This window comes from Anomalospiza imberbis, chromosome 4 (genome assembly GCF_031753505.1).
Source record: "Anomalospiza imberbis isolate Cuckoo-Finch-1a 21T00152 chromosome 4, ASM3175350v1, whole genome shotgun sequence".
Classification (NCBI taxonomy): domain Eukaryota; kingdom Metazoa; phylum Chordata; class Aves; order Passeriformes; family Viduidae; genus Anomalospiza; species Anomalospiza imberbis.
Genome location: NC_089684.1, coordinates 49,277,649 through 49,522,295, shown reverse-complemented (window position 1 = coordinate 49,522,295; position 244,647 = coordinate 49,277,649). Strand labels below are relative to the sequence as shown.

The 244,647-nt window shown below is 39.5% G+C and overlaps 1 protein-coding gene and 2 long non-coding RNA genes across 13 annotated transcripts; 2 read left to right on the top strand and 1 right to left on the bottom strand.

Moving 5' to 3' along the window:
* Positions 1-52,431: 52,431 nt before the first annotated feature.
* CTBP1 (C-terminal binding protein 1) lies at positions 52,432-233,889 on the top strand. 10 transcript variants are annotated; one of them, XM_068188449.1, is made up of 10 exons: positions 52,453-52,579; positions 193,487-193,703; positions 197,056-197,210; positions 206,927-207,071; positions 210,950-211,156; positions 216,949-217,163; positions 220,995-221,125; positions 223,244-223,371; positions 226,629-226,746; positions 232,422-233,889. In XM_068188449.1, exons 2-10 carry the CDS (start codon positions 193,697-193,699, stop codon positions 232,606-232,608), a joined length of 1,293 nt encoding a protein of 430 aa, XP_068044550.1. In that variant the 5' UTR covers positions 52,453-52,579; positions 193,487-193,696; the 3' UTR covers positions 232,609-233,889. The 10 variants fall into 10 exon arrangements, with proteins under 10 accessions (XP_068044547.1, XP_068044550.1, XP_068044552.1 ...); XM_068188450.1 differs by lacking the exon at positions 52,453-52,579 and adding an exon at positions 84,054-84,132; XM_068188448.1 differs by lacking the exon at positions 52,453-52,579 and adding an exon at positions 168,541-168,686.
* LOC137472915 (uncharacterized) lies at positions 97,699-100,535 on the top strand. Its single transcript, XR_010998482.1, has 2 exons — positions 97,699-98,411; positions 98,808-100,535. It is a non-coding gene; the product is annotated as an uncharacterized lncRNA (long non-coding RNA).
* On the bottom strand, positions 134,737-139,328 carry LOC137472912 (uncharacterized). 2 transcript variants are annotated; one of them, XR_010998481.1, is made up of 3 exons: positions 139,186-139,328; positions 137,680-137,875; positions 134,737-137,058 (listed from the first exon to the last, which is right to left on the bottom strand). It is a non-coding gene; the product is annotated as an uncharacterized lncRNA (long non-coding RNA). The 2 variants fall into 2 exon arrangements; XR_010998480.1 differs by lacking the exon at positions 139,186-139,328 and having other exon boundaries at positions 137,680-139,043.
* Positions 233,890-244,647: the final 10,758 nt, after the last annotated feature.

Genomic DNA, 244,647 nt, shown 5'->3' with positions numbered 1-244,647 from the left:
TTTCTACTTGTGTGTGCGAGGAATAAAGCCGCTCTTGGAGCGTCAGTCCTAATGTAAAAGCTGCTTTCTGGGTCATGCGTAGTGTCTCGGTGTTCGGCTCCTCGCTGTGACCTGGGCACCTCAGTGCGTGACACAGGGCGCTGGGACAGCCCTTCATCGCAGCGGGTGTGCAGCAGAAGGGAAGTGTGCCCACAGGACCTGTACGTGCACTAAATACAGACTTCGTTCTGCTGCTGTCGATGTCAAAGTTAAGTTTCTTGATGCACTGGCAGCAAATGTGCTCCAAGCAGTGTGCTGCTTGAAGCTTTAAAGAGACCCCAAAATCTGTCTGCCGATAACCACGATGATTTTTTTGCTCTCTAAACATTGCGGTTATGTTTTTACTGGTCTGCAGAAGACTGGGGGAAAATAAACACCAGTACTTCCAGGAGGAGCGAACACATTTAACTTTCATCGTTTGAAAGAGCAAGTATGTTTCTGAGAATATTTGGTGGCATTATTTGGTGGTCTATGATGTGCATAGACCTCGTGCTGAAAATATCTGTCCACCACAAAGGGATGGGGGTAAATAAAAGGGAATGTGGGAAGTCATGTAGTTGAGTGTTAGGTTCTCTTTGGCTCTCAATTCTTAACTTTTTACTGATATTTACTCTGCCTTTGCATTTATGCTGACCATAACCAGCAAATATATGCCTAAACATAATTTACCAAGCCCATACCAGGTGCAAAGCCTTTGTCTGAGAAGTGTCTTAGTAAAACTTTTGTGTTAGTTGCACCTGGGATTATCATTCATGTCTAGACACGATCTTGGGACCAGATCCTACAAGAGGACTTTTATAAGGGGGATTTTGACTCCATTAAGGCTCTGTGCAGGGAATGGTTCACCCTGAGCTGCTTGGGTGGAGGATTGGAAACTTTGCTCAATTGTTGCTCTATTTACAAACATAATTATGTGGCATTGTAAAATATTCCTGTTCTTCCTGTCTGTCTTAAATATTCCTCTAAGCTAATATTTAGAAGGAAATTTGCTCTTGAGTATTCCTTGTGATTAATGGTACTGAGCAGCTTGAACCTGGCATACCTTAACTCTGTGATGCTTATAGGGATTGAAGAAGTGTGACTTGCCGCGTAGTTGATCAAGTCATGTATGTATTTGTCCAAGACACTTATTTGCAACAGGTTTTGTTTGTATGTAATCTCTTAATAGTCCTTTCTGATAATACAGTAGCTAGTTTAACGTAGCACAGGTACTCTGTGGGTACAGGTTATGTGCTCAGACTGTCTTTAAACTGGAGGGTTATTGATGAGGCTTTGTCAGATGTTAGTAGCCAGAGCTAAAGGGGTTGCTTGATGGAACAGATGGCCAAGCAACCATCATGTCAGAGAAAACAGCATGTATTCGTGTATTCTTAGTTTAACACAAGAGGGAGCATGTCTAATCTTTAACCTTTAAATATTGCAACTTCAGGGAGAAAGCTTGAAGTGTTGAGTGTCAACTAATTTACGTTCAAGGCTCCATGTGCAAATATTGATACAACCTATGCGTATTTCTGGCTTGTTTTCAGCTTTAGTCTGCAGCTGTTGATTTATACTGTAAATGTTGGCATGATAAATGTGGGGATGAGAACTAAGCTAATGATCTTTTGAAGTTGTTAAAATCTGTAGTTTCCTGCTAAATTAAACAAAATATTTATGGCTATTGTTATTCTTGGATATGGTCATTAATGTACTAAGGTTGTGCTTTTTTCTTAAATATTAGGTTAATATATGTTTTCTGCTTAACTTACCATACAAACTTATAAAGCCAAGACTTAATTTAATTAAATTTAGTTTAATTGCCTATATACCTTTGCTTTTAGAGTTCTTATAAATCCTACCATTTTATTCTTCAATAGGAAGTATGAAGATGTATCTACTAAGAAGTTTTGTACTGTATTGACTTTATTTTTTTCCTTGTCCCCTGGTGTCATAAAAGGAAGATGAAAAATCAGCTTCCATTTTGTATTTCTTGGTATTGTTCATTGAATCATAATGTGTTAATGTTGTCCTCATTCAGTGTCTTGTTAATGTCAATTAGCAATTAGTTTAACTTAAGCAGTGTGCAGAGGATACTCCAAACCTTTAGGAGAACTTCACTCGTTTGTTTCCAGTAGCCTTCCACTTTGCTCCAGATTAATGATCAGAGAAAAACATCTGCCTACCATTAAACGCTGCATGCAAATGATGTCTCTTTCAGGAACATAAACACTCTGTGTGTTGTTTGGTGGAGCAGAGCAGAAACTTCAGTGCTCTGCTTTCATACGCTGAAGAAAACTGCTGTGGACTGAGATTTTACCACACCTGCTTCTCTTTCCTCTCCGTGGCCATTATAACCCAGTGCCAGGTGGCAGAAGTGGGTGTGTGTCACCATCATTTCTTGTACTTGCAGTCCAGACTGGCCTAAGGCACGGATGTGAAGGCCTGTACTGGTTCAGGTGGGAAGGAGCACAGGTTGTCCCGCTGTTCAGTAGAGTTCTCTTCCTCCGAGCAGGTGGGTGTGGTGGTATTGTCCATGATAATGGATTCTCCATGTTTCTTGGCTATTCCCTATCAGTCAAGACTTATGCTTTGGTTTTCTTGCCCAGCAGGCTTAGGCTGCTGCACAGACTTTACAATAAAGGTGTATTTTTACTTTAAAAGAAAGTAGTAATGTGACTGTATAGTTCATGGTTTGGAGGTTTTTGGGTTTTTTTTCTTCATTTTGTTATTGTAACTTTATACATAACTGAAAAGTGTCTTGGTTTATCTGGCTTGTGTAAAAAGGCTGGTGAAGTTTTATTTCTGTATCTGAGAGGAAATTGCCAAGAGTAAAAACCCAACAAACAAACAAACAAAAGAACAAGCCCCCACCACCAAAACCCTGCGATTAACAACAGCAGCAGCGATTGCCCCGATGTGCCACAGTTTAGAGTGTAGTTGTAAAGTAGTAAATACAGATCAAACGCTTTGTTTCCTTATTTTAACATGATTATAAGGACCCTTTCCTTATCCAGGGAAAATGCAGATGCCCTCAGCAGTTTGGGTTACCAAGTTACCATAATGAATTGGGGTTGAGACCTCAGTAGAGGCTGTGCTGGATCATCTGTGGGAGCATTTTCATATCTCTGGTACCAATCTGGCACCTTTCAGGCAATGCGTGTGTAGAACTTACTTAGAAATTATCCCATATTTATGCAAACCGGGTTTCGATGTTAAGGTATGTTTTATATTGCTTTTATTAAAAAAAAAAAAAGGAGGGGGCATTCACAATATAGGTCAAATTCTTGTGAAACCTCTTTAAAAAAAGAGACTTGCATTTGCATAAAAAAAGGCATGTGGGACTGCCTGAGAAGTGCACAGACTCCTGTAACTTTCTGAATTGTCTAAATGGGGATTTAAAATGCAAAGGGAAGGGGGTTTACCTGCAATATTTTTGGCCATAAGCATTTTTCTTTTTCTTTTTTTTCCTTTCTGAATTACAGCCCCCTGAAAATGGGGGGGTTTAGAAAGAAAGTGCTGACACAGCCTTGACTACAGAGCAGTGCCCTGCTTGCTGCTGCAATAATTGTCCAGGCAGTGTTTTCTGCTTCCCTGCCATTTTGCTTTACATTCCTTCAATCCATTCCATTTTTAACTTTCCGAAAGTTTGGTATTATTGCGAGCCCCCGGCGTGTGTGCAGCCGCCGGAGGAGCGAGGCTGGCAGAGTAGCATGGACTTGTTAATCTCAGCCTGATCTTGTCAGCAACAGCAGAGCAGAGGGAGAGGGAGAGAACTCCGGCTGGGGCAGCGCTCCAAAGGTTCGTCTCGTATTTTTTTTTCTCCCTAAATTGCGTCTCCGCGGCCAAGCGCTGGGTGCGCGGGGCGCGGGGGCTCCGCGGCGCGGCCGTGTGCGCGTTCGGCCGCGGTGTTTGTGTGCCGGGGGGAGGCTTCGCCGCGGAGACGGCCACGGTGTGTGCGTGGTACGGCCGCGGAGACGCCGAAGGAGAAGAAACCCTGTTGGTTCTCCATGCAAATGACCGCTTTGGTTGTAACAAAAGCCTTGATGTTGGGCTTGGAAAAATGATCTGACAGTGTAACAACCCCAGGCCACTTTCGCCATGTTTTTGTTTATTCATGTTTCATTCCGTTTTCCGTAGCTATCTCGCAGATGTTTCTAATTTCACTGTTTGCTGTTGGTTTGGTTTTTTTTTCCCCTCTCTCTTTCTTTTTACACCGTCGAGCCTTTTTGGAGTTAGCAAGAAAACGTGTGAAAGAATGTTAACAAAACAGAGAGGTGTTGCAGATGTTTACACTTTAGTTCTTGCGTTGCGCCTGGCGATTCTGGCAGAGGGATTCGGTGCATATGAAGGAACGTAAGAAGCATCTGTTTTACCTGCCGAGCTTGTGGTTTCGAAATGTGCCCATTGTAACTTGAATATTTACATAAACAGATGAAGTGAGCACGTTCCCGGTGCAGTGTGGCAGGTCGAGATTCCCATTTGTTTGCTACTGTTTTTGAAGGGGGGAGGAAGGGGGGGGGAATCCAAAAGAGCAAGGAAAGGAATAGCTGTGACACAACATGTATGCTCCTAGATAAACTCCTGCCATCTCGGAGTGCCTTTAAATATTTGAACAGCTTCCGTTAAGTCAAATAAAATTGGTTACCATGAGAAACAAAAAAGTCTAATAGAATAGTTGGGCACACTAATGAAAATCTGAATGTAATGTTGTTTCAGAATCATTCAAGGAACTGGATTAGACAGAAAACCTTGTCGATAACGGTCGTAGTGACACATTTAAACATTTTTTCCTTCTGAGATCCTGGAAAACAGCAGTGCACACAGCACAGAAATAGCAGAGGTGGAGGGTATGTTATCTTACAGTCGCATAAATTGAAATGGAATTGTCTACTAATGATAATAAAATCAGTCTGGTTGTAGGATTTTATGCTTGATGAATGTATCGAGGCATACACAAATAAAATCTGAAATCTTAAAGGACAATGATTCAATGTCCAAAGCCAGTGGTTAAATCAGATGTGGTAACTATGGTGAGAGGTAAAGTTACTTAGCTTCCCACAGACCATGCATATGTGGGTTTCTTTTCGTATAATGGAGATTAAGGAGAAAAGGATTAGAAAATCTAAAGAGAAATTTTGAGCAGGAGACCTGTAGCCTTGCTCTGGGAATTAATATTGTGGAGGCTTTTAAAAGAGAGGCAGGGTGGAAGTAAACACTCTCTTGTAATATATATTGATGATAATTCTAGAAAGGAGTCTTTCTGGTTGGGAATATCAACAGCGGCTCATGCATACAGGAACAAAATCAATCCTCTCCATATTAAAATAATCCTCCTACTCCAACAAAACAAAAGCAGAACCCAGATTCTCACATTACCAAGTGACAGCACAAAATCAGGTAAAGTCTGCTATTCTGAATGAATGAATTTTAGGTTTTTGCAGAATGAAGCAATATTAATTTATTTGGATTGCTTCGCATTCCTATTTTTAAACATGTGTATGATATATGTTTAGGATTTTTTTAAACTTCAAAAATGATGGTCATAGGAAGTAGGAAATAAAATCAGAGCTTAGTGTTCTAGCTGGTAAATATTGGGGGAGTTTGGACTGCATCCAGAGAGACTTGGGCCATGTTTCTGATTTTCCTTGAGTTGAGAGGCTTCAGTGTTATCTTGAGCTTCTCAGGGAAGAATTTGAGATTATGCTGATCAGCTCCAAGGGGCATGGGAAGGATTGTCATGCTTGCACATAAAACTCTGGTGTTCTGAGAGAGCCACCAGAGATGCTAATTAGTGATTAGTGAGTTGAAAGCTTAGGAAACAGAAAGGGGAGAGGTCAGGTTCAATTTCCAGCATAGAGGGACCAGTTCCCTGCAATAGTGAAAAGTACATTTGCTATGAAGGTGCAGAGACATCTGGGGGCCATGAGGTGTGTTCAGCTTTCTGGTAATAGGTGCTAAAGTGTATTGGGCTTTTGGCAATGCGTTAGACACATCTTTAATAAAATACTGTAAAGTTTTGGGTTTCCCCTCCTCCCTGCCCCCACTGAGGTTGTAAAACACGTGTTTTATGAGGAGTTGGCAGGGGAACTGCTAGTTGAGCATAGCCTAGAAGCACGGTGTTATGAGTTTTAAGGTGTTTGTGGATTTGCTAGGAAACGCTTTGAGCTTTTTGTGGGTCATAAGCCCAGTTTCCCTTATCAGCTGCTCTAAGAGGGTGTTATCAGGTACCTGTTCAGGAGACTGGGTTCACTATCACTGTGAAACGCTGCTTGTTAAACCCAGAAATGGAATATATGCAGGCCAAATCATAAAAAATAGACCCACCAGCAGTGAAATTCACATTTGTTACAAATTGTTTTCACAATAGGTCAACACATTTTATTGATTTTTCTGTTTAAATTGTCATTTCTTCAACGGTATTAAAAGTTCACTAATTGTGTTCTCTGCTAATGAGGAGGAAGAGGAAGAAAAAGTATTGAATTGTTGCTATCAGTGGACAATATTTTGCTTTTTTCTTCAAGTTGGAGTTGACATTTATGGAATGGTACATTGTTATTGCATTAATAATGGATTATTATTTCACAGGAAAAAAATTATTTATATAGAGATTGCTATTTTAGATTGAAGCAGAAAGCTTCCATATCTACAGCAAAACTCCGATATCGCTATTGATGTGTAACAATTAATTTCCTTTTCAGTGTGTTTTGAAATTGTTTTATCATCCTCCTTTATTAAGATGTATTATATTTAAGAACAACCAACCTGGTATTTCAGGCACAGGATGCTGTATAACCCAATGGATAGGAGTAGTGGAATTGGAAGGAATAGTGTTTTTTGTTCTTTGCTATTGGATTAGGGCAGATCAATTCACCGTTCTGTTTCTGTTTTCCATCTACAAAACAGGTGCAATGGAAATTCCTTCAATATCTACTGATGAAATTTTGAGATAAGCAATATTTTGTCTTACAGCAGCACACATGGTGGGTAGTGACAAATTTACCTCAAAAGTCCTAAAACTAGAATTAAAATACTAGTGTTCTGATAATAAATTGTTTCCAGAAAAAAAATCTGAGTTAGTGCTAATGAGGCTTTTTCAGACATTTGTGACTAATGTGGGGTTTTGTAGGGTAGCTGAATATCAGCTGGCTGGTTAGTACCTTGAGAGTGAGAATTGACAGATTATACATATCTGGTTTAAATCTTGAACAAAGGCAGCAACTGACAGAACCAGAGGACACAGTCTCAAGCTGCATCAAGGGAAATATAGGTTGGATATTAGGAAGAAGTTATTTACAGAAAGGGTGATAAAGTTCTGGAATAGTCTGCCCAGGGAGGTGGTGGAGTTGCCATCCCTGGATGTGTTTAAAAAAAGTCTGGATGTGGCACTGAGTACCAGGGTTTAGTTGAGGTTTTAGGGCATGGATTGGACTCAGTGATCTTCAAGATCTCTTCCAACCTGGTCATTCTGTGGATTCTGTGAAAAGATGGGCTGTTATTTGTCTAATCTGATCCGTTTGATCAATTGACAGAGAAGTGCATTTACATATAAAACTTGATGACAAAATTTAGGAAATCGTAGTTTGAAGTACAAATTGCACCTTAAGTTTCCAGAGTTTCCTTCATGTGTGACCCTGCTTCAGTTATCTACTCGTATCTTTATCTTTGTAGACAGCAGAGTCAGTATTTTGTTACTGAAAATGATCACTTTTTGTGGTTTAGTGTATTTTTTTTTTAATTTAATTGAAATAGTCCCCAACACTTTTAAAAATATAATTTTATTTTTCTATTTAAAGGAAAGGATTTTATTCTAAAAAGAACTCTAATATTAAAAAACAATTTTTCCAACAGTATTTCCTTTGAAAGAATATTTTTCTTCATGTGCAGATCAAGGCAATATGGCTTAGTTTGTAAAATTTGTTTATACAATGGTATTTTCTGAGTACACAGTGCCTGGAATATGTCTTAGCACATAAAAAATAGAATAAATAAAAGCTTTTGTATCCAAACAGCTTCTGTTTATATTTCTCAGTAAGAGGTGTGTGTGGAGAAGGATTCTTGTAGCTTTGAAAAACAGAGTGTATGCTTTGTCTTGTAAATTATGTCATTAGTTATCTTGGTAAATCTTAGAAAAACAACTACGAGACAGTTTCCCTTTAGAACAGTAAAGATCAGGTGGTGTTTCTGTGGAAATCATTCTAACTTATGCTGTGATCTTGAGGTATTTCTCTACCTTTCTCAGGTATCAGTGCTTGGGTTTTGTAGAAGAAAGTTAATCAGGGATAATGTTGTGATCTGGTAATGCCTGTGCAAACTGGAATATATTCCCAGTGTTTTGCAAGGAGATAATGATGGTTTGAAAGCTTTTGTATGCCTTTTTTTTTTTTTTTTGGTAGATCTTTCATAAATTCCCTGCTTTGCTTACTGATATGCCTCCAGAACGAGTATGGCGTGACATTTCCTCATATCTTCTTTTAAAATGTTAAATGTATGTGTATCTTTTCTGGCGCTTTGTTTATGCTGTGCTGTGACAGACAAGTAGAGATTAAAAAATGCTATACTTTAGAATGCTTAGAATAATATAGTCTTTAAATAAAAACTTCTAAGGTCCTCTCTTCTTTCATCCTTCATCTCTGCAGTGAGGGAGTGGTATCAGGGAGAGATAGTAATTCTGACTTTTTCATATAAGTGATGTGAATTTGATCTATTGCAGTTACTAAATCATTCCTCAGGCCTTCCAGTACAAATAGATACAAAAAACATCCATGACACCATTCAGCGTGAGTTGAGAGGTGACCAGTGGAGCTCAGACTGTGAGAAGCAGGCAAAGAGATGTGTTACATTAAAGTTCTTGTGCACAGGTTGGTGTGTTTCCTCAAGTGTTGGCACAGAAATGAAAGAAAAGGTCCTGTTTGCTTTTAAGGTCAAAGTGTCTGGGAAGGACTCACTTGAGAAACAATTGCCATTTCTCATTTTACTCTATGACTGTGGGACAGGAAATGGATTTTGCAGATTTTCACCTCCTGGGAAGTCAGCTTGAAGAAAGTAAAGATTGTAGTAGAGTCATGGGACCATAAAAGTTAAGCAGATAAAATCATTTAATCTGTTTAGGACAGAGTGTATGACTTTCAGCCCTATGTTATTAGACTGCTGAAGATGTCAAAAACAGGGTGTGTTCACCCTGTTGGAGCAATGTTAAAAATGTAACTTTTCTGATCCTTATAGGACTATATCAAAATCCACACACTTGCATCCTGGCTGTGTGTGAAGGTTTCTGCACCTTATTGATACTTAACTTGAATAAGACTAAATTAAATCTGTGTCACGTTGCTTTTAATTTGAGCATCTCTGCCCACCTAATTAAGGGAGAGCTTAACCTGTGGAAATGCTAAAAGCTTGCATAGAAAGGAATGTCTGATGCTGCTTGACTGGGGGCAGCAGTATAAACCTAGAGAGGACAAGCAGTTAGCAGTAGAGTGCACAAGTTGAAGGAATTGATAGTTTCAGGTTTCTAATTAGCATTGCACACCAAAGTTAGTAGATAAGTATGGCAGATACTTCCAGCAGTGTTTAATGCCATCCTAAGTTTTGTATATTTGCACTTGATTTTGTTCTGTGTTTGACTACAACTTTACCTCTGTTCTGCATTGTTTGTTTCAGTATTGGTAGTTGATTGATAGAGTTTTGTCTTGCAGTAATGTGTCCGAAATGCATATACATAATTTTCTTTTTCTAATTTAGAGCCCATTGGCAGTTTCTCTGCCCTGTGCTAGTCACAGATTTCTCAGAAATGCCAGTAAGATTTTATGTTCCTTTAGATGTGTTTCTAGATGGAGCAATGACAGAACTGGGTAAGGAAAGGCACAGCAGTCTGGTCTTGAGTTGATTTGTAGATTGTGGTTGTTCAGATCCCTCTTGGGAGAGAGGGACAGTCTATTAGCAAGCCTGAAGATGTAAGTGGGTGTTTTCTGTAGAGGTCTACAGGATAAAATGCTAAACTGACCCTTCTCCTAACATATGGGCAACATGTTCTAATGAGAATTATAAGTACAGTCTGGGAAGTTCCTCAGTGTGTTTATGATTGCTTCTGCCTCAATAAACATCTCCTTGCCAGCTCTTTTCTATCCCAGTGCTTTGATTTTGTGGGCAATTTCTGTCTGCATAATATCGATGAGTCAGAGTATTGTCAGCTGGAGTACCTCAAATTATATGAAAGGACATAGAGTACAAAATATTTTCTAGTGTTTTGAGAAGAGATGATGACATTCTGACAATTGAAAGGTAAGGCTGAAATGTGCAGGGCACCATGCTGTGCATTTCTGATGCATGTTTTGGGAGCAATATCCTCAGCTGGACTGGAGTAATTTTTGGGAAGCCACTTCTCTGGTTGACAGCCATTTCCACAATGCTATTTACAGGCAATTCTGACAATGCCATAATTGGAAATTAATGGCTGATAAGAAGTGATCTGCATCTGGAACAGTAACTTTTTAAATACCTGGTGTCAATTTTCCAATGCTTCCTTAAAGTTAGATTACTTGAAGCAAGTAATCTCTCCTCTCCTTTGTGATATTTTTAATAGCTTTGTGTTATAAAAAGAGAGGTTTTTTGTGTAGAGTTTCAACTGTTACTTTCAGATTTGAGATGACTTTGTATCCTGAAAGGTGTTGTCTTAATGTCATCATTTGGCTTTAAATTGAAATTCCTAAAACACATTACCATTTACCATCCTGTATTGCACTTTGATGATCTTTGTGGGTCTCTTCCAGCTCAGGATATTGAATAATTCTGTGATCTTTCTAATAACAAAGGTTCACAATGGGCTTTTTTTAGGGGTGCAGGCAGTAATTTCTAAGAGTGTGATCACTGTAGTTTCAGTCTTCTTTCCTAAATTTGTCATTGGTATAAAATTGGTCATAGTTTGCAGTGACCAAGTTTGTATAGCTCTGAAAGAAATTTATGTGTGTTGCAGTCCAGGAAACCAGTGTGTACCTGAAGCTGCTCTGAGGGCTTTTTATGTGTCCATGGTTATTTATTGTAAGTATAGAAAGTCTTTTATGTTAGTAGGCTGTTACCTAATACTAATTAAAAATGACAGTCACTATTGTTGCAAACAGTAACCATGCAGTAAAAACATCTGAAGAAGCCTATTAACTGAAAAATGGCTAAAAATATGCAGTGTAGATATGAATTTGCCCCATCATCCTGAGAAGTTTGCCTACAGTAAGGAACCTATCCAGTGTTTTTCTCTGAAACTAGCTTTTTTGTTATTATCAGTCTTTGCACGTGTTTTAGACCTTTAAAATGAAAGGTGTGATGTAAACACTAGGTATTAAAAGGATCAGATAATTTTAATGTGATTTTTAAGAGGTATTTGTAGAGTTCTAGCTTTGGCTCGCTGCACTTTGATAGCAAATATGTTACATATTTCATCAGCTTGAGACTGCAGTAAAATTTTAATTTAGAAATAGTGTTATGCCCAGCTACTTGTTAAAATAATCCTGTGTATTGGTTTCAGTGCCATGAAAGTTTTACACAGTTTGCAGTGTGGTTCAGTATTTTTTCAGATTGGTGTTCGCATTGATGTCAAGACTGACAGTAAAAATGGGTCTCATAAAAAGTAGAATAAGGCAGCAGATTGTAATTCAGCATTATATTTTCTTCAGTTGTTCAGCAGTCATACATACCTCTGGATAGGACAGTTAACTCAAGATTAAATTAAAACTAAATTCAGTTCAAATTTTAAATGAAATAAAATACTGGCACATTAGCTACCACTATGCAGTGAGAAAGAAATTGTCTTTTATTATGTGTGTGCTGATTCTCTAAGGAAGAATATTGTTCTTTCATAAAACCATTATGAGTAATGGAACTGATGTCTATACAAAATGAGTCTATATGGGGTTTTAACAAAACAGTGATGTATCAAAGAAGGTGGTTCCCAGCAGTATTTTCTTGTCAAATGCAGTGCATCTCTTAAGCTTTATGGGTCCAGCTTGTCAGCAGAATAAACACACATCCTGTTGCTGTTTAGTTATGCTACCAAAATAAATAATATGACATTCAACCAAAAGTATTTTGCAATGTCCAAGACAAACATCCATGGCAGCTGGCAGTCTCATGTCCCACATCACACTATGTGAAGGAGGTTTCCCTCTTCAGCCCCGACTCTTAAGTAATTGGGAAGGTTATGCTAAACAAACATCAGGGGGAATTGCTGCTGCAGTTCTTTTGTGGGAAAGGAATTTGTTTTGTTGCCAGTTGCAAAACCCAGATCCAACAAGAATCTGAAATTTGAATTGACAAGCCAAAAGCTTCTTCCATTGTTTGAATTTTCAGAGATCCTGGTACAATCCAAAAAAAAGGTCTTGAAAGTTTTCTGTTTTCAGAAATGTGTGGTAGAATTCTGTGGGAGATTACTCAGCCTGGTTATAGTGCCTTATTAAACCAAATTTTAGACCAGCTTTCTATTGGACACTGTGTCAGTACTGGGGGAAAAAAAGCATATCCTGAGGAGTCTGTCAGAGCATGAAATAGGAAACACAAGATGGATTCACACCAGCAGTAGTTAAAGAACTGTGGGAGTGAACAGAAAGTTCTCTGCAAGCCTAACCTGTGAAGCTGATGGATGCTGGTGACGCTTGAACAAACAGTAAAATTGCAATGATGTGCTGAGCTGGTTGTAGTGAAAGGCTTGGTGTGCTCTGAGGGACTAAGAGGTTGCAGGTAAGGTGGTAATACACAGTGGTCTCAAAAATATCTACCATTCTTTTTGTCATACTGATGAGAAAGAAGGCTCAGATTCATCAATGTCTCTGTATCCTGCTCAAAGTGGAAACTGCAATGGATTTTTCTTCTCCTTCAGAGCAAAAAGTGTCCTACCGCAAGTTCTGTAGTCATCTGATGATCTATATATGAGATTTCCTCTTTTCTAGAGAAAATATCTGGGATCTTTTCACCAACTGCACATAGTGCTTAAACCATAAAATTTACAGTCTTCATCTTCTCCTTTCCGTGTGGTGTGGGGATGGGTTATTTGCCAAGACCTAATACCTATTCAAGCAGAGCAGAAAATTCACTGAACCTGGAAATAAAGTCATGCATTCAAATGGGAGGAGTTGATAGAACCCGCATCCTCTACAGTGAGAAGCCTTCTTTGTATTGCTTTTCCCTTATTAGTGATGGTTCTTTCATACCTTGTAAATCCCTTACCTGGGGAGGATATGATAGTGTCACTGAGATTACAGTGCAAGAGGGAGAGTGAAATTGCCACCTTATTTTTGTGGCTGCTGTTTGTCAAAGCAGGCATGATTCCATTTTACTGTTCTTTTTGACTGAGGATTTGCTACTGCAAGATCTGAAATAAACTACTAATCATTTGTATTTGCTTATTTTTGCTTTCCAAATTCAAGGTATTGTATGTCACAGGCTACTGTTTTTCTAAACACAGAAATACTTCCTGATGTAGGCTCTTTGGAGATGCAAGATCAATAATGCCATAAAGCACTTTGAACACATTTAGGTTGTGTAATGAGAAATATTACAACAGGTGTCTCACAATTAGGTGTTTAAAAAGACAGGTGTTGACCCAAACTTTTTTTAATATATTCTTCATTTGGGATGTGTGGGGTGCCACAATAGAAAGAAGACTGTGAACGTAAGTATCCCTGCTACTTCATATGTGAAAGCACAAAAAGCAAAAAGACGGGTGCTGTCAGTTTTCAGTTCTCTGTGTTTCAAAGTGTGGCACCTTCATTGTGGGCTTGTGCATCCTTGAGAGTCAGGTTAAGAATTATGCTGTGATATTCAAATTATCGAGCAACTTTCTGCTTCAAGTGTTTTATGAGCTCAGGAGAAAGAATTTATTCCCTCTTCTACCTGGTTTTGGAGGATGAGGCTCACATGTGATTTTATAACATTTAGTTCTAATTCCAGATAATTTTTAGGAAGATGGTTGGTTGTGGGCATGCACTTTAGGTAGAGGTACACTTCTGTAGGGGAGGTATGCTTTTTTGATAAGGAATTGATGCTGGAAATGCTTAGATTCTTCTTTGGTCATTGGAAAAAAAACATACCAGATGAACCCTTGGGTGTTCCAGAAATTTGTGTTGAAACGAGACTCCGATGTCTCAGGGCTTGTGTCTCCTGGGTGAAATGGTTGCTGCTTTTATGAGATATAGATCTCCATACTTCAAGACAGCAGAAAGAAAATGTGTGATTTAAAGATGACATAGGAACTTTTATTGCTCTGGATTCAATTTGTCGTATAAAACTATTGTTGTAGCTGATGCTGATCAAGTCATAGGTTAAGGTGATGGTCACATTTATCCAGTGTTTGTAGCTTTCTGATAGTTTGATGTGGCTTTAATGGATTTGGATTATGGTCGATAAGCTACAAAGATGACGTAGGCCTGAAAGGTAAGGCAGTAACCACCGCCTCTGTCTTGTGTCTTAGTCAGGTTTACAGCACAGCAAAACCCTGCCAAGCAATATAAAACCTTGTTAACATCTGTTGGGTATTAAAACAAATCACTGGTACCGTAATGCCTTGTTCCTCTTAAAGCTGAACATTGTTTCCTCCTCCCACCTCTGTTGGAATCACCAGGGGATAATCTTGGTCATACAGAAATGTGCTGTAAGTCATGGTATGGCCAAGCAATTACCAGGGCAAAATTAAGATAATGCCTTTAGGATTCCTTTGTATTCCTTTTTGGTTTGTGTACTAGATTTTGTGTTCGTTACTTCTTGTTCTTTGTACATGCTGCATTCTGAAATTGTCAGTGTCGGAAAATATAAGGCTGAATATTGGTGAGAAATCAACAAATAATAAAAGTCTGATATAAAGTCCTTTTCTGAGCTTGAACAGGCAATAATGTTATTTAGAGACTGGATTTTCAGTGTTGAAGACCTAAAGTTTGGAATAATCTAAAAAAAATTCACTTTTTCTCTAAAGAAGCTTTGTGACTTTTTCTATTTCTCTGTGATGGATTGCTGGAAGAATTATCTTGGAAAAACAACAGCTGCTTTCAGCTTTTATTTGGGTCAGATGTTTTTGTAATATAGCATGTTTAACATTGGGACAGAAATGAATCTGTAATTATAGAAATGCCTTTCTGTGAAGTGACATAACTGATGCAGCCAGTGAGAGCAATGTGTGAGCTGCACATCAGCCTTGTATTGCAGTCCTGGAGCAGTAGAGGTTCCTGGGTATTTGTTTTCCATCAGCATGAGAACTGTAGGAAAAGGGAAGGCAGACAATCCAATAAGAAGGTATGTGCCAGTGTGATACTTATATGAGGAAAAGCATCTGGTTTGTCAGTTTGCTCATGATTTTATCTGTGAAAGTTACTGATAGAATTGAGATGTGTTACTTCACCTGTAGTGATACTGAGGTTGGCTACAATATTGAGACCAAAGAAACCCTTTAATTTCTCACATTCAGCTTTTTAAAATGTTTGTTTGATGTGAGGCTGTTCTAGGATTCTTTCAAGATTTTTTTGTTTGTTTCACAGTACTTCATTTTATGCTGGATTTCACTGCAAGGTATGAAATTCTACTAAATTATACTAATATTTAAATTGTACTAAATTGTCATGTAAACTTAAGTCTTGGAAAACCCGACTTGGAATGAAGAATAAAAGAACTAATTAAAGTTTAAGCTGAAGAGAAGGTTGCTAAAGGTCAGTGTAACAGCTTTTAGGTGTGTGAGAAGTATTTGGTGGGAGAGTACAAGAAATACAGACCTTGGATCAAAGCAAGAGAGTCAGGCAGGTTGAACTTTATTATCATCCAACCAGAAGATATTTCTCTTTTTTAAGCATAATGGTACAGAAACTCTGGGGTCCTCTGCCTGGAAATCCTACACAGTTTCTGTGACCTGAGACCTTCATCTCCTGTTTAGACAACTCTGTGGGGATTGAGGGAAGATGAGCTGGGCTAGGGAAAGGAGCAGCCCAGGTGACCTCTTGAGCTCTCCCTTCCAGTTACTTTTTCTATGAACCTAAGAATAGAATAGCACAACTATGAGAAGTTTCAGTCCCTCTCACTTTTTTTTTATTGTGCTTTTTAATGAAGGGCTATAAATCTGTGTGCATGTTTTATTTGTTTTTTGGCATGTGGGTTCTGGGGCAGTCAACTGTTGGCAATGACTACCATATTTAACCAATTTCCAGTGTGAAGCTATGAGTGCTATGAACTATCAGTTAAAGATTCAGTCTTTAAGTCCATTTAATTAAAGTGTTCTTCAACACTTCCTAGTGTGTGCAAGGACACGGGTAGGCAGTAGTTTGGGAGTACCAGTCAATGATTTCATGCAATCTGTGTTTTGGTTTTCATCCCTTTTCATATAATCTCTCTTCAGAGTGTGCTAGCTTTCCCTACATTACAGTTTGACTTTAAAGATATGAGATGCAGGTCTGGAACATTTTCGTCCTGGTTTTATTTATTTATTTATTTATTTTAATCTGGTGTGGCCTGCTATTTTATGAACTCTGAGTGTGTTTGTGTAAATGCTTATTCAGCCCTCATTGGTTTATTCATGATTGTATTGCTGAGGCATTTGGGAGTTCATTATGGTCCATAGTTCCACATGAATTAAGTTGTTTTCTCAGAAAGTGGAGTTTTTAAAGAATTTTCTTCTTGATTTCCAGAGCTGTTTGGCTCTGACTGTTGTATTATTGTGCAATTGCTGCTTGGGCAGTGAAAGCTCAGCATTTGCAGACCTTCTCCTTCTGCCCAGGCCCTGATCCAGACGCTGAATTTCCAGCCCAGGTGGGGCTGCATGGGTCAGGCTCCACTCTCATTGTCTGCACCTTTTCATGGAGTCCACTTCTGGAGAACCTCCTTCTCTTCCCATCTTCCAAAGATGAGAGATTTAATGAGAAAACCTTAATGTCCTCCCAGCACAGGCTTAGTCACATCAATTGAGTGAACCTGCTGAGCCTCTTGAGGAGAATGGTGTATTTACTGTTCCACCTGAAACCCGTGCCCAGAAATGTGATGATTAGATTTATGTGTTTGTCCTTAAGGGCAATTCTGTCTACAATTTTAGGCCTGATGGAATTTGTTTTGCTATCTCATATGTCTGGCCAGACAATTCAAAACAGTAACTCTTCTTTTATGCTCATGGCTGAAGTGTTTAGTGAGCTTTAATTCATCTGAATCTTGAGAGTTCCACCTGGAGAAATAGTGGGATTAAATTGGTCAAATGAATTTTTAATTAGAGCACATACCCACTAATGACTGTATTTTTTAATTTAAGGTTTTATCTACTGCAAATTTGTACTCAGAGGACCTTAATTTTTTTTCTTTTACAGCTGATTTGTTTTAGTAATGTCTGCATGGAACTGCATTCCCTTGCTATTTTAAAGGAAAAAAAAAATCAAACTTCTGATGTGGAGATACTTAAATGTTGTTAGACTGTGCAATTTGAACTGTTCATTAATACAAAGGTTTAAGAAGGCTGTTTCCCAGACTGTTTACAATGGCTGATTGACAGATAAATTCTTGAGCTTTACCATAGGACAGAATTTTTTTTTTAATACTTTTGAACCTGGTTCTTTTTGTCTGCCTCTTTCTCAGCGTCAAGTTCTTGAAACTTCCTTTTGGATGATTGAAGAACTGTCTGCTTTGTTCTGCTGAACCAGCCCATGGAAACATGGCAGTGCTTCATGTGGTTCTGAAATCAAGAGCAAGGCTGTTGGAATGGGCCATGTTGTTCTGGCAAGGACAGAGATTTGTTTGGTTGTTCCTAAATTAAACCTGATTTATGCCCATAGAGACTACCAAAGCTTCTCTCTTTTACCCCCTTCTCACTTCCAAATGTCTGTAAAAGGAAGTATGCTTCTGGATATTGAAACAGGTGGAACCATTTAGCCAAGGGACTATAAAAATAAATTAGTAGAATATCTGGTATCTTCCCCTAGAATCATGTGGGTTTTACTTGCTGGAAAAGGCTGGTCAAGTTCAGAAGTGAATCTGGGCTTTTAATCTTGTGTTCTGTTGAGGGTGAATGTGTCCTATTGTTCTCCAGATTGCCTTGAGTGGTGCTGTTGCTTGAAAATGGACTTCTCATTGAGCCCCCTATACTAAGTTTTCCTTTTCTTTTGGGCCTGTTCCAGAAAATGGCTCTGTGCAGTAGTAGTAAATTTGTGATATTTATTGAAATAATTAGAAAATAAAACATGTAAATAACACTATATCTATCTATCTGTGCAGAAATTCTCATGCTACTTCTGAAGTAGTTTGACTCACAAAAAGAGTCATGTTTGGCTATCAGAAGGATTTCTGAAAATATCCCCCGTGGAAAGAATTGATATTAACTTTAACCACCATAGGTAGGTGGTATTGCACTGCTGTTCACTTTGCTTTTTCTGTTACTTTTTTTGCTGTAGCTGAACCTCTCTAGTATGCTAAAAATTAACAAAGAATATCTATGTAGTACCTAAATCTTAAATTATAGCTTATATGGTTTTACTTTTATTCTAGAGAAGTTGGAAAGGAATTTTCAGACTGTCTTGTAAATGTGCTTGGATATTGTAATGTAAAATAATGAGTATCACATTGTGTTACTAATATTACTCAAATTTACATTCCTTGTTTTTCATTCTCAATGGGTACATTGATACAGGAAAATTGCAGGGCCAAGTATGCTGATTCTCAGAAAACTTTATTAAGTTTTCCTTTCTACAATTAAAAATTGTCTAATTCCCAAGTGCTTTAAATTCAAGTTTGAAAATACATTTTAGTAAAGAAATTTTCATGGGATTTTTGAGTAAATTAGGAGTATTTTAAAGAGTATATTAGAACTTTTTTGTAGTTTTAAGTATTTGTAGTGTGCAAATATTTGACATTAGGAACCCTAAGAGTTAGTTCTTTTTAAAAATGAGGGGAAAGCAGGAAGTTAACAAAATGCTTAAATTTGTCTTGAACTTTTCTCTCCCTTCGAAATATTTAGAATGGCATCACTTCTATATGAGAATTACACATTTTTTGCTAAAAAGGAATTAAGAAAATAAACTTCAGGTATTTGAAAGTGAGAAATAGAATTGCAGAATCTCTGATCTTTTGATTTTTCTCTGGGAACTTATGGGAGAGCTGGTTAGAGTCAGCTCAGCACAACCAGGATGGAGAAGTTAAATAAACCAGCTTGTCAAACTTTCTGGAAATACCTACAATATATGAAAAGCACTCGGATGTTTAGTTCTGTAAAAGCTGGCTAACAAGTTGTGTGTTTTACAATTTATTTTATTTGCAACACTTAAGTTACTGTTTGATTGCTTGTTATTTTAATTACAGCCAGCAAAGCAACAACAAACTGCCAAAAATTATACAGACTTGAATACTGTTTATTGATTGCCAGGCATGAGCATAGGAGCTGATCTGATTTGCAATACTAAAGGTGGAACAAAGAGATGGAAACAGCAGAATAGAATTCTTTCCAGTATTTCAAACAAACATCTTTTGTTTGTAATATAGCTCAGTCAGGGATTTAGCTATTTAAAAAAGTAAATGAAAAAGGCTCAATTTGATTTAAAAAGAAGCTTTGCCATTTTCTCATTAATGTCATTTTAAAATTGTTGGAACATGCAGTTTGTGACCAATAAATCCATCAAATGTATTAGCCAAGTGTTAATTTTATACTAGTGTGGGATGTTGCAAATAGAAAAATAAAGGAAAGATGGAAAATAAAAGGCAACTTAAAAATTGGCATTAAAATGAAATTGCATGTAGCATTAAAAATCTCTACAATATTTTCAAGAATTCCATAGAGAAGGTTTTTCTCCATGTCAGAAAAGGTAAGAAGAATTAAGTGTATCCCCAGCTGAGGAACATTTGAAAAAGGAGGTCAGTTATTCATGCTTCTTGGAAATTTGGGAAGATCACACTTGGAATTTTCTCTGGTTATTAGTTTATTGGAATTTTCCCCAAGTGTTTTCATCAAAACCTGAAAATAATCTCTGGATTCAAGTAGAAAACTCAAAAAGTCAGTTAAAGAGGTCTGGCTATGAACCTGAGGTCCATTAAAATGACATTGCTGTCAAAATAAGAACAGAGGGGTTGAAATGAAAATAATTGGACTATTGAATTATTCAGTTCTTTAACCCTTCCCATTCCGAATGAGAAGATCACATGCTGAATTGAGACCAGGGGAAATGAAACGCATGGTGGCAGGACAAATGAAACTCTGTTCTGATGTGTCATATGTGAAAATACAGGCTGATGTTCCCTCCTCCCTTATCCTCTATTGAAGTCTAATTCCTTTTGGCTCTATAAACTTTACTAATGACGTAAATTGTGCTTAAAAGGTGCTTGGGATTTTTGTGGTCTTTTGTTTGACTGTTTGTTTTCTCTTTGACCAAAAAAATGCCAACATTTCAGCATTGTGTTGCACTGTGCATTCCTGTGAACAGTTGCATCAGCATAGCTGGGAGTATTTCTGGAGTGAAGCCCTAAGGCCTGGTCTTGTTGCCCAGAGACAATTTATATCTGTTTGTTTTGTAGTCTCTGTCCATCACTGTCACTGCCCATGTGGCAGAGCTACTGTGGCAAATGTGAAAATTTTCACTATCAGTAATGTTCCATGTGACAGAATTTTTATTCCTTCCATTTAAAAAAAGGGTGCTGGAGGGCTCAGTGAATGCATAGTGCATACTAAAATAAGTTACGAGGTTTCCAGAGTAAAGCCCTCAGAATGTGGTAAATGGATATGCTGTTCACTATGATGACATCTTTTATTATTTATCTATATATTCTGTTGTCAGCAGGGCTTCTGCTTGATTCAGTGTGCTGGAGGTGTCATTTCTTGTTTGTGTCAAGTTCTGTCAGCCTGTTTGTGGCAGCCCAGCACTCTGGTGTGTGGACAGGTCAGTGCAAGACTGTCATTGCTTACGAGCTCTTTTACCTTGTATTGCAAAACCAGGAATGTGTATGGTTTTCGGGAATTGGGTACTTGTCCTGGATAGATCTGTTCCTTAGGATGCAGCAATGGTGGGTATCAGTTAAAATCAGAAAAGCCATTTTCCGGGAAAACGAGACAGATGTTTCTTCTGTTCTTGCACTGCTAGGAAGGTTTGTGATGGCTGGATTTTTTTTTTTTCTGGGGTAGTTGCCAGCTTTGGCAATCTTTTCTTGAGCCAGTCATTCAGCTGGGCACGACGATCCAACAAACAATTGCCTCCAAGAGGGGAAATCCCACTCCCCCTCCTGGAACCGTCACTTTTCTTCCTTTACATCAAATCTTCCACTTGCCAAACTAGTTTAGCTCACTAAGTCAGCAGAAGTCAGTAATTTTGTGGTTACCTTAGTATTATTTTTGTTCTTTGGGATATATTGACTTGCTGGATAATCAAATACCAGGCTGTACAAGTGAAGAATGAAATCTCTTGTCTGGGAGAATTGAAGGGAGACACTTGAAGATTTCCTTCCTTTAGCAGCTGTGACTGACCAAACCTTTGGGATGGTGTGATGTACTTTAAGACAGGGCTTGCATATTTGGCTGTATGAATCATGCCCTTTGACAAGTCAGGTCTAACAATCCTATGCTGGCTATTTAAGTCATTTAATAGCTCTGAACTTAACTCTCTTGTGCCTTAGTTTCGCTATTTTGCAGATTGCAAAAGATGCTTTCTTCACAACACATATTCTATGAAAATAAAGGAATGTATGAGTATTCAGGTATTACAGTTGAAAGTGTCACAGAAAAGCACATTAGGATTTTCTTTTTTGGGAATGGTGTGCAATAAATTCTTGAGGAATAAGGTGGGAGTTCTCTCATAAGGTTTCTTCCTATTTAGAAAAATGCAGAGCATGTTACTTTCTAATTTTAGTGTTTCCTAACTTTGACATGCCTGATTTTGCACCCTTAATCATGTTAATTTAATCTGATTTAATTGTGTCTCAATTAAATTTTCTGTGCACTAAAATGTAACTGATAAGGCACTAAGAACAAGCCTTAGAAAGAGAATTTGGGATGCATGTACTAACCATGTTTTTTCAGTAGTCAGTAAGTTTAGCATTGATTTTAATATAAGTTACAGAAGATACTGCAGGTTCTTTGGTTGAATATTAAGTCTTTATTGAGTCTTTAAGCACCTTTTTCTCCTAATATATAGCTGCTAAATATGACAGTTTTCAAAAAACTAACCAATATAAAAATAGAATTAATATAACTAAATATTTTTGCTATAGCCAGTGGTAAAGTAATTTTAACTAGAAGTTGCATTATCAGGGAGCTCTCTATTGGTTGCTTACCAAAAATCAGTTTAAGAAGTTTTTTACAGGATTTTGTAGTTGATGACAAAACTGTGACACTAAGTAGGAGAGAGAGTAAAACCACAATCGAATTTTGTGCTCACTCTTGTTCTTTTAGTCCCCCTTTCCTGTTCCCTCACTGCAATTTTGATTCTTGTGCTCTTAAACCTGGCACTTCTGCCTCTTTTCTGTTTGGGGTGAGCAAAGCTCAAGGCTGTAACAACAGCCTGGGATGTTCATCCCCTGACCTGGCTGATGTGCAAGTGTCAGGCCTTGTATTTCCAGTAATCTGAAAGTCAGAGATAATCAGAGCTATTGCTGCTAACCAGATGTTTGCCAGACTCTCAATGTTCTCTGGACAAGAAGTTGTCAGGAACCAATCCAGCTGCTGCTGTGAAAAGTGACCCTAAATCACTTTTTCTGGGGGCTGAACTGCCTAGAATATTTTTGAGCAACTTCAAGTCTATCAATAAAAATTGTAACTTGCTACTTAGAAATGACTAAAGACTAAATTCATTGTTTCCTGTTGCAAACAATAAATTTCAAGAAAAATTAATTTCAGCTCTTGACTTTCTATGGTGTGTAACTGGAGACTACCAAGGGACATTGTAATAAAGAGAGGATTACAGCCAGGGAAAGCAAATGCTCCATCTCAATGCTGTTTTTTCTAGAGTGTTCTGAAGACAAATCTGTGTTTTCAGAGCCAGCATATCTGGACAGTGGGAGGATGTTTGATCATGCCGAGTTGAAATTTCATTTTTACTTTATTCTCTGGAGAAATTGTAATTCATGTTTGAGACTTGACAAAGTAAGAAATTTATATTGCTGGAAAGCATAACAGATAGACTGATACAGCAATTCAGACATAACAGATGGCTGAGTTTCAGGAATGAAATGAAAGTTAAAGTGAGATTGTAAGCTAGGTACAAGGTACATCCAAAGACCTGATGCAGGAGAAAATACTAAGAACTGCTTCAAGGATCACTTTTGGGCACATTTAAGAGTTTGTTTTTTAAGCTCTTTATAGTCATGTGATGATTATTCTGTAATTGTATTCTGTGAGTTTAAACTGTATTGCTTTGTGCTGTGATCCTGGCTGGGATAAAACAGATAACTTGTGAAAGGCTGGAGCACTGGTGGGCTCCCCTGCAAAGAGAAAAAAGATTTTCTGCCTTCAACTCTAATAACATCAATGAGTTACAATATCATACAGTAAATAGAAATACAATAATGAATTGTAGAGTAGGACAACAAAAAACATGTTTACATGGGGAATACTTTGAAATAGAAGTCCTTGACTAGCAATCCCAATTATTTGTTGCACAGCTGCTCACATTCCAGCAAACGAATGTCTTGTTTTGAATTAGCTTCATGTAGTCCAACAGGGAGTCTTATTTATAGATCAAAAGTATTCACGTGGATCTAATCAGGAATGATATAAATTAATGTCTCATCATAAACGAGTGCAGAGACTTGTAAAGTTTCCCTAATATTCTCTTTGCCAAGTTACACAAGTAGTTTACAGATTCTACACGTGGCACAAGCAGATTTGCACTGCTCTGCACAGTGTGCTGGGTACAGTTGTCTCCCGTTTCTAGCAGGTGGCAGCATGTATTTGTTTACTGGCTTAGTGGGATACTTTTATGAGAAATATTTCTGTAGCCTGAGAATAAGGCAGTAGGAATGCTGGCTTTAGAGTAATTAATTGTTTGTGTGCCATGAAGCTGGGAGATGAACACTGCCTCCTTACTTTTCGCAGTGTAATCATCTTGAATAACCTGCTTTGGAAGCTGAGCTGACAAATTTGCTTTTTTTTAATATCTTGGGTGCTTTCTACTAAATGCTGAAACTAATTTCAAAAGCAGGTAACCAGACCTGAGGTCTGTGCCTCAGCTGGGTGTCCTTTTTTCTTACAGAATAGTCTCTTGTACTTTCTGTCCCACGCTTTTCAGCTTTGAATTCTCCCCTGTGCTGTGCCTCAGATGTAACCAGATGGGTAGAAGACAGCCTGTTCTAGACTAGGTTTGCCCTAAACACTTTAGGTAGGTGAGAGGTGTGGGTTTTAATCCTTCAGATAAAGTAAAGCATTTTGGGATGCTGTATAAAAAATGTGGATGGTGCTAAATCTTTCTCTACCTTTTTCCTTGTGGAGTATCTGCTTTTATAGTTGATCTCGGAGGGTGCCTACCTGGGCATTTGAGGTGCTCTAGAGTTTGTTTGAATTGGTACAAAGTTATGAACCACTGTAGCTGAATAAATTTGATGATGTTTGTATGGGAACTTGTCTCAGGTGTAGGGGAGACATCTCAGAGCAGAAGACTCAGGGGTGCTTGCTTGAAAATGCCACAGGTATTTTGATAGAGTCTGGCTTCATAGGTTTGGGAAAACATAAGTTAATTCCCTTAGGCTGAGTGAGAGGCAGTAGTTGTCATTGGGAAGTTTTACAGAAGTCTTCGGAGTGCAGACTAGTAATTTGTGTGCAGTGTAGTGGAGAAGTGGGGGCAAAAAGGGGTGAAATATTCAAAAGCTAAGCCAGCTTTATGGTAGCATGGTGGAGGCTATAAGAAGGGAATGTATTTTCAGGTCAGAAAAACCCACACAATGAAATAATGGAAGTGTCTGTTCTAGCTGGGACTAGATTTTTAGTTACATAGAATTATAAACCTTGGAATCAGCATTGTTTAGATCTTGCTTGAATGTGAGCACCTGAAGAAGCCTGAGCCTAAAATTGGCTCCAGTGTCACAAATGTGATGCTGATGGTGTCTATTGTGACCAAGACTTAATTTTGTCTTTCATACCAGACAGATACATACTAATGTTCAGCTAAAAAAAAAACAAAAACCAATCCTGCAGCCAAGGTTTGTCCTCAGGAGACTGAGATATTTTGCTGTGCCACTAGCCAATAAATCAATTAGTCTAAGGTCAGCCTTTCAGTTAATGCTGAACATTTCTCACAGACAGAAGCTTTAAGGGAGGATAAGGAAAATTTGCAGCTCCTCTTATTTTTCTTGGGCACAGCAACTATCACAGACATTTCTTCCACCCAACAGCAATATTGGTTTGGATTAGTTAGACCAAATTACTTAACAGCTGAAACCTAGAGGCATTTTTCTCAATAACAGTACTTGAAATAGTTAACAAGTTTAGTTTTAGCAGAGGTTCATTGTACTTGCATGAGAAAATCTCTTACTCTAGATAGATGGGAAAATAGACTTCCCTTGGCTAATACAGAGAACCTTGCTGAGGGAAAATGCCTTAAGTTATGGAAGAATTTTTGTGAAGGGTTCTTGTGGATTAGAATCACAAACCTGTGGGGTTTCAGGGATTTCTGCAGGACATCTTGTCCAGCTTCTCCATCAGAGCATCTCGTTCTCTTAACAACACGAGGTTGTGCCAGCTCTGGCTTTGTCTGCCTCATTTTGGAGATCTCCAGGGTACAGCTTCTATCATCTCTTTGGACAAGTCATTCCACTGCTGCCCTGCCTGTGCCCTGAGGAAAAAGTCTGAGACCAGTGTGAACCTTGCAAGCTGCAACTTTGCTTTTGAGCTCTGTTGTTCTCTCTGGTGCTGAGATATATTTGGTTCTGTGATAGTTTTTTTCCCCAAGCTGACTCTTTCAGGATCTTTCCAGCAGGGCTGCAGTCTGTTCCCAGTCTGTACTGAGGTGTGGGGTCTCTCTGGTCCAGGTGTGCAGTTTTCCACTTCTAACTGGTACCCTTCTGCTGGCCCAGCCCCCTGGTTTATCAAGGTTCCTTTGAGCTGAATCTCTGTATTATATCAATCCTCCCCTTTGCAAGCTTGATACTGTACTGGATTTGCTGTATATGTATTCTGTTTCTTCCTCTGGTTTGCTGAGAAGGATTTCAAACATTAATAACTGCTTGGCTTATTATATGCCACCAGCCAAGGCACTGATTTAATCTCTTTGGGCTGAGTGGTGCAGCCAGTTTACAGCTCCTGCTCCCTCACCTCCCAGCTGAGATTGCTACAAGATGTGGGGCTTTTGCATTTGGGCTGGTCAAGCATGATGTGTCTGTGGTCAGTCCATGTTCATGGTGCATAAATAGCTTCTCCTTCATCTGTTTTTGAGCTTCTGTGTGAGATGATTTCAGATCACAGAATCACTAAGGTGGAAGAGACCTTTAAGATCATGGAGTCCAACCCGTGCCCTCACACCTCAACTAAACCATGGCACAGAGTGCCACATCAAATCTTGGGAAATGCTGAAATAATCAGTGTGTGTACGTGTGTAAGATCTCTGCCATATTCAATTCCTTCTTGAACCAGTTCCCCTTCAGTATAAGCTTGATTTTCTCGGGGAATTTAGAAAAATAACTAGAACTTTTCTTCTTTGTTTTGATAACAAAATATTTGTATGAGCTAAACTGTAACTGAAGCAGAATTCATACAGCAATTCAAAATTCTCATGCCGAAAACTGCATGTTAGTATTGAGTAGCTTCAGTACACGAGTGGTGCAGTTTGTGATGGTTTGTAAAAGCTTTCCCTGAAAAAAAAAAACAAAAACACAACAAACCCAAGAATTGATTCAAACTTTGCATTCTCATGAGCTGGAAGATTTGTGTGTATAAAATATGTATTACTGTGTGGGGGAACATTTTGGTAAAACTTAAACTACAGTGCTATCTGGCCTGGCTGCTTATTGTTTTATTCCCACTAAAGCAACCTTGAAAATTAGAGGAAGGCAGGAATTACATGAAAAGAGAAAGAACAGAGTTTGCCTCTAGCAAAACATGTTTACAGTAACAGCTGCTCTCAGAGGAACTGCAGAATGTTCACAAAATAGTTTATTTTTGTATTTATCTATATTGCTGGTAAAGAATCAAATCAATTGATTTAGATATATAGGAATGTAGTATTAATGTTCTGAAAAACAGCTACATTTTCCCACATGAGGTTTTTTGAATAGTTTATGAATTCTTTTGAAGCAGAAAATGTAGCAGTAGGTAACAGAATTCATCAGGATGGTATTTTCCACATAGTTACAGGGAAGATGATTTATTTTGATGCATCATAGGCAGGCACTTACTTTTGGAGGCATTTGCATGATCTATCTTATTTTGGTGACCTTTATTCTGTCTTACAGGACAAAAGGTGAGGTGTCAGTGGTTCAAAGTCTTGAAAGTTTACTGATTTTGATTTTTTTTTAAAGCCTCTGCTTTTTTTTTTTGCTGCACAACTTGTCTGTTGTACCTGTCCTGTATAAATGCCATCAGCAAAAAGCTTAATCACAGACAAAGACCTAAAGCTTTTATAAGTAATGGATCTAGAAATGGTTAGTGTTATGCTTCAGAATGAGCAGAGAAAAATAATATAAACAGAATTGAGTAAGTCGAGTTCTTGGAACTATACTAAATGTTACAGTTCAGTTAAAAGCATATATAGTATAAAAAAACCCCAAATCAGACAAAAAGTGTTCATGTGAAAACCTCCTGGATGCAGCAGGTGATGCATGGGCATCCTTGTGGTTGTGTTTGTCTCTTGAATTTCCAGTTCCAGCCCTTACATTGCTGCTAAGTTCATAAAGGCTGCTGTGTTACATCAATCTTTGCTACTTTACACTCAATAAAGCTGCACCACTTGGTCATGACACAATCTGATGTCTCTGAGAAGTTAAAAAAAGCTCCCAAAGATACAACAGTCCGGTGGCAGCTTGAGTTGTTGTTTTTCCTTTTTTTCCTAGTTTGTAGGATCTGATTTTGCTCGGTTTTGTTCTGTTTCTTTGTTAGAGGCTGAATTTGTGAATCCCGAGCCTTTTGTCAGCTATTGAATACGGGAAAAGTCAGTGTTTGAATATACATTAAGTTCTTGTTCATGTTACTCGTTTACTTTTTTTTACTTCATTTACTTTCAAGAGGTTTCAGACTACCAGGTATTTGGAGGATGTGCACTTTCACTTGGTAGCCTTTCATACTGTGTTTCCAGAGCTGCATTTAAGGCTTCTTTTGTCCATCATTATGTGAGAGTGCCTTTAGTGGACAGAGTTTATCTCCATTTAGAAGTTTGAGGTGCATTCTTCACAAGGATGTATTACTGAGCTTGTTTTTTGACAGAATTTTTCTAATTCCTGTGAGGTTTATTTGGGCAAAGTCCCATTCACTCTGTCAGCACTGAACAACTAATTTGGCATTAATATTTTTTTTTTAGTCTTCTGCCACGGACGGAATGTTCCAGGGGTGTGTTTATCCTATCAACTTACAAAAAAGAAACATTTCTCAACATCAGTCTTTGCTCTTCATACTGAACACTGAATCTTGTGCTTTCTACAAATGTTATTACACTTTGCTATAATATGTTCCAATGATAGGTACTGGCTGCTGTCTTAAAGTCTTTATATTTTTAGGTATGTATGCAGAAAAACAACTTAGATGTTCTAAGTACTGTACTTCTTGAATGTGATGTAAAAGCATATAATGGGTTTAGGACCAGGTTAACAGTTACTTAAGAACTATTTAAATTAAGTTGTGACAAACTGCATATGAAATATAAATAAGAACATTCTGAGGAGGAGAATTAAGATGGAGCTCTCATGTATCACCTGCAGAGCCCCATGCTGGGTGTAAAATAGCTTAATGTACTGTGGCTTAAAATATTCTTAAAATATATAATAAAAGTAAGGTATAGAGGTATTTATTGTGTTTTGTGCTGTATTTAATGGTATATTAGGTTTTGGTGCTGCAATGCTTTCAATTTTGTCTAATAAATCCAGAATGTACATTCAGTGCTACATTGCATATTTGTTGCTTTTGCTTATGACCCTTTTACTATCAGAGTCAATGAAATGTATCACTTGCAGAAGACACCCCAGGGACAAGTTCTCTATTAAGATGACTTAACAGGTCTTTCATGTCTCCGGGTGGTACAATAAGAACAAATCTAAAGTCATCTTGGCTGGAATTTCTGGATGCAAAGGGTGTCTGAATACAGTTTTGGTTTTTTTTTTTTTTTTTTTCTTTTGAATGTAATGATTTAGTGTGTTCTAACTATGAGAGAGAAAAAGACTTGGAATGATTCTAATAAACACTTAAGGAATTGATGCCTAGAACAGAAATATGTGATTACATTTCCTTTTACTTCAGATTGGTAGTAGCTTATTAGGTGCATAAACACAACCACATGTCTCCAGAACTGAATTTTTTTTTTTTGCTCATCCATCGAAAATTGTGTTTCTATGAAATAGTTGCTATTAATCCATTAATGTTTTTATCAATGATGTACAGCTATAATCAGTTTTTACTAACTGCACTATTCTATAAATTTTCTAAATACAGGAATATGTCGCTTTCCCTGAAAAGTGTAATGACTTAATATGTGTAGCATTCCCTCCTGGGAGTAATCCATTCTTACCAAGTGATTTAATTGGAGATGATTGAACAAGTCACAGAAGTTAAACATTGCTTTTAAAGGCTTTTGCTACTTGAGAATAGCCCTGCAATGTCTTAATGTTTTGCAGTACACACCAAATATAAATTATAGGTGGAAAAGGAGGACACAATAAATGTTCTAGAAATGCTTTAATCAATAACTGTTATAGCTGGGGTTTTGTTTTGTTTGTTTGTTTTTTTTTTTTAATTAAGAAAAACATCTGTTAATGTAGAGGTGCAGTTTCCTTTGTCAAAAAGGAAGTACTACAGGCATTTTTGGAGTGCAGTGCAGTTGTGAGCAATATTCAGTGTACTTTATAATGGGAAGTAATGAAGAAAATCTCATTTTAGTGTTTCACAGTTACAAATGATGCTTTCATTTGTTTGTAGCTGAGAAAGGGACCGAGGGGAAGGAAGCTATAACAAAAGGTAAAAATGAAATATGGATAATTATTTTTCAAGAAAGGGTGGGAAAAAAATCACTGAAAATATTACAAATACACTTCTGAGGTCTTTTCTGGGTGGAAAAAACCCTGTTCTAGCAGGCACAAGTCTGACATGTTTTTCAATAAAGACAGCTGAGTTAGTGTGGCTGTCACTAGAAGAGAAGACAGTCTCTATTTTGTCTTCAAGAAGAAACACCGTCCTTTGGAACAGCTCAGAGAGAATCAATATCAAGCTGTAAGGGCCTTTTTTTTACTGCTTTACTCACTTTTTTTTTTTTTTTTTTTTTTTTTTTTTTTTTTTTTTTTTTGTACACTGAGACAATTTATGGTGTGGGGAAGCGAAGTTCTAATCATTGCAGAATAATCATTGAACTGGTGACCTCCAAAGTTTTTCATGCCTTGCAGATTCAGTTTCCCTTGTTGACAGTATGAGTATTATCACACTGATATTTGAACATAAATGCTTCTTTAAGGGTTTTTAATGCATCTTATATAGGTGTCTGAAGCTCAGAGTTTCACCATCTTAAAAAAATAACTTAAACTCTCTCTCCAGGGATAACTATATAAATAAAATGTCTTTGCTTTTATGTAGAAGCATTTAAAGCAAAGAAATAAAAACTTAAATATTTGGCTTTGCCCAATTCAAATAAACTTAAATCAATGCTAGTAGATACTGATACAGTGGGGTTTTTTATTATATATTTGAGGTCTTAGGCCTTTACAAAGGGACTGATTTTATTTTCATTTATATTAGTCTACTGAAGGACTTTAGTGTCAGACTCATGGACTGGGAAAAAGGTATCATCTTCATCTTGTTACTTGAAACTGAAGTAAGTGCTTTGGGAGGAGACATCAAGGGATCACAGATCAGAGGACTGGCTGTCATATTCTTCAGAGCTCTTTCTGCTGGATGATGTGAAACCAGGGAGTCCTGTGGTGCCTGTACTCATGTCTTTTTTGAGTCCTTTTTCCCCTCTGATTTCTTCTTCAGACAAAAATCTTTAAAACAGTTGGAAAGTAAATTGACTGTAAATTATTCTGAATCAGCAGCATACAGGCAGAATCACTTGAATCTCATTTTGTTAGGTATGGTGCTCTGCTTTAAGCTTGTGTAATAAATGTGAGATCACCTGAAAATCCACTCTACTGAACATTTCTAGAGTGCAATTCTGCCTCATTGCTGGTAGGAAAAAAGAGAGGAGCTCGTCTGAGCCGTGAATTTTAATAAACGAGTAAAGCTATTTTTCCTCTGAGATTTTATGAGGTTTTATGTAGATTTTAGTCCTGAAAACTAGATGTAGTACTGCAAGTAAGTTGAGCTGCATGGTGTTTAGGGTGGAGTTTTTTGGTTGGTTTTTTGGTTTGTTTTTTTGTCCCAAAGGTGGGAATACCTGATCTCTTGAATTAGAATTTTGACCTCTGGGAAAAGAAGTCTTTGTGGTGTTTCTGGAAGACTTTGCAGTTTGCCCAGTGATGTCTCCGTGTTTGCACCTTCATTTGGAGGATTAGCTGCATTAAATTTCTGGCAGCAGGTTGTCAGAAGACATTGCACAATTTTCCAAGTGATCACACTACTGGAGTCTTGTTGTTAAAGCTGCTGTTTGCTATAAACATAGGACCAGGACTTATAGGTCTGTGCTGGGGGTCTGCAAACTGCAGATCTTACCTTCTTCTTAACCTCTTGCCAGGAATGAGATGCAGGCACACAGGCTCGTGCATTGAGATGGCAGATGCTAAGAGGAAATGGCCTGAAGTTGAGTCAGGAAAGGTTTAGGGTTGGATATTAGAAAGGTTCTTCACCCACAAGGTGGTGAGGCACAGCTTGTCCAGAGAAGCTGGGGCTGCTCCATCCCTGGAAGTGTCCAAGGCCAGTTGGATGATAGAGCTTTGAACAAGCTGGTGTAGTGGAAGGTGTCCCTGCCCACAGCAGGAGGGTTGGAACGAGATGATTTTCAAATCCAAATCATCTGTGATTCTGTGACAGCGGACTTCTGAATTTCATTGGCACATTCCCAGAGGAGTAGCCTAAAGAGCTTCAGTTAGATTCTATTTGGAGCTGTACAAATGTACTTGAGATTTGAAGATCAAATAAATGTCAAAAATGAAGAGTTCCTGAAGTGTTCCATGCCTCTTGGGAAGACAGATTGGGCCTGAAGTAATAGTTCACTTTGGGTATACACAACTCCACAGGTTATTTTATGACATAAAAGCAAATTGCTTGGATGGCTTTCCTGAGTTTTCCCTGCAGCTGCCAGAATGTTGAGGGTGTAGTTCTAGTCATTGCCTAAGCCAGCTGTGGTTGTGTAACATTATGTTACTCTGGGCTGTGCACTGGAGTCCTGCAGCCTCTGGTTGGCCAGCAGACCTTCTGGCCTACCTGTAGCAATAGATGGGCAGTGGTTTAATAGCTAAAAACTTGCTCCTCTTTCTTGGGAATGATAGCAGTGTGTCACAGAGCAAGGTTTTGAGCCATTTTGCCTTATTTATCTGCTTCTTCATTCTTACATTTCCTCCCAGGTTATCTCAGGTGCAACCTCAGGGCAATAAAGCCGCTCTGCTTCTGATTCTGTTTGTTGTAATTTTTACTGTAAGGACTGCAATAAGATTGCTCCAGATAGAAATTGATTCCCAAGCTAATTTTAGGTCTTAAAACCATAAGAGATGCTCTCTTGTACATTTGTCATTACATATTGGAGAATTAAAACATAAAATGTGTGGAGGAGGGTGGTTGCTAGTTTGTAGCTATAGAAATTCCTTTCTAATTTCTGATACATGTGCTTATTTAGAATCTATACAGTGTATCTTTTTATTTCTGTTTTTCGGACATAGACATTGGTATAGCTTTGTTCTACTGCTTCACTGAAAGGATTGGAACAGATGAATTAAATGAATGCCAACATTTTCTTACTGTAATTTTATAGCTGGTTATTCCAAGTTATTTTAGAATTGTGAATGCTTCATTCTAATTTAACTTTCAGAGTAAGCAGCAGGTATGATAAATTCTAATCCAGTATACAGATCCTTCTTTTTATGTTCAGAGGAGAAAAGCCTTCTGTGCCTTATATTTCAATATTCACTAATACCTGCTGCATAATCTTTAAATCATTTTTCCATATTTCATAGTTTCTTCCTGAAGTTTTCTTAAGCTAGTTATGTTTATCCTGATTATTTGTTCTTGCTATTTTCATCTTCAGAATGTTGAAAGTTTACTTTAGTTATAAGCTTTTTTTGGTAAATATCAGTTTTGCTTAGTCTATTCAGATATGTTCCATTTTAAAGGTTTTGAGCAGTGATTTCCAAAACCAGTAATAAGAACAGCTGTGGTCTTTAAAGCTTTAAACAAAAACGATGTTTATAAGGGTCAGAGTTTGATGAAAAGCCAGGAATAATGCATAAAGTAATACTTGATGTAATACAGATGGTCTAAATTTCTTATCCTTGTCGGGCTTAGATTTCTTGTCTTTGTAGTTAATCTTTAGTGTCCACTTTCAGCTGTAAAAACTTTTGAGAAATTAATCTTCTTTATTTCATGATCCCATTTTTTAACCTCAGTAATCATAAAGTGGCATTAGAGTGAGAACTGTCTAGCTGAGTTATGGTACAATTCTTTTGATAACATGGGATTTTTACAGTTATATTTTATATGGAGGCTTTATTCTTTTGTCTGTTAAAAAAACTTGAAAGCAATTAGTGATCTTGCTGTAGGAAGGTCTTTTTCCAAAAATCATTATAAGTTTGCCTTTGGTTTAAATTTCAATTTTGCAATGGAACTGGAGAACTTTCCCATTAATTCTGTATTTATTATTTGCCTTTCTATTAAGGGATATGCTACCTTAAATGCTAATTTATTTCCATAATGATTGTCCAGTGTATTTTCAGGTCAATGTCTAGTTTATAACTACACTTTCCAGTACTAAAGAGATTAATAGCTGTTCCTCAAATAATTCCTGGAAGCTATATTTATTTTCCTGAAAACAAACTTGGTTAAAAAATCGAGCTTTTAAGGGAATTGCTCACTGAAGGAGAACAATAGTGTAAGTGGTACAAATTGAATATGGATTTGAAAAGCAGATATTTGTTGTTTGCTTTTGTTTTTAGATTTTTTTTTCTGTTCTGTCTCTTGTGAGTAGCAGGTGTAACTGTAGAGACAGGAATATGTTTGAATGAATGTATGAGTTAGCTGGTTTTACATCAAAATTAGAATGACTCTGGATCTAAATAGCCAGTAAGTTTTTTTTAAAGTGCCTATTGCATTAGCACAGTGGGAAGTTTTTTATGAAGATATTTTAAAATTTAGATGCAGATATATGAAATAAATATGAAACCAGATTATTTTTGACTAACACAATAACAGCCTGCTTTCAGACCATGACAAACAAAAGGGAAGTCAAGTTAGTAAAGAATCTTAGTTCCATTAGTTCTTGTTTTTTAATTGAGTATTCCATCAGTCAGGTCCTATTTTGTCAGTTTAACTGCCTTTTTGTGTGATGTTTGATTGATATGTGACAATTATCCTTGTTGATGCCTGGTATCATTCACAAGCAGAATTTGTGCACAAGCAAGATGTGCAAAATTGGAATACAAATGTTTTATTGTGAGTAGGATTTATAGAGGATATATAGATTTTATATGTATCAAAAATATTGCCTCTAAAAATCATAGAATCATTAAGGTTGTAAAAACCTCTAAGAGCATTGAGTCCAACCACTAACCCAGCACAGCCATTAATGTCCCCAGGTGCCACAGCCACATGACTTTTGAATACTTCCAGGGATGGTGATTCCATCTCTTCCCTGGGCAGCCTGTTCCAGCACTTGACCACCCTCTAAGTGAAGACAATTTTCCTTTGTTTCATGATGGTAGAGACTCAATATACACCTCTTAGTTTAAAAAGGTTCACTTCATCACAAACCCCTTTATTATGTGTGGGGTACTTGTTGCATTTGATGAAAGTCAAGTTTGAAAGGGATTGCATTTTTAAAACATACTTTTAATAATTTAAAATCTGAAGTTCACAATTTTTTTTTTTTTTTTTAGTTTTCCTGTGCAGTGATAAATCAGTCTTGCTATTGATGTTCATTGGTCAGTAACTGCAAGGATAGAACAAGGAGTAATGGGCTCAAACTGAAAGCAGGGAAATTTAGGTTAGATACTAGGAAGAAATCCTATACTGTGATGGTGGTGAGGCACTAGCACAGGTTGTCCAGAGAAGCTGTGGATGCCCCATCCCTGGAAATGTCCAAGGCCAGGTTGGACAGGGCTTGGAGCAACCTGGTGTGGTGGAACCTCTCCTTGCCCATGGCAGAGAGTTGGCATGAGATGATCTTTAAGGTCCTTTTCAACCCCATTCCATGATTCACTTAGAAATTTTGACAATATGTTGTATTTAGAAATATATATTGGTGCAAAATGCTTTGATTTTTTTATAATCCAGGAAGTTGAGTACTGATGATTTACAGTTTTTGTTTTTAATAAAATGTTTAAATATCAATAGCTCCTATTGCTCTTGAGATGTCAGAAAGATGCATAGAGTTCCATATTATGTATGTAATTTTGATGGCATGACAATCGAGAAGGAAATTTCTTTGTAATTGAGAGTACCAACAATAGTTCTTATAATTGGTTTTAGGCATGGCTTTTAGTGTATAATAGGGGTCAGATATTGATCTCAGTAAAATAAAACTTTCTATGGGGATCATTAAATCATTTATTCTGTGCTGGCATTGGCCTAAGTTACTACTTAACTTGTCATTGTTATAGCCAAAATTTCCTTTGAAATCATTTACTGCTCAATGGGATTTTTAGCTGTGCTAATTAATATGATTATTGGTTACTTCCTAGTAATTAAATATCCAGGATGGCTTTTGGGATCTCGTGCCTTTGTCCATTAATCTGTCATTTACTGTAATAATATCCAAGATGTCAGTATCAATTCAACCTTTATAGACTCACTATTATTAATTTATGGCATTGTTCTTTCAGTCCTTGGGATCTGCAGTAAAAAGTATCCCACCCCCATCATCAAAATTTGCTTACTTGATCCGTAGGCAGCCATTTATTCTCAGGATTATAGGATGTTTTAATGATTCTTAATTTTTTGTTAGTTTTTTTTTTCTTTCAGTGTTGTCAAATGTGCTACTTTTAATGAGCAATAGAGAATTAAGAATTAGAATGGGTCAAGTGATTCACTTTGGGAGCAGTGGCAGATGCTTTGCTGCTTTCTGAGCCTGTTGTGTTTGTGCTGTGCACTTCTCCAGCTGTGCCCTCTGGGGCAAGCAGAGCCAGTTAGAAATGGCCATCTAACATGAAACAAAAAGAAAAAAAAACCCAGTTTTATCCACTGCCAAGTCTGACCAGTGTAACTTCCAGAACTGCATCCGTAGCTTATGTTAAACATTAGATAACTGCTTCTACATGGATGAAACCAAAATGAAATGTGGCAAGAAGGATTTCTTTCAAAAGGTTGCATTCTTTAAAGGTGATTGTTGTACTTACTGGCCATTTAAATAAAGCACTTTTGTAAATGTAACTTATAAATGAAGTGAAATGCCTGTCAAGGCTTAGTTTAAAAGGTCTGAAGTTGCTATGTTTGCCTTATACAGAAGGCAAAGATATTGCTACTATTTAAAAGCAAATCAATGTTCCATGGTATTTCAGAGCAGTGTTTGGGTAGTTGTAAAGTAAAGAAATTATAAAAGTTAGATTTCTAAGCTTAATATTTCCATTTCCTTCAAATACATCTTCTGGCTGTTAAATCTGTCATTCCATAGAAATACTTGAAAATTGCATACTAATGCAAAATGTCATTTCTTTCTGTTTAAAAAAAGTAATTTTATCTTACATTTAAATATGTATTGTCAAGGCTGATTACTGCCTAATTGTATTTTTTTTTCAGGGAATGTGCATCTAATGGAAAGGGAAGGTTTATTTAGTGGTGTATCATTTTTGCTTTCTAACATATGGTAATATTCTCAGAGTTTATAAATACCCAACTGTGTAATTACCAACCCTTATGTGCTCTTGCATATAGATTCCAAAGCACAAGATAACAAACCGATGCTTCAGGAGGGAAAACTTTAGTTTCAAGTTCTTTGGGGTTTCAAGTTCTCCTGGTGGTAACTGCTGGCAAGGGTCTCATCACCAATGTGAATGTAACTGGCTTAGAGGAAGTGATTTGGGGAAATGGATTTCCACACAGAGGACATGCCAGTGGCAAGAAAATACCAAGGAGAGAGGTTCTCATTGTTGTTGTGTGGTTGTTACTTGCTATTTGGTTTTCCTCAGTTAGAGGATAACTTTGATATAATTTAGCATGATCTTGAACTTAATGAGCACTATTGAATTTTATCTCTTTCAGGCATTTCACTTTTCTGCAGTTGATTCCAGTGCAAGAATCTGTTTGTGTGTAGCCCATTTAAGAAGTGGCATGGCACTCCTTCACCCCCTTGCTGGGACCGTTCCCAAGGCAGGATGTGGGCGAGCGTGGCAGGGACATTTCTCTGGGTGCTGAAGCTGCCCTGAGCATCCTGGGGCAATTTGTGGTGGACTAGAAACTTAGACATGATAAATGTTCTGTTTTCAGCTGCAATGGGGAAGAGGAGATAGAGAGACTCAGCAGTGACACACAGGCAGAGGCAGGTCCTGTGTGAGGGACAAGAACAAACTCAGCTTTGTGATAGACATGATGAGTGAACTCCTGGCAAGCTCCAGTTCGTGTAGGAGGAGGAGGAGGATTGACTCTGGATATTCATTTACAGAGCAAAAGTAACAGCCTCCTGTCACCCCTCCTGTGGCTTGCTTTCCAAAGCCAGACTGTGGAAAGAAGAGGCTGAACATTTGCTATCTGAGCATCCCAAACTATAAAATATATCCTCTCGTGAGGTGAAAGGGATAGGGTTGAGCATTTCTGCACCTGCATACTGCCAGTATTTACTAAAAGCAAGATCTGGGTCTTATTTAAACAACTGGGAGAGGAGGTGTTTTCCCAGCCTGGAATTTTATTAGTCAGCCAGAGTGGAAATTCTTGCACAAACAGAGAGTGAGCTTTCTATAACCTTTAGCCATGCATTTTGTAATTTTTTTTCCCAATGGGCATTTATAGCAAAATAATAGTTCAAAATTCAGGTCCTTAATTAACAAGTAAAGAACTGACCCAATGCCAGCAACAACTGAATCACTAGTATTTAAGGCCATCTGTTCAGGAATTGTCAGATATTCAGAATTTGACATTTTACTCCCTTTATGCAGATAATTTTCATCTGATCTTGACACAGAGAAGCTAACAATTTCAGATATGCAACACTCAGATAAAACAAAGGCACATGTTGTACTTTGGTCTATTTTAAGACTTGATTTTTCAGGGAACAATTTTTTATTTGCTTTTGATATAATTGCAAATATACTCATCTTGGAGTCTTGAACTTCTGATGTTATTTATTCAAGCAAAATACTTTTATGTTTTCAAATTTAATTATGTGTAGGGAGAGCTGTTATTCAAACATTCAAGAAAAGATTGCAGGGTCTTTATATTCTGGAGGCAGCCTTTGAACTACTTCTGAAGAAATAATATCAGCAACCAAAGCAAGAGAAGTATTATTTAGGCCCTGGTTCTCATGGTTTTTTTCCCCATATGCATATTCCATAATTATTATATTTTACCTTGATTAAAATTCATTTATGTACAGTAAATTGAAACATAAAAATTATGGTGTTTATAATGAGACCTCTTAACTTGTAGTTTGCATTCTTGGTTCTCTTCATGTGAAAATACTATGGTTATTTTGTAGACCACTGTTCGCTTTTTCTTTAAGTCTGCTTGTTTTAAGAATTTTTTTGAAAACAAAGACTTTTTTTGTTGCCTACTTGCTTATTACTTTTAGAGTCAGAGCATCTCTAACAGGATTTTTTCGTCATTGCTGCAGTTCTAACCATACTCCAGATATGGTTTAATAAAGTTGCTGCAACCTCTCTTCAGCTCGTGGTGGAAACCATTTTGTTTCTTAGTAAAACAAGTTTCTTCTAGTATTTGTTTTATAAAGAACACCAAGACTGTCTCTTCTGAAGTTTGTTTTGAATTTGCTGGTTAAAAACGTGGATTTTTTTGGTTTTGTCTCCTTTGTTTTCTGAAGACAGGACAATATCAGCTGGCTATTCAGGGTCTAATACTAAGCTGTGAAACAGTTGCAAGTATTTTGGTGGAGGTGCTAATGCTATGGAAGGCAAGGATAAGAGGCAAGTGGTCCCGAGTCTCTTTCATGCAGGCTCCCATATTCAAAAGGAGAGCCCAAGTTTCTCTCAGTTCTTATGTAACTGAGGGGATAATCCACGCAGTCTGCTGGGTTTAGGAGCTTTCCTGTCCTCACAGTGTAGCTAGCGCCTATGAAGGATCAAGGAGGAATAAGCAATACCATGCAGAGTTCAGGAGTCACCTTGAGGAGGAGATCAGGAAGCTTTAGTGCAAAGAAGGCAGGACAGCAGGCATTGTGATGCTCCAAAAGTAGGGAAAACATTAAATACTAAGGTGTCCCAGCTATGAAACAAATTCCAAGAGCAGCAGTTTTATACAGTGATTCCTGCAGATCTTCTGATGAGCACCCTTTGAGTGGTACCTTTGAAGTCGTTGGCCAGTGGAGGAGTTATGAACAACTTGGACTACAGATAATTAAAAGTAGCATAGTGGGGTTTGCTTGGAAGACTTCTGTTTTTCCTCTTTGGTGCAAGACAGCAAAACTCTGTTTTTCTCCAGGTTCTCTGATTCTAGCCAAATATAATTCATTTGACATTACTGGAAGAGCTCATAATGTACCAGAAATCAATGGGAAGTTGATCTACTTTATGTAAATGTGTATCCAGACCTTTTTAAAAGTCAACACTGTAGCAGTGTGCCTTGGAGAGCAGCACAGGCCACTGCTGAGGGCCTCACTGATGGGTGGTGAGTGGATGTCTCTTCTCCTTCTTGGTGACAGTGTGACATTCTCATAGGCAAGAAATGCCATTCTTTTCTCTGACAGGAGATCAATACAGTCAAATGGTTCAAGGGTTTCTTAAAGAAGTATATTCCGTGAATACTGACACAGTCTGGCACCACCACATCTCCTCTAGGAAGGAATAATTCCTCATTTATAGTCGTCTACCTGATAAGGGGTTAAGAGGTTTGAGGATGTGAAGTGGTGGCTTGGGTGCTGCACATAATGTGCAAAGCTACTTCTCTTGTCTCACACCTCCAGCTTTCTTCCAAAATTAAGGAACACAATTCTTGAGGCATGCAAACTACTTTGTCCATGTCTAACTTCCAGTCTTTTTACAATTTTTTTGAAGTTTCGAGTAAGATCTTGAAAGAATATTATATTCACAGATTTGGCCTTATTTTCAAGATGTTATGAACTTAAAACAGTTTAAAACTTCTTGATGAAAACCGTGCTCTTCAGTAACAGTAGCACTCTAGATAATCAAGAACTAACCTCAAGTTAATATGGATTGGAAATTTTACTTCCTAGTGTAGCATAGGACTGAAATGAATTTCTATTAAAGACTATTATGGTCTTATCACTTTCCAGACCAGCTGCCAAGTGCATTTGCTTGATCTTTCTTCTGTAACAGATACAAACCCAGCATATATGTTCAAATAAGGAAACTAAAAATAATCAAGCTGCACACAGAGTTCTCTTCCCAGACATCAGAGAGAGTATAAACTGTGGTAATTTATAGTTACATCAGTTACATCTCAGAAAGATATTGAGATGCTGTGATGAATGTAGTTGCACTAAAACCCTTCTGAAATAAAACAAAAGTTTCATGCATTTGAACTGACTTACACTGCCAGGTTATTGATGTATGTCATGTAGGGATCTTGCATTCTGACATGAGCATGGAGAAGCTTCCCAAGATTTCTCACACCTGCCTAATAATTTCAGTGCCTGTTTGTCCCACTCTGCAAACTTCAGAGTTGCTTCACCAAGTAGTTTTGCATTGAAGTGGGTCTCAAAAACTGAGCAAGCTGCTTACTCTGCAATGTTTGAGAGCTCTTAAAGGTAACTTTTGAATGCAGAGATGAAGGATACAGGTCCCAGGTTTTTAAGGTCCTTTCTCTAGAGAGCGACATCTTGGCACTATGTGAACAGAAGAGAGGAAAATCTGGTTCAAAAACTGTGCTTTCAGATAGAAAGCAAATTTTGTAGACCTTCAGCTAAGCAGCACGCAGGGACTTTAATTCTCTCCTCTGCCGTCTTATTGAATAAAAGAATGAGTGGATGAGCTTAAATGATGAGTATAGACAAAACAAAATCAGTTTGGAAAATGAGTAGTGTGGGTTACAATATATTATATCAGACCAAACAGTTGTCAGCCAGTTTCAGCTGCATGAGACTGTCTAATTGTACTTTTAATTCTTTGTTTCCCCACATTCAACTGTGTTAAAGGATTCAATATCCTGGCCACTAACATTAATCTTCTACATAAGCAATGCCTGTAATTGCAACGAAGATTGTGTATAGAATTTAGCAAGGTGTGAAAGTGCACTGTATTACTGTGACTGAGATGGGAGTGTAGTTGGCTGGAAATTTCTTAATGAAATGTCACGTCAGGAGATGGAGATTGACACCAAAGTGTCGGGGAAAGAATTGTTAATTAAACAATTTCTCTAGTGGAGTATGGAAGTTGATTGTGGAAAGATGGTCAGTGATGCCTTCGAGGCTGGATAGCTGTTTCCAGGAGTCCAAGGGTGAGGGAACCACAGTGGGAAATAAGCTGGTAATTTAACTGGTAGGTATCTTTGTAGAATTCAGTAGTATTTTCTGTTTTGACAAACAGATATTCTAATAGTTGGGGTTTTTACAGCAACAATTTATAGCACTTGCGGACTGTTTTGGATCTGTAAGATGCAACATCTTGATGTGGTTGTGCATCCAGGGATGCTCCATCATTGGAAGTGTTGGATGAGGCTTTGAGTGACCCCATGTTAGTCCAATGTGTCCCTGACCATCATGGAGGGGCAGGGGGTTGGACTAAATGGTCTTTAAAAGTCCCTTCCAGAGCAAACTATTCTGTGGCTGATGGGACTGTGGGTAAAGGTGCAAAGCTTGACAAAGATGGCTTAAATTAAACCGTAAAGGCTGTAAATGGAACTTGTCACTTGTTTGGTCTCTTGTCTTCTATTGTCTTTTTTTTTCTTAGCAAGGAGGGAAGACATTTTTTCAATATCTAGTGGTACACTGGAAAAATACTTTTTTAATGTAATTATACCTGCTCATAAAGAAACTTAGGTCTTTTGACTCCACAAACTTCCAGAGGATTTATGTACTGGATATCAGTAGAATTACATTTCAGAAATATCAGAGAAATGTAGAAATGCTATTGCTAAATGTTATCAATGATCATGTATAAATTGCATAATTTATAATGTTTTAAATATTGATTTATGGAAAATGCAAAGTAAATTCACTTCATCTTTACCATTTTGGTATGTTTACGTAATAGAAATTGTGTTTTCATTAAAGTGAGAGAAAGAAATGGTCCAGCATTTATAACGTCTTAAAAAAAAAAAAAAAAACCAAAAACAAAAAAATAAAGCAAATCATATGTAATTTATATATGGCAATATACAATTTAAAAAAAATACATTTTTAATTCAGGTACTACTAAAAAATTTCGTTTTACCCAGACACCTGAGCAAGCAATAGATAAATACCCAGACCAAGTATCTTTTATTGTGACTGGAATGAATTGCTATAGTCTGAAGAACAGGAGCTGTAGTAGCAAAGCTTTATCCTTGGTATTTTCTTTTTTTCAACCAGAACATAACTGGAAACAGTCTTTGGAAGTCTAATCATGCAAAATGATCAGTTTTTTCCTTCTTGCTTTTTTCTTTCTCCTTCTAGTAACTGAGCAAAACTTAGATATGTATTAGTTAATGGGTGAACAGTTAAACTTCCTTTCTTAAAATCTTTAATGAGTATTCTAATTAACACAAAATAGTACAAAATTAATTTATACCAACTTAAGGCTTAGAGATTCCTTAAGTGGATGATGTCAGGTGTATCCAATCTAGTGCTGCAGCACTGTACATCTTGACATCTTGAAAAGATGTGATGTTAGCTTTCTATGGGAAAAAAATTATATTCTAAGGTTTGTGGTGTTGTGATAATGATCCTGCTGCTGTGGTGCTATGTTGCTGCCACAGTGCAGTAATATGGGCAAACAAAAAATGTGACCAACAATTGTATTTGCCTTATCTGTAGAAAGTTATTTCACTGAAATATTTTCTAGGAATAAAAGTAATATTGAAGAAATAATGCACAATCATAACATTTAAATATTTCTCAGTTTACTTTTTGAGCGGAAAGTAAAGTATTCAATCTCAAAAATGTTTTCCCAGTACTTGATGTTCTTTCTTACAGCAGTAAGGATGCACATATCCATAGAATCATCAAATGCTTTGGGTTGGGATGGAGCTTAAAGATCACCCAGTCCCAGCCCTGGCCATGGGCAGGGACACCTCCTGCTACCCCAGGTTGCTCCAAGCCCCATCCATCCTGGCCTTGGACACTTCCATGGATGGGACATCCACAGCTTCTCTGAGCAACTTATTCCAATGTCTCACAGTAAAGAATTTCTTCCCTATATCCAATCTAACCCTGCCCTCTGTTAGTTTGAAGCCATCCCCCCTTGTCCTGTCACTCCATGGCCTTGTCAAAAGTCCCTCTCCAGCTCTCTTGTAGCCCCTTTAGGTACTGAATGGTGCTCCAAGGTCTCCCTGGAGCCTTCTCTTCTGCAGGAGACCCCCTGAGCCTGTCCCCACAGCAGAGGGGCTTCAAGCCTCCCAACAGCTTAGAGGCTCCCTTTGGACTCGTGTATCCAACATGAGGCTTTTGGTGTGGAGAAAAACCCACCAGGCCCACAGTTCTTTGTTCAGACTTAATTAGCCATAACTAAACTTCTAGCCTAAATGTCTTTAGATGTGGTTTCTTATTTACTTTCAGAATAGAGCTTTGTTTTTTCCCCACTCTTTCTTTTCCAATGCACAAGCATATATTTTTTTAAACAGGAGTTTTAAGCTGTAAAGCACAGGTTTCTGAACATCCGTGGGCTACTTTGAATAGTAGATCTGTGACAGATGAACCAGTTTCACATGTGGACTAGGCACTCAGTCCATGTGCCTGGCATTTTGATATGGGTTTGTGTCTTTCTTGGAGACAAAAAAAAAAAGGGTCAATAAATCAATAAAAAGTTAAAAGTAATCTTTTCCCCTTGCTGGTTCGAATCCTTTCTAGCATAGAGATTCATGAAGTTCACCAGTAATTGTTTTCTTTCTTAGAGAATTCATTAACCAAGGCTTTAGCCTTTTTGTTGCCATGAACACTGACTAATACTTTGCATCCTGCTGTGCTTTCTTAGGTGCATTAAAATATAAAATACATATTATTCATTTGAGTTTCTGATTCTAATACTGATAATCTTCTGTTTTGAATTAGAGGCAGTTCAGTTTCACTGCTGTTGTCTCTCAAAGTCCCTGAGATTGTGTTTCATTCATTTACACAGTTGCTGTCTCTTCTATGCAAATCTCCAAAAAGGAGGAAGGCTTCCAGCTCTTCTACCTGTTCAAAAAAAGAAATCTGAATGGAGATTGATCTTCTTTCAGTGTAATTTTCTTTCTTTTCAGACTTTGAAAAATGCAGAAGTGATTTATACTGGTCTAACAACTGACTTGTTTGACATTTCTGGGTGGTTTTTATTTGGAAGTTCCAAAGTACTTTGTAAAGCAGTAGTTGTGACAAGGCACTGGGCTGTGGACCTGTGTTGCTTTACAAACCAAAGCAGCTTTGGCTGAAGTGAAGGATGCACCCATCAGGTTCAATTCCTCAGATCAGGAGAGTAAGAGGCAAAGCCAGGAATTCAACATGTGTTAGACCACATCCGTTTCTTTATTTTCCTTCCTTTAAATCTGTTTATGACTAAGACTGAAGATTGTTACAATGCTGGTCTTCCTGGAGAAGCTTGTTTTGAATACCTGAAATGGAAGTTTTTAGAGATATTTTTTGATGAGAATCATAGCTGCAATATTGCTCAATGATTGTTTTCTGTCACTAAAGAAATCAGTTCAATGTTACTTAGAAATGTACATATCTGAGGTCGCTAGCCTTTAATACTTTTCTAATAGCTTGAGTTCTTCAAGCTATTAGAAGTTTTATTCATGACCTAGAAATCTGAGGTAGCAGAGATGCTTCCCATCTGTCTGTAGTCATACACATCTGCAGTAACTCATTTTCAGCAGTGATTAATTTCTGGCTTGCGGACAGATGTATAATTGAGAGAGAATGCGGCTAAGGGGGGGAACAAAAAGCTCTGGGAAAAATCCCTTATGGTGAAGACAAATACTTCATACAAAACTTGTAATGACAGAATTACTACTGCAGCCTCTTCTACTGTTTTCACCATATTTCCTGTCAAAAAGGTCATTTTACAGTCCCGTGCCATAAAAATAAGGTGCCATCAAATTATTACACTAAATTTTGGAAGGCATTTTATTTGGTGCTAAAGTAATTAAAAAGAAATAATAGTCCAAAAGAGAATTCACAGTATTAAAAAATAGTGGACAATATGTCAAAAGCCTATAAACCTGTGTTTTAGTTGTGTGTTGACAAAGAGACTTCTTGGCCTTATTTTTAATATTTTTATCAACAGGAAAAACACCTTCATTCATAAATAGAGAGAAAAATGCTGATGATACTGAAGTTGTCTTCCAACCTGGATGATTCTGTGAAATTGTATTCAAATTTTCAGCCATAAATACAGAAGGGGAGACTGCTGGCAGTATTCCTGGGGCAGAGAACCCCATCCTAAAAAGAACTGGCTTTGCACTGGTGATGGAAAAAACTGCTGGAGTGAGGGCCAAGTCTTTTTTTAATCTCAGATGTGGTCCTTGAATGTATTCAAGGACTGTGTAAGAGAGTGGTAAAAATTCTTCTGCTTTGGATATTGATGTAAGTGCTCCTGCAGTTACACAAGGCTTTGTCTTCTAGCACTCACTAACCAGTATTTTAGTGACTTGCTCTTGAATTTAAGGATGCACAGGTTTGACACAACTTAGGATCAGAAATATGACTTCCTAGGAGAGTATCAAGGAGCTTGGTCTCTTCTGCAAGAAGACCAAGGGATGGCTTGGTGATACCTAAGAGGTGCCTTTGCAAAGAACATGAGGGAGTTCTTCCATCTGCCAGGCAAAGCTGCAAGGAAGATCTAATCACTGGAAGTTTAAGCCAAACTGACAAGCAAAACTAGCCAGTAATAAAGGACACCTACTGCTGGAAGAGCTTTCCATGTGCTAGGGTGGAATCTATGCCACTGGCAGTTTTTAAATTATGATGGTTTTCAGATCTCTTAGGCTTTATATTGGAGAGATGATCAGTTTGATGATTCCAGCAGTACCTTTTGAGTCTGTGTTAGTACTGACTTATTAGTAGTACTAATAAGTAATAACTTACTTCAGTTTTATTTTGCACTTAGGATGTTTTTTGTGCATCCCTGTGAGCCTCACTCTTCTGCATTTTGTAGTTTATCTCAGCATTTCCTAAGAATGTAAGGGGTGCCCATTTATCAGAAGGGGCTGCAGCCCCATCTCTCCATGTTCTGGCTCCAGAAGTGGCCACTGGTTTGTGCTTGAAGGAAAGATGCTATTTGTTCTGCTCTTGCTCTTTTAATGCAGCACCTCATTGCTTGGCAAATGCTGGATGCTGAACTAAACAGACATTTGGTCAGTGGAACACAGTGCAGTCATTGCTGACTGTGAGAACAAAGCATGTGCTGACATTTTCCCTGCCTTTGGCATTTACCAGCTTATGGATTTCTGACCTGGGTTGGTGTTGTGGCTGTTATTATCAGTGGCCACTGATGTGTTTTCCATAAACTTGTCTTATCCCTTTTAATAACCACTTAAGGTTTTGGTATCCACAATACCTGTGACACCAGATGTTACAATTTAATTACACACTCCACGACAAAGCTTCCTGTTGTTTTTAATATTCTGGCTTGCTCTTTCACTGTGTGCTCCCCAGACACTGAGTTGAGACATGGAGTGTGTTTTATATGCCTTTGTTGTATTTTACTCAGTCATACTGTCTTCAGGCTGGGGGAGTTTTTCAGTGAGCTATTTCATGCTAGGGACCATGCTTACTGCCTGTTCAGGCACTCTTTCTAGTCCTCCATCTTCTTGAGACAGTCACCTTAGACTTAGGCAGTGTCATTAGAATGTTTGGGGTTTTAGTCCTTTTCTGAGTAGCTAATATGTATTTTGGTGTCTAATTCGGTAATGGCTTCATTTTTGTGATTAATTTATTGATCTTGAAGCTCCCTGTACAGTTTCTCTTAGACTGTACTGACATCTAATGGTAAGGCAAAGTGGCTTAGCCATACTTAATGGCAAGATGAATTGTCTGACAGGCAAATATAATTATATATTTCCTTCCTAATTCAGTATTAGGTTTCATAAGACAAGATGAAATAACTTCAATTTTTGCACAAAAAGGCTGACATATACTTTTTCTTCTGGCAATTAATCTCTTTCTGTTCTGCTCAATATGCCAAACTTATTTTTAAGTGTAACTTAAATCTTAGCAGGAATATTTTTGAGCACAGTGATAGTAATGTGATGGTTTCATTCTGCAGAAGTTTTCAGTGTAAGTCACAGGATCTTCAGGAAAGGATGAAAGAACAAAAGTTGTCCTGTAAAACTTCCAAAGAGGATGTTCCAGTGTTGTTGTAGCAGTCCCTGCTGCATTTTGAAGAAATACTCAAACAAAAGTCTTTGTCCTTTTTTACTCATCTTCCAATCTGAGGTTCCTCCATATCTTTAATTGGAAAGTTTTCAAACACCAATGGATAATGTACTGTTCAATAATACTTTTATAATTGGAATATAGGAGAAGAAAAATTTCAGCTATTTCTCTTTGTTACAGTCTATGTTTAGGTGTAGTACACTAGCTTTCATTATGAAACACCAGTCCTCTGGTGCAAAATTTATGTTCTATGCAGAACTGATACTGCTGCTACTGACATCAGAAGGGTTCAGCTACAAATTGTAGAGCTTTTTAAATTAGAGGGTTTCTTTCTTACATCATAAACTTTATTTTTCCTTTTCACAGAATTAGAGCCCTTTTCTTGCCATAGCCTCAGAAAGTTGACTGCTTTACTGAACAAATACATCTTTAAGTTAATGTTCAAATAAAAGAAAATTCTTTTAGCATTTTGATGTCATTTTACTTGTCTCTTGATCAACACAATTAGATCCTCTTTTTTTTTTTTTTTTTTTTTTTTTTTTTTTTTTTTTTGCCAAACATAAAATACTTTGTTTTGTACTACAGAAATATTTTGAAATTCAGATACATTTCCATTTCTTAGTAATAATGTTGAGGTATGGTTGACTTGAATATAAAGATATTTTTATAGTGAGGGTGAAGAGACACTGGAACAATTGCTAAAGAAGTGTGGAGACTTCCTTATTGGAAGTGTTCAAGGCTGTGTTGGATGGGGTTTGAGCAACCTGGTCTGGTGGAAGTTGTCTCTGCCCATGGCAGGAGGGTTGGACTAAATGATCTGTTTACTAATTGAAACAAGCAGTTACTGCAAACCAAAATGTATAATTATTTAGGAAAATTAAAGTATTTCTAACATAAGGAAAACCACTTTGATTATATTTACTTATTGCTTCCAGGGCTGTGCAGAATGGCCACCTCAAGGCTTGTGAGGTGTGATGGAAAGTAGAGATGTTGTCAGTTTGGGTGGGAAGGAAGGAGAAGTAAAGCGTTGGTCTGGCTTACCTTGGAAATTTATCTAATTTTTGATCATCAAAACTGATAGCACTGAAATTTGGAAAGTAAACTTACAGTGTTTCTTTTGATAGCCTCACTTTATACTTTTTGATAGTTGTTAGTAGAAAGAAAAAAAAGTTTGAATAATTCACTATGGTTTCAAACAAAGGAGTGTAAGCTAGAATGGCTGAGTTAAGTGAAGGTTGAGATTCCCAAGGATAACACAGATCTTCATGGCCTTATCCTCTAATGACCTGTCACTCTGTTCTGTGAATTTAAATTCTGTTTTGGATTTCTTATGCTTCGTTTTGTGATTTGGGGTGGCCTACAAATCTGTGCCTGCAACTGACCGTGGGGCAAAGGTGGAAATGAGCAGTTTGTATCCTGTGGGTGAAACTCTGTGCTCGGGAGAGTTCAGAGGGAGGTAACTCACCTGTTTTTCTGTTCAGATCAAGTTGAAACTGGCCCCTGCCAACCTCCCCCCTTAGACTGATGCAAAGGAAATGGTCCAGCGCTGCAGGCTGCAACGTTTTGGGTTTGAGGGAGTTCTTCCCTCATCTTGTGGAATTTGTCACAACCCACACATACACAGGGTGTGTATAATAAGCCTGCTGTTTTGCTTTCTTAAAAAAATAATTTATTAGTTTGTTTCCTTTTTATCCTTTTTCTCTGGAGAAATCATGGTTTTTGAATGGGCCTTCAGTCCAATCTTTTCACTCACAGCTGATGTTTATCCCTCATTCATTACCAGTATTATCTGTTTTGAAAACTGAATTCCACCTTGAGTTGTTTATCATTTCTGTTTTAGCCTGTAGGATTTGCCCTCTTTGCTGGAAATATGTTGGAGAATCACTTTTCCTTTTATCTTGAAGTCTCAGAGTAAAGCTCTCCCTTTCTTAAGAAAGAGCTGAATGCTCCAGCAATACCCCAAGACATATTCTCTTTAAAAATATACTGGAATCATCTGCTTAACTGAAGGAAAAACTCTAATATTGTTTGCAACAGTGTATATTTTGATCTAAAATGTGTCCTGCTCAAAAGGGTTCTGTTGTAGATACTACTTGACATGTATGATAAGCACTATATGTTCTTAAATCACTTGGATTCTCTCTTAATCTTAAAATATTGAACTACAAAAGTCTGGTCTTAAATGCTATTTGGTATTTGGTGTTCAGGTTTTTAGATCATCAGGCACTGTGTGTGTATTTTTTGTGAATTTCTCAAATACAGTTATTCATGTTGTGGTTTAGCAATTGCAGTAACTAACACTTCCACAATTACAAGGCTTTTGTTTTGCTGGGAAGCTCTTCTCATATCATCATCTGCTCTTTCTCTTGGAACATGATGTGTAATAAAACTGTATGAGGGTTCAACTTAGAATGGTGTTAACATGTTAATTTATTTTTTGCTCAATTTTTTTAAAACTTATGACAACTTGCTATCAATGAAATAATGTTAAAACAATGCTTGAAAGCAAAAAAAAATTACTTGATTTATGTGGCACATTTTGAAGCTACTGTAGACAGAAAACATCTGGTGACACTTTCAGTGGTAGGTCAGTAGTTACAGATGGTCTGTTCTTCACAGCTGTCATCCAGCTTTGTATGCAGAGTGACTACAGTGGAAAAATCTTTTGCTGAATGAATAAACAACACAGCACAAGGAGGCCAGCAGGCATGTATGTTTCCACAAGATGGGAAATTAAATAAGCTATACAAATTTAAACTAAGATTAGTGTTTAAAATGTTCATTATATTCTGGTTTGGTTTTTATGCTTTAGACCTTTCTATGTGATAATTGAAGGAAATAGATTATAAAACAGAAATTATAAGCAAATAAATTAAGGCTGATCCTGTGCACAGGTTTGGGGTGTTGGCTTAAGCCAAGGCTGGTAGTTATTTAGTTCTATACTTACATAGTTGGCTTATAAGATTATAAAACCCATGTTAAATTTGATGTAATGCTTGTGCAGTCTTATAACAGAACCACATTCAGTATTGAAGAACATTGTATTTTGAAAGAATACCAATGTTGAGAAATGTAAAAGTGAATTTCTAAAATGGTAACAGTCTTTGTTTCTTAAAAAGTAGAAAAAATGGGACTCTGAATTCCTCATCATTCTTTTCCCTTTCATGATGGGATGTTATATTCAACTGGAATCTATGCAAAGCAGTAGAAGAATCTTGAACTTGAGGATAAAGAGATGTGGAGGGGAAATGAAGAGGACAGTGAGGCAAATCAAGAGTTAAAAGCATGATGAATGTTGCACATTAACTCCATTTTAAATTAAAAAAAAACAAAACACACACAAAGAAGGAACTTTATTAAAAGTCCAAATGCACCGAGCAGGGCAGTACTAGTAAGGATACTTAGTTTAAATGCAAATGTGCAGTTCTTGATACTCAAAATATTTTCTTTATAATTTCACTCACAGTTCATGAATCTTGATGATATGTTAATGAAGTGTGCCTATGTTTGGTTTTAGTGCAGTTCAGCCTTCAGAAAGAAACAAGCAGATTTCTAGGTTCAGTCACTTGTAAGGCCATTTAATCCTATCCACTGATGTTGAAAGCTGCTGGGCAGGAATAAAAAGAAACAGGGAGGTGGAGTATTTGGCTCATTTTAGTGTGCACAGAGCTTGTACTACAGTGTTTGTTTCTCAAAGTCTGCTCAGATACTGAAAGGTGAATAAAAGTGATGCTCTGATTATGCTTTCTAGAGCATCTGTATCCATAGTTTTACCACATCCACTTGCTTACGTGCATTTTATATTCTACTGCTATGATTAGGTTCTCATTGAGGGATTTTTGCCTCCTCTCTCCCCATCCCCCCTTCCCACTTCTCAGTGGTTTGGCTTGAAATGCAGCCTGCTTCTTGCAATGCCCTTATGCTGCCTTGTCCAGCTCCACAGAATCTGAAAAGTGCCTGCCTGTATCTGCTGCCAAAGAGCTTTGCCTAGTCATGCATAAACCTGCTCCAAATGCCATTTGGTTGATAGAGATGTTGGCATTCTCTGTTGTCACCAGAATGTGTTTCCCTGTGTCTCTGCCCCTTTTGACTTGGTTTCCTTCAACTTCCAAGCTGAAACTCTGGATTACATTATCATCAAGAGCCTGAAAGTTAAGAGTGAAAGAAGTGTTTTCTCTCACTGTGAGCTTTGTGATGCAAAGTTGTGGCTTTCCAGTTTCATCTCAGGTGAACATGTTTCTGTCAATTTGCAGGATTATGGACCTGTGCCTGCCCAAGGTGCCTGCATTAGGTTGTGGTTTGTTCAGTGGAAGGGCAGAAAGGTATTTGAAGTGAAAAGGCAGAGAACGGCAGCTGTCTTGGAACATTTCCATACTGGTTGGTCTGAATTGTGCCCTGTGCTGTGTATCCCTGTGCTTAGAAGACAGTTTGCTGTGAAATAAATACAGTTTACCTAATATGATTTAAGAACTTCATGGTGTTTTTTAAATTCTTTCGATTACATTCAGATAATCTGGACAAAGGTGCCAAAAATGATGTATTTTAAAGTTTATCTTTCTGTTCACAGCTTATAGAAGACTGAGCATTTCTGCCCGGTGGCTGGTGTGAGAAGAGCATCACCAAGCTGTGTGGGGACGTTCTTTGAGCTTCCACTTTTCTGTCTCTAATGGACAAACACAAAGTGAAGCGGCAACGTCTGGATCGCATATTTGAAGGTTGGACATTTCAATTTCTCATGTTAACTGTGTTAGTTTTGTAGAATACTGATATTTCCTCTTGGTCATTCCGTGTATTTTTAATTGAGTTGTAGTTACTGTTGAGATAATATTGAATGTGCACAAATGCTGGTTTTTGGGTGGAAATGGATCTAGAAAAATAAAAGAAACTAGTCTATGACCTATTCTACAGTTGAGTTGGCTTTTATCTTAGCATTTTACAACATTCTACCCAAACACCATAAAAGATTGTAGGTTTATATACAACAACATTTGCAAAAGGGCAAAATGACCACATAGTGCTCTCAGGAGTCTTTCTCTACAGGCTTGCTTCATGTAGATTGATTTAACAGCTTGTGTCTGATCCTTGAAAGGAAGTAAAAGGTAAGATGAAAACAAAACAGAAATTGCAGGAGAGCCCCAAATGTTAAATGAGTATTAATAGAAATAGTGTGAATTTTAGTGAAAGGAGTTGTAATCATTTGGGTCGGTCATTTTACCTCAGGTCACAAATGGCAAATTGCATATTCCTGCTGTTCTCTCCAAAAGGACTTTTAGAGCTGGTATGAAAGCAGGTCAAGGGATAAATTGTACTGTTTTTAAGAATGGTCTGGACTAAATGAATTTTTATATTAAAATGTTAGTTTCTCACTAAAAGGCAAGGGAGTAGTTAATTTCTTTTTGACACAGTGGGAGACAGTGTACAGACTGGTGGGCACATGGTCTCTGCATCATGTCTAACGATGTGAACTGGGGATGAAACCTTTGCCTCCTCCACATGTTGGTCTTGAGACCCTTTCCCGGCAGTTTTGTTGTGTGAGGAGTCCCTGGCAGTGGATTTTTACCCCTTTCTTTGTGCCAATGTGAATGTGACTCTACCATGAGCTGCACTGAGAAGTTGACTCGTAGTAAAACCTTTTGTTGTCATATTTTCCATTTCGGAAAATTCCTCACTCCAGGTCACTGTTCAGCTGACAGAGCAGATGCATGGAAGGGGAAGTTGGAAAAGCTCAGTGGGGTTACTGGGACTGTTTAGCCTAACATAGCCAGATAAAGGAACATTTCATCCAAATATCAAAGGGTGCAGCTCCACATTTGGTTTGGGTGATTAATCTCCTTGTCAGTCTTCTATAACTGGCCAAGCCCACCCATGGTTGCCAGGTCCAGATTGTTACTGTGTCCCACCTAGACTGCTTGGCCAAGTGGCCAGTTGAACCTGCTCACTGGACACCCATCCCTGCTCAGAGAAATGGGGAACTGACTGCAGAGGATGATGAAACTAGGAAGGCTGCCCCACTTTCTGTGCATCTCTGCAGTTGGATCAGCTAGAACTGACCTAGGAGTGTGCATGCTCCTCTTCTCTGCTCCCAGTCTCAGTTCCCCATCCTGAAGTTTCTGTATCCAACTCTTCAATAAAAAATGGAGAATATTAGCTTTTTTTGGGTTTTTTTTTGGCCTGTGTTAGTCAGCTGAATCAGCAAGGTGTGAAGAAGAATGGCAAACCTGTCCCTTTTGATGGCGGGCAGCTCAGCCCACTCAGTGCAATCTCAGCCTCCTTATGGGCTTATTATACTGAGCAACAGAACAACCTAAGAGGCAAGAAATCTGTGATGATGTGGGAAGGAACATTGCCAGGGACAGAGGTGACAGACCAGCAGCCACTGGGACTGAAATAGCAGTGGCTTCCCCCAGGCTTCATGCTCTCATCCAGTGATGCTCTTTTGTCTGGCTTGTTTTTCCCTGCCCTGCACAATTCACTGCATCCATCCTGGTAAAATCTGCTTGGCCATGCAGCAGAGGGAACTGATCCACTTGAAAAGTGATGTAGGAAAAAAAGGGGTTTTTTTGGCCACCTCTCTGCTTCCTTAATCCCATTTACCAAATAGCCAGGTTGGGTAAATAGAGTGGGAAGGCCAGGCAGAAAATGATCAGGAGAGCGGGTAAAACAACAAGTATAGAAACATGCTTGACATTTTATAGCTGTGGGAACCCAGTTTGGCTCCCAAGTGTTAGAAATGTGTTCTCCTCTTGTGTGTCTGTATGTTCAAATGTTCTTTGATGCTTGTAAACTCATTTGCCTGTCTGATGATTCCAGAGAGTGTAAAAAAGGATAAAATCTAGGGGTGGTGCTTTGTTTTATAATGGCTCTTTTTCTACATATGGTCCTGTTCAGGTTTAAAAATTAATTATGCAGAATTGTTCTCTGATATATGTGTCTTTCATACACAACCTAAATGTTTTATATTTTAGAAATACGTGTGATGTTTTACAAAGCTCAGGGAATGTAATGAGCTGTAGAGCTATTAAAGGTGGTTTATTTTCTTGGTCAGCTTTTCTGTTCATCAGTTTGTGCATTGCTTTCTTCTCTGGAACTTTCCCTTAGAAGAGAATATTTTAAAGATGCACTTTATTTCTATTGCAAGTTCACTTAAAATAGGCTGCAATAACTTGCTAACTACTACTAACTACGTATTTTTTCAAGAATTCTTGAAAACAACATAGCTTAATGTAGCTGAGTAAGTGATTTTGTCTCTGAGGTACCTATGATTCCCTTGGATGACTTCTTAAATATGAATATTTGCTTTTAATCCCAAAGCTGTTTGCAATCATATTTTTTTTTGTGCACATTTCAATGTTCTGCCATTGAAGGCTGTCCCTTAGAAAAGCCAGGTACTAAATTCTGGTTTCTAACTTCCACCAGTAACTGTGAATTATGCTTTGGCATAAGGACATGATTCGAGGCACCCTGAGATGCTAATATTAAACTCACTTCACGATTTGTAAAATGACATTTAGGATTCTTCCCTTGGAGATAAATGGTACCACGACATGTGAAAGATTAATTAGTTACTGATTATATTGTTCTTTGTCCCCCTCTCCGGTGATGCTGGTGATTGCAAAGCATAATTATAGTAGTATACATTTGGCAGAACAGTTGGAAGTGTCACAGTGCAAAAATAAAATGTGTTCATTTTGTGGGTAATTTGAAAAATTCAAAATGTTTTTGGCATTTTGAAAAGTTGTTATCTCTAATTAAGTTATTATTGTGCCTTATATTGTAACAAACTGTAAACAATGCTGTTTATTTGCTTATATTCTAGAAATCTTTAATTAAATGCATGTATGTTTTACTGACCATTGCTTGGCAGTTACCTTGGGATGTCTGACCCCTCTTGCATTTGCTGGGTGCTAATAGATGAAGCAGGAAGGAACAGAAGGTGGCTGCATGCAGGGGGAATGTCTGAATTGTCTGTGAAGGGGCTTGGTGAACACTGTGAATTATTTTTAAGTACATTATTTTGGCTGCCTGAGTGCTATATATTTATTATACACTGCTTTTGGTGGGTTTCCAAGCTTTAGGGAACACTTGTGGAGGAGGAAAGGGGCTTCTCTCATTTCTTCTTGCTTGTTTGCACAGGTATTAGGGATTAAAGTACAGCACAATGCTGGAAATGTAACTGGAAAATGGAGAGGACTTTGCTAATTGGGTTATTGCTTGAAACCAGGAATTTCTTCCCAGAGCACCTCATGTGATATTTATACAGCAAAGACAGCAACATGTGCCAAGTATGAGTCTGTGAAGACCCTGTCTGTCCCCAGACAGGTGTTTGTATTTTGATGGGTTTTTTTTTGGGGTGTGGTGAGGGGGGTTTGTGGTTTTTTGTTTTTTTTTTCCTTTTTCTTCTGGTTTTGATGAAGCAAAAAGCATCTTAGCATTCAGAATGCTCACACAATCATTTCCTAATTTTTTTTCCTTTTTGTGCAGCTCTAGTGTTAATGTTATTCTTTATATGCTGTTGCTTCATCTTTTTTAAAAAGTGCCCAGAAGAAAAGTTGGAATGTATTTTAGCTATTTTAACAGTGATGCTTTATTACCCAAGAAATGAAGAGTTGGCCGGGATCATAAATTGGAAAAGAAAGTGCATATTAATGGGATGAGTTTCTAAAATTTCAGATAAAATCTCTCATCTTTGCTTTTATGAAGGGCAGCCTTTCTTTGGGAAGGTTTGATTACTGGCAAATACCCAAGTGTGATGCACTTTGAAGGACAGTAAAAGTGCATGATAAATGAATAGTTTCTTTTCAAGGATATGGCCTGGGCTTGCTTTCTTTATAAGGAAACATCTGCATTTTTAGAGCTTCTTTTTTCTGCTTGAGATTTAATAAGATGAATCTTCAGTTTGTAGTTGATGTGGAATATGTTGGCAGTTCCAGGAGGAATACAGAGGGAGAAAAATCAGATATGAATTGAATTTGGTTGTCTTCCCAAATTGATAGAGAAATCTTGTAATAAAGAGTGACTTAGTTAAAAGAAAAATGCATTCACTTTCCTGATTTTTCTGGTGTGTGTAATAGCTTAGCTTCCCAGTTTGACAAATACCAAGTGTTTTTTCACGACCAGTGATGGATCCTATCTCGTTTGTGTGAACTGGGATTTGACCCCTTGCAGGGGCACTTGAGTTTTCTGCATATTAATAAGAAGATAGCCTACTTTGGCAAAGTCTGGGCTTTCCCTGAATTTCAAAAAGGATTTTTTACTCAAGTTGGTCTGTACCATGTAAGTTGATCTGTAAATAAGAGGAAGGAGGAGTAAATGTTTGCAGGCAGTGAGTGCCCATAGCTCTTTCTTATGTAAGTGGGAATTGCAGATGTCAAGTTCTTTGGAGAACAAGAGCTACAGTTTTCTTAACATCCAAATTTGAACACGTTCTTCATTGTCTCACCTGCTACAGATTCTGGAGAAAGAAAGGAAGTAATAAAATGCACAGGCAATGGTAAATCGAACAGTACTTTATAGAGTTTCCTTCCTGTGTACTGATCTTAGTATTGGTCATACTAAATATGCCAATTATTTCTTAGAAAAGAGATTAATGGGCTGCCTCGTTTCTTGGTGGCTTGGACAGACCTCAGAAGGTGGCTTAGTGAAGGATTAGAGCAGCAGAGGGAGCTAAAAGATTCCTAATATTTTATCATTTGTTTCCTAAGTCAAAGTAGCTCCTTTATAAAGTACCAATTAATCTTTGCAAAAATGTGATTTTCTAACCTTAAGTGCCTTCGGGAAATACATAAGGATTTGAACTGGAGTAAATTCCTTTTCTCTGTAGCAATCCAGCATAAATTAAATTAGTAATTAGACAGTAAAAGCTACCAAAATCTTTCTGCAAGAACAGCCATCAAACCTTTCAAGTGTAGCAAATGAAAGTGTTTAAGCAAGCAGAGTTTTCTATGGATAAGCTATAGAAGAATATTCTATAAGTAAACCAATTTACATTCAGCTACAAGTGTTTTAACATAAAAATGTACACTTTGGTGCATTGCATACAAGCATGTTTTAACAATTCAACAGTGTTTTTCTGCATTTTGCTTGTAAAAACTTTGAAAGAATTTTTGAACATGTGGTAATAAAGAGAATTAGCTAAAAGTTGCTTTCAAAGATCAGGGAGCATATTCTAAGGACTAAGATAAGTTGACTTTAAAATAATAAAATAACAAATGGTGCTACCAGGAATCTCAACATAACAAGATTTTTTTGCCTCTTTCCAAAGGAAAGTGATCTGTATATTTGGGTTGTGTTTACCCTACTGCAAAAGCATCCTTTATCACATTAGAATTATAGTTGAAATGCTTATGCACAGGCTTGTGTTTGCTTTTTGGCTTTGTCCTTAATATCAGTATTTGCAGCGCAAAGTGGTTTTTAGCTTTCTTTTGGCTTCCTGCAGTAACCTGCATCTCAGTCTTTACCTTGACAGGCTTTGGGTTTGCATCCACTTAAGCACTGCAATGTTGCAGAGGTATTACAGTAACAATGCAAGTTGTGTGAAAAGAGAATTGGCTTCGAAGCCCCTTTTGCTCTAAGTGACACTAAATAGCAGCTGCTAATGAAAAGCATTGCTTCAGTAAGAAAATATAAGGTGAAAAGAATCTGAGTTTTTTAAGTTTTGCTGAAATGCTCATGTCACTGATTTAAGTTATGAATGTTATAAAGAAAAACTGCAATTTTGTGGTGTCCAACATTCTGCATTTTATCTGTGTTGTCACATTTTGATTGGTATATTGAAATAAAATACACTGCTTGGTTACAACAGCAGCTGTGTTCAGCTGTGATCTATCCAGAAAGTTGCATCTTGACACTGTAGTAAAATCAAGATAGTTTCCCTTAATATTAGTGTCAAAGACAGTGTTAAATACAGAAAATAATATAGCATGAGACTGGTTTTATGGGATTGTATTACTTGTATTTGTAGTATCAGATATTTGAATCAGAATCCAGTACATAACCACACCTCATCCTCTAATTCCTGAATAATCTCCAGAGAATTTATTCCTCCTATTCTTCTATTAATAAAAATATTTTCAGGCTAGATATTTAGCTTTTATACAGTGCAGATGCATGCCTGGTAAAAATTTTAAACGCTTTAGGAGTCTTAAGTACTTGATGGTAATATGTACTTATTTCTGCCTGGGGTCAGGGAAGCTGCTCTGATGTTGCTTTACACTGTGCTCTGGAAAACTGAACTGTACAAAGATTAAGTGTCTAGGTAAACATACTGAAAAATTTACGTAGTCATCTCATTAAAGCAGTCATGTTCAGCTTCCACAGAGGCATTCCCATCCTCGGGGAAGTGCAGTCTGAGATGCAAAAAAGGATTTTATTTTGTTTCCTCCCTTAGTGCAGCCAGGATGGGAGTGTGATTATGCAAGTGGAAACAAGAAAATAAAAGTGGAGACAGTCTTTTAGTGCTGGAGGCTTCTGCTGCTCCATCCTTGTGTCCTTGTTCTGGGAGGTCAATACTGAATTGAAGGGTGCCTCTGCTTGAACAGGAGGAGCTACATGGAGGCTTTGCCAGGGAGGGAGGATGTAGCAGAGATGTCCCTCCTCTTTAGAGAAGTCACTGTGGTCTGATGGACAGTTCATTTGGAGTTAAGAAACCTGTGTTTTATCTGGTTGCTCTTCTGAAGTCAGGTAGCAGGTTAGAAAAACAAAAGCTGCCTCTGCCTCTTCTTTTTCTGTGACAGAAAACAGTCAGAGATGTCCTGGGATACAAATAGCAGCAGGCTGTTGTAATACTCTTGGAATCCCTTTAAAACATGAGGCTTTGCTAATTGTGGAAATACCTGGCACTTGCTGCAGGTGAAAACACACCCTTTGGTACCACTGGAGATCCAGAATTCTGCACTGGCTTGTGGCCCTGCTCAGATACCTAAATAAAAAGGTTCCTTCTTCTGCCCTTTCCTATGAGAACTAAATTTAAATTGCTTGTGACTTTGAGCAGATGCAGTTGGGACTTTTTTAAAGCCAGAAATTAGCTGTTAAAAATTATTCATGTTTCTCTTTCCCCTGATGCTTATTTTTCAAAGTATCCTCCCATGCATTGAATTTTCAAACCTTTCATTCTGCCAATTAACTGGAGACACAGCAAAAAAACACAACAAAAATTACAGGCAATGGCAGTAGGAGAGCAAAAGATGAAGAGTAAAGACTCCTTATTCTTTTGATCCTACCTGTGTTTTTCAGAAAGTTTCCTTGTGTGCTAGATAATGACACTCAAATACAATTAGACTATGACTCCTGCTAATAGGTAATCAAGAATAATTATAAGTTTTAATTAAATACACGATAAATGCCTCTTTTTGTCAAGGAGTGCACATTTGAAGAAATAGTTTTATTAAGTGCTAAGAAAACTTTTTCCCAGGCAATTTTGTCACTATTTCTTGTTCCCTGCTGTTCCTTTCTGTCTTGAAGATTGCATGAGTCACAGGCATGTGGCTTTTTCCTGGGTATCAAATACCACTAAGGCAGGTGTTACTTAATTTCCACAACATCTGCCAGTCATTTTTGGTTGTTGTTGTTAGTTTTAGCTAACCTGCAGATGGTCATGTTTGCCTGTTTGTGCAGTGCTCCACAGACTCCCATGCTTGTTCCCTGAGTGCTGTCCTGCACTTCCATGCAGGCATCATCAATTTATCAAACTCAAATAATTCAGTAACAGTTACTTCTTCTTGCAATAAACAAAAGCAGCTGCACTCTGGCTATCCTTATCTGCATGAATGCATAGATTGTAAAGGGCTTTTCTGACAAACAAGACAGAAGTTTAGAATTTCAAACTGGAATTTAGGGCATGTAAGTCAGAATGAGTCGACGCTGATGTTTAGGAACAATATAAAAATGCAGAGGATGAATTAGTTACCATAGTAACTGCTTTGTTTTAATAATTTGGTGGGGCAATGAATAGAAGGAGCTCAGAAAGAAGTAGTATCACTCTTAATTACATGTGCAACGAGAGAGGCTTTGTTCATTAATAGTGGAAATTAATTTGATTTTATAACAGATTGAAGAATGAATGTATAAGTTTTACTTTGGAAAGGCAATAAAAATGATTTACAGGTTTTTTTATTCTTATTTTTTCTACCCCCTGGGAAAAACATAATCACATTTTACATTTTATTATGGCAATGCAGATTATTGATTTCTTAACAATAAAACATGCTCAATATATTGCATTGTAAGCATGGCTTCAATCTGTGTGCTGTGATTTGTTGCCTGGCAGTTGTTGGCAGCCTAGCAACATGCTTCAGTCCAGATCTGCAAAAGGATGTAGACACCCAAAGTTAGGAGTTACAGGAAAGGCAGGTTTCTCAGTACTTCAAAACCCATCTAAAATCATCAGCACTTTAAAATCCCTTTGTGCTTCATGGATGAAATTCAAGTAAACTCCACACTTTCAAGATCACAGAATCACAGAATGCCTTGGAAGGGACCTTAATGATCATCTCATTCTAACCCCTCTGCCATGGGCAAGGACATCTTCCACTAGACTTCGAGGCTGCTCGAAGTCCTGACCTGAATTTTCTTTCCTCTTGCAGATTTGAGCAGTTTCGTGTGCATTTTGTGACAAATGCAGGATCCTCAAACAAAGACAAGGCAGGATCCCCAGGCTGAGCGAGCTCCTTTGGAGGCAGATGCGGAGCGAGCAGGAGCCTCCTGTGCTCGCAGGCGGCACGAGTCAGCTGGAGCCTGTTCTGCAGAGAGAGGGAGGCACAGAGGTGCTTTAGTGCAGAAATTCCTGTGCAGAGCGTGTCCCAGCACCTCTCACAGATGCCTGGGTGCTGACGAGGCCGTGTCTGGAGACTGGCAGGTGTCATGGAAGAAGGGATTACTGCTGATGTCCTACTGGAGCCTTTCACAGGGCACAGCCTCTAATTTGTGTCTGCCTTCTCATCTGGTGCCCTTTTTTTTTTAATTCTCCGTGAGACTACTGGCAGCTTTTGGCTGAAATTTGCTGGTGAGGTAAAGATTTAATTATGGAGGGCCCAGCGGGTAGATGGACAGACACAATTAGGTGAGCCTGGCTTCCTTTGAAAATCTGTCTGAAAGATGCTTAGATATTGCAGACAGAAATAAGAAATGCCACCTCATTACTCCTTGGCCAAGGAAGTGATGCCCATCACCAGACCCAAGTTGTGTTCCTTCCCTAGACCAGGGAGCCTTAAAGTTGATTCTCAAAGCATGGCACGTAACAGTTGGTTCCTCAATAGGTAAAGGGAAACTTTCTGTTCCAGGTTATCATCAATCCAAAGCTGATTAGTGTTCTGAAGGGAGGTTTGTTGCCCTTTGTTGCCCTTTCTGTGTTGTTTGCTAATGTCTATGTGCCAGGTAATGCAAGCTTAACTCATTGTGTCGGGGAAGAAAAGGGATAACTAAGCTCAGTAATGACTCAAAAAGGGAAATTCAAGCTTCTCTGTTTCTAGTGCTTCTGTGCATGTGAGTTTTGGAAGGAGATTTAAAACTGTGGGCTGTTTCTTCTCTTTGAGGTGAGTGCCCCCATCACTGGGCTATTCATGTCCTTGACACCTCTTCTCTGGTCTCATAAGAAACTTGCCCTAAAATAAATATTTCTAAAAGCAGTGTATCATACCTCCAGACCATGTTTTCTTCCTTCTTCCCTTATCTCTTAGCTGTATCTAAATAAAATTAAATTGTGATGTTTTTGAAAGGGAGGCTGACTTGGTTTGAACATTCCTTGGTACCTAATCCTTCACTAGAATTCTGAAATGTTTGTTAATATAATCTTAAAGTTTACAAAATCCTTTCCTGTTTAATTTTTGTGTGTCACTCTTTGAAACTTCTCAAAATGTCAGATGATTAGCTGAGTTTTGCCCCCTATCCAAGATGTTGATGGAGGGAAGTTCATTCCAGAGCTGCAAACATCCAGTGAAGAATTTTGTAGTTCTTTAGTTTTTTAGTGCTTCCTTTTATCTGTGTTAACCATAAATCAGTGGTTATTTTATAGGTTCCTTGTGATTACAGTAATCAACAACATGAGTGTATCCTGAAATAGCTGGTGAAAGAAACTTCACAGCAGCTCCTGGAAGGCACTGGTGTACCAAGGTGATGGCACTGGTGCATCTGATGTGTGTGGTCTTGCAGTCAAATGTGGTCTTTAGCTGCCTTTTCCCCTGCAATTCTGAGGCTCATTTTCTTTGATTTCCTGCTTCTCTTTACTAATGAAGAAACAAAATAATTTTTGTTCCATTCCTGGTTTTCTGATGTTTCTTAAATTATTCTTTGTGTTATGTTTTATTTTCCTTGGTGATACACAAGTGGATTTCCACTGAAATTCATTAGCATTAAATGTTAATTTTTAAATTTAATGTTCAACTCTGTTCCATCCACTCTGATTTTATCTGCATTAGTCTTTTACGAATGGAAGCACCTGCAAATATTTTCCTAAAAATCATAGTTTTCCAAATAGTTTAAAATTTTTTAACAGTTTACTAAGGGATCACTCATGGAAAACACTCCTGCCCTGCCTTAAAGTTGTGGATTCCTCCTTTTTAAAAGAAATACCAATGGGGTTTTCATGTCAGCTCCTCTGGTGGTGCCAAAGGCTTGTTGGGTACAAGCTGTGGTCTTTCCTGAGCCATGAAGTGCTCCAGAGGGATGATTGACTTGTGCCTCCTGGAAATTTCCATCTAATTGGAAAACATACTTGCTGAATAAAGTTTGTTGTTTTGTTCTAGATAAAAACCTTGCATTTTATGCAGTTTTAAAAGCTCCCTTTTAAAATTATTTACAAGGTAGACTTGTAACTTAGTCTAAACTTGCTTTAGCTTACAGGCAGGATTATCCTTTTGCTTTAATAAAATTTGATAGATTTCTCTGATAGGAAGATGGAGTTCAAAGTTAAAGAAGGTAGCTTAGCCTCATTCTATACAAGTAAATTGTGAATGCTCAATTTAACAGGAAAGATTTGTACTAATAATTGTGCTAACTGAGCCCAGTTGGCACATACAAGAGAACACTATTACATTTTGGAGTACTTATTTTTAATAACTTCATGCATCTCTTGAAACTCCTTTTGAGTATGAGTGCATATAGAAAATACAGATTACTTGAAAATGTGATATTGTATATATCACATTGTATATCACTTGAAAATGTGTATATGTGATATAAATGAGATATTTAAATTAAAAAGCATGTTTAAACAGGTACTTGGGGTATTCCTGCCTCTGACTCCTCAGTCTTGGAGTAGCTGTGACCTCTAATTTGCCTCATGTTTGTGTCCATTCTGTCTTTTGTGTCCCTTGTGCAGTTTTTGCTCTGGATGCAGTTTGTACCTGTTCTCCTTTTTTTTTTCTCTTGATGCCTGAGTGGGGCAGAGCTTGTTGTGTTATCAAAGCTGGACTCTGCTTCCTGGAATTCTTTGCCTGTTTGCAACAATTCCGTAGGCCAGAACTGCCACGAGGTACAGAAATTAAAGGTTTATCAGCACTTCTCCACAGGAGCATAGAGGTGTATTTTCTGTTGAAAATCTTTCTTTAATTTGGTGTTATAACTGAACTACATTACATCCAGCATAAAAGGTGGTTGATTTATTATTTGCAGTTAATTTTAAAGGCTGCTGAATACTCCACCCTTCCTCCTGCAGTATAAGTGGCTTTTGTTATTTTTTGTAAGTTTTCAAATGTAGCTGAAGCATGGGACAGACCCTGACTTAGGCTGCCAGGTTTACAGATGCCGGTGTTTTTATAAACCTTAAATTGTCTTTTAAATAAAGACTTCATAAAATAGTAGAAGCAGAGTTTTCATGCTTTGTAGAAAGTCCATAAATTTATACTTAAAGCAGCTGGGCTACTTTGCTATTGATGTAAAGGGGTTTACAAATTTGAATTGATGTAAAGGAGTTTACAAATTGATACAAATGAGGGGTTTTTTTTGCAAAACTACTAGAACCTCACATTTTAAGTAAATGTACTGAAAACTGTAAAGTTCTAGAGAAGTTATTCTATGCAGCATTCCTTGGCTGTGAAGGACAGAGCAGGGGGAGGGAGGGAAAGCTAAAATTATATGTAGAAGCACATTCAAGATATCATCATATCCTTGACATTAGGAGTATAATCTGTCTTGTAGATTGGCAGTTATGCCTAATGATTTTGCATCCAAAACCAGATGACCTTGTTCTCCCCATTGATAAATGCATAATGCTTTTTTGTAGTTTCTATTAATGGTGTATTTCCTTTTTAATCAATTACACTTTGATTACATTATGTCCTTTCAGTGGCATGAAAGGATTATGGGTTGAGAAAACAAAAACTAATTTGGTAAGAAAGTGTAAGCTGGAAAAAAAGAGTTGATTTCAAAAAAAAACCCCACTCCAATATTCATCTACTGATGACCATTCGAGAAACAAGAGATGCTGACACTGTTGCCAATATTTTGTCTTCTATGACACCTAAAATACCAGGCCCTTGAATCAGTTACCTGCAAGCATTAGTTGAGTGTTCAGCTGCACCTGCTCTGTTGTCTGTTGTGACCTGTGGTCCTAATTTTATTGTAAAAGATGTCCACAACAACAGTCAAGTTACTAGTCAAGTACAAGGAAATTTATTTTAATATTTAGCTCAACTGAGCAACACTGATTTGTTTCTGTTTTACCTGCTGAAGGGTTTTTTGTGTGGCCTCTATAGAAGGTAAGGGTAAGCTAAAGCTTTTTCTTTCTTGGTTTATTTAAGAATAATATTGGTCATATGATGTAATCAGCAAGAAGAGAATCAGCATAGCTGCTACTAAGACAAAAATGTATCTAGACTTGAGGTTTCAGCAGTTGGTGAGGTTATTTTAAGATGCACTCACCATTTGAAGATATTCCATTAATGCTTGAGATTAGCATATTTTTTAAATGGCAGGAAATTTGATAGAAACATTTAGAGTATGCTGGATGGGATGTTTTCAGAACTCAGTTTCTGTGAAGCTTGGCTATAATCCTCCCCAGTTTCATGTTTTTCAAATATGACAGTGTCTTCTCTAAACACATTTGCCTGGTTGAAAATAAAGTGGGAGAAAAGATTGCGTGGTAAACCAGAGTGTCATTCACTGAATTTGGTGTTAGTCAATTCAGAAGTGATGTGGAAAAAATGCATTTACAGAAGTTTTATTATGCTGGATGATAAACTGCAAAATACCATAAAAGCTATGTGTAGCAACTGAGCATAAGCATGGTGAGCTGTCAGCTGAATCAAATCATTAGGAAACTCCTCAGCTCTCCTTTTCTCTGGCCACTTTATTTTCTTCTAGTTCTAATTTTACTAATTTTTACTGTATTTCATAATAAGGGGAAAACCATTCTAACCTCATATTTCAGGGACACAGCGATCTCCATGATATCTTAATTAAATCATCAATTACTGTCAGCAGATTGATTATTGGTGCTGTAGCTGCAGCCTGCACTGACACTGCTGGGCTGTCTGTCGTGGCCTCCACCAGTCAAATGAGGGAAACAAGAATTCAGACAGCTGGTGTGGTGTAAAGGTGAGAACTCTTAGCAGAAGTAAGCTGTGCACTCAGGATTTTTTAGGTTTTCTGATGTGATTTGAAGGGTTCCTCAGGTACCCAAGCTATGAGTGGCATCCTGTAAAGACCTGGGAGGTCGGCGAGGGCTGCTGGAGTGGAAAGCAGGTGCCTTTAGGAAGCAGTTCAGGACTTGCCTGAAGTTTGTGATCTTCTCCGTGGCTGTATGTGGATCCAGCTGGCAAGCAGGAGTGGGGAGCACTAACATTTCTCCTTGCAAAAGTCGTGATGAGCTGTGCTTGAAGAGTACCTGACTCAGAACTGCACTCTATGCTATTGATAGCAGAACATCAAGTCCCTTTCTGGGAATAAGGAAGAAGATTTTGACCTACTTTAATGGAAGTGTAGCACTTAAAATATTCTCTTCAGCCCTAGGATTGGAAACAGTGTCCTGCTTCTCACACAGGAGTCCAAAACCTCTCTCCTGTTATCTTTGCAAACCTGTTTCCATTCTCAAAGCCATAGCCAGCAGGCACCAAGTGAAACTGCTGCATGTAGGTGTAGGAAGCATTTCTTCATACATCAGGTGAGTTATGAAGCTCTACTGCAGGATATTTTAGGTTACTGGAGTTTCACAAAGGTTGAAAGAGTGAATAGGTTCGTGGAAGAAAAATCCACTAGGTTTGCTGAAACAATTCTGATTGATAGAGCTCTTGAATGGCAAATTGCTGGTGGCAGGGAGAGTTTCTGAAATACAAGTCTTGCCCTTTTTTCTTCTTCTTTTTCTCACTGTTCTTTTCCTGAATCTTAGCAGCAGGGGAAAAAAAACCCAAACCAAGCACTATTTAGCAAGAGAAATCTTTGGTCTGAACCCATAACAAGCTCTTCTTGCACTCTCGATTGTGGAAGGCTTCTATCTTCCTTGCCCAAATTTAGTAGAACTTTGGAGGGTCCTTCAGTTCTTTGAGGCTTCCAGCCTCATGATTAGCGTCAGAAATGAGAGCTGTACTGCCTGCCTGTAGTGCACAGTCCATAACCCAGCACTTCAGTGTCTACAGCCTCAGGTACCTGCTGCTGTCCATTTCTCAGACTTCCCCATTAGCCCTGGCAGCACAAGAAATAATCACAAATGCAAATGTCCATTCTATAGGTGTTGTAAAAAAAATTAATTTTAGAGATCACTGTTCAGGGTTTTTTTTGGTCTAGCTCAGAATGACTGAAGTATTCAAAGAAAGAGAAGCAGGATATAAAAAAATGAAAAGTAGCTCCCTGTACTTGCAGTAATGCACATCATGTAACACATCTGTGACCAGATCCCTACAAGTGGTGTGGTGTGTGATGAAAGGCACAGGACATCAGAACAAGGAGTAGCCAGCTGTGCTCAGAGTCCTTGTGGCAGCAATTTCTCCCTGTAGTTGTTCCCTTATGTGTGAAAGGATGATAACACTCATCTGTCTGAGGCTTAACTCATTGCTGGTTTTATAGCAAGGTGAAAAGTCTATATATGGTTTAATAAAACCCCCAACAAGATATTATAGAACAGTGTTACTTAGTGTTTAATAATTTGCCTATTCAAGCAACTGCCTGTATTAAGGAATAATTGAAACGTATTTACAGAGCAAATTTGAAAGAAAAAGAATAGCATTATCAAGCTAAAAAGTTACAGCACATAATTATTATACATTTCATGATTCAGCAGCTGAGCTGTTTTTGTGCATGTAAATGATTTTTACCTAATGGATTATTGCAGCAGTGGTGAGTGAGCAGCACAGGACTCTCCGAAGGGCGTACCTTGAGGACACTGCAGCAGCAATATTTTGCTGTGTCACAAGATTTTATCATGCATAAAGGACAGATTCCTTCATCCTCTGGAGTTTCCAGATGGAAACCACAGATATATTCCTGCTGCCAGTGTACAGGAATGCAAAACGTTCTTGAAAACAAACTGGTTCTGTTAGTACAGGGCTTTTTTTTAAATATATATTTAAATATTACTTCATGAAGTGTCTAACTTGCAGTTATATAAACTATATCTATAAAATGAAGAAACTTATGTCTAATTGCAAGAATTTTATGAGTGGTATCTTTTTTTTCTTATTTTTGAAGCAGGAGCAATAAAAATATAAGTGGATTTCAGTTTGCCGTTACAGTGCTCTATATTTGTCAAGTCCTGTTACTAAACAAATAGTAAAAATACTGTGTTGATTTTATTGCTTTAGTAACACAGTTACCAGAACCACTTTACTACACTTCTCCAAGACTTCCAACATGTTTGAGAGTGAGTACCTAGAAGTAATTTCTCAGGTTTGGACTGCATCCAGTACATTATGGAAGTGATCTTTCTATACAGCCCGAGATTTGGGTACTGGATAAGGCAGGTATAGCTTCACTAGGATGAGATTTATCACCAGAAAAAAAAAAAAGAAAAAAAAAAAAAAAAAAGAAAATGTAATTACCAGTAAATTGCACTGAACTGGGGATCTGCCCTAAAATAAGGGCAGTGATGCAAACATTAACTAGCAGATATTAACTAAAAGGCGTCTACAAATAAAAGGGGGTGATGTGTCTTTTCTAGAACAGTTTATTAGTCCTGGGGATGGTCTCAATTACAACTCTGTGTCTGTGCCAAGCATTCTTTATACCCCTAAATGTGTAAATTCTACATGATGTGTCTGTAGGCTGTGCTAATACAGTATTGTGTTGACTTGTGGTTTTTTTTTGAAGAACAACATCTTTCTACTGCACTGATAAAGTTAAGGGAAGAATGGGGAAATGTCTGGCAAACTTTGGCATTTCTGATGGAGCCTTTAATGTCACTCCAAGAAGTAATAGAGCTACAGAGAGATGTGAAGGCGCATAGAATGAAGTTGTTAAAACTGTTTGCTTTGGCCTTCCCTCAAACATCTATGTGATAACAGGAAACTTTTTGTTGAACTTGAGAGTCAAATAAATTAAACCAAATATTCTTACTTAAAGGAACCTCCTCCCCAGCCAGTCAGTAACTTTCTGGCTTATTGAAATGTAATCTCTCAGTTTGTTGAAATATTGCACTACTACAAAATTTTGGGGCTTGCCAAGATGCTGTTTGATGCCTGTATTACCACAACCACGTTACTGTTTGCACTGCCCTTGGCAGTGGCTGTTTCAGTGAGGAGGCACTAGCTGAGCACCCTTGGGCACAGGACCTTTAACTCCCATTCACAGAAGGAGGGTTAACAAATTCTGTGGAGATTTGCTGTATAAACTTTTTATTTCTGGCCTGAATTCAGAGTTCTGTCCCTGAGTTTTGCAGCAATGTGATGAGCCACAGTTAAGCCGGCGAGATCATGAGTGGAAGAAGAAAGGTCATCTATTAATTGTCTAAATTTTAACTTGAGATGACACAATCTGGAAGTTTCTATCATTTCTAGTCAAATGTAAAGGAACTTGTACTTTGGATAACACAGCTCCTTTATGTTCTTCAGGTGGTAGGAAGGATCTGAGCCTGAAAAGGGCTCAGATCAACTTCCTTGGATCTGAGGTTTAGATGGGAGAGCAGTTATTCTTGAAAGCTACCCTGTTGGCTATGTTTCTGTATCTTTACAATAAAAGTCACTCATTGCTGATTAGAGAGCATTTAGAAGCTGAAATAGATCTTAGGCTGTCCACTGTGCAATATTTTTAATATTAAGGACATTAGTTTCTGGAGCTCTGAACGCAATACTCCTTAAAAGCTCTGTGTGTGTTTACTTTTCAGAGGAGGGCAGAGAAAAATATGTTGTGTTTTTATGCCTATATAGTGAAGCTGTACAGTCCTGTTGATCTCTGTGTCCACACTGCAAACAACTTTTCAAAATTTGGTATTGAAGCTGAATTGCTTATATTTTAATTTATATCCTTGTATGTTACACATTCATTTTCTCTTGGAGCTGTCTTGTCTGGGGGATACAATTGCATGTTTCAGTAATGGTTTATATGCCCATAAGTTCCTAAATACTAGAATGTCTACAATTCTGAAATACTTGCCCTGTGTAGTCAACATAAAGCCATTCTTGTGTGTCTGCCTACCCCTGTTCCCTTTAAGGTAAGCTGTGTATCAGATATTTTTGTTCCCATTTATGTCTGATATTTTGGTGCCCTTTCTTCCTCTGTGTATCAGAATCCACTTGCATCATCTCAGCTGATTTTACCAACATCCTCATTACTTATGCTCCTTCACACACTAAATTAGCATTGAATTATGTGTTGCATGAATTTACTTGACAGATAAAAGGAAGAACATTTCTTGTGTCTTGAATGAGGAAATGAGTACAGTTAAAACATTGTGAAGGCTGGCCATCTGCAAAGAGGGACAGTGTCTGTTTTCTGTGAGAAAGTGAGAAACAATGCAGTGTGCATTGCCCTATCAGAGCACTTGCATCCTTTATTCAAGGCACAAAAGAAGGGCTCCCAAGTATTCCTCAGTTTTTCTGACAGAGACTTCATTTATTAAACCGGCACAAATGAAAAAAACAGTGGTACAAATACATGGCATGTTTGAAGGTACATGTGAGCAAAGGTACAGAAACAATTCTCTGATGATTCAGCTTCTGCTTTGGTCCTTATCTCAGACCCCAGAGCTGCGTTCCCCTGGTCATTATTTCTTCAAGAATGTCATATTTTATATACATTTTCATCTGTGTGCATCAATGAGGCAGAAGGCCTGCTCTGAGTAAGCACTTTGGATTCCATCTCCAAACTCTGCTTCCATCAATATTGTTTGCAGTGACAGAGTGCTGTGTGGAGTCTCCTTTTCCTGTCTAACCTCAGACGGGAAATACAACAGATGGGTTTCACCGCGCGTTTTTGGCAAGGAATAGCATCAAAATAGAAATAAACCTTATTACATATGTGCTTCTCAGCACGATGCTTGTAATCTGCAATAAATATCACTAAAAAACTGCAAACTTATTGCCAGTTAACCATTAATCAGGGAAAAAGTTTAATAGAATGAGCTTGAGAGCAAATGTATCTTAACCTTTACATTAAAAACTGGTGGTAGGATGTTTTTTCTTGTGGTCTCAGATGAGATGACAGTATAACTCAGTGTGCTGTCATGAGGTGAAAGATGCAGTTACATGTTTTTTCCAGAAACACCAAATCTATTGTTGTATGAGCAATATAAAAAATATGTAAAATATAATAGACTAAAGAAAGGAATATAATTAAAAGACAAAACTGCATATCTTTAATTTTGTTTTCAATGGTACATATTTCCACAAATTACCAATTAACATTTTAAGTCACCTGAATTCTAACATTATGTGTAAATCGCCTAGGTTTGGTAGATACTGAGTGTTTTCAAGAAAACGGTAGCATGTTTTCTGAGTTCTAGATGATTCAGCTGTTATCAAGACATTTGAGAGTATAAAGTGGTTAAATCTGTAAGATACTTGGAGCTGGAATGCAGATGACAGAGGTTGTCTGTGATTGCTGTTGTGGGCTAAGAGTCTTGGGTACCTTGGTGTCTGAGCTGTGCATCCTCTCCCAGTTCCAGTGATGCAGCTGCCCTGGAGGCTTTTTGGAGGTCATGGATGAGAGTGTGTGTTTACCCAGGACTATCAGCAAGATTTAGTTTTAATAATGATTCATCCAGCCTCTTGTGCAGCTCAGCTCTTAGGCTAGTTTCTGTGTGTTAGTATGCTAAGTTATTTATTTATTTTTTTTTTTAATCCTATCAACTCGGATAAATAAAAGCTTAAAAATGTTTTTGAATTTAGAGATTAGTGGTTGCTTGACTTCTTTGGATAAGTCTAGATCTCTGGACTCTCTGTGAGATGCCCTCTGGTTCTTTCTACTGAGGACTGGACAGTATTTTCCTAACAGTGATTTCTTCTTCATGTTCTTCTTCAAATCTCTCCTTCAAGCAGATGTTAATCCCAGGGCCACCTAGAGGATGTCATGAAATTCTAAACCTTTTGGGTTTTTCCATTATATGTAGTAATTATATCAATTTTTGGTGATGATCCTGGTCATTCTGTATTCCTCAATGGCCAATGCAACCTTCTCTGACCCACCACAGACTCATCAGCCATGTCAACTGTTCCCTGACAAAACAAAATATTCTCTTTAAATGGAGACTCTGAAGGAAAAATGGATGTCACCTCTTCATCCTTCCCATTCAATGTTTCTGTTGTTTCACTGATGCCAGTTCTGTGCTTCTACTAAAAACAGAGAAGAAACAGACAAGATTCATCTGCAGCAATTCATGTAAGCCCAGAGCAAATGAACCTTTTGCTTCTTTCTGTCAGTCTGCTCAATTGTGGATTCTTTACACATATACAACACCTTCAATTACATATTTTGATACTGGTTGGTTGAGTAATAGCAAAAGAAATGTATCTGTTCAAACCCACAGTAAATCAATAAAAGTGCAGCAGTGCAAGAAAATAGAATGAAATAAAAATGTTTTCTGCCCATGTGGGACTTCACAGCCCGCAGTCACTCAGGCTTCTGGGTTTCCTGAGTGTCAGAAACCTCAAAGCATTTGAGACTGAGTTGGATTCCAGAGGACAGCTTTCATTTGCACTCCCTCCCTCATCTACCATCGTGCCTGAGGTGTGAGGTTCCTTACAGACACACCTTGCTGCTCTTGTACAGGCTTCCATGGCCAGGACACAGGGGAACTTAAAAAGCACTCGTCAATTTAATGCAATCTCTGTTTGCTTTGGCTTTTCCAATTCAGCAGTAGTGTTTTTTGGAAGTAATAGGTAATGTGAGGCCATTTCTAATCTTCAGCTGTAGTAAAACCAGAAATTTTTTTGTAAATGAGTATTTTCTTTTTTTTTTTAATCAATAAGTTTCTTCACTTTACTCTGTCAACAGACAATATTTTGGCATGGCTAGATGACAATGAGCCCATAGCAAGTTGGTATACATATTTTATTGAGACCACAGATGTTCTCTTAAGCACAGGCTCTGAATTTTTATTCTCCTTCTCTGACATAAAATTCACTGACCCCTCTTTCTTCTTAAGAGCTTCAACTGCACTAAACAAATTTTTAAGCAGATATTTCCATTGTAGCAATATCTAGCTAATGAATAAAAAATTGCAAATCAGCATATTAAACTTCAGATATTTTCATGTAACATTCCTATTGCCTCATTCTATAATTATCTGTTCGTGTTCCCCCATCCCTTTTGGCTGACTCTTCAAATATGGAAAATCTACTCCTCTGTATCCTTGTAAAATCCCATTTCTCTGCAGTGTTACATGCTCTAGTGAGCAATTTCATGTAGACCTCAGTTGTTTTTGTTTACTGATGCTGTAAATTTTAGGTATTTCACTCTTCCTCACCCCAAAAGCCCAGTGGACCAAAAGGACAGTTTGATCTTTTCAGATACAGTCACTTCTAGAGAATGAATTTACCCTTTCGGGGATGGGAATTCCTCTTTTGGGGTTGGGGAAATGTCAGATTCAAAATATACTGCACTCAGCACAGGGAGTAACTGAACAATTTCAAACTGAGAACTTGACTAAAAGTAGTTTGAGGAAAATGAGGGGGATAGCTTAACTTCTGACATGTTTAGTATCTCTTGATTTATCTTTTGCTGTATAAGCAAATGACAGGTCTTAAATATTGGGATATAGAATTTTTTTCTTTTCTCATTGCACCCATTTAGTCTTTTTAAAAAAGAAAGACTTTTTTGTCTTTTTTAAAAGAAAGACTTAAGTCCAGGCTTTCTAGACACAATTATATAGACACAACACTCTTAATATTTCATAATGGAAATCCCTTTTTTTGTGTATTAATGCTGTCATTGATAGCAACACATTGTTGTTTAGGGATATTTGAAGTATTTATAGTAGGAAGGATGTTAGTGTTGGATTTAAGAGAATAGATGAGGTACTTAGCAAGGCACTGTGAATGTCAGTTTGGGAAGATTTTGGTACTGTATGGTGTTCTGCAAATATTTTTCCCAAAAATTGTTTTCTTTCCAGTGACTAGTTTTTATTCTTACATCATCATCCCTGTCATTAATCAATTCTTTACATTTTTAATTTTGTGCATGTCTTAGTGTTAAATCTGATTTTTTTATGACTCCTGCTTTCTTTTTATGACATATCCAACACTTCATATCATTAAATGTCTGTTTAAATGGTTGTGTAGGGCAAGTAGTTCTGTATACTTGGTGAAGTTTGTATGTTTGGAGACAAGTTATGTGGACCTTCTCATGGGTCTAAAATTTTCTTTCTAGATTCTTCAGTGGTGCAAAATAGGAAATAATACTTCCTAGTGCTACCCAGAAAATTCTGGGTGCCCCAGACATGACAATGCTACAAAATGAAGAAATATTGTTGAAAATCTTTGTTTGCTTTGTTACTTTGGCTTCAAGTGTTTGGGTTATTAAAGGGATGAGGATGTTTGCTTAGTTGGTGTAGGGAATTTCTACTTCAAACAAAATGAAACTAGTTTCTCCTTGAATGGCTGTAGCTTTTCACCCATTTTTAAGTGCTGTCCATGCCAAGGACTGCTGCAGGGAACTTTGCTACCTTCCTAAATTACTCCCAGTTTTTCCTTTTCTAAACTGTATTGAGGTTTTTCCTTCTGTGACTAAGTAGAGAGTAATTTTGTTCAAATAATCTAAGCGTTGTAAGGGACACAAAAGTGTTACAAGTATGCAATGGAAGCTGTTCTTCCTCATCTGTCACTTGTATGTTCATTGGGGTGGTGGAGGAGAGATGTGTGTCTGGAGCAGGGATTTACAGCCCAGATTAAGTTACAACACTTGTATTTTTCCATTATGTATTATTCAATGCATTTTAGCAAAGAACTGAAATAGGATGTGTCAGGGTATTGCAGAGTTCAGCCCTCACTACAGGATCAGTTGCTGCTTTTTTGGAGAATTACAGAGCTTTTGTCTTCACAGAAAGGAGCCTCAAGGACAGGCAAATACTCTGGTTTGAAGCCTTAGTATATCTAGTACTTCTAAAAATGCTTAAGTCTTTTTTTGTTTGTTTTTGGCAGAACCATTTCTTGAGCTTCTAAAGGGTATTAAACTGTTTAAAAAAAGGCATATAGGAACATTCAAATATAAAAATAAACGTTAAGCTGTTGTTTCTTATTTAATCCTCAAAACTGCTCTATTCTTACTCCTGTTGCAAGAGGGGCTGTGAGAAGAAGTCTCACTCTAGCAAGAATGTGGGCACAAAATGCAGTGGATGATGTTAGTGTGTATTTTACCTAGTTTTATACCTTCAGTTAGTGGGTTGGTGTCTTTATTTCAGACAGCTTTGAAAACAAACACATTCCTTTCAGAGAAAAATAGGTTTGTATCATCCAGATTGAACAGTATTTTCATGCCAGGTAGGCTAAATAGGTTCTGTTATCTGTGATCCAAAGAGTTTATGAAGGGATAGAGAAGTAGGAAAAAAGTCCATCTTCTATTCTTAAAGAAGAGGTAATTAATAAATACATGTAAAACCTCCAAAAACCTTCCTCATGCATGCTGAGCTGCAATGAGAAGGTGGGCAAGGGAACTGAGGTGTGTTGGCCTCCTTGTGAACAGGTGGGGAAGCTCAGGAGCATTTGCAGTTAAGGTGTTCATGCTTAAGATAATTTAGGTTTTTAATCAACTGGTAGTTTCTTTTCGAGCCAAAACAAAAGCTGAAACCTAAGCAATGTCAGCTCTGTAGTCAGTTTATTATGGGATTAAATAGATGTAAACTGTTATCTTAAGACTATTATTAACTGTTGATTGGCAATTAATTCCAGTTAGTTTTCATATAAAGACTTTTCTGTTAGGAGTTTGTTTTGCAGGACAAAGGGAAAAGCGTATTTGTGTGCACACACAGAGAGAGGCAGGTTCAGTGATGTCTGATCTAATACAGCATCAAGGGGAAACAGCTGTGATTTAATGAGCACGAAGCTGAATGAAGTTCATAACTGGGACTGCTTCATTGATGTTCTTGGAAGGGTTTGAGAAAACTTCTCTTCCTGCACGTGGCTTCAGAGTTTAACCACGGAGGGAGGTGGTGCCAGGAGCAGGGTTTGTGTCTTTGTGTCTGCAAAACTCCAGAGCTGGGTGCTCAGTTTTGTGTAATTGCATAATTAAAATGCAGCGTTTCATGGAACACACCTCAGTCAGCAGAGAGGGAGAGAGAGGTCCTGCAGCTCCTCGGCACCTCTGCAGAAATCCCACCCTTCTGGCCAGAGGTCTGTATCCCTGCTGGCCTGCTCAATCCAAGGAAGATCCCTTGGGAAGAGGCATTTGGGTTCTGTGCCTCCAGGGCAGTCCTGGACTGCTCTAAGATACTGAGGGATTTAACAATACTGTTTGATTGTTCTGGTGTTCTGGGGAAAGGGAGACAGGTACAGGCAAAGACTCTGGTTTGATGCCTTGGTATTGGCAGTGCTTCTAAAAATGGTTAAACCTGCTTAAGCAGCAGCAGTTTTTGGCTGGACCATTTATTTATTTCTTTCAGAGGCTCTGAAGACTCTGGTGTGCCAAAGGCAGCCATGTGGTGTGCAGGGCAACTTCTTTCACCTCTCTGGAGGAGTCTTCACCCTTCATTTCTAAACCACCAGAGTGCTTTGAAATAGAGACATTATCTCTTGTTCAAAAAAAAAAAAAAAAAAAAAAAAAGCTTCAGCACAGCCCTCAGCACTTGTGTGTTTTAGGGAATACTGTGGAGCTTACTGTGAATTAATTCAAGACTCATAAAAATTAGTATTTACTGCCACTAAGAATTACAGGCTTGTACCTTATGAGCTACCAGGAGTGAAGAAACAAGCTGAGGTTTGGGTTTTGGCGGCCTCTTGAAGGTCAGTGAGACCTTGGTTGTTGGAATAAAGCATCCACCAAGCCCGAGCGTGACTCCGAGCGCTGAGGCCGATCCCTCGGAACGTGCCCAGCGTTGTCCAAGGTCTGGAGCCAGGTCCTCACCCAGGACCATCTGCTGAGTAAGGATGTGGCAGAGTCCAGCCACAGCCCTTTGTAAGCAACTGGAGGCACAGCTTCCTTCTGGGTGTCTTAACTCTCAGCATAGCCATGGATGGAATCAGAGTGGAGTGGTTGCTGCTGGAAAACTGGGCTGAAGAACCATTTCTTCCTGCAGAAATTCATCACCAGGTGTTATTCAAAAAGAGGATTTTTCTCTAAAGGGTGTGGTGTTGCAGGAGAGGTTACCAGTGGAGTGTTGAGCTTGGCTTGCCTCACATGGATGGCCTGGCATGAGTGGAGGGGCTGTGCTAATGGCTAAACTGAAAGGCATCCTAAATAGAACAAGGAATCAGGATAGATGTCACCGTAGACATTATTAAGTTTTAACACAAGCTCACCAAATTAGTATGAGTGCTATGAAAACAGAGATATTCTACTATACAACAAGGGGCTAGAGAGCCTTCCTTACAGTGTGTAGAAAAAATAGCTACTAAGCCCATCCACAGATATTATATAGAAATAACTGAGATTATGCTGGACACTGGGCTAATAGAAGTACAATCAAATTCAAAACATATAATCAAAGGTCATATCTTCTAAGTGAGTAATAGCAGAGTTTTGTAAAATAGAAACTTGCAATAAGATTCTCATTATAGATAAATAGTGCTTGGATGATCATGGGATGTGCTTTAGCAGCCCCTGTGATATGCATAAAAACAAGTGAACAGAATATTCTGCTCTATCAGTTTGAGTTCATCATTTCTGAGCAGTTTAATGAGTAAGGTGAAGAGGCTGTCAGCTCAGAGGGAGACATGAGGAATATATTCATCTTTAGGTACTGTGTGGAGCAACAGGAAAAGAACTGAAAGCCGATGGCTGCAGAAGAACAAAATGGTACAAACAACTGCTGAATGAATTGAAGTTGAATTTTGGAAGAGGATTCCTGATGGGCAGAGGCCCCAGAGTCCACCACAGCTTTCCAAGGAGAGTGGTGGCAACAAAACAAAACAGGGGTTTTCTTAATAAGGAAATTTGATTCATGAAATCAGTTATTTTACGTCTGTCCTATAACATCCCAAGGGAAATCTTCTCTGACCTGTGCTTCTAAGGAATGTGTTATGCCACTAGTCCTCATAATGCTTTGTTCAAAGTATTTTATTTATCTGGGCAAAGTGTGGATGTTATCAACTATATTTGAGACAACCTGCTCTGGAAGTAAAACCCTGTTGGGATAAATGTTGTGATACAATTACCTTGATATGTAGGCTAAATGTGTAATAGTAAGAGAAGAACATATTTAAGTAATGCATAAAACATGCCACCACTAAAGAATGTAGAAATACCCTTCAAAAGGAGCTCAAAAGTTCCAAAACAACACTCCAGGGAAGAAGATCTAGGAGAAAGTAGATTAGCTACAGATACTAATTTCTGGATGTTTTTCTTAATAGTTGCTGATATGAGAAAGCTGATGGATTCTTAAGAGCCAATTTTAGATTTTAATGCAGTATCAACTGTTTTCTTAAATTCCTTATGGTCTCAAAATTGCACCCATGAAACATCAGCTATGTTTACCAAAATATTTTCAAATTTAGATGAGGGTTGCAACACAGGGAGATAGTTCAAAGAAAGAAGTGTGTATCTAGTGTTGACAGTTTTGCAAAATGACGTGAATATGCATTCAGAATTTTCACTGTTACTGAAAAAAATAGATTTTTACTCTTCCAAAAAAAAAAAACCTTTAAAAAATCAACCCAACCCAAACCCAACCCTATCATTATAACACATTTTGACCTTAAAAATAGCATTTGTTCTTGTGCTTTAAAACAGAAAGTATCAAGGTTTTTTAGTGGAGCAATTTATTCTATCACCATTGAAAACAAATGTGGAGAGAGAAAACTCTATTGGGTTCCTGTCTTTTTGTTAGGTTTCTCTGCAAAAAATAGATTCTATGAATCTGTGACTTTTAATGCCATACAAGAGTGCAAAGAATAACAAGAAAAGCTTAACCAAAAAAAAAAAATAACCTGACTTCATTGTTGTATCATGGTAACTGCATAATAAATGCTGTAGATGTGACAATTTAATAGGTGAGTAAAAGAAATGCTGAGATCACTGAGAGCACAGAGATTGCCTGGCCCCCAGCCCAGACCTGCCCGTGGTGGTGCCTCCTGTGTCAACTCCCTGTGTCACCTCCCTGCCCTCACCCACCAGGGGCTGCTTGGGGAACAGCTGAAGGTGAAGGCTCGAGACCCCACCTGGAGTTACTGAGTCCAGCCCTGGGGCCTCAGAATTAGAAATGTGTGGATCTGTTGGAACAAATCCAGAGGAGGCCAGGAAGATGCTCAGAGGGCTGGAGCACCCCTGTTTGGAGACAGCTGAGAGGGCACCTTCCAGAACCTAAGGGAGTGACATGAGAGCTGCAGAGGGCTTCTGACAAGGGCATGGAGAGACAGGACAAGCGGCAAGGGTTTCAAACTGGCAGAGGGCTGGGTTAGATCAGATATAAGGAAGAAATTCTTCCCTGTGCGGGTGGTGAGGCTCTGGCACAGGTCGTCCAGGATGGCTGCCCCATCCCTGGAAGTGTCCAAGGCCAGGTTGGATGGGGCTTGGAGCAGCCTGGGATGGTGGAAGGTGTCCCTGGCCATGGCAGAGGGTTGGAGCTGGATGATCTTTAAGATCCCTCCCAACCCAAACCACTCAGTGATTCTGTGATAACTGGAGGTACAGACAGGATAAATGCAGCTGTCTGAGAGGCAGCACTTCACAGCCTGACAGAGATTTAGCAGAAATGTTGGTACTTTTGGAGACACAGTGGTCTATCAAGACCTCTGACAACGTGGGAGGTGCTTGCTTTGAGTCAGACTAGTAGTGCAGAAGTAGACAAATTTTAATTTGCTTTTGAGTAACTTAAGACATTCCGTCATTCCAGTTTCCAAGAAAAGAATGATGCAATTAGTCTTGAAGTACTTAATGAAATTATTACTGAGCTGGGTCAGGCCATGAAGTACCCTCTAGCCCAAGGTCCTGTATGAAACAGAAAGCAAAACCAGGCCAACTGTGTACGGTATTTCTAATATTTCCAGCCTTTAGATATTTCCAGAGTATGGACCTCTGACCTGACACAGCTTCTGTGTTGCCCTCAGTGATATATAGATAGATACACATAGATATATTTATTTTTTGCCCCCCTGGAAGCTGGTGGTCCCCTTGACTCCTGTGGACTTAGGTCCCTGCACTCATCTGGGAAGGAGGAAGGTGTGGTAGAAGAAAATGTACCAGGACTGAGGGACTGGTACCAGATAAAAAAGTAATAATGGGCATTGCTGGCCACTGGAATGGCTCACAGATGTTTAGCATAGAGATGTCATTTGGGTGATGAGATAAAGATGCCCTGGTGTATGTGATTATTATACTTAACATTACACATTTTAGAGCAGATTAGGTACACATAACTGCATGTATGCACTCTTAATATCAGGGATACATTTGTGTAATTATAGCTCATAATTTGTCTCGTTGCAGCTATTTTTGAAAGTTAAATAATTGCTGATAGAAGGGAGTGGTAATTTATGGCAAGAGAAAATGCTCTCGCCTCATCTTATGTGGAGGGTGGTGGGTGTAATTCTGAAGCTGGTCCTGTTTGCTGCTTCTCTAAAATATGCACTGCTGCTATCTGTAGGCACGTTTTGGGGACTGAAAAGATTGGCAGCAATGTGGGTATTTTCTGAGTAAATGAAATGATCACCATACAGAACGCTTGTAAAATATTTAGATAAATGGTTGTCTGTAAGTGGGGATATGTAGGTATGTTTTCTAAATAAAGATACTTAATTTTGAAAGAAAATAACATAATAAATTTCTGGTTGCTTATAATATGCCAGAGAATAGATTTTATTTTAACTGATCTAGGTTGCCACAGCTAGGGAAGGCGGCAGCTTATTTAAGAAGTAAGCTGTTTTTAAGGAACCATGTCTGTTTATTAACTTAACAGTGTTCAACAAATGATTAGCCTGAAATGTGGATATTGCCTTTGAGAAGATGAATGTCATGAGAAGGAGCTGATGGGATTATAACTTCAAATATGTTCCTGTTTATGTGTTTAATGTATTATTAAATGTCATTTGTTTAAGAAAGAATTAAGTTAATAATGGATCTAGTGTAAACAAATATTGTTTTTGTATCACTTAGGCTCTATTTGAGCATTATTTCACGACAGCAGTTCAGAATTAAGATTCCATTATTTATTAGCTGGAAAGAAGGATGGGCAACAGTACATCTCGTGTTTAGCTAGGGAATCCAGGGAAATTGAGGAAATGGCTGAACATTATGGATGTAAAATACTCAAAAGTATAGAAGTCCCTGTCCAACAAATGCTGGATATTTTGCTATAGAAGAAATATTTGGAACATCTGACAAGACATCAGTGATGTGAAGACACCCTGAAAGCACCATGTTACCTGGCATCGTAGAGGATTAAAACTAATTTAGGACAGCCTTCTAATGCAGCTGGTATGGCATAGTTAGCCTGGAGAGACCCAAGTGCCAAGGAGTTTCAGGAACTAATAATTGTAAACTTAATGAACATGATCTTAGTATTTGAAATTCTTCATTTAGGGCATGGCTCAGAGCTGTGTAGGAGTAACCCAACACAGACAGTGGACATTGTGTGGACAGATGTGCCTAAGTATGTTCTTCCCACTAGTGGAGCCTTTGCCATAAGAGATGCTCCATCTTCCTCCCTGAGAAAGGAAGAACTTCTCCAACAGCTTGACAGAAGGCTGGGAAACCTCTTCTGCATTCCTCAGTAGGGGAAAATACTGTATCATGTGTAAAGCGTAGAACCTTCAAACTCAGCGGGGTTCATTGTGTTCCTACATTCAAGCAAGTTCTTTAGACTTAGAGCTATTGAGCAGGCACAAAACTATGACCAGCAAAGTCAGTCTATCAGGTAAGACACATGTGTCGTTTATTTAAGTACATTTGCTGTCATCCTAAATGTGCTAAAAATCTTTGTGTACTCCAGTAATGACTGCTGAAGTCTGACTAGTCAAGGAATTAATTTGGTGTAAATATTCCCCTATGTAGGTAATCTGTTTTTGTTACTTTTAACACCAAAATCAGCATTGTATTTGAAGGAATAAATTACAAAACAAGGAGAAGTCTAGAAAGTAATTACTTTGAATATGGTAGTGAATTCTTGAGCTGCCACTTCACTATGGGTTTTGGTTGGTTTTGTTTTGGTGGTTTTTTTTTTTTTGGTTACTTTCAGTTGTGCTTTATAAAACATGTTTACAGACTATGTCAGCAATGTTCTTCCTCAGTTGCTGTTGGAAAGACTATTTTCATAGTTTATCACAAAATGCCAGATTTGCTCAGCATGTAATTTAATCTTATGCTTGGAAGCATCCACATTACTTGGTTATCATGAAGTTATTCTTTAATAAAAATGTATGCTTTGTGATCTATATTTTATTAATTTGGTGAGTCAGTTTATCGATTGTTGCAGATGCCATGAATGTATAATTTGTCACAGTTATTGGTTGCCTGTCAGCAGTTCACAGCCACACAGTGCTCATCGCTCTTGGGGCACCTTCAGAAAAAACCTCTCTTGATCTGCAACAGAAAAGCTTTCTCCTGTAAATTATCATCAAACTTGGGTTGATATCGGGTTTATCACTTCACAGCCAAACTCTGTGAATATATTCATAACGTGGCCTGCTCGGGCAAGGGCTTTGAGCAAATACAGTTTAGTGATTTTAAATGCTGGGGGGGAGGAAGAAGGAGCACAACATCAGAAATGGGAGGTGCAGGCTTTGTCACTGTTTTACTTTGCTCTGAACTTGGGAATTATTGGGGTTACCCGACTGGAAAAACAGAATAAAATTCTAAAGCATTTTTATCCCCCTGTTCTACAGCAGATAGTTTTAAAGCAGTCATGAGTTTTGTTGATTGAAAAGTTTATTTTCAAGAATAAATATTGATGAATTTGATTTTGTTTTAAAAAAAGGCTGTTTATTCCATATATTTTAGAAAAGCAGGTATTTATACCCACAATTGTTTGACTTGACTAAGAAACTTTGCTAAGCATTTCGCAGGGGTGATACAGATGAGGCAGCTTTGCATGCTGGAGTGGAGCTGTGTGCTTGAAACATCTGCTGGTTTCGTTTTGTTATTTTTGAAGGCTGGTTCTGCATCCTGGGAGCTTGCTGAAGGCGTGCACAGAGCTTGTGTGCCATGCCAGAACCAGGGGCCGAGCTCAGTTTTGGCCGGACTAGTTCTAGTGGTTTATATCCCCCCATCTTTTTGGATTCTCTAAAATATCACTCTCTGGAGCTTCCCAGCCATCGGTCGTGATTTCGGCAAGAGCATCCTTCCATGCAGAGCAGAACAAGTTCCCTGGGGGTTCCCCAAGTTTTTGGTATCTATAATTAATGTACAGTGGGGGGAACTACATTAAAAAATCCGGGAAAAGGCCCTGCCCAAAATAAGAAGGGCAGAGAGAAGTTAAAAGGGGGGAGCGAGAAGAGAGGGAGATGAGAGAAATAAGAAAAAAAAAAAAAAAAACCACAAGAAAGAACAAGGGCGGGGAAAAACAAGGCGGGGTGGGGACGGAGAAAACGGAGGAAAAGGGAGGACAAGAATTCATCGCGGGGGGCGGGCGCGGGGCGGGCAGAGCCGCTCCCGGCCGCCGCCGCCTAATGAGCTGCGCCCTGATTGGCCGGGCGCCGGCGGCGGCCGGCCGCCATTGGCTGCGGGCGCGGCGCTCTCCGCCCCCATTGGTCCGCCCGCCTGCCCCGTATTTTCAGCAGCGGCGGCGGCGGCGGCGGATTCCGGTGTGGAGCCGGCGGCGGGATGCAAGGTGGGATGGGGGCACGGGTGGATGGCTCAATGGATGCATGCGGGCTCGGTGCCCGGCGCGCTGCCCCGTCCCTGCGCACCGTCCTGAGCCGCGATGGTTGATTCTTTCTTTCTTTCTTTTTTTTCCCCCCCAATAATTATTTTTTGCACCGCACCCCGCGGCGGCCGCTGGGCGGGGGCTGCGCCAGCGCAGCGCCGGGGGCAGCGCCGGGGGCAGCGCCGGGGGCAGCGCCGGGGGCAGCGCCGGCCGCGTCCTGCCCGCGTCCTGCCCGCGTCCTGCCCGCGTCCTGCCCGCGTCCTGCCCGCGTCCTGCCCGCTGCCCGGGGGATGCGGCTCTTTGTGCCGGCGGCAGCGGGAGTTCTGCCGGGAAGGCGAGGGGATGGATCCCGGCTGGGCTGCGGTGTCCCCGGCCCGGGGTGCCCCGGGAGCGGCGCCGTGCGCGGTCCGCGCCGCCGGGGAGGAACTTGGCGAGCGCGGAGTTGGCGCTGCGGGTGTCCCCGGCTGGGAGATGGAGCTTTGCGTGTGCTGAATTGCGGAAAGTGAATGGCACTCGGCCGGGGGATGTTGTCAGGTCCCAGGGGAAAAGCCGGGATTCTTCCCATAAGTTCTTTTTGCGGATTTGCCAAATATTAAGTAACTCCCCTTCGGTTAATTGGAAATCGATGTGGTTAGGTGCGGTTATCTGAACATACTTTGGTTTGAGTTTAAAATAACAAATATGAAGTTAAAAACTCTATTTTTATTTTGCCTTGTAAATCTATTATACATTCCATGGACAAATTTAGCACTATTATTTTGCAGCATATCTCCTTTTTCATGAGGTGTTTTGCATTCAACTCTATTTATTATGTTTCTTCTGTATATTTAACATCTTATGAAAACCACATCCACGTTCTTAAGTTCTGAGTTTGCTGGTGGTTTTCATGGCAAAAGTTATTTCTGCTGGAGATATGTTTTCAGACAGAGAAATCTGCTGACAGATTTTTGCAGCGTTTTTCTCTGTGGCATTTTTCTCTGCATAAGGCTGCAGTTAGGACTGGGTTCTGTGCTTTCTGTGCCATCTAGTAGTTATCTGGGAATTTAAATGCACTGTGAGCATCCCCGGCTGGAGATGGTGCTGGAAGCTCTAGTGTATTTCTATGATGTGTGAAAAGTGGAGATTTGGATAGAAATAATTGATTATGACCGTTCAGAAATCAGTGCTCGAATGGGTCTTTCAAATAAAATTGCCGCCGAAGCTTTAAGGTGCCTTATATAGAATTTGGGTTGAAATCAATGGTTCTGTCCGTGTAGTCAGGGAGATTTACACCTGCATGTGTGATTAACCCCTTGCTGTGCATTGCAGAGGCAGAAGGATGCATGTGGGGCTAGCTCTGTTGCTAGGCCTAAGAACTTAATTTTTTTGTTGCTAGCCTGAAGCTGCGAGAATCAATACAGGTTTTTACGTGGAGTGATGGAAGAATTTCAGTCTGGCCCTACCAAGGAGGAGCAGCCCCTGCTCCCCGGGGTGTGGGAAGTGGCCAGAGGAGCTGCACTGCCCCAGACTCGTGCGTCCTCACCTCCTGCCCGAGCACCCATGGATGCACAAACATCCTGACTGCCCACAGGCACCGTGACAGGGGGATCCTTTTGGGAAAAATGATGATGAACGGGACGGCACCTGTTGCACCACCGGTGATTTGTCATCTCCCAGGGCAAAACTGTGCACCTGTAATTCTTTGATCATCTACCCAAATAGTCTGAAATGACAGACGCTCGGGGAGTTTAACTTGAATTTATCAGTGTGTTATAATGAGGTGATTGTGATGACTTGAGTAGGTGGCAAGTTTAGAGGGTTGCATCTAAATTGTTGTTATTATTATGATTAAATAAATGCTGTTTATACAAGTGATCCGTTTTAAAATGAAGCCAGCTATAGTTCAGCAACTGCTATTAGAAAGTAGAACTACCCCTGTGTACATTTTATGGCACTTTGATTTTGTTACATAATGGCATGCATAATTTTCATGCATTATATAAACTTTTTTCACAGCATCCTGAGAAAACAGACAAAATAAGGTCTATGTCTGTTTGATACCTAGAGAGTCTTTTTTAGCCTAAGTAGCAAATTCTGGTTTCTAATAGCGTGTAAACAAAGTGCAGCCAGGCTGGCAGGCGTTGCCTGCTCGTGGTGGTAACAGAAATATGAAAGATGATGTGAGCACTGCAGAACTGAATTACCCTCCACGCCTCCTGCTTGTTTTCTCACCCAGGCAGGTGAGGGGGAGCAGATGAAGGCTTTTCTTTCTCTTTGGCACAGTACTGGATTGCTTCTCTGGTAGAGATCTTGCGACCCCATGGAACTGCAGAAAACCATGTTGTTTCTTACTCTAAATGTTACTAAGTGTAGACTTAATATCTAAAGGAGACACATGTTACTAAAAAGATATATTTTCCAAGTACTAAGTGATAAGAAAATCTTCATGAATCAAAAAAAGGTCAGGTTAGAGAAAGTGAAACCCTGTTAGTTGTTGTTTTGGGGTTATATTTTTTCCTAATTGTATGAATTTGCTGAGCATAGGTTACTGGAGGTTTGGTGCCAGTAATATGGAGAAAACATTCATTCATTACAAAACGGTCTCTGAATTTCTTGTTTTACCTACTCGTGGGTTTGAAACAATCAAAGTTTTAGCAGGTGCTGTCTAGTTGTTTTGTAGCTGGTTTTTGTTTGCTTTTTTCCTTTTATCATGACCCTGATGGATGGAAAGAGAACATTCCCTTGGTGAAATGTGAGGAATTATTGGGTCTTCATGGTGGCAGTTTCTGTCTTACAGTGATGTGACTTATGGTAGCACTTTTCCCTGATAGCAGCAATGTTTATTTCAGAAGTATAATGTTCATATTTAAACACATGCTGCGCTAGATTGGAAAACTTTTAATGACAATTGCATGGCATGTTTGTTGGTAAATGGTTATGTTGAATGACGGGAGAAAAATTAATTTGTACTTTTTAAAGATCTGTGATTTTTATATCTGTTATTTAACAGAGCTGTAATGTTATCACTGAGTGCTGCCAGTTGGGTATAAAGTGCAATGTGTAACATTTCCTGGTAGTAGAGTTGCTCTAAGTGGAGAAATAATTTAAGTGGTACAGGATTTTTATAGCCCTCTTGTCACAATTAACTGTTTTGATGAAATATGAATTTACACAACATCTGCCTTCCGGGACCGGCGTTCCCGTCGGAGCTCGCTCACTTCCCACAGCAGCAGCATCCTGCCTGGAGCCTGGTGGCAGGGCAGGATGGGCTGGAGCCTGCCTGGTGGGCAGGAAGGCAGGGCAGTGTAGGGTTTCTCTTGGTGCATCTCCCTGGGAAGCTGTGCAGGAAATGCTGCTGCTGGCTGAGCGTGCCGCCCTTCGGTTTCGCTTTAGCGGGGGACCTGGCTTGGGCACGGCGAGGTCCCTGACCTGCAGTCCCTGCTCATCCCCCCGATTCCTGTGCTCCTGTGTTGGCAAAAAAACACGATGTGTGTGTGCGGCCTGTCAGTGGGGTGTGGTTTGGGGTCTGGCACACAGTATTGCAATGGATTTGGGAGGGAACAGCACTCTATATCCTGAAGCTGCAGATGAGGACTTGCTGTGAGATGGGGAATCCAGGTGGACCTTGCAGTGTCAAGCAATGGCTCGTCTCCTCAAGACCCTTCTGCTCTACATCCTTGTAGTGGTCACTTTCTTACCAGAGGGGAAGAGCTGGCATTTTATGTGGTTACTCCTATCAGAATTGTCTCTTCATAGACCACTGTGTCTTTTACTCTTTTATTTTCCTGCACTGTGGGGTGGAGGGTGCCTCTCGCCACTCCTAGCAAGCTCAGAAATGGCCATTAATGTCTTAACTGCTAAAATGTTTGTGTGCATCTGGGAAAGGCAAGTTCACAGGAGGGTGAAGTAACTTCAGGAACACTGATGCTCCTGCTTGGTAAGGGCTGGCTTGGGAGGAGACATCAGGATGTGCTTTTGGAAAGATACAGTTCCCCATCATGGACCAACTTAGTGCACAATGAAAAATGGGCACAATGATGAGAGACTGTGGAAAAAAATTAAAAATAATTCTGTAGCACTTCTCCCAGTCTTCATACATGGCCTATACTGACTAGTAAACGTTCCAGGTTGCTGCTGTCCCTCAGGAAAGAAACTGTGCACATGGAAGGTCTCAGCCTGGCACCACAGGATGGGCAATATTCAGTACACAGAAATGGTTCTGAAACATTGACACTAAGTGCTGTTGGCACAACATCCTGCAAATTTCGAGGCACCATATTAAGAAATGAGTACTCAAACTAGAGGTTGTACAACTTGGAGAGTCTGGCATGTTTGTTCTCTTGGGCTGTGTAAGAAATCTCAGTGCTCACTGCTATTTTTGCTGTCATTCAGGGCAAAATAATTGAGGTCGCTCATCAAGCAAGCTGTGGTGTTGTGGAGACAGCAGCAGACTGTGCTGTGTGCTACCTTTACATCCACGTTTTAGGAGATTAAGTAAAAATAGTTCCAAGCCCTATATCTTGGTGAAACCATCCAGCAAAACCTCCTGATTCTTGTACAGATGTGTAGTTCAGCCTTCTTCTGCTGCTGCTGCCTGAATCTTTGCTTCTAATTGATCTCTTACTCAACAATTTCAAATTATTACAATTGCTCAGTCAGAGTGAAAAATTATGTGTAACAGGTTGCTGTTATAGTGGAGATCAATCTTGTTACCTTAGAGCTAGTTTAATGTGGTGAAGGAAAGAGCCCAGACTAGTTAATTGTCTCTTCTTTGGGTTATCATTCTATAAAATGGGGATAATCATAATTATAAAAGCTGCTTTAGGACTCACTAAATATTTTTGAAGCACTTAGGAATCGTAGTTAAAAAAATAATTGCCTAGTAAATTGTCTACTTAATAAAATGTAAAAATAAAAGATGTAGACTATATTAGGCTTCATAATAATTTAAATAGATGCATGTAGTTTATTTACCTTCTCAATGAGAACTAACAACCATTGAAAGCAAATAGGTCTTTAGGAGAACTATATTGGCAAAATGAGATTATTTAAATTAAGGTTTCCAGCTCACTAGCTTAAATTACTTTTACATTTATGATTTAGGCTCTGATTTAAATCATACTTTGTACTGTTAGTGTTCAAAATTTATCATCAACATTGAAGCTGTGAACACAAAAGATGTTTTTGGCAAGACTTGCAGAATGCAATGTCAGTATATTTCTCTGGAATACTAAAAATTTAGAAAACAAAACCTTTCCCTTGACACTTACAACTTTTGATATATGGGGGAAAGAACCTTAACAAGACAAGCTACAAATGGTTGTTTTTAGTCAACAGACCAATGGGTGGCTGTTCCAATGGCCTGGAAGGGGCCAAGGGCTGAGTAGAGATACTGCAGGCATGTGGCTCTGTGGGCATTGGTCTTTTTAAAAGGAAAAGAAGGAATATTTATAAAGACTTTCTTGAATAAATAACATCAATCCCTTCATCAAATATGAAAGGACTGGTAATGTTTGCTGGGTTTTTTTTTTGTTGATTAAGAGAAGTACCAAGAAAAATTGTTTTGCATTACCAGCAGAAATACTGCCGAGTGGAAAGGACTTCCTAGAGCTTTTTATTCATTTATTGTTCTGCTGAGCAATTAGAGGAACAAAATCTCTTTACATCTTCTTTACACTCGACAGATTGGCATTTGTTTTTCTCTCTGTTTAAAAAACCCCAAACAACCAACAAGATGAGATTCTCTTCAGTAAGGAAGGAAGTTTAGACAAAGTTTCCAGAATTTGTGACTCTTATTCTTATTCCCACAGCTGGGAATAGGAAGGGGAAGATGTGGGCTTCGTGTGAAAGTTGCAGGTAACCTTGTAAGCTGTTGAAGTCTGTAAATCCTCAAAACCCACCTCTGGCTCCCAGCAGTTTTCCATGGATCCTGGGGCAGCCAGGGTGAGTGTGGTCCCAGGGGTGGACGAGCTATAGGTGATGCTCAGGTGAGTGTGCTGAGGACATGGTGCACTTGCCTCTCTTGCTTGATCTCTTTTGGATTGGTCGAAGGGGATGGACTGCTCGCTCTTTTCACAGGACCCATGTATGCTCAAAGTTTTTTCAAAATGAAATGCCTGTGGAGTCAGGAGCAGAAGAATGGCTCTGGGCATGGACTCACTAGCCTTTCACTTGCCTTTAGGAAATGTTGTAAACAGGGATCTGATTTGCATTCGTTATGAAATGGTAAGTTCAGCTTTAAATAATGATGCTTTAAATTGTGATTTGCATTTGTGTCTTTAAGGAGTAAATACCAGATTGCATATGTAGTTTCGTACCTTCTTTTTCATTCTTCCTTAGAATGTCTTGGAATAGAATAACCTCTGAGTTGTTACTGTGGCTTATTGGCACCACAGTAATTTTGAAATCCAAGTTCAATAATCATATTTCCTACCCTCTCCAAAAAAAAAAAAAAAAAAAAAAAAAAGAAAGTAAAGAAAATAAATCCATTATTATGAATTGTTCTAAAATGTTGTTTGGCTCTTTTGTGTGTACCCACTTAAGTGACCAGAATGTCAATGGAGGCTTTGTTTATATGTTTTTCTGTATTTTTTCCTTCCAATCCCACCCACACATACACCTGTTCATCTAAGTCTTTTGGGCCAGATATCAGTTTATTTAGTTAGGCTTTATAGCTTTTTTTTTCTCCTCCTGCTCCATTCGGTTAACTGCTTGCTGTCAGTTCTGGCACATCCCCTTGTTTTCTGGAAGTTGCCCATGGAAAAAAGGCTGGTTTCCAAAGGCAAAGAGGTAATCTGGCTGGGAGATGGATTAACTGTTGCAGTAGCTCATGATAAACATCTGTTGCAATACTCCCAGATGAGAACATTGCTTTCAAAAGTATTTACTGCACATTTTGAATTGTTCACTTTACTTGTAGTTTTATTTTTTCCCCCCTCCAATTACTAAATTCTTTTGAAAGGACATAAATCTATAAAGTCCATCGTGGAGACTGTTTATTTTATGATATAGACAAGGAAATGGGGTTGTTGAGATGCTGTTATGCACTGGAGCCCCTGAATATTTCTGACTGGAGCACAGAAGTGTGTGTATTCCTTAATAAAATGCAACTGCAGAGCAGGCCCCTGGGAGTGCTGCTGTGTGTGTCCGTGCTCTGCCTGTGCTGGAGTCCTCTGGATGTTTTCCTTCTGCTCCGAGTTTGGCAAGATAAGACTGGTGGGGAGTGGAGTTTAACTTGGATCTGAAACCCAAGGGTGAGTGTGTGGTCAGAAGGGTTTGGCCAACTGGGCTTGGGACTTTGCCACTGAGGAAACCTTCTGCTGTTTATTTGGAATATTTTTTAAAGTTTGTTTGTTTGTTTTATGCGTTTTTTAAAATAAGTTTTTAATTCTAGATTGAATGGGTGAAATAATGACAGTTTCTCCTGCAGCTGGCTTTTGAAGTTAGGTCTGCCAGCAGCCACTTACTGCTGTAGCTGAGGATCAGCAAGCAAACAGAGCAAGCTTTGGTAGGTTTTCCCAAAACATCAACAGCCTTCTCCCCTACCCCACCCAAACCACAAAACCAAGCCATTCTTGGTGTCTCTGGGAAAATAACATTGGAAAACAGTATGGAATACCTCAAATGGTGAGTGTTTTCCAACAAATCGTTTTTCTTTCTTATGGTAATAAGGACGATGCTCTTAATGTAATCATGTTCAAAGTAGTTTCACTCAGATTTCTCAGAAGCTGAAAAGTATTTTGTGCTGAATTTCATATCTAAATGTTTCCTATCACAATCAAAGAAATCATCTGGGTACTTTACATATGTGTTAATCTTTACCAGAATTAACTCTCTTTGCATAACAGTCTAACAAACATGGACAAGGAAAGGGAATTTCCAAATACCAAAGCTACTTGTAGCAAAATACAAGAGTCTGTAACTTTATTTCTTGCTGATTTTCTTAGGTCTGGCAGAACCCATGTTGTTTTAGCAATAAATCTGTAAGAACAGCTGTTCTGATTCAGGGCAAGCACTTACAATTCAATATCCTGTCTCTGATGGTGATCAGCAGGTATCTAGGGAAGCATACAAGACGAGTGATAAAGTGATGGAATTTAAGGTGAGATTTCCTAGTTTACCAGTTTTATGGTGGCATCAGGATTTTCAGAATCTGCTTCCTAATCATAATGCTGAAATGACAGGTGTGAGACACTTAACAGCCTCAGCTTTCTCTTAAAGATTGTGGTAGTGATAGGATGATAAAAAAAGGAGAAAACCCTGAAAAGTAATGGATAATATGTAAAAGAGAGAGAAATAATGGGATGGGCTAGGAAAAGGGAAAAAAGGGTCTATAATTACTGCATAGTGTAAAGAAATGGCAGAAAAAGGTTGACTTGTTACCCAGGAGGTGAGACCCTCCTGCACTGGAGCTTACAAAGACCCTGCTCTGGTGGGCTCAGCCATCACCTCCGTGACATCATTTGGGCATGGGGGAGAGAAAGGCAAAACCAGGACATGGAGAAATAGTTGGCCCGAGCCTGGTTCAAGGCAAGAAAAATGGTAGAGAGCAGACAAATTAAGTGTGGGAGAAGAAGCACATGGGAAAGGGGAACATGATGATGGGAGTGTCCAAGAAACCTTTAGAAACTGAATTATTCTCTGTCTGTAAATATCTGTCCATTCAAATTGATGAATAAGAAATGTTGTCTGTGTAGAAAATTTGTTTTGCAGGTTTGTACTGACACCCTTGGAGCATTGCTGTATTTTTCCCAGGCTTCAAGACACCCAGGTTTTATTTTTAGTGCTGTGAACCTGCTCTGGCTTGCTTCAGTCATTACTACTAAGACCATCTAAATAGCAACTCAAAAAAGCTATTAAAGCAATGTAAATAGTAATAAATTATTTTGGCTTTGTGTGGATTAAAAGGTACACGTAGAATGGACTTGGTTTTGGGTCAGGTTTTTTAATGCACTACAGCAAAAGTGTGACAAGCCCTACTTACATCACTGGTGTGCAGAGGTGATGGTGCTGTACTTTAAATAAAAGACATGAGGGCGTTGTGACTGGGATATTCACTGCAACAGTCACTTAAAAGCAGATTTTTAGGGAAGCTTTTACAAAGGTGTATGGAAAACTGTTACTGACTATCTAAAGCAAATTCAAGAATAATATCCAGGAGGTGTTACAGTGGGTGAGGAGGTGTTAAAGCAAACTGCTCACCAAAATAAGTCATGCTGCAAGCTAGGATCAAACCTGACAAATCCAGGGTTTATTGTATGTATCAGGATGAAGAGAAGAGGATGCATTTGAGTACAAAAGGGCAAAACCCATCCTGAATTTAAACACAGTTTACATAATCCTGTGAGCAAGAAGGGGGTTGGTACAAGCAGCAAAAGGGACTGCTTGGTGGTACCTTACAGAAGGGACAGCTTCATCTGTGGGTAGAGACCAGGCAAAGCAGATTTATCAGCTTATAGACAAGGTGGTTACAAGATTGAAAAAAACCCATACTGGTCTTTAATAAGTTGATATTTTCATATATATGTATATAAATAAACATAAATTAATAATACTGGTAGTATTGTGTGTATATGATATGAGAAAGTTTCCCATAATTACAGGAACATGGTGCAGGAACAGCTTCGCCAGTATGGGAACGGGAGGGACCAAGACTCTGTTTCAGGATTCAGCTTCATTTACCTTTTTAAGAGGATTGTAGGAAATGGATCTTTTCTCAGTTCCCAAGAACTGAAAAAGCTTTTCCCAGCCTGGCATTCTCAAATCCAAGGAGCCTGGAGTCTGGGGTGGTGTACTCCAGTATCTGCTGTGGAAGATGCTTTGATTTGCACACTGTTGCTGTTGCAGCTGTGGACAGGAGAACCACAGGAGTGAATTGTGCTTTTTCTTTTTGCCAGAGAATTTTACCTTTTCCACTGATTATCCATGCTCCTGAAGAATCTGAGTATTCATTTGCTTTCTGCTAGCAAATAATTTTAAATGCAACTTCCACAGTTACTACTCTCAGTAGGAAAATAGGAGCTCTGACAAGGCATATATAAAATAAAAATTTCCAAAATCTAATAATCTGGGTTATGCTTGTTGCCTTACTATGGAGCTTTTTATTAAAAGGTATATAAAGGTAACATGTTAACACTGATTTTTCCCTCCCATCACAGCAATGTTCCTTGTGTGTTTTTGATGCTGTATAACCACCTTAGAATAAACAAACATTCTCTAACATCACCCTGGGTGCATTTTTACAGCACACTCAGGATTTTTTTAATGGATAGTTGTGTGTTTTCTCTTCTGTTACACACCTCCAGGTTTGCCTACTAAATCCTTTCTAAGCATCCCAATGATTTCATTGGCATGCACAAATAGATGTCTCTGTTATATATTGAACATAAAAGAGAATTTACTCTTGAATTTCAGCCTTCACTTAAAATGTTTGGTTTTCCTATATCCTTACAGGATTGACTTGACTTTCAAAAGGAGATTCCTCAGCATCAGGGAGGAATCTAATGGCACATTTGCACATCTGTTTGCAGTGACTTTTTTGCGCTCAGATTTTATTTAACTTGTATAATTCTGTTGTGGTTTCTTTAGTAAACAGAAGTAGCCCTACAATTCTGTTTCACAAATGCCTCATTATGCTGAGCTGTTAATAGTTCTGTTAGTATTGTTGAAGTATTAACAGAAGAATAATAATTGCTCTGCTGTAATTGTATTGAGGCTAAAAAAGCATTCTCATAGAATATTAATGAGAGCCTTTTTCGAGGTATGAATTACTGTTCTTAGGACAGCAAATAAACAAAACAAAGTACCATCCTGGAAGAACATAATAATAAAAATCAATAAGGCTTAAATTTAGTCTTGAACTCCCTTGCTCCTCATCTCCTGACCCCATTTGTGCTTCCTGTAGGTCCCAGGGATCTGCTCTGCACCATATGTGCTCTGGTACCTCAGCACCACAGTGGGCTGGGAGACTTTTAACAAGGAAATTTCTTTCTTTTTTTTTTTTCCTGTTTATCTCAGCCTTAAATTACTTTAACCTTATTTAGTCTTAAAAACTGTGACTGTGGAGCTAATATTTTATGCAGCATTGAGAGGAACTGGAAGTGCTTTTCATTGCTATGCAAAATGCAGCTGGGGAATAGTGCAGAATTAACGACAGGGAGTTGTGCTCTTGAGAGTGTGAGCAGTAGTTTATTTTCATTTCTGTCATTAAATATCTTATTACCATCTATTTGTTTTTTCTTTCCTCTCCCCTGCAGTGCAAAAAAAAAAAAAAAAAAAAAAAAAAAAAAGGGTGATTACTAGAAGGTAGGAATTGCACAAATGCTGGAAAATACCTTAAATCAGTGACCTTTGGTTGACCTCTGCCATTGCTGGTGTGAGCCCAGCCTGGTATTTTTTGTCACAGCTAAGTTAGTACCTCTGCCATCTTTTTCCTTTTATCAAATCTTACTCAATTTTATATCAAGTTTCCGATTTGTAAGCAAAATCCAAATATGGGAATAATTAAAAGAATGATCTCTTGTAAATCTGAAGAGAGTGCATCAAGACATAATGAAGCACAAGTGTTTCCTGGGACTTGCTTGACCATTAAAAATTCGCAGTTTATGTTGCATAATACCATTTTCTGACTGTTTTTGCTAGCAGTTATTTGTAAGTAGGCAAATGAGCTGCCATTGTAACACTTGGCTTTTTCCAGACCCACTGACCTGAATGAAAAAGTGCAAACTTCAGTTTGTTGTTTTTCTGAGGTTTGAAAGGGGCTTCAGTTTATATCCTAAAGCATGTAATTTCTTTTTTCAGTCTCATGTACCAGCTCCTTGTCATTCTTCATTCTCCCTTGTCTGACATCAGTTTCTCTCTTGTCCATTTAAAACTGAAACTTGAAAAACTGCAGTTTTATACTTTATATTATTCTTCTACCCCAGAGCTGTTTTTAGTGTCTTTATTGCAAGTAGACAGATGGTGATATTTGGTTTCCTGTCAGTTTTAATGAATATAGATAGGAGTGATAAGAACATTTGCTTCGTTTAGCAAACTTCCTTTTCTGGCTTTTAATTAATGAAGTGCTCACTGGTGTGCCGCTGCTTTTGTATGTGCTACAGTAAAATCTTCTATACAACTCAACTCGTAGTGTCGGATAATGAAAAAAAGAGGATGAAAATAACTTTTTCCTCTCAAGATCCTTTAAAGTTTGCTTACCCAGACTTGGAACACTGCAGACATCAGCCATGGAACTGCTCGGACGAGCTGCCGTAGCAGCATTCTCTGTTGCTGCATATTTTGGTTGTATTTTGTTTTTATACCAAGAACCCAAAGGAAGTGGTCTGGGTTTGGTGCTCACTTAACCTTGGGTGAGGTTCAGCTCAGCTTTGGAGCAATTTGCTTCTCATGCAATTTCTTAAATAGAATATGGTCCAGAGCAGAAATTTGGTAAAATGAAAAAAACAAAAAACCTTGGATTTTCAACCTTTTTCCCCCCCTGCAATTTGTAATTTGTCCTGCCTTGGAGAGAACCAAAATATTAATCTTTAATGTAGATTTATTTTTTTTTCAAATAGTTTGATTTCTGTGTAAGCTTAGCACAGGCATTATTTTAGATTCTTGTAAACTATTTTAGAGTCCATTATTTTTAAGCTCTTTCTCCAGTGTTTAATGCTAAGGGGTTTTCCTTTCTTTTTGTGTATATTGAGGTTTTAATACTGAGGCAGGATCAGTCCTTGTAGGCAAAGTTGTTTAAATAGCTTCTGCTTTGCCATAACAGTTGGAATTCTTTAATGGTAAAAGTAACCGTGTCTGTGTGTGTAAAACATTGCAGTGGGTAAAGTCTGAATCCTGGCTGTGGATTTAAAATCTCTGCTTTAGCTTTGTAGCTCTAACAGGTCAAGATCTCACTAGATGGAGTGAAGGACCAGAAGGTGATCTTTAGGAACATTATTTTCTGAAGCATCTGACTACTGCTAATTTTGAAGAAACTGATTTTAAACCTGTTGTCTCTTAATATTCCTATTTCCTATGTTAAAAATGGACTAGATTTTGTACTTTTTTTGGGGACTTTTGTTTTGCTGTAGCCTTATAAGGGTAGGATTTGGTTCCCTGGTGGCAAATCTGTTCGGGGAAAAAAAAAAAAAACTTGGTTTATTTTAGCAAAGCTGTTTTAAAATACTCCAACAAGCCTGGCAGGAGGCAGAAATAGTTGTTATTTTATATTATTTCTTAGGTCTTTCTGAAAACGTCACAAAGTGCAAACCCTGTTCCTATGGAAAACTCTTCTCCCAGTGAAAGATACCTCCATTTTAAATGGGTTAAAACCAAACAGATTGTTTTCTCTGATGCATTTGGTGAAGGCAAATAGTCAGGTACGAGTACTGCATTTATTGCATGGATGGTATCACCTCTGCAAACAAGCAGTGGCTGAGATTTTGAGCGTGTCCTTTCCTTCCTTTCCTTCCTTTCCTTCCTTTCCTTCCTTTCCTTCCTTTCCTTCCTTTCCTTCCTTTCCTTCCTTTCCTTCCTTTCCTTCCTTTCCTTCCTTTCCTTCCTTTCCTTCCTTTCCTTCCTTTCCTTCCTTTCCTTCCTTTCCTTCCTTTCCTTCCTTTCCTTCCTTTCCTTCCTTTCCTTCCTTTCCTTCCTTTCCTTCCTTTCCTTCCTTTCCTTCCCTCCCTCCCAAAGGTCACAAGTAAGGAAACAAACCCATGAAAGGGTGTCTCAGAAGCAGCTTATGTTTAAATAAATCCTCACTTTCTGTGCTTGGTCTCCCTGTTGGTGGGTTTGCAGTTCTTGTGGCTGTGTTGGTTTGTGATGGGTGACGAGGAGGGATGTGTGAGCCATCTCAGGAGGGAGCATGGATCTCTGGGGGCAGCTGCAGCACGGTGCCTTCTGCTTCAGGACCTGGAGGACAGCTCACCTTCTTTGGGAACAAACCCAGGCATGCTCATCTACTCGGTTTTTACCATGGGGGTAAAACCAGAGTACATGCCTTTCTTCTGAACCAGAAATTAGCCCTGCTCCAGGCAGCAGTGCACAGTACCAGGGCCAGTTTTAATCTATTTTCCATGCAGAAGTAAATGTAAGCAAAAAATGCACGGTGGTGCCTCCTAATGTGTAGGCAAGAACATTTTAACATTGTTAGTTGCAATATTAAGGTTGTGCTTTCATCTCTTTCTGGTTCCTTGCCATCCTTCAGGAAACAGAACTGCGTGTCTTCTCTCTTATAATAATGCTTTCTGATGCCTCTAAGCTGGTGTTCCTCACTGTATTTGACATAGGTATTTGTGAGTTTTAGATGAAATCCACGCTTGAATTAATGGGAAAAATAAACACTTGGAATTCAGACTGAGTAAAATCTCCCTCTGGAAAGAGCCCATAGTCTGTATGTGTGGGGTTTCTTTTTTACTTTAGCATTTGCTTCTTATTCTCCGAATAATTGTAGTTGCATGTTCTCCTTTTCAATATTTGCCAAAATCTCCAGCAGTTCTTATTCTCTCATATCTCGTTCAGTCATGAGCCAGAAGGAAAGAAAGTCATCTGGAAAAGAAAACCCACAGGGCTTCATTCCCTTCCCACGCCCCATCATTTTCTCTGCACATATTTGAAGATGTGAAGCAATTTAGAGCAGCGTTCTCCATCGTTCCTTTTTCCTAACCCAATTCCTCTTCTTGCAGAGAGAAACAAAAGGAAGATACAGAAGAGAAGTTGAAGAAGAAAGGAAAGACAGAGGAAAAAATAGTGGAGAAAATCAGAACAGAGTTGGCTTTTCTAAAAGGAGTTGTCCAGGAAGCAAAATGAGCAGCTTCCCTCCTTTTTTTTTTTTTTTCTGTTTTTAGCCCATCCCAGATACTGCAATTCTGAGATTAGTGGGTCGGGCAAAAGGGCATAATTTATAGTGATTTCACAGTTGCTGTGGGTACAGGAGAACATAGTGGGAAGAATGGATTCAAGGAAATGTTGGCAGGTTCTCAGTGGAAAGCTCCCAGCTGAGCCCCAGGTTGCCATGCCCATCTTCTGCCATAAGATTTTGGGCTGTGCCAGCCAGGTGGGAGCTGGATCAGAGTGGGAATGGAGCAGATGGATGCTCTACTGGATGCTCTAGTGGATGAAGGGCAGCACATCTTAAGCACAGTGAATTTAGTATGGGAGAGGATGCATTTGTGAGAGCAGCTGGGGAAAGGATGGATCAACCCTTTGAAAAGCATTGTGGGGAAACAAAGAGCTAAGTACCCTGACCAGGGGGCATAATGGGATGAAATTTTTTTTCTGACAGATATTCTGAGTTTATTACTAAGGAACATTTCTTGTTTCCCACATGGACCTCCAGTTTTTGTTACGTTGCAGTGCTTTGTTTCCTCTGGCTGGTAGCATCAGCAAGGCTTGCATGGGATGTGCTGCACTTGGTCCAAGGACAGCAATCTGTGCATTACTGCTGAGAGATTAACTTGATCTTAACATCTGGAGACTAGGAGAGAGCACGTGCAGCAAGTTACAGTTTGAAGGTGCCACTGCAGAGAAACTTCTTCCAACAGATGTAGTGGCATTGCTGACATGGAAGATGGAAGGACAAACCACTTGGTTGTTCAAGTCTGCTTTCTGCAAAGTTTAGTTTTATTTGCTTTTCTTTTCCTGTTGGAGCCAGGTTGCTGTGTCCTGGTCAGGAGACGGTGCCATGTTTTTGGATGCTCCTAAAGCCCTGATGGGTCTTTCTGAATTCTGGTGCCCCATCTGCTCTTGGACAGGTGGAGCCCCTTGGATTAATATTCCCAACAGTTTCTGTCCTTGGATTATGCATGCCCAACATGCTTGTGTTGTCACCAGAGCCTGCAAGAAGAGCTTTTCTCTTGAGGAGGAAATGCCTGAACAGGAGATTTTTACATCTCTATGACACATTCAACTTGGCCACTTTGGAAATGTCACTGGGAGCAGTGTGTCCTGGTTGCTGATAAAGATTCTCTTCATCCAGCTGTGGCCTTTCAGGGCCAGCTGTTGGGAGATCACTGACCTGCATCCCTTGCTGGAGATGGGTTGTTTGTGAGGTTGGGCACTGTGCTTGCAGAAGAAAGGCAGTGTATGGGATGGGCTGTCCCTGATGGAGAGGGGGAGTGCAACACCTTGGGAGGATGATCTTATTTTTTTGCCTCCAGAAAAATAGTAAATTAATGCTTTTAGATCTGTAAAAGTGGTTGTGGGTACCAACATACAGCAGAATAGTTGGCTAGGTACATCTCGTGGTTTCAGCTCTTGAATGCAGAGGATGAAGCAGAAGCATCTGGGGGGTTGAGTTTTTATTTTAGATCAAATCTATGTTTCAGATTTTAGGACATATATGGGGGTCTGAACTTTATGGTATTGAACTTTTGTCCTTTTCATGAAAATAAAAAGACTGTTCTCTCTGTGAATATGCATGTGTTATTTTGGTTAAATAACTTGAGCTCTTTATTCATATGATTTGAAATGTTTTGGAATTATTGCTAAAAAAATCAACCCAACTTTCCGAAGGATTTTGAAGGAAAAAAATTAATTTCTCTGAAAGCAGTAGCTCAGTCATCAGCAGGTCTGTTCTGAGAATGAGTGTGTACAGCCCACACAGGGCACATTTGATTGTTGGATAGACATCAGTAACTGGTATTTTTCTTCACAAAAGACCCTTTTTCCTTAATACTGAAGACCTGTATAGTCCATTTTTTCAAAAAGAGCATCTGAAAAACTGCTTTAGAAATGTTAGTTATTATCAAACACAAACTTTGGAACATTTTAATTTTTCTAAATTACAGTATCAGTGCAAAGACAATAAATTGGAACTGAAGGATGCTTTCCAATTTCTCCGTGCTTTAGACAAAACATTTGTGCATCTGTTTCTTTTTTATGTATGTTGAAAGTGCCATATGGAGGGGTCACTCAGTGTTTCAACTGGCAGATGAAATAGGCTAGAAGTAGGAAGCAACTCTAAACCAAAGGGTTTTTCAGCAGAGGAAAAGCCCAAGATTTGCTTTTGTCCTGTGGTGGACATTTACACTGTTGACTAATAATTATGATTTTTAGTATTCTAACAAAGAGACATCAGTAGGCGATTTTTTGTCAGGGGGAAAAAGATGACATATGTAGGAATAATGCTGTCTATAAAAGGCAGAAAGCTTGAAGGCAAATACACTGAGCTGGAAAATGGTGATCTTTATCCTTAGTAAACAAAATGTAGGTGAGCAACTGCAATTGCATCTTTTACACACAAATGTGGAAAAAATCCCCTTCAGTTGTGCCCGAGTTGCCAAAGCCAATTAAATGCAGGGGCTTAAAGAGAAAGATGATGAAAAGAATAAGGGAAGAAAATTACAAGTATTTGGCAAAAGCCTGGTGGGGGAATGTAGTTGTCATAAATTCCATTGGGAAAAGTGTAGTAGATGACTTCATGGTCATAAGATGATGTTGTTCCTCCTCAGTTTTGTAACTTGCAGAGTAGAAGAAGCACAACTTAAATCTGTCCAAAAAGGCTCAGGAAGAGTGAGGACAAATATCTGTTGATGCTCTACTGTGAAGCAGGGGCCTGACTGCATTATCTGCTGAGGGGAAAAATTATAGATAGATTGCTGAGATCTCAAGGGAGGATGGAGAGCAAAGTGATGGTTCTGCTTTGGTCTTAACCACTACATGTTCTGCACCTTTGCAAAACTGAATATTAGTTTCATCTTGGAGAAACTCGGAGTGTGAGCTGTCCCCAGCAGAGTGATGGAGTTTGCTCAGATCAAGGAACAGGATGGGCAGAGGAAAGAGCAGGATCTGAACCTGGGTGGATGCTGGAGGAGGAGGGCTCAGTTCTGGGAAGGAAAGGCATGTCAGAAAACAGAGTTAGGAAGTGATAGCCTTGGGAAGGTCAGAGCTGGAAAAAACCAGAAGTGGTTAACAGTGGGAAGGACACGAGTCTGAGGGGGATGAGACTGCTCTGGATGCATTGGGTGAGTAGGAGTTTAGCACTGACCACAGTTTGCCAAGCAGAGGTGGTGAAAACTGGAATACAGGGCTCGAAGTGGAAGTGCTTGCTTCCTTAAAAAGGATTTCTCCTTCATATTTTTAGACCTCTAGTGGATTCTTGGTTTGAGAATAATTGTGGTTATTTTCTTGTTCTTTTTTCTCTCTCTTGTTCCGACCAAAAATAGAATTTTATGTAACAATCAAAGGCACGAAGTTTATTTCTTAAAGGAGGTGTTTAATGCTAACACGTCAGGACAATGTTTTGGTTTTGTTTCTGTTCCATTCCTCCAACCAAGAGAAATCACATGAAATTTATCATTAAATCAGAGGCATAAAAGGTTTTCTCAGCAGAACATGGTGTCAGTACTTTGACTTAGAAAGGAGTTGTGCAATTCCACGCTGTATTTTTCCTCTTGCAATCCACTTGTCACAGTATGTTGATTCCCATTATGAGCTCATGCTTCGGGAAATTGTGCCACTTTCTTTTAATTTTAATTTTTTTTATCACAGGATTTTCAAAGTGAGTATATCTGCTCCCTATAATTTCAAAGCAGAGAAAGAGACTTCCTAGGGCATGTTCTAGCCTTTCTATTTCTGTAACAAAGATCTGCAACTTGGTGGTAGAAGACAAATGATTCATTTTGTCAGGAAAATACCACTTTTCTAAGTGGTTGTCAGGGCATGTCTGGAGCACATTCAGAAAGATTAAAAGCAATCATCTTATGTAAACGTTCAGCAGGACTCTGGGAAGCAGATAAGGAATCAACAGTCAAGAAACTTTGGATGGGTTGCAATAAATATATTGTCCTATATATTTCCATAGTGATGTGGGCTTGTAAATTGTGAGGCCAATTGCAAGGAAATACTGAATGTTGTTTTATACCAATAAACAGATTTCTGCCTGGGTTTCATTGCTTAAAGAAGTGTTGAGTAAATGTAATGTAATTTTTTTAAGCAAACCAGGTTGCAGTGAGAGGAAATATTACTTAAAACTCCAAGTGATTTCATGGAACTGCCATGGAAAGTCACTCAAGATTTATCAGCAAGATATTTTGATGAATAAAATATGTGTGTTGCTTTATACTTTTATCATGAATCAGGAAAACCCCTGCAAGAGGCACAGGAAGAGCAACTGTATTTTACATCTTGTCCATTGTTCCCTTTTAGTTTGGCTCTGTGCCCTTCTAGTAAAAAAATGTGTTTCTATAAATTCGCATTATATATATTTGCATCACAATTATATATATGTAAATTATATCAAGCTATCAAATGCTCTTGGAATTATTCATTCTTCATGCCAAGATGTGTTCATGATAAGCTGTAGACAGTTTTCAGAGAACTATTAGAAATACTTTCATGAGCCTTTTCCCCTCAGTTTTGGTGTTTTTCCAGAAAGAAGCCATTGCCTCTTTTATTCATAATTTCATGTGATTATCTGTCATTGTCCCAAAAGGATTCTGACAGAAGGTTGTCCTAATATGAAAGGCTTTTTAGCTGGCAGTGGCAGGAGGGGAGTGAGGCACTGAATTCCCACATGCTCACAGTGGAAAAAGTCTGATGGGAGCCTTTGACCTGGGGTTGTCTTGGATGTAGGGCCACTCTTTGGAAATTACTGCTTGAATTTGGAAATTGTGCCTTTTCCACCTGGCCCAGTGCTAACCCTTCGTGCTCATCCAGCAACTTCAGCATTGCTGGTCCCCTGGTCCCTTCGAAAACGTGAATTTTGAGTTTCATTTCAACACATGGCACGCCAGGTAAGAGAAAAGGAAAACTGGTACAGGCTCTTCATGGTACAATTCTGCCTTTTTTACACCAGGGATGCACAGCTCGAGATGAGTACTGTTAAGTCAACACTTTTTTTCTTTTGTTAGCTTTTTCATAGCACTGGTTTATTTTTGACAGATGAAGATGTCAAGCCCTATACAGGAATTCAGCATTTTTTGCCCAACTCCTCATTTCGTTTTAGGTCTCTTTGCAAACCTGTTTTTGTCTTGATCCAACCAGATCTCATGGTGGCCTATCAGGAGTTTGTTACCTTCTTCATCCAGTTTAATGCCAGCACTTCTTGAGTGCTTCAAGGAATCCACACTGGTTTATTTAGTAATTGTAAATGGCTTTGCATCTCTTGACTGTTTTCATCACAAGCTGTTAATAAATCTTGACCTCAACTTGGATTTGGTCTTCTAGTTACTTGTGTTGCAGCATCATTCCATCACTGGTGGTACTGTAGGTTCAAAGCGTTCCCTGAACTGGACCAGTACATCCATTTTCCAAATCATTAGGAAGTAGAATTGTACCAATTGCATTTTGGAGCCCTGTTTTGAGAAGGAGGTTGGGTTGGACCGGATGATCTTGTTCTCCTTTCCAGCCAAAGTTGTTGCAAGATTTTATGCTGAGGTTTTCTCTTAATCCTTTGTTGGCTGTTTCTTCTTCCCAGGTTATTGCTGTTCCACTGGTTATCCTTGGTGGTGTGTGGATCCAAAGCCACTCTTGGTATTCAGCATTGACAATTAGTTTAGTAGACTGGTGTTTGTTTATTAATCACTTTTAATATTTACTGTGCCCTGTTACCAACCAGAGATCTTCTCTGGTTCATTTATCATAGACTTGACTGAAATCAAGGTTCACCAGTGAGGTTCCTCTACCCAGGCTCTGTAGATCTGATCCTGCATTTCCTTAGCTCTGTGCCCTTTTTCGATGGGATCCTTATGGTACCTACATCAGAGGCTGAAGCTGGTTTCTTGGGTGGTCACAGGTCTCCTTGTCAGGTTTCACTTCTCCTTGGTGCTGTCAGTCCTCTCCCAAGCATCCCAGCTCTTCACTTCCACAGCTCTCGGAGCTGGAGTTGGTGTTTTTCGTGCGTTGCAGCAGCCCTGCTGCTTTGATTTCTTTGATCTGGCTGCAGCGTTTTATCAGAGAGATGGAATTTAAATTTCAAATTTACACTTGTTTGTAGAGTTTGTCTTGATAAATGCACTTGTAGTTAGGTAAATCACTGTTCATTGAAAAGCTGTAATGCAGGAAATCTGCAAGGATGATGATGAGTGTTACACTGCAAGGTGAAAATGTGACTTTTGATAAGGGTGGAGGTCCCTGGAGTGATTGGAAAGCACTGTGTTGTCTGCCCAGTGTTAGAATGGGGATGGAGGGAGGAGTGGCTGCTGAGGGTTTGTTAAGAGCTGAACTGGCTGGTTCCTCAATTTTGCTGGCAGAAGATGCTGTCCCATCATTGTGCAGCAGTCTGGGGGGCAGAGGATTTGCCTCTCAGGTGGGGAAATGGGTAGGGTAAAGCACATCAGGGGCTTAACAGACTGCTGAGGGGAAGGTAATTCCTTCCCTTAATTTTATAAATCTGTTTTATTCTTAAAAAATAATACAAGTTGACTTTGGCATTTGTTAGAATTTAGAAAATAATAAATGCAAATGAAAAGACAGCTGCTGACAGTGCCAGGTTGTTGTGTATGTCCGTTTTAGTAATAAGTATAGCACACCAGAACTTTGTGTATTTTTATTCATATTTATTCCTAAAAATTGGATAATTGGCTGCTCATACTTTCTTGGAAATTCTTGGTTTTGCTCAGTGAGTTCTCTTTAGACTACATACAGTTTGAGTGGCTTTACTTGATAGTAAATGTAATTTCAGAGCAGTAATGCCTCCCAAGGATAGGAATAAAGCTGTGTTTTAGTAGTTACCTTATTTTTGTGGACACTTGTTTTCAGGGAGATAGAGAAATCTTCTTCTTTTTCACAAAGGAAATGGAAAATCTTTTAATGGTAAATTTTAAAGGAAGACACTTTAAACAAATAATCCAAGGAATTGCAGATCCTTTTACTTTTGTTGGGTGTTGTAAGCTTGACCTAATTTTGAATATCATTGTGGCTTCAAGTATGGAAAAAAAAAAGCAAACCAGGAAAAACAAAACAAAACAAAACAAACCCACCAAACCAAAAACCCCCCAAAAATTAAAAAAGGAAAAAAAAAACCCTCCTATTGAGAACTTAATTCTGGAGACATTCCAGCATGGGCTACTATTTCACATACATATTTTATAGTCCTAATTCATATTGAGGGCAAAAAGAGCATTGTTATAATGGTACGTATGACTTAGATTAAATATGCTATTTAAATGGAGCACTCTAAAGGGTATGAAAGGGTTTATAAGTTTATTTTTATTCTGAGTTGTTACTAGAGCTGGTTAAGAGAGCTGAAAAACGTCTCATTTGCAACTGTTTTTCTTGCTATTGCCAAATATTGTCATTCCCCCTCTTCCTCCCCTTGCCTGCAGGTTTTGAAAGGAACCAAAATTAACATGCCTGTCCTTATTAATTATGCTTTCTATTTACACAGTGTGCTGTAGTGACAAAATGAGTTTCCTGTTGTCCCAATATCTTTCTGTCACCACAGCTCTGGGAATAATATTGTTTCTTTCTCTTCATCCATGGAGTCAAACCCATTTTAAAAATTTTTAATTAGTAAGGTGGAATCTGAGGAATAAAGGTGTGAAAATATCTTTTTTGAAAATACAATTTTTTGAAGATTGAGGAATCTTGCTCCTGTTTGCAGTGACAGGAATGTGAATGGTGCATCAGGGGCCTTACTGATTGAGGAAGATGTTCTTAAAATGATGCTATTGCTGCAACTCAAGACACTTGGTTTCAGTGGTGCCCAGTTTAGCTCTCAGGTTTAGCTTCAAAAGGTTGTGAGTAATTTTTTTGTGTGGTATAAATTACTTTCTGTTGATTACTTACAACTTCTTTTTGCCTCTACTAATAGTTTGCCATGTTTAAAAAAAACAACAGCGTGGGTTGAAACTATAGAAAATTAAGTTGTCTGCACAGATTTATAGTATATAAATTGTCAAACTGCAGGATCTTTTTATGGAATTATTTTTAATGAGGGTAATAGTGTTGATTTAACAATCTAGGTTTGTCTATAACATTTGACTTGATACCATACAACTTACTAAATAGAAAACCAGAATGATGCAAAATGAACACTCTAAAGATGAAGTGGATTAAAAATGGGCAGTTTGTACCAGAGTCCTGTAGAGAATTTTTTGTCTTAATCCTTGCTGACATTTTTATCCATGATGTGGAAAGAAAACTGTAAAGACATCATTGATGTCTGTTGTTGAGAAAAGATGGAGATTAGTGAAGACAGGAAGTCATAGGCACAGGTAGCTCTGGATCACCTGGTTTGATGGGGTTATTTTAATATATGATTTAATAAATTGGAGGATGAAATCTGATACACAAAAGCAAAAGCTGCATGTCATTCTTGCAGTGTACTCTGCTCTGTCTGGACTTCCAGAGCTGCCATTTCAGAGCCATGGCCAAAATGAGGTATCACTCCCAGTTCAGGCACAGGGAATTGCTGCTCCAGGGGAGCTGAGAGCTCGGTCCCTCCACCAGGCGGGGAAGGTTTTGGAAAAGATGCACAAGGATGATTTAAAGGCCATGTCATTTGAGACAGAAGAGAGATACTTGCCTAATCCAAGATGAAAACAAAAAATTGTCCAAGGTATGGTAAGTTGGGCAAATTTAAGCTAGATACAAGATGATACTGTTTAACCTCAAGAGTAATCCCTCAGTTTATCAGCGCTGAGGGGTGTGGAGAGGATGCCTAACACAGCCTGGAGAAAATGGGATAAGTGTGCAGGAGTTTGGGGATGGAACCATATGATTTTCAGCAGTAGAAAGTAAAGGTCCTGTCACCTGCAGCTCCCTGCAGAGGAGCTCTCAGTGGAGGAGCATCATCCAGTGGATTCTGCGTGGGAAGGAGTGAAGATGCTTTGGGCTGAAGTGTATGTTGTAAATAAGAAACAAGAAAGGTGAAAAAGAGTGAGTGAGCTGTGCAGTGGCAAGCAGGAGAAAAGGGCTGCAGGGAGATTTTCTGTCATTTTCAGACTTTGTTTTGAAGGACAACCGTAGTACCTTAAGAAAGAAGAAGCAAGCAAAACCCCACAAAAATCACAAGCATTTTAAATACTGCGAATTCCTAGATGTGAGGATAAAACCCTACTGAGTTTCAGAATTTAACAATTAAAAGTGAGCAGCCAAGGCATTTATCTTGTTTCTGTCGCCTGCTGTACCTAACTTTGAGAAGCTTTGTGATTATTCCCCAAAAATCTTTAATATCCAGAAATCCCATGTAGTTTGGCTGGTCTTTTACACTGAATTGCAGCAGTTGCATACAACCTACTGTGCCAGTGCTGGGAATACTTAATTGTGGGGTAAGGAAATATTCATTACAGCATCTTCAAATGTGCAGAGTTAAGAAAACACAATGGGAACAGATGAGCAGGATTCCCACAGCCGGTCCCTCCCCGGGGTCCACGGCAGCATGGGTGGTTTGGCATGTGAGTGAGATTATTATTTTTATTATTGCTTTAAAGCTGATATTAAATCAAAGATTGTACAGGGGCTTCTGCCAACCAAAACAAAAACATTTATAATCCAAGTGGGGGCCTTCAGGGGTGCATCAGAAATGAAAGTTTGCAAAATTATTCAAGTATACATGAAACAGCTGGAACTGCTTTGGGTTATGTTCTTGGTGTTTTGAGGTAATGCTGTGAAAATCAAATATGTTTATTAGTTTCATAAGCTTTGTGCAGGATTTTCACTAGGACCACTTAATAAGCAGTTTACATTTGGAGATCTTTTTGTAAATGATATCTCACAGTTTTAATTTCTCTGATATCTATCACTGTAACCAATTCTGAAATTAGAGATGGAATCTTCTTCTGAAAATTAAACCTCAGTTAATTTCAATTGGAAGGAAACAAGTGCTTCAGAGAACTGTATTTGGAGAATTAAATGTTTATTATTGTTTGAAAGCTTGGGGATATCCTGCTTGAAATAAGTTGAGAGTTCACTGGCACCCACCCACTTTCCATTCCTTCCCTCACACTGGGGAGTTTGGTCTTTTTTTTTTTTTTAATGCAGTCTTATAAAGGGATTTTTGCAAAGCAAAAGTAGTCCTCAGCATTTCTGTTTATTAAATGCAATAGCAAAACCAAAACCACTGTGAGCATTGCAGGTAGGTGTAACCTCTGGTCTTTTGCAGAGAAGAAACAGTCTGGATTTCATTAGGTCTTGCTTCAGACAGCTCTCATCTAATTAGGAAAATAAAACCCCAAAGTAGATACACCAGAAAATCAGCATAAAGATTTTCAGTGGAAGGACTATAAAGTTTGGAGTTAACATTTTAGAAGGCTGATCAGGACTCAGCATTCACTGCAAGTCTCTATAGCATGGGCAAAGATGATTTTTCACGTTGTGGAAGTGAACACCATCCATCCATTTCCCGAAAGCACCTTCTGTAGGTACATTTGAAATAATTGGAAAGCAAGAAACACAGTTTTTCTCTTTTTATGGGTTTCCTAAAATACCTCTGGTGAGCTATTTCTTGTTGTCTTGAGGGAGGAGGCAGCGCAGGGGTTGCCATGGCGATGCGATTTCGGTTCCATCACCAGTCAATACAGCAGTGCATGCAGCCTTACAGCTTGGCCCATCTGTTCCCCTGGTGGAGACCCCATTCAGCTGGAGGCTTCTTTTGTATTCACAGAGTGGGCTAATAAGTGACCTTTTATTAAGGGTGGAATCCCTACGTGGGTGGAAATAACTTCTATCAGGTGTGGATGCTCTCCTTGTAAACGCGGAGGAAAACAGGCTTCTTTTAAAATTCAAAATCAAATTACCAAAAGCTTTTCTGATAGAATATTTTTTCAGGACTAGTCTGCAGGTCCAGTTCAGAATTGCAAAATACCAAAATACCCATTTGAGCCCAGTGCTTGAATGAGCAAATATGTTCTGTATCACAGCACTGGTTTCACTGCCTTATTTTAACTAACACTGTTTTAAAGAATGTCAAGTCATGAGGTTGGGGTGTGTTGGTTTTTTTGTTGTTGTTTGTTTTTGATTTTTTTTTACTTGCTGGTGGTGCTTGTAACTGAAAACCAAAAAAAAAAAAAAGGGAATAAGGTTTTTCCCACCAATTAAAATCCCAACAGTAGCGCCATTCATGGTTCCTGCTGTTCCCTGAGGCTTTAGCTGGAGAAGGTGAGCTGGAGAAGGGGATGGAGGCATTCCGGGAGCTCAGCCCTCCCTGGCTGGAGGGAAAATCAATCCCGGCTTGCCGGGGTTGTGTACCCCTGACCCCGTGTACATCCCAGTTATTGCCTTTTGGGGAAACACTTGTTTTGCTCTCTGCTAAAATGTCCTGTGCTCCTTGTCTAATTTCCCAGAAAGGGAATCAATGCATAGTGGGTTTTTTTTTCCTCCCTGCATTTGATACCATCATATGGTAAATATTAAGTTTCTTTGTTTTTCTGCTTCAAAAAAAAAAAAGAAGTGCTTTATTTTCTTAAACTTAGATTAGTTAGAGTCTGCTTAGTAGTGGCGCCCTGGCAGATATCCTCCAAACAACTGGCAAAGTTTGGATCAAAGAAAATCTGAATTCAGGCAGACCTTCAAAACATTACATGTAAAATACAGAAGAGTATATATTTTTAAAAACCATTTGGCTTGATGCATGTGAAGGAAGAAACAAGATCTCCCTGACATTTCTCCATTTTTCAATATCTTGCCTCTTTGTTTTATGGCTGAAGAGGAGATTGAACCTGAGTTTCCTGGATTGCAGCACTGAGGAGAGCAAGCAAGCCCTGTCTTCTGTAGGCTTGGGTTTGGACCACAGTGGCACCTTCCCAGCACAGGATGAACTGGTTGCTCCTGTCAGTGCGATCTGTAGGGTTCACATGTCACAGAACTTGCTCTTCCATCTGGGTGCAGATCCCTGTGGGGTCAGTGGGGTGGCCACTGGTGTTCTGCTGGATTAGTATTGACCCACACAGCACTGGGGGCCTGCCAGAGGAGAGTCCTGGTCATGATCGACGTGGGGATGAGACTGAGCAGGAACGCAGTTATTTGTTACAGAGCCTTAATCAGGAATCATAAGCGCTATCTCCGTTTTTAATGTTCTGATTTATAGTAACAGAAACTGCATAAACGGAGCGTTCTTGTACAACATCCTTACTCATCTAATTGAGCCTCCTGCTCGTAAAAGGTAATTAAATGCAGGCTGTGGAGCTGTAATTAATGAGTGGAGGTGGGACGTCATCGGCTGTGGATCCATAACCAGTTGTGTCTGCTGTTTCCCAGTGCAGGCACTGGTGTCCACCGGAGCTGCCCAGAGGTGCTGGACCCTGCTCACTGTCCTGCCCTGTGCCCAGCCTGGGTGTGCAGCTGTCTCAGCTCCATCATTAGATGAGGGTTTTAGCACAGGGCAGGTGTGCTCGTGACTTTGGTTCTACCTATCTGAGCTTTACAGCTTCACAGGATGGGAAGTCATGGAGGCACAAGATAATTTTGTTCCTTTGGAGATTTTTTTAAATCTCTGTAGATTTTTATAAATTTCTGTGTAGTTGACCTAAGTTACCAAAACCTTAACTTTCCTGCAAAGGAAAAATGCACTAAGCCATTTTATGCTTTCTTTTGTTAATTCATTTGGAAGTCAATAAAACCCTTGATTTTTTTAGTTGCATGTGTAGTACTTTTTGCTAGTGCCTCATTGGTTTTATCCCAAGTGAAGCAAGACTTGGCTAGAGAAGTTTGAAGTTGATTAATCTTCTAATTTAATATTTGGTACTTTCTTTTTGTTGAAAACATACATTGCCTGCACAAATCTGAGTTGTCTAAATTCTTCTAACAAACTGGTTATGTAATGACTTAGCATTAATTTTACATGAAGGAACTGTCTTTCATATTTATATTTTTTATATTTTAAAAACACACCTGAGTGGAAAAATGCATCCCCTTACATTAAAAGAGAAATGAAACTTGGTTTGTGTTCACTGCAGTGCTCACTCTGAGCTGCGTCATTTTTTGTTGATGGTGTAGAATCTCCTCATTGAGATGGATTTAATATTACAGTTTCTGAGTCAGTAATTGACCATTTGGTCACTGAAGAGGAGATTTTTTAAAAACTCCCCCAGCTCTGGGTGGATGGTGCTGACTTCCAGTGATGTCTGTTGGTCTTTGACCTAATATCCATTCAGTAGCTGAATCCATACTAGTAAATATTCAAAAGATATGATCTTTTTCTGTAGCACTATCAATCCTGGTTATATGGGGGTTATTACTGGTTTTTAATTATGTTGCAGTAAAAATTCCCAATTATTATAAAAAAATTCTGAACAGTAAAGAGGCATTTTTCTTTTTCTTCTCACAGCTCTCTTCTATTAAACGAAGTCCCGATTCCCTTAGCTTTTTTTGAATTTGATACTATTCAGTTTTTCTGTGCTTGTATCCAGGGCCCACCCAGAATAAAACTCTACTGTGCAGTACAGTAGTGTTTGGTTTTTTTGACAGCTTGCCAGGAAAAGATTTTCTGTTTGTTCTCTTACGATTTTAAAGTTACACTTGTCACTCTCTGTGGGCATCGGGAACCAGCAGCAGCTAAATGCCAACCAAAAATACTCCTGCAGCCACTCAGGCACTTGATTTTCCCTCTGTTTCTTTAAATGCCATTATTTCCTTGTAGTTGCAAGGAAAATGAGGCAGTGCAGGGAGTGGGGGCATTTTCAGGAGGGAGCCAGCTGTGGAGTTACACTACAGAGCTTCAGCCTGTCCAACACACAGTGCTGTTCTGACCTGGACCCTTCCTACAAGAGGCTTCAGTTGTGGTAATCAAAAGCACAGCAGCCACACAGGGAAACTGTATTTTTTAAGACAGGTGTTTCAGTGTGATTAAATGTGGACTTGGATTGCTGAATAAGGATGAACTGTAGGAATGAACTCTTTGGGAATCCTTTTGAGTGTATTTTCCATCACTCCTTGTAGCTGGTGTGCTGATATTACCCATTCCAGGTGTTGCTTCCACTGTTTGACATGATTATTTAATGGGTGAGCAGATAATAATTGATTATTGAAACTTACTTAAACCCCAGTAATTTTCTAATTTTGTGTGTTGCTCTAAGGTGGGGGTTGGTCTCTTTTCCCAAGTAACAAGTGATGGTACAAGAGGAAATAGCCTCAAGTTGTGTTGAGGGGGGAAGCTGACTGGCTGCTGGAGGTTAATTGAATATTAGGAAAAATTACCTTACTTGAAAGGGTCCCACAGCAGTGGCATTTAGAACACCTTAGCCTGGCAAACATTTTGGACTGGTTGCCACTGTTTGATTTAATACTATTGATTTCCAGCTTGTTTCTCTTTAGGAAATGATAATTGATTCAAAACATAACTTCTTATGTCTGTGGATTCCCAAACATCCATGACTGCTGCTCAGGCACTGTTTGCCAATGACTTCTTTGTTTTCTTCCTAGAAAAAGTCGTAGATGTAAAAATTGCTTCAGCAAAAATCAATTTCAATTAGTCTCTGCTTTGTTACCCATTAGCACTTTCAAGGAAGAGGTTCAGCAAGAGAAACTGGAGGTTTTTAACTTTGTCACAGGATATTGGTAGAGACATTTTTAATGGTCTCATCCAGAGGATGGGAATAGGGAAACGAACAAGACTTTTCATAAACCTGAATTCTGTCCAGAGAATCTTGTGTGTTTTATATATACTTGTTTACACAAAGAGAGAAATCATCCAGCCTGGCTTCTGTTTGGAGAAAGCACATGGAAGATATTTTTCAGCTAAGTTTCTGACATCATATTTCAGCTCACATGAACTCAGTGATCTGTTGACAGCAGGACAGTGGAGATCACAAAACTATTTCTGGATAGTAGTACAGAGTTTGATTTAATTTGAAAATAAAGCTGTTGAATGGCATTACTGCAGCACTTACAGAGTTTATAAAAAATGAATTACAGATTCAGATGGGGGATTATATTTGGAAAAGTGCACTTATGTCTTGTGTGGCGTACCAGTAAATACTTCATGAATGCAAGGATTTAAAATTAAATGTCTGGTAATAGAAATGTATTTCTATAACATCAATTCCTGCCATTGAATTCTAAGTGAGAGACTTCCAAATGCCTTCTTGTTCTACACACTGTTAAGTAAAAGTAGCCTTTGTTAAGCAAGGAGACTCTTAAATAAGTCTAAAATATTGAAAGTCCTTTGTCAACCATGCTCCTTTCATATTACAGATGGATTTTTTTACAGGTAGTTACCACAGAATTTTACAAATGGCAGGGGTATGTTTATGAATGCCAGATTTCATAGAACTTCCATAAAATTTGTTTTAACAAGGCTCTGGATTTTGTATACTTCTCTCCAGTTAGAAAATCAGAAGTTTTTACTTGCAATTTTGCCTGAATTGTTCTGCCAGCCATTTCAGCTGAAAACCTGAACTGTGAGTTACTGGGTAATAAATTTGTCTGGCTGATGGGGACTCCACCTTTTGCAGCAAAGCAAGCCCAGATGCAGCTGGAGTTTGCAGAAAGTCTGAATGCAGACCAGAGTTTTACTTATCTAGCAGGAGATCTCCACAGCCCAAGAAAACACCTTGCCAGGTAACTGGTGCTGGCAGCAGTGAGGAGAGTTCCTGGGCATCCCCACGTGGTGCTTTTATTGGGTATTTCACAGCTCCCACAAACACACCCAGCTGGTTTTAAATTAACAGCCCAAATGCTGAGCTGAGTCTGAAGGAGCTGTGGCTGCACTAACTCAGCTTCTTGGGTGGCTCCTGCAGCTCCTGCTGCCCTGGCACTGCTCTTCCACCTCCCAGGTGTGGCCACAGAGCGAGGGGAGGATGGATTCTTTCTTGATTTCTGATGCTGGAATCTTGTTAACAGCAGCAGGGCAGCTGGTCCTGTGAAATGAGCACCACAGGCGAAAGAAAAAGGTACTGAGCTTTTATATACATATATATTTTATATCTGCACATAAGTGTAGGCACACATATAAAAATAAATATTTATGAGAATACATACATACATACATATATATATACAGCCAGTATATATATATATATATATACATATATATATATATACATATATATATATATATATATATATATATATATACAGCCAGTTTAGTATAGGAAACAAGTTATTATGCCCCCAGAGCATGGCTTGTTACAAGTCCTCTGCAGCTGAATTGCTGCTCTGATTGTAGCTTGATGTGAAAGATAAACTTTGATTAATCAATGTTTTTATTTAGTCACCTGTAGAGTATGAAGAAGTTGTGTCATACCAAATTTTAAAGGTGGGAACTGCAGCAGTTACCTGAGTTACCTCTCTATCAAGAGATTTTCTTTTTTTAAATTATGGTTAAAAGTGCTCTTTTTCCAAGTCACCCAATTTAAAGGAATAGTCATGTAATTAGTCATCTAATTGAAAAGAGTAACAGCTCAGATAATAAGAAAAACCTGCTTTTCATTTTGTAGAGTTTATAGTTAATATTGGCAAGTTTTCCCAACTTCATTGTTTTTTCTGCTGAAATATTAGACCTGAGTGGGGAGTCGATAGCAGCAGAATATCTGAGCAGCCCCAAGGGGCTGAGTGGAGCAGTTCCAGATGCTGAAAAAAATTTTTATATTTTCATGTATTTTATAAAAGCCCAGTTGCAGTACTATTTTTCTTTTGTGAAGTTTAGGAAAACTTGTTTTATAACTAACATATGCTCATGTGGAATCTCTGCTTCTGCACCTTGAATAAAGGTGGGCTAGGGGAAGAGTTTCTTTGCTCAAAAAAAGCAATTTAAAAATGTTAGCAAAAGGAGAAGAAGTCTCATATTTAAGACCTGCTTGAATCTTCATAATCCTCAAATGTTAATTTCACATATGCTATCTTGTTATATCTGATATTGCTCTGTGTCAAATTTAATTCCTGACCCGATTCCTCATACCCATACCTACTGCTTTCTTTCTAAATCCCTGGACAGTAATCTATTTTATGTATACCACCCTCTTCACTCATCACAGCTCTTGCAAGTAGAATTAAGATGCTGGCTCAGAAGGATGCAGGAAGAATGAAGAACAGCAGATTTTCCACAGCTGTCCTTGCACCTCTCCCTGCCATGAGACCCCTGTGCTCCTCTGAGGCTCCACAGCTCAGGCTGGGCAAAGCTTTTTCTGCTGGGGTTCTCCTTTCTTGTGGAGTGCTGGCACTTTTCCACTGGTTGTCTCTGGCAAATACTTGGGCATTCCTGTTCTCCCACAAGTGCTTGCCAGTTCTGTGTGTTGTAGCTAATTTAGGCATTATCCTATATTATACATCATTATAGGTAACTCCTCAGGAATTTGGGTCAACACAAATACAATTTTTCTTTGCTGGCTGGGAACAAATTTTTAAAATTAATTTTTGTTAAAAAAAATGTATTAAATAGGTATTTCCTAATGTAAACTCAAAGTGTGACTCAGGATGATGACACATTTCTCAGCACCTGGATGGTGCCTACGTGGAGGCAGGGCAGAGGGTGATGCTGGTAAAAGCTGTTGCACATTCCCCAGCAGAAGCAAGGAGGAACCTGTGCAGCTGGGCTGTGGGAAGGCAGGAAGATGCAGGAGCCAGTGGGATGCTCTGTGCTGGGCTGGCTGATGCTGTGGATTTCTCTCTGCTCACAGGACCATCCCTGTTCAGGACTTAAGGTCAGACACACCTCATTATCTTGTCCCCTGGTTAAACCAGGACCTTGACTGGCTCACAGAGGTGGAAATCAGGTAGAGGCATTTTATAAACCTATAATTAACATTTTTGACACCTATAACCCCTGAAATCTGGCTAATCAGGATCTCATCTGGTTTATTCTTCTTCTCGCCTTTTATTTAGGTTTCCAGTTCTGTCATGTGAGCTGGAGCCTCTCTGATTAACCATCCTGGATGCTAATTTTGGGGGTTTAATTATCTTCCTAAAAGCCAGCGTGTTGTTACCTTTTTAGAAACACACGCTCAGTTCTTACGCAGATGTTGCTCTTTAAATCTGTTTCTGTAAACATCTTTTTTTCTGGGCCAAGAGGTTTCTGATGGCTATATATAGCTGTATGTGATTTCCTGGGGGGCAGCAGCAGTAAATCAAGCCCCATCAGTCAGGTATGCATCCCTCCTGCAGCTCCCAGTTCTCACGAGAAAGTTGAAAGAATCATGAATTAAATTACACTTAATTGGTAATGAATTTAAATTCATTCAGTTTACTTCAGTTTCTTCTGTTGCTTGGAAAGTAATTTTAAATGAAAGATGCAGATACTTGCAGAGATCACCGTGTCTCAGAAAACACTAAAATAGGGATGTTGAATGATGCATTTAGCTGATGATTGAAAAACTTGATGTAATCCTCTTGAATGGGTAGAAGTACTTGCACTTTTTCCATCTGTGACTTACAAAGCCATGATTGTGTTGTTTTTACATCTCAGTGTTTCACACACACAGGTCAGCAGGTTATAATTATTCCTACCTGCTTGTGGCTTAATATCTGTGAGCCAAGATGCCTAATTTTTTTCTTTTGGAGATGTATTGCTTCTTACTGCAGCTCAAGAAAACTTAGACAAAACCTACTGATTTCTCTTTCTTGCTTCCTAAATGTTTTTGTTGTCTCTGCTAAGTTGTTGGTTTTCTCTAATGAATGTGTGAATGCTATCGAGTGATATGGGATTTTGTAGGTGATATATCTATGTACCATTCAGGGATCTTAGACATACATCTACAAATTCCAGCTGTGTAAGAAGAGCCTGGGGGTGAATCTTACAGGCATAAAAATTTCATATCTGCAGACATTTTCTTTACTGCAGGGACAGTTGAAGGGAAGCTCCAGAAGCAAAAGATTCCACATATAAATCTGAGAAATGAGTTGGGTATTTTGGGCACCCCATGTGTGTGTTGTGAGGGAATCCCTGACTGCTCTTTAAGGATCCAAGCAAGTTGTGTGTTCTTCCAAAATAAGGGAAACTTTCTGAAAGTGAAGCTTCTAAAAAGCGTGTCAGCCAGACATCAAGTGCTGCAGTGAGGATGTTCTGGGGTATTTGGAGAGCTGCTCTTGTCATGGTCCTGACTGGAGATCCTGGAAGGAAAGTGAATGCATACCAGTCCTGTCTCCTATGTGAAATGTTGGGTTTTTTTCTTTAACTGGTTGCTTTCTACTTACTTGAGGTGGAGCCGTGAGCTTTCACAGGGAGGGGAAGCTGACTGAGCACTTTTATCTCACACTTTGCAATACCTGGAAGTCATATTTTTATGGTTTCATGCTGCTTTTTCTTCTAGAGTTTTAATTTTTAAATCCATCCTTGTTTTTATTTTCAGTCACACAAAATTTGCTCATTTCTATAGTGAAAGTTTAAAGGTTTGAACCTTTGACTCCTGAGTTAAGGAAATATTTAATAATTTTTTTTAAACCTTGCAAAACACAAAGCAGAGCCCAGCCCCTTCCCATCAGCTGTGCTCTCTGCTAGCTTCTTTAGGCTCCAACTAAAATGGAACAGGCAAATCAATAATTGCTGTTTAATAATGTGTTAGTAATAACGCAGCTGCTGGACTGTGAAAGCTCATATCAGCATTTTTGCCTTGCTGGAACTGTACAGCGTATGTGCCATAGGTAACTACTGAGTGAGTTATCTGTTGAGATCTGCTGCTTATTTTATATTTGATGGCCAGAATCAAAGAGAACGTGTTGGATAAAGGATGAGGTGACAGATTCAGAGATGTGCCAAGAGTTCATCGCCTCCTGCATTATGTTATTTTATCAAACAGTTAACAAATAGTGGTACAAAGTATTCACATATTTCGGAAGAACAAATCATCCAAGTGGCTTTGCAGCTGGATAAATAGTGCAAAGCCCCTGCAGCTACTGAATCAAGTTAATTTGGGCTTTTTAAAATATACCTGGAGACTTTGTGTAGTTCAGCATCAATGCCTGCAAGTGAGTGGTGCTAAATGGGGATTTATGTGCTTCTGGAGTGAGGTTTAGAAGAGGGTTTTGATTTTCTGTGATGTTATTCCTGAAAGTTTTTGCTAGAAAAGCCTTTTTAACAAGGTGCTGTGAGCAGCCTGTGAGGCAGAGCTCAGCTTCCCTGGGAAGGGGAGATTTTGGAGCCCTCTGGGCTGTGCTGTGTCCCTGGTTGTACAAATTGAGGTCCTTGTTCCCATTCTTGGTTGAAGTCTCTAAATACAGTTTGGACTTCCCCTTGAAAGGCTGTTCTTCCAAATGTGCTTTTCCAGGATAGACCCTCAGGCTTGCAGACATTGTGGGCACCCTGAGAACTTCCCAGACATTCCTGGTATGTGGATAACACAACTGGAGAATGGAAGGAATCAGCTTAGAAGTGGAGAAAGGAACATTTTCGGAGGAAAATTTCCAAATAACTTTCTAAAGGAGAGTCAGGTTTTCCCCAGATGTTAACACTGACTTCAGGGGACTCCTGGGGAAATGCTTTCACCTTGTGGAAAGAACAAACCTGGGTAGTGAAGTAAAGCAGTATATTTATTAAATGCAGAAAATGAATGTTGGTGCTCATTTAAGTTTGAGAAGTGAAACAGGTGAACACTTGTGACATCTAATGCTACATTACCATGACTAGTTAGTGTTTATATGCAAGTAGATATAGGGGGTTAAAGTTTAGTGAATGAAAAAATATTGCTAAAAAATGCTGGAAATGTAGCATGTATGAAACGAGATGGAGGTGATCAATGCAGAGGGTTAAAACTGAGTGAATGCAACAAGCATTTATATACAAGTAGATGTAGTGGGTTAAAGTTTAGCGAATGAAAAAATATTGCTAAAAAATGCTGGAAATGTAGCATGTATGAAACGAGATGGAGGTGATCAATGCAGAGGGTTAAAACTGAGTGAATGTAAATATAGCCTATATGAAACGAGATGGAGTCAATCTTGGTGTAAAAGTCCACTGTCATGTGGGGTTTGCATTTCATGTATTGCCTTTTGGAAGCATGCCAATTATAAACTTACAATGTTTTTCCCTCATTTATCCTGTTTCTTCTGTAAAGGTGATTCAGAGTGTACAAATGCACATTGGATGTAATTAGAAGAAAATGAGTAATTTTTACAATACTGCCACAGAGCTATCAGCCCATGGAGCAGAAGGCTGCACTGAAGTACCTGTGACTAGAAATTTTTCATTTCCTCTGCTGTTGCAAAATTTCCCTGTGTTTATTTCCAACTTTTGACACCTCTTTCCTGAATACACTTTAATCTTCAGTGTTGTCTACGTTAAAAGAAGGGGAAATGACAGAGGGGAAAAAGATTGTATGAGGTGTGAAACAAACCCAGTGTAATTTAGCCAAGGAAGGACGGGGTAGAGGCTCCCCTGTGCTGCAGGGGGCTTTTTGTTCAAAGCAATGTGAAACACCAGGCAAAAGCAGTTTTGAACTGTAAGTAAGTGCAATCTGGCCAATTGTGTGAAATTCTCAGCAATCATCTTTTTTTTAGCAAGTTCTGAGAAAAAAAGGGTAGTGTTGGTGGTTTGGGTTTTTCTTAAGTTGAGCCACTCTCTAATTCTGCAAGCGCTTCCAGTTGCAACACTGCATTTTCATCTCTGTTACATCGTTCTCTGATTTGATCTGGGGTGAGTGAAAGTTACTTTTAAAAGCAGTTGGACTGATTGTACCCAAACTTTCCAGAGTGTTTGCTTCAGGTGAAGCTGCCTGCCCTCATCCTCCACAGCTCATCTCTGCCTGATCCCAGAAGGGGTTGGGTTGATGATGGTGAAACCACAGTCATGGGAGCATCCACTGGAGTAGGAGCACAGGGCTATTAACAGCATCCTCTTCTTCTGCTCCCAGCAGGATGAAGGACACTGAAACCAAACTAATATTAGGTACCACAGTTGATTCTAAAAGGCCAATTTTCAAATACTGGAAGAAAAAATAGTTTTCATCAGAGCGGTTGCCAAGTTGCAGCCTGATTAATGCCAGCTTCTGCAAAAACACAGAATACAGCCTACTTACAGAGGGTAGGTTTATATGGGCTATTAGGAAGGAATTCTTCCCAGTGAGGGTGGAGAGCCCCTGGCACAGGGTGCCCAGAGAAGCTGTGGCTGCCCCTGGATCCCTGGAAGTGTCCAAGGCCAGGCTGGAAGGGGGTTTGAGCATCCTGGTGTAGTGGAAGGTGTCCTTGCCCATGGCACAGGTTTGGAATGAGATGAGGTGCCTTCCAACTCAAACCATTCTGTGATTTATGATAAAATCTGATGTTTTCCTAAGCCAGTGAACCTGTTTCTGCTTTCTTCAGGTGTGTGAGGAGCAGAAGAGGCTGATGGCAAAACTCTGTCTGTGATCTCCAGCAGTGCAGTTGGGGTGCAATTCTTGCTCCTCTTCAGAGGGGTTCTCTCTGTGGGAGTTGAGACTGGGCTGTGAAAGGAGAATTATTACGAGGAAATGGCAACAGAGGCAGAAGCTCTGTAGTCTGTAGAAGCACAGAAGTCCCTTCCTTACCTTTATGGTGGAGCTATTTCCCTAAAAAGTGTTATTATTTGTTTGCAGCTGTGTGAGGCATTGAGCAGGACTGTAGCAAATGAAAGCAGCAGCTTGTCTGTGAAAGGTACATGGCTTAGAGCAGCGTGTTGCTGTCACTATCTGTGCTATCAGGTGTCTGCACTTACAGCTGTCATGTAAGTGGGGTAAAAAAAAAAGGAGAAGCTGCTGTACTTGGGCTCTGCCTGTCACTTGTAGCTGAGGGTTTGGCAAACGGTTTTTTTCTTCACTTAAAAAGAATTTTCAACTTACTTTAAAACAGTATCATTGTAAACAAGGGAGTGTGTGTGTCAGAGGGGCTGTGGCTCCTGAGACTCCATCCTCTCTCCATCCTGCTGCCCTGCTCCAAAGGGGTATGTGGCAGGATCTGGTGCTGCAGGTGCAAACAGCTCTGCTGTGAGGCTTCATGTCCAAAAATGTTTGCCCCCATTATTTTTGCTGATGTTATTGCCTGTTCAAACGTGGCAGAGCTTTGGCCTCACAACACCTCCTGTGTCACAACTGATTTTTCATTTCCAGTGAACGCTACAATTTCCCAAGCAGAAAGAATTGTTCTTTTTTGTTTTGATTGGTGTTCGTTGGGCTTTTTTAAAGTGTTCACTCTGGAGGAATTGTAATATCCTCGAACATGACTCTCATACTCAGGTCATCAGGCTGACTGACAGTGGAAGGGGCTGGCAGACCGAAGGCAGAACCAAGAGCAGTCTCTGAACCTTGCATGTCATGTCCCTGCGCTTGGTGGAAGTGATGGCTTTAAGGGGCACTGCTGGGCACCCCTGTATCTGGATTTGTACAAACACCCTCCTTTTTTGCATGTACAGAAGATGCTGTCATGAGCAGCTCATGTGAATAGCCAGCAGTGTAAAAATCAAAGGTAAATGGTCTGGAATGACAAAAAAATGAGTTTTCTGTGTACCAGGTGCAGCTGTGTGGCTGGAGGTGTTGCAAAGATGTCAGCCTGGGGCTTACAAGTAAACAAGAGAAAATTAATTCTCTGAATTCTATATTTCATTTTTGTTACTGTGCATTATTATACATATATGTCTTCCTTACTGTCCCCCATGCCAGGCTGGTATTTCTGCAAGTATTTTAGAATTTCATCTGTTTTCCAGGCTTAAAAACCAGCTAGAAGTATATCATTTAACCCTGTGAGACAGTTGCATACTATTTATTTTCTTTTGTAAACTTCTGTCAGGTCCCAGTGCCCCTAAGAGGAGCAGTACAGTTTCCCAAACAAGTGCTCTTCACTATGGCCTGGGGTCATCCAAAAGCTATATCAGATGAAGTTGTTATGGGTGCTGCCTGACAGGGGAGTGATGGCATAAGCAATGCATGGTGTATCACTTTTGCAATAAGGAAATTATGGAACAGTTTTATTGTGGTGTTGAAATATGGTATTAATCACTTTGCATTACTGGTACAGAATTTATCAGTCAAGTTTTTTACTTGACTAATAGACAGGGCTTTGGCTTGACTGTTTTTCAACAGTCTACCCCTGTTTGTCTCAACGGCAATTGGTTTTTATCACACTGGTGCACATCTGACAAAAAAAGGCACTCAGGATCATTGGTGGCATTAGCCTGGCATTGTCTTGCACTGCCTTTATTATAACCCCCTTTGTCCTATTGTTGCTAAGTGATCTATCCATCTTAATATTTTCCTGATGTCTAAGCTACTGTCTGTTAATGGCATCCTAATGCATTCTGAATTGACATATTTCACATCATTTAAACTCTGCTTACCTATTTATCATGCAGAGGTCGTAACTTAGTAAGTGAAAGTCACTCAGAGGATTTTTCTTTGGTATTTCTCTAATTTTCTGTCACTATAAGGAAATTGCAGCTCTTCCACTCGTTCATTGTACTGTTGTGATAAAGGCTCTTCCTCACTCTGGCATCCGATACACAGAGGAGCTTTGTACATTTGATTTCGTTTTCTTCCATTTGTGTCAGCCTGATGAGATATTAAAAACTGGGAGAGGGGATGTTTTGTGCAGCCATTCCGGGCCCTGGGAGGAACAAAGATGGCCTGGCTGGTGTGGCATCCATCCTTGCACAGGGAGACTATCAACTCGGTGCTTGCTGGGGCTGGGATTACGTGTCACTCAATCTTGTCAGAAATTCTATGAATATTCAATGAGGATTTTAATGTATTGTCATCAAGGAAGCAATTTCTGTGTAGTCATATTAAGCATGTTGTCATCTCTGCAGTTTAAATACATTGTTTTGCCCATGAAGTGACCTTAGGCGATTTTAAAATGGTCTCGTTTTTTTCTCCATTTGCCTTATACCAAATAAATTAGTTTTACCTAATAGGAAAGAACCTAATATGGATCTAACACATTTGTATAGGGAAAAGCACATTTTAATAAATAATCAGGGTATTATTCTACATGTACCAGGATTTATCTTTCCCACTTAGGCTTACACAGAAGGTTTGAGATATGGTCAGGTTGGGTGCAGTCAAGTTGTTCTCTAACCGAGGTTTCATAATGAGTTCAATTTTCAAAGGAGGGGCCATTAATTTCTGTCCCTCCTTGCACTGCTGATGATGTTTAAATCACTGCCTGCCTCATCATTGTGTGTTTAGGTGTAGTTTAAGCTTCATTGCTCAGCCGAGGTTCTCATTTGCATAGATGGTGTATGAGTGCATTTTGGATATGGATTATTGTAGCAAAACCAAATGGGTTCTACTCAAGTTAAGATTTTGAAGTTTCTTTTCTTGTGGACTTCCTAGATTGCAGGTTTTTTTCTAAGTGCGTATCTCTGTACATAGTGAGAATATGAACACTGTTTTCCGAGAGCAGTGCTGTGATGATTCCTTATTGCATATGTCCTAAATAACGTATTTTTCTTCTGAAATCAGAACAAACTATTTCAGGATATACAGAATGTGGCATTTAAAACTAAAACGTGAACAGCAGGGCTTTGTTAGTCATGCTAACGGTTGTACTGGGAACAACAGGTGTATTGTTGGGTGGACTGGAACAGTGGGACGTCTGGTGTGTAGTGAAATCAAGGGAGAAAGCATTAGGGTGTGAAAGTACTTTGTTAAAGTGCTGTTCATTAGGAAACCTGAAAATCCTGAAAAGTACAGAAAAGTACATTTTGCTTTACAGCAATTTGAGAAGTGGGCTACTTATTAACTCAGTTAAAGAGTGTTTTAAGCTGGGAAGAGAATGGTGTATTCAGAGCTTCAAAGTGTACTCTGGGCCAACATTTTCAAAATGAACTGGAAAATTTCGGTACCTTGTATGTTTGTGTGAGAATATGAAAGTATCTGATTTTTCAGAGGATGGATTATCATCACTTCCAGGCCCAAGTAGTAGTCACTTTTGAGAAATACAGACTTTGTTTCTAAGGATACTTAGACACTTTCTTATAAGCGATGGTGTTCCTGCACCGAATGGCCCAGCACTGGAGGAGAGGAGGTTTTTGCCAATTTTGCAAGATGAGAGTCACAGCCTCCAGCTTTGCAGCTAGACTTGAGAAAACTTCCCTTAGTACCTTCCCAGGATCATTTCCTCTCTTCTATAAAAGCTATCAAAGTAACTTACTGATAAGAACCTTCCAGAAGTTTATTTTCTTTGACTTACTTCATGTGTTAGTTATGTATGTGAGTAGTAATGCTCTTTGGTCATATCCTTTGCACATGGATAAATACGCTGGATATATGGATAAAGCTGAACTGTGTTTATGGATGGATGCATCTGAGGACTTTTAACGACAGAATGTGAGGTTTGTTTCCTGCAAAGAAACAGAGATGGCCATTTGTAAATAGACAGATAATCCTTGATGGAAAAGGATTGATAAAACCAATACTGACTGATTTAAATCATCATGATAATCCCTAATTTTATTTCTTGTTCATTGCCTCATTGACATCATTGTGATAATCTAAAATTTCTCATTCATATTCAAACTGGAGGAGGAAGAACATAACACCTCATGCATCTTGTGATACAAGTCAACCCATGGTGTCAGTGGTATTTTCTAGGAATTATCTAAATCTTGAAAAGCAGGAGCCTGCTCTCAGGAGTGAGGTGAGTTTGGTCAGGCCAGGAAGGGCTGTCCTTAGCTGAGAGCAGTAGGTGATGAGTCCTTCAAGGCTGCCAGTTAGTCCTGTGCTGTGAACATTTGGAAAGGTTCTGTGTGTTAGGCCAACTCCCAGATAAGGATTAGTTGTGCTGTATTTGGGACAAAATAATTTTAGACCATGTTTCCACTAAAACCTCACATCCATGCTGCTGCAGCCATGCCTGGAGGATGGGAAAGGTCAAGAGCCAAGGCAGAGGGAATAATTCCAACATAAATGATGCATCCAACCTTGACTCGTGCATTACCTTGGCTCTGTGGGTGATGACTTTCCTCCCAGAGTCCAGACATTAGAGACACAGAGGAAAAAGGGCTGAGCTTTTGCAGTGGAAAATGCAAGGTTTCACTGGGAGCACTGGCACTGCTCATTCTCAGCAATAAGTCAAGGATTGGATTTTCTCAAGGCAACACATCCGTATTTGATGCTCTTCCTAGGAACAGCTTTGGGCTCATGTGCAATAATGGGCTGGGTCCCAGGCTGTGTACAGTGATTTTCCATTGTTTTGGGGAGTCTTCTCCACTGAGCTGTTCTGCAAATGGAAGTGGATTAAAGGAGAAAAATTGTTCAGATTGATCATTGCCAAACAAAATTGAAAGGACATCAAGCTTCTCTAGTTCCTGACAGGGGATATTTACAGTATAAAGCAATATGAGTTTTCTTTAAGCTTCATGTTTTCAATCTCTTCCTTTTTTTTTTTAACATTTCAAAAGTCCCGTGGTAAAGTCAAAGCAGACTAGTGCAGAATTAACAAATCTGACTCTAGTATGCCTGCAGGGCTCTGGATATACATATAAAGTAGTAATCCTGTCTGAAGTGATTTCTTCTGAGTTGCTTAGAAAGTCTTTAGACGACTTTGCGTGTTTAAAAGCATTTATTGTTGTGGTCAGAAGAAACGATATTTTTCTCATGATTTCCACTGAGAAAAGACTTTGTGATTTTCTGGTGTTTCTAACATCTTGCAAAGTCCATGAGCAATTAGCACCGAGGCCCAAGAGAAGGAGTCGTACTGCACTTCCCCTGAAATGTGTGTTAGATTTCAGTACTGCAGACATTAATTTCACTTTGTTTTGCATTCTAACCATGCATTTAACTGTATTGTTTAAGCTGGCTGTATTACACAGTTGCACTCAGATTTTAAATGAGTGCATAAATATTTGCAGGGAAGAGGAAGAAGATCCCTACTTGTAGAAATCACTTTCTCTAATTAATATAGAATCTATACGTGTTGCTCGTCATTTAAGCCTGTAGCTAATTGCTGTCTCACTGAGCTGTCTCACTGACTTCTCAAAGCCAGACATCTATAATACCATCATCTGAAATTCTAGAGAAGGATTTTGGGGATGTGCATAAATGAAAGTATTGAATAATTAGTAAGCAGTGTATATGTAGTATTTCATAAAAATGTTCTGTGAGCTTTTCTTTTGCCACGTGAGAAACTGAGGAACAGAGGACAGACATGAAAGATCTTAATGAAGACTGGAATTTAACTTTTATGTCTCTGTGTTCAGTTTTGGGCCCTGCATGAAGAGAAAGACATTGAGGTGCTGCAGCAGGTCCAGAGAACAGCTGGGGAAGAGTCTGGACCATGAGTCTGATATGGAGCAGCTGTGGGGGGCTCAGCCTGAGAAAAGGAGGCTCAGGTGGGACATTACTGATCTCTACAACTCCCTGACAGGAGGGTGCAGCCAGGTCAGGCTCTTCTCCCAGGTGACAAGTGACAGGACAAGAGGAAATGGCCTCAAGTTGTGCTGGGGAGGTTTACATTGGATATTAAGGAAAATTTCTACACAGAAAGGGATCTCAGGCAGTGGAACAGGCTGCCCAGGGCAGTGGTGGAGTCATGTCCCTGGACATATTTAAAGGACATGTACTTGTGGCACTTGGGGACATGGCTCAGTGGTTGCCTTGCAGTACTAACAGGTGGACTTGATGATTTTGGAGGCCTTTTCCAAGCTTTTCTGTGATTTTTCTCTATTTTTTAAAGTTTGTCTCTGTCACCCTTTGCTCACTCCCTGCTCTCACCCTGTGCAGAATTGCTGGGCTCTGGTGGGTAGCACAGACCCTCTGCTGTCCTGACTGTAAAGAACAGATCAAAACAAACCCATTCTCCCAACCCCTTCCCCACCACTTGTAATTTAATGTACAATTGGATTTGGGAAGACCTGCAGCTGCATGGGGAGCTGCTGTGGGAATGCTCCTCTGGATGGAGCCCATTTTGCTCCTCACACAACAGGTACCAGGAAGAGGAGAATTCCGCTGTTGTGCTGCCACATCCATGCTCTGTTATCTTGCTGAACAACTCCATTTTGACTGTTATTCAATAGTTATTCAGTGTTCCTCTGGAACATAGTTCTGTTTGCAGTGTTCTTGTGTGACCTTAGATGAATAACGTGGGAGCTGTCACAGTGTAAAATTAGGCACATTATAAAAACATCAATGGAAAAAAAATTGTTGGGGTTGGATAGTGTTTTCCTCAGTAATAGCTTTAAAAAATAAAATTCAAGAGACTTTTGTCTCTTTAGAAATCACACTAAACTGACAACAGATACACAATTCTGGTTTCTTTAGATTTACATTCCCTGTTATTACTTAGCTGCCATAGAGATAGATACGTGATACCTTATACAGCCTGCATATGCTTTGAGGTTTGAGTTGTACAGTCATCTAATAGTGTAATTTGAAATACTGAATGTTTGTTTTCACTTCCAAAAAACGTCATTGCTGTTCTTTATATGTTGTTTGGCAGCTTCTGCGTCTTAAACTGCTCTCTCACAGGATCCGAGAGACATTCCCCCAGCCACTGAGAAAAGCATTGACTAATATGATCTGAATAAAAAAGCAGAAGCTTAAACGTTTATCTGTATTTGAACATTGAAATGTTATGATTGGCAGCACTATGTCAAACCAAAGTACTGACTAGTTTGGCTCCTTGCCTCTGAGAGGTATTAGGTACTAAGGGAAGAACTTCTGAGCAGAGCAAGCATTTATTTCACAAGCCCTGAATTGTAAGGAGAACTAACTTTGGAATAATACTGAGCTTGATATCATAAAAATTATTACTATCTCAGTTAAGATCCTATTGCAAAATGGATTTTATATTCTGGCTCTATTCTATCTCCTATTTTTTTTTTCTTTATCCATGTTATAAAAGGAAGAAAATTTCAGCCTTACTGGAATATTTTCCCTCTGTCTCTCATTCACAGGAATACCAGAATTTCCAACCCCTACCACGCTTTTATCTAGTCACATTTAAATGTGCTTTTGACAAGTGAAAAATCAAATTGCCAGACTTAAATAAAAAGTGGCAAACCCCTACTTACTATAGCTGTGCATGTGCTTAACTGAGCAGCCAAAAAAATTATCTGTGTGGCAATTAATTAATGTCTTCCTTTCTACCAGAGTGAGTAACATTTAAGGGATGGGCACATTTCCACTGTGCACCTTAACCTGCTGACACCTGGGCCACAAGCTGCAGGTGGCAGGAGGGAAGGACAGAGGTGACCTCTGCTCACCAGGGCTGCAGGTAGGTCCATTAATGTGCTAATGGGAAACTTCTGGTTTGCTGCAAGCCCAAGAGTTCCATGCTCTCAGCCACCTAAAAACACTCCGCGTGTTTACGTGGTGTCCACCTCTGAGTGTGGAATACTGTTCAGCTGTAGCTTTCACATTATTACTCTGTTCAGCAAATTTGTTTCAACGCCTGGAGGTCAATTACCTGGAATAAGTTGCTTTAGGAGCTCTACTGACTTTTCAAAGGGGTGACGTGGGTGGTACTCTAGGCAGTAGATGTACTAAGGATCCCTTTATTTCCCACTCAGTCAGAGTTTTTGATTCTGTGGTGAAATAGGATTCCCTCTAGGGGTGTAATAACAATACCCTGGGAAGACCCTTTTTCTTAATAGAATTTCCTTTTAATAGAATTAATTTCCTTAATAGAATTATTAAATAAGCACCTCTGACCACGCAAATCTATATATGGATAATCTATTTGTACACAGATTTACTATGATTTTAAGTGCAAGAAAATCCTTCCCACTTCTTGTTTTTCATTATACCATGGAGAAATAAATGAATTTGAACTCTGAAAATTCTTCATACTCAGAATAACAACTTTCTGTTGCTTAGCAGTATAAATGACAAAATACATTTTAGGCTTATAGCATATAGCAAGGAAAATGCCCCACAAAGCTAGAGTAACTCATTTAAGTAAAAGACAAGACAATTAGATTTCTGTCTGTAACTGCAAAGGACAATATGTGGATAAAAGTTTGCGAGATTGACTCTGGTAAATATTTTTTCACTCCTTTTTTATTTGGTATTGTTATTCTAATAGGTGTGGAATGCATTGCCTGCTGCTGCAGAGCCGGCAGATGGAGCAAAAGAGCACAATAAATAGTTGGATAAAAATATCCTGAATGCACTCATTCTTTGCTGGGGGAGGGGAAGTGGCTTCAACCCTTTTTATGCTCAGTATTTGTCCAGTGCCATGGTTTCCCATCTGTCTGATCTTGCTCCCATTCTGCCTATAGCCATCTGCATCACTTGATCTAACTTTTCACATAATGACCATTTCACCCCAAAAGGACTCAGGTTGACTTCACTTTTTTTTGTAAACATTTTGCTGGTCTACTTCTGTATGATAATGCCCATGGTAAAGGATTGATTCAGTTTTCTCTTCCAGAAGAGTTTGGCTTTCAGAAAATTTGAAGTATAAATATTGTCCTGTGAACGTCTCAGTTGATTAAATCAGTATGGTATCTTATTTTTTTTTTATGTGATTAGCAACAAACTTAAGACTTTTTTTTAGGAGGAAAAACGCATTTTCTTCTAAGGAGAAGGTTTAGTTGTAAATCTGTTCTGCTAGGTCAGTGGTTTTTCTGACAGCTTTTCAGCTTTATGGCCACCCATTGTGTGAAGAAATGCTAATAGAAATATTAACAGAAACATTAACAGCATTTTCAGTGGAATAAAAGGGTTTGCTCAGAATAAGATTATGTATATCCATAAAGGGAATGGAAGCTGTCTGCCATGTAAATAAAATGGAGAACAGGAGGCTTGTTGAGATTTTTTTATGTAATTCAAGCCTATTGTTCGGAGTTATTTTAATGCTCTGTGTGCTTAGACAGAGATGTCACGGGTGATATTTTATTGCTGCTAACCTGGGAGCAGTTAGTTCTGTATGGGTACACGTATGTTCTACTGTAATTTGCTGAAGGCAGGTGGCTGAACACAGATATGCAGAGGACTTTCCATGCATAAACCATGACAAACACTGCACTTTCCTCTCTGTCTGTGAATTCAGGTTTTATTCTCTTTTTATGCAGCTAAGAAATTACTGAAGCAACTCTTGATGTGACAGCACTGTTTTTTAGTCACAGAATTAACATTTGTTTTGTGACATGGATCACTTACAGATGTATATATGATCGTACTACAAGTTTCACAGTCTTGATGAGCTCATCTGAGACCTCTTACTCAACCCCAACTCGAATCACAGAATCACACAGTAGTTTGGGTTGGAAGTGACCTTCAAGCTTCTCCACTCCTACTCTCTGCCATGGGCAGGGACACCTTCCACTAGACCTGGTTGCTTGAAGCCCCATCCAGCTTTGCCTGGAGGACTTCCAGGGATAGGGCATCCCTAACTTCTCTGGGCAAACCTGTCCCAGTGCTTCATCACCCTCACACTAAAGAACTTCTTCCTAATATCCAATTTAAGCCTACTCTCTTCCAGTTTAAAGCCATTCCACCTTGTCCTAGGTCTCATGTTGCAGCTGGTAGCTTTTAGTATCACAGCAAATTCCAGCAGGCTGAGTTAGTGTTTAGTAAAGACCCTCTGAAGACAGAGAAACTTGTCAAAGTCTTGCTTTTCAGGCTTTCTCCATTACATTCTCCATTTCTGTTAATCCTTTTTTCACCTTTTTTACACAAAATGCTGCCCTTCCTTCTGTGCCATTTGACACCCAGGCAGCAGTCTCCATCCCTCCCTACCTGAACAGAGAAAACAGTTCATCAGGTTACACTTGAGATTGTAGAAAAGAGTTTTTGCTGTGTTTGCAGAGTGCTGTGGCAGTCCCCTACAGAAGCAGCTGTGCCACAGCAGTGCAGAATCCTCCTGTGTAAGTAGATACATCCCACCCTGGAGTTAATACTCTTGCTTTATGCTCATTAGTAAGATAAGATTGCTGCTTCCTTGTAATTTATAATAGCAGTCATGTTGACCCTTGACTTGAGGTTCTTTCACAATCCTTTAATTTCTTCTGGCCTGTTTGACTGCACTAGAGAATACTTGTGTTGAATTCAGTAGTGTGAGGTCTTAAGCACAGATAAAAGAGTAACTTGGTCATGTCATCTGGGCCCAGGTACTTGAGGACTTGAATTTGGAGGTCAGGGTTATAAGTGCTGCTTGCATCTTGTATTCTCAACCAAAGTGGAGATGGGTGGGCAGCGTTGAAAAGTAACTTGCAGAAGGGGACTGGGAATGAGCAGCCCCCATGGAATGTATAAATTGGCTAAGCAGGGAAATCAAGGGCAGATGAGGAAAAAGTGGCATGTTAGAGGTGAAGTGATTAAGAGAGAGTAACCAAAAAGTTGTGCTGACTTAATCTTGCAAAGGTAAATTTAAATGACAACTAGACAACAATAGAAGGAAATCTAAGCGGAACTGGTTTAATCTAAAAGTGGGACTGCCTTAATCCTGGATGAAGTTGAGATTAAATGTAACTGGTTATGCCCAAGATGCCTATTTCCTTTCCCAACAGGCTGATCTTGGAGTAGATGGCTAATGACATCAAGGGCAGAGAAACAGCAATTTCTAATTGCAAGAAACAACCACAGTTTTAACAGGGGAAGCAAAGCCTATTATAAGGGCTGCTGACCTGTTAGTCACACCTCGCTCACATCCTTTGGAAGGGGTTAGAGGAAATAAATAGATTCTGATCTAGTAGATAGAAATGTCATCAAGTCTAGTCTGAGTTTACTAAAATAGGTAACTGATACTTCTGCTCAGTCTGGGCTTCAGTGAAGTGCTTATTAAGCATCACTTCAGGAAATTGTTAGTGAAACTGGAGAAGATTAAAATTATTTAAAGGATAGTGAGTGCGATAAAGGACTTGATGTAAAGAACTAAGGCAGAAAGAGGAGTTTAAGTGATGTGTGAGTTGGTCCTGGTGTGTGTTTTATTTAATATTTTCAGTAGGGATCTTGCAGGAAGAGTGGTGAAATGCAACGTGCTGAGAGTGTGGACTAGGACAGAATTACCAATGTGCAGTAAAGAATCAGAATACCTGTGAGGACAGTAATGAGGATGGGTAAAATACAAATAGTTTTCAGTTTCATACCACGAACTGCAAGGATGTGTGCTGAAATACTGCTGTTTGGGTTTTTTTAGCTATAAGCTTCTCAGCTCACATTATTCTACTGTTGGAAATGACATAGGAAGAGAAGGTAGTGGTAGATGGTGCAGTTTACCTGGCAGCCACTAATGAAATGTGGCCATGAGAGGGGCCAAGAGCAATGTTCTGTGTAAGAAACTTCAACTGAAAAGAGGAAAATCATAATGCCACTGAATAAGGCTTTTGTGCCATTTCAGACCCAAAGTGTGTTACTCTTGTCATCACATTCACAAATGAAGAATTCATACCAGGACAGGGCAGGGAAGATCTGCTAAGGTGATGGAAGAAAATGTGGGCATGTGTGTCCTGGGATGGTCAGATCGAGTGGCTGGCAGCAGGCAAAATGTGGGCTGAGAGCATGTGTATGTTTGCTGTCTGCAAGGATATCAGAGAATTAAAGAAGGAGGGAGTGCAAGGAGTTCCTTCAGCTGAATGCCAGCATTAGCATAAGAAATAAATTGATGTAAACTGACAATTACTGCTTTCAGGCTTGAGGCTGGGAGGCTTCTGACAGTGAGTGATTGCTCTGACAGACGCAGTGAGTCTGGACACCAAACTGGCTTTAACGTGATTTATTTTTTAAAAAATAATTGTGAATGGTAGTTGAAAACTGGAGTCAGTGATTCAAAAGGTCCTGTTTAGGCTTAGGTGCCTCTACTCCCAGTAGTATCTGGATTACATTGTAACTCAGACTGAGTTAATATAAACCTTTATGCATCTTTTATCCCATTTCTGGAATCTGCTGAACTGACAGGAACAAACAGAGAATAAAACCCAAGCAGCGTTTCAGAGTTCAGCTGCCCATTACTAACTCCACGTATGGTAATGTGACATTCTGAGGTGCATTTGCCAAAGGAATTGTGCTTTCATGCTTCTTTGAGCAAAGTTTCAGGTTCTCTTTGCCTTCAGGATATGGGATCTTTTTTTAATTTTTTTTTATTTTACTTTTAAGCCCTAAACAAAATGGTAGCAAGCCCTGGTCTGTGTTAGGGTATGTCTGCGCAGCTGTGCAAAAAGAGATAATGGCGTATTCAGCTTTTGGCGAAGACTCAGTACTTTTCATCTGTCATCAGAGGTTGAAGCAGTAATGCAAAGTGATACTGGAAAAGCATTATTCTGCTACAGTGACAGCACCATTAAAATCAATAGAATAGGGCTTTTTTATAATCCCTGCTACTGGAAAAGAATTACCATGCCCGTTAGTTGTGCGAAAGCAGGAAATTATCTGGCTCTGTGCTTGGTTGCAGTGAGTTTGGGTTTAGGAGGCTTTGCCTTTCTTTTAAGGAACAATATCTCCTGCCTAGGGCTCTGAGTTGTTAATAATTTAAAGATCCATCCACTTTTTGGGAAGGACTGATGATATGATTTTGTAAGTCCCTTAAACGTACTGGTGATGAAGATCATTTTGACCACAGTGCACTACTGTATCTATAGTCATGAGTAATCTGTAGTTAAAATCCATGGAGATACATATCCTGCTGGATAGAGCTGTCACAAGGCTGCTGAGTAAGTCTTCACCAATTGTAAGGTATCCCAGTGTGGGCTTGCTTGTATTTTAGCAAGCTCTGTTTTTCACAGCTTTATTATTGAGATGTGAAAACTGGTTTAAGCTGAACATCTGACTTATAAGAAAGGTTTTTTTCCTCCCTGTTTCTGAAAGAAACACATTTTTTTAGGTCTTACCTGAGCTGGATGTACATTTTTTTAATTGGCCTGTAACCTATATTACCTGCTGTGAACCTGTTTAAGGAAATAATTTATACTTATATCATAGCTTAGTTTATCAAAGAAAGTAGTTTTATTTAAACCAGACTTAGTAAAATCAGTGTTAGGCAGGAAATTGTTTTCAAAGACTGGGTTTAATTAGCATGCTTGAGATTACAGAAAAAAATCTAAGGCATAAGAGAGAATTGCCAACTTCTTATCTTTTCCACAAGGTTATAAAAATATTTTGTTACAGTTCTTCAAACACAAGTCTGTATTGAACCAAAACAATACCACATTTATTACTGTAGTAATTCAGACTGTTGAACTATGGTTTCCAAAGGTGAAAAACTGATACATTAACCCACTGATCTGCAAGTGTATGATAGTTTGTGAAAAATGTTCCGTATCCTTTTCCTCCAAGCAGTGTGGCAGAGAGCAGGATAAAATGAGTGGGAACAAATGCTAGAGTTAGCTGAACCACAGCAGAAAGTGTGTTTTTTATGTCAGGAGGCACACAAAGAATTGGTTGTGGGTTTTTGGTGGTAGTGTGAGATTTTCTGAAGAAATCCTGGAGATATGAACCATCAGTTCTCCCAACCTGTCTCAGCTAGTCTGGCTGTTATTTCATAAAAATGTGTCAGCTTAAAGCAACTGAGGTCTGAAGAATGGATCATTGATTGCAAAGTTTCTCAGTGGGCATTCTGATTGCCTTCATCATTTCCCCAAATCTGTTTATATAATTTTTAAAATTTATTTTCTGATTCTCTGTAGAATCAAATTCCTCGTCCCAGGGCAGGGTGGTGACGTGCCTTGGCACTGAGAGCTGCTCTCTGTAATTGAGTGTTCACGCTGGCTGTCACTGTCTGCTGGATGTTGGCATTATTTTCACTAGCCATAAACATGGTAGCCTCATCTGTACTTCACCTTGCCTTTTATCTCCCATCCAATGCCTCTGGGCAAAAGCACCCATCCTTCAATTAGTTCTAATGGGAGGTGGATAGAACATCAGAGCTTATAATGTATGAACTTCTGGAACTTTGTGCAATCCTCTTTTCGTATGTAAATGTTGTAACTTCAGAAAGCTGGTTAGTCGCTCATCAAAGCATATTCTTTCATAATTTCTGGTTTCATATGATTTGCCTCACTTTCGCTGTGATGTTTTCCTGTTTATTAGATTAGATTATGACTCTGCCTTAGATGATAACTTCTTTGGCAATGGATAGATACTTAGTAAGTCATTATAGAATAGAAATTGCTGTTCAGAAGTCACCTCTGTGATAACCTTGCAGAAACGAGGGAAATGAGCAGAAAAGTAGTTTTGGTCAAAAGCAAGCTGTCTTCTTTTTTCAGATTCACTAAAGGTTATAAAACTGTTTTCGCAGCATTTCTTCCTCCTTCCAAGTAAAGTAACTTCTTCCACCTTTATTTTGAGGGATTATGCTTCAAAACAGTTTTGTGGTGTGTGGTTTTGTTTTTTTTTGTGGGGGGTGTTTGGGTTATTTTTTGGGGGTTTTGGCGCTCTTTTTTTTTTGTTTTTTTTTGTTTGGTTTTGGGTTTTTGTTGTTTGTTTTTTGGTTTGGTTTGGTTTAGTTTTCTAGCTAGTGGCACTGAGGTGGATACTGAGCACAATATTTCTCTTTCTGCCCCTGGTGTGCTGTGCTCCTTTGTTAACACCTGGTGACCACTGCTCTTTTGAGAGCTACTGGACCTCTTGGTCGACAAATTCAAGGTTCACTGTTCTTTTTTGTGTTGCTCAGTCTTTTCTCTACTTGGATCTTCACAGAGAGGTTTTGAAGCCTGCACACAAAGTACAGTTAGTAATGACTTCATTAGTAAAATCAGATTATTTTTTTCCTGGAACAGTGCTGCTAAATGTCTGGATGAATCTGTTGTATAAAGACACAAGATTTGGCACCTCTGATTTATGAGGGAAAGGAAGTGATCTGTGTATCTCTTCAAGCTCTGAAACAGAGGAGCAAACAGCAAAGGAAGGCCTCTGTTTACACTGGTACTGACAAAAGGATCTTCTAGGTTATAATATTTCATAATACATAAAAAAGAGCTGATGCTTGCTTTGTTCTTTGAGGGATTTGCTTATCATGAAAGATGTGACTGCTTTTGGGCTGGGACCTTAAAAAGCTTATTGGTATATCACATCTCTGGAATCTCAAAAGAGAAAAGCAATTTAGATATTAATCTCGGCTTGGTTCTTTACTCAGAGAATACCCAGAAAGGCAGGTTTGTGCAGGAGAACATTTTCCTTGCTTTGACTCTTCTCTGACATTACTTCAAGGCCACATACAAGGATTCCTAGAGTTGAAAGAAATAAGATACTCTCATTTTTCCCCAATTTCTTTTCATTCTGCACTTCTGTATCTCCTCTCGGTGCCCTCTCACAAAAAGAAGCTAAATAAATTTTTAGCTTCAGAAATGGACAAGAAATGCTTTCAAAGGATGTCAGATGCTTTATTGTCTACCCATGGAAAATTATGTACCAAACATTTTTAAGATAAACCCAAGATCAGACAGTATTATAAGACAGCTTTTTTTATGAAGCTCAGGACTGGGAGAAATTACTGATTTTCTGAAGACCTGCTTCCATACAGATGCCTGCTCTGCTTGTAGGGAACAGTTTATAGCTCCTGAAGGACAATACCTCTAAATACAGGTATCTGATATTTTTTATGTCAACAACACAATACAAAATTTTTGTGATTGGGAAAGAAGCATCTAAATTTGATTGGTGTAAGTGCAGGTTTACTAAGGGATGGAAGGTTTGGAGCTGGTTAGTTATCAGCATCACTAAAAGCTTTGTTGCCCAGTCTTGAAAAGGACTGGGCTCAAAATGTAGCTTCTTCATGAGTGCCCATTTAGAATAGAACAGGTTAGAATTTACAAGTGATTAATTAAACAGAGAATGCAAATGAAAATTTTAGGAGTGATAAAAGCCTCCAGTTTGGTATGAGGAGGACTGACAATGCAAGTCAAAAGTAAATATATTTTTTCCTTACTTGCAGAAAATTTGCTCTTCAAACATCAGGTGCTTGGACAACTTCCAGAGTCAGGATGTGGACTAGATTGACCAATTTTCAGCAGATAAATCTTCTGATTCCATTTTTACTGAGTCTTCAAAATGTTAATGATTTGCTATCTGCAGACTTAGGAGTATTTCTCAGGGACTGGAACACTGCCGAACTTATGCCGAGTCTGAAAAAAATGATTCTTAAAGCATTTCAATTTTAAACCCCATAATTCATCTGAGTATGAGCTGGGAGAGTATCCCACAGCATACTGCAGATGAGAGCTCATACCTGTGCTGCTGGGGTTTCAGTCCTCTTCAGCAGAGAAGAAATGGGAAATCTTTCCTTAAGGGTTTCACATCAGTAATGGAGATAAGAATTTAGAAAATTGGAGAGTGGGGAATTTGGTTTGCTATACTTAATGAATAGTTTTCACCCATAAGGATGTGATTAATCCAGTTGTTTAAATGATGCATTTTGTAAGTATGTAGGTGTCTGAGGATGCATCAGTCTCTTGGTGGGAGATTACAGGTGAGTTGGGAAGTTGGTATTGCTAAGGCAAAACATTTATTTCCAGGCTGCATTATAAAAATAGCTAATTTGCCAATAAAGCAGCCAGGGCACTTCCAGGGATGGGATCATCCACAACTTCTCTAGGCAGGATCTTAGAGTGTTTCACTGTCTTTTGAGTAAAGAACTTCTTCCTGAAAGCTAATCTAAACCTGCCCTCTTTCAGTTTAGAACCATTGCCCCTTGTCCTGTCACTATCTGTCCCTTCTTTTTATCAGCCCCCTTAAGGTAGACTTTGATGTTGTTGTACAGCTGAAATCTCATAAATCCATTAGGTTTATGACAGAACTGTTTTGTCTGCCCAGTTTGATAAAGAGAACCTTTAGAGGCTGTATCAGGATGTCTTTTGGTGGTGTCCATTCTTGTGGTTTGGTTGTGCTTATTTATGTCCTCTAGATCTATTTCCAAGGCCAAATTTTTATGAGGGCTCTTTGTACAAGAGGTAATCAAGTCCATTGGGAGTATTTAGGTGCAGTATAAATACAGAAATGATGAAGTCTGTGGAGTTTTGTGGTCTGGAGATTTGTGCAGTCAGCTAAATGAAAAGCCTGGTAGTGAGCCATGTGAGGCTCAGCTGTGCCCCAGGTCTGTGCCCACTCTGCTCCAACCTGGGCAAAACCGGGGGCCAGGACTGCGGGGGAGTCACCTGGCCACCCACAGGTGTCTGCAGCATGTGTACACACATTATACATATATATATATCCAAAACAGAATCACAGAATATGCTAAGTTGGAAGGGACCCGCAAGGATCATCCAGCCCAGCTCCTGGCCCAGCCCAGCACCATCCCCAAGAGTCACCCTGTGCCCGAGAGCATTGTCCAAACACTGCTTGAGCTCTGCCAGGCTGGTGCTGTGCCCACTGCCCTGGGGAGCCTGGTCAGTGCCCAGCCACCCTCTGGGGGAAGAACCTTTTCCTGATACCCAACACAAACCTCCCCTGACACAGCTTCAGGCCGTTCCTTGGGTCCCGTCTCTGTCACCACAGAGCAGAGATCAGCGTCTGTCCCTCCTCTTCCCCTCTCGAGGAATTTGTAACTGCACTGAGGTCTCCCCTCCGTCTCCTCCAGGCTGAACAGACCAAGCGCCCTCAGCCTCCCCTCACACGGCTTCCCCTCAAGGCCCTTCACCGTCCGTGTGCCCTCCTTTGGGCACTCTATTCTAATAGTTTAATGTTTTTCTTATACTGTGGCACCCAAAGCTGCCCCAGCACTCGCGGTGAGGCCGCCCCAGCCCCGAGCAGAGCGGGACAATCCCCTCCCTTGCCCGGCTGGCCATGCTGGGCCTGCTGCCCCAGGACAGGGATGTCCCTCCTGGCTGCCAGGGCACTGCTGGCTCAGGTTCAACTTTCCACTGACCAGGAGCCCCAGAACCTTTCCCTGGCACTGCCTTCCAGCCCCTCATTCCCCAGTCTGTCCGTACACCCAGGGCTGCTCCATGCCAGGTGCAGAATCCAGCACTGTCCCCTGTTGGACCTCACATGGTTGGTGATTGCCCTCGCGCTTGCTGAGGTCTCTCTGCAGGGCCTCCTTGCCTTCGAGGGAGTCAGAGTCCATGTGCAGAGGAGAACCAGCCCTGGGCTCACATTGACAGCAGCCAGGGCTACACCTGGTGCCTCTGCAGATATTGAATATTTGTGTCGAAAGAAAAGGAGCATTCATGTGCACACCGAGTGATCCATTTATTTTGCTATTCTAATACTTTATTGACTTGAAATTAAAATAGATCTTCTACAATTTGAACTTTTAACGGACTAGTTATTGTCATTCTGCTGTAATTGCTCTTTAATGTCATTTGAATAACAATCGGAAAGGGGAAAACAAAATTTATGTGCAGTTAAACAGCTGCAGCTGCATCAAACACAAATGTGTGAAAGTTTCCAAATAGGAACTTTAATTTGGCAGTGATTTTGGCAAATAATTGTCCTTTTAGTGCAGCTCAACATCTGTGTGTAGTTTAAAGTTTTGTTACCTCTTAGATAATTAGCTGCCTAGCTTTCATTGTGTTTTAATGTGGTAAAAGACCCCAGTATAAAATATTCCAGGTTTAAAAATAGCAAACTGTGTTGTACTCTTGTTAAATTTATGTGCTTTTCCACAGCCATCACTAATGGGTATGAAAATACCTAAGCTGTTTTCCTTATAAAAAAGCATATCAAGTAGTAGTGTACCAGAAAATACTTGGGGGAAAAGCAATAGGCACATACCCCCTTCCCACACTTGGCTGGAAAAAATGTATTATTCTTTGAACCGTCATTGAATCCCAGTGTACCTGCAAATGTACAGTTTTACTTGGAAAAAACAGTGCGTGGTTCTCCAGAGATGGATATTTTTGCTTGAAGAAAGCAAGCTGCAGTGATTTTGGGGGGTATGGCTCTGGGAGTCCCATGTGTGCAACAGCTTCTCTTAAAAGCATTAATTTCTACAGTATGAACTTTGACTCATAATCTGCAATTTTTATGGAGACACTTTACAATTCTCAGTAAACACACGTCAGACCAGAGCTGCTGTTCCATCAAATCCTTCCAATACTGAAGCAGGGGAGCAATTTAATGAATCCAATGAGAGACCAGTGTAAACCCTGATGATGAAATAATGAAATAATGAGTTACGCAGCAAGTGGTGAACATGTAGACGTTGGTGCCTTGGGAAATTTTGGATTTAGATTACATCTGCTCTGCAGACTGAAAAATGGGCAGAACAAACTCTTGGACATCTGATCCATGGGCACCAACAGCAATAAGTGGGGATATATCCTCCAATAGCCCCAAACTCAGCAGCTGTGGGTGGTGGAACATCCAGAGGACTGCTGCAAACTGTGTTTTGAGCACTGAATTTCCAGCTGCCTTGGTAGCCTAGTCCTTCTGTACATTAACAAACTAAATGCATTTCAGTGTTGTGTATTTGAGTTTTAAAACATCCAACACCACTGATGTGACCTTTCAAATATGTAGGAAGAGCAAAACCTGAAGTGCCAGCCCTGGAGTTTTTCACTTAACCTTAATCAAACATCTCAATATGTCAATCTCTAAACCATTTTCTTTTAAATATCTTTGACATTAATAGCTTGCTCTGAGAACATATGTGACATTAACACAGGGATTTTAGGCTTTTGAATTCATTCATCCTCCTGGGAGGTGGACAACCTTCCTTTTGGTTCTTTGAGTGCAGGGTGAGTAGGCAAAGCCCTATATTAAGAACAGGCTCAGATCTGGAGCTAAAAATGAGTAAAAACCTGTGTCAGGTTTGAAAAAAACACTTTTCCACCATAGTTACATCTGCCTTGTAAAGTGTTAAATCTCTTTTTGAGTCCTTTGTAAATCAAGTAAGCAACTATACAATCTACACAAATCTCTAGCCAGACCTTCTTTCTCTTTGGATATTTACTGTGGTCTAGCCAGAAAATTTTGGAAGAGAATCGCCTTAGTATTTTTTTAAATGTGTGTATTACTGCCAGGTGAAGAGATTGTTGTCTTGTGCTGTGGTTCCTTTAAGCCCCAGAGTAGAAAATCATTAAAGTTGGCCTTTCAGGCTATATGATTTTTATCTGTGTAGAGTCCTGCTCCAAAAATTGTTTTAAGCTCAATTAATTTTGCTATTATTTAACCTCTTGTTTAAATGTCTGATAATGAAAAGAAAGAATACAAAACAGACTCTAGTGAGAGACTTGTAAGAGGTGAATAATTCAACTTTTAAAAATCTGTTATAACTTGATTTCTTGGCCTTGGTTGTGCCTCATCTGTGCAATTAAAGCACCTCCCAGTCTGTCCTCCTGATCACCAGATAATGTTTAAACTCCTTATTTCTGGCCTAACTGTACATATTTCCAGAACTAATCATTTCTTACTAGCCAAGGCAATTTATCTTTCTTAAATATTAGATATTATTATTGAGTATCAGACTTGCTCTGCTTGAGGAATCTGGGTCACTTCTTAGGTTTTAAATTAAGGTAATTGGTTCTGTGTTTTCTCCTTGTGCTTTTGATGTATCATCGGGGTACCAGGAATGCTCAGTTTCTGCCCCTTTTTTCACCTCCAAGAATAAAGTGTAAATTGTGACTGAGGATCTTTGGTGGGGCTTGAGGGTAGAGGAAGGTGCATCTTGGTGGTGATATGGAGCTCCAGACTAATGTGGCACAACTTTCACAAGCATCAGTGAAATACGTGAAATAAGTTGGGTATTATTAATCCCCCAGCCATCAGCTCTTGCTTTGGAGGTCCCTGAGCACAAAGTTATTCCACATTTGGGAAAATACTAAGGTGTGGATTTTGATCTTCGAGCTGTTGTAAGGTATTCACCTTTGGCCGTGGGCAACATGCTGGGCTCTGAGTCCTTGCTCTGGCCCAGGAAAGGACTTTGTCCAGTTTAATCAGAGAAGATAGCAGCTGTAAGAAAGGAGGATTCCCAGGAACGGAGGAAGACAAGCAACAAAGAGTTCAGATTCAGGTCAAGAAGCACAACTGGAAAATATTTTGAAGTATACCTTTATGCTGCTGGGTTTCTTCAACAAATAATTTATCTTCACCTTAAATGCATTTATAGCTTCACTTTAATTTTTCTACTTCATGGCTTGATGGTTAATTTTCATATATTTAATTACAAGTATTTTGCTGCATGTAGTGTTTAGATTGATAGAGTCACAGTTTCTCAAAATTATGTAGTAAGTTCATTTTAAACAATTTTACTATTCCCCAAAAGGTTGAAACGCAAAATTATATGTGCACTTGACAAAGTAAGTTCATTATTTCACCACACAAAGATAGTTTTGTGATGGATTTATTGTGCAGTTTGAGTAATTTTGGACAAGAGTCCCACAGATTATTTGATGTGTTTTTAATTTTAAAAATATATTGGATTACATAGAAGATGTTATTATATATTAATGCATTTTTAAAGTATTACACTACTATTAAATCATAGTCTTTCTCACACACATATTATATAGACTTTGTAATATCAAAAATGAAAAACAGTTTATAGTCTTGAGGAGTAAAGATTGCCAGCATTTATCTGGATGTGACAGAGATAAAAATTAATTGAAGGCAGCAAAAAAAGTGACAGTACATGGTAATATTTTTATCACACTCAAAGTCAGTCGATTTTCTTCATTTAGAGCTGGAAGTGTAACATATTCTGGTTTTCTCATCAGTTGTAGGAAAGACTGATTTATTCAAGCCTTCCTGGTGCTGCTTTTCAGAGCCATTATCATTTCCCATCAGCTGGAATGGGTTTTCATAAATAATGGGAGGCAAAATGGGAGGTTTGGGCTTCTGACACCCAGCTCCACTTCTCTGCCTTGTTCCACTCCTAAGTAGGCAGCAGCCCTGACATGCTTCGACTCTGATTTTCATGGAGTTTGTGCATTAAAAACACTTTCTTAATCTTTAATGTGCATCTCTATGTGCTGTCATAGTTTTTTATTTGCACTGGTCCGGCCACAGATAAATTTGTGCTTAGTAAGAAGAGACCTTTTTTTTTTTTCCCCTTCTTATTTCTCTCTCTCATTGACATAAATCATATTTCAGCAACTTAATTTTGCACTTTTTCCCTCTCCAAATGTATCTAGGTCCATAATGGTAACTGAGAGATATCCATTACATTGCAGGACTTTTGTTTTACCAAGTTGGAAGGAGGTAGCTGGATTTTTGGGATGGTTTTCAGCTCTGCGGTTGTGTTCCTGATTCACACTTGTGCCAAGATCACTTGGAAGCCAACTCAGCTGGCTTCTTGTGCCACTGCTCCTCCAGTCCTCACCTCCCTGAGCTGGTATTAGGACCAGCAGTGCCGTTACCAGTGCTGTTTTCTTTCTGGAACTATTTCCAGCAAAATGCAGAGGTTCAAGTGTACCCCCTTGGGTCCCAGCACCTTTGGGGCTCTGGGCTCTGCATGTGACTGGGCTCAGAGGGATTGCTGTGTTTCCTAAGAGAGCTGCCTGGTACAGACTCACACTGTTGTGCGAGGAGTGCCATGATGATTAAAGGGTTAAGGATAACAAAAGCACAAGAAATGTTATTGCTCTTTGTTTTTAAGAAGATGCTTTTTATTTTCAGTTGAGTGGGGAAAGGAATGAAGAAAAACATTAAAAAATAGTCTTATCATTGGTTTCCAAAAACACAAATCAAGTGTTTTGCTCCCTGGTGTTTGCACAAGTGTTCTCAGGGCCTGGGGTGAGGAAGGAGGGGGAATTCTGTAGACAAATAAGTGTGATGCCTAGATGTGTATTATTGTAAATACCAATTTGAGGGGTCAAATTCCAAACTGTTCTGCTGTCGAAAGCTGACTGGCTTCATGTTACTGGCTTGGCCAGTGATGGATTTGTTTTCATCAACCAAGTGACTTCAACTGTCTGTGCCTTTTCTTCCCTTTGCCTTATCTCCTTCATCTCTAATGGGAGACATTTACTCATTCTGAGTTCAGGCCATGGGGCTGTGATTTCATCTGGCACATTTAGATGTTACCAGATCTTGCTTCATGTACCAGAATAGGGATAATAATAGATTGCTTGGAAAATTTTTAAGATGCCCTATCTCTCAGCGGGTTGATTTTTCAGCAATAAACGCAGGTTTCCAAGTTAATTTTGGTTCCATTGCAGTGTGCCTTCTGCTGCATGCAGAAGCTTCAGTTCTCTCAGATACAGAATTCATACATAGATACACCTCCCAAAAACCTCTGTGTGCACATTTTTATTGCATGAGCTCTGGCTCAGAAATGGAACCACGCCATCATTGTGTACATGTGAGATGTATTTAATAAATGGGAAAAACCTCCCATCTCATTTGTAGCTTACTTGCTGTCTCTTCAGCTACAAAGTCTGTAGTGTACAGTTAGCAGTGGTTGAGTCTTGCATGGATTCACCACAAGAAATACTACAAGCTGTTGAGTTTCACCATTACTCAATATAGCACTCACTCTAGCACTCTTCAAAATATTTAACAAAAAGGAAAGTTTTTTTTAGAGGTGCTTGGCATTTTACAGTCTCATGATAAGCAAAAGCTTTATCTATACCTTAATACTGGTTTGAAAGTAAAGTCTGTAATGTGATTTGTAAAATAGATTTCATTATTGTATATAGAAAATTTCTCCTAATTCTTGTAAAGACAAAAGTATTTACAGAGAGTAAAACTTGATTTACAGTTGTACTTGAAACTGTTGCTATAAGAACATAATGTAAAAGTGAGGTAAAATAGTATAAAAACATGTATAAATTATATAAAACTAGTTTGCGATTAACCATCTGCAAATATTCTATCATCCTATACATAATGGACCACCACCAGGACTCACACATAATGTTAATAATTAAATGTGTTTGAAAATACAGCAAATGCATTTTTGCATACCTGTAGCAGTTTCAATGTTGACAATTTTCATTTTTCATATTAAATAGAAGAGAACTGCATCTACTTTTAAGAGAAGTTGTTGTTACCAGAAAAGAAAACAAAATAAAAAGAGGTGAAATGTGTAATAGCAGCAATATTTTACTTTTTATTGTAACTTTCCCTATAATCAAATAAGCTCTAACTGCCAGGACATTTATATCATTTGTCAGGATGTCCAAGTTGTTCGTCGTCATCATCCACCTCAAATAAGTCAGCCTGTTCACTGCATTATGTTCACTACTCAGTTGGCCAGAAGAAAACCTTCTTGGAACAGACAGATGGTGAAGAGATAGTAGGAACTAAATAAGTAAAACAAAATCACATGTAAACTTGCTATTTGTAAGTACATATTGTGGTTTCTTCCAGAGGTCATCTGGCTTCTTGCAGTTGCTGACTCCATTAAAAAAAATATAAAATGGATTTTGTTTATTTCACTTAATTTGCATTAGATGCATAGTGCCAATTTTCAGTGTGTTTTCTTTCAGGGTTTTTTCTCTTTCTTTCTTTTTTTTTTCGTTTCCAAAGAAAAGAAGTAGAATTTCAGCTGCTCTGTCATTACTAAAAACCCAAAAAAATTTTAAGTCTGTACAGAAACAGCTCCCACTCCTCCCTGAACTTCTTTGTGTTACAGTGCAAAATTGTAACAACCCTTTTTGTGTCAAAGGGCTGATGAAACACATGAAAGAATGAACTTTTATATAAATGACTACTTTAAAATACTGTTCTCTTCCCCAGGTTTTTCTTTTAAAGATTTAGAGGTGTTTCAGAGTCATGCTGACTTTTGACAGTGAGGAAATCAGGCACTGAGGGCAGGTGAAAGAGTTTTTGGAGGGAGGCTGGTGTTTCCAGCAGTGCTGGGGACACGCTGAGCTCTTTGCAGGGAGCCACCAGAGTGGGTCTGTGCAGGTGATGGTCCTTGTTTATTTTATTGGCCATTCTTCAGCAGGGTGTCTCAGCCTAGGCAGAGCCATCTTCAATTGACAAAGGCTCAAAAGCCATTTTTGTGGCTGTTCTTACAATCACAGGGTGGTTTGCGTAGGAAGGAACCTTCAAAGGTGGTCAAGTCCACTCCCCTGCCCTAGCCAGGGTTCACCTCCCACTGGAGCAGGCAGCTCAAAGCCCCACCCAGCCTGGCCTTGAGCACTCCCTCAGTGGTAATTAAAAAGATGCGCTTGTCACTGATCCTTTCCCCTTAAATCTTCATGACAGCATTCCCACTGTTTTCCTTCTCTTCCCTTCCTCCTTCTTCTCTCAGCACCTTCAGATGAGTGTTTCTGGGGTTTGTGATTTTGCTGTATTGATAATTGTGTGTTGGGTTGGCAGCATTCTTTGCTTCGTACCTACCAAAAGCTGAATGGAAGAGTTTAATGGATCTTGCACTGCACTGTAATAGTCAGCAGATTCAAGAAAAGAAAATTAATGACAAACTACTTTGCACTTCTAGAACTTTTGCCTCTGGCAAGAAAACCATTGATTATCTTTTTGTGATTGAATTGGTTTCTTTTCACATAGATACTTCATGTCAAAGTAGTAAAAAGCTTGGAATGTGTACAAACTCCAATGATTTATTTTCTATATAACACACAAAATCCCATTTTAAAATAATTTAATAAAATGCATATTCAGTATTTAATTTTTAATTTCTCATTACCCGTTTAAAATACAGAAGTTACATTGTGTTGATGCTATTTACCCCATCTGTTTCTAGCTTTAAAAAACTGTTTTGCCTTTCATCCCTTTTTTTTTTTTTAATGGACTAAATGTCTTTGGTGCTCTCAGTGCTATTTTTCTTGAAATACTTATTATAGGTTCTTGAATTTTTGTACTGGTGGACTGATGGACCATGTAGGCCATTAGAAGAACTGAAAAGTTAAATAGTAGGAGTAGCACTGAAGACATAATTAGGTGAAGCATTTGTAGCTTTGGGTATGACCTGTAATGAGGAATTCTTTATAATTCCTATTTCCTTCAAAGAAAAACTGCTTGGTTTTATGTGTGCAGCTCAATACTTAACTTAGTACCCCACTTGCTCTACCATTTGAATATTGCTCAGAATTGCTCAGTCTGTTGCCACGTTTGGATGTTGCAGATAAAAACAATATTCTAGAACCTTCTGTGCCTCTCATGTTCCCCAGTCAGGAAAAAAGGGGCATCCTGGTCAGAAGAGATTCAGGGTTTGAATGTTTCAGGTATATATTTCAACATTTCATTGTGCTGTTTGACAGATTAATTGCATTTTTGTTTGCCACCTGCACTTTGTGTTGCATCAGGCTGTGTATCTCCAAAAGACACGCGTTGAAAGGTCTGATGAATTACTCTTTTCCAAATAACACAGCACTGACACCCCATAAGATTCCAGAGGGGAGAAGTGTGATACTTGTTTTGCAAACACTATTTTCTTCCTTTTCTGTGCGTTGTCATTTTAGCTTCTTGATTTTCCCTTGGTTAAGTTAAGGAAACAAAGATTGCAGTGACAATAACATGGGCACATTGCCTCTCTCAAGTGTCTTTTGTAAATAATTTAAGAAAATAATTACTTCCCTCCATTTGACTAGAGGACAACTTAGCAAGATTGACTATATTTTAATTATCACATTTGTGCCTTCAGTTGTTAGAAGTACTTTGTTACATGGTTATAAAGGCTGGCAATTAAAACGTAATGCTTCTGCCTCATACAAAACTCGCAAACACCTCTTTGAACATCCTGGAGATGGCCTGGCTGCATCCATTGAATTTCTGTTTTGGTACCCAAACACAGAGGGTTTTTTTTGACGTGTCACAGACACAAATGTATGCATATATATTGCTTGTAGTGTGTTCCACTTCATCTGCTCTGTGGAGTTAGTGGATGTGGCCTGTAGTATCTCATCTAGTCCAATATTTCATCTTCAGAAGGAAAAGCTGCTCCAATCCCCATGGATTTGAGAGGTACCATTTGGCCATTATTGTCCCACTTTTATTTAATGTGTGAAGCATGAGGAAAACTTCTTATTTTGCTTTATATGTCAGTTACAAAGCTTTACCCAAAATATAAAATTCATTTAAGAATCATAGAATGAACCGTAAAATGGTTTGGGTTGGAAGGGACCTTCTAGATCTGATTCCAATTGCCATGGGCAGAGATACCTTCCCACCATTCACTAGACCAACTGGAAGAACAAGATGTATCCAGCCTGGCCTTGAATACTTCCAAGATCCCTCTCCTTTCCTCCTTGCTTTCCTCAACATTCAGCACAATGTTTTATGTTCTTGTTTTGGGGAGTGCTATTGTCCTGTGCCTGTACTATATAAATTATTGTTAGATGCCTGGTTATACCTTCTAAGGAGATCATTCCTTTTAAAAATCATTTTAAGCTCCAAACATGCCAGTTATTCAGCAGAGAGTAATTACTTACTTCCTGGAGTTTGTTTTTTTTTTTCCCATCAAATGACAGCTATCTTGGCCTTTCCTGTAGTTTGAACAAGAAATGGCCACTCCCAGGAAGAAATCTCCTTGTTCAACACCTGACAGAAAACTCAAGTAAATCTAATGACCTAAGGGTCTATTGTTTTCATACTGGTCCATGCTGACATGAAATCTGTTCATCTTCTTTGCAGCCTCTGGTGTCAAAATATTTGTGCTGTTAAACTGAAAGCAGAAATGACAAAAATCCTATTGACAAGTACATATAGTAAAAGTAAGAATGGAAATGTACCTTATTGTTTGCCAGGAGATCAATAAACCTCAGTTACATGGGCTTAAACATGATGGTGCAGACTCAAAATGCAGCAGGTCTCCAGGATCTTCAGCTTGTCCTTGTCTGGGATGTGATGGTGCAAGAGAGGGAACAATGGATGTGGGCTTGCCTGACTGTGCTTTCTGGGAAGCAGACAAATCTCCCTCTGTAAACTGGTTTTATTCTCAGCTGGGCAATGGAGATGTTCTGCTGGTCCAGTGGTGCCCTGCATGAGCCTTCATCCATCTTGGACCTAAATGTTGGGATGAGGTGCACCAGTAAGAGGTTTAGGGGTCGTGAAATGCTGTTAGCCGCGAGGTTCTTCATGCAGGATCTAGGGAAGGTTTTGCTATGCTTAAAGACTTTTCTGCTCCGGTTTTCTTGAGAGTGTTACAAAGTTAAGGTTCCATTTAAACAGCAGAAGGAGGAGGGGCAGAAAAGTTTGAAGTTGGGTTCCCTGGAGGAGGTTCAGTTTGAAATGTAGAAGCAGTGGTTTGTAACAGATCGGTGTGAGCAGTTCCCATTGATACCAGCAGCCACCAAAGGATGGAGGAGAGAAGATCCAGAAGGACATCTTGAACTCTAGAACTTGCTCCTTTTCTGATCAAAGTCCAGATATTTTTATTCTTAGGATACAGTTCAAAACTTGAAGGGTGTTTTTGTGAGACGACTGTGGGATTTTCTTATTATGTTGAGGAAAATCTGTGTGGATTTTCCAAGGTGACTGTGATGTCTATGATTCCAACTCATGAATTTGTTATAAGAGTCCACATAGTTTTTGGGTTTAAGTGATCAGATCACAAAGTATGTAGGAAGCATAAATCTGTTTATGGAGTTAGGAGAAATGTCATGAGAATTTTCAGTCTGCTACTGCAGATCAGTACAAATGAAGCCAGCTTGGCAACATCAGGACTTAACAGGTCTTTTGCATCAGAAGTAGGACACAGAAATGTTACTCTCCACAGGATGATTTTCTTTTTTTTCCTCTTGCCTCATCTCATGGAGATGTCAAAATTTGCAAAATTAGGTCATTTTAACCACTGAAGTTAAGAGGAGCAAACCAATAGAATTTAAATGTGGGAAACACCAGGAGGAAGTTTAAGGGTAAAGAGAGACCAGCCAAGGTTCCTCAGGGGAGCATGGCCAAGCTCACTGACTTCTTTTTCAAAGCAGCCCCAATAACTTGCCCAGCCCTGGCTGGAATGGGGGGAAAGTCCTCCTTCAAATATTTTCCTCTGAAGAGCAATCTCAGTAAATTAAAGTTGCAAATGTAGTGGTTTCAGGTACAAATCCCACCTTGGCACAGTGCCCTACTACATTCCCCTACTCTGTTCAAGGATTTATATCTGAAACCTTACCTCTTTTGGGCTGCACTCCTGTGATTTGGTTCATGTGGTTTGAGCTGATGAACAGCAATATCACTAACGTTAAATGCGCTTGTAAAAAATTATCTAAAATAAGTGATTAGGAATGAAGTGCCCATATTTTTATGCATTATTTATGGACAAATATTTGATAACCCGACCACATTTTTTATCTCTAAGGCAGTTTAATTAAAATAAAATGTAGAAAAAATAAATTAGAACTTTACTTAACCCAAGCAAACTTTTTACTAAAACAGAAATCAGTTTGCCATCTGTTATAATTGATGGAGGTCTAAATTGTCTTTTTTCATAGGAACATTTAGCAGACTGAGCTATATTTAAATCTCAAGGTTTGTACTCAGAACATCCAGAAATTAGGTTATTATTTATTAAAAGACCCACTGCATTCTTGTTTCAGTAGTGATGAATGCAGGAAAACTTGTTTCCATCATCGAATTTTCAAGTACAATTACTTAGCTGTGCTCGTACAATTACTGCTAAAATGTCATGTATAAAAATGACTGTATAATCACATTCACAAAAATGTACCACAGGATGATATTTCTGTGGATGCTGGAAGAGAAGACTGTAGGAAATACTGCTTAATCTGGGTTGTTGTGTTTTTTAATTACCCAAACTGCACCTAAAATACTAAAAATGGGTATTTTTCTGAATAGTCATCTCATTGTTTGTAGTGATTAGCCCAGATAAGAATTTAAGAAGAGGCCTAGGCAACTGTTAAATTAAATTTTAGAAGCCACACTCTTCTTAAGAGCTGTAATTTTGCTCCCAGTAGGCCTTTAAATGCTACTCACATGCTGCCTTCTAAGTCCCATTATAGATGTCAGTGCTCCTTAAGTTTGGCTTTGTTTAAAAAGACGGAAAAAAAAACCCTTCTTTTTGAATGAAACGTGCAAGCAAATCATTAGATTAAATTGCTCAGGAAATGATATGTGTAAATTGGATCTGCAGAGTTGTTACACAGCCTCCAGTAAACTCGGAAACTGGGAATTGTATGGGCGGAAGAGGGGAGAGGCTACAAAGGGGGAATTTAGAAATACTGCCCTGGCATGCAGGGACAGTGTTAGGAAAATCAAAGCTCACGTTGAGACTTGAATGTCAAGGGCAAGGAAATGCTTCTACAACTACAGGGGTAGTATGAGGACTGGGATGTGTTTTTGGGGACATGATGCAGAAGAGGGTGACTGGCAATAGTCAGCATGCATTTATCACAGATAGATCCTGCTGTGTAGGCAGATTGACTCTGGGGGCCGGGGCAGTGGTAGATAATGTTCTCCTCAGTTGGAACAAGGCTTTTGGCACTGCCACAGTGTTTTCCAGGCTGGGGGTGTGTGGTGGGATGGTTGTGTCAGGTGGGCAAGCAGAGAAGTAAAGCTCTGGTTGGATGATGGGGCTCAGAGGTTGTGTTTAGTGCCATCTACTCTTTATTTTCTGGAGACAACAGCAAGTGGAGGAGGATCTGTTGTGTTAGAAGATCTTACTTGTTTAACAGCAGCAGATGAAGGCAGGCAGTGATACCAGAGTGGAACTACAGCTTTTGACTACAACCAGTATCTCCAGATTTCAAAACTTGTGTTTTTCACTTGTTTAGTTTATAGAGTAACAGAGTGGTTGGGGTTGAAAAGCCTGTAAAGATCATCTTGTTCCAATGTCCTTGCCATGGGCAGGGACACTTTTCACTAGACCAGGCTGCTCAAAGCTCCTTCCAACCTGGCCTTGAACACTTCCAGGAATGGGGCAGCCACAACTTCTCAGAGCATCTTGTTCCAGTGTCTCACCACGCTCACAATAAAGAATTTCTTCCTTGTATCTAGTCTAAACCTACTCTCTGTCAGTTTGAAGCCATTCCCCCTTGTCCTGTCACTCCATGTCCTTGTCAAAAGGCCCTCTCCGGATTTCTTGAAGCCCCTTTAGACACCTCCAGCTGTCTCATCCTGCCCCCACAGCAGAGGTGCTCCAGCCCTCTGATCCCCTTTGTGGCCTCCTCTGGACTTGCTCCAGCAGATCCATGTTGTACTTGTGTTGGGGGCCCAGAGCTTGAGGCAGCTCTGCAGGTGGGGTCAAAGTCCCTTCCCTTGATGTGTCCACCCTGCTTTGGATGCAGCCCGGGACACCCTTGTCTTACTAACACCCTTGTCTTGGAAGCTCTGTCAACATTCATGGAAGCTGAGAGCTTATATCAATCAATCGTTAGTTAAGGTCTGAAATATGAGCAAGGCATCAGGTTCTGCTAAGCCCTTGTGGAAAGGTGGGACAAGTCCACACGAATGTGCTGCCCTCACCTGACCATGGGCAAATGGGTAAATCCTTGCTGCAGGAGCAGCAAGCTCTGGAGTTTGGAAGGATTTTCCTGGAAAAGATTATTCCATGGCAGAAATCATCCCCTTCTGCTTTTCTGAGACTGATGTCAGCAAAGAGGCCAATTTTTCATCCTATAAATACCTGTTTATAGCTCACATTTTTTTCCTATCATCTTGCCTATAGCTAATTTGTAGTGGGAGAGAGAGTTTAGCCGAGAGAATGTGTGGTAAGAGGTTGTTCTCATTATCTGTATTTTGCTAAAAATCAGAATTACTTACCAAGAGAGTTGATTTTAAGGCAGGCATTATCCAGGGCAGGGTACAGTACTGATTTAAACATTTATTTTATGATGGCATATGTTAGTTCCAATAGCTGTAGCAAGCATTTTAATAAAATATGGATTTATTTTGCTGAAAATCTTTCAGAGTTTTAGTACAGCTGTGAGCTGAGGTTTATTTTGGCACACTGAACTATCCCATCCTCTTCATTAAATGTTTAATTGAATCCCTCTAGTCTTTCAGTTTAACATCCTGAAAACCATCACCTGAATAACAGTGGTATTGTTGTTTCATGTTCATAATTATTTTAAGAGCTATGAATAACAAAAACTAGCTTGTGTTAATGTCATTTTATGTAGTAGATAGTTAAAGATTTAATTGGAAGACCTGTGGAGGTCTTGCATACTTGGATGGCAATTCTTCATTGAGTTCAGGAACATCAAGGCTCGGTCCATAAAGGAAAAAGAGACTTCTCAAGTCTTCCAATAGATTGGAAAACAGAAAAATTGATTATGCAAACTGTAGACCTACACACAGTTCACACTTCATGTGCCATAACTATTGCAGAAGTGGTAAGTGTGTGTTGTGCTTCTCAGGTCCCAGGAAAATATTTGATTCTTTTTTTAATCTAAGCAGTGTTTTGTGCAATTAATAGGCCCTGTGGGAGAGGATGAGGAGTCAGCTTTGTGGCATATTTTGGTTTAATTTTGGATTCAGAGGATCTGTGTTTCTAGACCTGAGGGGTGGGATGTCCATGGCACAGGGCATGGTGAGTTAAACACGTGCAGGTCTTTGCTGGGTAAAAATTAAGGATGAGAGAAGAGCACAGGCAGATGGAGGCACTGACATCTATTATTGATGGGTATGGTTGTGATTGGAGTACAGTTACACAGATTGCTAAAAGCTCAGAGCTGAGATAGCCATCTCATAGGAAGCAGGATTGTCTTACACCCGCTGTGTTTAGTTCTTCTGTACAACATAGGTATATCTGGCATTAAAAAATAAATGCATAAACCACACTGGGGTTGACAGTCTTTTCTTGATTCTAACATCGTAGGTTTTGGTGGTGTAAATGTTTTAGCAACACATGAATACAATTTTTATTGATCTTATATTCTCCTTTCCATACCCCATGATTAATTTATTACTCTTTTGGTGATCTTTCCAGGTTTTGCCCAACAGAATTCTTAGTTTAGCTTCCTAATTGGATTTTTGTTTTTAAATTAAAGTAAGTTTTCTTCTTAATCTTGACCTGCCAGGTTTATATACCTTGGAAAGGATTACTCCTCTCTCATCAACTCTGTTCTTCACATAATAGTAAAATGTTTTGCTCTAGTAGAAGTCAACAAAAAATATGTTAAAATATGATTCAGTGGGAGGCTGATGTGATACTTTCAAAACACAGTAGTTGTATTAAAACAAATGTAATTTTACAAATCTTCAAGTTTATGTTGTATTTTTTTTTTAGCAGTAGGAGCTTACTGGCCATAAGGGGGACCTGTGTTCATGGACACGAGGCAGATCAGCAGGAGTGCAAACTGCAGGTTAAATAGTCAGCCTTCTACAGATTGCTATAGGATATTTCTTTACAGGGAAGCACTGCATAATCTTTACCATATCCACTGCAAAACCAGAATGATGTCACAGTGCTGACACAGCTGAGATCAACACCATGGATGAATGTGTGCCTGTCTTGGCCTCATCAGTCATAAGGAGAATGACTCCTCAGTTGTAGTGGGATATCTGAATATTTCATGGATTTGCTCTGACAGTAAGCATGAGTGTTAGTAGGCAAATACTATACATATTTTACAGATGAGGAACTTGGATACATAGAAGGGAAGTGGTTTCGCATCAGAAGGTTGATAGGAGACTGGTGACAGAATCAGGAACTGATTGTGTATTTCCCAAACCTTGGTTGGTGCATTAATCCTTCTAATTTCTCCCAGTTTTGAGGTGCCTCTGTTCCCTTACAAAATTGACTGCCAGCACAATTCCTCTAGGCTCTGTCTTGTGCAACTTTTTTCAGACTTGAGTGGAGAAGTCTGAGCTGTCATCAGTTAGGATGTCAGCAAGTTAAATACCAAAAATTGATGGGCAGCATCCAGTTCTGCTTGACAGAATACAAGAATAGTCTTGCAAGGCTGAAAGACAGTGTGTTCGGAGAAGCACTGACTGAGCTAAACCTGAGCAAGGCAGCAGTGTTGGTCCCTCAGGACTCATTGCCATTACCTGATGGAGGACATTTCTGCCAGCAGCATTCCCTGTGTGAAGGTGCCACAAACTCCATCTCATTCCAGACTGCTCATGGAGCACCTGGCACCGTGATCTGTTTATTCATTACTGGTCTCCAGACATCCCATTTTGGTGCACTTGGATACATAAGTGCATGAGCCCCAAACTATTTCAGTTATTGAATGGCAGTAAAAAGAACTTAATAATTTAGAACTGAAAAGTCCCTAAGGTCAGTGTTTCCCATGCTGTGTGGGGCTTCCCACTGAAGCCCCATAGAAATGTCTCTCCTCTTTGGTGCTCTCAGTGGGATCACCATGAGCTCTCGCCTGGAAATCAGCTGGTTTATGGTAAGACATCCCTCTTCATCACAACTTCTCAGTAGTAATTGCTACTTGTTAATGGATCTCAGGAGCAGGGAGAGACTGATTATCAGGAGATGATGCTTTGTGAGAGACAGCTCATCTGTTCTGTTCATTCCTAGAGGGAGTGAGGCAGTGACCAACCGTTAGTCAACTTCAAGTTTTTGGAGCTGTAACTCACCGAAGTGCAGGATCAAGAAGGAATTACCAGGTTACCTCAAACCTTCCTTGTATCATGTACATATCTGGCACAGTTCAGCCCCAAATGTTTTATTAGACTGCTCTTTCAGAAAGGCATTTGAAGTATTCAGGAGATAAAGACATGACCATAACCTTTGTAGTATAGTCAATAACATCCACTTGAACAACAGCAACAAATTAAGCTGGAAAATACAGACTTTTGAATGATCTTCTGAGCTGCTCTGTGTTATGATGTCTTCCTTTAATATTAGGCAAGCTTTTAGTGTCTGGTATTTCCCCCTGCAAAGTGTAATCATGTTATCTCTCAGGAATTTTTTGGCAATCTGAGTACATTGTGTTCTTCAAGGCATTTTTTTCTCCAGCACTGAGTTTTCCTTGTTGCAGCGTTTCGCCCATGCAGAATATGGATGCCAGAGCTGGCAGCAACAATTCACTATTTATAATGTTGTCCACAATGGCAAAAATTTCCTCCATACTTGAATTTAAGGATTTTTTTCAAGGAAAACATGACTTCCTCATGTTGAGGTGTGGTTCTTGGAACTCACACAGTTGCACATCCCTTTTAAGGCTCTAATTCCCTACCCTGTCAGCATGACAGTAGTCTTTTCTAATGGCAAAGCTTTCCATCTTGGATTTATTAAAGCACGTTTGGTTTCTTTATTTATCTGTGATCCCAAATGACTGCATGATTACACTTCTGCTATTATTTTTTAGTCAATTGGTAACTGTTTTTATGATGCTCATAGTAATTTTTGCAGATTTTCTATTTATGTCCACATTGTTGGTGAAGATGATGACAAATACCCATTAGAAACATCTTTACTAAGACAGTTTTTCATTGACAAATGTGTCCTAATATAATTGATCATAATCCTTTAAATATGTGTTTGTTTTTATCAGCCTTGTATAGCACTAACTTCTTAAAACAGAATGTCAGTAGTGCTAACTTGGACATCCTGCAAAGCTCTAATTTGTTGCATCTTTATGGTTGCCTTAAATGAATTTGTTAGATATTTATAAATCCTGGTGATGAACGTAGTACAAGAATTAAGATTATTAATTTCTAATGAAAATAATTTGCTATTTAGTAGAAATAATCAACAGTGTATAAGTACACAGTGTCTGGATTTCATTAGTTGTTCATTCTTGTTGGCCAGATCAAGTTTAGAAATAAATTTTCATACCAGATGTGCCCAATGGCCAAAGAATTTCAACAATTGTACTTTATTAATTAATTGAGACCATAATTTAGTATTAGGAAAAAGATATTAAAAAAAGAATTTAATAAAACTCCCATAAAGTAGCCTTCCAGTAGAGAAAATGGACTTGGAATGTATTTATTAGTATTTGGCTCACTCCTTTGAATCTGAATGTGCATGCACAACTGCTCACAATTAGAATTATTTTTTCTAATGCATCTATGTGGGTGAGCTTGGTTTGTGGAGAAAGAGATGTTGCACTTAACCATGTAGTGAGTCATATATAGACTACAACTTGTTTGGATCAGAAAGAAGTGGTATACTGTGATATTCTTACATTTCTGATAGTGTAAGCTGCTCAAAAATCTATTTTGCAATTATCTTGATTATTTAAGTTCTTTGGATGTCCTTGTGAGAGCAAGAGGCTGTTCTTCCAAGCTGAAATTATTTAGCTGTTTCTTTCCTCAGTTAATGTAGGGAGAGAAAATCAATATAGAAGATAATATTTTAGCATTAGTTGATCCTAGGGTCTTATTTGATTCCAGTGTAGCAGGCTAAGTAGCAAATGCTCTTAGCAATAGTTTCTGTTAGTGGAATTTTGAAAGCACTAAGAGAAATCTTGATCCATGGAGACAGTACAGTAATTCACATTGACATATTTTCCCCATTTGCCACAGGGCAAGTGGAACTATTAATGCTCCTGTGCAAAACCTCTTTTCTCCTTTCCTCTTTTTTTTTTTTTTTAAGAGCAGAACAGAAACAGTGTTGATCCTAACAGTGGATTATATGTAAAAATTTAGACTAGCCTGCAGCCATCACAGGGAAAAAGATTCAGAAAATTTGCCATCACTGAATCTTTGCTTTTTTTTCTATATAGACCCCTGTTCTATGAGTATATTTAATTATTTATTTATTTCCATGGTGGATTTCTGTAGTGTTTTGGAGGGTTGATGGTTGTTTTAAGCAAAAAGACGTCTCTGGGGTCAGGGAGCAGGTAGCAGTGATTGTAAAGTAAACTGTTTGAATACTGCATGTCCACATGAACTGACTCTAACAATAAAATATTCTCTGAATCCATTCTGTGCTCCACAATGTACAGTCAGTGCCCAATGGAGACAGCCGTTCCAATCATGTATACACAAGGAATATTTGTTATCCATTGTAGTATTTTGCCTGCAGCTTTGAGAGACCCAATTTTATCTTCCCTTAAGCAGCCAAAATGATGTCAGCATCAGCATGGTACTTTTTTTCTTTGAATGTTTCAAGAACCAAGAAATTGAGCTTTGTTTGTTGATAAATGAAGGTTTATGTAAAATACATATAAATTTAAGCAATTTAACTCAGTGCAGTAAAATGGCCCTTGAAATGAGATTTAAATGTGAGTTCTTGAAAATCTGGTCAGTTAGATGTGCAGAAAATAACAGACAGTTGACTGCTAATAATGCCATAAACAATAATTAGGCTGTGAGGAGCAGTGTATGATAGATGACCAAGTATATATTATATATCTTCTCAATGTACATCATCTTGGCTTTATGTTACCGAACCGTGTGTGTGCTATTAGATTAAAAGTTAACTAGAAAGAATTTCTAGATAAATTAGCAAACAATTTCTTTGGTGTCCTTTCCCTTCCATTATTTCCCTTCCCCCTGCCTCCCCCCTCTTTTTTTTAAATTTTTTTAAGAGAGCCAAGAGACTAAGCTTAGGTCACAAATGAGATGAGTTTGATGACCTCAGCCTATGGTCTCTCAGACATCTGTCTACATCTGAAAACATCCATAGATTTTAGTAGAGTTGGAAATCTGTTGTCAGGAAAGATTCAGGGATAGAGTGGGAACATTCTTAATTCTTAATGCTTGTGATTGTAAAACCTCAAAAAACAAACAAATCATCTCCTTCAGTACTTGGTATTTAGTAAAAGTTGCAGTCATGATGCATAAAAGGAAAAACTTTCAAAATACTCATTGAAGCAAAGGAGGGTTGTTTTTCTTTTTCTCCTTAGACTATTTATTATCTCCATGAATTATTGTTCATTCCTCTCTTGTGATAGTTCTTTCTGATGTGGGCTTCTCTGTAATGTTAATCATAGAGGTGCAGCCTCTGGGAAAGACACAAACTTTAACCTTTCTGGGTCATGGGTCTTGGAAGCCACTTAAGTTAGAGATCAGCACAGTACAGCAATACACAGCGTGTTCCCATTTGTTTCCAGGTCTTTCAGGAAAAGAGAATTAATTATTTATACCTTATCCATATACATTTACTTATTATTACAGCTCAGTTGTCTTTAGCCTCCAGTAGTTAATTTAAAGTACATTTTTCCTAAGGTAACTTCATCATCTGTGATATAATTTGCACTGTTCATAAGGCGTATCAAATCATTTTAATTAAGAACCCAATCTGTTTGCGTGGAAGTATTTCCCTTTTTGTCTATGTCTGCTGAACTTTCTTCTTCCTGTGGTGATGTACAAGCCTGTACTGTGATCATTCTTCCAGATACATAAAATAATACAAATTAATAAGAGAGTATTCTGATATCAGTGACTCTTCAGCTGTTCATGGAATTATTCAGGACCCAAAGAAACCATACGAATTGGAAGGAAAAAATAGGCTTTATATACCTTAAGATCTTCCTTGGAATTATGTGATAAAAATGAAAACTTAAAAATTATTGATTGCATCAGCATTGCAGATTTTTAATGTTCATTGTGTTACTTGTGATCTTGTAATTCAGATGGCACGTCAGTGTAGTGAAAAATAATAGTTCATTACATAAAAGCAGTATAATGTATCCTGCTTCATGCAAAAGATAGCATATGTTAAGAAACCAAGTAATTGTCTTGATGAAATAAATGAGGGAAAAAAAAAGAAGAAAAAGCAAGATATGCAACATGGTCTGCATTAATTGAAACTGCTTTCACAAAGGTACATAATGTTCCAAGTCCTCTTCTACTCAATAGTCTGTTCCAGGAAATTTACCTTTCAAAACTGTCACAGAATTTATTTTAATGCTGTTTGTTTTGCTTTTGCAAGCCACTTTCTATCATTTCCCAGCAGTCCTGGCTCTCTGGGGAGGTCCCAGGGGACTGGAGGTTTGCAAACAGGACACCCATCCACCAGAAGGGCCTGAAGGAGGATCTGGGAGCTACAGCCTGTCAGTCTGGGCTTTATGAAAGGCAGGTCCTGCTTGACCAGCCCAATCTCCTTCTGTGGCAGGGTGACTCACTCAGGGGAAGGACCTGGACAAGGGACATGACAAGAGGAAGTGGCCTCAGGTTGTGCCAGGGAGGTTTAGATTGGATATTAGGAAAAATTTCTTGATGGAATGGGTGCCCAAGCGTTGGAACAGCCTGCCCAGGGCAGTGGTTGAGTCACTCTCCTTGGAGGTATTTAAAAGACATGTAGATGTGGCCCATGGGGACATGGTGTAATGGTGGCCTTGGCAGTGCTGGGTTAATGGCTGCAGTCAGTGACCTCAAACAATTCTGTTTATAGCTCAGGATGAACTCTTTGTGGGCTTTCCACAGTGCCATTGTGAATCACAAATGCTGCAGATGTGTCAGCCCAGCCACCTTGCCAATGCCTGCCTGGCACAACAAGAGCTGTGTTTAAAATTGCACCAGTGATCCTGCTGTGTCGAGAGTAATGGTTGTTGTGAGATGATGGAGCTCCCAGAAGACACTTGTAGGACCAGAGTTGTGCTGTGCTGTGATACAAATTCAACAAAACATCCCTGTCAGATGGTGTTTTGCTGTGTAGATGAATTGAACCGTTAAAAAGACAATGATTTAGCAAACATTTCCATGAGATGTGTTCTCTCTGCAGTATCTTCTTCATGTACTATGATAAGGCCTTTGGAAAGTTTATCCATTAATCTTTAAATAATACCATCCTATCATAATGCTCAGTGCTGCCTTAGTCTGTAAGTCAGGGTATTTGGCAGTACAGATCAGCTCAAATAGCAGTAAATCTGTTGATACTGATTATCACCTCTTTGAATCGCCTTTGCTTCTGTAGTGAAATTCTGTGTTACATGAATAGAAGTAGTGTGATCTTTCTGCTAGGAGAACATGCTGCTTTCTCATTATTCAGCTATACAAAAGGATTGTTTTAAATATATTTAATTTTTTTTTTCACATCACTCCGTAAATCACATAAATTGATGTCCCTTACAGATCTGAATTATATCTTGGGGAGTCTTGCATAGGGATAAGTTGCAGTTTACTTTTCAGCTATTCAGTTTTAAGTCTTGAGACTAGGAGGTAAAAGAGCTGCACAAAAGTATTTTGGCTTAATAAAAGCAAAACGTGGGCTTCTCAATAACCTCTGATAGATGTTTGTTAGGAAAAGATACATGTATTAGGAGAAGGTTAAAAATATTAGTGTATTTCCAGGTATATGGAGGCAGAGAACATGGAATATGTTTCTTTGGCTAATGGGGTAGGTGTTTTACACATGAAACCTTGCTAGTTTCTTCTTACTGGTCTAAAACCATCGACCATTCACTGTAATGGATTGCCTAGCCTGTATATTGTTCCGTATGTTGTAAAGATGAAATTGATTTTCACTGCCCATCTCTTTGCTTACTGTGATTCTCTAATTTTCCTGTTTTCTTAGAGCGCAAAGATCACTGACATTGGTATTATTTTTACATATTTAATAAGATGTTTTTCTCATTTTGCTTATAAATTTCTGGATATGCTACTTTTTAAATTAAATAATTTTAATCTCCAGGTAGAGCTTGCATGTTTTGTTGTCATCCATTAAATTATCTAGCAGTTATCAGTGGGCAGGTTTTATTGTGTTGAGACAAATGTGTTCAGGTTTTTTCAATGTGCCAGTGTCTTCTGTTGCTTGTTACAGCTGCTGTGCACAGTGTGGGTTACTGCTGGTACCTGAAGTGCTTGACTGATGGGGTGCAGCTGCTGACTGGTGTTGGGGTGCAGCTGCTGACTGGTGTTGGGGTGCAGCATGATCAGATTTTAATTGGACAGGGATGTGGTCAGTCAGGGACAGCCAGGGAGGTGCTGTGTCTCAGAAGCTGGTGTGGGAATTCACTAGAGGTCACTTCTTGCTCACTAATGAACCACTCTGTTAGCAGTAGGTGATAGTGGAATGCTGGTAGTGCAGTGTTTCATGGTGGTACAAAGCAGTGCTCAGTTTGGAAGAGGATGAAATTCAAGCCTGGTAACTTGTCATCATCCCGAGTAAATTTGACAAAGCAGGAGAGTTCATTTCAATGTCATAAATGTCCATAATCCCTGTGTGTGCTTGTGCTTAAGGTCATTTGTAGCAAATGGCCAGTTTCATGTAACACTGTTCTGCTTTTTTCATCCTTTAGTATCCTTGCTGGATTTTCAGATGGGTAAGACTTGTGTCATGTTTCAGAGCAAAGTCTCTAGCTAAATTCGTAGTGAGATGTGCCTTTCATTTCATATGTGTTTAATTCTTGAGGGCATCCTCAGTCTTGTGGTGCATGTTTGAAACAAGGAAGTGTGATGCTTTCTATGCCACCTAGTGAATGAATTACAGTCACAAATGCAAATATAATTGTTTGGAACTTGAAAGCTATCTCTGATAAACTTTTGCTTTTTTTCCCTGGCTACTTGTTCTGCAACTTTGATAAAAATAAGATACCAAGTGTGTTAGAACTCAAGAGGAGGTGGAGGATAGTAGAGTGCAAATGACACTGCAGCCCAGTAAGACACCCCCAGTAGCAAGTTCACTCGGGATATCCACTGGTTCTGTTTAGGCCATTGGATGGTTCATTATTCTCCATATTACCTGAAATTGCCACCACCAAACAGGTTATTGAATCTACTACAGACTTGTGGGTTTTGGTCCCTTCAGTTGGCCTTAATTTGTAGATCTCGTTTTTGGCATGCAGAATACAACATAATAAAGAGTATCTGGTTCTCATAATAATTCTAAAGAGACAGTCAGATTTCATAACTATTCTGCATAGGCCAGAGTCTACTTCCCTTAATCATCTAAAAAATAGCACTTAGCTTCATGACCAGGCCCAGACTGATTTAAAACTCGAGAAGTAAATTACTACTCAATAATCCAGTTCTATAAAAGTAAATGTAGAATGTTGTTACACTGGTTCATTATGTTGAAAGCATAGTGCATTATAATTTTTTAATGGAATGTGAGTGTAATATATTCTAAATGCCTTCTTCAACACTTTGGGAGACAGCTGGATCCGTGGCCGTGGCCTCACCAAGAGGGATACCCACTGTCCACAGAATTTTGTTAGTAGCTAAATGTAAATTTTTAAGATTTCATTAATAGCAGGACCCTCAGCTATGCCAGTTACACAGTCTGAATGAGCTCCAAGATTTCAGACAGGTGAGGAGGAGAAAACCTTCCCCGGCTCGCTAACCTATTTTTTGTCCTTTCATGTTAATTGGCTGTTCATTCCTGGGAACACAGATTGCGCCGCTTCTCCTTTACCTCATCCAATGTCAAATCCCCAAAGAAGCCCTGCCAGCGCAGAAGGGAGCGAGCCATATGGGGCAGGTTGTAATTGTTCCTTCAGGTCTGGATTTATTCCACTGTGAACAGATGGACAATGGCTGACATCCACTAATGGTTCTTGATAGGTTTCCTCTGCTGTTCATCTCTTTCTTCTTTTTCTCTTCAGCCAGAACACAGACCATCCTGGAGATGGTCTGGTAACTCCTCCTGACTAGATGGAAAATAATGTCTTGTTTCACAACAACCAGAAAATGCAGAGGATTTAATTCCACCCTGGTTCTTATGGTTTTTAGCACTTGTATGAAGAGGGTGAGAACAAGAAGAAAATCCCTTAGTCACTTAATACAGATAACATCAGAAGAGAGAGAGTTTTTTGTGTTCAGTGGCTTGAAGGGAATTTATTCTTCCATTCATGCAGCTCACTACAAAATTTTTCACTTCCTATTTCCAGCACAGAGCTAGTAGAGCTGTTCCAATCTAAGAAAGGAGCAATGCACATTTGGCATTTGAAAAATGACTTTGAAGGCTTGACACAGCTGAACTTCTTGTTCATTAAGTGGAACTTAAATCTACTACTTTCATCCTTCACCTTCTTTCTAACAGTAGATGAAGATCCTCTGTTTTATTTCATGCTTGCAATGACCACAATTTCTTAAAGATGAGGTGGTTCTCTTTAGTGAATTATTCTTTTTTCCCCCTTCTCCCCTCAAAACCTGCTGAAGATTTTTCTCCAAAATGACTTTCACATGAACCAGAAAGCATTAACTTCTTGAAGTGGGAAGTTGCAGACAGGGGAAGTTATAACTAAAAAAAAAGAAGCTGTAATTGAAATACGCAATTGCAAAATCAAAGTAGGCTGATCTCTGTGTGTGTTATATAAACAAATGCTTCTCTAGATCTAAGTGAAAGAACTAAGGAAATATTTTAATCCAAACAAAGTTTTCTTTACAGATTTTAAATAAATTGTATTGACTTAGTTTGATTATACATTTAAACAATCTATTTTAGGATAAAGGTCAAGTGTTGGGCCCGCTTTATCCAACCATTCTTTTCTTCTGACATAAATCTCTCCTAGGATCTCATAATAGCATCTGCAAGATTTACTGTTGACAAAAGTTAAGATATTCCATTGAAACATAATCTTGCATTTTGATTAAAAATGCATAAAGGTTTTAAATTTATGGCTTTAAAAACTGTTACAATGAATGACGTCTGTTTGATAACAAAGCAAAATCATGCATGAAAGCACCAGCATGCATGGCTGTGACAAACCAAAGAAAATCTGTAAGCACACAATAGCAGTATCTTTGTGTAAGAAAATTGTCAAGCCTCACTATACACTTCAGAAAACATTCAACATGTATCTTGGCTCATTGCTTCGGGGGTAAAACAGTAAAACTTCCTCTTTCAGTATCTTCAAAGTCACATCTGCTAAAGATGGTGAGCCCTAATGCTCTGAATTTGTGAAAGCCCAAGGTCATGCCCTTATGATTGCCCATTCTGAGGGGAATAAAACTTGTACTTAAATTATCCATGTGGCGGTTAACAGATACACTTAAAACAATGTATTTGCTCTGCAGCACATGTGCTCCTCCAGCTGACTCATATGAAGCCAAGAAACAGTTTGGGGGCTTCGAAAAATGCCATAATTCTTAGTGCAGGGCACAGAAGACACTCAGCTGTGTTACACTGCTGTTGAAAAAAGAGATTGCAGTAACAGCAGTGCCCAAATGCAGTAAGAGGATGGGGATTGTTAGGCTGTGTGAAGGATGCATTGTAGCTGTGTGAGCCGTGGTGTAAAAGCTGTGAAGATGACTGAATGTGAGGTGATCCAGAGGCGAGCTGCTGGAAGAAAGCAGGAAGCAAAACGGATGGGGGCAACCGGAGGCTTGGCTGGAGTCAGCTCTTCTGCTCCTGGATTTTCTCATGTCCAGTCCTAAACTAGGCCACTGGCAGCCATGCAAGGGAGGAGGGCTGAATTTGGGGAATAATGAGCTGAAGCAGAAAGAGCACTGGAAGGAAAACTTCCATTTTGCTTGAGTTATTTCATGTTCTTTTCCATCCTGAGAGTCTGCACAGTTTATTGTGTAGAGCAGGTGCCCTTGTGGCAGCTGTCTAGCAGGGTGCAGAGACCTTTTGGCTGGGGAGATGGAGTCAGAAAAACTCTTTCCTTCAGCAGGTGCAACTGGGCTTGCTGCTACTGTCGGTCCAGTCAGCATCAGCTGAGGATCCAGCCCATGATATATTCCCAGGAGGCATGACCTTGTGATGGGTGTGCCAGGAGGGACCTGAGTCCCGTGTTACCTACAGTGTGTCTATTTGTTAGGTCTGTGTACAATCAGAAGGGAAAAAGAGCAAGCATATGAATCCCTTCACGAAGTAGCGTGGAGAATACCAAACTGCAGTATTAATAACCTCCTGTTATTGAATCCTCCATCTGTTCATCATGCCAACTTATCCTCACTTAGAGCACTCCCCTTGTCATAATATTTTGCGCCACACTCCCCTCCCTCCCCGAAGCAGCAGTTCCAGTTTAGATCTAAACATTTGCCCAGTCATGTAACCCCACCGAGGACATGGTCTCAGTGCCTGGATCTGTTTATGTCTCTCTATTAAAAAATGCAACTGAATTCTTAATATCATTTTTGATTTTTTCCTTTTCCTCTAATATTTTTTTTTCCTGGAGATTTTCATATCCATATTGGTATTCACAGATATTTCTCTTGTGGTTTAAGCGTGTTTGACCCCCTAATGCTCATTCCTGATACTTTGCCACATGGCAACTGAAGCAGTGAGGGAGAAAAAATAATTATTTTCTCCTTAGAGCTTTGATATGTATGTGTTTTTATATTTTGCTAACATCTATAAACGGCAATAAAGTGGTTAGCCACTTTAAAGTGATTAAACCCAAATTTATTTATACAAACCCCACACGAGGCGCTTGGCTAGATGCTGCCCTGGTGATGCACAGTGAGAATTTAGGGAAGCTGTTCTTTGAGGGATGTCTGAGATGTCTGTGCTGAGCCATAAAAGGCTTCCCCAGGAATACAGGAGGAAAAGGAAGATAAGTCAGAGGCTGCATAAACTTGTCCTGGGAGTTACCTCCCTGTCCCGGTGGATAATCCCATGAAAGAGACACACTACCTGGGAAATGATGCAGGAAAACAAGTTATTAGGGAGCTGAAGCCAAGCTGCTGGAGGCTGTCTGTATGCTAAAATCCTTGAGTTGTGCCCTGAACGGATTCCTGAAATCCACACGACTCGGAGGATGAAACCACCCTTCATAACCTCTGGGTTCAAATATTCCCCTCATAGGCAAACCAACTCCCAAAAACCCCGGGGGAAAATCTACTGCCCTGTGCGTTCTCCCAGTGAATTGCTCTTGTTTGCTACCCAGGAGTGTCTGTCTTTATCCGAGAGGGTCCGGGTCCCTGAGGGATGCCGGGGCCGTTTGCTGACAGGAAATGATTGTTTTATTTCTGGAAAAACCCAGAGAAGGGATGTTCGCTGCCGGGCTGGGCTGTGGGTGGGGACGGATGAGCGAACGGCCGCGGCTCCGCTTCCCGCCCGCGGCTGGGAGGGAGGAAGGGGCAGCAGTGCCAGTAGAAAGTTTCTGGGAGGGCTGGAGCGGAGCTCCGGGCGCTGAGGAGAGAAAAGCCGCGGGGCAGGAGGCGGCGGGGCCATGGCGGCCGCCGCTCCCTCACCGCGCCCGGGCGGGGCCGCCGTCAGCCGACCCAGCGGCCGCGGGGGCGCCGCCACCACTTTGGTTTGCGTCGGCCGCCGCCGCCGCTGTTCGGGCGGGGAGGGCATGGCGGGCAGGGGGTGACCCCGAGGGAGCGCGGCCACGTGGGCGCGATGGGAGCGTTCCCGTGGGGAAGAAATCAGCCTTGGATTCACTGACTTTGGGCAATTCGCTGCTGTTTTTCTAAGAGCTGGCCCCGCTCGCGGCGGTGCCGACCCTGCGGAGACGCGGGGTTAGTTCTGGAGCTCTTCAGGGCGGCTGCAGGAGGCACTGACCCTCACCGGCGGCAAAATTAGAGCGTAATGGCTTTGTTTTCATTCCTGTTAGTTCGTGAGGGAAAAGCCTTAGCCGAATCACAAATAGAGCGAAACACCAGAGGTGCTGATGTTTTGGGATGCCAGGAACGGGCAGGAAGTTCCACCTGAACTTGCGGAGGAACTTCTTTCCTGTGCAGTGGCTGCACACGGGATGCATTGTCCAGAGAGGGTGTGGAGTCTCCCTCCCTGGAGAAGTTCCAGACCCGTCTGGATGCAATCCTGAGCCACGCGCTCTGGGAAAGCCTTGTTTGAGCAGGGAGCTTGGACTCGATGACCCGCTGTGGTCCCTCCCAGAATGACCCATTCCGTGACTCTGAGAACGCAGCCGGCGTTAACTGTGCTGAAGTTTGAACAAAACAAAACAAAAAACAAAAAACAAAGCAGTGGCGACATCGCGTCCCAGGGCAGGTCCCGCTTTCGCTGCGCGCGGCCGAGCCAGGCTCGCCCGCCCCGCTGTCTCGTTCGTCTCGGCGCCCGCCTAGAACCAGGAGATCGAGCCTGGGGGGCGCGGCGGCGGCGGCGGCGGCGGCCGCTCCCCCCCACGCCCCTCTCCGCCCCACCCCGCCCCTCCCTCCCGCGGGGGCGGGCGGGCGCGCGTGCGCGCGGCGGCGGCGGGGACGCGCCCGGCGGCGGGGGCGCGCACCGAGGCGCCGCTCAGTTCGGGGGCGCCCACGGAGCGGCCGCCATATGCCGCGGCTGCCGCGGCGGCTCCGAGCGGCGCTGCCCCCCGGCATCCTCCTCGTCCTCATCGTCCTCCTCCTCCTCCTCCCCGCGGCGGGCGCGGACGGAGCGCGGCGCCTCCATGGGAAGTTCGCACCTCCTGAACAAGGGCTTGCCTCTAGGTAAACCATCCGGCCTGCTCGCCGCGGTGCGGGGCGGAGAGGGGGGGGACACACACGAGCGGCCGCCGCCGCCGCCGCCGCGCTTTGTGTGCCCGTCACCGCCGCTCCGGGCCCCGCCGCGGGCAGCGGGGCTGCCCTGGCGGCCGCAGCGCCGGCGCAACTTTGCCCGGTGGCTGCTTTTTGAGGTTGGGTGAAAACATAAAGGGAAATAAAAGACGAGAGGCTGAGGGGCGGGGGGCGCGAGTCGTCCCGAAGTACCAAACTCAAAGGGCGCTGAAGCTGCGCCCGGGAGGGCTTCGGGGTGCCGGGTCCCCCAGGGGAGCTTCGGGGTGCCGGGTCCCCCAGGGGAGCTTCGGGGTGCCGGGTCCCCCAGGGGAGCTTCGGGGTGCCGGGTCCCCCCTCTCGCTCGTGGGGTGAGCGGTGCCGGCTCCGAGCTGCGGGAAAGCCGGGCCGGTGTTTGGGTAAACAGGAAGTTTAAAAGCGGCGTTTTATTGCTGTAAAAAAGTGCTTAAGGCCTGGCTGGTGGGATGGTTTTGGCAGAGCTGCGGACGGGTTGTGTGTCAGAGGTAAGGCTCTTCACCCTAAATCTCAATTTCTCTGTTTCTTTCTTTCCCCTACTTTTATTTTTTTTTTAAGCATGCGTTTATGCTGTTGTTTTTGAGGTAACATGAATAATATGCACAGGGTGATGCCTCCAGAATTGCCGGGCATAAATTGTCATGTTAATCTGAAGGTGATTTATTTTTCCTGCCCCCAGACATAAGGAGGTAGAATGCCGATTCTCTTTATAAACGTTATCATTTTGTAAGCAAATGTTACCAAAAGAAGGCTACGAAGCATAGAATAAGCCTGTTTACATTGTAGATATGAGTCAGGCTGCTATGCTGCTTTGTTTTCCTCTAAAAATTAAATTCAGAAGTCAGGATTGAAGTCATAGAACCGAGCCGGATAGAATAATGGGAGAAAATATTGTTAGCAGTGCTGGTTTTTAAAATTTCACCTGTTGTATCTTAAATTGAACAATTTCACGATGCCTTGTATTTTAGTAAGTGTTGTCCTTATCAGGAAGAATGTTTGCTTTTAGGCCACGTTGGAGCAGCTAAAGATAATCATCCCTTTAGCCTCATTGACAATAACGAGGCCGAATAAACTGAAGTGTGTACTTTCTTTTCCAGTGAATTAAAATTAACTGTCATATCTGCCATGTGTGTACGTGTTTTAAGAGCATGGCACTGATTCCTCCTCCAGGGTCTTAAAAGATGTAAATATTCTTACTTAGTATTCGAGCCCCTTGGCAAGTAGCCTGATGTCCTTATTAAAATATTTTAAATCTCATTACTCTGTCCCACTAGGGTGGGAGCAAGAAAATACTAAGAAAAATAAAACGTTCTTTAATAATTCCACGTTGAGATTGCATTAAATAATACTTTGAAAATCTGTTTCTTTTATAAATAAGAAGGGTTAAACAGCTGAGTATAAATTAGACTGCTAGCAGAAAGATAATTGTCCAGTGCATCTCTTTGTTCTGGGCTCTTATCTGTTTTATCTATTTTTAGCTGTGCGTTGGTGAAGCAGGCATATAAAATTAGCAGCCCAAACTGCTAACTTTAGTGTCTTTTATAATGTTGCTCTTCATTGACCCCCAAAGGCAGCAAGATTTCAATATTGGAATTCCTTAATGTTTGACAGATAGCATCCTCTTCTCCTCTTCAGTTTATTATTATGTCAGCCATCCCCAGAGTGAGGTAGTGACAAAATATTTTGCCCATTGGCAATATACCGGTGTATCTCAAACCAAAAGGAAACAAACAACCCTCTGCCCCCAGCCTGCCTCTTTTCCAGCCTGAACAAGAAATGGGTGTTTATGAAGTGGCTGCAACTCATAAATAGATGAGAGAAAGTGGGAGAGCTAAATTGTTCCCTCATTTTTGTCATTGTTAATATAGAATAATACTTGGGACGGGAATTTAGCTTCTCTGTGTTTGTTTGATGGCATTGAGGGTGTAAATTGATACAGAGTCAGTGGTGTGTTCTCAGTCCTTCTGTAAACACGCACCCCCAAACCCCCCTTTCCCCCAAATAACACAGATTCAGTGTTTCCCCATCAGGGAGTATGTTACTTCATTACTGAACTGGCAAATAAAATAGTAATGATCCTGAGAACTGCTGTAGTCATGCTCAGTAGAAGAGTTTAGTCAATGAAACTGCTATTTTGAAATGAAACTACTCCAGTCACCTTTGTGAGTTTTGCAGTTGAGTGTTGCCATATGTAGTTAAGGAATAGCTGGAGCATGCAGCTTCCGAGCACGCTGCATGTAGAAAGCTCCTCATGGTAAATATTGTATCTGCTGTGATACTTTGTCATCCTGTGGAGTTCTGATAGCATGATAAAGCAAATTGCAGGTGCCCTTATGCTTGTCAGTTTGGTTACCTCTTGACTTGTCCTTCTGAATCATAAAGATAAAATAATGTCTGCCATTTGTTAGAAATGTGTGATCCGTCAATTTATTAATCTCTCAGTTTCTGAGAGCAGTTGTTTTATTTGCAGTGTAAACAGAGTGGGTTGCAGCTCTTAGCCAAAAGTGTGATGCGAGAGATTAGGATTGGGCTGCACACTGTGAAGTGCTATCATACAGATACAGTAGTGCATTTGCCAGCGTTTTGAAACATAAAGTCAATCCCTGGTTAAAAAATAAAAACATCTACTGCAGATCACTGGCTAGGCTCGGTCATCCTTTCTGGGGAAAAAACTGACATTCTCCCAAAGTACCTTGTTTTACATGAATACTGTAAATATGAAAAAACAAGTAAAAAAGCTTATTTTACAAAAAAACAGTTGAAACAGCAGTGAATATGTAGAAAGGCACAGATTTTAATGTCTTTTTAAGCAAAGATACTGAGAAGCAGCATGATCTTTAAATCTCTAATGTGAAATACAGTGGTATTTCACATAAGAGAATTAAAACTTGAAACTCTGCTGATGTTTTGGGCTAAAAGTTCTTGCCATTTTGTTTTGACTTGCGTACCGTGCATTTGTAATAACTGTATTTCTTGAAGCTTATCTGGAGCACTTGGCTGCTCGTGTGTGAGACCTGCCTTTAAGAGTAGTAGTCAGGCTTTTGCCTCCCAAGCCAGCTGGGAACATTGATGAGGTGATACTCCAGCATGTGTCAAGCTTTCAAATCCCAGAGCAGTTGGCAGTGCAGCAGTGTAGCAGCCTCCTCTGAGGCTCCCTCACCTCCTGGCCCCATAATTATTTATTTAGTGTGAGAGTAGAGATGAAGTTACGCTTTTATACATGTCCTAAAATTTAAGGTGAGGATAAAAGTTGTAGTACAGAGCCCTTTAGCCTTAGTTCCTCAGCTGCACGTGCTTTCTCACTCCCAGACAGAGGAGCAATGGATTTACAGTTCAGGAACACAAATTCCCAGCTGTAGTTTTGGGTCTCTTTCTCCCCTGTTGCCTTGGGAGCAAAGATGGTGGTTCATTTAAATCTGTGAATTGATCAGGAAGACATGCGTTGCAGATAAATCTAAAATGAACATTTCCTGCTGAAACGTTGCCCTTTGTTCCCTCGCCAGTATTCCTCTGGGAAAACTGGAGAACTGCAGCGGCACTTCCAGTTGTGGCTTAGGATCTCTGAGCTGTGATTAGGACAGGATCTTTTCCAGTGCACAGTGATCCTCAGCCCATCTCCCCAAATGATTGATGTGATCAGGAGTGTTTTGGGAATCTGGCAGCACCTGAGTGTTGGCTGACTGAAACTGGTGTGTGGCCTCATGTGGTGGTGCATCCCAAATTGTTCATTACACGAAAAAGGTGCTGCGAGTCCCCATATTAGACTAGGTTTTGGTGCTTTTGGGGCCCTTTGGTGTTCAGCTTTGGTTTGGTGGTTGAAGTGGGTAAAGACTTCAGATTGTTTTTGAAGATGACCAGAGACCTGTCTGGTTCCTCGAGGAACAGGAGACAGTCCCTGAGCTCCTCTAATTTGTGCCACCTGGTAGCTGCAATCTGTGGCTTGTTGGGATGGGAGGATCTGGATCTGGATACCCCAGCCCCACCTGCAGGCTCTGCCCACTGAAAATGGCCCAGGGGTGCACGCCTGCCTTAACCCCTGTGGGTGTTCCAGCAGTAATGAAATAATAATTTAAAAAAAATCACAAGGTAAAATTAAACACCAAATTAAAAAAAAAAAACCTGCTCAAAAAAACCTTTCCTGAAAAACATCTGTGTCTTAGATGAATAGGTTAATTGTTTTTTTATGTGCAAAACAGACTGTTTGTTTGCTGTAGCAGAATGAGAAATTAATTTTTGAGGAAGATTATGAATTAGCTTGTTCTCTCTTCTGGTATATTTTTGTCACTTCATTTCAAACATATCATGTTTCCTATATTATTATTCTATTTACTAATTATCCCGTTTGTTTCTAATCAACATAATTGAAAATTGACATTGTTTGATTTATTTTAATTTTTTTCTTTGAACTAAGTGTAGCTAATACAATAGCATGTTTCATGCTGGTATTTATTTTGGATGACTGTTGCTTATCCTTGCATTTTCATCTTTTTTTTTTATACCTGCCTTTTTCAAGGGGCTTTTAGTGGAACTTCTTTGCAGTATACCTTCCAGGGTAGTCAGCCAGAAGGGATCCTATGCAGAAAGCAGAAAAAGCTGGCCCTGGGGACTAGGGACAATTGTTCAGCTAATTCTGAAGTTGAGGTATTAATAGAAAGCTTTCATTTCGGTTGCATATGAAGCCTTTGTTGTTTCAGTATTAAAGCACGAGGCAATGTGATTATATAATTTTGCTTTACGTGAGGTATTTCAAGGCATATTTTAATAGTTCTATTTACAGGTCAGTGGATGTCCCTTATCCGTGCCTAAACCACCCTTCAGCGAGTTGTGTCACCACCAGCAAAGTTACATAAGTCTGCAGTGAAAGTTGTTCACGCTTTCTGCCTGTGTGCCAGAGCTCACCACGTTACCCCTCCTCTCCTTTTGGTCTATTTAGGGGAGCTCTGATGCCAACTCACAAAAAAAAAAAAAAAAAGGAAGGAAGCAGGGAAACATTTCTTACTTGACTTGAGTCACAGTTCCAGATTCCTGTGGGCAGTCCAAGCTCTGTATTGTTGGATGTGCTCTAACGGTCTTCCTGAACAGCACCAGTATTTTTTGATAGATTCCATCTTCTGCTGTGGGACACAGGCACACCCTGTGATGAGGGGGGTGGGAGTTCTGTCCTGGCAGGATGTGCTGAAAACTTTAATAGCAATGAATTCTCACACCATCATGCAGAACATGGCAAGAGCACAACTTCTGCTGCCTTTCAGAGCAGGCATTGCTTTGACACCTTCTGTGCTTGGTTCACGCGTGACCTTCTGAAGTGAGAAATGTCTGTAGTGGGAGAAACCACAGTGGGCAGCCCAGTGTTGTGCACATTTACCTGAATTTGTCTGGATTTGTGCAGAAGGGATGTTGGCCCTCACCCACAGGTTGTTGGGCAGTCAGGGCAGGGTCTAACCACAGCAGATAGTGATTGAGGAAAGCTGAGCACTAGGGGCAGCAGAAGAGAATGGTCCTGCTTTCAGTTTTGCTCATGGCAGAGCCTCTGGAAGCTGGGCTCGCTGCTGTTGCTGCTGCCATGTGGCAAATATTCTCCTCTCCCACCCTCCAAACATGATCAATAGGAAAATTAGCCCGTGGCTGCCATGTGATGACAGCAGGAATGACAAGTAGGAGTCTGCAAGGCTGTCCCTGCTGCATTCCCATCAAGCTGTGTTCCTGTCCTCTGGCAGGAGCATGCACCATGTGCCATGAAGCCCTGTGTGCCCGGCCAGGCAGAGGAATGGCCAGGGGCTGTCCTGCAGCATGCTCGGACAGTGCAGGGGCCAGGCAGAGCTCAGAAAAGAGCCAGGAGAGAAGCAGCGCTGCAGGGGATTTTCATCATCTGCTGCTACACACAGATTTTTTTTTCACTCTGCAAAATGTCATCATAGCACTTGGGTGAGTCAGAAGTTGGGAGAATGAGCCAGAAAGGAGCTGTACCAAGATGTGTGCTCTCCAGTTGGATTGGGCTGATGTGCAGGAGGGTTTGTAGGAAGAGAGAACTGCCCCAGGCAGCTCTTAGTCAGACTTAGAGTCAGCAAGAGGTGCTGCTGGGGGCTGACAGACAGTAATGAATGTGCCATTGATGCAGATCCCTGTACCTTTAATTTATAATTGCAAAGTTTCCATCAGCTTCTGTGGTATTTTTACCTGAATATGGATTTTCAGAATTAACCTTCTATTTTAAGCCAAACAGTCCAAAATTGATGTTGCTTTTTGCATATTTGCAGCACTCTCAATCCTACAAGGGAAATGTATGGCTTAGCAGAAACAGTGGTGTGGAGCACTTCATCAAAATTCCCAGATGAGTCAAATTTCATTAGATGGTTGCAGCCAGTTTGTCTCTTGCTGAGTGCATAGCTTCAGTCTTTGCAGAGTCATGCAGGACAAAAGTGTTCAGCAGAGATAACCACAAGCCAGTCTCCAAACTCTTAAACTGATACTTAAATATTTTTTTCACTTTAATGTGTCATGCCAGATATGTTAAACTGTTTATTTTCAACCGGGTAATGAGCGTTTTCACATTTGTGGTCTACCAACCATCTTAATGTGTCTGGTGCTTCAGTGAACAGTATTAATGTGTATCACAGCCTTTCTCATGTCGTTGATTTTCCCATTCATATAATCAGGGTTACTGAGAAGCGATCTTGAGTAATTCAGTATTGTATGTGTGTGTTCCCATGCTGACTGGAACTGGGCAGCTAATTCCATTTTAACACATTATTTTTTGACTAAGAAAGGTCATTAAGGTGCTGATCAAAGCCACTGCAGCATTTTATGTTTTATTTTGCATCCCCACCAAATTCTCTCCTGCATACTGGAAGTCTGTCTGTGCTGGTTGTGCTTTTTTCCCAGCCTGTCCTGTGCCAGGATTATTGTCTTTCATTTCTGCTACCAACAGAAAGTCTTGTTCATTTTGGTTGGCTTGTGTTAGCTTTCAGGATCATTTAAGATTAAAAAGTATGCAATATCAATTTTTAGTACCTCCATAAACTAATTACTTGCACCTAAAGGACTTACTACCTTCACCCTCAATCAAGATTTGCAATGAATACTGCAGTTGCTTTATCCCATGAATTCTGTCATATTTTCATTCATTTTCTTCAGCTTCTGCGAGACTCCAAAAGCTGATTTGAATTGTGTTGAATTAGCAGAGTTCTCAATGTGGAATCTTCTCTTGTTGCCCTAAAACCAAAGTGGCTTCCTTCATCTGCCCTGCCTGAGATCCATGGTCACAGTTTAGCCACCACAACAGTGTTCCTTTGTGAACTTTAAACTCAGCACCACCAGGCAGCACATTTTTATTTTTTATTTTTATGAGCAGAAGCAGCGTTTAAAATGACCTTTTATCTATGTAGAGCTCGATGTATTTTAGCCACGCCAGTCTAGATAAAAAGAATGTCTTGCATTTTTTAAAAGCTTGTGGGAGGAGGCCCACAATAGAGGCTCCATTGTGCTGTTAGTACTGAGTATACAGGAAATCACAAATTAGCTATGATGAGAGTATTGCAGGGGAGTTTTTTAAGTTTACTTAATTCCTATAGTATTGTATGGTTTTGAAAGGTTTCACAATGCATTGCCTTATGTGTCTGGTTATGTATGTTGTTTGTATTCGGCAGACTTCTGTTCAAGGGTTTCTCTTAGCATCTCTTTGTTCAAAAGATCTTGTGTTTTGAATCCTTGAATCCAGATGATTTTCCTTCTTACTGTAAATAGAGAGGTGTGCAAATACTCTTGGCATTTGTCTCGTGACCACCCTGCAGCCATCTAAAATTTAAAACCAGCATTGTGTATTTAGCAGTGAGAACCATCTCCTTGGAGGAAGAAATAGAAAAGGTTTTTAGCAGGAATTAGGAGAACAGCAAGCTGCAAGTAAGACAACTTTTCCTGTCTTAGCAGATTTAGATCCTGCAGGACATTGAATTATTCAGCTTCTGGTTGGTATTGATGGGAATTGGAGTGGGCTCACAAATCGAAAGGATTCTGGCTGCATCCTCCACACTAAACCTGAGTTATTGCAGGATAACACTTCTACTAAAACGTTGTTCAAAGATTGGTTTGTTTCCTTACTTGCAGTTGAGGAACGAGTTCTGCCACTCAGTTGAAAGGCTCAGGATTATGGGAACTCTCCAAAATCATGAGTCTTATTTTCTTAGTCCTCTGAATTAAGAAAGTACAAAAGAGTGTCTTGCATGGAACCAGTAATTGAGAACTTGAAGTACTGTGAATAGTGCAGTTTTGCATTGCTTTTCATAACTTTGCTACCATCTTCCATCTGAACTGTTTTTTAAGTCTGTTAAATTCTGTTAGTGATTTTTCTGAGCTTTGTGGCTTTGTTTAAAAAAAAAAATACATTAAAAAAATCTGTTAACAAATACAGAAATAGAAACTATTTTCTGAGACCCACAATCAAGGGTCAAAAACAAAACTCCCAAGAAATTGAAAAGGAAATTTGGGGGTTTTTGCTGTCCTGAGGATACTCCCTCATAGAAATGATGAATATTCTGAAGTATTTACACAATTCCAGCAGCTATTGAAGTGCCTTAAAGATTTATTGGCAGAAGGGGATTTTTCTTTTTTTGTGCAGGAGAAAAATGATGTCAAAATAATCTACTTCTCTCTCAGCTTTTCAAAGAGAATTAATAAAAATTAGTTTTCATTTTAGAAGACTAATTCTAAAAAGAATATTAAACGGTGGTTGTTTTTATAACTAGTAAATAACCTCCCCTGTTACATCTAAGATGTCTTTGATCACAGGAGTGCACAATGAGAGACGTAGTCCATGAATAAGCCATGTAATACCTGGGAAACGGCTTGCATTTACTTAAGTGTGATTTTAAATCAAGTTAGTTAAGGTCGTGCAAGCCTGTTTGAACTCTTTTTTAAGTAAGTAAAATGGAACTAAGTGTACTGAGCTTATTTCACATTTGCATGAAGATATTTAGGAATCAGGAAAACCAAATTACTTTGTACTTTGCAATGACATTGTTAGGCATGTGTGTTCTAGTTTTGAAGCACACTAGGGCATAAATACAGCTGCTTTGTGTGGGATTTGTGCCTTTCTATAAAAGGAATATCACTGAAGGACCTGTGTTAGGAATTTAATGCCCTAAATGAGAACTGAATCACCTTGCTGAAGTTTTTTGTTTGTTTGTTTGTTTGGGGTGGGTTTTTTGGTTTTTTTTTGGGGGGGGGGTTGGGTTTTTTGTTTGTGTTCTTTGCTGTAGAAGTTCCTGGTTACTAAAAATCTTAGTTGAGTACTGAAGTCAAGTGCAGGTACTGACTTTCAGGGCAAATGTGGTCTAATTATTGCCAGGGGAATGGAAGAGAGAGGGGAGCAGAGATAGCAGTGGTAGCAGATGTCCCAGGTGGCTGTGGAATGGCCCAGATGCTTATGGTGGTTCTGTCACATTTGTGAGAAGCCTCAGAAGTGACCTGGGATAATTCACTTAATTTTTCTGTGCCCCGTCCCACCCTGCATTCTGTGCATGCAAATGGTAGTGAACTTACCTGGGAAAGCACTCTGGGATCTGCTGGAAATGGCACCAAATTAGAGTAGGATTCTTTAGTTAATGGTGCTCGGAGTAGGTGCTTGGTCAATCTTAGCTTTCATTTGTGAACTGGCTTAAGGTAAACGCACTTATTAAAAACACAACCTGTGGCTTGACTGAACACAGCGCTGTGCAAAACAATTCACTGTGACTGAAGGGCTTGCTTTCTCCAAATTAAAAAATGTAATTTCCACCATTAAAGCTCTTCCTCTTCAAACAGCAAAAACCCCTCCTGTATATTTGAACGGGGAAGTTGTATTTTGCCAATTAGCTTGACAGGACACGCATGCAAATGAATCAGCAGAGTACTGGTGAGTGAGGAGGCTGCAGCTCCATGTGCTGTGCTCTGGAATGTGGGGATGGTGTGCCAGCACTGAGTACCCTTGCTCCTGCTGGGATGCAAAGCAGAGACATGATTGGGAGCTATTTTTACTTAACAGTTGAACTTTGGAAGAGGAGAAGTAAGGAATAGTTTCTTTCAGTTTGAGTTTGCACATTGTACAACTTATTAAAAACTTCAAGATGACTGTTAAGTAAAGACAGCTACTTGAAGTGCCAGATGGAAAAGAGCAAGGAAAATGCCTTCTGTTTAAAACAGAAAGGGGATTTTTGCTCATTTTTTGTTGGGGTCTTCTCAAGTCCACAGTTACTGTGCTTGGTTCTCTTCAGTTCCATTTAATATTCTCATTGATGACCTGGGTGAGGGCATTGAGGGCGCTCTCTGCAAGTCCTCAGATGACACTGAGTTGGGTGTGAGTGTTGACCTGCTGGAGGACACGAGGGCTCTGCAGAGGGATCTGGCCAGGATGGATCAATGAGTCTGAGGTTCAAGAAGGCCAAGTGCCAAGTCCTGCCCTTGGGTGACAAGAACCCCCTGCAGCTCCAAGCTGCGGGCAGAGTGGGTGGAAAGTGTCCAGTGGAAAAGGACCTGGGGGTTCTGATCAAGAGTGCTGCACATGAGCCACAATGTTGCCAGGTGGCCAAGAAGGCCAGTGGCATCCTGGGCTGTATCAGCAGTAGTGTGGCCAGCAGGACCAGGGCACTAATTGTCCTTCTGTACTCAGCACTGGTGAGGCCACACCTTGAGTCTTGTGTTTCTGTGGGCCCCTCACTACAAAAAATACATTGAGGTGATGAAGTGTGTCCAGTTGTTTATCCTGGAGAAAAGGAGGCTGAGTTGAGACCTTACTTACCTTTACACCTCCATTATGAGGTTTAGACTGGATATTAGGAAAAATTTCTTCACAGAAAGGGTTGTCAAGCATTTAAACAGGCTGCCCAGGGCAGTGGGATAGGCACTGTCCTTGGAGATACTTAAAAGACATGTAGATGTGGCACGTGGGACATTGTTTAGTGATGGCTTTGACAGTGTCAGGTTGCACTTCAGGATCTTGGAGGTATTTTCCAGTGTAAATGATTCTATAATTTTTGTGTTGCAGTTTCTGTTGTGGGTCCCATGCAGATATTAGATGCATTTCTCTCTCGTTATGTGTATGACAGAATGCAGGGTTCAAACAACATTTTGGTCACAGGTTGCCAGCTCTGCTTCACAGCATCAGGCTGCATTCCTGAAATTGGGATGGCCCTTTTTTTTTTTAGTTCCTGCTCTCACTGTCCAGCAAGTGCTCTTATGGACATTGCAAACATTTCTGCTATTCTAGAAATGTACCTGCTTTCAGCAAAGCTGCTGTGGTTTGAGCAATACAGTACTGGCTGTTTGGTTTGGCTGTGAGACCCCTTGATTCCTTCTTTTGCACAGCAGTCCATCATCTTACTATGACCATTTAATATGAATTTAGTTCAAGGCCTATGCTAGTTTATACATAACTTGGAATAATTGCAAAATGCAAAAAATGTTGAGTATTTTTCAGTTGACTAAAATTTTAAAAGGGCGTTTTTCTGCCAGCATCTGGAAGTTAGCCAGGTAAAAGCTAACATTCCCACAATACCTTTTCTGTGGGATAATGGGCAAGTTCAGGGCAGCATTCTTTCTTTCAATTATATAAACAGACAGTGCTGGCCAAGGCTAAGAAGTGCTGCCGAACATGAAATTGTTGCTGTTTGCCCTTCCAGTGGTTGCTCTGTTGAACATGATTTATTTTTTTCTTTATTTCATTATTGTTCTTCTCTTCATATTTAAATAACATGGAGTCTTCTGCTCTGTTGCCTTTTAAGATCTTGCCCAAGGCAGTGCTGTGTGAAAAATCCATGCACTCTGTGGATGATTTCATCCATGGTAGTGAAACGATGTCATCAGTATAAAACTGACTTTCAGAAGGCTCCAAAAAATAGAAAGGTGTTTGTAGAACAGAAGAGATTCTTTGACAGTAGATAAAAAGAGGTGAAGGTGTGAGAAGCTGAACTGACCCTTCATCTTACTCAGCTTTGAAACTTCTGGTCCTTCCAAAACATAGCAGGAATTTATTGTCAGGGAAGCGTGGAGCTGGGAGTGCAGGTACTGTCAGCCAGCCACAGCACAGGCAGCTTTCAGTTGCTGTTTTGTAACTTCTGTAATACTACACATTGATAGGGATTTATTAAAATACATTTTCCCCTGTTGGAATTCATATCTTTGTACTTTAGGAGTTACTGAAAAGTTGGCATGCCACAAAGGTAATTGTGACATACATGACTTTACATATGGAGTTCAGTCAGTTGGGAATAGTCAGTGTCTTGGGCCTGTGTGTAGATTTTTCTTTTTATTAATTTTTTTTTTTTTTTTGTTTTTTGTTTTTTTTTTTCTATAAGGATCCCACACAGGAATTTAGTGTATAAGCCTAAAAGCAGTAGTTTATACATGAAGAAAGATGCAGAAATCCTGGCCTCTTCACACAGCTGAATTGCCATTTTTCAGCTTGTACAAGAACTGCAGAAATACCGTCAGTTGGCTTGGCCAGCCTTAGGGAAAGTTTGGAGAAATGTAGTGAGATCTAAAAAATTTCAGGGATGCTGAATGCTTCCTGTATAGTTTTCTGAGCTGTGATGGGAGCATGGGTTTTATTAAAAAAAAATCTTGATGACTTAAAAACTTTTCAGCATAGATCTTTTCTACTAGAATACATATACTTTTTACCCTTAAAGGGCAAAGCTTTTCCTAGAAAAATCAATGTTTAAAAGGGCAGCAAGCAACTGCCACATCTAAAAATTCAGTTCTTACTAAATTCTGAATAGACAGAAGAAGAAAGTCTGAAACCCTTAATCTTTCATGCTATCTGGATAAGCTGGAAGATGGCTGTATAATTATTTTCTTCCATCCATTGATGTCATTGAAGTCCCTACGCAGACATTTTCTGTGAACTTTGCGTTTTTTCATGCAGTGTTTAGGCCCATTGTCATGTAACAACCTCTGTGTTCACAGAAATATGAAGTCAGTTGGGTGGATACAAGCACTTGTAATTTTCTGTTCTCTACTTATGCAGACAGTGACAAAACAGTAAAATTCAAATCGACTGAAATGCATTAGTGGCAGTGTTTCCAACTTCCAGTTTTGTATCCATAATTTTTATCTGTTTTAAACCTCTAATGACTTTAATATGTTTTTAAGTGCTAAATAGAAAGAAAAGCACTGTTGCTTGATAAAATAAAGACGTACTAAGAAATGGAAATTTACTGTCCTGTCTTCGGTTTGTATTCATTTAGAACACAGGGTTTATGGACCTTTTAGTTGGGGTTATTTATTTCTTGAGGTTTAAAGAACATATTCTCAAACTGCTGGTTTTATTGCGTGTAAATGTCAGTATCTTGGAACTAGTTATATTTAGATCAGTAGCGTTTTTGTCAAATCAGTATTTTTAAGTTTCCTTGCTTAAATTAAGTCTGGTTTGTCCCTATAGAAATTGACGTGTGTGGACTGTATATCCCCTGATTTTATTTATGAGCTTCCTTGTTTGCTGTAGTACTGTTAGTGGTAGCACAGTTTTATCAGCTGTGAAGTTGAATTTTGCTCATACACATAGAAAAATGTAATTCCATCAGATAAATACATGCACATGGCCATGTGAGCTGCTCGTGTGCAGATACATATCTGCTCATTCCTAATGTCACTGATTTTGCAATGAACACTCAGGTAGCAACAGCCTCTCTCTGCAACCACCTCTGCTGACTGATGGCAGGACCCCAGAACAAGTCTGTGAGTGAGGTGCAAAGCAAGACCTTAAGGACAAAAAATTCAAATACTAATGAAGGATGTGCCCTGAAAGGAACTTGATGCTTTCATGTGAAACCTCCGTAAGAATTGCACAAATGTTACTTCCTTCTTGATAGAAGTGTTCTGGATCCTGTTTTTCTTGCCTAGAGACTGACAGCTTTTAGAAGTATTGTAATGATGAAGTGCCATTAGCTGCACACCATTCGCATCTTAAATTGCAAATTAATTGATGTGTTCTTTGCTATTCCTGTAAAATAGTTGGGTATGGTCAGGATCTTGATTTCCAGCACTTCTACTTGGTCTTTATTTTCTTGTTTAGTAGGTTATTCATTCTTTGTTGAATTATATGTCTTTCTGTTATCAGTTGGCATGGAAACAGGGCTCCTTTATAGGCCAGTTGCTTTTAGCATTAATTTGCAGGTACTTGTTTTTGAATGTGAAAATGGAAACTATTTATGTTCCTCATCATTCCCCATCATTAATACATGCATGCTGTCTGATGCAAAATTATCTTGCCTTCTGTCTTACAGGGAAAAAAGTACTCTTAAAGGAAGAAAAAAAATACTGCATCATGTGCACTGTATTAGAAAGACAGTACTTCATATAAGGTTTTTTTATACCTAAAACTTGGCAGAATCAGTGAAACAAAGATTAACACCAAAACTTAGTTTAAACTCAGGAAGTACTCAACTTGGCAAAATGACACCACCTAGTTTTTGTTTCACGAATGTATCTACTGACATTGCTCTTTATTTTTTTTTTTATTATTGGCAGAGTACCCTCTTTTCTTTTAAGAGTTCACTGCATTTCACTGGGAAAAAAGTTAGCGATGTGCTTTGATCAGTACTGACAAAAGTCAGGGAATAACTTCATTAGTATTTTGTGATTTTAGTGGAGGTAGAGGTTCCTGAAATACCTTGATGCTGGCAAGCTTCTTTTATAATTATTGGATAGATAGATACTGGGCTTCTTTTATAGTTATTGGAGCAGTATTCATGGTGCAGTGATGGTGTCCTGCAGCAACTGCTGCTTGGAGAAAAAACGGGTCTGTCACACATCTTTACAGAGAGTAGTCAGGCTATTAGTGTTTGCTCACATTTATAGAGATTTGGAACTCTATCTGAATAAATAATGTTTTAACTATTGATAACTATCTAATTTAAGATCTGCTATAAGCAGTTGCAGAATTTCTGTTTCAAGTGTAGTTGCTTTCAAGTTGTTTAGGATGAGATTTAATCTCATTTCTAACAGCTCCAGACCTTTGTCTGAAGAGCTTTGTACAGATTGGATATGCAGAATAAAAATAAGATTTGAATTCATGTACTTTGGCTCATATTACTCCATCCTGTTCCAGGCTTCAGATACTTTGTTTCACTAACCATTTATTAGGGAGTGTGCAAAACAAATAAATTCTGTTGGTATTGCTCATAACTCCATTTTACATGTTTAATAAACAATCAGTTCATCTGGCCTGTTTGGGTGTAGTTCTGAACTGCTTTTTCTTTATTCTCTAAGTTAAAGTACACACAGTTCCATTTCAAAGCCATAATAAGTCTGTGCAGCACTTAACAAATATGAGTGAAAGCACTACAGACCTGCATGTTAGAAATATTTTGTTCATGCCACTTGTCTTGTGTTACAAGTGTCATGGCATAACTCAGCAGCCGTATTGCTCACTCCCTCTGGACAGTTTCTTTGAAGTTTAGTACAGCAGATGAGGGCTTTTTACAGTCGTTTACAGACCAGATTTTTCACTAATCATAATGCAGCTGTGAAAAGAAGTTTCACACTGGGCCTTGACTCTTCCTGTGTGACAGTCTCTCATCATGCAGAATAAAACCATTCCTTCCTCCCTTCAAGCCCCCACCCTCATTCTCTCAACACGTCTGTTGAAAAAGAAAATGAGTCCCGCACCAGTCGTGGTGTACTGTAGTGTTACTGCTGACAGGATGCACTAAACTGATTTTTTCCCTCCCCATCCCTCCCTGCAATGCCTCATGGCACTCCTGGTCCAGGAAGGGCTGCAGAGAACCACCCTGAGGATAAAACTCCCACTATTAATTCATTTAATCTCCATAGTGAATTGTGATGTTTCTGGTGTAGATTGAACTCCTCTTTCATATTCTTTCTGGAACTAAACTTTCAGTAACCAGCACAGCCTCTTCTTACATATTTTTAATTCTTTAAGCAGATGTTGAGTGTGGCTGGTGTCCCTTCTCAAATTTGTTTATCCAGAGGTGGGTAGAGTACTCACTGAAATCAAAGGCTTCCCGTATGGTGGAAATCTCTTCCATATTCTGCTGTGGGTCCTTGTCAGACCTCCCAGAGAATTAAGCTACTAGTCATGTTGTCCTTTAAATATTTTTGACATGAAAGTTTCATTATCTTTATGTGAAGTATTTAACATAAGATTTAAGGGATATATAGTTCTGATTAAATTGAGAATTTTATCTCAGCCTGAGGGTCACATTTCACAATGTATTGTGATGGTGTAGACTTCATAAGGAAGTAAGGCTAATTCATTGTTCAAAAAATAAAAAAAAAACACAGGTGGAGTTTCTTCTTAAAGCATTTACTTCATTGACCAGCACCTGTTTAATCACTGGTTGAATTTACCTTATTTTAATCTGGTTTACAGTGCACATGAATAAATTACTCTCATCTGGGCTACTCCTGGAAGCACAGGTTTCATCACAAAGAGTTATTTTTCAGATTTCATTTGTTATTCTCTGGACTTGTTTTTCATCTTCATTTTTTAACTGGGTTGACAGTCCCAACCCAGAGGAACAGAATGAATTAAAAGATTGATGAAAATGTTTTAAAAGCTACAGTTTCTTCTGAAATAATTGTTGTGCTGTCAAAATAACCTGCTAAGCCAAAGGGGAGTGGCTGTAACCAAAGTTAGGGAGGAGAAGTAATAACTGCTGGTTTTTAACTTTTGCAGTGATACACCTGCACCAATTTGGTTTGCTTTATATCCAGAAATTAGGGAAAATAATGTGTTGTGAAGACCTGTGACTCTGCCATAATCCCAAATTCAAGGATTCAAGCTTCATGTTCTTCTGTGATGTTCTGGAAAATAGTCGTAATGGTTTCTTGGTTTCTGGGAGTTATCTGATAGCTATTGTATTGCACTGAGTAAGCTCTCAGCTGTCATTTTCTCCCAATTTTTCAGAAATCACAGTCAGTAGGAAGCAGTTAAACTTGTTTTCCAGCATCTTTCCCTATGCCGTGTCCACTTTCTGAACAACAAAATGAGTTTCAGGTTTACTTTGCATGAACTCAGTGATGATTATCTTTGATAAAATTCAAAGTAATGTGTTTCCTGTTGGCTTGCAGAAATAGAGTGCTCCTGCAGCCTTTCAGCATGCTGCTGTTTATCCTGCTACTGACATCCCTCCTGTTTCTGGTTTCAAAAACCTAGAAAAATCATAGAGTAAGATTTCTTATTTTGGGATTTTTTTTTTTTTTTACTACATCCAATCGAACGGAAACCAAACCAATGTAATTGCTTCTCCGACTGTTGTCAGTCTATATTTTGTTTCAGAAGAGGTCAGTTTTTTTGTAATTGTCTGTTTTTCACAAAGTGTGTCACTGCAGAAGTCTGAGGCTGTCACTGTGAGAGGGGGAGATGACATTTGTGTGACGCACAGATGTGCCGTGGGCAGATTTTGTAAATGTCTCTGCCTGCACATTGGCGGCCACACGAGCTGGAGCAAGTTTGTTTTTATGCTAAACCACACAGGCTAGGATAAAACTATGAACTGTCATGTTAACTGTATTTACAGAGAAATGTAATAGTGAATGCATTTTCCAAAATACAAGTGCTCAATCACACCAAAAATACAGAGTCAGAGAGAGAACATGGCAAGAAATCCATGTCGAGAGTGATGAGTACCCTTTTGCCTTAAGATTCTCTAACTATTAATAATGGATTCAATAATTCCCTTTATAATCCTTCCCCTGTTACTGATGTTTTTTAGCACAGATAAATGTTTTATGCAATTTTCAGAGACAGAACATGATTTGTGCCCTGAAAAATTTATAATCATCTGCAAAGCATTTTAGTGCATGTGAACGGACCCTTTTCAAGTTGAAAATGGTTAAACTGCAGAGACTAAAAGAAGCTATAAAGACTAGTAAAACAATGCAAATATAGGTCATTTTTAAACACTTCTGGCTTTTCACCATCAGAAAGATCTTAAAATGTTCAAAAAACTTCCCTAACCCCCTTCAGCCTGTGGTATGTGTGGGAAGAAATATTTTGCCTCTCTCATCAAGTCATGGAAATAACTCCCAATTTGAACTGTTTTTCTGTGCAGCTTTAACTGTGATGTTGAGACCAGAGCCTTTGTAATTGAAACTCAAATTTCTACTTAAAGAACAGCTCGGTAGAACAGCTCTCTTACATCATGTGCTTTGGTTATATTATGATTAAATGTAACATGATAACATAAACCTGGCTTTTGCCTTAAACTGCCTGTTTTATTTGGCACTTTGACTGTTGTTACTGGCTGGCTCTCAGTGAGCTTGTCATTTTCTATACATCCTGTTTGCTTACCTTCAAAATGAGTATTTTTTCTGAAAAAGCTATTTATTTAAGCTGCAGAGGACCCTGGGTGGGAGGTGCAGGATTTTGATTTCACTATACTCCAAATTTTCTCAGTTTTACTACTGCACTGTTCTCTAGTTTGTAATCATCATCAGCCATTTTCTTAATATTGACAGAGAACAGCAGAGGTCAGGGGCTGTGGGAGGAACCAGAAAGGGAGAGAGAAAAAAGCTTTAAGGAGCCCTTTGCAAAAGTTGTGTTTGTCACATTTGCTTTGGTTTTCAGAAGAACATAATGAAGTGTAACTTGAGGGATTTTATTATCCTTATTACTGTGTTGAATTGACCTGTTTTAATTATGCTCGTCTTAGCAGTCTGGACTATGTATATATGTGTTTATAGATGTATATTTGTTTTTTAAATTTTTTTAGCTGTCTGCCTTAAAGTTTCCAGCTTTCCTCCCTTCTTCCCATCCCTAAACAAATCACAATATTTTTTGTTGTTGTTGTTTCACTATAAGGATTGCTGACACACAGCATCATGATGTTCAGCTGAGAGGATAATATATCACTTTTGATACTTTCCCAAAAAAAAAAAAATTAAGGAGTTACAAAGAACTTGGCCAGTGTTCAATATGTAAAACATTTCCATACTGTTTATTTTTAGTGTCATCTGAGTGTGTTCTACTGACCTTAAGAAAAAAAACAAAAAACAAACCTTGTGAAAATAACTTGGTTATCCAAGGCCCCACACTTGCTTATCTTGAGACTTTTTGATAAGGTAAATAAGGAGTGTCCCAGGTAATAGTTTAACGTTCTTGGGTCAAAGTACAGGTATGCTGTTGGAGAAATTGCTTTTGGTGTTTGGGATCAGAATAGAGGAAGTCTTTGATGTTGGCTCCACTTTAATTATTTGGTTTCTTTCTCAGAGACAGAATCCTGTACAACAGCTAAAATATGAGAAAAGAACAGAGAGTGTAGCCATTAGCACAGGCTACATTCAGAAATTTTAGGTTGTAATGAGTTATTGGCAGTGTCTTTAAAACATAATGTGAAATTAATACTCTGAAAGCAGTTGTAATGACAAAGCTAAAAAGTGGTGTTTCCTCCCAAATCATGTTTCCAGCTCAGGCAGTGGTTTAAAGCAAAACATACAAAAAACCCCAAACCTGCTGGAATAAAAGAACTTGCTGTAAGAGTAACATTATGGGTGAGAGGAAAAAAATTAGTTTTCTTTTTTCCTTCATAGTTCAAATACATATGTCATAGGCTCATCAGGACTCATTCCTTGAGGGAATTACATTTTAAATTAACACTGTATGGCTGTTGAACTTCTATCAAAATTACAGCCAAGATGCTAGTTCTGGTAACTTGATTTAAAATGGAAAGGCAATGGTTGCATGCTTTCTATTGAATACATGGATAAAGGAGTGAGGGTAAGGCTCAGTGATGCATTTCATGTGCAGCACAACCCTCTTTTGCCAAACTGGTCTAGTCTGGTGTTATTTATCCTCAGTATTGCCCTAAAAATCTCCAGTACCATTTCTTCTGTGGAAAGTGTTTTAGTAAGTCTTGGCATGATCTGTATTGTTACTGGAATGGCTCAGGGAGTTAATCATTCTGCTCCTAGTGCAATTGTTGAAACAGATTGTTTTTCCAGTTTCTGCCAGCAGGAGTTTTCTGCCTGTTTTTTTATTTAAAGTCACACCCACCCACTAATAAAGTTTATGGTCTGAAATATAAGCTCAGTTGTATTTTAAACCAGGGTTTGGGAGCTTGTTAGGGTGGGTTAACACCCAGATGCCATAATCAACCAGCTCCATGGTCACTGTCCTGGGGGAAAAGGAAAGTGGAGGTATATTGTGATATATACCCAGCATATGGTGCATTGCGGGAATGTCTGTAATGCAGGCTTGGTTCATGCCTTCAGCTCTGTATTTTAGAGAAGCTGCCCCATCGGTAACTGGGAGATAGATGTCCATGGTTGTGGGCAGATGTGGTTGCTGAGAGTTACAATTCTCAAGTTCGTTGGGTCTTAATTTGTAGGTTCCATCCCCAAGTTCACTGCAGTGATTCCTGTAAGTGACCAAGTAGTTTTTTGTGGCTTTTGCCACAGTGTGTGTGGACAGGGGCATTCCACTGTCACTGTAAAACCTGTGGGATAACTAACAGGAGCTGGCAGCCTCAGCCAGAATTTCTCGGAAGCTGAGATTGATGGGGGTGAACTCAGCTAGGACAGCTCCACTGTTGCCAATTTATTTATCCTCCCCTTTCTTTCACTTATTACTTAATAAAGCTAAAAATACTTGAAACAGATAAATACTCCCTGTGCACAGGCGCTGAAATGTTGCACATCCAAGGAGAGCTCAGTCCTTTATAATGTTTTGCCTTTCTCTGGAGTTTGCTTTGATGTATCTGTTACTTGAAAGCAGCACTGCTGCAGCATTGGTTTTTATGTGTGTTTTATTGCAGATACTTAGACTTTCTGTGTTTGGTACTTGATATAGTTGTTACTGAATATTGTCATTTGTTTTGCTTTTTAAATGGTGGTGGAGAATTAAAACATTTTACCATAGTGAGTAGTGCTGTTAACTGCTTGTTTATTTTACATTAAATAGGTGTGATTCATGCTGTTTTCAGTCTTATTTTGAAAAGTATTAGTTAAGATTAGGCATATCTTTACAGCATACTCCAAATATGTAATTTGAGTAATTTTTTGACAGATGTGAAATACTTCAAGTCTTCACACTGATGTTTGAAGTACATGTGTAGTAATATAAAATGTTGCCAGATTTTTTTGTTTCTCCTTAACAGAACATTATTTCTGATCATAGGCTTTCAAGATGTGCCTTGTGGGATGTTTTTTTTTTTTTGTACCCTGACAGGCACTCAGGATTTTGTGTGCACACCAACAGATATTAGACAAATAAGAACAAAATTACTAGATTAAAAAAACTGGTTAGGGATCACTATTAAAAAACCCAGCTAAACCCCGTGTCCTTATGATTGACAAAATAATATCCTGAGAATGGCAGGAATGGCTGTGTGAGCATGGAACAGTAATGAGGAATCATGATTCAGGTTCTCGTAACAGCAGGGAAATGTGGAATTTTCTGAACAGAAGTCATTGGTTTATTTTGTTTTGATTGTACCAAAAGGGGAAAATCAAGCAAGGGAATTGTCTCAAATACTTTGTGCTGAGGCTGTTGTGTTGTCTCTGGAGTGGTTGCTTGGGTGCCCTGGCCCATTTCTCGCCGGTAGTGAAATCATGAAGTGATGTGTGCAGAAATCTTACACACGAGGGCTGTGGACCGTGGTGGTAATGGCACCGTGCTGGTGTTGGGTGCACATTTAGTGTCAGGGAATGAGCTCTGAGTGTCCTGCAGAGCTCTGGGTGCATTTCAACCTTCACAGTTAACAGGAGGCTGCAGCTGGGCGTGACTGCTCTGCACATCAGTGGGTCAACACAGCACAGGAAACCACTTGTATTTTTCTTGGTCTCTTGCAAATTAAAAAGAAAAGAAGGAAGATGACTTGTTCTTACTGAGTTCAGGTAAATAAAAAGCACAGATACCAGCAGTATTCATCTACTGTGTGCTTCCAGTAAAGTGCCAGTGTGCTCAGTGTTAACCTCTGAGCCCTGGGGACTTCCATAGGGGCTGCACACGAGCTTTAAGTGCAGCTTATGCTCATTTTGCTTTTGCATGTGTACTGTGGGGTCCATCTTGTTACTTTGAAAATCAGTTTGGAATTGTTCCTCTAAATTTTAGTAAGCCTTGCAGCAAGTTCCTAAAATCTTAGGAAATATAGTTAGAAGCATTAAATGAGATGAGAAAAGAAGGAAATTAAATTTAATCTGCTGCATAATTCAGTCTTCCGAGGGTGGCTGTCACTTTTTTGTCCCTTGTTGGTATTCTTTATTTTAAAGTATTCTGCCTTGTGTCTCCCTCCAATCCTGCATCCTATATCATAGGAAATTGCATCCTGCTCATCTTGAAGGCAGCAGCAAAAAGTGTTGGATCAGATTCTGGTGGAATCATGAATTTTTTGTGTTACGTATTCAGCATCTAAATATGCTGAATATCACAATACTGAAGGATGATAAATGCTCTTTTTTTTTTTTCATCCATTTCAGTGATCCTTGTACCTGAGTTTAAAATAAGCTTCTAATTGACTGCTGTTAAGAGTTTTGCTCTACCTTGAATCTCAGTATCTTGAACTTGAGTTCATGGTGCACAAAACGAGTCTGCCAAAACAGTCCACAATGTAAAAATGCATGATAGGTCAGGAACCTTAAAATACATCTTTAAAGTATGGGGTTTCTAGGAATTTTAATAGTGCATATTGGCAAATCTAATTCGTAACAGCTTCTATGTTTGTGTTATGAGGAGGATATTTTTTGTTTTTGACAATTCATTCTTTCCTTGAATTAATATTAGCATTTATTTTTGAAAATAATGCAAATTTTTGTGAGAGTTTATGGTAAATAAGTGACAGCTCTCACTGAATTTACACCTAGGTAAGAATATAAAATAAAGGTAAAAGCCAAAGGGGTTAGTCTCACGTTACATGTACAAGACTATAAATTAGTTGAATGTCCAGCCTGTCATTTTCAGGTCTTGTTTTTGTAAATATTGATGAGATTTTTCAGTAGTTTGCATTTTGTTAAAAAAGTAAATCACTTTGATGTTTTGCAGTGTATAAAGGAAGTTTTTTAACAAATATTCTTTGAAAAGGATATTGTCAAGGGATTTTTCTTCCTTATTTAAATCTTTGCACTTGCAGGAATCCCCAGTGACAGGAAAACTCCTGCCAGGCTTCTCTCCTCCATTACATGTTCCTGTTGGTTTGTGATTATAGGGTTATTGATAAGTGTTGTGCTTTTTGGCATTGATGTATTTTTCAGAAAAAAGAATTGAAGCATTTGTTTTGAAAAAAGAAAAACACATGTAAAGAATTACATGGACTTTGCAAACAGATTTAAGGAAATGAAAGGTAGGTCAAGTTTTGGGCCTACAAATCTGACAGTGTCCTTTACTTTTAACATGTGTGCCTTACATGAGACACTCCTCAGCCTAATCATGTGAAGTAAATCAGCAGTAGAAAAATGTGAAAATTAGGTTGTTAATAATCCTGATAGCTTTGAATTTTAGTACATTTTCTAATGTCAGTAAACCATGGCAGCCTACTTTGAGATCTCTGGTATTTGGGCAAAGTGATTGCTTCAAATTACTGTCAGTTTGTACCATAAAAGGTTGTTTTATGAAAAGTTTGAAACACATTTTTTCAGCCTGGATTATGTCAGGGAGAGCTTTCTTACCCTGCAGTCCTGAGTATGCCTAACGGCATTGGCTTCTTCCCCCTTGGAGGGTAGCACAAACAATCCCCCTTTGTTTGAGGAGCAGGAGATGCAGGTTGGGTTTGGGAGGGAGGAGGACACTACCCTGCTTAGGTAGCTTCTTCCCAGTTTAAAAAAATGCATTTTGTGTTAAGGGTGGTCTCATCACTTTTAAGTCCCCATGCTGTCAAAGGTGTGGAGGTAAAATAATTCATGGCCCTTCCACTCCTGTTTTGCTTGCAAAGCTGGATGATGAGCTCATTAATCCCCTTGTTTGTGGGACCCACAGTCAGTTGTGCACATGGCTGGCCTCCTCTCAGGTTGTGCTGCTGAAAACTGGTTTTTCAATTCCCAAGTTTATTTCCATAAGAGCTGGACTAGAATAAGGTTTTGATGAGGTTTTTTTTTTCCAGGAGAGCTAGTCCAGACTGCAGCTGTGCAAAGGCACTGTGCTGTGAGCCACATGGTGAATAGCTGCTGCCTAAGGACAGCTGCTCTGTCTGTCTCTGCACCTTATACCTGGGGTTAATTTAGAAAAATTCCAGCACAGTAGCTGTTACTGGGATAAGAGCTTCCCCAGCAGATTATTTCCATATGGGGGCAGGACAGAAAGCCCTGACTCACAGCTGGATTACAACTGTTGGGAAAGTGTTAGGTTTTTTCTTTAATACATTTAGATAACCTTAAGGGCCTGACTTATACCCAGCGAAACCATCAAGTTTAGAGTTAAGGCTTCTCACTCCATCTCTGGTACCCACTGGAGTGCTTGGCCCTCCAGCATGGGGATTTTGGAGATCACACACTGTTCCTGGATCCCTGCTCACCCAGGCAAAGCCTTGGCCCTGTGAGTGGTGCCCACTGTTCCAGGCAGGTGTATTTACAATACACCTGCTGTCCTGAGCAAGGTGCCTGTGTGTCTTAACACTCCACTGGTTTCCCTGGAATGTTAATGGCCAGTGGCAGCACAGCAGGTGTGGTGGAAAGTTAGCAGCCATAGGGGGAAGGGTGCAGGTGCAGTGAGAAGCTTTAATTTTGAGTTTCCTGCCTTCTGTGAGCACGAGTCAGACCCTTAACGTTGTTTTAATGTATTGTTTGTGTTTAATTTTTAGTAAAAATTTGAACACCATCCAGGCTACAGAGGTTGCAGTGGATAAGAAGTATAAAAGCTTTGGTTCAAGATTACAGGAGGCTGCAAGAAAAATTAAAGACATGGAAATGAGGATGGAATGACAGGCTGCTATTTTGCCTCAGAATACTGAAGATTGTAAAGCATTGAGAAATCGAATTCATGATCCTGGAAATCAAGCTCAGATTAAGAAATGTCAGGTTGGTAGGGGTTCCTGAAAGTCTTGAGATAGGATAAACTAAGATTGTTTTCCCATAACAAAGGTTTTAGGATGTGGGGGTGGATGGCATAATTTTTGTTATCTGTGTAATGTGAAGTGCTATACCATAATACTTTTAAATAAGCCAGCTAAGTGAAATTATTTTTTTAAATCAGTTTCACATTTGTCGTGTTGAATGTCACTTCTGACCGCTTTGCAGCTACTTCTCTCTGGCAGAGTTGCATTATTCACTGTAAATGCAGGCATGGAAAACACTGCTCTTAAATTCACATTGCTTTCTGCTGCCTCTGCGAGGGTCTCCTGCAAAGCCAAAGGCACAGAGCAGTGTGACATTGCTAGATAAAAACCAGGCAGAACGTATCTAAGTGCTGGAAGAGGAAGCTTTTTGTTCAAAAGGTTCTGATTCATAATGAAGCCACATCTTCCCAAATGTGAACTTTAATTAGGGACTGCCACTGGGATGAAGTTCCTGTAAGTTAACCTAAGTGGGGAGTTACTGCCTGCCATTCAGTGGCAGGATATTTAGGCAGAAAGATTGTGCAACAGGAAGTCTGTGCTGAAGTTCAGAAAGGATTTTGGCAAGCAAAGGTTTGTAGGATTTTTGTGGTCAAGGTCACTGGATGTATTTGAGTTCTGGGGATTCTTAACAAAGCCTTAAAATCTCTCAGGGAGGGTTTATCCTTCTGTTGTTTTTTGACTTCTGTTCCTATGCTCTGGAGCTTGCTCTGGCACTCCCCTTAGCACCAACGTTACACGAGTAACTTGGTTGAAATCTTAGATATACTGGTGTGAGGGGAGAACCAGACCACACCTTTGTGTATTTTAGAGAAATCATTGTCTGAAAGGGCTCTGTTTAGTGCTGTAACATTTCATGAGTTTTTTGAGATAAGTCAGAAAAGTGTTTCTTTGAAGTGAGAGTTTTTAATCTCATCTACTTTTTTCAGTTTGAACTATGTGCTCTGACAGAGGTGCTTTAGTTGTAACTGAGGGAATCACCTGTGCCATATATTTCCTCATTTATCTGGAACAACTTCAGTATCAAAGTTCTTTGGATTTTTTTTTTTGGTTTTTTAAATTTTAGCTAGCATTCAGACTCGTTATTGAAGTTCTGGCTTTGCTGTACTGACAGTACCATGACATTTCAGTTGTTGAGTGAGCACAGTCTCTCTAAGCAAAATGAAGAGGTCTTGTGATGTCATTTTTGCATTTGTTTCTAGACATAATTGCATTTTATTAATGGTGTTATATATACTGTTTAAAAAACCAATGTGAACAAGTCTATAACATGCTTTATCCTAGGATGTTATTATGTAAACTTAATGTGAAGTTTTATAATTAAATCCCTATTAAAGGATAGAATTGTTCCTTTAGTAACTTAAGTATTTTTATGTTGTATAATCTAGTGGTTTTGTCCTGTACCACATTACTGGTATGTGGTTTATTTACTAAAAATGTCTGTATGAGGGTTATGTGGCCATTTTTGGTTCAAGCAAGTATCAATAATAAGCTATCAAGATGCACAGTCTTGAAAAATGATATATTAATGTCTCCCTTTTAGTTTTTGTGGCTGAATATTACTGAAATAATGTGTACCAGAAGCATTTCCAAGCTTGTCTATCATAGTGCAGGTTAGGAGTGGGTGTTTTTGCAACAGTGTCATTTCCATGACAAACTTTGCTGGTGGGTGTTTTCTCCCATCTGAAAAATGGTGAGAGTACTGCAGAGTCAGTCAGTCCATGGTATCAGATGTGGGGAGATGCTGGAAGTAGAACAGAAAAAAACCAAATGTGGTGACTGTTTTTTCTCATGTCTTCAGGTATAAAAACTGTTTGAATAGGTAAAGAATTTAAATGCCAGATTGTAGTGGTAGTGGGCTGTCCTGAGTTGGTAGGGGGTGGACATGGAATTGTTGGGTTCAGGCTAGGCCGTTGAGAGGGACTGTGAGAGCAGCAGTCCCTGGAGCTGTCCTTCAGCCCCAGACCGCAGGCTGGTCCCTGCAGGGGGAAGTCATATGCTCTTTTTGCTGAGTTGTGAAAACCTCTCTTCCCAGCAGCTGGTTTTCTTCACCAGATACCTTGTACAGCTGGGATTCTACTGATTTTCCATCCACTTGAAATGCAGATACCAGTCTTTCAGGACTTGCTTTCTGACACAGGCTGGGACTTGAGATGCAGGGATTGCTTGTAGAAGTTAACTGGGGCACCTCAGTCATTTGCATTGCTGTTGGACCAACTTGGATTATCAAGCAAATAAGCAATGTTTTAAAATTCATACTGTGACAAAAATGTGTGTTGAAATTTGTATACAAGAACTATCTAGCCTGATTCACTTTGCAGTGCTTAAAACCTCTTATTTTGAAAGAGAAAAAAATACACTTTACTCTTCATTTGGCTTTCATCATCTCTTCAGGAAGTCCTTTTCCCACCCATGCTTAACTACTTTTTGTAAATGCAATGGTTTAATATTATTCCCTTGAGTACTTCTGTGTATTTATAGCATCTGTATTGTTAAAGAGATACTCTCTAAACATCTTACGGATTATTTTTCATTTCCCGACTCTGTAAAGAGGATGTAAATTAAGTCTTCAGTTTGGACTGATTTTCCTTCTCCCAGATACTTGATGTGAATTTCTTTGTCACTCCACAGTGTTCAGAGTGTGACATTGATTTAGGGAGGGACATTTTTTTCCTGTTTTGTAAGAGTTTTCAGTGGTGGATTAAGTATGATGTGTTTGACTAAGCTATATAGAACTGTTTGGTAAAACTTTTTAAGTCTAAGCAGACCTACATAGATCAGCAGTTTGCCTGTAAACTTGGACACTGGATCCTCAGTAAATGGAAAATTTTGCTGTTGTAGGCTTTAAGTTAAATTTCAGTCTCAGCAGAATCATCATTATATATGTAAATTGAATACTCAAATCTTCACTGAGTTGCTTATTATATTCCATAAGCTCCACTCTTGCAAGCCTGGGCAAGATATTTCTCACTCTTTTCTAGAGCTCACAAAAGTGTGGAATCCAGTCAAAACCTAAAGGTTGAATAAGGTTGCACAGACACTTATTAGTGCAGTGAAGATGTGTCTTTAAAAATCAAGAATACTGTTCCCCCAGTGGTTTTATCCATCTTTCAAAGTTCAGCCTTCTGAACCTCCATGGAATGTCTTTGTAAGGTCTTCTGTGCCTGGTTGGCAGCTGAGTGTAAACTTGTTCCTGTTTTATTAGCTTCAGTCCTTGAAATATTTTTCCGCCATCAGAATAAACAAAGAGTAGCTATAACCTATTTTTAATCCTATTTGCATGGCCTGAATAACAAGATTTCTCTGTTTCTTTGCAGGCATTCGACCTCCGATCATGAATGGGCCCATGCACCCGCGCCCCTTGGTAGCGTTGCTGGATGGCAGGGACTGTACAGTAGAAATGCCTATTCTGAAGGATGTAGCCACAGTGGCATTTTGTGATGCTCAGTCTACACAAGAAATTCATGAAAAGGTAATGTTTAAGAGGGACAACTGAGGTGTTCTCGGAAATGCAAGTGTTTTAGTGATTTGGACCAGTGTTGTGTCAGCTGTGACGTGTTATTTCAGTGTCTGTGGCGAGCTGTGCTTTAGTGTGTCCTTGGCTGGATGTTGTCCCTCTGCTTTCCTACTGAATTAGATTCATGGAGAGAGTTACTTCTGGGCAAAATACTACTATATGGTATCTTGAAATGCTCCTTGGAAACATTTCTGTTGCTCTGCCTTTGCCTGGAACTTCAGATCTCAAGTATTGGTTAGTCTGTGTGGGTAACTTTCTGATTTCTTTGTTTAGCCAAGGAATTGTGCAGGTTGGGTTAGGCAGCCTTGTGCACTGAGAAATGTCACTGGAAAAGTTTCAAAACAAATGCTAACCCGGGATTTGCGTGGAAAATGTGGTCAGTGTCAACCTAACTTGAGAACACATGCAAGGAATTGAAAACTTCTGAGTCTTCATTCATAGTGGATCTGCAGAGATAATGTTTGTTGAGATTTTTAATAAAATAAAACTTAATTTATAAGGTTCAAAGAAAACATACGAGTTTTTTTAATTTAGAGGACACCCAAGCTTTTTTCCTCAATTCTTTTTTATTTTATTATATTTAAAGAATTTAAATGTAATAGAATGCCTTTTTTTCTGTGTATTTCTTTCTAATCATGTCGAGAAAGTTGCTTTTGTTTTACTGTTTTCCTATCTTCCTATCACCACTGTTAGGAGTTAATACATGGATTCCATTTACGAGGACTAAATGACACGTGAAGAATAAGTAATATAAATGCTATTCTGCTTCTGTCAGTAGATAAGAGCAGTCTGCTCTTCAGGTGAACACTATACTATAGCATTGGCTACTCCACCACCTGTATAGTGTTATGATTTACTTACTAAAATCAATATAATTTACTTTTGGTGCATCAAAACTGGGGAATTCCCATGTGCCATGAATGCCTTGCAAAGAAAACAATGGATCTTTTCTGTTATCAGTGGTGTGTAATAAGAGAACTTTTCAGATCTTGAGAGTGTGTATCTCTCAAATTGCAGGTTTGGAAAAGTATTTGAATAACTGATGAGTGGCATAGGTAATCTGTTGCTGATCTTCACAACACTGCTGTATGGAGGGGATTATACTAAAGCTTTTGCACCCTTTGCTTTTTATTACGCAAAAATAATTAATTCTCAGTGATCTCAGTAATACATCAGGAAAATATATTTTCACTACCTTTCAGTACAGTGCCATAATACAGATCTTCACTTGTCTAAAGGATGAGACAGTCCTAAAACATTTGGGTATGCAAGGCAATAAATTTCTACAACAAAAGTCACAAACTAGAATGCATTATCATACTGTTGTATTCCTTTAACATAGGCTGAGAGATCAGTTTTATGAAGTGTTAAGCACTGTTCACTTCTGTGTGAAAAGTGTTCCCTGTTCATCTGCAGTGGAAAATTACTACTTTTCACCTATCTTTAGAGGAATATTTGTATTTTAGGACTGTTTGCATAATACATTATTTGGGAATGGTGCTTTGCTAAATACAAAATTGTTTTCACAAAAGGTTTTAAAATTAAGAATTGCATATTTAAAACAGGATCAAAAATCTTCTCGTATTTCTGAATGCAAATTCGTGGCCATACTAAGTGATGTTGCCCTGTTAGCTGAAATACAGATTTTGATAATAGATAGTAAGAAGAGCTACAGATACATTTAATGTGAAGTTGCAGGGAGCAAGCCAGAGGCTGGGAAGTTTAGGATGGGGTTAGAAGGGTGATTGACATTATTTGATACTCTTAGGGTGGGTGGCTCTCATGGGGCAGGGGGAAAGACGTGAACCAAGAATCCCATGGGGGGGATGAGCAGAAGGATGTCTAGGAAGGTAGGAACCCATATTAAGTCAGCTTGTATAGTTGTGGAGCCTTGATCACAGAGCTGTGAAGAGTCAGAGTTTGAGAAATCAGCATTTTGGAACCTGCAGAATGAATTTCTGCTGGGCATGAGAGTTCCAGGGACAAGACCATGCTTCAAAATACTGTGTTTTCAGTTTTTCAAGGAAGTATTATCATAGCCTGTGAGACAGCAAAGTATACGGTACGTGGTTTTTCACAGAGGTGCAAGCAGGCTGAGAGATTTTAACACAAAAAGAAAGGTGGAAAAGAAGCGAGGATTTGAATGTCATCTGTGTGCAGGGTCAAAAGCAGGATTTTAGTAAATACCTTTCTGTGTGTGCTGGCTGAAGAAAGTTTTCTCCAACTGGGTAACTGAGTTGCATTTCTGCAGCAATATCTTCTGCCAACAGTTCATTTGTCAATCACTTCTTATGGCTGAGGAGATTAAACTGTTGAAAATAAGTAACAAGTCATAAAGTTGCAAAAAAGTAATAACCTTTAGCAGAACTGTGCTTCATCTCGGGTCAAAGCATTTGTTCCCTGTTCCACTCCTTTGGAAAGCAACTTGGATGGTGAAGGAACATTTCCCTCTTCCTGAAAAATCAGGCTGCCAGTGCTTATATGAATACTGACATTTACTGAGAGTGACCCAGTGTTTTGAAATAACTTTGTAGTTAGGGTCATTTATTGCAGTTCTTCAGAAATTTACTCCTGTAAGGTTTGACTGGTTTTTGGTTTGTCTCCTTGTTTCCCATTCTCCTTAGAAAAAGCATTTTCTTTTTGAACCAGTTTGCAAGGCTACAATAGATGTTTTTATCCCTTAAACCATAAGTTCTGTTTTATTGTAGATGTTGCATGTAGCTGTGTGAAGTTGAGCATTACGTTTGTCAAACTCTTATCGTGGCATAACTGGGAGTTTGGTTCATTGCATCCTGTCAGAAAACTTCTGTCATTTAGGGTAAAAATATTTTAAGATTTCAGTGTTCAAATTTATTACTGGAGATTTTATTACTGTCTATAAAAGTTACTCACTGTGGTTAAATTGGCTTTTATTTTACAATTAATGATGTGTAAATAATTTTCCTCAGTAACTACCTAAGACTGCTTCCAAGTGTACACAGTGTTTTGGTTTGTTCTGCCAAAAATACAGTTGTTCATCCAAAACAATTATTTAAAAACACTTAGCTTGCTTCCATCCTCATTCCAGGTCAACTTTCTTTTTTCACTATCTCATGCTCTGTTGTCTGTTTGCCTCTTTTTCCCCAGTCCCTCTTCGTTTTAGTGCCATTCACAGTTTGCTGCTTTTCCTGGCTCCTTGGCAGCCTACCCAGCACTCTGATTCCTGCAATATTGCTGCTCTTTTCCACTTCTGTACCTTTAAAGGCATAACAGACTCAAGCACACCCCTGAGGTCTTTGTGTTGCCCAGGAGTTTTTTGAGTTCGTGTTCTTTGCTTTTTGGGCTTACTGACCTTTGCTGTGTGTTCTGTAACATGGAAGTGATGTGTAGATCGAGAGGGATAAATGCAAACAATTTGCAAGAGCTGGTAATAGGCATCTCAACCAAGGAGATGGAAATTACTGATTCTTGCAAACCCAGATGAAAAGACAGGAAGCACAACTGATTAGGACTGGTCTTTAAAACAAAATATACAGGCTGGAAAGAAGTCAAGAGTTTGTTTGAGGCTGAGTACATTTTTCATTCTCCTTTTTCTGTAATTATGTACTTTCCTACATCTTGTTGCAAATTAGGTAGAAGAAAAATATGTGTGGTTGACTGGGTTTACAGCTTCAAGCTTTTACCCAGTTGACCAGAACATTGATGAAAGCAATGAGTAGTCCTTGGATGGAGGAGGGAGCAGAGTCTCTTGGGTAAACCTGTGCCTCAGCTTTAGCAGAGATTGGGGTAGAATGTGTCAGATCCTTTGACTCCTGTTTTCTGAGCCCAACATGAAATAATTTTCTAAAGCATACTGCATTTCCATATTTGTAGTTTTAGGTTAAAAAAAATTTAAACCTGAACTTCTGTTCAAGAGAACTTGAAATTTTTCAGTCACACTTTTACATAGGAATTATATGTAGAAACAGTTCTACTGATGGCAGTTTTATCAAAGACCATTTCAAAGAGGAGCTCAAAGGCAACAAATTTTTTGAAACTGATAAAAACAAATTCAGGATGATGCTGTTGTGCAGCTCTTTGATTTGTCCCTGTTACAGCAATGGTTAAGTGAGATAATTTTCCAAGCTTCCAATTCTTTGTTTAGTAGTAAAGCTTGTGTTTACACCATCAGTGCTGTTTATATTCATGATGCAGTTGAAGCATTTTAGCTTTCCAACCGATTTAAATTCTCAAAGAACACAGATTGAAAGGAAGCAGCTTTGTTCCCAACAATAACCTCTGTTTGGGAGTAAGTTGTCACCTCGGAGCTGATCCAAAACCTTGTAAATGTCCTGAAACTGAATGAGCTTTGGTTCAGACTCCTTATGAAAGACTTGGGGAAAAAACTGGTTTGGGTTGTCACCAGTGACTTCCATAACTACATAATATCCTTTGGTATAGATGTTCAATCCATTCTAGTGTCTGATAGACTTGACCTGAATTCAGCCTTATGAATAGACACAATTCAACCCTACTAACAGACATACTAACATACTAACTGTTAAAGATTTTTCATTGAAGCCTTTTATTCAGTAAAAATGTTTTCAGAGTCTATATTCTCAAACTGACTTCTGTCATTAAAGCTGCATGTCATGGTCAGTAAATCCTGGCTTGGAAAGACTGGCTTCAATATAGTATTTAAAAGGAAGTTGTGTGTAGACTCTACAGGTTATTTATGCAGTCGTGTTTATGTATTTGTATGTGTATATATTTTGAATGTTAATTTTTAGAAGACTAGAAATACACTATCATATATATATATGTCATGTGTATATATGTAGTTTATATAGTGTATGGATATATAGGCTTTTAGAGAGTATGTTTTCAGGAGCCTGCAAGTAAGTTTTATTTATGTTTGTGTAAAATATTTATACTTGTATTTATGGACAGTATAAATGCAAGTATTAATGTTTAGGGACCTCACTAGAGAGTATCCTGGCTGAGTAAAGTTTATATGAAATAAGTGGGTTACTGACAGCACCATGGATCATAGGAGCCTAACGGGGAGCTGAGAGCTTGTAAAGAGAAGCAAGAACTTGTAAAAAGCAACACAATGTAACAGAGCTTTGGAGAGCCACTAAATACCACTTGAGCACACTGGCTTTTCCTTTTAGCTTTAATGGTGCTGGTTTCACATGGTCTGTTGCAGTGTTGTAGGGAGGCTTTGAGAGCAGCTCTGCGTCTCTGCAGCCTTCCCCATGTGACAGACTATTGGTTACAAATTCAACCTGCAGCTGCTTTTTGCAAGTTAAATAAGGCAAGGCCTACTCCTTTTTGGTAAAGTACATTTGTTCCACCCAAATGTGCAAAATATTTCAAATGTGTTGGTGACACTGGAACATAATTTTTTTAGAGATGACACATGAAATTTCAAGTCCAAGAAATGCAACACTTTGTAGTTTCTAGAACTGGATTAAATACAGCACTTTCTAGTGATGATTTTTGTTTTTGAAATGGAGATTTTGTCATATTCAACTTGTAATTTTTTTTTTATTTTGTCTCTGCATTGAAGTAGTTTGGCATTTCATGTAATGTGTTATGTTTCTATGCTCTGGATTTGATCCATGAGTGTCTGGGATCAGCCTCTCATAGTCAAATCTAGAAGTGTCTGGAGATGCTCCAAGAAGAGAAGGCCTTGCTGTTTAGTTCTTAGCATGTTACGATATATGGTTTTGTAAAAGTAAGCAAGATGTTCAGAGTTCTTCCCCAGATAATGAGATGTGTGTGTCACGGTGGTGACTGTGATGTTTGGCATGATGGCTAAAATAGTGTGGTACTGAAAGAAGGGGGGGGAAATGTAGATGGGAAAACATTTAGAAGGATTTCAACCATAGGTAATCAGTACTCAGGATTTGTTAAATTCTTGGAAATAGAAATGTCTCCTACTACTGTGTCATCTGTTCCCTAAGAACCTTGGTGCCCTGGCATGTTGTGAAAGCAGAGTAGTCATTTTGAGGTTGAAGAACAGCAGAAAGACCTCTCCAAGCTGCAGTGATGGGAGAAACTGTCAGCTCATGGAATAGGGAATGACAAAGACTGTCAACAGTGGGCTCTAGCTTCAGCTGGACCGAATCTGAAGGCGTAGAAATCAGGCAGGTGAGCTCCATAATAATTTGGTAACAGAAGGAACCCTGCTCATGTCCCGTGTTTCAGCTTTTGCCTCGGACCCTCTCTTCCCAGAGGGCACAGTTGCAGTGTGATGGAAGCAGGAATGGCTGTTGGAGGAGCACAGCTGACTCTGCTCATTTTCTGTCAGGTTTTTCCATTGCCTTTCCTTGCAAGAAATCATCAAAGAGCATGGTCTCACTGCCACATACTCAGGCTGTTTTGGAATTTCTGCCTTGCCTCCTATCTCACTTACAAGTTTGATCTCCTTGTAATAAAATTGTTCTTGAATTTGTTAAAAATAAGGTTCATTATGGAAGATGATGGGAAAAATTACATATTTTCCCTGATTTTCTCAATGCATCCATCTCTTCTGTTAAATCATCAGTGAATTACTCCTATGCACAGTGTTGTGGTTTGTTGTTTTTTTTTTTTTCCCTAAAGATAATTTCATTTTCTTGAATTGTTGGTATTTATGTTGGATGTCAGTTTCATCTGTTGTATTTTACTCATTGAAATACTTGTCAAACTTCTTGTGTGCATTTAATATATGTAAGGATTGAGAATATAAGTTATGCAAATAATTCCAAAATACAGAAATTTTCACTGTTTTTTTAAATCTAAGTGGCGTTATTAACAATCTCCAATGCTGAATGTTTCTGACTTCAGAATTTTTGCTATTATTTTCTGACTTTTTGGCATATTTCAATCACATGTCCAGTAGCAAAAGGCAATAGCATAATTAAATTATCAAATTAATGTGATAAAACCCACTTGCAGGGTATTACATTTTTAGCAGTAGATTTCCTTGCTAACTAGCCCATAATCCTAGAAGAAGCTCAGTCACTAAAAAGAAATTCTAAGAGATTTGTCACTTACATTTGCTTGTTCCATATCCCATGTGATGGGTAAATAACTGCCTGTGGAAATGGCTAGTGTCAGCATTAAGCTATAGCTAGGAAATATTTTCCCTTTTATTGAACACATTCCCAAGCTTTCCAGTACTTTTCTGTCTCCTCCTAGTGCCAAGCCATAACCTAGATGGGCCCAAAAAGTGTGTCATAATGGGTCCACACCAGTGCTCTTCGAGTCCAAATGCCAGTCTTGACTGGCTGAGTTAATAAAATATGCATGATTATGAAATGAAAATCTGCTTTCCAAAGTGAATCGCTTTGATATTAAAACAAAAATGTCTGAGCCAGTTCAGCTGTGCTTTAACCCCTGCTGGATGAAGTCCTTAAAGCAGTGGCAACTCTGTACCCTCAAAATGCACCCACCATAGGCCTTTTCCAGTCTGGGAGAGGAGGCTCACAGAGCCTTAGAGGTGTTTCCTTGCAATTTCTAAGCTTCTTCAATTTTTGCTTATCTGACAGCTACACAGATTATATTTTATATTTTTATATTTTCTCATCCAGAACAACCCTTGGGAGGGGCAGGGGAAAATAAATGATACAACACAAAATAGGGGACATGGCTTGTTGGAGACAACCAGGATATCATAACTTGACCTTGAGGCTTGAAGCAACTGAATTTGAAGAAATTTCCACATTACTGAGGCTGTGAGATCCTTGAGCAATTTTATTTCAGCCTCTAGTGGGCGCAGAAATAGCCTAAGGGCATTTTAGGTGGACTTTCAGATCCTAAGAGGGGCTGTTTCTTGTGTAGGATACCTCAGGCTTGGTCCATGCTGGCTGTAATGTCTCAGGAGAAGCAAACCCAAAAACTGTTTTGGGTTTTTATTAGCCCTGTGTAACAGCTCAAGGTAACACATGCTGGTGAGTGCAGTCTTTCTGATTGGGAGCTGCCGGTTGTAATCTCCAAAGGACTTGTGTGCAGCATTAAAATCAAGGAGTTTTGTGTGTGTGTAATCATTTTATAAGATCTGAGCCTACAGCTGGTCTTTAAATTATGTTGTAGCTGCATTCTTGAAGTATGTGTAATCTGTAATTTTTTTTGCAGTTCTTACTAGTAAATGCAAATTCTGCTCAAAGGAATCTGGTCTTTATCTGAGTTAGAACTGAAGTTCTCAGTCCAGAAACACATGTTGAAATAGCATAAATAATTTTGTGAAGTATTCAGTAATAAGTGTTTTTCTTTCATTTTTTATGGAGTTTGATTTTATTTTCTTTTAACTTTTTTCTTTATGTATTTTTAAACACTGTTGCAGATCCTGGATTCCAGCAATTTAATCCTCTGTGTGCAAGACTGCTTTGCTGAAATAGTTTTTTTTAAAATTATGTATGTTGATTATTTTTACTGACCTTGCATTACAGTAGGAAATGCTCATATGAGCAGAAATAATTCAGGTGACAGCATCTGTACATGCACCATACCCAAAAGTCTGAATAAGAATTTTAGAGCCTCTGCAGTACTTTTATGTGAAGTGTGTCATAGGAATCTCTTGAAGTCATTACAGCTGGCTTAGCTCTGAAATGGTTTGTGCATGTTTTGTGTCTTGTAGAACAATTAGGATATTAGCTAACGCATTGAAGGTACAAACACGGGGAAGTGTTTTGAAGAAGTAAAATTGTGCATTTTGCAGATAAAGAGGAAAATACTCTCTGCTGTCTGAAAAATAAATTCCTGTCAGCGGTTTGGAGTGTAGTGTCACTGTTTGGTAGCAGAATTCAAAACTGCTGGGCATGTCTGGCTCCCTTCTCCACACCTCTTTCTTCTCCCTCTCCTTACTCCACACCCCTTGGTCTTAAGTGCTCTTGTGTACGTTGGATGCACTTTAACATAATTTAATTTGTCAGGGGCTTCTGGCTATCTTTTATTTTTGCTTTTTTGGTCCTCTCACAAGTTTTGGGGTTTTTCCTGCAGCATTTTTGCTTTCATGCAATTTCTTATTTCTCAGAGACTTTGGATTTTACTGGATAATATCATTTGGCATCTCAGTTAATACCAGTTTCTGTGATATCCAGTTTCCATCAGTGAGAGCTTATCTGCAGTGTCAGTAAACTGAGGGGCAAATGCTTTTGTTCTTATGTGTGAAGTGACCAGTTTCAGTCTGTTGTCGAAGGGGTTTGTCATCACTGAATGTTTTCTGTTCAGGTATCCAGTGGTTTAATAGGGCAGTGAATGCCTGTACCACTGTATGTGGTGAAGAGATACTGCTCTGTTGCTCCATTCAAAGCTGAATATCAGCTGCCTAAGCATAAAATAGTCACTGTTGGTGGGGAGTGCTTGCTCCTGTGCTGTGCTGCTTCTGTGTGTGAAGTTGCAGACCAGTGGTTCTGGTACCTGGGGTCAGTATTGCAGCGCATTTGCTGGGGAATGAGGAGGGCTTTCCCTCTTATTAAGAATGCAAGTGCAGATCACGTAGTTCTTTTGAAGCTGATCCCATCGTGCTAGAATGGAGACTTCAGATGAAAAAGACTTACCAAGAGGCTGGGAGATACATGGAAAAATAACCTTAAAAAAACCTCTGAATCTCTATTTAATGCTTTTACTGTCTTTTATACTTGAGAATATGTATACGAGGTTAAGCTGAGATTCTGTGAAAGCAAAAAAAAAACAAACTGTTTTTTCTTCCATTTTATTTATAGGTACTAAACGAAGCAGTGGGTGCACTGATGTATCACACTATAACTTTAACTCGAGAAGACCTGGAGAAATTTAAAGCACTTCGAATAATTGTCCGAATTGGCAGTGGTTTTGATAATATTGACATCAAATCTGCTGGAGATTTAGGTATGGCTATTACAGACTTTGTTTTGCATCTTATACTTGCCTCCAGAAATCTGATAGCATCTAAATCTTTGTATTAATGTGTTCTGTGTATTTTATATTAGCATCATATGTAAGCTGTATAATTTTCCCAGCTGAGTATGAAACTCATATGGAGACACTAGCATTAGTTAATTAAGTGATAATATTAACAACTTTGTGGCAGGATGACAATCTGCCTGCTCAATATAAACCCAAGGAGTAAAGCCATAATTTTTCATCTCTTTCTTTTTTTATCCCAATTGTATATTTTAACTACTACTGCTGTAATCTAATTACAAAATATAATTCCATCACTGTGGCATACTACTTCTGTCTGAATAAAAAATTAGATCATTATCAACTGTCTGAGACTTATTTATGATGCATGAGATTTAGTACTAAAGCAGTCCATAAAATAGAAATACCGATTTTATAGGAGAATCAGTTGTTGCTTCTTCAGGATAAATTCAGCTACTGGAACTATGAAGTGGTGGTGCTTGATGTTTGACTGTAAGAAAAGCAACCATCTGATCTGTACTTTTCTTGCTTTAGGTTAAACTATCTCCTACCTGTAATCTAAAGGTCAGCCTACCACTTGGAGTAAAGATTTACTTTGTTTCTTTTCCATGATTGTGGAGACAAGTATGTTTCCCATTATGCTCTGGAAAGATCTTGGACACATTTATTTCAATGTGGCAGTGTTTAGTCCTAGCAATAGCCCCACTGATGTAGTGAGGAGCTGTAGTGTGGTCTGTTTATCAGCTAATGATAAAAAAATACACACCTGTTGTAATGATGGCAGAGCCTTAACCACTCCTTGCTGAGTTTTATAAAGATCAGGTCAGGGCTGAAAGTGTGCAAGGCTATGTTTTGCCTGCTTTAAGTGGTGCCACAGTCAGACGCGTGTTGTGAGCCTCAGAAAACCTGTGTGTGTGGAGAGATTGGCCTGGGGTAAAATCCTAGATCAAAAGCTAAAATGTAGGTGCAGATCAAAGGCTCAGACCAGTCAGGATCCCAGTTTGTGGAGAAAATCCCTGATAAGAGGAAGATCTTTGAAGGTTTGCTGGCTGTCTCTTCTGCAGGTCTCTATGCTGGATTGTAACCCAAGTTACAAACTAAGTGCAGCCACGTAATTCTTCAAGCTAGAGTACACAGCAGATTTGGGATATTCTTGTTCATATGAAATGTTAAATGGCCACCTTTCTCTCATCATTCAGTTCCTGTGTTGTGATTAGACTGAGTTATAAAGTTGAGGGTCCAACCTGTTTGTACAAAATCCCTTAATGTACAAAATATTATTGTCCACTGTCAAAAGCCAGTAAATGGTGGAAAGATTCAGTAAAATCTCTGATTTTAATATTAAGTTTGGGTGAAATGGCTGGAATGATTTGACAAAGAGCCTTCCATTTGTTGAACTGGTGTAAGTAATACAAATCTTAAGGAGGTAATGTGAGAGCAATCTGGTCTTTGTAAAAGGCTTTGTTTTGCTTTTGAAATGTAGATTTAGACCAGAGTCCAATGTATTCCTGAACTTCTGCAGTAACTTCCTGAGTTATTTTTCATAGAGCTGGCAGCTTTTCTTATTAAGCATTATTTTATATTACCATTACCACTTTTAATCTTCTCACAAAGCATAAAAATATCTGTTTCTTGGATAAAACATGCTTTTTCTCCACTTTATTAATACTTGACTAAAAAATACTTACGAGTTGTGGGTGTAGCTAGATGCAAGTGAAGTGGGAGTCCATGTAATGCCTGTTGACTCCTGCATTTTTCAGCATTGAACCTGTGCACAAAATCACTGAAAGCAGTGGGAAAAGGGAAGGGAGCATTGTTCAGTGGATATGAGATGAGAGTGTGCTGTCTTTTCCCATGTGAAATCTCTTCATTTCCTTGCCTCTCTTGCTGCTTTTTGCGGTTTGCTATGTCTCTGCCTTTCAAAAATGAGCTAGCTGCTTTTAGAGTTGAAGAAAAATTGGGGAAAATAAATTCCTGCCGTTCAGGAGAGAATTCATCTGACTTTTGTTCCCTCAGTTTCCTAAGGAAACCTATTAGGGAAGATGGTATATTACTTCTCTTCCCAAATACATAATATAATTCTTTAAGCTCCTTTTAAAACATAATTTTGTTGATGGCAGCTATTAGGAGGCACATTTATTAAATCTACGTTGCCATTTAAAACCTGCATTGTTGCTCCATGAAAAAGACTTTTTTTTGTATAAACAAATGCAAGTATTAATATGAGGTACTTAGAGGGATGGTATTTTTCAGTCTTTCACCTCTCCCTCCCATCGAGCTTTTTTCCCCCATCTTAAAAATGGTGAATTTCCTTCTACCATTGATGTTAGCAGGATACCAAGATTAATATTCCAGCAAATGATGCTGGTATATCTTCTTGTAAGTCTTAAGGGCAGAGACTCAGCAGACAGGTTTATCTCTGCAGCAGAGGAAAGAAAAATAGTTATGTAAGTTCCTTGTGCAGGCTTTTAGTGATGTAGAGAAAGCTGTAAAAAAGTACTGGGCAGCAGAATAAAGGCATTTGAATGTAAGACATAGATAAACATAGCATGAGCTTATTTTTTTGTCATATTACTATTGATGCTGTTTTTGAAGAGAATGTTTATTCTTCTTCTTTGCTTCCTAAGATACTCTGTTATTAGCTGAGGACTTACTAAATATTTAGTTATGTAAAATATGTAAAATCCCAAACAGTAAAAACAGTTCTTGGGTGTTTTTAGGATACAAACCACTTTCTTTTTCTTCTCCACCATGAAATTATACTGGGTGCTGTTTGTTGTCTCAGTCAGCAGAACTGAGACACAAACATTTGTGGGAGCTGGTGATTAGAGAGAGAACATGCAGTACATGGAAAGACTGAAGACAGACAAGTCAAAAAGGACACAAAGTTGTTCAAGCATTTTGTTTAACTGCTGTGTATTGAGTACTGGAAGGTAAAAAGCAGAATGGGATAACTTGCATGTAATTACAATCACTTATTCCTTCATCTGTTTTTTGAAGTAAAATAGGCTTATTGTGAGTTTTGAATCAATAATCCACCTTCCACAGTTTTCTGTGAAAGTCTGTAACACTTTAAGCTGCTTGATGTTACGGTAGTTTCAGCTGGTAACTTTCCAGCTGTTAGGAACGTGGACTAATTTGGCATTGCCTTTGCATGCCATGCAGAAGCAGATTTTGCATTTTCCTATTGACTATTAGATGGGTTCCCTTTAATGTGGGGGACCAGGGATGTTGTTTGTTGTAATTCTAAAAACCCCTGTGCAACATGTGACAGATTGTCCTTTCCTGTATCATGATTACCTATATTCAATTACTAACAGTCATCTTGTGAAGGCTTTATAAGAGTTGCTGTCATTATAAATAATTTTGTACTTTTTTTAACTTGCACAGATAGCTTTTGGGAGGGTATTTGTCCAGTGGTGGAAAGCTAAGTCACACAATTAAACCTAAATTGTGATCATTGTCCACAGTGTTGCTTGGCTGTTCAAAACACCAAGCTCAGTGGAAATGTAAAATGTTTACCAAGATACATGTTCTAAACTATCAGACAACTTCAGTGCTTTCCTTTCCTTCTGTGGTTTCAGTGGCCTGTTTACTATCTGCCTTAGTTTGCAATAAATAAAAGCACAATAATTAGTAATAAAAAAATCAGAGAGATAAGTTGGCAGATAGTTGTCGACTATTATGTCAGATATTCTGCCTGCCATTACAGTCAGAAACTTAGTATTAGTGCAAGACATGTTGAAATACTTGTGGTTTTAAACATCATGCTCCTGTATTGCTGTTAGATGGGAAAAAGTAAGCATTGTTTGGCATCTGGCATCCTCTCCCCCTGCTTGCAGGGATCGCCGTGTGTAACGTGCCAGCCGCCTCCGTAGAAGAAACGGCAGATTCCACCATGTGCCACATCCTGAACCTGTACAGGAGAACCACCTGGCTGCACCAGGCCCTGCGGGAAGGCACGAGGGTACAGAGCGTGGAACAGATTCGGGAAGTGGCCTCTGGAGCTGCTCGGATCAGAGGGGAGACCTTGGGCATTATTGGATTAGGTACGTTGCCTTCATACATGGTTTCATGCTCTTTGCTGTCCATTGCTTAAAAAAAAGGTAGAGATTTGAGCTATAAAAATGGAGCATTTGTTCACTCCTTGCCAAGCATTCATTCCTGATGATTATATAACTCAAATGTTTTCCCTTTAGACATAATGATTTTCCTCTGAAAAATTATTTTATTGTTAATGTTCTCTCAATTCTTTGAGTTTCTGTATGTCTTCCTGTTGCCATATTGCCTGCTGTCAGGCACACTGCTTGTAAGAGGAGGCATCATCACTTCCCTTTTCCAGGACAAGGATCCTGCTACTTCAGCCCACTTGCACGTGTATGTTTTATCCCTTACTCATTTTCTTATCTGGTTTTTTTTGGACTTTCTTCCTTTTACCATTTTTTACATAACTAAGAAGTCTTTGCTTCAGTAGCACCCTGCAGAGCAGTTATTGTGTGCATTAGGTTGAACTGAATCTGAAATAGTATTTCAACTCTAATGAGAGGAAGAATATATGCAAGAAATTCTGAAATGTTTCCAGACCTAATAAAATCACCTACTTACCTCTCTGAGTGACCCTAAATGTTTTTCAACATCCAGCAGATGGACAGGCTTGCTAGAGATGAATTAATTACTGTCTGTTACAGAAGTAGAGAAGAGAAACAAGCAAGTCAGTTTCTGTATAAAAATTATTCAGTCATATGCTTGTCTTACACAGATCTGATAGACTGTGGATGTAATTGCTGTGCTGTTCATCCACGGGAATTAGTAATATGATTTTGACAACAAAGCATCATATATAAATGACTGCTCCAGTTGCACATTGCTGTCAAGTAACTCCAGCCACGAACTCTTACTTTTGGAAGCTGAAAATAGCCTGGTGTTACATAGTACTCATTTAAATGAGCATGCAATACACCAGAACCATCTTCACAATGAAAGAATTACCTTTAAGATATGACTTTCAAGAAGATAGTCATGAAGCTGCTTTCTCAAATCTATACTAATGTAATTATGCATCTCATTTAAACACACAATGGTTATTGTGCTCACAGTCACAGCATCTGTACCTAAATCATAGGCAGTTGCCTGCAGTGTTTCCAAAATGGAAATGCATACCTGGCTTTTGAAACTTAAGCTTTGGCTCATATGCAGGGTGCACATATACTGGAGATATCTGTGCTGTTGTCATTCAGTTTGGTGTTTTCACTGAACAAATTCAGACTTGAGATTAGAAAGAAAAAGTCTTTCATCATTGACTTCCTTAAGTGAGTTTTGCTGGTTTTGTTCTCGATGACTGAAAAGTATAGAGAAATAAATGGGTAATCAGATTGCCAGTATGTGTATAAAGCTTTACAAAATGCTAGGTTTTGGTTTTAGTTTTAAAAAGCAAGTCTTTTATGTGCATGTTACACTAAAAAGGCTGGTAGAATCTGATTTTGAAGGGCACACTTCTGTTGCAGTTATTGACTAGTTATTATCTCTAGCCTTTTCTTGTTCCTGTCTATTTCCTACCATAGAATATTCTCGATTTCAAAGAGTACTGAATTGTAAAAGTCACTTTTGAAAATTTCCTCTCTTCCTCCTTGTGCATGCATGTGAATATGCACAACAATTGGAGTTGGACCTGTTTTAACAAACTCCTATGAATCTGTGTATTAATGGAGAGTAAAAATGTAGACTTAAGATCTACCAGAATTTCTGTGTGAGCACTTCAGGCACTTAGACTGTGATGTGCACCCTTTTTTAGTACAGATCACTGCAAGAGGTTAGCTGCCTTGACTTTCAGTCTCAAACATGTATTTGCAACCAAACACTGTTGTCCTTAGGTTGTGTTTCTTCACTAGTGGCCTCTCCCCACATCTGCAGTTTTGCCTCAGTTTATTATTTAGACATGTCAGTGTCAGAAGTGATGATCCACCCAGCTGCTATGAAATGAATGTATTACACACAAAATAAACAGTTCTCATCATCTGTTGCTCAGCCCTTTCCTCTGTTTCTGTCCTTTGTTGTTAACATGTGTCTGAGATCATCTCCTCTCAACCACAGCTGTGTTTCTCTCTTCTTGTCTTAAAACTTGTGGTCTCTTCTGCAGGGGGTTGCTTAAATTTATCACTGCTGCTGCAACATCTAACAGCAGACCTTCTTAACATCTGCTCCTGGGCTTTTCTCTTTGCCAAAGAGAAACACCCCAGCTCTTGCCTGTCTCTGTGCTAGGGAATGACTGTCTCCAAAGTTTCAGCTACTCACTTCCTTATCCACTGATCTAGCCAAGTTTCGTGACTCACTTGCCTTCTTTCCATCACCCACTCTCTTTCCCTCCTCTCATGCATATTCCTGCTTTGACACTTGGTCTGTCCTGCTTAATCCTATTGCTCTGTGTTCCTCCTTTAAAGTTAACCCTGTCTCTCATCCTCTGCTTGTATTGAGCTTGAAGATAAACAGAGACTCAACAGCATAATGCCTCCTTCATGTGCTTGTTGGATCCCATCCGTCATTGTTGTGTTGTTTGGTTAGCCCCTGAGCTCCTTAGGGCACAGCCCATGCCTCTTTCTGTCTTTGTGAAGTGTCTGATTCTTTGAGCCTTACATAAATAATAATATCACATCATTTAACAGCTGTCTTTGTCACTTTTAATCTTTATTACTATCCGGTGTCCTACATTTTAAGTGATGCATCACAAGTGTGGCTAATAAGCCCTGCATTTAAAAAAGGAAAAAAACCCCTACCTTTTCACCTTGTATCTAGAAATGTAGGGGTTTGTGGTTTTTTTAAGGAGGAATATTTATGAGCAGCAGCACGTAAGTACTTGGATGAATAGACATCTGGCCCTGGTTCTGCTCTAATGATAATTTTACAGCAGTGAAGTTGCACTCCCTTTGCCTTCCTTCTCAGTGAGAAATGCTGATGACTAATGACTAATGCATTTCCTCACCCAAGAAAGGTGAAATTCTTTTAAATAAATTTGTCTCCACATCACAGTGAATGTCATCACTCAGTTTGTCTTTCCTCACCTGCTCTATTCTCTCAACAGTCACACTGTCCTACCTAGATGCTCAGCCAAATTACTAACCTGTGTTATAAGTAAGTAAGGTTTGAGTTGGGTGGTATTACTCTGCAATAAATGATCTACTCTTAGCAGTCCTGCTGGCTCTCTTAATGTGCTCAACAGGAAATGTAACAGAACAGCACTCTCCACATTTCAGAGTTCTCCAGGAAGGAGGAAAAATTACCCATATTCTCAACTGCTGTTGCACAGGCAGGGAAGAGCTGCTAAGTGATAGCACTTTTTCTTTCCCTGGAAGTCTTCAGGCAGGTCATCATCATCATTTCCATGGTATCAAGGTCATTTTGTAAAACTTAGGAATACCAGCACAGGATGAGTGTGCATTGCCCAAGGGCTGAGCAGGGTCCTTGACCTGCAGCTGCTATACTGTCACACTCAGATCAGGTCATTGGCAGGGTCAAGGTCAGACACATCTATAAATTGGGACTTTTGGGTTGAGAGGAGTTGGGAGACTTGCAGGGGAGTTGAATGGACAAGGCTATAACAGGAGACTTGGGTGTTTGGGTCTCTCTTCTGAAATGATGAATGGACCTTGCTAGAACTTTGATTTCCTTGAAAATATGCTTTTGTTGCTTTCTGCTATTTTTGCAATTGTATGCAACATTCATTTTCTGCATTCTTCTCACACTGCCGACTAATAAATTAATTTATGGTTTTGAGCTTAAGATTTTGCCCTCTCTGGAAGCAGCCATGAATATTCATAACAATTTGATATGCTCTTAACATAGAGCTGTCCCAAAGGTGTGATGCTTTGTGTGGTGTATTGTCCTCAGTGTGTTGAGGTAGGTTTTGAACCACCCCTCATGCCCAGGAGAGTCTTAAATAATAGAAGGTTTTCAGGAAAGGAAAAAAGAAGGTCATGGTTTTGTGGTTGTTCTTTATGTCAGATGGTAATTTAAAAAGAAATTGGCAAATTCCATGTGTCCAGCTGTGCACTTGTTTAATGACTAAGACTAAATACGAATTGTCATTTGCAGAAGAGTTTTATCCCATAAAATATTTGTAATAGGGTAGTTCTGGTTAGAAATAGAGATGTGATTCCCTAGTGTTTCTGAAGGAAACTTCTGTGCCCATTGAAGAAAGCTTTGGTTTATTAGCCTGGGTGGGGGTGAATGAAGTGTAGCTTTAACTGGAGAGGCTGTTGTAAGAGATTTTGCTGTTGTTAATCCCCTCAGGTATTAGTGTTGTAAAAAGTGTAAAAAAAAGAACAGATGACAGAATCTTGCATGTGAAAATGAATGGAGCTGGAGTAACAGTTATATGCTTTGTTAAAAAAATAAAAAAATATCTACAGTTGTGTGACTGATTCCTTGAGCTGTGAACATGCCAAAATTTGGAAACAATGCAGTGTTTGTGTTGAAAATTTTCTAATTCAAATTTATAAAAACAGCTTGGAAAGCAAACAAATAACATGCATGCAAGTGTTGAAATGAAAGATTTTGAGGAGTATTCTAACCTGGTGTCCCCAAAGAAAAGCAGACAGGCCTTGTCAGATTGATACACTGTTTAATATTCCAAGCACATCTGTCACTAAACATTGCAGAATTGCTGTGTTCACATTAAGTGATCAGCAAAAATCTTTCTTCCTGTGGCTTCTGAAGTTTATTAAAAGAGAAACTGAAAAGCAGAGGGAAATCCCTTCAAGCACAATTGGAAAGACATGGGGAATTCCCTGGGTCATTTGATGCTTTTTTGGGCAAACTTAGATGTTCAAAGGAAAACTTGTTGACTTTTTCTTTGTTTTTTTTTTTTTTTTTTTTTAATTAGGCATTGTTATTATGGTGTGTCAAGTGATGCTTTTGAAACATCTTTGTCCAACATTTGTAGTACTCTAATGTGAATATCTGATCTGTAAACTTCTAACTTGAAAAGTGTGTTAGTTCTCACTCTTCAAAATGCCTGTAACTCATTAGATGTACTCAGAGGAGTTTTCCTCTCTGTTTTACTGGTAGTGTGTCAAAAGGAGGTACACACCTCCTGGTACATGTGGTATGGAGTCATGCCCATACAGCACTTTTGGGCACAGCTCTGAAATATGAGAGTAAGGAAAGTGGAACAAAAAAAGCAAAGTTCAGTGTCAATTCCAAATGGGACAGCGCTCCTGTTAACTAGGTGCCATATGATGTACTGTGTTTATTTTTCATTCAGGTAGCTGAATAAAATTTATTTTAAAGCTTTAGATGACAGGATTCTTGTAGGCATTTTAATGCTGGAAGGATGTTACTCAAAATGAAAGAAAATACCAGAAAGGAGATCGAATGTATTGAGAATGGTTTTGCTTCAGATTAAACAAATTATCTGTTATTGCATCCATTTTTGAGGATTAATTTTATAGCTTTTTATTAAAGCCAGCTGGTTTGACATGGGTAAGGATAAGCCCTTGGCAGGATGTGTTCATAGGCAGTGGTGTTTTGCCATAAACAGACCCAGCAGGCAAGCCTTGCATTACACAGATTATTGCAGATTACGTGACATCTTCTGGCATTTCACATATCTGGTGACAAAAGGTGCAAACCTCCTGCTTTGTTTCAAGGCAGTGTGAAACAGTCCAGATGTACCATTTCTGATTCCAGTGATGATTCTGAGTGGGATGGGAGACACCTCCCTTTTCTGCCCTTCCAGTCGCCAAAACGTTACGGTTTGATCCAAGCGTTCCCATTGGGCAGGAGGAGGCCACCTTACACCCACCAGCTGCTTCACATCTGCTCTCATGGCGTGTTTATCTTGTTCTAGGGCGTGTTGGGCAAGCAGTAGCTCTACGTGCCAAAGCCTTTGGCTTCAGTGTGATTTTCTATGACCCATACCTCTCGGATGGCATGGAGCGTGCTCTGGGACTGCAGCGGGTGAGCACTTTGCAGGACCTGCTGTTCCACAGTGACTGTGTTACCCTGCACTGCAACTTGAATGAACACAATCATCATCTTATTAATGACTTCACCATAAAGCAGGTAATAATCTCTGTGGGTGCCCTCCACACCAGTGCTGGTTGCCAACTCTGTATAACATTTATTTCTGTAAATAGATGGAAATCTTTCTATTCTGCTGCTCTAAGATCAAACACGTCTATAAGTGATTAGGAACTAGCTGGTTGTTTATGTATTGTTGCTTTTACTGTCTTTTTGGCTCAGTAAGATTGCATTTGTGGGCATAATTTCCTCTTCTTAATATCACTCAGATTTAATGAGGTGGCATTGATGTAAAAGCACTTTCTCTTTGTCTTGTAGTAGCTTCTTCCTTTACATGTGTATTTTCAGGTAGCAGTTCTGCCTTTCACTGTTGTAGAGTTCTTTTGATGCAATTTCAAGATCATGACTAAATGGCTCCCCCCTGTGCTCAGTCCCGATGCTCGCAGAGCACTTCAAGGATGGAGCTCATTTACAGCATTGCATTTTTGGGAAAAATAATGTTTCTTGGAATTAGTACTAACTTCTCCCTAAGGTTCTAGCTAATATGCAAAATAATAAAATAATTTCAAAATCTGGGTGTAGTAACTACTCCATTATTGAAAATTTGATAATAGAAACCAGACACTTAATGAAATGTCTGACTCCAGCTTTAGCATAGGTAACAGCCAGAAGTAAAACACCGAGACATAAGAATGGAGACAATGTAGAGGAAAGAAACCCTAAGATAGACTAATTGATTTGGCTGTTCTTTATATATATGTGTGTATATAGTGGGTTTATATGTTGGTAACAATGACAGTAGCACTCTTTTGCAGTAAAATCGTTGCTTGTCTTCTGAGAAATAGTTTGTAACTACTGCTCTTGAACTTAAGAACCGAAGAACTTAGTGAACGTGTTCCACAGTCATGTAGGATCATGGCAGAAAACTGACAATACAACACACTTCTTGATTTGAGAGTTTAGGGATTTTGCAAATCCATCACTACATAAAATCAGGATTAGGGATTTAAAACTCTAAAAAATTAAGAAGCTTAAAATGAAACCAAAGAGACCAGAGCTCTGTCACCCTGCCTTGAATATTGTCTTCTGTTGTATGGTTGGGTACCTTCACTGGTTATTACACGGTGAGATGTCTTTTCAAGCAGACATCTAGATCCAAAATGGATCACACTGAATTCCGTGGGACCACTGAGCATTGGTCACTTTATTATACAGCAGTTGTGAAACTGGGGCCAGTTTACCACAGAAAGTTTTTGAGTGGAGGCAGAGAAATGTGTTGACATTTGGAGAAGGCACAGTGCATTAATCAGAGAAAAAAAACAAAGGAAAACATGTTAAAACTGAGTAATACCATCTGAAATTAAATGCCTGTAATAAACTCTGCACTGGAAATAATCTTAAGTAAGCATTTATCTTCCTATTTGTTGTCCTTGATGATCAAAGCAAGTATTAATTAAAGTGTTAGATAGTAGTTCTTGCTTTGGGTAGGAGTTTGGGTGAAGCATTCTGGATAGTAAAGGGGATGTGAAACCCATGAAATTGTAACCCCTCTGACTGCTTAGTTTGTGTAGAGCATATTCTGATTTAGGCTGACAGATGTTGGAGTTGGCCTAGAATTTCTAGAGAGCATTGCATACCATTTTTGTCCAATACTGAATGCTCATGTCATAACCAGTTTTTAAAGAAAGTACAGAAAACTATGGTGCCTCTCATTTCACTGAAGTCTCACCCTGAATTTTGTTGAGTCTGAAATGACATACACTTCAAGTGTCTTTGAAAATTTGGTCTCTGTCTTCTATTAAGTAACTTTTCTAGTGAATTAATCATTATTCTGTAAAGCCATCCTGCTTGTCCTTGTAGTCCCAGAGTAGCTCAGAGAAGTGTTTCAATGAACTTGTGCTCTTGAGAGACTGAGGTCATCTTTAGTTACACAGTTTTGAGAAAAAAACTGCTGTTTAAACACAATACTGTCATAAAGCAGCTCTGCAGGTTTAGTGTAGGTGAATTTAACAGACGTCAGCAGTTCCAGCTGTGAAGCTCTTTCAAGCTTCCACCCATTGTCAAGGATCATCTCTAGCTGCATCCACCCTGACAGTTTATCATGAGTCACATCATTCGTTCCCTCTAGAATGCGTTTATGCAGGCATGTTTTGTTTGATTTGAACGTGTCTTAGTGTTAGTTCTGGAGTTTTGTAAATAGTCTTAAAATGAAAAGTCAAGCAAGGTTGTTGGACAGATTGGACAGAAGATTTTAGCAGTGTTCACTTTAAGTAAAATCTTCATGTTCTTCAGAGAGCCTGTAAATACACTAAGCTGTACTTACAACTCAAATTACCAGTTGGCACAGAAATGGGAAGGGTATGTGAGCTGCCACGAGCCTTTATGGTGTGTCTGCACAGCTGAGTGGCTCTTGGGTGAGCCCACCTGTGCTGGTTTTGGCACAGCTCCTACAACTGACCAAGAACTGGAGATGCACTGATTGTTCCCATAAGGAATCTCTTCTTGTTACCAGACCAGCTAAAGATCCTGCCCCAGTTTCTTTGCTGTTCTGATTCCCAAATTAATTACATAAAGCTGAGAGAAACATCCTTTAGTTCTGCTCCTGTAAGTGGAGTTTGGTTTTGCTGTATGAATGGATCTCCTCTAGGCCCAGGAGTCTGCAAATGGAGAGAGGCAGGGCCACATTAAACCTAGAGAGTTGGCCAGTAAAACATGGTGTTTTTTTTCTTTATAAAACACTGCAAACATGTGCATATTAATATTATGTATGACCTCATTAAAAAAACAAAACAACCAAAATTGACTTATTCGAACCTCCTTGAATTTGGCATTTTGACTCAGTATTTAAATGTAAGGATCCATTTACCTAAGGTTTAGTTTGATGTGTAGGTTTCATGATGTTGAGTTGGTGTCAGAATGTTGGGGTTTGCTTATTTTTATGTTGAGAGACAGAGTTGGTACAAAATGAGATTTTCATTATTCATGTTCACCATGGTTCCTGCTCTTCATGTGCTTTCCTTCATGCACAGAGGTGTTTGAGACATCTGTCAAAGATGAAGTACCAGAGGAGCTGGAAGTGGGATGTTGTAATTTATGTTTATTTCAGTACCATTTCTCTTATTTAAACTGCCACTTTGGTTTCAAGTTGTGGATATATTATGGTGTAAATTGTAGTTCTCCCCATACTGATTGTAGTGTCATCTACAATGCTAATCTGCACAATGCACAGCACAGCTTCTCTCCTGGGCACACAGCGTTCTCAACCAAATTCATTTTCATGCCTTTTAATTGAATAATAGAAGGATTCTTTAGACCTTTATTTGAAATGTCTCACAGGGGAGGAGGAAGCTGAAGTAACAAAAATAAATAATGCATATATCTACTGTGTTTTGGCAACTAAAGGGAAAAGTGTTTGAAAATCCAAAAGCATTGATTTTTTTGAAAAAATCATGTAGGCTTTTATTTGTGTGAAAGTTGAAAGCCAAAAAATATGAATTTGTTTAAGAATGTGCTGTAGTTTCTGTCTCATGCAATTTCACAGTGAAATAAAAAGGCATAAAATGATCTGTCACTTTCATATGCACAGTTGTATCTTTTGATCATATTACTGCACAATATCTGAAACAACGCTTCTATTAAAAGACACTACTTACAAGAAACAAAAGGTTATTAAGTGCTGTGAAATAGCATTTTATGTTAGAAGCATCACATTTGGTGGTACTTTCCAGTGGAAAGGGAAGACAACTGTTACAGTTTAAACCAGCTGAATAGCCTTTGTTGTAATGGATGCTTCTTTTGAGTAAAAAAATAATGCCACAACGATTTTATTTCATTTATTTTTATTTCATCATTCTTGTTTTTAACTTTCCCTAGATGAGACAAGGGGCTTTCCTGGTCAACACAGCTCGAGGTGGGTTAGTAGACGAAAAAGCACTTGCACAGGCCCTGAAGGAAGGAAGGATACGAGGGGCAGCCTTAGATGTACATGAGTCAGAACCATTCAGGTGCTTTTCCTTTTCTTTTCTTTTTATTTTGTTCACTTTCTTATTTTTAAGTCTTAGTGCATGAAACAATCAACAGCAACAAGTAAATTGAGTTTTCTGTTCATTTGGTAGCTAAATACTCCTTAGCAAAGCAACATGAATCTGTGCAGCACTGGACTAATGCAAATGTAGATGGAGTTTGTGTATGTGGTTAGAAGTGAAAAAAGTGACATCCAAGATTTAATTCCTTAAAAAGAAAAAACAAAACAAAACAAAACCAGTGGGTTTGTTTAGTAGAAATAGCAGGAACCTGAGTTCAAATCCTGGCCTTGGCTTTGAGGAGAGTGCACCTTTGCCACTGATGCAGCTCTGGAGGCAACTGATGCCTGAACAGGGTCTTTCAAAGGCAGAGAGTTGGGATGTTGTGTGAGAAGTGCTTTATGACACCTTTCTGAAGGAAAAAATAGTTGTCCAGATTGCCTCTGCAGGGAAGCCTAAGTGTGTAAGATGTTGCAAAAAAAGGTGGAGGAGGGCTGTCAGAGTGCAGGTTTTGTTTTGTTTTACCCTTTATAAGGGGAGTAGTAACTCTACTGTCAGTAGCAGGGCTGGTAGCACAAGCCTGAGTTTTTGAATTACTAAGTCCAGTGTTTCAGGCAGAAATGCACCACTCCCCTAAGTGGCATTGGCATTGAGATATCAGCACTCCTCATCAAAATGAGCCTATTTCATATGTCCTTGAGTCTTGAGAACAGACTGCTGTAGCTTAGTCCTTGCATGTGACAAGCCTTTTTCAGGCTGGGCAGGGAAAATCGTTATTTTTAACTGGAACAATCCACATAAGTTTTTGAAGAAGAACAGATTCAGGACAGGTTGTAAGGACTGGAGAGAGAACAGTATCTCTCATTCCAGCTTGAGGGAGAAATAGAACCTTTGAAAAAAGAGAAAGTATCCTTTTAGTCAGAATTTTTATATCTGCTGAGGCATGATGCCACATCACAAATACTTAATTTTATTTATGCATACCCTGGATTCACTTACTCCTCAAGGTAGTCATTACAATGCTGTGCAAAGCCAGAGTTTAGCAGCTCAGAGGACTTGCAGCTACATACATTCTTCCCAATTCCTATCTGGGATCTGCACAAGCAGCCCACTGCACCTCTAGGAAGCCCCATTTCCTGCATGGAGATGCCATGTGCAGAGATCCAGCTGCAGGATTACAGCCACAGTTTCCTTTGGCTTCACTGCTGCATGTCTATCTGATTGCAGCATGCAGCTCTTTATTCAAGAGTTTTGCCAGGAATTTTGATGTTTATTGAACTACAGATAAAATCTATCATTTTATGAATAATGACCAACTCTGAAAGCACACTTTTGTCTTAAAATATTTGCAATATTTGCTCTCCTGTTACAGTTGACTGCAAGATTATTAAAACTGGAAATGAATAGGAGGAGCAAGTTTCCATTATTTTCAGTTTCTCTACTTTGTATCTGTGATAACACTTCACACAGATTCATTGCTTTCCCTGAAAAACAATCTGTAAATTTCCTTCTTTCTGTGAAGTTTCTATAAAGGAATGGGAAAGAAAAAATAGTTAATAATAAAAGAAAAAAAAAAAAAAACAACCCTGAATTATCCAAAAGACATTGAGGCTGCTGATGGACACACTTCTGATTTGGAAATAATTGTAAGATTTTTTTTTCTTTCAATGATTACGTGTCATACTGACAGAAAGAGAAGAGCTTTGTTAGTTAATGTAATAAAAGTAAAGTTGTGATAACCTAGACAAATGGAATGGCATCCTAAATTAATTTGGGTTTTCCTTTATGCATTTCTGCCCCAGAACTGGAGTGGCAGTGACTGTAGTTACAGTAAGTGCATTGGACAGAAGCTAATGTTGCTGCTATACTTAAGTTCCACCCTTTGAGTCTATAAAAAGTGACTGTTGCTTATTTATACCCTAAATAGTACATTAAATTAACAGAATTATAAACCAACTCAATAAGGAATAGAAATGCAATTATTTTGTGTTGTAGAAATTAATCTGTGTATGTACAAACCCATCTGGATTCCCCACCTTGCTTTTCCCCTTGCCCCCAATATTTTTTTGTCATTTGATCTTATTTTAAATTTTTATTTAGCTTTAGTCAGGGCCCCTTGAAGGATGCACCAAACCTGATCTGTACCCCACATGCAGCCTGGTATAGTGAACAAGCCTCAATTGAGATGCGGGAGGAAGCAGCACGAGAGATCCGAAGGGCGATCACAGGTACTGACTCACATTGTTATTGCTAGCTCCTTCACTGTGTGGTTCTTTTTAAGAAACCTATTTCTTCAGTCTTGAAAGAAGCCTAAAAGAAGCAGCCTTGGGTTTTGTTTCTAGTATTTGGAACACAGAAATCAGCAAATGCTCACTAAGTCTGTTCTCAGAATTGGAACAAGTAATTTTGGAGGTTCTTTGCAATTACAAAGGGTAGGCAGGCATTGCAGAAAAAGTACTTTTTTCATGTAAAGGAAATGTATTTATATGTGAAAAATCATCTGCTTTTTTCTTTGTTGCATATAACTATTACCCATTGATGGATTTGACTGCAAGTCCTCCTGGTATTGCTGGTATCTTCCTTAGCTTTTCCTAGGCACTCCTTTATACTTGTCATGAGCAGTTCTCTATGTAAAGTTTTCTGTATTTTGTTGGGATGTTATTCTATTTTAGATATTCCCCTCTTTAAAGCCTTGCTAAAGAAGTCTGGCATTTTAAAGGGCAGAGTGTCTTTGTTATATAACTGCCATGTAATTGTAAACTGCTCACATAAGAGCGAACAGCTACGTCTCGAACATGCACTGCTAATAAATAAAATGAGAGGACTGAGCCATTTGGCATGGGTTTGAATCCCTTGTAACCTAAAATAAAAGGAAGGATTTTCATACTGGAAAATGATTCATTAAGCACTAATGTTTTCTCTTTAGTTGGACTTTGCTGTGTCCCCCTTGGCGATACCGTCTGAATGCTCTGCAGACATGCAGGGCCATCTGTGTCACCTTGAGTATAGTTCAGTGCCAGCACATTGCTCTGTTACACAAAAAGCACTGGCAGTAGCCTTCCCTCTGCCTTGTGCCTAGAGAGGCTGGGCAATTTCGTTTCATTTATAGCCTTTGCAGAAAGAAGATTCTCTTCTAGATGCCAATTAAAGACACCTCTTAAACTCCTGAGCTGAATTGTCCTTTACTGGACAATTTCACTCTGTTTTAGAGGTGACCTGAAGAGCCTGACCATCCTTTTTGCTGGAATTGGTCCTTGTGGCTGTACTCCAGAACTCCAGTGGTACATTTGTTTGTTTGTTTGTTTGTCAGGGTGTTCAATAACTGTTTCCTGCTCCCAGATAGCTCTGGGACAGATTGCTGGAACCAGCATCCTACCTTCATGGGGGAGGATTGATGTGCAAATCAGCATTAATAGGCTATTGTCTGAAAACTAAGGAAGAGCCTGCTATCCAGAGCTAGTTTTATGTTAAATTTGTGCAGTAGCCCAAGCATATGTGCCTAGGAAGGCAGACCTGCAGTTCCTTCGAGTGTGTGATGGTGCTCTCAGCGATCTGGATCATAGATTTGTATCGAAGCTGTCAGCACTTCCCTGTTTGCATATGGTTTTTAGTAAGATCAAACTGAGACCAGCGTTAAGGAGGTGAGAATGACATTGAATTGCAGTGAAACAAATGTAGGAAAGATACAGGAAATGTGGGATAAAGCTGGATATATGAAAACCATAGGGGGGAGCACAAAGAAGAGAGGGCGTAGAGAGGGAGAATAATTGGAAAAAGGTGTGAAGTGTAGGAATGAAGGCTATGACTACTATCTGACAATAAAAATGTTAAGTGTTTCTGCTGTTGCTTAAAAGTCAGTGTTGTTGTGATATGTAAAACAAATAATCAGCAGAAATTAAATACTTTGAAATACATTTTTAAACTTGAAAGCATTCCAAGTATAAAATAAGCAGGACCACTGGAATGGATGTAAGATGCAAGCATGGCAAGTGAAAAGATTATTAGAAGTTTAAAATAAAAGAAAATCTACTGGATTTTGAGGGGAGACTAGTAGAACATGCCTACAGAAGTTAGCAAAATGAAGAATGAGGTGGGCAAAAAGGAAGACAAGCTTGAGAAGGATAAACATCAGAAGAAGAAAGTGTTTAAATTTGTGGACAGTTCTGGCATAAGTTTAGATGGATGTATATTTCAGCTACATTTTGAAGATGATTTCTAGATGGTTGGAATTCACCTATAATGGGGCATGTTACCTCACCTTGTTCAATCCTGAGCTAAAAGCCCTTTCAGCTTGTGCACAGGAGATGTGACAGGTTCAGGGACATCAGCTGAAGTCATGGAGTAACACCTGTTTGATGGTATCCATTGCACGAAAAGCAGTTCTGTCAAAAGGCTTTTTTACAGCCCCATTGTGGCCAGGCTGATGGATAGAAAGAGCAGGCAGAGATAGTGAATCCTTAATCAAATTTCCAGTAGGAGGCTGGAGACAGAAGGCTGAGTTGTTTAATGATGGAGCATGAAAGGGTTTGAAAGGATTTCTGGAGTACTCTTACCAGCAGTGGCAGGGGTGGATTCAAAATTCCCTCTTTCTACCCCTCTGTGCAAACGCACTGTAAGATTGAACTTCAGTGAAGACACATTAAAACAGATGTCAGAACAAACACATGCTCCACTTGATCTCTCTCCTGTTAAAACAGGTGGAAACTTTCCTATTGCTGTGAAGAAAATCTGTGTTGGATCTGCTCAGGTTGTTTGTTGCAGGGCTGGAGATAGTTCTGCAGAAGACAGTCACAGGCTCGTCCAGTGTGTGCTGAATTAGGTTGACAGATTTCCCAGTCTTAAAACTTCAGTTGTACTTCAGAGGTTAAGGAAGGGTTTTGAAGAAGTGAAGAAAGGAAATTATATTATAAGGTGTATTTTCATTTTATGTAGGAATGTAAGGCATGGCTGAGGATTAATACATTGCAGTAAATAAAAGTGAAGAGCAATTTAGATAAAGTAGGGAAAGTTCAGGAGGACAGGGAATAAGTGTTGGTCATTTTCAGGTTTATGGCACAATTCCATTCAGAATTCTATATTTTTCATTAAGTGTTTTAAATTGCTGTTACAGGTGGAAGGAGAAGGAGTAAAGTGATGTTAAGGACAGAAAGCAGGGGGCTAGATTACTGAATTTGACTGGTAGCTATGCTCTATATCCAAATTACAGCTTCTTGGAAAGATGACTTACAGATTTTGGTTCTACTGAGACCCTGTATACAATAGATAGAGAGACAGGAAAATCAAAATTAAGCAGAGCATTTCAGCCATTATTACCCAAGTCCCAGGCAAAAGGCTACAGCAAGGATCAGAAACAAGCACTTGGTGTCATTTTATGTATTGATTTAAGTACACAAATATTTGTAAGTATTTTTAACATAGACATACTAAGAGTATAAGGTACACAATTTTTATACATTTTTATGTCCTCTTCCTTGCTTCATCTTAGGTCGTATTCCAGACAGTCTGAAAAACTGTGTTAACAAAGATCACTTGACTGCAGCCACACATTGGGCCAGTATGGACCCTGGAGTTGTTCATCCAGAGCTTAATGGTGCTGCATACAGGTAAGTGTGCTGAAGAGATAGAAGAAATAAGAAATACCTCCATAATGCAGTGTAGGTATTCAAGAATAGATAAAAGACCTTCCTATTAATGATTGAAGTGCTTTTGCATTACACACCAGCTCTATTTGTTTTGCAATAGTTGTGTTCAGGAGAATAATCTTGTTTTGTTAGTTGATGTCAGTCATGCTGTGGCTAACTATGAATCCTCCTCTTTCAGGTTTGTTTGGTTTTGGTGGTTTTTTTTGGTTTTTTTTTTTTTTGTTTTTTTTTTGGGTTTTTTTTTTTGTTGGGTTAGTATGTGAGCAATATGCATTTGTTTGTATATTCAAGTAAAATAATTCTGGTCTTCTCCAGTGTTGCAGTGGAAGTGTTATGTTCCTTTGCTGAAGGTAATGATGCAGCTGTAGGTTACAGAAAGACTTTCAGTAATAAACTTACATTGTTTTGTGGCCTCCAGACACAAGAGAGAACAAGTAACTCCGTATTGAAAATAGTGCAACAGCCTGTGGTGATTATGAAAATATGTTTAAAATGGCTTTTTCTAAATTATATGTTTAATTTTTAAGCAGCAGCATTTGAGAGACTTGATCTATGTATTCTCAGTCAACTGTGAAAGCAGGTCTTAATAATTAATAGAAAGGGGCAATTTTTTACATCTAATATGCACATTCCTTAGTTACTTGGTTTGCTCGAGAGTCTTTTCTCTGTCCCTTTATCCCTAGCAGCTATTCTAGCAGCAGATCCTTCCTAGTAGCTAGCTTCAGACAATTTTTACTTACGAAAAACACCTGCAGTTTTTGTATTTTCCAGTATGATTTTTGCACATAAGTAGGATGAAAGTGGCAGAAAGCTACAAATGGCAGCTTCCCTCAGTGCCTTGGGGAAAGGGACAGTGCAGTCATACCTCGTTATCCACATCCTCATCTTTCCTCTGTCCTTCCTCATGCATCTGCTTTACCTTTGTTGTTCTTTAGGAGGACTCCCCATACTTCTAGTAGAGAGGGGATTCTTGGTTTTGTGTTTCTCCACATGGGAACCCAGCTGTGCCCTGCTGAGAAGTGAAGCAAAGTTATCCTGTCCCAGTGACTTGGAACAATCAGAAAGGGATGGAGGGGTGTCAGGGATGAGTGTCACCACCCTCTGCCACAATCCCCTCATCAGGAGCCATACGTGCACCAAGAAAAAGAGTAACATGGATGTGGTGATCACATCAGTGGATGTTTAGTTCTGGAAGTATGCCCATAGCCCTAAGTATGTAAGAAGGGTGTTTTTATTTGCTTAAATGAGAAGCTCAAGCACATGTTCTCCTCCACACAGCATCTGGTTTCATGGACTTCAGTTTGGAGTAGTGAGGGTATGGCTGAATGTAATTGGGGCTTAAAGGCAGGTGTTGCTGGACAGGAGGTAATAACTCCAGCCCTGTCATGGCAGTTAAGAACAGGGGTCCATGCCCAAATAAAATACAGCTTTTTGTTCTCGTTTTGGGGGTCACAAGTCCAGCAGAAGCAGGCTTTGCAGCCAGAAATTAATTTTAACTTAGGAATGTTTGGGGGAGTTAATGATTTACAAGGTAAAGACCATATGTATTCAATTTAAGCAGGATAAACACAGAACTGAGTGGCTTTTTAAGACATTGTTTCAGTCCATTTTTTTGATAAAAACAATTTATTGTAAAATTCTGATTTAATTATTTTCAAATGCAAAGTAAAATTAATTTTAGGAAATTTGAGGCAGGAGTTAATAGTTATACAATAAACGTTAAAAGCTTTTTGGAGGGGAAATAGAACAGTGTTTGAATGTGGGTAAAGGCAGTTATTACTGTGTGAAGTGCAAAATATGCATCACTTGAAGCTCAGGTTTTATGAAGAAATTGGTTTAAATAGCAGTGTTTGCTGATGCTTAATTCCTACCTGGATTAAGTTCAGCATTTGAATTGATTGTTCAAACCAAATTTTTCCATCTTTTCTTTGCAATCCAAGATTATGTTGAGCTAAGTGAGTTCTGGAGTCTTTCACAGACAGTACAATGTTTCAGATATGCTAATAACTGTATCATACTCATGTAATTGCATTAGAAGATAAGACCTGGGATAATAATTGATATGTTAAAAAATGCAGATATCTCTTTTGTTGAATTAAAACAAACGAGGCTGTTTTATTTTGGATATATAATTCACTTGTATTTTGATGTAGGACAGAAATCTCAAATTATCAGATATTATCACAAGCCAAGAACATTAAACAGATTGTAATCTAGATCATCTGAATATCATCATATTCTGGGGAAAACAAAACCATTTACTGTGCAAAATGCAAGACACCCTATCAACACTAAAGGTCATGCAAACACAACCTATCTCATGAGTAAAGATCAGTAATACTCCTGAGAAGGAATTATTTGTAGTGGTCTTGGTGAAGCAGCATAATCTTGTGTTATCACTGTGTATTTGTTACTGAGCTGCCTGTGAAATAACCCCCTGCCACTTCCTGTGTCACAGAGCAGGCAGGTCATAGGCACAGGGAAATTCAGCAGCCAGGAACAGTGGTTGTACCATTTATAGACATTTCCACACATCTTCCTGCCTCCTAACAGGTAGAGGATAAGGCTGGATATGGCTCTGAGCAACCTGGTCTAGTGGAAGGTGTCCCTGCCCATGGCAGGGAGTTGGAACAAGATAATCTTTAAGGTCCCTTTCATCCCAAACCATTCCATGATTCTATGAATACCTGAGTACTGAAGAGGTACTTGGATGAGCATGGCTGGATGGTAATTCAGGAGTTATTTCACGTTGGGGTACTTCACTGGGGATTTTCAGACTGTGCATGATAACAGAGTGCACTTAAAAATTGAACCTCTTCTAGGACAGACTCAGTTTCTTTAACGAAGCTTAATATAGTGAGTTCAAGGTGCTTCTGCTGTTTAAAAGATAGATGACTTGCCCATCTGTTGTAATTAAGAGGGCTACTGTATTTTTCCTTCTAAATTAAGACTACATAGGAGGAGAGGATGGAAGAGTATGAATTAATAGAAGAGGTATAACCGATTGCTCACTACTGCTTTCACAAAGATTTAGTTCAGTGGACATTTTACCTGGAAATCATTTCAACTTACTGTTGCCAGAGGAGGAACATAGAGGGGAACTTCATGAAGTGCTGGAGAGGATGTATTTGCTGGTTAAGAATAGAAAAAATGTAAAGACTAGAAAAGCAATAAATAGCAGCAAAAGGGAAAGTTATATAGAATATATATGCTTATGGGTAGAGGCTTGAGTTTATGTGCCCTTTCAGAGACAGGAATTGAGCAACACTGATGATTAAAAAGGGACAAAATTACAGAAAGAGGACTGCAAAGCCGGGTTAGGAGTTGTCTAGTACAGTGCAGTTTCTGTGGAACAGTATGGTATCTGTCTATTGGCTGCTGCCGCTGTGCAGCTTTAGGACAAGAAAAGCAATTGTAGGGCCTCTGGACGTTACTAAAAGTCTGTAGGAAACCTGCACCTGAGGTGAGATGCTGGCAGGTAAAATCCTGGTGATTATGACTCGGTGTCCAAGGGAATGTCCTTATATACAGAAAGGATATTTGGAGTCAGAGTAGAATTACAGATGTACAGTTTGAAATGTTTAATGTGCTCATAAGATAACTCTTAATGCTCCTGATCCAGCGCTGTCCATTTTCACAAGGGGAGGCTCTGGCTTTTCTTCCTGAGGAAAACACAGTTGCAGAAGTTGTTCTGTCCTGGACTTTTTTTCTGGCTCCGGTGTGTTGATACTCAGGGAATATGTTGTTAGAAAGTAGAGATTGTGTGTTGAGAGCAGCTGCAGTGTTGGACTTTTAAATGGAAATTTATGTTGTGTTGTGTGTTTTGCAAAGCATCTAGAATAACAGAAAAGCTGTTTCAAAATTAAATTTAGGTAAAACAATACTGTCTGACAGTTTTCTTAGGCATTGAAGCAAATTTGATTAATAAGATTCAAATGGAGTTACTGAAACAAGCAAATAATTCCATTAGCAACTGCAAATTAATTCCAAAGAACCTCTGTGGAGAGGGAATTAGCATAGGAAGCCCTGTAAATATGTGTACAATCGGGAACAAAGTTATCTGGCCTACAGGTGGTGTGATCAGTCACAGCCTCTTTACCCATCCCAGATTACAATCTGTGTTGTGGTGTGTAGGAGTCTTCCCCAGGATGACCAGACCAGTGTGTGGTGTCCCTGTTGTCCCTGTGCCATGTCAGTCCTGCTGAGCCCCTCTGGCTCCATGTTTCCAAAAGTGGTTCCCATGATGTTTCTGTGGGGGAAGCAAAAAAAACAAGTCAGTGTGCTTGCATCCAGCTTTTTTCTTCTGAGTCTTGCCTAAGTTCTGCACTAATTTTCTGCCAGTGTGAGGGAACTTAGGATGAGCAGCACAAACACATATTACCATGGAAAAGATGCAGAAATGGGGTGAAATTCCCCGATGCATTGAGCTGTGATGAGGAGAAGATCATCAACAGCAGAATAATGTACTTGAAAAAAGCTTGACAAGTGTCTTTTGTTCCGTAGTTCTGGGTAAATACTTGGGTAGCAAACCTGCAGTGAGTGGTGGTTTTTTGTGTTGAGGGTTTCAAATGGATAATGCCCTCACCAGGATGCTTGGGTGGGGCACAGTACAGCAGGAGAGAATGAGGGAAATGAGGGATGAGTGTGCAACTTTATGATGAGGGGAGGCAAAGGGTCAGTGCTAAGTGGCCAGTGTGACATAACTTGCAAATAGGTATTGAGGTATTTGACTAAAAATCCCACATATTTTTATTAAATACATGTGTAGCTTTTTTATACAGCGTGTGAAATACCAGTGTTCATCAATTACATCTGAAGTTTGTGATTGGAACAGTAGATTAGCAAGATTTTTTTTTTTAGCCTGATAGCATCAGAGCCATCATAAAATCCAGCTGAATCAGAGGGTGATTCCTTTTTTGAATGCATAAAATATTTAGGCCTCAGTGTTTGTCCAGACAGAGGAAGAAATCTTTAAAACCATCCATAAACTTCGTGTTTGCATTTCTTTTTCTTGCAGTTAGCCTAAAGCACTTGTCCTTGTGTAAGTGGCACTGGTTCTCCTTCAGACAAGTGCAGTGGCAAGTTTGCTGCTGAAAAAATTACTCAGGTGCAATAGGCTTGAGTTTGTCATCTTATGAGTGTGTGGGTGTGATGGCTTTTGGGGGAGCTGTCAGGAAGCTAAGACTGCAAAAATAGTGTAAAGAATTTTTTTTTCAAACCACAACAATGAAAATTTAAAATTCCTACATGAGAATGAAAGAGGGAAAAAAAGGAAAAGTTGTAGAGAACATATTGCACAGACCCAGCTGGAATTGCTTCTTGTTGAGGTTATGCTTTGAGAGGAGCAAAACTTGAAGGTGGCTTCCTTTGCTGTGCTCTTAAATCTGAATCTTTGCTCCTGCTCTTAAATCTGAAGAAACAATCTGGCAAACTTTCATGTCTCATTTGGTTAAAATACAGAATCCATTGCTTTATGTAGCAGCATCTGCATGTGGCTTCTCGCCTGGAGCTGAACCCCCTGTCTCTCTAACTGGTCTGAAAGCAAAAGAGGCATCTGTAGCTCTACAAGGAGGCAGTGTGGGCTCTCTGCTCAGTCAGCTCCTGGTTTTAATGTCTGCTCTGGTTTCTCCTCCCAGCAGGTATCCCCCGGGCGTTGTCAGCGTGGCTTCCACTGGCATACCTGCAGCAGTAGAAGGAATAGTCCCCAACCCCATGTCTCTATCACACGGCCTCCCTGCTGTAGCCCACCCGCCCCATGCTCCTTCCCCCGGCCAAACTGTCAAACCAGAAGCTGATAGAGACCACCCGAGCGACCAATTGTAGCCAACAACAGCATTCCCAACATCGGAGACTTCAGCCGCAGCGTGGAAAACAACACAACACAAAACAAAACCCTGGATTTTGATTAAAGGCAAAACCATGAACTTACAGGAGGAGACGATTATTGGTTTAGAAACTGGTCCAATATACAGTATCAAAGGAAAAGGTGGGAGACAAAAAGAAGATTTGGAAACATTTTTTCCTCCATATAAATTGTAGTTTGTCCCTGTCCAGTGGACTGATTCACTGTTTCTGTGTCCTATGGGTTCTTTGTTAAGCAAGAGAAGTTAGTAGTTAATTATATCATGAATGTACTTGTCTGTGTACAGTTTCTAGAACATTAAAAAGGGTTTGTTTGCTTAGCTGTCAACGAGGAAAAACATAAGGGAGGCATTCAACAAACCAGTTTTGAGATTAAAAATCCTTTCTTTTATATTTTCAAACATGCCCAAAAATGAGGCAGTTGGCAAACTTCTCAGGACAATGAATTTTTCCCATTTTTCTTTCTACGCCACACAGTGCATTGTTTTTTCTACCTGCTTGTCTTATTTTTTAGAATAATTTAGTAAACAAAAGAAAAACAGTTTTTCCTAATTTTGGCATGAATTCCCTTATTTCAAAACGAAGACAACCTTGCAAAGAGATTTTGAGGAAAAAAAAAGGTTTTGTATAAACGAGCATTGTGCTTTTTGTCACCAGTTAAAGTATATATTATTGGTGGTATCTGGAAAAGGCACTAGACTACTGAAAAGTAGCAGCATTTCATTGCCTACATTGATTCCTTCCTGGTAATGTGGTAGGCTAGCAATATTTTTGGTTAAAATCATGTTTGTGACTGTAACCATTTGTATGAATTATTTTAAAGAAATAAAAATCCCAGACAAATATCATATGTGTAAAAATTTTTATTTCTAGTAACTGTTTATTCAACTTTTATTAGGTTTCTTAGCTGTAATTTTTAAACAGATGCTGTCAAGTATTTCATTTCTAGCTTTACTTTGCTCTCTGTTGTTTGTAATACTGTCTTGGAAGCTTGAAAAATAAAAAAAAAAATAATTCTTTCCATACCATTTTTCCCTTTACATTTCGTAAATGTTGATCTTTTTTCCTGTGTTTCTAATGGAGTTTGAAATTAAGATGGATTTTGATTTGTACACCGGCATCATCAGCTACAATGTGGTAACAGCATTTATGCCACCACTGTGGGCAGAGCAGAGGAGGTACAACAGCAACACGACAACAGCAGTAATAATAATAATAAATGTCTTTTGCCGAAGTCCAACATGAGAAGTGTCCATTGTTTTATTTGCTTCTGTGATGATGGAAGGCTGCAGCAGGATGGAATTGTGTTTGCTTTATTGAAGGAGTTTGTTTCTTTGAGCACAGGCACAAGTGTGTTCAAGGCAGGTTAGATTCCAGCTGGATTCCGTTCTGACCTTTCCTGTGCTCCTGGGTAAGATGTCCTTCATCCCTGCAAAGTTTAAAAAAAAGACAGAAGTTTAGGTGCTTCAGGAAATCCATGGTGTGCAAAAGTGAACCTGGACATGAACCTCCTTCGTGGTCTGTTGTCTCTTTTTTCACTATTAGTCTGAACAGAGCATCCACCTAAAGTTGGTGAGCTGGTTTTATGGGATCTGTGAAAAGTTTTGGCTCTCATTCCTGCAGGTCTGCAGAGCAGCCTCCACCTCATTTTGGGAAAGGGAAGAGGCTGCAAATCACAAAAGTCTTGAAATTTGTGGGTCTCTATGCAGGGAGCACTATGTACAGTGAAGTTTTGTCTATGGAAGAGAGGAAGTTTGTTGCCTTGAACATTTAGAGGTAAAAATGTCGTCCATTTCAATTTATTTGATGGTAAAACTGTTTCTGTTCCCTCTGAAACAAAACAGAAAACAGCCCTAAAGCTGCAAGTTATCCCAGCAAAGACACTTCTACGAGCTTTGAGGCCAAAAACTTGCAAAAAATCAAATGCAGTCCCCTTGTGTTGAAGTGGGATTTCATATTTCTTGGGTAATTCACATTTTAAGATGCTGCTTTGTCAGACTGAAGTTGCTTCTTTAACATATGTAAAACAAACATTTAACATCTGGCTGGCAAGAATTGCTGACAGCCACATTTGCAGCCCCATTTCCCTAGGAAAAACCAGGAGTGTTCCTTGCATTGTTAGGACATGGCTTGTGTAAGTACGTTTTGTTCCTAGTGGATCAATAATTGAAGTAGAAGTGGTATTTATTGTGTGCACTTCTTGGGCTCAGTTCAGAAGCATTTGAGGTGTTGTCTATGCTTGCTCAGACACAAACCTTTTCAGGATTTGAGCCTGAAATGCAGTGTTCAATGTTTTCATGTTGATGTTTGAGGTTATCTCTTGGTCTGACTGGAGCAATCCAGTCTCCTGCTTCAGAAAGGAAAAGCTGTCTGGGCAGGGACAAGACTGATGGACATTGACTTTGGGCTATGGTCTGAAAATCTGAAAAGTAGTGAAAAGCCAAACTTGGGATAAATGACTGATTGGAAGAGTGGCCCATAATAAACAAAAGACTGTTAAGCCCAGAGCAACCTCCTTCTTTTATGACTGCTTTTATTGGGTAGTGGAAATGTGATGAGATTTCCCTCTATTTGGTGAAGGATGTGCTAAATAAGTGTAGACAGCAGAAGATGCAGTTAGTGGGAAAATACAGAGTGGAGAAGGTGATGGCAGCAGAGGCTACAGGTGACCTGAGGCAGTGTTGAAAGAGGAGTTAGATCAAAGTGCCTGCCTTGAACATGATTTGCTTTTGGTGGCATTATTTGAATTGTGGGTCTTGACAAAGAATGAGGCTAAACATGACAAAAATGCTGGCTCAAAGGCTGCAGGCAACAGGAGGATGACACAAGGCTCTGGGGCTGCACAAGAATTTGGTGAAAGGTGCCAGTTGTGCAGATGCAGAGTCAGGTGGTTGCAAATCAAACAAAAACTTAGCAGAAAAAGGACCCCAGGGTATGTCTGGTGGATTGATGCTGTGGGAAGGAGCAGTGTGGTGGCAGATTGATCTGGCCCAGTGGTTTTGGTAGATCTGAGAACGGATCAGAGAAGTTACACAGGACCTCTTACATTTGCTGAGTAATTTTGGTCAGGTGTTTTCAGCCTGAGCTGGAGCTGAAGTCGGGAGAGATGGGCTCTCAAATTCACTGATGGTGTGCAGGACTCATAGGAGAAGAAATCTGAGTAACTTGATATTTTCAGCTTAAAACTGAAGGCTGAGTTGGGGAAATGGCTATAAGTAACAAATGCTGTGGAGGAAGGAGAAATGTTAAAGAAATGCTGGTACATGATAGTTTAAATGGGGTTAGGAAAAGTTCTCTGTCAACAGGGAGTTCCTGGGACTCGGTCCTGAAGTCTCTGCAGCTTGGGTTGGGGTTTTGGTTTTGTGTTTGGGTCCTTTTGGTTTTTTATACAACTTTGTTTTATAATCCAGAATGTGAGGATGTTTTTTAAATGTTGTACAAGATTGTAAGCAAACCAACAACTAGAGGCTTTTTTTTCCATTCAGGATAAAACACTTTACCTTCCTTTTTAACAAGCTTCAAGGCTTTTTCCGTTATTACAGGGTTTTGGTGTTTTTTTTTTGTTTTGTTTTGGTTTTTTTTTTTTGCGAAAATGCCTGATTTTCTTGTCCTGTTTCCACCTCAGGTTATTAAGGCTGGCTTTCCAAATGACCATGACTGCTGCAGTCTGTCTGTTCCCAGCTTGCTCCTTGCCTCAGACTGAAGGGTTTTCTCCTCTCATTTCAGTGGATACATAGTGTTGATAGTTCTGCTTGAAGGAGAAGGCAGCCCTGCCAACATTTCCTTTATTCAGTTCACTCCAACCTTACTGTTTTGTAAATAGAAAAAAGTTTTAAGGGCAGAGTGTAGTATTAGATCATTTGTCTGACCACCTAGTAAAGCTGTTAAGTGTGGTATGTGATATGAGTCTTCCTTAAATGATACCATGTTTTGAATCCAGTAAATCTTTCAGAAAGATTTCTAGTATTTATGTGAAAATGTCAAGTGATGGGCATTTTTTTTTTTGCTGTTTGCTTTAGTAGCTTGTTTAAATAAGGGGTGACCATCACTATGATTTTTAAATGGCTTTATTTAATTTGGCTTTCCCTGCCTCAAAATTCCAGTTATTGTTTCATGTTAAACATGGGGTCATGTAGGCTGGCTTGAATTTAGTGAGTATGTCACATTTTAGCCATTTTGCCTTTGTGCTGAGGTCAATGACACATCTTCCAGGAGGAACTAACTGTGTTATTCATCTATTTTCTTTTCCAGTTTCTTCCATTGCATTATCCATCCTTTCTTTGTGTCTCTGTATTTTTGCCCTTTGGAATGACATAGTCCAATATGGTTATCTTCTGCAAATGGAATTTCAGGGTTTCTGATCTCAGTCTTTCAGCTGTTGTCTTCTTCCCTCCATCAGCTTTCCAATTTCCTTGGTAAACTATTTTCCTTCTAAGTCACAAGTGCTCAAGGAAATTAATTAATCCTCTTCTTTGTCCTTCTTTGCCCAGGTAGCAGCCAGAGCTCCACACTGTGTGGTCCTGCTCTCATGATCTGAGTGCTCCTTTCATCCACCATCTGCACACTTTGTGTGTCTGCCTCTTGCAGAATGGACCTTACCTGAGTCTCAAACTTGAGATCAGCCCCTCATCTTCTGCCTCGTGTCCTTCCTTGTCTCTTTCTAGCCTTTGGGAGACCTGGAATGTTACCCCTAGAATTCTTCTCTTTTCTGGAAGAGAAGTGGAAGGCAGTTCCACTTTCCATCTGTGAGTTTCAGCTTGACACAGACTCGTCTCTCCTTGGCTGACCTCCTTGCACACCATCTCACTAAACCCATGTCATATAATAGATTTTTTGTATCCGGTTTGGGATCACCCAGCTGCTCCTTTTTTTTTCATGCAGATCCTCATCTGGAGTTTCCTTCCTTCATTTTCTGTACCACAAAAACAAATCAACCTCTTCATATCTGGTCTCAGCATTTCACTTTGCTTTTACACTTCTGCTCAGAGCCATAATGGAGTGCTTTCTTGAAGCAGCACTGTTTGTCTTGGGGGGGTCATGATGGTGTCATGGCCACCATAAACAGACTCAAGTATGTCCTTGGGATGATTCGAGGCATTTGGGACGTGCCCAAGATGACGCAGATAATTCTCTGAGCATGCCAGTCCCTTGAAGATATTTGTTACTTACACAGTTTTTAGCTGCACATCTACCCCCCTTCTTTCATATGCTGCCTAAAAAGGACAAGGAGTTGCTGGCTCAAGAAATAAAGTAAGGAAGTTTAGGAAGAACCCCAAAATCAAATGTCTCAAAGGTCAAAGATTTAAAGCAAAAAAGCGGGGCAAGATCATAGCTTCAATTGCCACAATAACCTTTTATTATGTGTACCATTTGACATATTAAAGCAGACAATTATGTGTCAGTGTGGCAGTGCTGTTTATTTGGCTGTGCTGTGTAAACAGAGACCTTTTAGAGTTTGGGAAAAGCTTACAGAGCTGGCTCCCCAGATAAACTCTAGGAGTTAGGGCAGCAAATCAACATCTAAAAATAAATCTCCTGAGGAGCTGACACCCAGACTTGTGTTTCTAAACCCCTCCAGCCATTTTCAAAGTGTCCCACCCAATGCAATGGGTTGAATTCTCAAGCCAGTTGCCTCCAACACAGCTGTTGGCTCCACAGCCTGTCCCATCCCTGGGACCTCGGGAAGCAGCAAACTTCCTCCTCAGCACACCTAAAAGCACCAGAGTAAATCCCATTTAAGTCCCCGCTGCTGTTCAGTAGGATTTTGGTTAAGCCCTCATGTAAAGCTAAGTCCATGCTGTATTTTACTGCTCTTAAACCACAACAGAAAGAAAATCTGCTGTTGGTGTTTTCCAGTAACACATTTGCAGCTATCAGCTGCAACCAGTGGTTTCCATGTGAAAATGGGGTCAGGGGATTTCCAGCCTCTTCTTGATACAAGTTTTAGTTCATTTTGCTGTTTGCTTGCTCATGGTGTTTCAAGGCCTAGAGTATGTGAAATTTGTTTATTGTGTATGAAGTTCTGGTGATAGATTTTTGTCTCCTAAGTTGCAGCAGTTTGTAATTAGCTCCAAGGCCATCACTTCCCATTCCCAGCATGGAGTGCCTGTCCTTTGAAACTGATGGCTGAAATGAGGTTTTCAAGTGTTCATATTCTGAACAGCTGCAGTTTTCTTTTTCTTTTTTTCTCTTCCTCCTGCAGACCAGCCATTTTCAGTGCAGGACACAGCCCTCGTATTGCAAGAAGTACAGGTAAGAGTGAAAAACCTCCACTGTGACTCAGAGCTCATTTCAGAGGTTTTCAACCTCCATAAATTTAAAGAAATAAAAAGCATGGTTTTGCATCATGTAACTAGTGGCTGAGTTCTGATCCTATTTTACAGAGAAATAGAAGTCTTGATTCTGTTCAAAGAGCAGTATTAAATTGTTCCCCCTTGGAGTGTAGCACATATACCACTTGGATTTATAGATGTGTCCTGGAGCAAAATGTGTCATTCCAGTGAATGCCTTTCCAAGTGACATGGGGTCTGGACTGAACCTCATCGTTTGGAGAACTCTCTTTATGTCTTTCATCCAAATTTTCTGGGAGGAAGATAAGGTTTCTGATGTCACAGTGATCTCTAAAGCTCTTTAGTTTTCATCTGCAATTAATTGTCAGTGGAGCTGCAGTGGCTCCCAGTAGTTTGTGATGTTTGTGTGACACAGCAGAGGTCAGAACTAAGGGGACACCACGGTTTCCCTTTGAAAAAGGCTGTTGAGCCATTAGATGGTGGCTGCTCTTAAATCTAGATCCATCTCTCTGGGGTCTCTCTTCTGCTTGTCTTCAGTGATTTAAGTAAAATCCTAAGAGGAATAGCTCCTCATGTATGGAGTTTTTCCAGTTAAGTGCTTGAGATTACAGTGGAGCAAACCAGGGAGATTCTCTGCAGATCCAAGTGTGTCCAGAGTGAGCCTCTCATTGTAATTCTTTAATCTTCTAGTTTCAAAGTGGCTTTGCTACTTAGGAGATGCACACAGCAGAAATACAATGTCATCCAGAAGAGGTACCTCTGTGTGCTGCTCCTTATCCCCTCTCTCTCCAGATACATTCAGCCCCCATCAAATCTCTCCCCTGAGGACACAGAAGGATGAAACTTCTCCAAACTGCAGAGCTATTTTTGAAAAACTGCTTTGATAATCCACATTTGATAATTCACCCCCAAAATCTATTGTTGTGAGGTTTCAAACTCCAGAGGTTGGAAGCACTCCTAAACAGCTGCTTAGGCTCAGCTCCATCAGCCTCTGAAATCCCTTTGGGGATGTAGATTCCCGGGTAGAATGTTTTGTTTGCGATATGTTGGGGGTTTTTAAATGCTTTTTCAGTGTGATCATTCCAGGGGTCTGGATTTCAGAATTGCAGTGCCTGCCCGGCCTGCTGGAGCCTTCGCCTGGCCGGACATGTCAGGGGATAGGAATTGCTGCCTGACCTCCGCCAGTTAAATACGTGAGGATCCAGGGAAGAACGCGATGGAATCCGTGTCCTCCCTGCCCCACGCGGCTGCTGCGGTGCCAGCCCAAGCCTTTGGCCGCAGCGAGGGGGTGATGATCTAAGCTTGTCCCGTGCCAACCCCTGCATCTCACAGCCGGGCCGAAGTCAGAGCTGAGCTGTTGTTTTCTCCAGTTCCCTTCTCAGAATTCCTGCCCGCCAGGATCGTGACCTGCCTCTGCGGCACCCGGGCTGTGGTACACGAGCTTTTTTAATGATTTCTCGGCTAAATTTCAGACCTCCGGGCGATCTGGCTTGTGCCTGTCATGTATGCTTTATTTTTTCATCTGCTGCTGTCCCCTTCTGCTGTTTCCCTCCCGAGGGGTGGGGGCTGATGGTGACAAAGGCGCAGGACACCGGAGGTCCCTCCGCGGTAGCCACTAGGTGGCAAAATGCACTTTGTGCATGGAAACGACGTGTGGAACCCCCGGGAAAACCGGGCTGGGCTTTCCCCGCCGCTGCTTTAAGCCGCCTCCATCAATGTTATTTTTTTATAAGCTATTTTGGCGTGTTTAGGTACTGCGCATGGAGCATCTTCCCTTCGGAAGTCCGTAAATGCTCCTGTTCTTATTTACGGGTTGGTCCTTCGAGGTTGGCAACAGATTCTGCCATCATGTCCCAGAGTTTGAAGAGGATAAGGTATTGACCAGCCTGGTGAGACTGTTAAATTCACAGAATTCGCTGTTAAAAAGCTGTGCCTGTACTGGCTCCCCTGTTAATCACAAATCAGGTGTTGTTTCCCTTATACATTGCCAACAGGATCTGTTCAGGACACGGGTTCTGTAAATTGTTTATTTATAAACAAATATAAATGAATATTGGATAATTAATTCTCCAAATATTTTGGAGGCACAAATATGGGGGGGGGGGGGGAGGTGAAACAAAGAAAATCAGAGGAGAAACATAGACACTCTTGGCATTTTCCAAAGCTGGGGTATAGATTATGCTGTTTGTTATCCTGACTCTATGAGATTTTGTCCTCTGTGAAATACATCCTTGTGCTTTTGCCTACTGGAGATGTCTCAAGTTACAGACTTCCATCAGGGTCTGGAGGATTTTTTCTGTTTTCTCAATAGCTTCCAGGGGCCCTCACAGGGAAGTTTCCAGCTCCCTCTCTGTGATGACAGCAGCGCTTTTGGCTGGCTCCTTTCAGACATCTCACTCACATCCAAGCCTGTCCTACCCTTGTTGTCCAATTCCCTGACAATATCCTTGCAGCCATGCACCTCACTGCCCTGCTGAGCCCTCCTGGATTTGGGTAGTGGTACCTGTTCTTCAGAGGTGCTGGGACATGAAATTCATCCCCTGCACACCTGGCTCCTGCAGTGGCTTCAGTGGCATCTTCACTGCCTCTTCTTTGGTTTTGCTTGGAAAGGCAAGCCCCAAAATGATGATCTGATATACTGTGCTTTGGAATGTGGTGGGAATGTCCTGGTCTGGAACTTTGAGAAACATGAGCAGTTTTTGATTTCCTTTCTTTCTCTGTGTCACTGGCAGACTGGACATTAACTGTTAAAATTAGGCACAATAATAATGCCAGTAGATTGGGTCTAGAAAACAGCAGTAGCTGTGAAACAGCTTTTTGATCAATCATTTATTAATGGAGCATTGGTCTTCTGATGGAAGGCTACTGGATTTCTGAGTGGAAGGGTCTCTACAGTCCCATGGAAAATGCAGCATGGTGCTGGTCACTTCAGCATCATAATGTTCACGTGGCCACACTGATGTTCTCAAAATATCACAGGTTTGGATTTGCTAATTTTTGAGTACTTGCCTTCAGAATCTTAGTGCTGATATTTTAAGATTGTATTCATGAATTCACCTCTAGTTCTTGTGGCTTCAAAGAGTCCTGGCTGTTTTAATAGTGTGATTGATCAGGTGAGATGACAGTTTTCAGCTAACTTCCTGGGATGCCCTTCAGTTTGCAATAATTTCCTATAAGGCAAAAGCAAAAAAAAAAAAAAAAAAAAAAACAAACCAAAACCAAAAAAAAACCCACACAAAAAAACCCAAAAAAACAAAAAAAAACAAAACAAAAAAAAACCAAACCCAAAAACCTGCTAATGAAGTAAAACCAAATTTTCCAAGAATGCTAAATATATATATATATATATATATATATTGCTGGAATTAAAATAGATTGACAACATGTATTTGTCTTTGATGGACATGAGAAACATGGAGAGCCATGTAAAAGAACCTGGTGGTCCCAGTTTACAGCAAGGGTAATGTATTTGTTATTTATAAAGGGTTAATCAATGATTTACAGGCATTGCAATCAATAGTTAATTGATTTTTGTAGGCTTGGTTCCCACATGTCTTGTAGCTATCCACAGCATTGCATTCACACTGTAATGTATTTATTAGTTATTAATCACACACTAGTGGTTTTTAAATGTTTTAAATTCGCTTTATTAGGGGTAACTAAATCTTCAGTAGCACATCAGTGAACTTGAGTTCTGCCTTCACATTAGCAAAAGCTAATATGAGAAAGCAGCTAATTTGGCCTTGCTTTCTTTAATTTGAGGAACCCATCAGCTGCATACATGGGAGGAACTATCACATTATAAAAGCAATTTTAAGTAAAACAAGCCATTTATGGAAGAAGCACTCTTAAAGATTTTTGTAATTACAAATATTTGTACTGTTAAGTGAATTGCATTGAAGTATTTGTTGTTGTTGCTTTATTTCCCTGGAGGACTCTTCTGTAGTGGGAGCTTTGTTATGTTGATAAATGTGCCTGAAAGCTTTATAATGTACTGATGCATTGTAATGATAAATAGAGCTGGTTAAGTAGTAAAGATCAAACACACAATTAAACAAACTGTAATATACATCTTGCTGAGCAAGGGAAAACAATAGTGGAATCAGTAGAGATGAATATAAATGGCTTTATTGAACTAAGCAAAAAATATATTCTTATGCCTACAGAATGAGGACATTTGGCCTGATACTTGCATGAACAGACTTATAAAGTGCTTAATCAGATATAAAATGTCTTTAAGCTGTTCAGCATTTGCAGGGAGGGCTTTCTCTGAGTAATAGAGATGTGCAAGAACCCAGGGGCTGAGTGAATCAGTGCAACGTGGGACGGCCAGGAGAGGAGCCTGGCACAGCAGGCAGGGCTCACAGGTCTTCCACAGCAGGAAAATTAACAAAAACACGTTGCACTTGACAAAAAGATTAGAACAGAATATTGGCAGCACCTGCTCCTATTGTCCCGAATGTCTTTTCCTAGAACCTTTCCCAGCAGGGAGGCTGGTTCACACTTGGCGAGGCCACAGAGGTTTCACACTTGTTATTGCTGTTTGCTCTTCCAAATGCCAGGAGGAAATGTGATTCAGAAGGAGCATGCTGGAAGAGGGAAATGTGGCCATACATTATTGCAGAGGCACAAAAAGGAAGCTTTAACGTAGAGGCATTGAGAGGGACTTTCATTCCCCACTCAGAGCAGTACCCACACAACCTGCTTGCAGATTGTTCTTGTCCATTCCAACCTTGAATTTCTCTGAAGAGTGTTCTAAGTGCATTTCCCTTGCAGGGGTACCCATGGCCAAGTCAGCACAATAGGAATTTCACAGCTCATTTTACAGATGCTATGGTGAAATAACTCCTTGAGGAGTTAGGCAGGATACAGCAGCCAGAAGAAATACTAATTCTCCTGGATTGACTTTTTGTGAGCTCCTACCCTACACAGTGGTTTGCCCACCTGGAATATCATAAGCCGTTTAGATTCCTTTGCATATCTGGGTATTAACAAGGCTCAGGGGAAGCAGCCAAATCCTGCTTCACTGGTGCCAGCAGTCAAACTCCTAAGCCTTGTGCACACTGGCCAATTATTGTGTAAAATCCCCGCTGGTGCTCACCAAGCTCTGCTCTACCACCAGGAACTACCCAGCAGACAAAAAGCATCTGCCGATGATGTGGTGTGGACTGCTGGAAATGTCCTTTCCCAAGGATGTAGAGTGTGAAATGTTCCAGCAAACCCGTTAGCTCTAATTTGCCATGTGCTGCCGACTGCTGAAAGCTTTGCACGGCCTCCAGGAAGTTGGGCTTATTTAATGAGAAGCAGGAGAGTAATAAATGCTTCCAACTTCTGGAGCTTAAGAGAAAAAGGAGTGGCTGGGGAAGGTGCTGTGGCCCCCCTGCCTCTGGCTTCCCATAACCTGAGCTGCAGGTGTTGCTCAACCCAGAGTTGTGTAGGAGTTCCCAGGAATATGCATGGGAATAGAGGTGATTTCTCCTCTGTAAAAAAAAAAACCTACTTCTGCCCCAAGAACTGCATGTCGCTCCACAAAGATATTTAGATGTCCAACTGCCACTTAAATACCTTTACAGATCTGGGCTTTGGTCCTAATTGTGTTGCTGCACTCTGTAGTGTCACTGGTTTTGCACGGCAGGCCTGATCGGAATCGACTGCGGAGAGAAGCACAGCCCGGCAGCCACAGGGTTTGATTTAATTGGGTTGGGCTGGT

Excerpts from the sequence above, each read along its gene's own strand:
- CTBP1 (XM_068188446.1), top strand. The coding sequence starts at position 52,531 with ATGGACAAACACAAAGTGAAGCGGCAACGTCTGGATCGCATATTTGAA. Across the intron at positions 197,211-206,926 it reads CACAAGAAATTCATGAAAAG|GTACTAAACGAAGCAGTGGG; the intron begins GTAATGTTTAAG and ends TTTTATTTATAG. Across the intron at positions 226,747-232,421 it reads CTTAATGGTGCTGCATACAG|CAGGTATCCCCCGGGCGTTG; the intron begins GTAAGTGTGCTG and ends TTCTCCTCCCAG.